Below are 288358 nucleotides of genomic sequence, written 5' to 3'. Positions count from 1 at the left end.
TTAAGGACTATTATAAATATTACAGTTTGCACCGGGATTTAGAAGTTTGCTAAAGCCTAGTTTGGCCCTGGACCCAGAAAGAAATTTGCACACAAAACAGTTTGCACACACAAAAATACAATTCGATCATCTTTTATTCACCCTCATGTCAACCTGTAAAAGCAGATATTTTGGTGGGTGGACAGAAGGATTGGTGGGTTTTCCAAATATCTTTTTGGGTGAAATAACACTTGAACTGGGAGGCCTCAACTCTGTTTAGCAAACGCTGCAGGGTGACACCTGCTGGATTCAAATAAAAACCTAGGCTGAACAAACAATACAATTAAATGAAAGAAACCACAGCTCATTTTTAGTCAAAATCTACAAGCCAACATGATCCGCAAGCTTTATTTAAAAATCTCTAGGCAGAACTGGATGTTCTGTGTAATGAATAAACAGGCGAGGTTAGCTGAATGGAAACATCTATACGGTCACGGAGGCAACAAATCTGTGAATTCTATTGCGCCCACCCTGCATCCCGCCTCTGCATTGGCACCCCAGTGGGTTGTAATAAATTTAAATGCATTAACCCTTCATCATTCCCCCTCCAAACACACACACACACACACATTTTGAGGGGCTTAATTGATTGCAAGTTAACACGCTGCTCCTTTTAAGTCAGCATGATGATGGTCTCCAGCCAGGAGTTAATTCTGCACAGAGTAAGCAACCTTGAACACCTTGTTAATGGAGGTTTTAGCCTTAATTGTATTATTTTGCTCAATTAGTGCCTCTCCAGCACATTCTGATCTGCCTGAAGGACACATGGGCCAGATTCGTGTTTTGATCTGCTTCATGGCCTGAAAAAAATGTATCTCTTTAAAGTTACTTCTATAAAATATGACTGTTCCGGAAGACACGCTCAAATAGCTATTTGACCTGTTTTATATTTCTTTCTTACATCTGTTTATATTTAATAAGCAGCAGAAGAGCTTGGCTCTAAGCTGTGTTTTGGGCTTTAGAGGGCTTTAGCATTCGAGGTCTAAGCTAAAGGCAAAAAACAAAAAAAACTGACTACGTTTACTTTGCTTTCTTCTCTTTTTCTTCAATAATATCCTGCAGGTGACCTGCAGCTTTATCTCCAATTAAAATCCCCACAACCTTTTTTAAAAAGCTTAAATTCAATATATAACTAATAACTATACAACTATACAATATACTCCGATGGTTCTCAACCAGGAGCACAGGGCCCACAGGATTTAATTAAAAATGTATTATTAACATATCAAAGTAATTTAACACTCAAATTAAAATGCTAAAAAAAACACATAAATCATATCCCCCACACAAAGTGAATCATGGTTAATTTATTATTTAATATTTAATTCATGCATTTTTTTAAATTAGGCTACTGATATAACTTCATCTTCATCGAATGTACAGTACATGAGTTTAAACATTTTCCACGAGTACAGTTGATTTTATGTTTACAACTTTTTTAATTAGGAACATTGAAAAATAAAATTGAGAGCAGCTCTCTGTTTTGGTTGATGTGCACATTGGGATATTGTTACCTGTGTGGATTTTGGATGGCGTCTGTTTTGTAACTACAGAGACCCTCAGGGAAGTGTGAATGTAACAGGAAGATTTACCTCAATAAATCATCAGGGCATAATTATTATCCTGACAAGCAAAAGATGCTGCAAAACAGCACAAGACAGCTGCGATGAAAACAGATGGACAGTGGTGTAGAAAGAAATATGCTCACACATGCAAAGAAACATTCAGACAAACTAGCGCAGACAGAGCTCATCAATCCCCAAGTTTAAACACAGTTTGGTTTTCATAAAGCAATTTTTCTGACAATGGTATGATGCCCCCAGCATAAAATTACACTACATAAACATTTCACTGTTTATAAAAGGAACAAATTAATTTTGACCACAAGGTGGTGGTCTTTCTCCATGGCAAAACTTCTCAGAGGCGAATTTTGTTGCCTATTCACAAACTTCCTCAGATGTCAAAAATAAGAGCTTATCTAGGTCAGCAGCTACGAAAACTATAATTATTTTCCTCTTTCATTTTAAAAGAGTACAATTTCATTTCCCATACCATAAAGCATCTGACAATCCTCTGTGGTTGTGTCTGAATCCAGAGACGTTATGTTTCTTCCGAGTGTCAGGTGTGCACTACTAGAGAAAATGGCTTCTGAGAATTAATGTATTTTAGCGAGAGCACCGTGAAGACTGGAGTACGCTAACTATTTTACTAATCTGTTATTTTACTGACATTTTAATCAAAAGCAATTTTGGAGAAACCTGTGGTCATGCCTTACTCTCTAGGCTAGGGCATAACACACGCACACACGCACGCACGCGGGCGCGCGCACACACACGCACGAGCTGGCCAAAATACACTAACAATAACTTGAAAATCTGATTTGACTAACTGACATTTTACTTCTCATGTCATCAGTTTTTGCACTCACATTTATTTGTTTGTGAGTTTAAAAAGTAAAAAGAAAGTCGGTAGCCTATGTGTGGGTGGATTGAATCTACAAAATTATACATTTTACATTCTTTCACACACTGTGGCATTCATCTAAGTTAGGCCCTTGAAGTGGATACTGACAGACCTTTTTAGTGAACGTTTCCTAGTGAGCCAGCTTCACACTGAGCCGCTGCCGCCTGCCTCTCAGGCCTCCTCCAGCGCTCCACAGTGGGAGATCCACTCCAGCTGAGAAACAGAGTGCCAGCGCTGCCTTTACCACAGTTACACTGCCATACCTCCGCACTGCTGTCTGCAAGTCACACTGGGATCAGTGCTGTCCTATATACAGAGACAAGGGCTTTTATGGACAGAAGAGGCAAAAAGGCACAGGCGTTGGTCAGATCATGATCAGTTCAGCAAATGGCAATAATTAGCATCTCAATGAGAGCTAACGGCCCTATACTTCAGAGGTTTATATGTCTATTCTGAGTATACACATCTCGCTCACTTACATACCATTAAAAGGTTATGTGCATTTTCACCCTGGTAGCTTGACAACATAATGACAACACAGTCAACTCATCAATAGCCAAAGCAGACTGAACCTTCATGCTGTTTACAAAGTGCCATTTAAGTTTGTTCTGTTGCCGTATTTTGTGTGTGTGTGTGTGTGTGTTCGATGGGCTGTAATCATGATCTAATCAAAGAGATTCACTGCTCCAAAGCGTACGGACGTTCTGGACCTCCACCTTCCATTAAAAGTACAACTGAAGTCCGAAGATTAAATTGTGTGCTTGATTAAACAATGGAATTAATTAAACTGAAATGCCAGACAAGAGGCTATTGCCATCCTTCAATCATCCTAATTGTACTTGATGTGGTTCTGGTTATTATAGCAACTGGAGAACAAGGTGCTTGCAAATTATGTGTGCGGCTCACCCTGTGGTCTGTGTGGGTCCTAACGCCCCAGTATAGTGATGGGGAAACTATACTGTCAAAGAGCACCGTCCTTCGGATGAGACGTTAAACCGAGGTTCTGACTCTCTGTGGTCACAAAAAATCCCAAAGAGTAGAGGTGTAACCCCGGCATCCTGGCCAAATTTGCCCAGTGGCCTCTGTCCATCATGGCCCACTAATCATCCCCATATATATACTGATTGGCTTCATCACTGTCTCCTCTCCACCAGTAAGCTGGTGTGTGTTGAGCGTTCGGGCGCAATATGGCTGCCGTCGCATCATCCAGGTGGATGCTGCACATTGGTGGTGGTTGAGGAGATTCCCACCTTCCATGTAAAGCACTTTGAGTGCAGAGAAAAGCACTACGATATATAAATGTAATAAATTAATATTATTATTAAGTGTGTGAGTAGGTGGGAAATAACGGTTGTGGTGGGTCAGTGACAGTCTGATCCAAGATTCAAGCCAGACCCAAGAACCCTTCCCATGAAGAGTCATGTCTGACATGTCAGGACACCCAACCATAGTTTGTTTTGTTGGAATCTGGATCAGGATATACTGAAGGAATTTTTTTTTACAATCAGTTGCAAAGTAAACTATCACTTCTCACATATACTGTACAGACATGCTTCATCTGTACAGTAAAACAAGCATACTCTTATAAGAGTCAAGCAGGCCAGGGTGGCTGTGAGGGACGACCCCCCAGAGAGGAACAAATGGGATTTATTTACAATTTACTACAGGATTTGTACGCTGGCAATTGTCTCCTTAAACCAGCACAACTACCTACAGAATTTTATGGCTGCACGACTATGATGAAAATTATGATTCCGTCATGGCAACTCTTAAAGTGTTTGGCATGGGAATAGAAATGACAATGTTGATATGTTTGGTCTCGGAGGAATAGATCTTCTACGCTACTGCTATTGGTTATTGCTGCTGCAGATTAAGTATTGAGACTTGCTACTGCCAATACATACACAACATGCTCCTGTGTGCAAGTAAGACATACTGCTGCTGTATAATATAGCATACATGAATTACCAGTATCAGATCTATACAGGTGGAGCTGGGGAAGGTGGAGGGTTTCTGAAAGTGCGATGCAACTGCTACAGGAAATGCTGACCAAGTATTTGAAGGTTGAGCAGCGAGCTCATTGGCTACTGATACAGCAGGAACCAATCAGCTCTGCCCTATAGAGAATGATGTCATTGCAAGCATATAGAGTTAAGGACCTATCAGCATGTGCCATCTAGAGTTTCATGACAGAACGTTGTATTCCCCAGATACTTATTTATAAAATATTAAAACAATTATTTTGTGTGGGCAACTGAATGCCATATTCTTTACGCATCCTACACATCCAAAAACAAGCTGAGAACTGTCTCTGAATGATTATATTGCTGTTTTATCAGTAAATCAATTGAATAAAGAAAATAGCTTCAAAAAAGTATAATCTTTGTATTATATGAATATAATCAACATGACCAATTAAAATCATTGAAGTGTAAATGGTTTGACTTTTCATAATTAGTTAACTGTGGAAACCACAAATTTTGTAGCTCTAGGATATGTGTCTTGTATAAAGTTCTCTTTGTTCCAAATGGGTTCAAATCCAAACCCCACCTCAATAGGAGAAGCCAAACAACCACATCTATTAGAGATGAGTCAATCACAGTCACTAGTGTCACATGACTATGACTCCTCCCCTGCTGCCTACGGCTCATGCTAAGAGACTGATGAAAATTTAATTTCTTACACATTTATAATTCAAACAGCCATAGCCAGTAAGTAGATCAGGCAGTTGACCCTCCTGTCCCAGTACCCCCTGAACCATAGGAGAGATATACGTGATTATAAAGCCAATTCTCAGCAGATTTTAGAAGACATGCTCTCTGGAGTACTGCTCTTTTATATATTTTATACTTTATATCTTATATATGACATTATATATCCACTCCTATTTAAAAGTTTGGGACTTGTAAGATTTAAAGTTTTTGAAAGAAGTCTCTTTATATTCCCCAAGGCTCAATTTATTTGATCAAAATGCAGTTAAAAACAGAAATATAGTGAAACCAATTTAAAATAAATGTTTTCTATTTTAGTTTATTTTAAAATGTAATTTATTCCTGTGATGGCGAAGCTGACTTTTCAGCATCACTCCTTTTCAGTCTTCAGTGTCACATGATCCTTCAGAAATCATTCTAATACTGATTTGGTGCTCAAGAAGCATTTATTATTGTTATTAATGTTGAAAACAGTTGTGCTGCTTAATATTTTTGTGAAAACCAGAAAACTTTTGTGTAACATTATAAATGTCTTTACTGTCACTTTAATTTATTTGATAGATCCTTGATACATACAATTGTTAGTTTAAAAAAAATAAATTACTGGCAAACCTTTCACATTTGGTAGTAATGAATGTCAAATGTGTCATCAGATTTTGAGGGGAGGGTCTCTGATTTCATGACTACATCAGTCACTACCTGTCTTTATATATTGTATGCTTATAGAGTGCAAAAAAGAGAAAAATATAAAAAAAGGTCTGCACATTATTGTATGTATACACACAATGTGTTCTTCCGAATATACTTTTATATTAACTATAGATTTTGGATGCATGTCTTCCATTTAAAAGCATTTCAACTATAAATACAATGTGTGCGTAAGCATTTCTGCTGACCTCCAAATGTAATTTGAGTAGTCCATTCTGAACCCTGTTTTCTACCATTTGTGTTTGGATTTCCCCAAACCGGATGTTAAAACCAGGTGTAAAAGACAATCTGAATAAATCCACCGTAAGATCAACAAACAATTGTTCTATGACTGATACATTTTCATTGTGTTTTGCATCTGTGCAAATTCATGGTATCCATTTAATGTGAGTGTAATAATAATTAGATAGAGATCGTTTGCGCTCCTTCTATGTGTGCTGTATGCACGTATGTCTCCAGGAAGACAACTGTGAATGCTTGGTGCATACATCTTGGGATAATTAGCATTGTTGACATTGTTCCCGCCTGCCGTGATAATCCGTCTATGAGGGGCTTATTAGAATGAGTGTTTACAGAGTGTGCCTGCTTGCCTCTATTCCTCTCCTCTCCCCTATTGTCCAGTCTGACGCCTGGCCACAAAGCCAGGCCTCATGTCCTTATTGTTCAAGAACAAACAGCCAAGACAGCCATCAGCAGGCACCGGGCAGATGGCCCTATTCAGGAGCTTTCACAATGCCAATATTGCAGGCCAACAGCACTGTGTCTGAGTCCTGACTGGACCCCTATAGGTCCACAACTGACCAATGATTCACTGAAAACAGGAGACAACATTAATTGCTGCCATGTATCAAGTGTGTGTGTGTGTGTATATAAAGACTGACCAATGAGTCTTCACTAGGGACTGGTTCAAATGGCAGACTTTAACAACAACCAATGGAATGTGAGAATGCCTTTATTTAGGCCTTTAAAAACAGATTTTAAGTGTGTGATTTCTGTGCTACTAAAAAAAACAATTATTTTTAAACTGGTTTCTCACTCCCTGTGTCTATTGGTTGGACAAATGGCCAATTTGGCTTGGTCGGACTCTCTGGATGTTTTTTTTATGTTCAGTTAATACTTATATACCTTTTTAATAATAATAATATTTATTATTATTATTATTATTATAGCAGTAGTAGTATTCAAATATGTACTATTTATTATTAATAGTTAAACCTAATAATTCTTGCTGTTGTTAGTATTAAATTATCAAGAAAACACAACATATTAAAAAATATTTACTGATTTATTATGATTGAAGTAATCATCATCATTATTATATTATTATTATATATTATTTAAATAAAATACATATTGTTGTTTTTATAATAATTACTACTAATTATTACTATTGCTGGATAATGCCATGTTTTGAACACTTGAATCATGAATAAAATGTATGAAAGTGCAAAAAAGACTTTTGGGACAGAAAGAATGAGGAACTGCAACATCTGTTTTTGTTTTTTTGTCCATGTAACATATTTTTTACTTTCTACTTTAAACTTTCTGGCAGACTTTTGATAGAGAAATGCCATTATTATTTCAGTGAGGCACCTGCTCTAATTAAACACACACAGTGGACCAAAAGACCCATCAAACTGAATTAGATATGCTAAATATGTTTTGTTTGGAGTCGACACAGTCAGTTGACCATCAAAGGACTTAATATGTATATCAGTCTAGACTCCAATCTAATTGTATTTGAACTCACTCATGCAAAATCAAATAAACAATGCCGTGAGTGGGAAGTGAAAGTTGCTCTGGCTTTTATGCATGTAGTCACACTGTGAAACTATATGAAAGCTGATCAATAACAGCTGACATGATTTAGTCATGGGTGGAGATTCATGGGAGTCAAGTGTGTATTTATGTGTGTTTAATGTGCTTTGCAATGGTTGTCTTGCAGATATTTGCCAAACTAACTGCATGAACAGCCATTTATTCACATTTGCAGATATATATATATTACTGTATTATAAATACCTCAGACCAAAAATATATCAAGATTTAAAATTGCAATGGCCTTCTCTATTTATTTTTTATTTATTTTTATGGTCTTATGGTCTTATAATACCATAAAATACACTTATTGTCTCTTGGCTGATTTCATTATTTACTTCTCAAAATCCAGGATAATTGTAAAGCATTGGAAGCTGGTGTGTGTGATGAGAGCTGGTGTGGAATGTGGTTCCTCTAATGAAACCCCACTTGGAAGGAGGAGAGGTAATGGGGATGGGGGATGTTCACAACCCTAAATTAGACCCATATGATTTAATTCTGAATGAAAGCAGGAAGGTCTTAACAAAAAAAAGCTTAAAAGGTGGCGGTGATAAAGAACGATCAACGGAGATTGTTACTTAGATCATGCAGCAGGATTGCGAGTGGGGCGCACGAAGGGAATGAGACAGCTGCTCTTTTAAGTGACGGAATCCTCAAAGAGGAGAACACTGCAGGAGAGGGCCGGGGGTGAGGAGAAGCACCTGCCATCTCTCCGTCTGCATGCCTCTCTTTCTCCTACATTCACAGGACCTGAGTGAAATAAACTCAAGCTCTGTGGAGGGAGCAGCAGGGAGCCTGACTGTAATGCTTCTGGGTTGTGTGTGATGTTTGTGCTGATTGAAATGTAAAGGATAAGAATCTTATGACTCACGCTGAATGTTGTTTTCACTTTTTTTTAAACTAAAGCCAGAAAGTTGCTCCATGTGTCAGCTGAAGAAAAAGTTATACCAGAAGAGTAGGCCTGTTATAGGCCTGTCAAATAAACGTTAATGTATTAAACAAAAATAAATGATATCTCCACAACAATATTGATCAGCACAACTGTTGTCAACATTGATAATCATGAGAAATGTTTCTTTAGCAGCAAATCAGCATATTAGAATGAATTCGGAGGGATCATGTGACACTGAAGACTGGAGTAATAGAGTGCATTAGTGCCCGCCCACTTTTAGTGGAATTTGTTCCGGAAGAATATTTTTTTCCATTCATTTCTCCCATAGGGATTTCAGAAAAGTCATTATAAGCCATGAACCAAGCCAATCAGCAACGAGGTGAATCATAACATTAAAAACTCTGATTTGAAGCAACAAAGATAATGGCCATCAGAGGAATTTTTAAATCTTAATAATATCAGAATATTCGTTTTTACTGTATTTTTTGATCAAATAAATGTATCCTTGTTGAGCTTAAGAGACTTCTTTCAAAAAATAATAATAATGACAGTGTATATTTAGTATATAAATTTGTGTATACACACACATTTATAAATAACTCTTTTTTATTTATATTTATGTGGACTGCAAGCCTGCTATAGACTTCAATAAAACAAACAATATATTGTCTAATGTCTATTTACTTGCATTTCAAAATAATGTAATCATTTATTTAAACTTTGGGGCTTTTTACTTACATTGATATTTGTGATTTGTTGAACAATTTGATTAATTACTCAGCATATCATGTATTTTTTATTATTATTTACAATTGATTATTTAAATAAATATTATTAAATAAATGATTGCCTCGAATAAAAGTCTTAGTTACATGAACTTGACAAAAAAAAGTTTCTCTCTGCTTTCTTTCTAACACTGACCAGAAAATGGTCTCCTTCAAAAGTGTTTGTGTGGTTGTGTAATTTGTGTCCACTAACCAGGCATAATTCCTCAGCAGCAGATGAGAGGGCTCTGAGCCCCAGCATTAGCTCTGTAATAAGACACCACTCACAGCAAATAACAGTCACAGAGACCTGCTCTGCCACTTCAAAGAAGCCACATTTACTCAGATCACCAAAGCGAGAGGACACACTCGGACCAGAACGAGTAAACATTTGTCATGGGCTGCTGTGCTCTGTAGTTAAATATGTCACAACGTCACAACCCAAGGTCTAATTTAAACCCGATGGATCGTCCTATGCTGCAGTCACGTTAATTATGTCATTTGAATCCGTTGTTAGTATTCAACACGGCCTAAAACAGTTCACAATGTAAGCTAAATTTTCCCACACCATCTCATTAGTTTGACTGTCTGTACCTCTTCTTTTTAACCAGACGTCACCTCTCTCTGAACCAGACTGAATAGTGGAGAATCCAGACTGTTGCAAGGAGAATCCTGTGAGAATAGAGATAATGTTTTATTCAGTGAGGTGGATACAAATGTGCAGGAGCAGCATGGGAAATAAAAATAAAATGCATGTAAGTGTCTATTTTATTTCATAGTCCACAAATCTCCATTTATTTCCAGCATGTCACTCACATACGCAGCAGGGGTTTATTCAGTATTTGCCAGCAGTGCAGGGAACCTTTTATGAACATTGGATAATTCTATTCTATTCTATTCTATTCTATTCTATTCTATTCTATTCTATTCTATTCTATTCTATTCGGTGCTATTCTCAGAGACTCTGAACACTATTGACATTGACTGCAGTAGAAATTCAAATGACCCCGTGATGAAGTGAGAGATAAATGAAGTGATGCCATAAAGCAGGAATAATTTGGAATTTAGCGGGTGGGAGTAGAGCTATTAAATGTGCCATGAAATTACAACAAGGAAATGTACTGTAAAAGCACTACTTAACTTGGCAGAAATGGCAGGAGTTTTTTGGCACTGTCTAGCGAAGAAAAGCTGAATTTTCCAGTCAAACTGTTGCCGGATGTCTATGGATCTTTGTTGTGGTAAACTGTAGGAGAACGGTGTAGTAACAATATTATTTACAAACAGTAAATAAGATTCATCTCTGTTTAGAAGCACTGTCCAATGAATTCAGAGTTGACCAATGAAAAGTGGCACGATTCTGTTTCATTCTAAATGAACTCATCCTTCAAAGGGGGCCCTGAGAAGCATGGAACATTGGATATATATATACATACTGTATATAAAGAAAAACTTCTTCTGTGATAACTCTTACATCTTAAAGGTACTATGTTACTTTTTTGTTCAAAATTAACAAGATTTAAATGAGTCAATACATCATCAATCAGTTTTAGACCTGTCAGAATGTTTTTGCGGTAAATTGCCACACACACACACACACACACACACACACACACACACACACACACACACACACACACAGAGAGAAAGGTTGCTCCGGCTACTTTGACGTGTGGGGGTGGAATAGGTTAGTTGTCACAACGAGTGAGAAAGGTTGACAAGGAGCACAATAAATCTCCAACCTTCTGGAAAAAAGAGAACGCAACAGAGCTCATAACAAAGCAAGAGTCAACATTGGCTTGGCTTTTTGGAGAATTGAGGGTTTTGAAATGTTGTAAAAGCGACGTAGAGATGCTTCTTCTTTTTTTTACTCAACAGGTGAAGGTATTTTATTGAACAGATAAACTGCCATGTGTAGCTCTCTAACAGAGTTCATTTGAAAGCATTATCTAGTGAAGGGTCATTAGGAAATTAAGAAATAAATAGTCTATGTACTATAAACTTTTGCAGTTGGGGTTGGTTAGATTCTTTACTGTACTGAAATGGGCCATGCAGTGAAATCTGTATTCCAGGCTGCATAGCAGTTCTTTTACACAGATAAAGATGCTGAGAGCAGTATCTCTGTGTCCAGTCATGCAGTTGTTGGTCTGTGTGTTTCTTGGGCAGCTCTCAGGCTACAACAGAGGTTAATGTAGGTGTCTTGGAGTTTATCTGTGACAAAAGAACAGGCTTATAAACTGGTTGCTGCATCTGCAGCCTGTGTTAAGCTCCTGCTTCAGTTCTCACGGCGGTAAATTACCTGCATTGTGTTTCCTGTCCAGTTTCTGTGCCAACACAGCCATAAGAGCTGACCATGGTTATAAACTCTTAAGCACTCGTGGCTTCAGGTTTTATCAAAATAGCTGTGTCAAATGTTCCCATCAAAATAAGACAAATATGTTTATTCTCAACAGTGTTTCGCAAATACATAAAGCATAATGATCTAATGTAATAAAGTGAATGTGAAGCCTGAACTTCTATGCATGTCCAGGCTGATTTGATCCTGTTGGAAAACCAATATTAATCTGGAAGGAACATGATAGGTGGGTTTATCTCGTTCAAGCTGGTCAATGCCGTTTTATAAAAACCAACTTGACCATATACCTAAAGCTAAAAATCAGATTGGACCATCGGATACAAATATTGGACAATCATCATGGTTTTTCTATTGAAAGTAATGTTTCTAAAGTAAATATGAAAAGAAAATTCACACTAAATATTTGCTAAATTCATTATTGATCTTATTTAGAACGTTTCATCCATGTATGCTTAAAACATTTTTTTTTTAATATCATAACTCAATCTTCAGACGTAACGACATGGCTTCTGTCTTATTGTCACAAATGTGTTGTATAAATCACAGGAAGATGAAGATCAGGGTCAAAAGGCTTTAATATTCCACACAGAAAGTAATCCGAACAAGGCAGACAAACAAACACAACCGTTATGCATTGATGTTACCGGACCAATGAGAACTGAAAAGACTACAACTTTAAATACAAGGCAAATAAGGTGTGATGAATCAATGAATCTCCATGACAACTCATAAGTGACAGGAAACTAAAGGGAAAACAGGAACGAATGAATACAACCTAAAAGTCCATGAAAATGATACTAAGACAAAGATAACTGAATGTCTGTGACACTGATGAAGTATGCCATGTCTTATACGTCCCAATTGGAAGAAAAGACCAGTCGCAATTTAAGCCTCTGAGAAACACAAGTAAACCAGCATCCAAACCCCAATCTATAGGTCTTTTCAACAGGAATAAATGAGCGAGTTTAGGAGAAAGAGACAGAGAGGAATAAGATATGGGGATGAAGGAAGGTTAAACGATGAATTTAATAACATCTCCAATTCTGACAATCTTCATTAAATCAAAGTTAGACAGGATGCCTTCTGAAAGTGTCATCCCCATACCAGACTCTGAAAGCAATGGAGGCAGAGAGGCTTTCTAGTCTTGGTTTATTGCATTAAGTAATTCAGAGCACACAAACGTCCCTCTCTCCTTTCTCTCTTCCATCTTCACCGTTGACAGACGAGAGCTTTCTCAAAGCACTGCGTGTTCCCGAACAGGCTCACTCCCCCTCAGCCTATTATCATGCAGCTTCAGTTGTTCACTACTTTCTCTCTTCCCTTGTTTTTGATATTCCTCTGCCATCACAACAGTCATCTAAATGCTCTGAATCCCTCATTCTTCAAAGAGAGACCCTCCTATCATGAGCTTCACTGAACGGGCCTTTCGCAGATCTCAACTCGCTCCAGTCAGAGGCTGCATGCATCCGAAATATATGCATACCTCCCTACTATATGTAAAAAACTGAATGTGACAAAAGAATATGTCCGAATTCACAGTACTGGCAAAAAGTACCTAGATGACCTCTGGGGAGATTCTGAAGTGTGCATCTAATGGACACTTTACTATCCCATGAGGCCACGGGAGAGGATTTGTGAATGACGTGTGAAGTGTCACAACTGACGCTGGTAGGTCACATGATAATGACAGCATGCCGAATGTAGTATGTCCAGACACATACACACATTCAAACTATATAAACCATACTTTTTTTAGCGGTTGTGAAGTAATTACAGTACTTTGGACGCGGTCACAGTGTGCCTCTGACAAAGACAGTGACTGATTTGCCACCATACACAGAAACAGAAACTGTACATAGAGAATGAACACTGCAAAAAAATACTTTTTGTAATTGTTCTTGCTTTTGTTCATTTTCATTGTATCACACTCGTGCAAAAAATGAATAATCCCGTGGTCCAATCAGCACCATAATTACAGACGACAATAATAAATATAATTCATTTCCATGCTAAAAATTCAGGTTTGAGATCACAGGAATAAATTAGATTTGAAAATATATTAATATACAAAATCATTATTTTAAATTGTAATATTCACAATATTGTTTGCGTTTTTGAGAGTGAGAATCAAAAATTAAATACATTGAGAATGAACACTGCAACAAAAAAAATGTCTTAATTGTTCTGGCTCATATTCAATTTCAGCATATCATACTCATGCAAAATGAAAATAACCACATGGTCCAATCAGTGCCATGATTACAGAGAACAATAAATACAATTCCTTTTCATACTGGAAATTAATTGTCTATTTTTAGTGATTGGTCTTTCAAAATGATTTCCTGAATATTGTGCTTCCTATAAACTGCATGTACTAGTGACTCACAGCGCTCAAAGACTCTATACGGGTTGCCCACGGATGCACAAACACAGCAATTACCCCTGATTGGGACGACTACGCACCCATCAATGTCAAAGCCTCCCGCTCTGCTATATTGACAGCACCGTACAGGAGAAACAACAGCAGCCAATCATCAGACCCAGGGGAGACCCTACAACACTCAACGGCCTACAGATCACGAGTGCGCTCCATTACGCAAGGACTCGGCACGAACACATGAAGAGGCTTTCACTGGACGCTTTCATTGTTATGTTTCTCAGAGCATCGGCTATGTTTACATGCAAACTTTGAATGCATTTAAGATGCTGTAACTAAGATTGAGCTCATGTAAATAGTGAAAACAACCATGTTTCTTAGCAAAAAAGCATAGTAATTGTCAGTAGCTTGTAAATGGGATTGAAGATGTCAAGTAAATTCATCTTATTTATTCCTCATTCTGATTATTGCAAGTATACTGTCAGGGAAACCAGACTAATGGAAAGAGAGATAGTCCTTTTATTACGGGTATCAGAGATATTGACTGTGACAGGATACTTTTCTCAACAATGATACTTTTTTTTTCAAGGACACCTTAAATGAATAAAAAGTTAGAGTAAAACATTTATACTTTTACAAAACATTTATATTTTAAATAGAGTATGTTCTTTTGAACTCTATTCATCAAAGATACCTTGGGGGGGGAAAACTATTTACGGTTTCCACAAAATATTACACACCCTCCACAAATGTTTTCAATATTGATAATACCAAGTAATGTTTCTTAAGGATCATGTGACACTGATTTTCAAAAAATTCAGCTTTGCCATCACAGGAATAAATTATAATTAAAAATATATTAAAATGAATAAAGTTGTTTTAAATTCTAATATAATTTATGAGTGATTCCTTCAGAGTGAACACGGTGAATCTGACTGCATTAGATGTGAAAGATATTCATAAAAATGATGTTAATTCAACAAGCGCACAGGCCTGTATTTAGTTCCTGTTTTCGGTCGAAGTCCAAAGTAGTCGATTGTCGAGTTCACGCGCATAGGTTTAGTTACCTATGATCACGCGCGTGAACTCGACAATCGACTACTTTGGACTTCGACCGAAAACAGGATGTAAATACAGGTATTTGCTCTGGCTGAAATAACATCATTTTTATTCATATCTTTCACATCTACTGCAGTCAGATTCACTCGTGTTTACTCTGAAGGAATCACTCAACATGGCTGGGCACTTGTAATGACACATCAAGGATGATAAGATAAATAAAAGCAGGTTTAAAATTTTCCCCATTCAAGTCAATAGGGTGCACATTTTTAAAATAGGATAACACGGTGTAGGCAACACCGATTTTTGTCGTTGTTCTCTGTATTGACAGCACTCCAAATTTACTAAAAATTGAGCTCAATGTTAAAATTGACCGGAGTTCTCCTTTAAGCCACACTCATATTGGCGGGCTCTGACATTCACGTGGCTCAGCCGCCTCGCCATAGGTTTGTGCAGTTGCCGCAGCACAGCCAATCAGCGCACTAGAATGCTGTGGTCTGCTGTGCAGCTGCACTGCGTTTTACATATATAAAATTATAAGGATAATTGTGGCTTCAATATTCTCAAGAAAAGGAGTTTTCCCATAGCGTAAGCTAGTCTTACGCAATACGAGAGTACTCTCGAAAGGGAACATTGTGGTGGTCACAGCAAGAAGGATGAACATGCAGGAAAAAATCTTTGTTGTAATTGTTTGTATAGGGTACATTGATACGACCCCCTCCAGAGTTAATGGCATTGTGTACCTACATGCACATGCAGGTGACTCACTCATTCCATATGACATCATTCGTGGTGGCCTCCCAGGGATGCTGGGAAAAGGCGGATAAAGGGAGTACTGTAGGTGGGCTCTGAAAAACAGGTCGCTTGCCGTCCAGCTGTTACTAAACAGGAAAATGGAAGGATTGATGCCGTCCTGCTGAAAACAGGTGCATGTGTTTTGATGTACCCTGCAGGCATGGAAATAATTGGAGTGCGTCATCCCCAGAACTTTTGAACTTGACCTGTTGGGGTCAAAAGCCACACAATCTTTCCTCATGGATCTATTATAACCGTGCAGCAATGTGATATTTATGTACATAAATCATTGAGCTTGTGGCTTTACGTTCATTTCAATGCAGCATATGTGAACATGTCCATTGATTGGCTGCTTTGCACTGACTTAAACAACTTGTTGGTAAGCAGCTCGGTGTGCGGAGGTTGATTTTTATGGGCCCATCTGTGTGCGGGTGGTCACGAGCACCCTAAAGTCTCTTAATGGAGCTTCTTTCATGAACTGAATCCACTTGTGTGTTAACTGTAGAAATATCACCCTTCCCCCCACTTCTTCTAGGCATTCACACAAGCAATCCTGCGAGAATATTAGAATATAATGCTTGATGCAGACTAAACATCACTTAAAAACAAAATTCAAATGAAAAGGATTTGCTTTTAATATTAGTTTTTTTTAAAGCAATCCCATACAGTGATAGATGGTATTATCATGGACTTTGACATAGTCAAAGTCGTACCTTCAAATTCTAGGCAATACCAGTAAACGGCCAATTCTATAAATGTATTCTAAATAAATAAACAAGGGAAGAATCTCAAGTAGCCCAGGCCTCAGTAACAACTCTCCTGCAGATGTGGCTAGACACAATAAAGACAACTGAGGCTTTGAATTTAAGGATAGTACAAGGCATCACACAGAAGATCAATGTATCGTTTCAATGGACATCACACACATTCACATCATCTGGCATGTAATTACACTCTTGTCTAGGGTCTCTGTCTTGTTGACTAGCCTCTCAGCATCAAACCAACCATACATATATACACATGGACAGTCAAATTCCTAGAGCCAGTCAGATTATGCACTTCTCATGGAGATGAACAGCAACACAGTTTCTCATTCCCAGTCCTGTCATCTCTGTGACTCAGGTATCGTGATTCGTGACTGTTGCTCCAGGAAGGCGGCAGTTTCTTGTGATGGATTGTATAGACGCTGGAGTAATGCTGTGCTAGTGACTCACCCGTTCCCAAAACCACTATAGCACTGCGACAGGCAACACACCTCCCACTAAACCACATTGGTAGGGTAAAAAGAGTCCCGGGAGAGCCATCTATAAAGGCCTACAGCCCACACCCACATCCAGTTATCCAAGAAGACACACACACATACTGGGAGGTTTAATCCATGGGGGATATTTAACACACGGAAGCGCAGGCCAAACAAAGAGAGCAGGAGAGGGAAAACAAACAGGAGGGGATAAGAGGGAAAATAAAACAGCCATGAATCAGTGGGAGATGAGGAAAAACACAATTAAATATTTGAGATTGGAAAAACAAAAAAATAAAAGAAATTCCTACCATCGTCAAAAAACGCTTGCTGAAAACACCAGGAAACATGAAACAGTTAATATCTTGAAACACTCCAATGAACTAAACTGATTACCGAGAAATGTAAATACAATTCAAACAAATGCTACATATTATATTTCTACATTTAAATGTTTATATTGTACACTTATACATAATATTTTATATATAATATTTGTGAATATAAAAATATTTTTAAATAAATTAAGAAGGATAAACAGAAAAAAAGTTACAGAAGTTTGAGTTTATGAAACATTTAATTATTCATATTTTGTATAAAATATATATTTTCAAAACCTGGTGGACTCTAAAAATGCAAAAAAAAAAAAAAAAAATTAGGTTGATATCTCAAAATATAAGCTTTCAGTAAGATTTTGTTTGGGCGCAGTACCAAACTTTTCCACTAGTTGACATTACTGCCCATATAAGGGTGCCTCCATTTCCATATGTTGTTTGAGTGATCTGAACCATTATTTTTACAATTTTCATACAATTTATAAAGTAGACATCCTATTCAGAAGTAGTATTGGAAGTTTGGCAGATTTTGAAATTAATTCAACCTCTAAGAAACACAAAAAGAACACGTATGTGCATTATAGCTCGCTGCCACATCACAAATGGTAAATCTATTATTTTTTTCTTTATATTTAAAACATTTTCAGACTTTTTTTCCTAAAATAATTGAATGGATGCTATCTTTTGAACTCTTGGCAATAAACTGAGGTTTCTACCATTCTTTCATGATTTTTCTTGTTCATCACTATTTCAAAATAAAGGTCTGAACACGCCTTAGGAGTATGAAAAAATTATTGTTGCAAATTGATAAATTACGGCTCCTCTGTAATTTATTTTCAAAATCAGTCACCACATATGTAAACTAGAGATTGTACGCTTTCAAATGATATATAGTTTGTCAAGATTAGTTTAGTTTTAGTATAGGATATTACTGTTTTAAATATGTGATGGCTGTGGGCCATTATACGATATATACGATGCCAATATACATTTAAAAATACATTTCAGTTTCCATAAAAAAATATTAAGCAGCACAACAGTTTTTAACATTAATAATAATGTTTCTTGAGCACCAAATCAGTGACACTGAAGACTGCATCAAACCAACCACATATACCAACCACATATGCATGTGCATATATATATATATAGGCTATATATACACACACATTATTATTGAAATTATTCCACTCCCATTGCAAATCAGATGGTGCACCTGGTGCAGCTAATGATGCCCTTGATTAGTTGCAAGGTGTGCTTGAGACAACACCCGTTTTTCCCATGAAAAATAATCAAATTCTGTGTGTTTGTAGTGGTACAACATGTGAGTGAGCGTAAACATCATTTTGGGTGTCATTCAAATAATGTCCATGAGAGAGAACAGATCAAAGAGTAAGACGGACATGAGAAAAACGTCTTTCCTTTTAAATGTGGCGTAGACCAGAGTCACCATAGAGGGACCAGCAGACAAGAGATCAGTAGAGGTGCTCCGACAGCTGTGCTTCAGGCCACTTCAACAAATCTCCCACCCAAATTACAGACCTACTATTATGAACCATATATGATCATCTGGTTCAAAGCGAGTCTTGGCAACTTGTGTGAGAATGTGCTACAGTTGTGACTGAGTGAGACACAGCAATACGCAAATTAGTTGTAAGTCACAACTTCACATACCGGCTGATGGGGCTTCATTAAAATGGGGGTCCATTAAAATGACTCCTTAATAGCCACTGCATAATTCATCATTTTATTTCAGACACAAGAAAGGTTCATCTCAAAGCCCTTAAGGAGAATCTCTCCCGCATTAGCATCTATATTAGCATCCTCATGACGTGGCACCTCCGCAAGCAAACTTAATATTCCCTGGGATCTGTGTGTGCCCGCAATGCCAGACACCAAAGAGCGCTTCTCCGCTTGCTCAATTCTTTGCCTCTGGGTGGCATATCAAAAAGGTGTCTGTAAGATGAGGTTAACTGGGAAATGGACGTCTTACTAGCTAGCGCTTAACCCCAGAAAAGAAGCCCCCTCCATACTGTAGGCACAGGTGCAGTCAGACCTGTGGCACCTCATTAGAGACACACTGTACCATCTTCCAGAGGGATCTGGACTCTGATTTCCCCAGAGGAGCCAGAGGGGACTCTTTGATGACAGTACCTGTTACCTCCTTTTTTATTCCCTCTGGCTCCTTCTCTCCTTTTGTCTTTCATTTATTCTAAAGGCCCAGTGTGACTCCAGGTGATAGAGTCTCCAGGTCATGCGTTTGATAATGAGAGCGTGACGTTATGGATTCTCTCTGGCTATCACGGTACAGGTGACGAGCCTGAAGCTTTTTCAGCCTTTCTCTAAGGCTGCATTTACACTGCAGGTATTTGATGTCCAATTCTGAATTGTTGAATGATTTGTATATTGGATTTTTCTTATTCTTTATTTATTATACATTTTAAACATAATTATTTACAACAAAGCCCAATATCTGCCTAAGATACAGAGATAAGAATGCAAAAAAATAATTATATGACAGAGATAAAACCATGACCAAAACAAAATACAGAAGGTTACAAAATACATCTCACCATTTCAAAAGATCTGATAAAATCTCAATATGGTCCGACCAAATCTACTGGTGGCGCTGAGCACTTTAGCTGTGGTAGACTCCAAAAGAGCAGCAAACAGGACATCCAAATAGACATAGCTGTGGTAGATGGAGCCAACCACAGTTTCAAGATAACCTTTTTAGCAGCAGTAAGGGCAGCAGACAGAATCTTTCTTTGATTAATAGACAGTGACAATGAAGAATCATCAAGCAAAAAAAAAAACAGTGGGTCCTTTTGAATCAGAGTCCTCAGAAGATCTGCCAACAAGTCTCGGACTGAGGACCAAAACGGCTCAATTCTAGAACAGTCCCAAAACATTAGGCATACAGTATATGTATCTGGACTAGCGCTGATACACAGGTGAAAAAGAGGGTCCGACCTTCTTTTCATCTTATATAATAAACAAATAGTGGCATATGAAAATTACTCATATCCGATATCTGCATTTACACTTACAGAAACAACCCAAGGTAGACGTACTGACCCGGAAAAGCTTAGGCCGAAAAGGAAGTAAAAACGATGCAATTTGCAATGGACACAGATGATACAAGCTTTTGCTTTCTGCGCCATCTTTAAAGGTCAGCAAAACATTGGTATCTCAAGGCAGAGAGACCGTGTGGCAGCCTGGGAATGAAAAGAGTCATGTGATCACGGTTGGTGTTGACGCCTTGATGAAGTTTCATGCATAGACTATCTTGTCTCTTTTAATTTAACTCTAGATTTATTTATATTGGCCTCTACAAGTCTCTCGCTCACCAAGGCTGCATTTATTTAATCAAAAATACAGTAAAAACTGTTATATGTTAAATATTATTAAAATGTATAAGAACTTCTTCAGCAGCTTCATAGCACATTCAACTTCCAGGGAAAAACTCCTTTTGTTTTCTTCCATGTACCCTGTAAAGATTATGTAACTGTAGCATGAAAAGGTTGGGAATATTTCTGGAGCAGCCCAGATGACATTGTGGATAAGTCTTGTGATCTCATTTAACCTTTGTTATATGATCTATAATAGTTACTCACAGAATATCTCAATGTTGAAGACTGAATAAAATAGTCACTGCCAAAGACAGTGGAACCAGATATCTGATGCCATCACAAACTCTTGATGTGGTTTTGTTTGACTATGTTGGATGGATCTTTGGTTGGGTTGTTTTACATTAACCTTTCAATGAATTATGGCATTTCACTTGTAATATTTCACTTGTTGGTCGTCAATGATTATTAAATTAGAAGGCAACAACTACAAAATCTATCTTTTATTTAATGCCTATTTCCCATGGCTGCATGAAAACATATACTGCAAAATCTGTCAGATACCTTCGACACTGTAAACCACTTGATCCTCCTGTCCACCCTTTCTGACTTGGGCATCACAGGTACAGTACTTCAGTGGCTTCAGTTTTACCCCACAGGCAGATCCTTTAAGCTGTTATAGGGAGGAGGGGTGTCTGAGTCACATTAGTTAATCACTGGGGTGCCTCAAGGTTCGGTGCTTGCTCCTTTTCTTTTCTCCATTTACACAACTTCAATGGGATTTATCATAAAGGCACATGGCTTATCCTAAAACTTCTATGCAGATGCTACACAGTTCTATCTATAAATGTAACCCGATGATCCCTTTGTTTCAGTTTATATCTCTGCCTGCTTTTCAGACCTAGTTCTTTTTAGGAAATCAAAAGATACAGCACAACCATTGTAAAATAGCCCAATTTAAGAACAAATTTATTTCATGAGAACAGTTAATTATGAACAGTTAAAAAAAGACAAGTCACAATTTTGAAGCAGTCTAAAACACTGTCCTGTACAGACCTTATAACTGAAATATACCCAAATGAATAGAATCTAGTCAAACTGAATCAAATTTGGAATCAAATCAAATGCCAAATCTATTAAATGCATTAATAGCATTAAAAAAAAACAGCATTAATAATTTAATATTTAATTAACTGCATGTGTTTGGCAAGGCATATTGTATGAACTTGTATGAAAAATCATGACCAAACAGTTGTAAGACCCACAGGCTCCTGTATCCGTATGGTTCACTTTATACAATAACACATTATAGGCTAACGCAGCATCCAGCTGCACTTCTTCATATACATTTACATAAATTATGTAAACTGACTCAGGAAAATATTTTTGGCATATAGATACCTAAAGCACCCTGATCACATATCAGTGGATACAGGCGGCAGGAAGACAGAGCCAGGTGAAGGAGGGAATGCTGAAGGAAACTCATAATCCCTCTCAGTGTGGTGACAAGGAAAGGTGGTTTGAAGGTTTCTACTCGGAAAACAAATTGAGTTTGCTGCCGTCTCCCTGAGCCCGTATTTATGAGTCTGTCAAAGATGGCTGCGTTGCACTGGGCCGCCTGTCTGTCTGCGAAGATGTGTGGGCAAAATAGAGATGAGACACCCACCCAAATGCAAACATTCACTACAGCACTACAGGGCATGCACATCACACACATGAAATACAACTTGGGCACACTCGGCTCGCTGGGTAAGCGTTCTACACACTCATAAATAGTCTGGATTGAAAAAACACCCAGACAAGAGTGAAATATTAAATGCATATATCACAGTCAGGTTGCAGCTATTTATCAGTACCTTGTGCTTTGCAATATACACAACCTATCACACAAAAATGCAGTCCGCTGCCACGGAGGTCTCTGCAGCACGTCGAACCAAGACGTTTATCTGGAACTGATTGATCCGCTCTGCCGAGCTTTCCGTTGGGTTACCCTGCAGAACACTCACTGGTGGACAAACTCTCATGACAGAATGCCCAGCCTGACATTTAATGTGCCGTACAGGATTATTTGCCCAAGACAAGCACTGTAATTAGGTAAGAGTCGCTCGGTAGCTCTGAAAACCCCCAGCAGTCGATCTGTCCTTCAAAAGCAACGGCTTATGAAGTCAACAAGCTTTTCTCCGAGGCTTAAAAAATGAGGTTTAAGTAACACGATGGCTAACTTCCAATACAGTTACCACACAAACGACCTTCACATGTGAGATTATAAGTGTTGCCAACTAAGAGTCTATAAAGGATTTAATTCACCCATTTATAAAATACATATAATTTTAATCTTGCAAGCACTACATTCAACAAAACCAACAATTCTGCACTTTACCAATCTGGATATGCTCTAGATTTGCATTTATATTCTATATTTTCACCCTGGTGCAATAGAGTTTATAGAGAAATTCAGTCCTAAAAGTCCTGCCATAACCACCTCTAAAGTCTAAAAAACCCTGATACAAGCAGTGCACGTCTGAAATATGCAAAGACCCCCTGACACACACACACACACACACACACACACACACACACAAACACATAAGTCAGCTCCAGAATTCTGCTGTCAAAGCAGCCAAGTGTATCACTGATGCGCCTCTCTTCTAGCATTTGCATTGAGAGGCAATGCGTGTATGAACGCATCGTGTGATTTACCTCTCTTCCGGGCATGTCTCAGCTCTGTTGTTACATAACCTTAGCCAAACAGATTTGGGAGCGCCTGACTGAATGCACATGTTTTTCCCCCCCCCAAAACCCATTTAAAATTCAGACGAGCCAGAGCACAGTCGACAGAAGCGGAGAAAGGCTAAGCCACGCTTGAGTACGTCACATCACGCTGGGGTAAGCGTATCCGCATAAGCCTGCAATTTCAACGTTTATTTGGAAAATTCCCTAGTGAGGGAAAACCGACTTGAGGTGTAGGAACACCTGAAGTGAGACTCCTACTCCTGAATTCATAATATTCTCATTTCAAACAACCAATGTACTGGAAAAAAATATTTCTTTTCTATTCACAATTTACTCACACAATGACACGAATATTATGAATTAAGGTAATTATTATTTAATGTATATTCTATCATATAGATCAGTTAGTTCAAACATTTACATGCATATACAATAGTAAAATAAAACATTATAAACACCAATTGCTTAAAATTCGTCAGGAACTTCGTTAAAAAAAAAGTAAACTTCGGCATCGCAATAACAATATATAGTATAGTGTACAGTATAAAAAATAATTATGTTAATTTTGAGGTCAGAGGTTACTCTTCCACCGGAACTAGACTTGCGTACAGCCGCTACCGTAATCCAGTGATCATAGTTTATAAAGTTATGGTTAAGGATATTTTTTCTTACAAAAACGCATCACTTCGCTTCAGAAGGCCTTTACTATTCCCTTAGAGCCGTATGGATTACTTTTATGATGGATGGATGTGCTTTTTGGAGCTTAAAAAAGCTCTATTCACTCCCAGTATAAAGCTTGGAAGAGCCAGGATATTTTTTAATATAACTCTGATTGTGTTTGGCTGAATGAAGAAAGTCATGATATACACCTAGGATGGCTTGAGGGTGAGTAAATTAGGGGATCATTTTCATTTTTGGGTGAACTATTTAAAGCATTGAAGTGTTAAAGGTATTATACTGTATTTCAAAATCTTCGATTCTGTGTAAAACCTCTAACTCATTTTACCCCTCACTGATACAATGATCATTATGCTGAAAATTGAGATTGATGTTATATGATGTAGATTAATTAGGAAATATATTCACGCATACCTAATTTAGGAGGAGATTCTTTTTCCAATGAAGATCTAAATTTACTTAAGCAGTTAGTTAACATGCACATTTATATTTGCTGGCTCCTGTCTACAATAATTAAATTCTGAACATGTAAGACTGACATTTCCATTTTCTTTCCCTTTCATCTTAATTCCAATATGAATTTGTTATGTCATACATTGGAAATACAGTCCACCAAAGACTGGTTCTAAATTGTATCATATTGTATAATATTTCTCATCATCCAAACCCAACGGCTTAATTTTCAGATAAAATTGCTTTCTGGTCTTTCTGAATGATAGATGACATTTAGGAAAAATGTCATTATGGAGATATTATACCTTTCTAAATGTGTGCATACACAGTGTGAAAATGTGACATTGCACAAATGTGACTTTGCAGTTATATGTGAGGGCAAATCTGTGGATGACGGTCACCGCACCAAATCAAACAGCGTGCACACCTAGGTCACAGAGAGGTTGCGAAAAAGCTGTTCTCAGCAAAATAATCTTATCCATCCCATCCGTCTATTACATGACAAATCTGCAATGCAGGGTGAGAGAACGAACCCCTCCTTCCTGCTTTTGCCTTTGCATCTGATTGGCTAGAAGCACTGCTGGAATGTGATTAACGTGTCATCAGACCAAGAAACCTATGGGTCATTTGTATAAAAATAATAATAATAATAATAAGAAACATTTTTACTAAAACATTTCTCTTTGATATTTCTGTTGAACTTAAAGTTGCTGTATGAAACTTTCGCCTATCTATCGCCATCTCAGTTTGAAACAAAATTGCAAGTTACTTGCAGAATTACTTTTTCACATCAGTGACTTAGTCACATCTGTCATTTTACAGCAACATGATAATAAGAAGTATATTCTTCTAGACATATATTTGATTTTTTTTTTCTGAACAAGCAAGTAACATATCTGTATACATTTTTTAATAAATAATTTTACAGAATTTTAGAACGATTGCTTAGTCAGTAGACAAGTCGTGTATATTTTTTAACCAGAAAAAGTTACATACTGCAGCTTTAATATTGAATTAATATAGAAAATGTTATTTAATTATACTAAAACTTCTTTAGAAAATGTCATTTACAATAAAAAAAATATAGGAAACAAGAAATAATTGGAGGTAGAGCACAGGCCAGAATCGAACCTGCATTTCCCACATGAGCATCAAGGCTCTGTTGTTTAACCACTAGGCCATGGCTCCAATGTAAACAACAAGAAAGAAATCGGTCGCCATAAAAACTGGCAATCATATCTGAGCTGCGAAGGGGGATAATATGGATATGGTCAGATATTGTGGATGGCTAGGATGAAGGGGTTGCATTGAACACCACTGATACAGAGTCAACAGCGCTGATTGATGAGGTGGTGTTGTAAGACAGAGAACCAGCTTTGTTAATCTCACACGAGTTGAGCCAAACATCATTGACAAAACTAATGATGCACAGCGTGGGCTTGCGCTGGACCTCAATCAATCAGCCATTACTGCTGAATAACAGCTCCAAGCCTGCTCGCATGCATCCCTCATTGATCTCAGTTATGGCCACTTTTCAGCTTCAATTTACAGTGTCATTAAGCTTTCCATTGCTCCACCTCAAAAGGGCTCAAAGTGAGACTCTAGCAGGGGATGCAAGACACACTGCATAAGAGCCAAACTGTGACCATTTACAGTAAATGTGTGAATGAGTTTATGTACACACATATTTGCAGGATGTAAAAGTGTTATGAAGAGATTTGCACCGTAATTATACAGTTAACATATACAGGGGGGGGGGTATATAAAAAAAAAATATAGACCTATATATATATATATATATATATATATATATATATATATATATATTTCTTTATTTATTTTTATAATAAACAATTATTAAAGGGATCCCTTGAGAAAAAGAAGTGTGCATAATTGTACTGCACATGTAGTGTACTTCAAAAATATGAATTATATTTTTAATTACATTATAGTTTACCATAAATGCTTCTCCGTACATTCAGCAGTACATTTTAACCATATTTCAAAGACAACAGAATTATAAAATTGCATATAAATATGTACTTACGTGGGTCAAAAAACACTGAAATATAACATTATAAAATTTAAACAACATAACATTATAAAATTTAAACAACAATAGGGTTATAATATGTATAATAATATGTATAATAATAGGTATTCTATGCTAAAGTGCATTTTTTCACATGGTATAGTTCACCTAATTATTAATATTATGTCATTTACCCTCCCTTGTTTCGTTCCAATCCTGTAAGATCTGTTCTGTTTGTATAATATAAAAGGTGTAGTTCCATAGTACGTCTCATGCACTATATTGCAAGTCCCAAGACTTCTGAATTCAACATTATTCAAATTTTCCCATTGCAGTGGACTGTTAACTGCTGTGAGCGGATCGAGTCAGTGGGTTCAGATTGAAATGAATCAAGTGATTCATTAAAAAAGAGCCAACACTTTTGCATTCTTTTTGAAGGACTCAGTCCCTGTTTATTGTAACTGCATGGAAAAGAACAATCAGCAGTACAGAAGAAAGAAAGTCAGAAAGAATATGAATGACATGAGTGTGAGTAAATAATGACAGAATTCTCGTTTAGGGAACTGTCACTTTAACAGATTTGGACATTAGAACACACATATATCGCTTTTCAAGTTGATAGAGCTGATATTCAAATAGCCTGCATGCAGAGGATTTAGTGAGTGATGGAAATGAATTTTGATTCATAATCCTTATGGCTCTCAAGGGACCCGCGTTGACACTGCACAGCTCCCTAAAAGCGAGCTCCCTAATTGAGGTGGCATGCACGACCAGCTTGATTGGTTCCTAAAGCCCTTAGAGGAGCGGTGGGGGGAGGGGGAGCACAGGATATTAGCAGTGTTACGGGAATCTCTGCTCGTCAAGCCACCGCTCCGGTTTGGAGGAAAAGTGAGGAAAACTCAGAGATGATTAGGGGGAAGTGAGCAGAAGTATTTAATTAAAGATGCACACAGCTTATGTCCGGAGAGACGCCATTTCCCACCAGAAGAGTCTGAGTGACAGGAGCACAAGCTAGGGAAAGAGAATAGAGTGGAAAGAGAGTTATTCTCAAATCTAGGGTTGGGAATCAGAAATTTTGTTTACTAAAACAAAAGGGTTTTGTTTTCCATCGTTTACTAAAATAGTGGTACCAAATGATTTTTACAGCATTATATTTCATTTAATGGTTCTTGAACGTCAGCATTCTTCCGCAGATGTGAAACTAAAACAGTGCTAAAATACTCAGGGAGTGTTTCCTTCACCACTTTAATGAATCTACAGAATAGAATAGAATAGAATAGAATAGAATAGAATAGAATAGAATAGGAGTCTCCTCAACACTGGGAAACACAAAATAAAAAAAGATGTCCCAGTATACAACTAATTATACTTGCTATACCATAATATTATATTGTATAATGTAGAGTTAGGGTTCCATAAAAAAAATTAAAAAAAATAAATAAAAAAAATCAGTTCTGTGAATACAGGTCTGTGCGCTTGTTGAATTAACATAATTTTTATGAATATCTTTCACATCTACTGCAGTCAGATTCACTCGTGTTCACTCTGAAGGAATCCCTCAACATGGCTGGGCACTTGTATGACACATCAAGGATGATAACAGAAATAAAAGCAGGTTTAAAATTTGCCCCATTCAAGTCAATAGGGGGCAAATTTTAAAAATAGAATAACACGGTGTGGCAACACTGATTTTTGTCGTTGTTCTCTGTATTGACAGCACTCCAAAATTGACCGGAGTTCTCCTTTAAGATTCACATCCCTACTTAAGATTCCTCCATACGAAAGAAAACAGCATAACCTTTAATACCTACATCTAAAGTAGACCCACTCAATAGCAACAACTTAATGAGTCTCTAATCAAAGTAACCATGAAATTGCCAATGCATGGGAGAACATATCGGCCAAATTTCACCGTTTTAGATTTCCATAACCTAAAACCATATAGAGAGAGAGAGAGAGAGAGAGAGAGAGAGAGAGAGAGAGAGAGAGAGAGAGAGAGAGAGAGCCTCTGCAAAAATCTAAATCACCATAGAACTCCGGAAAACACTCCAGGAAATCTTCTCTTTTGAAGGCAAATGAAAAGAGCAAGTGCACTCTCAAGTGTGCTTGAGTATCACCATTAAATGTGTCTAATTGTGTTTCTCGGTCCTAATGAAAGCCATTTGGAAAGGCGTATTCGGCTGATATCATCCATAACAAGGGCACTGTTTAATTGCACATCTAATGTATTGTTTATTGCTCATGACTTTGACAGCAGAAGCTGGCAGTGTGTGTTTTGGTGGCTCTGTTGTCCCTGCGAGAGAATTCTGTGCTCATTCAAAAGCTCCGCCAGGATAAGCCTCCTAAACCCCAGCAAAATGATCCCCCTCCTCCTCCCGAGGGGTAAAGCGAGACAGCTGTATCTCAGCACTGAACAAAGACAGCAGAGGAACACAGAAGCATCTCAAAATCTCATTAGAATATTTTTAAATTACTATCGACCGTCTATGATGAAATGGCCCTGTAGCATGTAACATATCCCATTTGAGGAAAGGAATTTTACTCTGTAAACCCTATGAAGTCAAAGTCAGGTTTACTGTTATTTGCAGGGCAAAATGTGACTGTATAACACAACAGTAAAGCGAGAGACAATCATTCAATTATTTAATAGGAAAGTATCTGAAAATTGTGTAATTACAATTTAACTTATATTATATACACTGAATTGAAGTAGGCTATATTACAGATTAAAATCCGTCCAATTCAACAAGAATGCACTTTTGTAGTAAATACTGATAATATTGTGTATGTTCTGTGACTTTATTGTTGTGATGTGTACGGTCCACACATATTCATTAGCTATTGTTCATGGAAACAATGAACTTTAACATTATGGGCCCTATTTTAACGATCTGAAACGCAAGTGTCAAAGTGCAAAGCGCAAGTAACTTTGTGGGCGGATCCCGGCGCTGTTGCTATTTTCCCGGCGGGAAAAATGACTCTTGCGCCCGACGCAAATGTAAAAGGGGTTGGTCTGAAGTAGCTTCATTATTCTTAGGTGTGGTTTGGGCGTAACGTGAAATAAACCAATCAGAGCGTCCTCTCACATTCCCTTTAAGAGCAGGCGCGCTTGTTCCATGGCGGATTGCTATTATAACGGCGGATTTGCCAGCGCACGCCAGGAGCGGTTCACAGCCGAGGAAACCGACGTTCTCGTCAGGACCGTAAAACACAGAGAAGTGACATTGGGGATGATGGGAGAAACCCACCCAAATTAGCTTCGGTTAAACAGGCGTTGGCTATAATTTGGGTAGTAAATGTGTAGCCTAATATAGATTATTATTATTTTTTTATCTAGATAGATCTTTTTCACATCTTCACGGACACAACAATGATTTCCTTCGTGTGTTAATATTTTTCCTTGTAATAATGTATGATTTGCAAAAATGAAAACTGCTCCATCTGTTTATATTAGAGAATCAATGTGTATGCGCGTTAACACACTACATTATGGCCAAGCACGCGCCCTTCAAATACCATATCACTAACGCGCAACGCGCCACTGTCTTTAGACTGTTTTTTCCCTGGTCAGTGGCGCAATTGCTTTCTAAAACTGGAAAATAGCACCATGGAAGTTTTGCGCCGGAACACGCCTTCTCTTTGCGCTTAACCGCCCCCGCGAGCGCAAGTTCATTTCCTAATTTACCGACGTGCGTCTGTGGAGGGAAAAGTCCGCTGTGCGCGGGTGCAAAATAGGAATGATACATGCGTCGGTGTACAAAGTCAATTGCGCTGGGTGCAAGATAGGGCCCTATATCTTAAAGGTACACTATACAGTATGTAACTTTTGCCACTCTAGTAATAAACTAAACTGCATGTGTCCTGAGGAAGAACATTGCAGCTGGAGCTACTTCGCTATGTTTATGGACATGATGAGTCCGCAGCGGTTGGCGTATATAAACACTTATTATAGGCGTACTGTAGAGATTCAGGAAATGACCAAACACGGTTCGAAAGATGGATTCATGATGTACCAGCATATCTATATATATATATATATATATATATAGTGTCATAGTGTACCTTTAATGAAGTATATGTTTGTGAACTGAATAAAATAAACAGGCAGCAAAAAATGCCATTCAGTAAAGCCTGAAATGATTTTACATTGAATTTCTGACAGCCACAACTGCCTTTTTTTTTTACCGTACATTTAATAGGATTTTGTTTTACCATGTGGGCTATTTCAGCTGAAGGCTAGTTGAAGGGGGATCAGAGGCAGACGGGATCGACATGTTCACAGATGGGATTACTGGTGCTATAGCAGAGCCACCGTTGCCAATGCCAAGTTTCAGTCAGCAAGACCTCTCACTAATATTCTCATTTACCAGCAGGCCATGATAAGAGCCAGTGACCACACCTGATTATCAAAGAGACACATCTGCGATGTGGATGTAAAATGTCTGCCCAGATGCGCGCAACATGATCTGGTTCAGAAACGCATTTAGATTTATACCAAACAGCATTTAAATTCTGGGGAAATTCTGTCAATTGGTGGGGACCTTAGGAACATAACCTGGCTTAGGGTGAATAAAAGCTTTAACCATGCCCTGGGCGGACACCAGGCATGACGGAGCTACCGATAGGGCTTGTAAGTCTCCAATTCTATTGAGAGACGAGATAGCAAGGAGGAAGAGTCTTTAAAGTGAGGAAATTTTCTGGAACCTCTTCAATAGGCTCGAAGGGAGCCACCATAAGGCCTTCCAACACACTAGCCAAGTCCCATGCCGGAAGCAGCACACTTTTCTTGACGTTTAGCCTTAACCCCAACCTCTTCATATGCGCGAGAACAATATCCCCAACCTCTTCATATCTCGACGTTGAACCGCCATGTGCTCTGACAGAATTAACCAATCGTCGATGTAATTCAACACGTGAATGCCCTGGATTCGCAGTGGGACCAGAGCTGCATCTACGCCTCTCGTGAAGGTGCGGGGTGATAAACCTAGGCCGAAAGGAAGTACTCCAAACCTCAGAAACTTTCTTTGTTGTGGAAGGATGGAGACATGGAAGTATGCGTCCTTCAGATCTATTGTGACAGTCCCCGGTTTGTATCCGTATCCGTCCCAGTGTCCATGTCGGTGTCCGTGCCGGTGTCCGTGCCAGTGTCCGTGCCGGTCTCCGTATCTGTGCCGGTGTCCGTGCGGGCGGTGTTCGAGCAGGCGGTGTCCATGTCAGTGTCCGTGCCGGTGTCTGTGCTGGCGGTGTCCGTGCCGGTGTGTCCTCGTCCATGGCGGTGTCCATATTCGTGCCGGTGTTAGTATCCGTGCCGGTGTCCGTATCTATGCCAGTGTCCACGTCGGTGTCCGTGCCGGTGCCTGTCAGTTCCGGTGTCCATGTGCGTGAACACAAAAGGAGATTTCGTTTGGGGTTTTATTTCATGTTTCATGTCTATTATTTTGAAAATCACGTTTTTTGTTGTGTCGTTTTTCTTGTGTGTCGGTGCCGGTGTGAGAATATCGGGTGCATGTCAAATTCGTGTATATTAGATGTGTTTGTCAGTCTTAAAGTGACAGTAGCCAAATAGTAAACATGCTGCCACTGTCCTTAAAGGGATAGTTCGCCCAAAAATGAATATTCTGTCCTTACTCACTCACTATTCACTAATGTTGTTCCAAACCTGTATTAATTTCTTTCTTGTGCTGAATACAAAAGAAGATATTTTGAAGAGTGCTGTAAACCAAACAGTTGCTTGTCCCCGTTGACTTCCATAGTAGGAAAAGATATACTATGGAAGCCACTGGGAACCAGCAACTGTTTGGTTAGCCACATTCTTCAAAATAACTTTTATTTTCAACTGAAGAAAGAAACTTATTTGGGTTTAAACCAACTTGAGAGAGTAAATGATGAAAATTTTCATTTTTGGGGGAACTAACCCTTTAATGTTAATAAAACAACAAAAAACAAAGAGAAAATCACTCACTGCTCTGAGAACATTAATAGTAGCTTTAATAAATATCAATGTATAATTTATACAGTAAAGTCTGTGTAGTGTTTTATTTTTCATTTAATTTCTTTCTTGAATGCTTCTGCTAAATACACCTGCTGTAGCTGAAAAAATATATTATATTATATTATATTATATTATATTATATTATATTATATGTGTATCTTTGTTTTATCTTTTAATAACAAAGAAAATAATTACAAAGATTTGTATCTTCGCCACTTTAGCCTAAATGTCTGCCATTCTTTTTTATTTTATATTTTGTTACCTTGTAGGGCTTTGTTTTTTAAGTAGAGACATTAGTCTGGCTGTAATGCTCAGTCACTTGCAAAAATAGTAAAACCAACATAAAAAGAATTGTGATAAAATCGTGATATTCCTGAAAAAAATCGTGATATGATCTTTTTGCCATATCACCCACCCCTAATTCATATTTTCATGCTGCATGTGTCACAGGTTTTGAGTCTGTTTTTGAACTCAACAGAGCCCCACAATGACACACTCAGATGACATCAGAGGCTCCGTCTCATTATTCAGTGTTGCCTCCATCCACTCTGAACTAACCGCCGCTGTCACCGGTCAGCAACACATGACGAGAGACTTGTGAAGCACGCACATCTCTCTCCCAAGGGGGGCATACGATGGCCCAGAGTGTTGACAAACGCATGAATATTTCATGCTTTCGCTTGGATAAGCAGAAAGAAGCAGAAAACCAAAAGAAGCACATACAGCACACCTGCTATCCATCAAAAGACATGTATAATACACAAATACACACATAAACTTGGTCATCACAGTTTCAGCCAATTAAAAAGAAACCCGATAGGGCTGGAACCAAAGTCAGGGGTTTGCTCACCTCACACACGCACATTAACAGCTGTGTGAAGCTGTGCCTCTGAGCCAGGTGTCAGCTTTCACATGGATAAATCAGGGTGTAATGGAGAGAACTTGTCCTATGCAGCACGTAAAGGGAAAAAAGGATGAGGGCTATGCCCAGGGCAGAAGCCATCCGCAACAATAGATCAAAAGCCTGACTCGAACATGTGCCCTCCATCTTTCACAGGGACCATGAACACAGCCACAAGAGTCCAGAACAAAGCACTGCAGACAGGTTTTTGAACATTTTACCTGACTCGAACCAAAATGACAAAATACACGATGCCCCTGCAGTATACTGGGCAAATCTTCAACGTCAATTATACATGTAAAAACTGCTACAAGTCACCATGAAATCAAAATTGACTATTCTTATTTTTTAAAGAAAATGTATAAATTATTTATCTGTGCGCATTATTATAATTGTTTAATTATTGTGTCCTCGTAATCTTGCAGCGACATATTACTTTATTATTCGAGAAGCCGTTTCACTAAAAAAAAGTTGTTTGCAGTTAATCATCATGCATTTCCCCTAAAATCTGATCAATCTGTTAATTAGGGTTGAGTATTGATAAAGATTTCCTGTTCAATTCTATTTTAATTCACAAGCTCCTAATTTGATTCTGATTTAATTCTAATTGATTTAGGTATAATGTTACTTATAAATGTTCATTGTACTCAAATAGATCTCTAAGGCTGTAAAACACACAGGGCAGTGATTCAGACTGATTCAAATTGACAAAAAATATTTTATTGCAGCTTCAAAATTTTAAACATTTATTTTGTGCTTTTTATGGTTTAACAACATTTACCTTCCTCTAAAAATCACAAGTGGTCACCGGAGATGCTATTGAGACATTATTTTGACCTGAGTAGGGTTACCGATTTCCTGATTCGATTTAATTCCATTCCACAAGCTCTTTATTCAAATCTGATTCTGTTTCATTTAGGAACATATAACGTCCATTTTACTCACATATGAAAAAAAAATCTTCTTTCTCTGTTAACACTGCAAATCGTATAGGGCTGTAGTTCTCACATAGATAACTCACAGAGATCACATAGGTTTTAATACCATATATAATACCAATAAAAAAAAACGAATTTACATAGGATGTAATGCGAGTCATAAGGAGAAATTTTAGCATGCCAGAGAGTTTCTTCACTTTCACTTTCTCACAGCCATGAAATGCCACTCTATCATTCACACGCCACGAACATTGTCCCTCCTAATCGGCAGTGTAACAAACCATTTGAAGGCTGAATTAATTCGCCTCCTTCACAAAAGAAACATAATAACCACTTCAGTGGGCTTTAAATGTGTTTGACACTCCACGCTTAAAAACTCAAGATGTTCCTGCTGGTTTTCATTGACCTCAAAATGAGTCTGTGCCGCAGTCAGTGCACTGGAACCATGGTGTTTCTGAATTATGTTCTGTACTGTAATAGAACTGTCAGTTTACCAGATATCACTTGGATCAGAAAAGCCTTTGGTATCCAATACAAATCCAACAAGGTTTGTTCTTGTACAGCCAAATTGAAGGTCAGTCTTGCTTAGCACATTGACCACTATTCTCCGGGTCATCCACAGATGTATTTAGTAAAGGAGTGTCCGCCTATTATTGAAGATTAATATCTCTTTTCAGATATTGCGATTCTGGCTCCATACGAAGCAGTTAGTCTAGGAAGGACTTTCTGACAATCCTTTCATACACAATTTTACCACAATCAATAGACAATCTGTCAGGCCTTGTATTAACCTGTTTGAATGATTTATTAAAGATGATGTCTGGAGATTAATATGTAGAGTATGTCACAGCATCCTTTGCTAAATCCATTATGGATAACAGCTAAACTTACATTACTCCCTCGTTCAATCGTTCAACATTCAATACTTTATTACCATAACAACAATTGCAGACATCTCACCGCTGTAACTCGGAAAATGTGAAGTATTTCCATACAAAAGGTGACCTTATTGCTTGTCTCTCGCCATATTAATTGCATAGCTAGTGTACAGTAAACTAAAACTAATTAGAATGTCAACAGCATGTTCAATATTGGTCCTGGTGATTAACCTTCTGGTAACCTCTATGAGCGGAGCCGGGCCGGCTGATGCTTGTGAACACGGAGGAACTGCCGTTTTCTCGCGTTTGCTGAGGTGGGCGAATGGTGACAGCTCTGACAAATGGGGCAATGTGGCAAGACCCACTGAGACTAGTGAACAATACTGCAAACACCAAATAGGCTAGCCACAAACACAACAACGCCTAAGTTTTCAACAACTGCAAACTTAGGAGAAGCACACAATGTCAGGTAAGCACAAACTACAACAAAAATTGGAGAAGTGTACGTCGTAGATCTGAAATCCTTTACTCTCAAGTGCAGTGTCCTGACTACTGATGTGACAAACTCATAACAATTAGTACAAGATAACCTAGACTACTTTTATGTTTTTTTGTCCTTTTCGCTGCATGACAGCCTCAGTTGCTATTTGTTTCGTTCTATGGAAAAGGGGTTGTGATTAGAAGACACAAATGTCATTTTGCGAACTAACCTAACAGAACATTTTGTTCCTGCTGCTGGTTGAATGCTGTGCAGCACATTTCAGATATGAGCTTGTTTATATTTTAGTTACCTGTTGTCTCTTCCCAGAATGCATTTAGGATCTTGACAGATCCAAATTAAAATCATGGTTAGGTTTAGAGTTATGAAAAAAGCCCCTCTGAAAGACGTGTCAACTGTCATTGATTTGAAATTGTATATTGTTCTATTTATTTAGTCTCAATTGGAGTACGTGTCATGTTTCCCATAAGTTCACTCATAAATATTGGATTTGCCAGCTTGAGATGCAGTAGCATCTGAAAGTTGTTCAATTCTGTCATCATTTACTCACCCTTGTGCCAAACCTGTATGACTTTCTTTTGTTTCTGCATTGCTCAAAAGAAGATATTATGAAGAATGTTGGGAACCAAACAACATTGGAATTCCATATGGACAAAAAAAAAAGTATGAAGACATTTCTCAAAATGTCTTATTTCATATTCTTTTATGAGAAAGAAAGACAAAGGTTTGGAACGTGATGGTCAGTAAATGACAGAATGTTCATTTTTGGGTGAACTATCCCTTTAACGTCCGTTTGGCCAAGCTGGGGGAACTGTTTGACCATTAGATCAGGTTGGTCCACCTGGTTTTCAACAGGTCTTTTCAGCAGTGTAGTACTGGCAGCCCTTCCGAGGTCCTTCTCTTGAATATTTTAACAGAGTGTGTCACCAAAGAGTCAACGAATCAATCATTAGATGACAAAGGAAACCGAATATGTCTTCAGTAGCCTTCATCATTTTGAAATAATTCACCAATCCTCAGGCTCCCTCCCTCCTTTTCGACCATCTGCAGGTGTTCTCATACTGCTGCTCACAGCTGTCAGCTCTCATGGCCGAAGATGAATGAGGTTTTCACCCGTCCCGCTCTCTCTCTCTCTATATGTCTCATTCCCTCTCCCTTACGAACACTCCGAGAGGGAGTATGTATGTGGGTGACTAGCATTGCGCTGCGGTGGGTATGATTCACAGAGCTCTCCCACGTCTCCTGATGCGGTAAAACGATCATAAAAGAGATTTAAAGAAGAGGGCAAAAGACAAACAGCTGCTCCGCTGAGGCACAACTCTACACAATATGTCTAAGAGAGGATACACAGCCTTCTGGGACATGGTTTATGTCAAATATGATTGTGTTCCTAATGGTGATGTAACTGCCATATTTCAGCCTAACAGTCATATCCTCTGATCTACATCTTGAGGTCTCTGTCAGGTCACAACATTTACTGTGATGTTTTAACCACTTCCAAGGAATCACACACACATACAGTTAAATAGTAAAATAGTTCAGGACTTTTTCAAGCACTGCTGTTTACTGATGGCTGGACATTTTCCGCTCTGAATTTAGCGTTAAATCTGCAGAATTTATTTAAACATGGTACAAAATGTGTTAAACGAAGCTGAAAGCACACACTTACTGGCAGCTGAAAGCATAAGCAAATAAGCCAGAAATATTGAATAAACTTCAATGAAGTCCAGCCAGTTCATGATCTTAATCTTTCCCCTTTTTTTACCATTGTCTATTATCCTATCCATAAAAATGGCAAAAACTTTGTCGATTTGCTATAATCTAAAACTTTTTTGAAGGAATAGTTCACCTGGAAATTCTTTACTTATTTACTCACCATCAAGTTGTTCCAAATCTTTCTAGAAATACAGGGTTGGAACAACATGGAAATCGCCCCTTTCACATATCCGGGTTTCTTAGAAGCGGAAGTCGTCATAGTTGGGTAAACTTCTAGTGGTGAATGAGTTGAAATATTCACAGCTTAAATATACAACCATGTTGAATTTCAGCCCATAAAAATGCAAGCCCTAAAAATACAATGCATTAAAATGCAAGCAGGGTTAATGCAATGCATACTTTTTCAAGTGCAATTCAACAAGCTTTTTTTGTTTCAAAAACATTTGTCATTATTTTACTTAAGTCTCTCATGTCCACCAAGGCTGTATTTACTTGATCAAAAACAGTAACATTGTGAAATATTATTACAATTGTAGAAACTGTTTTCTAGTTTATATTTCATGTAATTTATTCCTGTGATGCAAAGTTGATTTTCAGCATCATAACCACAGTTATGACCACATCATAACCACAGATCAAGTGTCACATGATCATTCAGAAAACATTCTAATATGTTGATTTGGTGCTTAATTATTATTGCTGCTAAATTATTAATAATGGTTCTTATTACTATTAATGTTGATGCTTCTCATTTTTGTGGAAACCGTGATACATTGTTTTCCAGGATTCTTTGAAATAAAAAAAACTTTTGTAACATTATAAATGACACTGAAGACTGTAGTGAGTAGTGATACTGAAAATGCAGTTTGCCATCACAGGAATAAATTACATTTTAAATATTTTCAGAAAACAGTTATTATAAATTGTAATATTTCCCAATTGTACTGTTTTTATTGCAATTTTGTTCAAATAAATGCAGACTTGGTGAGCAGCATAAGAGACTTCTTTTTAAAATCTTACCGACCCCAAACGGTAGAGCATGGTGCGGTAGAGCATGGTGGCTCTCAACTCTGCTCTGAACATGTTGTGTCTTCTTTAACACACCTGATTCAGATCTTCAGCTTGCTAAGAAAGAGCTCCATGAACTGAACCGTGCCAGACAAGGAAAACATACAAAATGTGCACAGCAGTGGGTCCCCAGGATCAGATTTGAGAACCACTGCAATAGAGTGCTGTACACAAACACATTCACAAACACCATGAATTGGGACTATTTATAACATACGGATGGGCCGTAAGCAGTTTATCAGTGACAGTGCCCATCACTCCCATTCATCTCCCAAACAGAATGCAGCCGACATGACAGCCAGCAGAGGCTCCATTTGCTGACAGCTCTGACCTTCTTCGATTAGACATTTCTATTTTCCTCCCATCTCTCTCTCTCTTTTTCTCTGGGAGGGGGGGTCAGTCCCTGGGTATAATACGCAGTGTTGACAGTGAAGTATGACAGTTAAGAGTTCGACCTTGGGCTTGCCGTTTGCAGCCGGAGTCACACACACACCCAAAGTGGGCGATGTACTGATGACCTTGCTATCATATTTCAAAACTCCAGCGCTCTGCAGATGAGCATGTGAGAAGATTTCATTTCCACGAGCCAGACTCTATTTTTTAGTGTCAGTGGACACGCATCCCATATGACATGGCGTTAACGTGAGAGAACATTTACCGGAACAGACAGTGTGGAACTTCTGGAACCTTTTATCCAGCATCAGAACTGTCACAACACGGCTAATGATTTGGGATTTCTTTAAGGCTACAGATACTTGAGCTTTGGTCCGTGTGTGCTATCTATATCTCCACTGAGAGAACATGTACACGCATACTGTACATAAGGGAAAATATAAAGCATTTTATCTTTTAGATTACTTTGCTAAAAAAAACAAGTCCATTACTACAACATAGAAAACAATCGGCAAAACATGACAAACACTGCAACAATATTACAATATTGATTTATATAATATTCATCTGAAATACAAGCATTTTTTTCTAAGGAAGTTAACTAGCATCTTTAGCTACAATGTAACATGTCTTCCTCGATTAAAAAAATTTCCTTGAACTTTAAATATAATTAAACTGGAAACATTAAAAATAAGTTTAAACATATAGGGAGCAAAACAATGTGCTGGATTTATAACTCTAGACAAAGTGGAAGCAATATTGTCATTGTTATAATAATTGAATCTTGATTAAAATCATTGGAAGCTAAAAGTTTAATTGAAAGTCAAATTTGATTAATCGTCCCACCATAATGATGGCCAATAAACTGATGAATGACTAATTCTCTGCAAATGTGATCTAAAGCATGGACAATGAGATATCCATATAGACTGACACTGATCATTTTTTAAATCTAACCAAGGGCTTCACTATTTGCACCAGGTGTGCTTGAGCTGGAACACATGAAATATCTGAACTGGTTAGGTTTGTTGAGTGGAACTAAATATTCCTAGAAACAGGAAGCAGAGCTCGCAAGTTCAAAGTTAAAGGAACAGTTACACTACCTGGACGGGGCAGAAAAAGGAAGCTATCATCCGCTGCAACCAGATTTCTGAGAAGGCAGGTTAAGAAAAACCCTCGAGTGACTGCATAAAGACCCGCAGCAAGACTTGGTGGCAACAGGCACTGAGGTTTCAGCTTGCACAGTAAGGCACGTACTAAAAGCATGCGGTTTCTATGCCAGAACTCCAAGACGTAAACCACTACTGACCCAAAAGAACAAGAAAAGTCAGTTCCAATTTGCTCAAAATCATTTAAATAAGCCACAGAGGTTTTGGGATTCTGTTCTGTAGAGCGATTAAACAAAACTGGAACTTTTTGGACTAAATGACTATACATCTCGTTTGCAGCAGATCATAACAGCAAAAGGGTGTTCTACGAAGTACTAAAGAGGCTTGCCATTGAATAATTTAAGTGGTTGAATCATTTTGAGGCCGTAGAAGTCATTAAATGTTGCATTTTCAGTTGAATTTGGGGAAACTTCTTGAAAATGTTTTTATGTTGAGCTATTTCAATTACTTTTGTTTGATTTGTTCATTGCAAACAGCGGAAAGTCTGTAAATTATGCCAATAAACCTGTACTCCAGAGAGCAGAGCAAAAAAAAAAAAATTCAGCAGGAGGCCAAACTCAATCTGTGCAAGTTATTTTTAGTTTTTCATGTTCATGTTATTTTTACTTCACTGCTTATTTCTTTCCCAGAGAGGTGATTCAGTGAAGGAGAGACGGCCTGTTATTAGACAGTCTGCTCAGTCTTCACTTGAACTGTGAGCGGCCTTCCCATCGGGGGCCATCGGCGCAAAAAGAGCGGAGGGGCCGCAGGAAGACCTTCTGAGTGACAGGCAGGTCAGCCAACCCCCGAAACACATTCTTCTTACAGACCTATTAATGAGGCTTTTCGATTCATCACAAAGAAGACAGATGCCTCTCCAGGGGCTGAGGAGGGACGAGACCCTTTATTCATGAGGCCAAGAGAACAGCATTGATTAAATGAAGCAACAGAGCTGCTCATATAATGGAGGTAGAATTATTAGATCATCCAGGGGTTACATAGGTCAGTCAGAGTATTTATATAGTCACAGGGAGAGTTATTCTAGTAAATCAAAACATAAATCATCTTATTGCAGCTTGGCCAAATATCAGCTCAATATTTCCAAGAAACCTTCTGGTTTTTTTTTTTACTTGAAATGTACACAAAGTAGTTCAAAAGACCACAGAAGTCAGGGATAGGGCTCAAATACAGTAGGTAGACGTCCCGCTGTGAGAAAGCATCACCACACATAATCAATTCCCGCATCCCTCCCTGCCTCTTTCCTCCTATCTCAGTCTCTCAGAGGCTGACTCACATACTCAATTAAGAAGATTAACATCAAGCAAGAGGGGAAGTGTGTGTTGAGTCTCTCTGACTGGCTGAGAAAAAAAACGGGGAGGAAGGAGCCAAGCCAAGCACTCCAGAGGAAATCAATGCAGCAACACACCCCGAGCCACAGACGGTGCAGGGCGAAACCTATCAGGCGATGTGACGGCCACACATTACAAGAACAATAACACTAATCTTTCCCAGCAAACTGTTGCAAGTGCAGGCTTTTGGAGAAAAAGACACCCGCAACTGGAAAGGAAATAAGCGTGTTTTCCAGAACATTCGGAGAAAATAAAATAAAGATGTCATCTAAGATGCATGGCCATTCAGTGCATTTCCAGGAGGAATTCTCATGTACTCAGAGCGTTGAGCTGCAAAGCTGCTTTTCTGTGACAGACGAATACTGCATGGTAAATTTTAGTCAAGTATATGACACTCCCAATATCTTTCAAATATTTGTGCAAAGATCAAACTCTACAACGGTATTCTAATATAGTTAAAGTTGACTTGGAAAATAACACTTCCTCTGTCTGCAATTGGTTGAACAAACAAATAGTCCTGTCCCAAACTCTCACCATTGGTTGCGTCAGAGTTGGTGAGTCGAGCTGGTCAAGACACTCAAAAGAGAAGGGATGCTCCAATATTAAATCTCTGGTAAGCACAGTAAGCCAATCATCATTTTCATGTTATGGCTGTTAACTGCAAAATGGCTGATATTAAAATTCTATACTATTTTGTCTAAATAAATACAAATCAAAATAAAATCATTGTTTTGGGAATTAAGGCATCACAACATTATCATAAAGTTAATCTTTAAAACCACTAATAATTTAATAACATGTTTAAATGTATATTTATAAAGCTCAATATGAACACCCATTTTCATAATCTGCATTATCATTTTGTGATGCCTAAATTTCACTTTATTAAACTTTATTAAAATGTTATTTTTTTGTCTTTTATTTTATAGTTTAATATTTTTTATTTATTTAAGCAAAGTAATATAAAAAGTATACATTTTTAAACTGGCCATAGAGAGAAAATAATTTGAAAGTTCATCAGTATTGGCCAAAATGTTAACATTAGAGCATTCCTATACCATAAAATCAACCTCTTGTACAAATGCGGTCCTCCATGGTGTAACTGACGTGTTTACACAACAACTAGAGAGATTACCGCTCCTGTCCACTCTGTCCTGTAAAAAAAACTGTAATTAAGTGTAAATGGATTGGTTCTGAGGCAGTGAGTGACATAGAAGCCTTTCAGGAAGAAAGCCTTTAAGGAAGAAGCCTTTCAGGAAGGCGGAACAACAGTCAAGTAAACTGTGATTTGTTCTTTGCTCTTATAGTGAATATACAGCTTACATCTCTTATCTCTTGTTATGTGACTGTCAATTTAATAAAGCATCCATAAACAACACGGAGAAGAAGACATCTACACGTCGATGTCCTCTGCTTAACACGAGATCCGCTGTGGAGGGTGCTAAATCTTCATGCAGCAGAGAGGGAAATTTTAACATACTCTCAGCACATATCGTGTAGAACGAGGGAAATCATGTGGTGTGATGGATTGTGGGTTGCAACACTCTTCATTTCCCAATCATCCCTTTAGCTATCCATTAGTATCACATCTTATGTTTTCCATTTAAATGTATAAGTGTTACTGAGAGTCTATAGAAGTGTGCATGTCTGTGTGCGTGCGTGCGTGCGTGTGTGTGTTTGTCTGCCGTGGCCTCATGGCCCAGTCTGTCTTTGGGTGATAAGAATCGCTCCATGATCCAAAGCTTAATTGCTCATGACAAGCAAGGGTGGAGATGATTATGGCTCTTTCGCATGCCAGCTGCCACGTGGCGAGGCTGCGAAGCTTGTTTTTTCACTCTCTAATCGTAGGAAACAACTGCAGCCTATTGATTTGCAATTAGCCTCTGCTCTCGGCTCACACACGCTTCTCTGATACTCAAGGATGAGAGGGGGGAAGAGCACAGATGAAATCAAAACAACTTTATTTAGCATGTTCACTCCTGCTGTTAGGATTAGCCACCGTTTGCTGGATGCATTGTGACTGATTGCAGCGCATACTCCACATAGACGGTGTCTATCTATCTACCCATTTTTTTACTCAGATATAGGCTTACGTCACAATAGGGAAGAAAATACTTAAGTTTCGTTCCACCTTTAAGAATTGCCCATTGAAAAGGTGTTAAATGCTAATCAGATGGTTCATGATAATCAAATGGTAAATGTTGGGTACAGACATCCATCCTCCTTATTATCAATGTCAGACACATCAGTGCAGCTGCATCTCGAATCACAGTAAGCTGACATCAGACACAAAGAAATAACAGCATTGACACAATGACACACCATCTCAGGGCTTTTACATATTTTATAGCTGGCCGGTCCTTCTCTGCCTCCTTTTCAAAGGTTCATCGCATGCTACACAATGAAAAGCTCACAAGTATTTGTATTTTGTATGCAATTTTATGAAAATGAAACAGTAAAACATCCCATTAATTTTGCCTGTGTGAGCTCACTGTGCTATAAAAACCAAATTAAATATTACCGGTACATAAAAATGTTTATTTAGCTTTAACAGATTGCACAGTTTGAATCCATTCTAAATTATAGCTTTTCTCTGGGAAAATGACTAACTTCCTCTGCAGAATCTATTTAATTATGAAATTGAACCAGTACGTTACCAAGGGAATATAGTTACTGGCCAAACAATCAAATAAAGCAATAACATCAGCAAAGCCCTGCCAATGGCCTTTCAGGATGTCAGATATCTCATAATCTGATTGCTGTGGGAGCAATCTAAGATATTTGATGTTGCTGCAAGATCGGACTAGATTCACAACACTGACGCATCTCGCGTTGTCGTGTGGATTGTGGGGTATATTGAAAAGCAATTATTTCAGCACGGCACTTTAATGTGAACTAAGCAGTAATTTGTAACACTTATAGATTTACAGCTAAAGAGACAAAAACAGCAACGATTGCAGGATGCATTTCACGTACTTTGAGAGGGGTGATGCACGGACCAACTATAGCAGTGTCTGATTAACAGCTTTCTCTGAACATTATACACCTCCTTGGTAAACACATACAAAATACTTACACCTTTAAATAAATCTGTGTATGAACCAGTTTAGTATGTATTACTATTATTTATTAATTTTTATTTATTTCTATTTCTATTTTTTAAATAGGCCTATTTTTAGTTTTCATTTTATTTTTAGTTTTAGTAATGGCCTTATCTGCTTTTTTATTCGTTTTTTTAAATATTTTTATTTAAGTATCGAATTTATTTAATTTTATTTAAATTTCCAAAAATTATTTTCAATAGTTTTAGTTAACAATAACAACACTGTTATGAATCTTGTAACATGTGAGAGCACTACGTAGTCTGTCAGAAAAGAGCACTTGGCCTTTTGTTGTTGTGTTTATCTTCCTCTGTGAAAGAGAGATGCGTTTCCTGCCTGATTGCTTTGTCACAAACAGGCCATCTCCGCCTCACATCCTCGTGATCAATCAATGAATATTTCATATGCCATGTGAAGTAACACATTAATTATTGACAGGGTATCTTGCATAATGTCTAACCCAAAATGCAGCATTTTTCACCCGCTTCTTATGCTGAAAATTGTTCTTTTAACACCAGCATAGAGTCAGTGTCAACATTAAAGAATCCTATAATTTACAACAGGCTGCACTATTCAATACTGATTTCATATTATTGCATTTATATCAAATTGGCCTATATGATATCATATGGCTTGAGACTTCCAATTTAACCTTACTTTTTGATACAGGCTGTGCCCACAGGTGTTTGATGGACATACAGTATGATCAGCCACTAAGATTAATTTTGCATTGCTAATGCATCACACAAGTTTATCTTAGTGAGAGACTGTTCCTGGGTTTAATAATAGACTGAGTGTTCTCATTATAAGTATTAGACGTAAAATGACACATGCTGATTCTCTGATACTGTCAGACCGGCCCCAGGGCCGTGTGATTTTTCAGCTCTGGTGCACAATGCCCATCTTGCCTCTGGGTATTTTGCTCCTCAATTATTGCAGCCATCAGTCAACCTATTCTGAACCATCTGAACTCACTCTTCACCCAGCACCACTGACACACATAGGGCCCTATTTTAGCAATCTGAAATGCAAGTATCAAACGCGAATCGCAAGTAACTTTGTGAGCGGATCTCAAATGTAAAATGGGTTGGTCTGAAGTAGCTACATTAATCATAGGTGTGGTTTGGGGTAACGTGAAATAAACCAATCAGAGCATCATCTCACATTCCAATTAAGAGCAGGCGTGCTTGTTCCATAGCGGATTGGATTGCTATAACGGCGGATTTGCCAGGCGCACGCAACTTACATGATGGTAAAGGTGATTTCGCAGTCTTCAGAATTTTGGTTCCTGGTTCTTGACGGACAACACACTTTGTCAGGTGTCCTTATATACCGATGTGTCTTGCTATAAACCGGTTCGATCCGTCATTACTACAATTAGCCTGAATAATTTGGGTAAATGTGTAAGCTAGATTTATGCCTATTTTTTCACATCTTTATGGACACCACAATGATCTCCCTCGTATGGTAATATTTAGGGGCCAAGCACTGAAGGTGCGGGCACCTATTGTATCTGTTCCCGTTCTTATTAGGGGCCAAGCACTGAAGGTGCGGGCACCTATTGTATCTGTTCTGGTTCTTATTCTGCTTCTTTTTCTTTTTCTTTTTCTTTTTCCGACTGGGCGTCTATGGCAGCCTATAGAACCGTTTGCGGGAAACTTATGAAAATTGGCACAGTGATAGAGGACAGCCTGAACTATCACCATAGCAAATTTGGAGTCTCCAACTCATCCCCTCTAGCGCCACCAGCTGTCCAAAGTTTCACTCATGTTTATGCTAATAACTTTTGAACCACAAGGGCTAGAAACAAAATTCTTTTTTCCTCTGATTCCTGAGCTCACGACGATTCGACTGCAACCTATGAAGTCATTTTCCGTCATAATAGTTTTCCCGCCATTTTGAATTTTCTGAAAAACCTACTTTTTCGAACTCCTCCTAGGCCGTTGCTCCGAATTTCACGAAAATTGAACCAGATCATCTCCAGACCTTGACGACCAAAAGTTATGGAATTCAAGTTGATTCGAATTACCGTTCTCGAATACCGCGCAAATAAATTTTACGTAGCGCTTGCGAAAACAGACGTAAGGCCGTATCTCCACAACGCTTTATCGGATTCAGGCCAAATTTGGTACATGTCATCACAAGCATGACCTGAGGCTACATGCTGCGTTTCGGCGCAGCGCCACCTACTGGTCCGGAGATATGAAGAATTTATGTTTTTGCTTATAACTTCTGAACGGTTTGTCCAAAAATCACAAAAGTGGTCTCGTTAGATTCAAGGCGTCGTGCTGAGTTGACTGATATCCAATTTTCCCATATCGGCCATTTTTGCTGTCGGCCATTTTGAATTATGTGCTAAAATGCTGTATTTTATGAACGCATGAACGTATCGTTACCAAACTCAGTATGGGTCATCAGTACAACGCCCTAAAGGTACTCAAAAATTTATGAGACAGCGCCACCTTTTGGTCAAAAGTTATAATGAAATTTCCAAAAATGCTAATAACTTTTGAATAAATTTGCCTATAGTAATGACACTGATCTCAATAGATTCCTTGGGTTATGCTGAAAACATAGATACCAATTTTGCCATAGTCAGTCAAACTTCCTGTCCGCCATCTTTATTTTCTTTTAAAACCTACTTTTTCGAACTCCTCCTAGACCGAAGGTCCGATTTTCACCAAAATCGGTTCGTGTCATCTCCAGACCGTGCCGAGTAAAAGTTATGGATTTCGTGTCGATAGACAAAACCGCTTTTGTATACCGAAGATGCAAAGTTGAGGCATGATGCCAAAATGACTATTCAGGCTTTATATCTGCAATGCCTTTACATATTGACACCAAACTTTGTATGTGTCATTGTCACTTCACTCTGACCACATCACATCAGTTTCGTAATTGCGCCACCTATTGGTCGAAAGTGATAATCATATTTTTAGTTATTGTATGTGATTATTCAACCATTTTGCCAAAATTCATCTTTAAATGTCTTCAATTGCTCCTTGCTGCAGTTGGTCTCACACTCCCAGCCACTTTGGCATGTCTTGTCGTCTTGCTTGCGCTTGGCCCCGTAATGGCTGCTTGCAGCTATATTTAGGGGCCAAGCACTGAAGGTGCGGGCACCTATTGTATCTGTTCCCGTTCTTATTCTTCTTTTTCTTTTTTTTCTTCCGACTGGGCGTCTATGGCAGCCTATAGAACCGTTTGCGGGAAACTTATGAAAATTGGCACAGTGATAGAGGACAGCCTGCACTATCACCATAGCAAATTTGGAGTCTCCAACTCATTCCCTCTAGCGCCACCAGCTGTTCAAAGTTTCACTCATGTTTATGCTAATAACTTTTGAACCACAAGGGCTAGAAACAAAATTCTTTTCCCCTCTGATTCCTGAGCTCATGACGATTCGACTGCACCCTATGACGTCATTTTCCGTCATAATAGTTTTCCCGCCATTTTGAATTTTCCGAAAAACCTACTTTTTCGAACTCCTCCTAGGCCGTTGCTCCGAATTTCACGAAAAATTAACCAGATCATCTCCAGACCTTGACGACAAAAAGTTATGGAATTCAAGTTGATTCGAATTACCGTTCTCGAATACCGCGCAAATAAATTTTACGTAGCGCTTGCGAAAACAGACGTAAGGCCGTATCTCCACAACGCTTTATCGGATTCAGACCAAATTTGGTACATGTCGTCACAAGCATGACCTGAGGCTACGTGCTGCGTTTCGGCGTAGCGCCACCTTCTGGTCCGGAGATATGAAGAATATATATTTTTGCTTATAACTTCTGAACGGTTTGTCCAAAAATCACAAAAGTGGTCTCGTTAGATTCAGGGCATCGTGCTGAGTCGACTGATATCCAATTTTCCCATATCGGCCATTTTGGCTGTCGGCCATTTTGAATTATGTGCTAAAATGCTGTATTTTATGAACGCATGAACGTATCGTTACGAAACTCAGTATGGGTCATCAGTACAACGCCCTAAAAGTACTCAAAAATTTATGAGACAGCGCCACCTTTTGGTCAAAAGTTATAATGAAATTTCCAAAAATGCTAATAACTTTTGAATAAATTTGCCTATAGTAATGACACTGATCTCAATAGATTCCTTGGGTTATGCTGAAAACATAGATACCAATTTTGCCATAGTCAATCAAAGTTCCTGTCCGCCATCTTTATTTTCTTTTAAAACCTACTTTTTCGAACTCCTCCTAGACCGAACGTCCGATTTTCACCAAAATCGGATCGTGTCATCTCCAGACTGTGCCGAGTAAAAGTTATGGATTTCGTGTCGATAGACAAAACCGTTTTCGTATACCGCAGTGGCAAAGTTGAGGCATGATGCCAAAATGACTATTCAGGCTTTATATCTGCAATGCCTTGACATATTGACACCAAACTTTGTATGTGTCATTGTCACTTCACTCTGACCACATCACATCAGTTTCGTAACTGCGCCAGCTATTGGTCGAAAGTGATAATCATATTTTTAGTTATTGTATGTGATTTTTCAACCATTTTGCCAAAATTCATCTTCAAATGTCTTTAATTGCTCCTTGCTGCAGTGGGTCTCACACTCCCAGCCACTTTGGCATGTCTTGTCGTCTTGCTTGCGCTTGGCCCCGGTGATTGCTGCTTGCAGCTATATTTAGGGGCCAAGCACTGAAAGTGCGGAGGCACCTATTGTTTTTGTTGGCGTTCTTATTATTATTATTCTTCCGTTTCTTCTTCTTCTTCTTCTTCCGCCATTGAAGTCTATGGCAGCCCTATGAACCGCTTGCGGGAAAGTTGATTTTATTTGACATTCTGATAGAGGACAGTCCCAACATTAAATACACCAATTTTGGTGTCTCCAACTCATTCCCTCTAGCGCCACCAACAGTCCAAAGTTTCACTCATGTCTATGCTGATAACTTTTGAACCGTAAGGGCTAGAATCAAAATTCTTTTTTCCTCTGATTCCTGAGCTCACGACGATTCGATTGCACCCTATGACGTCATTTTCCGTCATAATAGTTTTCCCGCCATTTTGAATTTTCCAAAAAACCTACTTTTTCGAACTCCTCCTAGGCCGTTGCTCCGAATTTCACGAAAATTGAACCAGATCAACTCCAGACCATGACGACAAAAAGTTATGGAATTCAAGTTGATTCGAATTACCGTTCTCGAATACCGCGCAAATAAATTTTACGTAGCGCTTGCAAAAACAGACGTAAGGCCGTATCTCCACAACGCTTTATCGGATTCAGACCAAATTTGGTACATGTCATCACAAGCATGACCTGAGGCTACATGCTGCGTTTCGGCGCAGCGCCACCTACTGGTCCGGAGATATGAAGAATTTATATTTTTGCTTATAACTTCTGAACGGTTTGTCCAAAAATCACAAAAGTGGTCTCGTTAGATTCAGGGCATCGTGATGAGTCGACTGATATCCAATTTTCCCATATCGGCCATTTTGGCTATCGGCCATTTTGAATTATGTGCTAAAATGCTGTATTTTATGAACGCATGAACGTATCGTTACGAAACTCAGTATGGGTCATCAGTACAACGCCCTAAAAGTACTCAAAAATTTATGAGACAGCGCCACCTTTTGGTCAAAAGTTATAATGAAATTTCCAAAAATGCTAATAACTTTTGAATAAATTTGCCTATAGTAATGACACTGATCTCAATAGATTCCTTGGGTTATGCTGAAAACATAGATACCAATTTTGCCATAGTCAATCAAAGTTCCTGTCCGCCATCTTTATTTTCTTTTAAAACCTACTTTTTCGAACTCCTCCTAGACCGAACGTCCGATTTTCACCAAAATCGGATCGTGTCATCTCCAGACTGTGCCGAGTAAAAGTTATGGATTTCGTGTCGATAGACAAAACCGTTTTCGTATACCGCAGTGGCAAAGTTGAGGCATGATGCCAAAATGACTATTCAGGCTTTATATCTGCAATGCCTTGACATATTGACACCAAACTTTGTATGTGTCATTGTCACTTCACTCTGACCACATCACATCAGTTTCGTAACTGCGCCACCTATTGGTCGAAAGTGATAATCATATTTTTATTTAATGTATCAACCATTGTGCCAAAATTCATCTTTAAATGTCTTAAATTGCTCCTTGCTGCAGTGGGTCTCACACTCCCAGCCACTTTGGCATGTCTTGTCGTCTTGCTTGCGCTTGGCCCCGGTGATTGCTGCTTGCAGCTATATTTAGGGGCCAAGCACTGAAAGTGCGGAGGCACCTATTGTTTTCGTTCCGGTTCTTATTATTATTATTATTATTATTATTATTCTGCTTCTTCCGACTGGGCGTCTATGGCAGCCCATAGAAGCGTATGCGGGAAAGTTGTTCCGGTTTGACATTCTGATAGAGGACATTCCCAACAGTAATTGCACCAATTTTGGTGTCTCTAACTCATTCCCTCTAGCGCCACCACCTGTCCAAAGTTTCACTTATATTATGCTAATAACTTTTAAACCGTAAGGCCTATCAACAAAATTCTTTTTTCCTCTGATTCCTGAGCTCACGACGATTCGACTGGACCCTATGACGTCATTTTCCGTCATAAAAATATGGCCGCCATTTTGAATTGTCCAAAAAACCTTCTTTTGCGAACTCGTCCTAGACGGTTTGTCCGATTTGCACCAAAATTGCACCAGATCATCTTCAGGCTGTGGGGACAAAAAGTTATGGAATTCAAGTTGATTCGTCAAACCGTTTTCGATAAACGCGCAAACAAATTTTACGTAGCGCTTGCGAAAACAGACATAAGGCTGTATCTCCGCATCGCTTAATCGTATTCAAACCAAACTTCCTACATGTCATCACAAGCATGACCTGAGGCTACATGCTGCGTTTCGGCGCAGCGCCACCTACTGGTCTGGAGATATGAAAAAAGGCTATTTTTGCTTATAACTTCTGAACGGTTTGTCCAAAAATCACAAAAGTGGTCTCGATAGATTCAGGGCGTCATGTTGAGTTGACTGATATCCAATTTTTCCATATCGGCCATTTTGGCTGTCGGCCATTTTTAATTATGTGCTAAAATGCTGTATTTTATGAACGCATGAACGTATCGTTACGAAACTCAGTATGGGTCATCAGTACAAAGCCCTAAAGGTACTCAAAAGATTATGAGACAGCGCCACCTTTTGGTCAAAAGTTATAATGAAATTTCCAAAAATGCTAATAACTTTTGAATAAATTTGCCTATAGTAATGACACTGATCTCAATAGATTCCTTGGGTCATGCTGAAAACATAGATACCAATTTTGCCATAGTCAGCCAAACTTCCTGTCCGCCATCTTTATTTTCTTTTAAAACCTACTTTTTCGAACTCCTCCTAGACCGAACGTCCGATTTTCACCAAAATCGGATCGTGTCATCTCCAGACTGTGCCGAGTAAAAGTTATGGATTTCGTGTCGATAGACAAAACCGTTTTCGTATACCGCAGTGGCAAAGTTGAGGCATGATGCCAAAATGACTATTCAGGCTTTATATCTGCAATGCCTTGACATATTGACACCAAACTTTGTATGTGTCATTGTCACTTCACTCTGACCACATCACATCAGTTTCGTAACTGCGCCACCTATTGGTCGAAAGTGATAATCATATTTTTAGTTATTGTATGTGATTTTTCAACCATTTTGCCAAAATTCATCTTCAAATGTCTTTAATTGCTCCTTGCTGCAGTGGGTCTCACACTCCCAGCCACTTTGGCATGTCTTGTCGTCTTGCTTGCGCTTGGCCCCGGTGATTGCTGCTTGTTCTTTTTCTTTTTCTTTTTCTTTTTCTTCTTCCGACTGGGCGTCTATGGCAGCCTATAGAACCGTTTGCGGGAAACTTATGAATATTGGCACAGTGATAGAGGACAGCCTGAACTATCACCATAGCAAATTTGGAGTCTCCAACTCATTCCCTCTAGCGCCACCAGCTGTCCAAAGTTTCACTCATGTTTATGCTAATAACTTTTGAACCACAAGGGCTAGAAACAAAATTCTTTTTTCCTCTGATTCATGAGCTCACGACGATTCGACTGCACCCTATGACGTCATTTTCCGTCATAATAGTTTTCCCGCCATTTTGAATTTTCCGAAAAACCTACTTTTTCGAACTCCTCCTAGGCCGTTGCTCCGAATTTCACGAAAAATGAACCAGATCATCTCCAGACCTTGATGACCAAAAGTTATGGAATTCAAGTTGATTCAAATTACCGTTCTCGAATACCGCGCAAATAAATTTTACGTAGCGCTTGCGAAAACAGACGTAAGGCCGTATCTCCACAACGCTTTATCGGATTCAGACCAAATTTGGTACATGTAATCACCAGCATGACCTGAGGCTACATGCTGCGTTTCGGCACAGCGCCACCTACTGGTCCGGAGATATGAAGAATTTATGTTTTTGCTTATAACTTCTGAACGGTTTGTCCAAAAATCACAAAAGTGGTCTCGTTAGATTCAGGGCGTCGTGTTGAGTTGACCTATATCCAATTTTCCCATATCGGCCATTTTGGCTGTCGGCCATTTTGAATTATGTGCTAAAATGCTGTATTTTATGAACGCATGAACGTATCGTTACGAAACTCAGTATGGGTCATCAGTACAACGCCCTAAAGGTACTCAAAAATTTATGAGACAGCGCCACCTTTTGGTCAAAAGTTATAATGAAATTTCCAAAAATGCTAATAACTTTTGAATAAATTTGCCTATAGTAATGACACTGATCTCAGTAGATTCCTTGGGTTATGCTGAAAACATAGATACCAATTTTGCCATAGTCAGCCAAACTTCCTGTCCGCCATCTTTATTTTCTTTTAAAACCTACTTTTTCGAACTCCTCTTTGACCGAACGTCCGATTTTCACCAAAATCTGATCGTGTCATCTCCAGACCGTGCCGAGTAAAAGTTATGGATTTCGTGTCGATAGACAAAACCGTTTTCGTATACCGCAGTGGCAAAGTTGAGGCATGATGCCAAAATGACTATTCAGGCTTTATATCTGCAATGCCTTGACATATTGACACCAAACTTTGTATGTGTCATTGTCACTTCACTCTGACCACATCACATCAGTTTCGTAACTGCGCCACCTATTGGTCGAAAGTGATAATCATATTTTTAGTTATTGTATGTGATTTTTCAACCATTTTGCCAAAATTCATCTTCAAATGTCTTTAATTGCTCCTTGCTGCAGTGGGTCTCACACTCCCAGCCACTTTGGCATGTCTTGTCGTCTTGCTTGCGCTTGGCCCCGGTGGTTGCTGCTTGCAGCTATATTTCTTCTTCTTTTTCTTTTTCTTTTTTTTCTTTTTTTTCTTCCGACTGGGCGTCTATGGCAGCCTATAGAACCGTTTGCGGGAAACTTATACAAATTGGCACAGTGATAGAGGACAGCCTGAACTATCACCATAGCAAATTTGGAGTCTCCAACTCATTCCCTCTAGCGCCACCAGCTGTCCAAAGTTTCACTCATGTTTATGCTAATAACTTTTGAACCACAAGGGCTAGAAACAAAATTCTTTTTTCCTCTGATTCCTGAGCTCATGACGATTCGACTGCACCCTATGACGTCATTTTCCGTCATAATAGTTTTCCCGCCATTTTGAATTTTCCGAAAAACCTACTTTTTCGAACTCCTCCTAGGCCGTTGCTCCGAATTTCACGAAAAATGAACCAGATCATCTCCAGACCTTGACGACCAAAAGTTATGGAATTCAAGTTGATTCGAATTACCGTTCTCGAATACCGCGCAAATAAATTTTACGTAGCGCTTGCGAAAACAGACGTAAGGCCGTATCTCCACAACGCTTTATCGGATTCAGACCAAATTTGGTACATGTCATCACAAGCATGACTTGAGGCTACATGCTGCGTTTCGGCACAGCGCCACCTACTGGTCCGGAGATATGAATAATTTATGTTTTTGCTTATAACTTCTGAACGGTTTGTCCAAAAATCACAAAAATGGTCTCGTTAGATTCAGGGCGTCGTGCTGAGTTGACTGATATCCAATTTTCCCATATCGGCCATTTTGGCTGTCGGCCATTTTGAATTATGGGCTAAAATGCTGTATTTTATGAACGCATGAACGTATCGTTACGAAACTCAGTATGGGTCATCAGTACAACGCCCTAAAGGTACTCAAAAATTTATGAGACACCGCCACCTTTTGGTCAAAAGTTATAATGAAATTTCCAAAAATGCTAATAACTTTTGAATAAATTTGCCTATAGTAATGACACTGATCTCAATAGATTCCTTGGGTTATGCTGAAAACATAGATACCAATTTTGCCATAGTCAGCCAAACTTCCTGTCCGCCATCTTTATTTTCTTTTAAAACCTACTTTTTCGAACTCCTCCTAGACCGAAGGTCCGATTTTCACCAAAATCGGATCGTGTCATCTCCAGACCGTGCCGAGTAAAAGTTATGGATTTCGTGTTGATAGACGAAACCGTTTTCGTATACCGCAGTGGCAAAGTTGAGGCATGATGCCAAAATGACTATTCAGGCTTTATATCTGCAATGCCTTGACATATTGACACCAAACTTTGTAAGTGTCATTGTCACTTCACTCTGACCACATCACATCAGTTTCGTAACTGCGCCACCTATTGGTCGAAAGTGATAATCATATTTTTAGTTAATGTATCAACCATTGTGCCAAAATTCATCTTTAAATGTCTTCAATTGCTCCTTGCTGCAGTGGGTCTCACACTCCCAGCCACTTTGGCATGTCTTGTCGTCTTGCTTGCGCTTGGCCCCGGTGATTGCTGCTTGCAGCTATTTAGGGGCCAAGCACTGAAGGTGCGGGCACCTATTGTATCTGTTCCCGTTCTTATTCTTCTTTTTCTTTTTCTTTTTTAGGGGCCAAGCACTGAAGGTGCGGGCACCTATTGTATCTGTTCCCGTTCTTATTCTTCTTTTTCTTTTTCTTTTTCTTTTTTTTCTTTTTCTTCCGACTGGGCGTCTATGGCAGCCTATAGAACCGTTTGCGGGAAACTTATACAAATTGGCACAGTGATAGAGGACAGCCTGAACTATCACCATAGCAAATTTGGAGTCTCCAACTCATTCCCTCTAGCGCCACCAGCTGTCCAAAGTTTCACTCATGTTTATGCTAATAACTTTTGAACCACAAGGGCTAGAAACAACATTCTTTTTTCCTCTGATTCCTGAGCTCACGACGATTCGACTGCACCCTATGACGTCATTTTCCGTCATAATAGTTTTCCCGCCATTTTGAATTTTCCGAAAAACCTACTTTTTCGAACTCCTCCTAGGCCGTTGCTCCGAATTTCACGAAAAATGAACCAGATCATCTCCAGACTATGACGACCAAAAGTTATGGAATTCAAGTTGATTCGAATTACCGTTCTCGAATACCGCGCAAATAAATTTTACGTAGCGCTTGCAAAAACAGACGTAAGGCCGTATCTCCACAACGCTTTATCGGATTCAGACCAAATTTGGTACATGTCGTCACAAGCATGACCTGAGGTTACTTGCTGCGTTTCGGCGCAGCGCCACCTACTGGTCCGGAGATATGAATAATTTATGTTTTTGCTTATAACTTCTGAACGGTTTGTCCAAAAATCACAAAAGTGGTCTCGTTAGATTCAGGGCGTCGTGCTGAGTTGACTGATATTCAATTTTCCCATATCGGCCATTTTGGCTGTCGGCCATTTTGAATTATGTGCTAAAATGCTGTATTTTATGAACGCATGAACGTATCGTTACGAAACTCAGTATGGGTCATCAGTACAACGCCCTAAAAGTACTCAAAAATTTATGAGACAGCGCCACCTTTTGGTCAAAAGTTATAATGAAATTTCCAAAAATGCTAATAACTTTTGAATAAATTTGCCTATAGTAATGACACTGATCTCAATAGATTCCTTGGGTTATGCTGAAAACATAGATACCAATTTTGCCATAGTCAATCAAAGTTCCTGTCCGCCATCTTTATTTTCTTTTAAAACCTACTTTTTCGAACTCCTCCTAGACCGAACGTCCGATTTTCACCAAAATCGGATCGTGTCATCTCCAGACTGTGCCGAGTAAAAGTTATGGATTTCGTGTCGATAGACAAAACCGTTTTCGTATACCGCAGTGTCAAAGTTGAGGCATGATGCCAAAATGACTATTCAGGCTTTATATCTGCAATGCCTTGACATATTGACACCAAACTTTGTATGTGTCATTGTCACTTCACTCTGACCACATCACATCAGTTTCGTAACTGCGCCACCTATTGGTCGAAAGTGATAATCATATTTTTAGTTATTGTATGTGATTTTTCAACCATTTTGCCAAAATTCATCTTCAAATGTCTTTAATTGCTCCTTGCTGCAGTGGGTCTCACACTCCCAGCCACTTTGGCATGTCTTGTCGTCTTGCTTGCGCTTGGCCCCGGTGATTGCTGCTTGCAGCTATATTTTTCCTTGTAATTATGGTTTACAAAAATATGAACTGCTGCGTCAGTGTAGATGAGTGTATCCGCGTTGTGCACACGCTACACTATGGCCAAAAATGGCCCTTAAAATAGCATCTGAATAACGCGCCACTGACTTTAGACTAGGTTCTTCCCATTCTGTTGTGATTGGTCTATTGCTCACAGAGCATGTCGGAAACAAACCGTCCATTACATAACTGGATTTCAGCTCCGGGGGCTTCCTAAATCCTCAGCGATTGTACACACTGTACAGAAAGACAGTACCAATGGTGTCGATTATTAATTTGAGTGTGTGGAAGAAATGTTATCTTTAAGATGTGTGACCATCATATGACAGTAAAAGAGCACACACAAACCTTATTCTAATATGGAATTGTATTGGAATGGTAAAGTGAAGTGATCTTATCCAGTGATTGAAAACACCATCATTGGCCTAGAAAGATAACCTTCTGGGAGTCAAGACTATAAGAGAGGAAGGATGCCCTCCCTTCACTGTCACACACTCTGCAGTCACTCTGTATGACTGCTGACCTTTTCTTGCAAACCTCAAAGACAATTGGAAATGTTTGTCTCTTATTCAGTGATATCATTTTGTTTGCCACCACAAGTGCAAGTCTGATGATGAAACATTGGAAGAACTAGTTATTCAACTCGAACCTTCATCGCAAGGACGACTTGCACAGGACAAGTTTTTACTCAGTTTGACGTACATTATGAGATGCCTCTATCAGCATTAACAAGTATGTCAATCAACAAGCCGATGTGTATATTCTAATTTATTGAGGTGCACATAACAGTGCATATGTTAGCTGAGCACTAACATCAATAACTAATGTAAAATTTAAGTTTGTGAAACAAATCTTGCTCCATCCTTTATCTTTACTCAAGAGTGACAGACGATCTGCATTATTAGACAGTTTTATGTAATAGTGGCCCACAACTGATTAGCAGAACTATTTCAGTAAGACAGTAATAACGTTAGCCAGAGACTTACAAAATATAAAACTACGTATTTTTGATCACTCGATACATCAATATTTAATCATACTTACAGGTTGTGATTCAGAGGAGCAAGTTTGTCCAAATAAAATGTGTACTGCCCCATCTTTTACAGTGTCTGAGGGCGGGTCAAAGTAGATGTTGTTCGCGTGCAGCCAATGAAGACCCTAGGCTGGCATTCTTATGCAAATGAAGTCAGTGGAGCCCACGTGATCCGTAATTACATCCTGAGTGGAGTGTTGGCAACAAGATGGAGAAGTTCATTTTGGCGTTCAGCAACTTTTCTATTATTTATGATGATATGTCTGTGTACATACAGTGGTACTCGCCGTGCTGACTCCGAACCTGGATGGTTTTGTGAACCCAGATAGATGCGCTTTTTCTGAAAATAAATATCCGTAATGGCAAAGAGCACTCGCTGTTTCTTGTTTATCTTTAATATTAGCATTTTATGTACTGATTCCATTTATATTTAGTATTTTACCTCCAAAAAGTTTTGTTTTTACTGGCAAGAAAACTGATTTGTTGTCTACAACATGAATATCATCCGTGAAAGCCATTTACAAACATTACAAGGCAACCAGAAGTGGGAACCCCTAGCAACCAAACCGCCAGCCACTGGCAACATGTAGCAACAAAGTCGCTGGTAATGTGAACGCAGCTTAACACATTTTTATGATAAACAAAATCAGTTACTATGACATTTTCTAAGACTGTAAAGACCGTTCACACCAAGGGCGATAACTACAACGATAAAGATTTAGTTTTAAAAATAATTTGAAATTTAAAAGATGCAGAGTTCACACCACAACTATAACGATAATGACAGAGGAACGATATCGCTGGAATCACTTTTGAGATCAGATGGTGAATGATAAAAGCATTGACAGCCATCCTGCTTTAATGAGCTTGAGAATTTAAAGCGGCAGATGACAAAACTGCAGCGTGTGCTTATAATAAACAGAGTTTGTACGCTGATGTGGATGCTAATATAGTGGTCATTATAGTTATGACAAATTATTGCTTTAGTTCAACTGAAATCGAACTTTTAAAATGCCGTAAACTCACTTACTGAAACAGTATACTGGTGTTAAAGGTCACAAGTCAGGAGCAAAATTACATCGACTATTATCAACAGTGTAGCAGTTTATGAAGCACAGCTCACACAGAAGTCACCTACAAAACCAACAAGCTGCTTTCTGTTGGTCACATGACCAAATCAAACTTGTTTAGAAATCTGCACTGGGAAATGTTTAACTTAACTGAAATTTATACACCAACCGTGCCAACTGCCGTGATACATGAAGGCTTTAAAACCAACAGAAAGTTTGTACAAACAACAACAACAAAAATCAATGGCAGTTCTCTCATCATGGTACAGTACATTTCAAACTATTGAGTGATCAATTGATGTACTGTAGGCATTTCAAATATCACTCACCACTTTTAGCCCAAAGGGCTTCTCACCTTCTAGAGCAACGCCATCAGATGTGGTCTGTGATGGCGAGCACATCATGGGTAACAGGAAGTGATGTTTGGCTTATGGGAGCAGCTTAGGAAAATGATCATGATAAAGAGATAGCTCTATCCTTGAAAAAACACACACACAAGGTTGTTTAGATATCTTCTGTGTCATTTGGAGATTTAATGAATGTTACATAACATTTTAGCTATGGAGATTTATGGAGAGCGTCTGCCTTCATGCATCTGAGTCATCTGTTTAAACAAGCCTTCATTTATTTTATGCAAAATGAAGAGTAGCTTGACCCATGAAAACAGAAAAAGCAATCAGGGTAGTTTAAAGCAGTCTAGTTTCTCCATGAATCATACTAGACAACCCAATTAATTAGGTACTGTACAAATTATAACATTTCTGATAGAAACCCTGAAGAATACTCTGCAGACAGATATATATCTAAATCAGTGGCGAGGCGGTTTTCTGAAATGAAAAGGCTCTCTGTCTATGTTTTTTTTAGACACAATTACGTTCAAGTTTCTATAATGTGTAATCATAATTCCATATGAATATGATGTAAGATTAATTCCATATGATGTTTAGATATATTCCTATGTTAAATGCATATGAAACAGCATTTAGCTTATTACACTTTCAACAAGAATATTACATGCTTTTTAAAAAGTTTACAATACTTTAAAAGTAATTACAATCATCTGCACACATTGTAAAGTTTAGTTTATATTTAAGTTATATTAAACAAAACAGGATTCACGTCTAAATATGTTCACCATAGTCCATTACTGTATATAATAAAGAGTAGGCTATAGACTATCACATATTAGTCAAATATAAGCCAACATTTGAACAGCTTTAAAGTTGTTGTTGTTGTTTTACATTTGTATCATTTGATATTTGAGTAAGTTGAACCCCAATATACTTAAGTTTAATAGTGTGATATGGCAATTTCTCCACAAAAAATTCTGTTGTCAATGGCGCGCAATGAATTCTGGACTAGCCAATGAATTCGATCCATCAGAATTCATCCATCAGTTATCTTCATTTTATGGGAAACGAAGGACCCATTCAGAGGCCGCATTTGAATGAGCCTTTGAATTGGGGCAGCCTTCATTATGCCGCGGTGATGCAATCGACCTCAATGTGGCCTTGGAAGGATGCGGACGCAGCAGACGTAATATTGAGACAACCTGTCACTCACATAAGATCACAGAAAAAGAAAACCACAACCATCCAATCAATTTCCCATAGACAAAGTCCTGCCCTATATTTTTCACTTTACTCACAATAGGGAATAAAAGACATTACATAACATTCATGCCAACTTTAATATGCTATTCTTTTTTTTTTCATCTAGATCTAGTTATTGGAAGACACACTGCAAACGGCCAAAATAATCCCTTGAACACAACAATACGAAAAATGCAGATTCCAGAGACTTAGAAAGGGAAAGATCCTAGTTTATCTGTTTTGACCCGTTTCTTTATCCTGAGCCGTCCTGTTTCCTGTCATCCGTATTGATGAATGTGTTTTTGTCCTTCTGTTTTGGACATCTTGTTTGATTCCCACCTCTAACTGCTTAATTGTTCCTGTGCCTTCTATTACAAAGAACAGTTTTTGTATTGCAATGCACAAGGATGAGCTCAATAATAATTGGTAGCCTGTTGCTGCTCAGGCTGATTTTGCCAGGGGTCTCATCCGGATACAGAAAGCAGGAGTTTATCACAGTAGGGTGCACATGAAGACTCATTGTGCATGAATATGAGGCAGATGTTTATCAGTATTCTCCAAAACTGCAGAAGAGAACATCAGTTGATAGTAACTGTGCTGTCATAACGCAGTGAGTAATGTGTGTTACTCAGTCGCACAATGATCTCACTGTATGACAAATGAAATGAATATGTGTATTAAAGATACAATATGTAATTTTTTGCCGCTAGGGATCTTACAATAACAAAGGCGTAGGTTGATGACGCAAAATTCCCTGTGGAATTATGTAACTTGTCGTCAAGCGAAGGATCTAAAAATAATGTTTACGGATGAGTGAATACATTGATGTTTTTAACATGACTGTGGTATGAAGCAGGGCGCGATTGCTAATAAGAGACAGATATCAGCTCTACATGCGAGTCCCGCGGATGTAAAGGAATAAGGACATTTCATTCTACCGAACTATCCGCAAGTGCTGAATTAATACTCACACAGGTCAGTTTATTAGACGAATGAAACTTGTGAGGTAACGCAGCGCTGTTTCACTTGGTCTAACATTACTCTATCACACTAAACTGCATTTGAGTGTGTTGAAAGTTATAATGTGTTAGTTTGTTGGCTATATGACACTAGCAGTAAGCTAGATCCACATTAGAATAACATACAGATCATATTCTAACATTTTATCATGTTGAACTATAAAACATTGATTAGTTTTATGTACATTTGCTCACCTGTCTAATAAAGTAACTTACATGTAAGAGCGGCGTCCGTCAAGTCGTGACTCGTGAAGCTCTGTCAAGTCAAAGTTTGTCAAGGACGCGGAGCTCTCGGCATCTCGAAAAAGCCACGCTGATATTGATCCTCGCTTTAGTTCTCCTTTTTTCCCAAAATCTGCTTGCCATGGTCCATAATGTTTGAACGAAACAACAACAGCATGCAGCTAGATGTTACGCACTACGCAGTCCACGTCTGTCACCATGGTTACTATGGCAGTACGAGCGGAAACCAGGGATAACGAGGATATTACGTCATTGACAGGCTGACAAGTGAACAGGGATTCCGGGACGGCCAATTATTTAAAATTGGAATTTCTCTGAAATTAAAAAATCTTTGGGAACTTTTGGGATATTGTATGTACAACTGCAGGAAATATATCACACTGTGCAAGTGATTTTTGGATATTTTATTACAAAATTCTTACATATTGTACCTTTAATAAACAGTGTTGTTGCAATAACCTGTGAGATGTAGATATATATACATATACATATTCATGCATGTATGTATGTATATATATATATATATATATATATATATATATATATACACAGTAGGCTACTACCCGTCTAATGTTTGGTAACATTTACATTTTTCAATTTTTTTGAAAGAAGTCCTAATGCTCACCAAGGCTGCATTAATTAAAAAATACAGTAAAACAGTAATATTGTGAAATATTATCACATTTTAAAATAATATTTTTTATTTTAATAAAATTTCTATTTAATGCTTTAATACAAGTATTAAATGTAAATTAATGCTGTTCATTGAACTTTCTGTTTTCAATATGAACAGACAGATTTTGAATGAGAAACATTAATGTAATTTTATTGCCATTAATTATTTTATTGCCATTCATAATTTTCCCTTTCAAGTAATTCGATATTGTTTATGGATTTTTAGATGGTTATAACCAGAAAACATAAAAAATATTAAGAAAGTGAATGTTGCAGTGTAGGCGGAGGCAAATATGTAAAACAAAACGTTTCAGAGAACTGCAGCGCAAAAATTCACATGCTTTATATCAAGATTGAAATTTCCATTTGTTCCACTTGGAATTAGATTTTTTATTTTACTTTATTTATTAACTTGTTTTCACATGTTGTGAAATGACACGCCACTTTCATACCGTCTACACACTGTCTGTCTCGCAGTGGGAAGAATCCGTCTCACACTCTGTCATCTGTCCTATGCGGTATCCTGGCATACTCTTCTCACTTCATCCTCAGAGCCGGAGGGGGGAACAGCGGACGTCTCAGCTCAGGCGTATCATGGTTAATGCCACATGTGGTGCTGCAGCAGCCCTTGCAGATTTTGACAAAGAAGAGGGAGAGCGAGAAAGAGACCAAGAGAGGATGAGTGCAGGTTTAGCGGAGTCTGGAGAGCTCTGGCATCCCCAGTATGGGCAAGTCTCCCTGTACTTGACAGCTTGCCCGCACCGCTTCAACATAACCTTAGCAGCTTTACTGAGATTTGCTCTCCACGGGTTTCAGTTCTTTCGTACGCTCAAGAATCCAACACACCTCTTATTCTGCTGCGATGTCAAGGGGTTAGGACAGAGAATAGTCTCTTGTTGAGAGTCTCAGACTTGTAATGGGGTTTGCCACACATTTTTTTATTTTTCTGTTGCGAGATTCCTCCATCATACAGACTTCAGAGTATTCCTTATCCAGTCTGCAAGTGCAACCCAGGCTCAATATGTGGACTTTCTATATCATCAAAACTGACGAATGAAAAGATGACTGATCATCCCTTATGACTGGTCAATCTTCTTTTAGTCTTACTAATCAGTTTCTTTTATTCAGGCTTTTGGTAAGCTATAAACACTGTAGATAAACATTACTTTGATATATTGGCACAGTAACAGCAGCCAAATGGTTACATTGTGTATGATGCAACATTTAAAAAACACTGCAAGTTAAAGGTGCTCTAAGCGATGTCACACGTTTTTTTAAACCAATTTTTTTTCGTCTCATACAGCAAACATCTCCTCACTATATGCTAGCTGCCACACTGAACACACTGTAAAAAAACGCGGTCTCTGTAGACAGCCCAGGCTCCACAAACGGCAACAAAAACAAACTGGCCCAGCCTGGCCCACAAAACATAACAAACAGTGTTCCAGCCAATAACCGACAAGAATGATTTGGGGGTGGGGGTTGCGGGGTTAGTGCGCGTGCACATGAAGGAAGCACGGAAGGGAGGGGGAGGGGACGGGATGAGGAGGAGGGAGGGTCTAGCTAGCCTCCGTTTTGTTTGACAATTCTTCGAATGTCAACAAGTGATGTCACCCAACATCGCTTAGTGCACCTTTAAAAGAATAACTTGCTAACTTAAAAAAAAAACGTGTCTCATGACCATGCGATTTTCCCCATTCCACTGCCCATTGCATTTTTTGCTGTGTGAATGGCTGCTAAGAGCACGTTATTGAATTCAATTGCGCTGCATGTCCATTGTTTTTCTATGTAAACATACGCTAGATGGTAATATGTTTGACCGCTGACACAGCGTTTTAAAATCGTGGCACTCAACTAAAAATATAACTTGATATAAACTTTTAAAGGGGTCATGACATGTTTTTTTTTATTTTATTATTATGTTCCCTTAGGTGCAATTATAGTATTACTATAGTTTTTTTTACAAAAAACTTTTAAAATGTAGTGATTTATGACCTTTTCCCACCCTGTTTCTCATCCTCTGATTCAAACAGTCTGTTTTGGGGGTGTTTCCCCTTTAAGAGTTCAGTGTTAACGCCCACGGTTGTGATTGGCTAACGTCAGTGCCCATGCATCAATTATTAACGCCCCCAGCCAGAACATTTGCGGATTCGGCGTAACTGTTTAATAGCGGGTGATGCATGCGAAGCGATGGCTCTTGCAATGATAAAACCTTATTATGTTTGAGCCAGAATCAGAGGAAAATGAACCATCACCACAACAACGAAGACTGGATCAGCCCGTGTCCACATGGAAAGTGAAACTATTTTGAATTAATAAAAAAAAATTAACCCGAGACACTTGAAAACGGATTATTGTTGCATAATTATCCTATAGCTTCATTTGCTAACAGTTTAACATTATAACTAATTCCAATGAAATGATAGGGTGTACCACGGACAAAAATGCATGCACAGACAGGCCATCTTTGAAGATGCAGCATTGATAAAGGCAACATTTTTAATTTTCTATCACATGTAGGCCTACTAGAAAGGCGACATATTTTCAAGATTCTCTTATACAAATGTGTTTATATTAGCCATGGTAAAAAGTAAGTTTGCGTCGTCGTTATTGAGCCCATAGTCGGCACGGACTTATCTTTGAGCAACCGTTTTCTGGCAAAGCCAATCATCATATTGGGATTTTTTCCTCAAAACAGTCATCCTTAAATGTATAGAACACTGCCGTGACTGGGACGTCCGCAAAAAATAAAGTGCATCCATTTTTCCCTGACGACTGGATCTTTCAGCGTATTTAAAAGGTAGTTTAAAGTTTTAAATACATTAGGCTACTTACAGTTTGCGTCGTCGTTGTTGAGCCCAGAATAGACGGCACGGACTTATCTTTGAGCAACAGTTTTCTGGCAAAGCGCAAAACAGTCATCCTTAAAATGTATAGAACAGACGCTTAAACTAACACTGCCGTGACTGAGACGTCCGCAAAAAATAAAGTGCATCCATTTTTCCCTGCCGACTGGATCTTTCGCAGCGTATTCAAAGATGTAGTTTGTCCACAGCCAGGAACAGCACATCTGTGGCGTCGTAATCTCCCTGTACACAGACCCACTCGCTCTCCGTCGACTGAACACTTGTGAGGCGCGCGGCGCGCGGGCGCGACAACGATACGAAGTGAGCGTAGTTGTCTTGCGCTGGAGGCGGTCATATGCAAACGCTGGTACGTCACTTCGTACCGTGACGTCACTTCTTACCATGGATCCAGAACGAGCTGTATTTAGAGCTTGATTAAATAAATGATTCGTTTATAATGGGGAGGACGTCTTAAGCTATGAAACTTGCAGGACGTTTTAATGGTATAAAGACCTCTTATATACCAAAAGATCAAGGCAAATTTGGTTTCTCATGTCATGACCCCTTTAAAGCACATGCCTCTAGACCTTGCATTCATTTTACATTCCAGTGCCGTCTTGAATTTTTAAATTAAAAAAACGTGTTATTTGTGACTGGCCCACTACACTTTGCAGGACCCATGGCGATCAGTAAAAACTAATTTTAAATTATTTGTGGAGGTTCTATATATATTTATTCTGCCCAATTGTGTCGGATGGCAGGCAAAACTGTAAATTGCGATCACATTTTGTCCATAGGAAGTTAAACGAGACAGATTCCCTTTCTCTAAACCCATGCACTTAATCTAAATCCCACGTCTAAGGAAAACAAACAAGCGGGACAAGCTGAGTAAACAATGCGCTGCCACAAGTGAGGAAATCTGCTGTTTAACACCTCTAAGGGAGAGTTAGCATGACGTGAAGTGCTGAGGTTCACCTTTCCTGCAGGATGTGCACAAGGAGGAAGCCAGGAGCCCGTGTGAGGAGGAGGCAATGCAGGGCACTGCTGGCATTAGAGAGGCGGGAGGATTCAAGTCTTCAGGGCTCAGTGCCCAAATGCTGCCCCATATTGCTGCCTGGCAGTGGAGCAGCAGCAGAAGGCGGCATGTGAAACGTGAGCGTGTTTGTCGCCACTCTGCTCCACACAAAGCAGACAGATGTCTTCATTATTGTAAGGAATAATGATGAAGGATCTGGATTATGATCTGGCAAATAAATAGGAAAATACAGATGGATACGAGCAGGAAACTGAAACACACATGCTCTCACACACTTATATTCAATAATGCCATGCTGTTATACCATTGTCCATCTGAAGGATCTTCACAATTTTGCACGTCCATGCCTCGCTGCCTGCAACGGTAATCAAACTAAAATGACACCCTTGAACAACAACAGAGTAAAAATTGAGATTTTGCGGTTTATACCTGCAGCACTCAGGCAGTGAAACCGGAAAGCAGAGAATATTTGATATTTAACAGATTCTCAACTTTGTTTACTTTATGTCCTTATAATAGCCTTGGGAGTAAGCAACAGACAGCACACAAACCAGAAAGAGAGAATCGGCAAGTACTGACTGTGCTGATTCACCAAAACATGCTAAATCATTCTTGTTTACTTTAGCCTCAACGCAGAAAAAATCCTCTGAAAGACTGTCTAGTTCCAGGCTAAAATGCATGTTTGAGCTGTTTTAACTCAAAGCAACTTGCACATATATATCTTAGAATATGTTATTTTAGAAAACAATAAAAACTTGAATTATAAAAAAAGTAATTTTAAATGCCATTGTTTTGTCTCAAAGATGCACACCATGAAGATGCCACAAGATGAACTACAGTCACATGACCAAACAAATCACTCTTCCGACAAATCCTTCAGACTTTATTTGAAAATATTTTGTCTGAAAATTTGAGTCAGAAGTTTGCAAGAGTGAGATTATAAACAGTCTGGCTGTAAAGGCGAACTAGGTGAGTTTTATTTTTCGGCGTGATGACTTTTAATATCCCTGAAACCTTTCTAGTCCCATTTTAGCTACTTATTAGCAACCACCATTTTCAAGACAAGTAAAAGCCTTAAAAGTCACGAGGGGGTATTGTTACGGATGTATGTTATATTGTAGAATAAAGGATGAAAATCTCTAGAGCTTGTGTTCACCAAAGAACTTATTTCGGGCATTTAACTGAAAAGCTATTCAAACAATCCATTGATTTCGGGTCAATGGAACCGTCAGTGGTAATATCCTATACTCACTTCCAGGTTTTGGCCTACAAAAACATGTCATCCCTGCTGTTAAAAGTCATTTTATTTAATACAAGTATTAATAAATGTCGATATATTTGTAACTTTTACAAAGAATATCTATTTGGGTTTGAGACTTTGAGCTTTGTAACTCTGCAGATCTTATAAGGAAAATTGCGTCATATGACCCCTTTAAACTCTCACTAATACTGTAATACAGGCACATTTACAGATAGCCAGTGAAATCTGAAACAACACTGATCTTAGTCGGGATGCCATTCAGCGCAATTAGCAATGTCAATTAGTCCGAATCCATGTGTTCCCCATGAGTCAACTCAGCTAATAATGAGCCATATCATTTGGCAGGAAAGTGACTGCTGAATACAAAAAAAGACCTTTGTGACCCCGGATATTTATATTCAACACCAATTATGCCACAAGCAAAAGTGTACTGGAGCACTCGTGCCTCTCACAGACTTAAAGGGATAGATCAACCAAATATTTAATTTAATTTCCATAATTTATTCACTGTCATGTTGTTCCAAACCCGTATTTCTATCTTTTTTTCTTCTTCTTCTGTGGAACACAAAAGAAGTTATTTTTTACAATTCTTTTGTACATACCATGAATGTCAGTGGAGTCCAGAGCAGTTTTGGACCCCATTGACTTTCATTGTATAAACAAAAACAGTTGAAACATTATTAAAAGCATCTTCTTTTGTGTTATCCAGACGATAGAAAGTCACACAGGTTTGGAAACAACATGAGGAGGATGACTGAATTGAATTTTTTTGGTTAACTATCCATTTTAGCGGTGTTTACACATAAAGTGATGTGCAGTATCCACAAAGCATTAACTTTCAGTGAGAATTGGATACATTATTTTTTAAAGTTATACATACCAAATGTAATATTATATGAACAAAGCTAAAACTAAACCAAAATTTTACTTTATGTTTTCAGTTAGCCTCCAGCAGCATAGCCTGCTAGCTTAGCATAGCTAAGTGGTTAAAAAAAGCCCTTTCGATTAGCTACAACAAGACATCCTGATCATGCACCAAGTTTCTGATTAGGCATTGAGTAAGGGGAGATATTATTTGCCGTCTAGCGACAAACAGCACAGCGATCTGACAACCTCCAGCAATAAAATCAATGTCAGTGTGAATGGCGTTAAGTGAGTGAGCTCTTCACTCCCAAAATTTCAATCCTTTTTTATCTGCATATGTTGTAAACTAAGATCACAGCAGATGGTGGCAGAGAACAAGGCTGACAGCTGGTACATCGCGTCATACTCTTAAATAACAAAATACAATCATGCCTGCAGTGAGGAAAATGGAAACCGTGAATTAAGAAAAGAAAACCCTCATCCATGAGTGAAAAATGCTTAATCCTAACACTAATGCAAAGACTGTGCACCCTGGAGAACAACACAACATGTCATTTCTGTCTGTGCTTTAGCTTGAAATTGTCATTAAACCGGCAATCTTAATTTCTTAAACAACAGGTTTTGTGGTCCTTAATTACCCGAGACTGGGGGATATGACTGGGGATCAAAATTCAAGCAGCCACATGCCAGGTGGAAAACACAAAAGGACCATTCACATAATGAGCTGCCGTATATAAGGGACATAATCAGGGGTCAATTTGGGATGTGGGATGTTGGGAGATCTGGAGGATATCACATGAACTGGCAAGATTTGACATCGCCCCTCCCCCACCACCAAAAAAGCAAACCCTTTTGTGATAATTCTATATACATTGTTAGGAAAAATAAAATGAATGGTCAGTCAAAAAGTAAATGCACACATGGTTCTTGCTTTGGCAGTACTGGGTTTAAAACCCGTTTAAAGTAATAAACAAGCAAAATTCCTACAACACATCATTAGATAGAAACGAAGTGCGTTTGAACTTGAAAGGTTGTTTTGAGTGAACATAACACAGGACAAAGACAGAATGTGTACATACATATGTTATAAGTAAATATTATATACATATTCATGTTTATTTTATATTATATTAATTGGCACACAAAGCTTTTCACAAATGCTTTGTGCATACTTTGTAACATCTCTTCGCTCATTGTAAATGAAAGTTCTCAAAGGTGATCCATGCATTTTCCTGCTAAGATAATTGGTTGGTGTCTCAATAATTAAAGAGGCATTATGGGTGCAACAAACCTCGCTCTCCTCACTAAATGACACCGTGAAGTAATGATGTAGGTTTTGAAAACAAATCTGTATATTGTGCCTTGTGCGTCAAGAACTGTATACATACTATTAGTTATGTTTTGGCAACACTGAAACGTCTCCTATCATTTCTGAAGTAGAATGTCAACCACTGAGGCACTTTTTCTGCTTCGCTGCATGTACATTCATATTGTGTGATACATGCATTTATTCCTAAAAGGGAACTGCTGTGTGCTGAATGATATGGTTAATAATAGCACATATGCATGAGTCAGGTGGTTGTGTAAAAAATATGAATGGTTATATGTAGGGTGGAAATTGTGGTGAGGATTGCATATTAACAGCCTGTCAACTAACATACAAAATGAGCACCGGATTATATGGCTAGTTATGATTATCATTAACTGTCACTGTAATTATGTGTGCCGTGCTTGGATAAGTAGGCCTGCCACCAGCAACATGGCCATGTTTTCATTTTTTTTCTGGGCCTAAATTAAAAAGACATTAATGTTTTTGTACGGGCAATTTGCTAATTTGTGGTAGCCTAATGCATATGTGCATAATATATAAAACATTTTGAATGCACAAAGCTTCACTGTAAAAAAATACTTTTCGCAATTGTAAATAAAATAATATTTGGAGTTCATTTTACTTAAAAATTTCACGTTTAATGTGTAACTTGCTTTTCCTTTGTAATTATTTGTAAAAAATTACGAGCACTTTCCGAGTGAAAACTGTTTTGAAGTAAATCCTACACCAAAATTGTTTGTGCAATAATGAGTGACCATACATGACTCAATACCATTGTCCATTGAATTTAGCTCGTTAGCATAGCCAATTTAGCCCGTTGGTACTGTAAATGTTGTAACTATACCATTATGCGGCAAAAAAAAGAAAAGAAAAACACTTTCTCTATCTCCACTAAAGGCCATGTATTCTGACTGTATACATTTTTTGTAAGCATCCCATCTTTTAAGTATATTTCATTATAGAGGATGTTTTGGAGGGCAGCTGAGCAACTGCCACTGATATAATGGAAATGCTAAAGAATAGCTTTCTCAATATTACAGACCTCCTTATGCGCCTGCCGTTGCTCAAGCGTTGTAACGCGACACTCGAAGTTCAAACAATTTCAACTTTGACCCCATTTGCCACTGACCTTTCAAAGCGCAGCCAATAATTATAGACAATACACATGACGTATGAGACATCCTTGCAGTGACTGCTCCCACTTTGCCTCATGTATTTAAGAACATAAACCAGGCCAAATTATTTTTAAAAAGTCAAACTTCATGAAAAAAAATATTAAGAGGATTCAACTTGTTTTTTCTTATACATTTCTCATTTCATGAACTCATTTAAATTCAAGAGAATACTGCAGTAGTTTCATGAACACGCGTTCAACGGATCCCTTTCTTCTTTCTACGATGTATCAAACGCCATCAGCAGGACTTTTTCCGTTTCTGTTTTAAGCTCAAATTTTCACTGATTACTGTGTACGGAAGCTACACTTCTTGCTATAATAACAAGCTGACTGCTGTATTTTCATGTGGAAGTCAATGAAATAAGCCTTGAAGCCCTGATGCAAGTCATGAGAACCTTAAAAGTGCACAAATGTAGTGTATGCTGAAAATAAATGGCAAACTGTACACAGTAACACTTTGAGAAACCTCAGTGTTTAGGGCATTTTAATTTCCCCTCACTCCCATGTAATTCACACCAGTGAGATTGGTTATGCAGTAAGAGCTGCCCTCTGTGACTCTGAAACCAAATGGATTTGAAAAGTCATATTAGTTTTTCTTTTCTTTTTTCTCATATTAGATAAATATGTGAGGTAGCTTATGTGTCCAAGGCAACATCAGAGAGCATTTATGAACACAGTCCACATAATTCTCCCAAAATCAAAACAGAAAATGTTACACACACACACACACACACACACACACACACACACACAACTATATATACACACTACAATACAAACATTACGGGTCATTTACATTAACTAATGGGGCCATAATGTAAAGTATTACAGATTTTTTATTTAATTTTTTTCAGTTTCTTCTGCTGACCAAAGCTGCATTTATTCGATCAAAAAACTATAATATTGTGAAATGTTATTACAATTTAAATAACTATTTTCTATTTGTATTTATTGATGGCAACCATTCCTCCAGTGTCTTCAGTGTCACATGATCCTTCAAACAAATCATTCTAATATGCTGATTTGCTGCTCAAGAAACATCCTATTATTATCAATGTGGTGTTCAAAAGAACAGCATTTATGTTAAATTGAAATCTTTTATAACAATGTTAATGTATTTACTGTCACTTTTGATCAATTTAATGCATCCTTGCTAATATTAATTAATACATTTATTAAGAATTAATTAAAAAAGAAGAATAAAACGCACTGACTCCAAACTTAGTTTCGGTATACTAAATATTTACAGTATGTATTATAATTATCAAATTATATATTGAAATAATAAAATATATTTCTAAAATGATATAGAAATAATAAGCATAGCAAAATGAAAAGCATGAAACCTGTTTCTTTGAGGAGTATTCAGGCCGCAGAGCCTCGTATCTGTTGTCCAGCAGAACCCCTGTGGTGTGTGTCCATCTGTTGCATCCCACCCTCTCTGGCCTCTCTGGTCCATGCAACGCTTGCCTCTCCACCTGCACTTCATAAAAACACTCAATATGACCTCTATTGTTAAATGCATGTCAACACAGGGCTGAAGGTCAAAGTTCACCCTAGGTCAGTAACCCCTCGTCTCAGGAGACATCTGAGAGGCCCCACATGGAGTTGCCATGGAGCCAGACTGATCAGGAGTGATCAAAACAGACAGGGTGTGTTTATGAGGGTGTGTGATTAGAGTTTGGGGTCTGGATCTGAGGGTTTACAACAACCAGGATGTGGTGTCCAAAAAGGGGCACCGTTGAAGTCAACCGCCTCAGGGGGCGTTTCTGCTCCGGGCCTCGTAATCTATTAATGAATTCAATTACAACAGCCACAGCGTGTGGCACAAGGGGGCCGAGGGATGTCTAACTGGCCCAGTTCACCAGAGAGACTGAAGCATAATCAGGATTCTCTTTCCCTAACAACCAGCAGGAAGCAGAGAGTCAGAGAATCATGTTATTATTGATAACTAAAACCATTAAAAATTGGTTTTGGTCAATGAAATAAAGCTGAAATAAAATAAAACAAAATATAAATATTAGATTAATTATTTTTTTACTTGATAAATAACTGCTGCCATCAAATGATACAATAATTCAATGTAACTTTAATCACCAAATAAACAACCAACCAAACGTTTGCCGTGAATTAATTTAACTTTTGTTGTGAAAGGGCCTTTACATTTGCCAAAACCTTTTTTTTCTTTCTTTTTTTTTAAACAAACAAGCAAACCCAACCCAAGTAAGTAACGCAAAGGTAACGTACAGTAACAGATTACTTTCCATAAAAAGTAGCAACGCAATTAGTTACTTTTTTAGGGAGTAACGCAATATTGTAATGCATTACTTTTAAAAGTCACTTTCCCCAACACAGTGACCACTTTACATCGAAAAGAGATGATAAAAAAATAAAATGTGAATCAAATATTTAAAAACCTAAACTTGTTTTATTTTAGCTAGTACCAAGAAACATTTCTCATTCTCATTTAGTTTTACTTGATGTACTAAAAATGAAATAAAAACGAATAAATACTATACATGCATGTTTAAAAAACAAAAACTTAAAAAAAAAAGAAGACAAAATTACTAAAACATTATGTGAAATGAAAATCTTATAATAAAAACTACTTTAAAACATGTATTAAAAACTATAATAGTATCTCAATGAATGATACTAAAACAGCTCTGCTATCAGGGAATATGAGGTGGAGTGCTAACATGAGTGTTTTTACCACTTGCTTAAACTAGATTGCATGTGGCTAATGACTATAATGCAAGTTTTTGCGAATAAAGTACTCCACAATAAGTAGCGCAACTCTTATTGAATTATCACCTGAATAGTAACAAGCAAAGATAACCAATTTCATCTTTTTTTCACCTTTAGAAAACATCTTGTTATCTTAAAAAACAGCTGACAGAAAACACATGAACCCCACAGGAAGGGCAATTTTTGCACAAAATCTGCCAACACAGATTTCATTCTCTTGGAAATTATTCTCAGACCTTAGGGTGGCGTTGAGAGAAAGGGTAATTTAAAGAGTGACAGTGCAAATGGATGAGAGCTGATCCAGGGAAAGATGGAGGCGCCCCCGCGGCCCAGGAGAGGCGCTGATTTATGAGACCTGAGGGGGGAACAATGCTAACCTCAGCCAAACCTCCCTATTGACACCATAACCACCCGAGCCTTCTTGAGCCCTTACCCTGAGGCCGAAAAGTGAAAAAAACATCAACCCTGAGGGTTGGAGGAGCCAGCGCCGATACGGGAGAGATGTCTCTCTCTCACCTGGTTCTCCTCCCACATATTACTGCATCTCTGTTTCCAAACACCCACACCACACACACACACACACGCGCACGCGCACACACACACACACACACACACACACACACACACACACACACACACACACACACACACACACACACACACACACACACACACACACGATGGAAACAGTTCCAATATCCACATATTCTATTACAAACACGTTTAATATGCAGTGAATATGAAACACAGTCTGATTAATGTCTCCTTTGCCCTATAGCATTAGTCCTCTAAGGAAAAACATATGAATCCTGGCTGTTGTTTCATTGGTCCTGCGTAGGATGGAAAACAGCAAGTTCATTTTTGAAATGCACAACAACATTGCTATTTTCTGCCCGTTGATTGAGAGGTGATGAGAAAGTGCATGTTTTTGAATATATTTTTGTGTTATGTAATCTTAAGTGCATCAATACATGACTAAAATCCAACATTCAAACCACATTTACACCTTACATTTCAATTCTCTTACTGGCAACAAGAATATTTTGCAACAAAAAGCACTTGAATTGTCCATAAGTCAATAGAGGGTTTTCACCGACGTCACGTTCTGGGCGGTAACCCGGACGCGCGGCCATTATGGAGGCACTCGGTACATTAACAGTGCAATCCATGCTGTTGTTTACATCCACTGAACACATTGTTACACTAATAAACCACGGAAAAATCACGTGGAAGCTGTGAAATCATATAGAGAAGAACTTAGTAAGCAGGAAAGAGCGCAAAATTTTGACAAACTAAAGTTAATAAGTGGTAAAGATCCAAACGAGCTAACGTTAGCTTCTCTCGCCCTTACTGCAATTCTTCCTTCTATTTCTTATCCCGACATAAGCTACGGTCAGATTGTCTGTCCAAAAAAGCACATGAAATCCGTTTCAAGCTACATCCATATGTGGTTTGAAATCCTATTTAAATCACATATCAGGACATCAGCTTCAGTCTGATCGCTCTGATCGGATTTCGCATGGTATGTGACTCTCCCGCCACGTAAAATGTAAACGTCAGACGTTGTTATAGAAAACATGCTGAAAGTCGCTGCCGAAACAATGCTGTGTTGTTGCAAAGTTCCGGACGAGCAGAAAATTATTATTTTTGAAACCGGCGAAAAAAAATGGTACATAACAGCCTCCTACAGTTCTGCCGCAGGCTCAAGACGCAGTAGTCCAGCGCGGCGGCTACACATTTCCATGTTCCAACATCTCTATTACAAATGCAAATCCCTCCATCAACGCAACGTCATTGCCATATTGCCAAAGAGCTGCATGGACACACAAATCGGATCTGAACAGTTGCGATACACAGTGTGGACATCATTTTAGATCAGATTCCAATCGGATACAAAGATAATCGGATTTGGACGGACAGTGTGAATGTAGCCATAGTTAACGTCAACATCTTAGCCATAGTCAACGCTTCATTTACACATGGGACTGATGCTGTACCTCTCTCAACCACAAACGCCTTCTTTCATTAGTTTTTTGCACTCTTCTCTTTAACTTTTGACAGTCTATAGAACTCTAAATGTTTTTTCCCGGTGCGACCGATTAGTACAGACCAAAACTAGTCAATTTTTCAGCAGCAATAATCAACCAAATTTGCGAGTCCGTTCAGTTCAGTGGCATTGTTTACGTTCAGTGCCTCAAAAATGGACGACTTCCGGATTGATGACGTGTAGTGAAAACCCTCAATACATTTCTCAGCAAAATCTAGTGTTCTTGTTATTTAGTGGCATGATTAATGCAGGCCGCCTGTTACGCTTTAACTGTGTCCTTCTATTGTTATTCATTCATTTTATTAACACAAGTCGTGTGATATCACGAGCTGCTTTGATATAAAAAATAATTTCCGTGGAATAAGGAGAGGCTTTTATTCACACTCAATGATGCAGACTAATTTGGACAAGAAGAAGATGATAATTATGCTTTTTGAGTGTCTGGGTTGCCCTACGGGTCAAACAAGACAAGAACAACCCAAAAAACAGCTATTTCATACCTCCGGCACGCATGTCCATTATTTGCACACATCTTCAACAAACCGTGAAAAAGGCTCCAGCAATTTTCTGGGATGGAATGAACCATAACAAGCGGGTTATTTGTGATCATCACAACGTTTTAGGAACAACGAAACAGAAGGCAAAGTTGTAAAAATGAAGCACCTTTACTGAACGTTATGACCCTGTAAACACGCTAAATGAAAAGGCCATGGGTGATTTGTTCCGGATTAGACTCTTTGGGGACAGAGGAGAGGGTAATAAATAACTATGAAAAATAGCATGTTTAACCACATCTACAGATGAAAGGTGCACACATGGCTATCATTCACATTCATTTATCAGCACTTGAGCCTTTTTTGCTAGTGTGTGGCAGTGTGGGAGTATTTAATTGAGCTAGTTTTACTGCTTTTATGTGTACATGGACACAGCAAGTCTAATTACATTATAACATTAAAATAGGCATGGGTGTAATTATAGTGTGCCTTCACATATATAGTCTCTCACAAAGATTTGGTTTTCAAATCTTCTGTTTTAGACTGTCTGCACTGTCATCTTTTAAGTAATATAATCTGTTCAGTTTGTTCAGAGAGTATAGTCAATACCCAGTGTACTACAGTAATGATGTAAACATCAACACAATGTCAGCAGACTTTCTCATATAACAACTGCGAGCTGTCAGCAAGGAAATTTTGCCTCTGCTCATGTTTGTAATGGCTGAACTTGCTGAACTCACGAGGTGTGTGAGAGGGAGTTTTAAAGAGGGATTTTATGTTTACTGTGTCCTTGTTCACTCATTCACTCCATAGTGAAAATCACATAGACATCATGTGAAAATGTGTGTATATTTGGTCACAGCTATAGACAACTTTGTATAACGTTACAAATGCATTGTGTCTCGAATGAAAATTTAAAACAAGATTTTTATTTTATTTTTATTGAATTGCAAGATTTCAAGATTTACTGAATTTTAATGCAATGGGTTTCTTTTGGGGTCACTTTAAAAAAAAAGTTAAGTCAACTGATCACCTTTTACAGTGTCCAGAGATTTATAATAAATGGTGGGACATGAAGTGGTGAGTATGAACACAATAACGAATGTCTAATTCATGGATGTGTGTCATATGAGACTGAGTAAAACATACAAAAATGAAAAAAAAAAACAATAGATCAACAAACAGGCACGGCATCCCTTCTTCATATCAAATAGTTTTACCTTTACTACACTTCGTTTTTCTTCTAGTTATTAACCTAGAGTGGCTAATGAATCTGAGGTCTCGCACATTTACAGAAAATGTCTTACTTCCATGTTGAAAGATATTGAGAGAGTCTCTAATTTAACCGAGGAATACGCTTCACTGCTGTTCGTCTTGCAGAAGCTAAGCACCAGTCTGTTAATACAGCATGTCTGTTGTCAGATGTATTTACTTTCATGTTCATTTATTTTAATGTAATGTTGTGAGTCAACAGTGCACTTGAGTATCTCACCGAGCACCAAGCGTGACTGTATGCGAGTGGGTGAGACAATTAAGTCTGATTGGAAGTTCGTTGAGCATCTATGCCGTTTCAAAAGTCAGGTTAAATGAAGTGTGCTACAACTCTATAGAATGAAACGCATGACTTCCTATGCACTCTGAGCTAGAGAAATGTGTCTGGAACTGAGCAGTGCTGTCTGTGTGAGTTTACTTTGGATATCAGACTATTCATTTTGTCTGACTTCTCTGTGGTCCAAGACTAGTATGGTTAGGACACTCAAGCTCTCTGGTTGAAATACAGTCGTTTCAAAAGGATTCCATGTGATAAGGGTTTTTTCGCAAAGGTTTCCAATTGTTCACGTGAATTTCTAGGCTAGGCTGACCAACAACAACAACAAAAAAAACCTGCTTGGTTTGAAATGTATAGTTAGATTTGTTATAAAGCATTACTCACACATAAGTCACTTTCAAACATACAGCTTTCTGTTGGTCAGCGCTGAACTCAAGTGACCAACTTGCAAATGAGCAAAATCTACATTGGGAACTTTTTCGTCCTAACGCAATATTTTTCAACATGGAAGTAAGATATTTTCTGTAAATGTGCGAGACCTCAGATTCACCTCCCGATCGCACTGATTCCTATTGGAATTAATCAATTTTGGTAGCGAAATTTCGCAGAGTAGCGCTACAGGCTTTCTTTTATAAAAACAAATAACTTGATGCTTCAATCAGGATTCAGGCCACATCATAGCACATAAACTGCGTTCGTTAAAATTACAAATGATTTACTTTTAGCTTCTGACCAAGGCTGTATCTCAATACTAGTTTTACTCGATCTTAGTGCTGCGTTCGACACTATAGATCATAAAATACTCTTAGATCGACTTCAAAGCTACACTGGTGTACAGGGACAGGCATTAAGCTGGTTTAGATCGTACCTATCAGACCGTTACCACTTTGTCCATTTAAATGGGGAAAAATCAAAGATAACGTCAGTAAACTATGGATTGCCGCAAGGATCTGTGTTAGGCCCTCTGCTATTCTCAATTTATATGCTGCCACTTGGTAATATTATAAGAAAACATGGAATAAGTTTCCACTGTTATGCTGATGACACTCAATTATATATTTCATCATGACCAGATGATAACACTAAATTATCTAAAATGACAGAGTGTGTTAAAGATATAAAATATTGGATGACGTGTCATTTTCTTCTATTAAATTCAGAGAAAACGGAGGTATTACTGATTGGTCCAAAAAACTGCCCACAAAACCTCTTACAATACAACCTTAATCTAGAAGGACGTCCTGTTACTTTATCCCCTATACAGTAAAAGACCTGGGTGTCATACTAGACCGCAACTTGTCTTTTGAAAATCATATTTCAAATGTCACAAGAACAGCCTTTTTCCACCTTAGAAACATTGCTAAGCTACGTAACATGCTATCAGTTTCTGATGCAGAAAAGTTAGTTCATGCATTCATGACCTCGAGACTAGATTACTGTAATGCTTTATTAGCTGGTTGTCCTGCATCCTCCGTACACAAGCTACAGTTAGTCCAAAATGCAGCTGCTAGAGTTCTTACTAGGTCAAGAAAATATGATCATATAACGCCAATTTTATCATCTCTACATTGGTTACCTATTAAGTTCCGTATCAATTACAAAGTATTGTTACTGACTTATAAAGCCCTAAATGGTTTAGCTCCTGTGTATTTAAGGGATCTTCTATCGCCCTACAATCCATCGCGCTCTTTAAGATCGCTAAATTCGAGGCTTCTGGTCGTACCTAGGATATCTAAGTCCACTAAAGGAGGGAGGGCGTTTTCACATCTAGCTCCTAAACTCTGGAATAGCCTTCCTGATATTGTCCGAGGCTCAGACTCGCTCTCCCAGTTTAAAACTAGACTAAAGACGCATCTCTTTAGCCAAGCATTCACATAATGCATCTCATACCTTTTATACTACAGTTAAATCAGATCAAATGCATTCATATTATGAACAGCAGCTATGCTAATTATTTCCCATCTGCCTTTTTTGTTGTTATCTCGGAAAGCCTGTCCCGAGATTACTCAAATAGAGTTCGTCAGCTCCAGTTATGTATCCAGCCTCTCATGGAGACTTCAGATGCCCCAACGCCTGTGATGAGACGACTCGACGCCTGTGAAGAGACGACCCAACGCCGGCGATATGTTATGCCCTAAATTTATGATTAACTAACTGTATTTTTGTTTGTACATTTTTGAAATGCATTTTCTGTAAAGCTGCTTTGAAACAATATGTATTGTGAAAAGCGCTATACAAATAAACTTGAATTGAATTGAATTGAATTGTAAAACGTGTTCTCAGTAGCGTGTCAGGCATGTACTGTCACGTCTCTTCATGGATACCTTGTCTCGTTTATTACGTTTGAGGTTGTGATGAATACACCACTGTATCATTTACAGACTACAAGTGAAGTGTCTGATGGTGAAGAGATTGCTGTAGGCTTTCATGATCAAAAGCAAAATTGTGTCATGATATAATGACAGAGGAATGGGACTTTCCGAAAATGTTTCCCACACAGATGCTGCTGCTAGATGGTACACTATAGTAAAAGGTTCATTCTGTTTGGGACTCCAAAGTCATTCTGCTAGATCTAAAAAATATACTTAAAGTTTTAGGTTGATGCTTCATGGTTTGTCATATTTCTTATGAAAACATACACATAATTTCAATGCAACAGCAAGCTATATTTTTTTATTTACATTAGCCTACTTCCGTTTGGGGTCTCAGATATCCAAAGATATAAAATATAATTCAGTTACACTTTATTTCGATGGTCCACTTTAGACATTCTAATAACTATAAGTAACTTTGCAACTACCGTACATGAATATTAGTACTAGACTGTTAAGTTGGGCTTAGGTGTTAGGATTCGGGTAAGTAGAATAAGTTGACACGTAGTTGTAGAGTTACTTATAGTCAGTAGAATGTCTGTTGGGGACAATCAAAATAAAGAGATATTAAGCAGACAGTCTACAAATACTTTAATGAGAGTTAGATGACATGTAGTTGCAAAGTTACTTATAGCTAGTATGTCTAAAGTGGACCATCAAAATAAAGTATTACCCATAATTCTAATTCTAATTCCAATATAATTTATTTTATTACATTTTATATTTGTGGCATGTCAATGAATGAAATGGACACCAACTGCAATTTAGAAAAGTGAACCATGTCTACATTGTGGTAAAACAAAATATTAATAATATTAATATACTCATACAAATACTGCATAGGCCTATTAATTTTGATTTTAAATAAAATATTAATATTTTAATTACAAATAAAAGCAGTTGAAGACAAAACCATTCAACCATCTAACCATCATTCGAATAAAAGACGAGTCAACAATACACATTATGAGAGAAACCAACCAAAATATAATTTGATGCAATAGGTGCAAAAATAGATGTGGAAAGCTTGGCTGACAAGTCATTCACAGTCATTTTTTCTAATGAATACCTTTAAAATGATGCAACCATGCCTCAGTGTGCAATGACATTGTCACATGTCACTCTGTCAATAAACTGCCCTTCACCTTTTGCTTCAAATATGAGAAAGTAATTAGGCACTCTGGTTAAATAAAGGTTATATTAAAAACAACTAGAAGAGAATAAATGTCTGGGCTTAAGAAGTGTGCACAAGTGGCGGAGCAGCAGATGGCTCAGAGGGGGCTGGGCTCGGGCTCGTTGTGTTTAAATAGATCGTTGAATGGGGCCCTGGCGAGTTTGTCTCTTCATGGCTACGGTGTGTTATACCTCTTAATGTGGATGTTCCATTCTATTGTTCGCACCGTTGGGTTTTTGTGCATAATTAAGAGGCATGTGGGACATCGGGCTTTGAGTTTGAAGGTACAGAGGATGGGGGTCTTCTTCAGCTAAACTGTCTCCCAGAACAGCTGAGCAGTGAGGGGACTCACTTCAGCAGAATATGGCGAGCTGCCCCATCACGGCAAGCACGGTAAATTTAGCAGGCAACCGCACAAGACAACTCTGCAGGGAATGAAAGCGCCGAGGATGTTCTCTACATAGTGTACTGTTACTAGACAGTGATCATTTGGAGACGTGACAGCATCTCTGTGTGCCTGCGTGGGACAACCTCTGAACGGTTACATAATTGGTGCACTGCAGGAAAAGATAGAGATAGGTCGCATATATCTCTGGTTCAGTCTGCAATAACTCAGAGAGATGCAGAGAGACATGAAGAGTAGGACAGAGGACAAATGGACAACAAATAGGAGAATTAAAAATGCATAATTTTTTGCAGTTTTGCTATTACAAATGGAAAACATGACAAAAATGCACACAGAATGTGTTCTTTCATTTGAAAATGCAAGATGCAGTGAAAACAGTAAAAACAAAACAAAAAAAAAACACTTATGAGACAGGAGCAAAAAATTTTATAAAATGGAAATGGATGAACAGCAGCTACTGTTTACACATGCTTGTTGCCACACCCCTTCTTCTGATTGGTCGACTGTTTTGAAACTGACATGGATTAGCTACAGTGTGTCAAAAGTTGTACGTTTGACTTTAAATGACAATATCAAACAAAACAAACAGCATTTTTTTTTCTACAAATTCAAGTTATGTAAACAATAACTTACAGATCTACAAAACATTTTCCCTGAAAGTTTGAGTAATTATAGCGTGATTATAATAATTGATTATGAGCCAAATTATTTAAAAGTAGCTCACTCTTATTTTTTTATATTTCAACAGCCTGTCATCAATGATTCCTTAAATATTGTAATACATATTGCAAGTTTAGAAGTTTTTACATTTATATATAATGCTGCAATATTTACGCATCTATAAAGGCATTTATGAAGTGAAAAAAATGTTACGATCATTTTAATTTATGTGGAATTTACTATCAATAACTGTGTAAGATATATTTTTTCCTTTTTCTATCCCATGATCATGGCAACATTTCAATATATCAATTCCTTACATCTATACAACTAAATTCAGCTTCCTCTTAAAGCTGCAGTCCGTCGTTTTTCCTCTTTGTCGCCATCTCTGTTAGAAATCTGCAATTGCAGTTATTCGCGGAATTATTAACTGTGCGTGGGTAGTAAATCGGCATGAAACAGCGCGGATGAACACAATGTATTGAGGCTGCCGCGTCGCTGTGGATACTGTAACGTTACTGTCATCAGCAATCTCAGAGTATACTTTTTGAAAGTGTCAACATTAGAATTTTCATCGGTAAATGTCATCTGAACAAGTAAGTAACATTCACGTTTGTTCTGACCAAATTTGGGGGGTGGGGGTAAGCATTGCAGTAGGCTATATCATGCTGATTAAATCTAACGATTGCTTATATCACGTCAAAACGTGAAAAATATATTTTTTCTGTAGCCACTCTGAAGTCCGAAGTCTTTGTGTTTTACAACTGGTGAATCTCCAGTTGTCACTGATGTCGCTTTAAACTTTCGGGATCCGCCATACCAAGTGCTAAGCTAAATCTCCACCATCATCCACACACGCTATATAGCCGACTAGCCGGGGACTCCTTCTCTCTGTGTACAGAAGTGACGTAATGACGCAAAGACATGCTCGAAATTCCCGCGGAAATCCACCAGTACCACTGGAATTAAAATCATTATTACAAGCTTACCGTTTTGAATCGAGGTAAGGCAAGCAGATCGTTTTGAACACTGGCTGGTTACGTTTTTTTTCAAAAACGTCTTTTTTGATATTTTTAAACCCAAAAAAGTGCCGGACTGCAGCTTTAAAATAAAAGTAAATTAAAAAACATATATTGGCACAAATAGCATTTTTTTTAAACAGCGCAAGATGCTCATCAACAGCCATGTTTAGTGCATGTTTACATATAACAATTTAAAAGCAGCGCGTTGTTGTTTTTCCCCCCTTTTGAGGTGTATACGCTTGGTTTGGCCGGGTCAACAAGATCAATGAGGTGATGTTTGCTCTCACCTGAGTCCAGTGGAGTGACCACAGTCAGAAGAGACAGATGAGCTATCTGCCAGCGCACAGCATACAGGAGAACAGTCACATTGTATAAATCACACAGCTATCTACCCTGAACCTCCAGGACACAGCTGGCCTGTGGTACACAAGAAAACGATTATGCACAATCCACAGGCTTTGCCATAGCTCAAGGCCAAGAGCAACTCAAAACAGCCTGAGACTAGGAAGGGTGCAAACAGCATGAATTGTTGCATTTGCTTTGAAACCTAAAGGGACCGTATTAATCACTTATTCATCACAACCATCTTTGTATCTTAATGAGTGTCATAAGACATTATCATCCATTATTTTCCACTTAATGTCTGCGAACAGCATCTGCGGCATGATGTTGATTACGACAGAGTCATTTCAATTCATCCCTTAACAAAGCACATATTTTTGTTAAAACATGTATATTAAAATGAAGTCAAACATTTTAATTATATCATATTTACTCACCCCATGTTGTTCCAAACATGCACAACTCTCTTTCTTCTGTGAAAAAGAAAATATTTTGAAGATATTTTTATGTCAAAATATCTTCTTTTTCATAATTTGGGTGGACTATCCCTTTAAAGTGGCATTCAGTAATTTCTTCCTTATAGTAAAAAAAATTGCTGCGATTATTTATCACAACTTAAAATCCAACATTGTTCCAACTTTAAAAAGTATGTGTTCATGCTTGACTTAAAATATTAAGTTCAGTTAATTTTAGTTTAGTTAAGTTGGATATTTAAGTTATCTCAACAAATTTCAACTAATCGCAGCCACATTTTTTACTGTGTATTAAAAAGTTTGAATAGTACTTTTTAATAAGACCCCAGTCACATAAGTAGCCTAAAATCTGTTTTATTTTGCTCTATGGTAGTCAATGGTGCCCGAGATCTGTTTGGTTACCAACATTCTTCAAAATATCTTCCTGTGTGTTCATACAGGTTTTGCACAACTACATGAGTAAATGATAACAGAATTTGAATTTTTGAGTGAAAACTCTCCAGTACTCTCTGAAAAGCTTTTGCGTGATGCTACATCCACACCACTAAGTGTCAGTATGACTGTCGTATCGTCCAGCAAAACATGAACTAAGTGCACCCTTAATTAAAAACTTGTTGGTAACTTGAACTGTAAAAAGTTACCTAAATTGCCTTTTGAGGTACTTTTAGGTAGAAAAACTGCATTCTATGTTAGTTTTTACGAACTGAGAGACAAATCAAACTTAAGAAATGTAACCATGTAGTTAGATTAAACAAGAAATTTTACCTTTAGTAGTAGTTGTAGTTGGTTGACATGAAAAATAAACAAGAAAATATATATGAAGAAATTAACCCTAAATTCACAATTTAAAGCATTAGTTTACCCAAAAGTCAAAATTCTGTCATCATTTACTCACCCTCATTTCGTTCCAATCCCGTATGACTTTCCTTCTTTCTTCAGTGGAACACAAAAGTAGCGGTGGTCGTTCTTTGTCAGTCAATAACAATGAATGAGGACGGTTTATTACAGCTCAGGTTTCTCCTTTTATGCAAAAATATGGGATTTTTTTTCGTTGCCTTATCATCCATCAAGCGCATGTTGTCTAGAAAAGTAAGCATAAAAAGTTGATGAGCACAACTCTCTTTAATAAGGTGCACGGTAACATAACTAACTTCAATTTGGGCCGGTAATTATGAAATCCAGTCCAGCGGTTGCTTGCGGTTATCTATAGGATGTTAAAATCACAGTGTTGACCTTGCTCTGAGAAGACTGTGTGATTAATATACCAGATCAACTGAAACCAGAGTAGGTCTACAGCCAGACAGAGTGGGAAGCAATTTGAACACAATGCTTTGAAAGAACTGAACCTGATACAGTTGAAGTATCAGGGCACCCTGAGCCTGCGTCTGTGGACAAATCAAATCAGATGTGAGTGACAGGCAGCAGAACTGCAGAAGTAGACTATTATAGTGTCTTGTTACCCTTCAGTCTGACCACCAGAGCGGGTTAAATGGGCTGCAGTTTCTTCATACTCTCAAACGCAAACACAGACTGTTAGACTATGCTGGAATCTTAAACCTCCAGGTAGGGCTCTGCCGTGTATGAATTCGCCAGGCTGATGGTTATTTAGGGGTAAATGGTTCTCTTTGGAGGCTTTTCTAATAATGAGCTATCTGATGATGAGCTCTGTCAGGGTATATGAGCCACAGGCAAAGCCCAACGCATTCGCCTGACCTCAGACTCGTAAAATCTATATCATTAGCCATTACAGGGCTCGCAAATGAAAATGGGATTTGTATGTTCCAGCTTTTGTGGTTCTTGAATGCTCAGATCATAGTTGCACAAAGACTGCTCTATTCTTATAATGAAATTCAGGAAACTGATGAATCGCAGTTCTAAACCACCTCGACCATGACTCCTGAACAAATCTGATTTGAGACGTTTGTGATTGTATCACAGACGTGTAGCTTTTGGGAAGGAGAGTTTAGGCTGTTATTCTGGAAGATTGGTTTGGTTGCCCAAACTAGAGTGAGTGTGTTGATAAAAAGCTAATAATCAATCAGCCAATCAATAAAAATAATAAAAAAAACTGTTAAATCTAAATAAAACACTTAATAAAAGAGGTGAAATATTTTGTTTACATGCATGTCATGCGACTAATATTCAACATTAGATAACTGTAAACATGCAAATATGTAAATTATTGAAATATTAACTTAAACTCTTGGGGGGTACTTCAAGTAAATATTTTATGTCAAAGGGGTTTGGCTGAGAAAAGCGCTTGGGAATCTCTGCTGTAAGAGGCACAGTAGTTGCTTGACATGAAAAACAAACCAGAAAGGGAAAATATATATGAAGAAATTAACCCTTATTAGCATTAGTTTACACAAAAGTCATAATTTACTCACCCTCGTGTTGTTCCAATCCCGTATAAACTTTTGAGGGATGCGGTGGTCGTTCTTTTTCAGTCAATTACAATAAATGAGGACGGGGGCTTTAAAACTTCAAAAATAATGCAAAAAGCATCATATAATCATCATAAAACATTCTGAACAAATGTGAATTTATTCACATACATTACATTGTTCTAGTCACTAGTTTCCAATCACAGATCTGTACTCTAAAATCTACATTTTACAATAGTATTCAATGAAAACAGATACAAACGAGGGTCATAACCTTTCTGTACAATACACTGCAGTATATTACACATTAATATTTTATGTATCACAACCCAACACAGAAAACATTTACTTTTCATGGAATTAGGAAATATAACAGTGCATTTGACAAAATACTGTCACATATACATATATACAGACATATGTAGCATTAAATAGCTTAAAAATAAAAAGTTAAACACAGTGACATATATTTACAGCTTCTTACTATACATGTACAATAAATGTGGTACAACAAGTGTAAAAAAATCGCAAGTACATTGTTCCACAATGCATCCAACATTATTAACAAGCTGAGCCGACATCAGTATTTTCACATGTTCAGCTCCTACTGCACCTGTGAAACATCTTCTCTGAGATCCTCAGCAAACTGCTTCAGTCCTTCCTGTTTCTTAGTGAAACATTGGCTAAAATGGTGCTAATAAGTGCTAAAATGATTTTATGCACTGATTGTTCTTCAGTCTAAAGCTGCCAGCCACCTTCTTCCGTAGTAGCTCACTCGTCACACAGATGCTGCAGTTTAACCAGTCATATGTAATGCACTGTGGGAGAGTGACCTTTCGTAAATGCGCAGCACATTATAGGCGTCTCAAATGTGCCTTAAATTCTCTTCTCCTCACTGTACAGGGTAATGGAAGGACAGGTCAGGTGGGCAGACAAAATCAGTCTAAAAAACCTCCTCTTCTTCAGCTTCACATCCGTAATCTGTAAAGACAAAAGTTTGAATGAATTCTGTGGTCTCGGGATAAATGGTGAAAAAGTCACCGGTAAAGATTAGATTAGATGGTAGACTGCTACCAGGACACTTCTGTGATAAGCAAGTATTTGTAGATGTATGACTTGCAGAGGAGACGGGATCGGAGCAGTTTATCAAGATGATAAACACTTCAAATGCAGTCTGCCACGAATGCTAGAGAGTTACAGCCCACTTAGCATTACACAATTTGTCAAGATGAAGAGCCAGGCCTTGGAACTAATCTGGGAAACCCTTGATCACTGAACCCTCGAGCCGTGACTTCATTATCATTGTCAGTGACAAGGCTACAATCCGCTGTGACATACTGACCATTTCCACCTATCAGCTCCATGGCGCTAACGCAAGACTCTTCCGCCTCTTCCTCAATTTCCTCTTCTTCCTCTGCGGGTTCCTCATATGCTACAGGCCCAATTTCCAACATGGGGGGAGGGGTGGGGGCCGGAGGGGGCTCTGGGGCTGCAGGAGGCAGCATCGTGGTGATGTTGGCAGTGACCTAAAAAATAACCAAGCAATGTTTTAGAACAACAAACATCAATTGCCACATTTACTATATTTGTTTCTAAATTCACAATCCTATCCCAAACTCTGAAAATCTGAATTCTACATAATATCAATACTTTTTTGGTTGGTACCATGGTACAGTGGCTACTAAATATGCATCTAAAACGTTAAAATGCGGTGCTTATGTGGGTAATGCCAGTTTGAATTTGATCTGCAAAATTTCCTGATCCAATTCCTTCTCTCTTTTCTAATAATCTCCATTATTTTCGGTTCTGAAGTGCAGATGCTAAGATATGCACATATCACTTGTACATCTAACATTCTAAATTGCGGTGCTAAATACATGCATCTGATATGTTCGATCTTGGTGCTCATGTGGGAAATGCAGGTTTATTTCTGGCTTGCAACAGGTCCTGATCCCATTTCTCCTCTTTTTCATGAATAATTTCCATAATAATGTTTAATACAGTCAGCACCATAGTGTGATGGTTACCACATGTGTGCATGTGACACTTTCAATCACGGTGCTCATGAAGGAAATACAGATTTGTATCTGGCCTGCAATGTTTGCTGATTCCATTCTCCCTTCACTCCCCATAATAATTTACTATCATTCTCCACAATCTTTCCAATGAAGTAAAAAAATAAAAAAATAACTAAAAATAGTGATTCTTCACATCACAGTCGAGGCACAAACAGAGATTAAATCCCTCCCCCCCCCCAAAAAAAAAGATTCAGGGCTACATCTCCCAGCAGGCATCTGTATAAGGAAGTACAGCTCAGGGGAAGCAGAGGCCTAAATCAATTATCATGTTGTGAAAAACGGAGGAAGAGCATGAAAGTCTCAGTGGTAATTATAGCACAGACTTGCCGCTGTACCGCGAGGCCGCTCTTCAGGCGGCGCCAGTAAAGGGGAAACAGCAGCAGCGGGGATCTTGTAATAGGGACTGCCAAGCTTGGCAAACGCCTAAAAGACGCCCTGCAGCTCACCTGTGGGTTACACCCTGAGTGAGTAACCCAGGCTGGGATCACAGAGACATGCAGAGGCCTGATGGCTGGAGAATCTGGGCTGGGGCATTAATGATCTCATTAGGAACAAGACAATTTAGAAAACTTGAGATAATATTCCAGCACTTTTCTGTGTAGTACTTATATTTCATTTTACGGTTCCTTGCCACATCTGAACTAAAACCCCTTGTGTATGAAACAGTGCTCTGCTTGTTCTTGTTTTGTGGGGGAAAAGGGGAGAACTGCTAATGTTTCTGAATAATGTTCCATAATTCTGAATCTCGCAGATAAAAGCACACTGCATTATACAACACTGATCTTTTTTCAGAAGATCTCTGTAACAACCTGGATGGGACATCGGGAAGCTTCCCTATTGACCCCTGCAGTCATTTTGTACTTGCTTTTTTGCCACAGCAAATTTGTCTATTTGTGCATGCACTTTCGTATGGTTGACTTCAGACCACATTTCTGCTTATTCAAGCTTGACCATTTTGAAGAGAGACAATAAGACCTAGAAAAGCCAATCCATCAAATGTTGTGGCTTGAACATTACCACAGATATTGACTTTCAATTAAATGTATATGCCATATTTACCCCATATTGTGAAATATGCTGGTTCGCTATTTACTGCCGTGACATTTAGCTATGATGAATTTGATTATCGTGATTGATTTACCACTGAAGTCAAGTAGGGTTAGTCAAGCAAATTTGATTTGACCTCTATCAAGCTGAAATATTGCTCATTGGGTCAACAAGAAAACAGACCGCAAACAGTTCTGCACCGAGATGCCATTCAGTAATCACACAAGAGCCTTGGGTTAGAAATGAGGCGCATAGTTCAAAAAGAGAAAAGGAAATTCTTGGCATATTTAGTTTTTAATGTCCAATTAAATGGGTTGCAAAATAATAACTATGGTAGGTGCTGACGTGTTTCATGTTAAAACTATACTAACACTTACATTAACTAAATGTTGCATATTGCTAGGTCTATGAATATTTGAAGAACGTTTTTTTTTTTTTTTACCATAATGCAAGACTACTACACTGTAAAAAATGATTTCCATTATTTTTTTCTTTTGTCAAAACAGCTTAGATAATTAATGTGGTTCAGGTGACATATTTCGAGTTTCTATTTATTAAACCAATCCGCCTGATTGTATTAATATATACATTTTTCATATCAATGAACTCAAAATTAAGGCAACCAGGTAACTTACTTTTTTTAAGTTAAACCAACAATTATTTTTTTACAGTGTACTCTGTCTAATGGAAAATAATCTTTGAATGGAAAATCAAACGTATTATTAACAAACATTAACAGCAAAGGCCCTCATTTAACCTACCGGTGTGGCTGCTGTCCTCTTCTTCTTGGGAGCGGATGATATTAAAGGGCGGAGCCTAAAGAAACAAGAAAGAAAGGTAAAATAATGATTTATAGATTTTTCAGTGGCCTCACCCTTCTTCACACCAGCTCATGCATTGATAGAAGAGCTCAAGAGCCCGCAACAAGCCTAATTTTCCTTCTAAAAATATGAAAATATGAAGCATACTTCCTGCCCCCTCCTTCACTCCCACCCCACAGCAGATTACAGAGGCATATCTAAAGCAATAGATTCACACTGAGACCTGCACTACTGGGGCTAAAGAAGCCCTGTGGCGCTGATGAAATGCTTAGCTTACACTTCCTGGCGACTGGATTTAAACATCAAACACCAGCACTATTTAGGGCTAATATTAAAGAGACCAGTATAAAACATTAATTAGTTTAATGGGGGAAGGGAGAGAGGAAGAGGGAACGTTCTGAAATGAGAATGACCTTGATCTGGCTTCAAGTTAGTCCAGTGTGCACCGTGAAGACAGACTGCTATTTATGTCATAATTATGATAAGCTGGTTCAGAGCTAAAGTGGAACAACGGCAGTTACATGTTTTGCCTGTGCATTTCCATATACAAGACAGAAGAAGAATTTATAGGCAAGCTATTTATGTACAAAAATAAGAGTACTGTATTATGCTAAACTCAAAAACTTAAGACATGTCTTCACCTGCGTTTTAAAAAAATGTGAATGCTTGGAGTTTATCTCATTTCAAAGCTCCATCTGATCTCATTTGTTTTACGTTAGAGTGCATAAAAAAAATCAAGGCTTGGTGTGTAAGGTGCATTTGAATGCCCAAAGATTCCCCTGAAAGTGTTAGAATGACTGAGCATAAAAACAGCACGATAAGTAGGCAATAATATGCACAATGCTATTCAAACCAGCACTGATTGTGAATAGAAAGTTGCCTTCAAAAGATTTGACAGCAAATTCCACAGAAAATGCAAGCGAAATAATCCCAAAATTTTGGAAAGCTTTACCAAAACAGACATGAATGGTGTACATTGTTCACTCCGTTACACTGATGTATTAATTTATGATATACTTGCAATAGTACTGAAAGTACTGCTTATGCAAATGCAGCTTCATAGAGTCTCAATATTGTCTAAATATACAGAACAACCCACACAAACACACTCACACAGGCATATAAACACAGTGAAGAGCAGAAAAGCTGGGCAGCGACTGTGCCTCCCTGGTGAGATCTCCCCGAGGACTTAGTGAGAGCACTTTCTTGGCCGATAAGGGAAAGTGCTGCTAATTAATCTGCTTAAGGAAGAGAGGAGGAGGAGAAAAAGAGCGAGCGAGAGAGAAAGTACACGCTGAGACCGGGGCTTTCTTTGTCGTAACTCATTAGGAGTGGCGGCCTACATCAACCATCTGCAGCGTGCTGGCCGAGTCGAGTCTGTTCTGGACAGATCTGCACTATGCACCAGTGTCCTGGCCCTGGCACACATCCTCAACATAACTCCAGTATTAGGATTATCCAACACATTACTGGAAAACACAATCACCCCCGAGCGGCCTCGCAGAGTGAATAGTCTTGGGAAGAGGCGCAGATCTACAACCCAAGTGTGACTAATACACTTACAAATCTTCAGCCATGGAAGTGAAATGGCCTCCAGCTGAATCTAGAGCACATATTGTGTATCGGATGCCTCCGCTTGCGGGGACTGAGAAACGTAGATAATCTTACAATACCGAATGCACGAGCTCAACTGAAGGGAGTGAGGATGCTGCTAAAAATGAAACGGAAAGAAGATCTGAGCAGAAAGTTCAAGCGATTGCTTTGTCGTCTTCAAGGGCACGTCAAGGGGGAACAATGGCAGACCTTTTTAAAACAAGAAGAAAGAAGAACTATTACTGGCAAATAGTTGTTTTCTTTCTTGTTTTAAACAAAAACTTTATAAAACTGGAAAAAACTGTTTACCAGAGGGTTAAGGAAATAAACTTAATTCAAAATATATTCTCTGAAAACAAGTCTTTATTTCTTATATATTTGCTGCATGGAGATGACTGAGCTGCAACTGGGTCTTTGAAACACGACAGTAAAAAAGCAACTGCTATAAAGTAAACCAATTACTGTTATTTCTCTTGTTTTAAAGGTGCTAAAAGGACACGGTAGTCGCTTCACTAACTTGCGACCGCCACTGAATTAGACCATTGTACAAAATCCCGTCCTCCAAATCGAATGACAGCTAACCTGGCTGCTCAAAACGACTGACAGGTATATGCCTCAAAGTGCTCAGACAAAAATAGTGGTCAGGGTCATTTTTTGAATTCAGTTTACAGTGTTTTATCACAGAGATTGGTGTCCTCGGGACTCATATTTAAGTAATATCCAGTTACCCCATAAAGCAAGATTACAGCAAGATTCACTTTTCTAAATTTATCCTACACTGCTCATAATAAACTTGATAACCCAGTACAATAAGGTTGTTCCAAACAGTTCCAATATTTACTCTATTTCAGTGATTTTCAACCCTTTGAATAAAAATGTCTTGTTGGCCAACACAATATAAAGTCATCCTGTGACACCCTTGGAAGTTTGTTGAGGCCCCTGGTTGAGACCGACTGCTCAACTTCCATAAGACATCCTAAATTCAAGACAGCACTACAAATGTATTATTCCATACTGACAAAAAATAGAATTTTGCATTTTAGTGTTTGGTGTTAGTATTGCATTTGTTTTTTAGCAACTGTGAGCGTTATAACTAAGGATGCCACCAAAAATCATGTCCTAAATAGAAATAATATGACAAACTTCCAGTGATAAACAAATCATCTTTCCACACAGCCATTTGAGCAATATTTGTAATGTACAGTTATGCATGTGGCCAATGAGATTTCACAGTGTGTAACACAAATGTGTGTATCATATTTACCTTTGTACACGGAATTCAAAGCAAAACGCAGTCATCTAAATAAAAATCTGTACATCTGTATTTTTCAACACTATTCTCATTGCAATTAGTAACTATTTCAAATTTTGGCGATTTGGTGGCCAATTCACATGAATTTAAACAATGTCATTTGTATGTTTTCGTGCGATCTGCTTATTGCCCAGTGACTGGTATGTTGAGGGAGGGGGGACCTTCATGCATACTTTTTTCTGATAATCATACGTTTTTGTACAAATTCATACGCCACCTCATAACAGATATGTTTTCCTGTGAGATCAGGTAGATAATTTCACATTAGGGACACGGGCAAAAAGTTCCACCCCGTGGACTTCGCATTGGATTCAATTTTGTTGAACTGAACCAATATAAACCTGCTTGGTTTGAAAACAAAAAGTTTAGAAGCGTATACTTGGTTTAGAACTTGGTTTATACTTCTTGGTTTCTTGGCGTATATTATACTTGGTTTAGAAGCGGTACTTCCTGCATAACTACAACCCTGTCTGCGAAATTTCACAGAAGTTTAGCTAATGTCACGTTAAATAGATTAGAACAGAGTGTTTGAGGGTAGCAGCCTATGAAGACAGCAGACAGCAAGGCAGCTCATCAGGGGTTGGATCAGAGCCATCAGCTCACAATCTGATGCACATGTCAGAGGTTTCCGCTCTAACACAGACGCACTTACACCGGCTCCAGAGTACAGTGAATACTGACCCTCCCACGGCCTTTTCTATAAATCACTGATGCAATTTATGGCAGACCGTCTGCTCATCTCTAAACACATTACAATCAGACGACTCGGCACACGGGCGGCACTAAGGCCCTTTAACCAGGCAGAATTAACCACCAAAACTCCAGTGTCAGATTGACAAAACCCTGTAAACACATCCAATTATACTTCAAGAGCTCTTTTATGCATTTAATAGCGGGCATCTGCTGCCCAGAGATGTCAGATCAGTGAGCGTCAGAGAGAGAGAGAGAGAGAGAGAGAGAGAGAGAGAGAAAAAGAGAGACGTAGAACAGGAGAACAGTATCATTCAGATATGTGTATCTCGAGGACAATCTCAAAATGTGACTGTTGAACCCTGATCTTCTCCATCTCTGTTTCCACAGCACTGCCCCTTAATGCCTGGCAGGGGGTGACCACATCACAACACAATCCTCCACAACCCCCCTGGGTAGCACATTCACATATTACACACACGACTGCGAGTGACACTGAGCTGAACGGCCCCTGGCATGTGACCTGGACCACTGGGAACCGTGAGGGTCCTGTATGTTTTTAGAGGTTAGATGTCAAGATGAGTCCTGTATAAACACACATTCGGTATTGTGTGTGCATGCTCTGAAATGTGAAGGGTAAGTGAACGATGATGTCAGTAGGTGTGTGTTTGGTCAGTGAGGTAAGTGTGGATTTCAGTGGAGTGTGATGCACTGGAGTGGGGTCACATTAAGGCCACAAATCAAATATGTATGGTGTGAGACTATGAACAAGTTTGTTTGAATTTACAGTCTTCATTTGCCCTAAATTCCTGTTTTTGTATGCTGTGTCTCACTAGTTCCCTATGAGTTAGTATATCATGGATACACATTTGGGTACAGGCAAGGGACTTGATTCTCTGTGCTTTGAGACACTGATGACTTAAAGGGGTGGTTGAATATGATTTCACTTTACTAACTTTAGTTAGTGTGTAATGTTTCAGTTTGAGCATAAACAACATCTGCAAAGTTGCAACGCTCAAAGTTCAAAGCAAAGAGAGATATTTTCTTTTAAAGAAATATCTTTTTAAGGACTACAACAAACGGCTGGTAGGGACTACACGACATTCCTCCTGGGTTAGTGACATCATGAATCCTAAAATGTACATAAACCCCGCCCCCGGAACACGATTTATAGATTATCAAGACAGAATATGCTAATCAATGACTAGAAGATAACTACACATCCACATTTATGTAGCATAAATTCACCAACTAACCATTCAGAAATGTTGTAACTTCTTCTTGAGTCTCTCCATCTTTCTGACTTCGGTTTGAACATAAAAGGCAAAAAAGTGCTTGAAATTTCCAGTGCATGTGTGTGTGTAAGGTAAAAGGACACAAGCTCTTGAAGCTCCGCCTCCTGTGCTGGGAGCAGCACCTCATTTGCATTTAAAGGAACAGACACAAAAACAGTGCGTTTTTGCTCACCCTCAAAAAGTGACAACTTTAACATGCTATATAAAAATATCTGTGGGGTATTTTGAGTTAAAATTCACATACACACTGGGGACATCAAAGACTTATTTTACATCTTGTGAAAAGGGCATTATACCACCCCTTTAAGCACTAAAACATCACTGTACAAACGTTCAAAAGTTTGAGATGCATCTGGGATCATTTGTTATCATTTGTCATGCAGTTTCACTCTCCATTTATGTTGGGTTAAGACTGGAGAAAACATAATGACAGTTTCAGCAAGTGAACATATGCATTTTAAGAATTTTTAATGAGCGAACATACCGACTGCTCAACATCCACTATCTTTTGCGTCAGACTGTGAGATATACACCTTAGCTAAGACTTTGGTCACAAATGACAGCACTGACTTTAAGTCCCCAGAATCTGTGTTCATTCTGACATCCTCCTTTACATACAAAATGTTAAATACTGCAATGCTGTTAAAACTTCATCTGAGACTAAGATATTGTAAAGGCAACTGATCCAAAACTTTTTTTTATGATCCTTGAAATGTCTCTTAGTTTAAAACAATCTCACTGATCTTTCAGTGAAACCTAAAGGGTTGAATCAGAGTTAAATATGACAGAATACAAGGTTCGATTTAATACATTGAGTAATGAACTTCATTAAATTGTCAGCCTAGCAAAACCATAGAGGCAAAACACAGTATCTTCACATATCCTGTATACAGGAGGTCCGAGGCACATTCACACACTGCAACATCAGGTAGCATCTGTGCATTTCTTCCCCCTCACAGGATTTTCACAGGTGCCTGGCACCAGGCGAAAGTGTGAAGTCAAAATGGGTACATCTGCAGAACAGAACTGTGACATCTTTACTGAGAATAAATCACCAGAACCAGATGGCTGACCTGCATTATTGAACAGAGTGCTACATTTTGGGTGTCCCTCTTGTGACCTCTCAGGAGGTGGTAAAAACGGGCCAATCCACAGGTCAGACGGGGTGCCCTCAGGGCTGAGTGGGTGAAGCTGGTGAGGACACCCAGCCCGTATGCCAGGCTTCACACACCCCCCGGCAGTCTGCACCCGCCCTGGGCCAGATGGTGAATGAGCTGGCTAATGGAGCGAATTCATGCAAGACAAATTTGCCCACTTAACAATCAATCCCAACACTGCTCTGTCATCAATAATTTCCTAGGATCTCCCAGGACTCTTTCAAAGGCAGACTGAATCACTGCTGTAAACACCATCAGGTCTATGAGAGAGATAAAGCTTTGAATAAACTGCCAATCAAACAAAAGCAAATACAATTGTTCAATATGCAGTCTAAAGCATGTTTTCAGAAATACATAACATAACTGAACCAGGTTGGATTCATTAGATATATTTATTAAATTATTACTGAAACATTACTTTTTAAAATAGTAAAAATATAATAATATAAAAACTATTAATATATGTAATAATCTACAGTATAAATAGTTTAGATTATAACTATACTAATCAATATTATACAATATAAAAATGATAATCAATACAAATTCATATCAATACATTAATAGCTACAATCCATAATAAAACAGAATCTAAATTTTGATTGGGTTAGCCACAATCAAAGCTATAACTGCGCACACATTTTATATGAATATGCTTATTGGAAACCATAAATAAATAGCCTACAGTAAAGTTAATGATCTATTTAATTTGTGGAAGATTGTTTATTATGATTCTTAATAAAATCAATATGATTATTATTAATCAAACAAATGTAACTATTTATTGAACAATAGTGTCTATAATCATGCCACAGAACATGCCTTACTCAAGCTAAAATTACTGCAATGCACAGCCTCTCATGGCTTATTTCTTTAGTAAAATAGGATAAAAGCTTTGTTACTTGACTAAATTTAAACAGTTGTTTCCTCATCCTCCAGCTGCAGATTAAACATATGTAATTCTAGCAACAAAGTATGCATGAGTATTTGAGGACCAAAGCTAACAATCTATTCACATTTGGGTTATATACAGTATAACACGTTGAAGGCTGTAGGGCGGAAATCAAACACTTCCACTATTACTGATGTGTTCTTATGGGCTTTGTAGCTAGGCAACACATTTCAAACGGCTCTTAGTGTGATCTCATTTAAAAAAAAAAAAAAATGGCCCAGTCTCAGCCATTTCAGAGGGAGCACTTTTGCTCCTCTGGGCCCATATGCCAGTCTGTCAATAATGCATGTCGATGAAATCTGACAGGGGAGGGAAGTAATATTTCTGTTGAGCCAATATCATACAGCAGCTGGCTTTGTGTAAATAAATCTAAAGGGGGGAGAGGGGTGTAATGGGTGGAGGCTCTCCACCAGCTTTGGGTGCCACTATGCAGCTGTAATCCCCGCTCTCCAGCTGGGGGTATCAGCGGTTAAGTTGTAAGGGTAGCCGGAGAGCAGATTTTGGGGCAGGTCTAAAAACACATAATGCTAATATTCATAAATAATTCATAATTAATTAGCTAAAATATAAATGTATCAATGCTCCTGAAAATGGAATGGGACTAAAATACAAATGCAGCAAAAAATCTGATTCACAAACCAATTATTTTTAATGAGTTGATCTAAAGCTGCAGTCACAATAGTGAAATTTCAGCGTGATTAAAAGGTCCATTGTCTATTGCCAATAGCGCAGTGATGTATGAAGCAAAGCTCACACAAAAGTCACTTTCAAACCAAGCAGCTTTCTGTTGGTCAGTGCGACAAATTTACATAACTAACTTAAAAAAAATGAATACGCATGGGGAACTTGTTCGCCCTCACGCAAAAACTCCCAAATCTGTGGCAAATGTGACAGGCTCAGGCCTGAAGCAGACTCAATCAGGTAGAATGAAAGAAGCTATACACTAACTAAAGCAAATCTCTAAAAGGTGATTCTGTAATTTGTCAACTAAGAGTCAATTGAGTCAAATCTCCTAAATGTTTCATGAGAGCCAATTACCCCCTCGTCATTAAAAAAAACACAAGTTTATGCATTTATTCAAAACTAAGTCTTAAGCTTAAAAAAATACTGCAAAAAAACAACAACACATCAGGCAATGGGATTCAAACCAGTGCCTAAACTACTGTACAGCTCCAATGACCTACATGTATAAATGCAAACCCACTATTACTTCAGTGACCCTCATTCCTTATCAAAGTGGTTGCACAGCTAGAAAAATATTCAATAATATACATCAAATATCACTGGACTCATAAAACAGTGGGGAGCTCACGCAGAGTCTGAGGGATGAACAGAGAAAGGGGGGTAAAAGCAACACATTGCAAAAAAGCTTCCCTACTCACAGAGCATCCTTTTCCTGAAGGACAATGCTATTACACATTCAGCTCCTTCTTTCAGATCTAGCATGATGGAGGAGATACAGAGGGAAGACATGCAATCTGACCCTGGAGGAGGCAACAATTAGGGCCCAGTGGTTTCCACACCTCGTGGTGACGAGGCATCTTATCACACTTCCTGCAGGCCACTGAGGAAGGCCCCCAGCGGTCTGACCCGGGGAAAAGGCTTCGAGAGAAAGAGAGATCCATAGAGAAGAAAGGTGTTTTTATCCTCTTTGTATCTCACCCTCCAGCGGTCCAGTACAACAGAGGGAAGGTGGGATTTGTCCCTGATTTCACTATTGTTACTTTGATCAGTATTATGTATGATTTCACCAATACAGCCACGTCATTATTTAATAATATTACAAATGTTGTTGTATTTTGAATCAAATAAAAGTAGCCTTTGTGAGCATTTCTTTTAAAAACGTTTGAATGGCAGGGTGTGCATTTATGTGTGTGTGCAATATATATATATATATATCAGTGCTATCAATTGATAAAAAAAATTGCTAATTGCACATTTTTCTGGGATTAATCGGGATTAATCACACCTAACAATAATTTTTTTAAATACATTTTTATATTATATATATTTTTTCACATTGAATCTCCTAAATAATGTAAAAAAAACAGAGACAGTATTTTTTTTTTTACATTTAACTTTTAATTTAAGTGAATTTAAAAAAAAATTCACAGAAACCCATTGTAATAAAGTCACATTTAGATGTACCGGTCACATTTTGAGTTTGTTTGTTTACTTTTTGTTTACTGTATGTATTTAAGCCTTCTGAGTCTGTTCCTTGCGTTGTTGTTTGAAGTCAGTGTGTTTGTGTTATTCTCCTAGTTATTATTTTGATTAGAGATTTATTTTGAGGATCTCCTTCGTAGTACGCTTCATTACAGCCACCGACTGTAACAGTGCCTTTAAAGGTATAGCGGAGGATTTTCTTTTTCCGGGTGGGTAGCCTATACTATTGGTCCACCGAAGTGTCAATTATTCTGGTGATATGTTTACGTACGGCCGTTCACACGCTGGCGTGCGCTAAAAGCACAGGTTGGGCTTCCCACTGATGCCGCAGTCGCGAAAATTCTACTAGACAGGTAAAGTTTGTCATGCTATTTGGAGAAATCCATTTAAAATCACTGCTAGTAGGCGTTCCCTCTCGGGAGCAAATAGAGTGTTGCGCATGTGCATTTTTAAAAAAATTGGAGAGGGCGGGTCTTTTCTAAAATTATGAAAGATCCTCCGCTATACCTTTAATATCAGGGCTCAACGATACGTTTTTTTTTCCATTGGCCCAGTCAGACTGTTTGATTTCTACCCGCCTTGCTAAAATGCACAAAGTGAGTGATTTTCTCTCTTTTGTTCTTTGATTAACATTAATGACACAGACAGCAGCAGGTTTATTAGGCTGCTGTCACTTTAATATCTGACGCACACGACAGTACTCTCCAATAACAGGGATTTTGGCATAACTTTGTGTGTTTTTGTCCGTTCAAGCGTGAAAGAGTAATCAATGCAGCTCTGGCTTGTCTGAAGCGCCATTCTGTGCGTGTGTTTCAGGGACCTGCTTCAGAGACAGATTAGAGTACAGATTTTAGTTTTTTTGCATCTTATTGCGCTTTAATGGTTTAATAGCTCTTGAATGAATGGAAGCGTCATCAAATAATGTAACGCTACCCAAAGGATGCCAGGGAAAAACAGATGCTGCGTTAATTGAGTTAAATATTTTTAACCCGTTAAACTGAAAAAATTGATTGCGTTAATTAAATAAACGTGTTAATTTTGACAATCCTAATATATACCTACATACATGCACACACATATATATATATATATATATATACATACATACATACATACATACAGGTGAAACGTGAAAAATTAGAATATCGAGCAAAAGTTTTTATTTCAGTAATTCAACTTAAAAGGTGAAACTAATATTTTACAAAAAAAATTTTATTTGTTATCATTTTGATGATTATGGCTTACAGCTTATGAAAACCCCAAATAAAAAATTAGAATATTGTCAAAAAATTATAAAAAATCAAGGCTTGAAATATCTCACTTTGCATGTAATGAGTCTATATACCGTAATATATTAGTTTCACCTTTTAAGTTAAATTACTGAAATAAATTAACTCTTGCACGATATTCAAATTTTTCGAGTTTATATACAATATATATATATTGAACATACACTCCAAAATTACACTATAAAATACACTAAAACTATCCTCTTTACTCTCTCAAACACTTATTCACAGTCACCAACAATGGCGTTCTTGATCCTTCCCTACCACCAAACAAAACAGTGTGTGGGAGTGAGAACGCCTTGAACTGATCACACATGAAGAATTTGACATGCCGCAAAGCCTCCATGAGGCAAGTAGCAATTTTCTTTCATCATAGGGACTGCTGCTTAGGAACAGCTTTCGTCCAAAACCAGTAGCGCTTTGTGTACAACAAAGCGATCAAAACCTTGCAGTGGCAAGGAAAGTGCACAGGAGGATCTATCACCTGCAATCATAATAACATCTGTACAGTACATGCATACCTGCTCCATGCCACCAGAAGAGAGAAAAAGTTTCCATTAACAGCTTCAAGTCAGTCAGGGAAGATGAGTGGGAGAAGACTCCTGCTGATACAGCTTGAGAAGTGTGCTGTGACTGAGTCAACCTCCCTCTGTGACTCTAGTGCAGATGGAAAAGAAGGGTAAGAGAGCTCGCAGAGCTTTCAAGATGGCCTCTCTGCATCACCTACAGAACCCTGGCCTTGTAACATCTGCTGAGGTGAGACTCGGTGGGGAGGCCTATGAGCACAACGGCCAAGTTTTGGAAGTAAAAATCTCATTAATTTTCTCCATATTTTAACAGTAACCCTTCAAAACATGAGATCCGAGATTAGTAAGTGATGATACGCTATAATTCAACATTAGGGGTACGATTTTTTTCTAAATAAATTCATACTTTTATTTAACAAGGATGAATTAAATTGATCAAAAGTGACTGTTTGTTGTAACTTTCTATTCATCAAAGAACCCTGAAATAAATGTGTCCACAGCTGTTTCTTGAGCACTAAATCTGCATATTAGAATAATTTCTGACTGAAAACTGGGGTAATGATGCTGAAAATTCAACTTTGCCATCACAGGAATAAATTACATTTTTAAAATATATTAAAATAGAGAACAGTTATTTTTAATTGTAATAACATTTCACAATACTGTTTTAACTATATTTTGGTCAAATAAATGCAGCTTTGGTGAGTATAATAGACTCTTTTCAAAAACATTTAAAAAATCGTATCAACCCCAAACGTTTAAACAATAGTATACTCCTGTAGACGTCAAGAGTTTGTGAGAATTCAAAATATATATTTTTAAATACTTTGAATAATATTTTAAATTCTCTGTGAAGAAATACACTATCCACAATCCTGAAATGGCAGCGCCTTGAATCCACCAATCAGAGAAGTCGGTTTTGCCAAAGAAATGATAGCCACACCCATAGATGCAAATAACAACCAAATCAGTCCAACAAACAACTTGAATATTTCTATATATACCTGACTTTTATACTATTTATGTCTACTTCAAATATATTTAATTTTATATATTTTCATAAAAAACACCAAATCAATAGTATTGCATCATTCACAATGCTTCATGGGCAGTAGTTCTTTGACACATGAAATATATTAACTAAACAGTCTTATTTGAGCTTTCTCTGATTTTCAAATATATTTTTCTTCAGAGCTGGGCAGTTTTGTTGATAGCTTTTTTTGTTGTTGGAATCCCTATGAAGACAATGAATATGAAAATACTTATAGACCCAAGAATGCTAAAAAACTTGTGGTGTCATTGGTGTGTGTGGATTTCCTTCCATCATTATTGTGATTTCATTAGCCATGACCTCACAAGATTAAATGAAACAATCCAGCTGCTTTGTCTCGACCAAACATGATTCCCATCAGCAGGATGTGGCTCCCTTACTCCCACCACCAGACATCCTCTGGACTAACAGATCTCAATAGAGCCCATCATGCGGAGAGACCCAGCCTAAAACCTTTTCACTGAGCTTAGAGGTCGAGAACCAGGCACAAGATGATCCTAAGAGGTCCTTCCTACCGTCTTATCTCACTTAGGCTTAAAGTACAACCACAAGAGATTTTCTGTGACAAAAGTCTTTAGAGAACAACTTTGCTATACCGCTAGACGGTTCCATGCTGTCCTGGGTCAACGTGACCACGCTAGAAAAAACAAAGTGCTGATCTAGTTGCCAGGGTGGTGAAAGGTTTTTTTTGGCGACAAGAAAGCCATTGAGACGCACTGAATGACACACTCCACAGTCGGTTGCCTTGGTTTCCTGCCCTGTAGAACGCAAGATGACGGGTTCAAACAGTATGGACATTGAGATCCCACTGTAATAATGAGCGAAAAGCCATACTGCTGGAAGTGGACTAATGTTAAGGTGGAAACAATGACATTTTAGTGTGGGAATCTGAGCCGGGTCAAACAGAAAGGGAGGATCTGCGAAACCCATCAGGGCACACAGGCTCACTGGCTATTTCCGGATGCGCCGGGATAATGAGAGGTGCTGTGAACTTTACTCAGTGTAGGCCTGGTGGAAAGCACATCTCAGGAACAACTCTAACTCATTCTGTCTGACCTTAACCTAACATTTACAAATCAATCTCCACTCACGTTGTCATGGAGCTTAAAAAAACCAGACTGGATCTGGTACAGAGCAGAAATACATATACTTCTTCACTCCCAAGTCCCCAGGGTCGATGCTGCTCCTTAAATCGTCAGTCTGATTTCAAAGCGGTAGCTGTTACTGTAAAACGAGGATCAGAAACAGGATCAGGCAGCACGCTGGAGCTGGGAGGTGAAGCGTTCTGTCGTGCTGTCACTTTTTCTGAGGTACGCCGAGAAAAGAGGCATAGACAGGTCATCCCCGCGCATCGAGATCAGATTTACACTTCAAAAAGCAAATCCCGGCAGTTTATAGAACGGTAAGCCTTTACTAAGAGACAAGGGTAGAAAAGGAAGGGGGTTTGAAGAGGTGAAAAAAGGAGGAAAGACATTAAAGAAGAGGAACTGGATGCCAATTATCTTCTTATCTTGCAGGAGGAGAGCTTCTCCGTTGCTGTTAGTTGGAGGTCGTGCGGAGGTTTAATCTGGCAGCTGGTGTTTGAGGCTGGTAAAGGGGGATGGAAGTCTGATTCTACCTGGTTAGCGGAGCGTCTAGAAGGAGTCTGGGAGCTACTAAAGGCAGTGAAGAAGAGTAACAACAGCATCTTTATGCAGGCAAATAGATCTGTGTTAGTCTATTCAGCCCCCAAAAATAACTTGTAGACCAGTTCATATACCAAAATATCTTCAAAGAAAAGTGCTTTGATCAGCTGGAGGGAGAGTTCCGTGACCGAGAGTAATGCATGCATTGTAAATGCTGAGCAATTTTAGACATTTATTTCTGCACACTTCAGTCAATCCAGAAAAGAAAAGGGGCTACTCGCTCTTTTGAACCATTTGTTTCTAAAAGAACTGCGTGAAATATCTTAGACAGTTGCTACTTTAAGATTAGGCAACAGAACTAAAAAGTATTTGCCCTCCCATAGCAGCTCGTTACAAATGTTCCTATGATTCAACAGGAGGGGGAACAAACTCTCTCAACTGGAGCTGGAACTGAATTCAAGTTTATCGTCCAATTTGTTCCACAGTGTCATCAGACTATGATGATTTAATATTTTTACATTGGCCTCTGCTGGTTCGGCCGTCTGATGGGGTGAACAAGAGTTCAAGCGAGGTAAGTTAACTTATGCCTTGCAACAATTGGGGATTTTCATGAATAAATAAAGTAAATAAAAAAAGCTTTATATGACTTACAAATGTTAGTACCCTATGGTCTTAAATACAATACTCAATAAAAAGTGATAAAAATAGATAAGTTTGTGGTCAGTATTTTTTTATTTTTTTTACATTGTTAAAAAATTCTGTTTAAAAAAATGCTGCCTTGTTGAACGTTCTAATCATCAAAGAACCCTGAAAAACCATCAACAGTCATTTAAAAAATAGTAAGCACGACTGTTTTCAACATTGATAATGATAAGAAATGTTTCATTCAACACATTTGACATGTGACACTGAAGACTGGCGTAATGATGCTGAAAATTCAGCTTTGTCATCACAGGATTAAATTACATTTTATAAAATATAAAATGTAATTCTATTAATTAGAAAACAGTTTAACATTTCACAATATTGGTGTTTTTACTGTATTTATCAAATTTATTAAATAAATGTAGCCTTGGTAAGGATAAGTGACTTCTTTGAAAAAAATATTACCGACCCCAAACCTTTGAAAGGTAGTTTAACAAAAATAATAATAATTAAAAAAATATATATATTGCATTCCCACCAAACAAAGCAAATGATAACACTAGCAAAAACACTAATGTTTTTATATCTTCAGGATATCCTGAAGATAATTATATTTAAAAAATCTCAAATGTAATAAAACTAATGTGAGAGTTGTATAGTTTTGTTTCAAACTCATTTGTGAATATAAGATTCAAAAGACAGGGGACAGTAAATTGCCTTTTCGAAGCTTCAGAATATGAGGTCTCCGACAGTGTTCGTATGTCTGATTCATCATCATCTCACCATTCAGTATGAAATTAGTAATTATCATTAATGAAATGGACTGGAGGAAAGGCATCACACAATGAGAAATTATCTTTCAACGCCAAAGTGTAGAAGTCATGATCTTGCGCTCCGTCTGTCGTATATTCATTACTTCTCTCACAGGGACGTTTGGAGCCCTGGAGGACTATTAATTGGAGAAGGGGCAGGCTCCCAGCATGCACTACAGGGTGCCAGGTGATGGCAGACAGACAGTCCTGGCACTGAATTGATGACAAGCTTTCTCCTGGTGGAAATGACTGTGAAGGTCAGCCAAAAGAGCAAAGCAAAGACAAAATGTTGGAGGCCGACAAGAAGAAAAATGTAGTCCTCCAAGGGCAAGGGAACAGCCTTTTTGATCATGTCCTTTGTCTGAGGAACAAAAGAGGCTCTTTACTACTTGGAGTGGGTCCCTGTTACTACATAAAGACAGACTTAGTGGTTTCTGGGAGCGAAAAAGAAGAAAAAGTTGCAAAGCACAGTGTGAGCCAACAGTAACCAAGTAAAAAACAACAACAACAGATTCCCTATTCATTAAATTCTCACCTCTTGCCCATGAGGCTTGCGGGTTTAGCGAGCCCGAGATTGCTCTTGTTTGGCTGCTTCTTGCGGCGGGTCAACTTCTTGCGTCCAGAGCCACCGGCAGGCACGTCCTCGGCTTGCTGGGGGGTGTTGCTCCCGCTGCCCTTGCTGTTGAGGTCCCACAAAACATCATAATTGATCTTACTGGAGATCTTTTTCTGCTCCAGCATCTTCTCTATGGCCTCTCCCGCAGTGCTGGCCAGGATCGGTTCTCGCTTCTTGGACGGCTTCTTTGGCTACACAAATCGAGATAAAAGTTGTTAACAGTGAAAAACAAACATTGGGGTCAGTGCTTAGATGGCTCTGCGATAGCGAAGAGTCCTTTGACTCTCTAAAACAGATTCTGAAGGCTAAAGCATGCTGTTAATTTATTAAGTGAGCATTTTTTGGGGGGGGGGGGGGGGGGGGGCATTAAACAGTGCATTTTCTCTATTGGGGCTTGATATAATGATGTCAGACTAACAGCTGTCAACAAGAAGGTGACAGAATCCTATTAATAGCCTGGAAAAGCAATCAAGCTCAACTGATCTCCGCTGACCATGTTCCTCGTCTACCAAAGTGTAACAAGTCTCTTCACAGTCAAAAAGTGGACGACTGTATCTGAAATTGCTATCAGGCTCAAGGCACATCATTAGAGGTGCAGAGCAGGGCTGACTAATCCAAGCTCAACTGGGAGTCGCGGTGCAGATGTCAGAGCAGACAGGTTAAGGAGAGGCGGCACTGAAAGCCTGGGGTGAAACCAGAGGAGCAATCGAAGTTCAAATGGAAAGTATGCGGTCTCCTAGGATCCCTAGCTGCTGAGTGTATAAAGACCTCGGAATGGGAGAGAAGCCCATGTCGACATAAGTAAGAGCCAGACACACACACACACACACTCATGACTTACTCACCTTCTCCTTATAGGTCCCTTGTTCCTTTTCTTTAGCTATTCTTTCTTCTTTTTCTGAAAAAATAAAACCAAATGGGAGCACAATGGCTTTATCAAATGGAGCGTTTTAGAGTAGACACAAAAAGCAATACAAAATAAAGGGCTTTAAAAAACTCAACAATCTTTTGAGCCGATTAACTTCAGAAGGTCGATCTTTTAGTTATCACAGGTGTTTTTCATTTACGTATTTTTAAAATATCGAGCCTAATCTCACAAGGTTCAGTCGTGGGATGAAATTGAAGTAGTTCACCGTGCCAATTGAGTATTTAAAAAACAAAATCCTTCCTTTCACTGATTCCTTTTTATCTCTGTGGCTGAGCAGTTCTCTAGTTAGACACATGCCTCTGACGTCAAATCGGGTTGTGTTAATAAATGCACAGGTACTAAGCTCTTCTTCTCCTTTTTGCTTACCTTTCTGTTCCCTCAAATACTCCTCATTTTGCCTCATCCACAGCTCTGTCTTCGCCTCCACCTCTATCTCGTTCAGAATGTACTGGAGAAGAGATAACAGAAGTAACGCTAAGAGGTGATCATTTGTGAATCTGGGATGCAAGACATCAGACAGTTTCAACTTCACATGACCCTGCTAAAGTTCAGAAGCAGTTTAAAGCTCCAATCCTCAGAGAACAACACAGTAATGTGTTATACTGGAAATACTGTTTTCTCTTAATTTGTATTTTTGTCTTGTTTTTCAGTAAGAAAATGATTTAAATGAAAATTTACATATAAATCTAAAAAAAAATTGTGAGATGTATGTCTTATTATGGTACACAATTTTGCTCCTCAGATAAATGTATCTTCTTGTAAAGATGTTTTTAATATTTTTTACCAGAAAACAAGACAAATATACGGATTGGGAAAATTAATATTAATAACTTACCTTTTCAATTTCATCTTCATCAATCCCATCTAGATCTAGTTCCCCGTTACCTGATTTATCTTCCACTATAGAAAGACAAAGACACATGCATTAATAAAATGAGAAAAACGTAATGAAAAGGAGTCACGTGACAGTGTTTACCACCAGACAGCATGCACGATATTAATAATATAAACTGAAGAAAATCATCCTGCTTGACTGCAGTCCACAGCTGTCAGAGATATGCTATACAGGAAGTAGTTTGGTGGCATCCTCTGAATAATGCACGCACTGCCAGCTCTTTGTTGTGTAATTGCCATTAATAGGCTTAGCAGTGATGTGAAAGGATTTTGTGTGTTCCTTAAATACTTTCCAAATTGTCTTGAAATTCACAGTGTCAAATTTATTAATCCCTAAATTGAAATCTCATACTGAGGGAAATATGAACAGAAATGTTACTGTATGCTAAAACAATGCCCTCAGGTACACATAAATGTGTGTTATAAACACCGCCTGAATACAACTAGCATGTGTCTGTAGGAAAAAAATAAATATTAATGAGATCAGGGCAAGAAGAGTGAGCTGTAAATATACATGATGAAAGAAAACAATCACAATATAAAGCAACATCTTTGCCTGTAAGTGTAAATGGGACTCTAATGGGTAGTAAAAACACGTGAACTTGGGAATGCAATAATCAAGTGTTTACTCATGGTGAATCAAGTATAAACTATCTCTGAATAACACAAAAGAAACACTCTGATTCTGATTACCATTTGTATTCAGTTTTGTGTGATCTATCCTTGATAACCTTTACTGAGATTTAAAAACCCTAAGCAAGGATCAAACTAAAGCAAACGGTGAAACGTGCAAAACTTTCTCTGTGACTTATTTTCATATAACAAGTGTGAAGAGCTGCAAAAGTTGGCCGGGGAAAAGTGTGATAGGATTGGTGGAGCCTCAGTGGATCAGGACCAGATGTTCATCAATTGAACATAGAGAGATCTGAACGTCGTCTTTACTGTGGCCATCCAACTCACATTCACACGCTCTGACGTTCTCACAGCAAGACTGGCCAGGGAGAACAGATTTAAATATCTGAACTGAGACAAACGAAAATGGGTCACAATCTGCCCTCGTCTCAGATTCGTACACTTGCATGTGTGAGGTATGAGATACATCACACAACTTCAAAGGCTGTAGTCTCCAGTATTAGAGATACAAAAAAAGAGATTCTAACTCCAGTTTGACTCTAACAGTAAAAAAAAAACAATTCTCTATATTCAATATATTATTATACATTTTAACAGTAAAATGTTAAAATAAAATATTATTATAAAATGAAACCAAATACTAAATGTACATATAATAAATATATTTAAATATACCAAATTTTCCAGATAATATTTTAATAATATTCTTTAGTATAATGACAATATAAATGCATGTTGTCTTTGTAATATTTATAATTATATTCTCAAATTGGTCTTCATACATAAAAACTATGCAGCTGCCTTTATATTTTAATTTAAAGACCCCTGGTTTCATTTAATTAAATGGTTGACATGCTTCATGAATAACAAGACATCCAGTTTAATAGCACATTTAAATGTAAATCCATCCTCCCCTTGAACATTGACGTTTGTTACCAACAGTAATGCAAAGATGCATGTCAAAGTGCTTCAAATGTATTGATCAAGAAAATGTGTATGTATATAGTTGCGTAAGGTATGATTTTTTTTCCTAACTCACAATATAAGTCATGGTGTCAGTCAAAAGCCGGTGTCTCATATGGATTTTTTGTAGTTGTTCTTACTGCCTTCTCCACACTGTATATTACATCTTCTAACTATCTCCTGCTGCCTGCTCCACTAATACCTGCTTTTCAAGGGGGAGGTGAATTCTAAATCTTTAGCAGGACTGTAATTGAATCCAGGTACCTCGTCCATAAGACGGAGATAGGATACTTGCTCAGGCATGGGCCAACATGGGCACACTGGTCTATGAGGGAATTGAGCTTGTTTGCAGGCAGCTTGCTAGGGCTGTCACATATCAAACCCAGTGGAGCAAATCACAGCGTTTCACCAGAGCGATTGCACAGCCGGCTTGGATAGAAGGGAGTAAGAAAAACAACATGGCACGATCAGGTTTTTGCTCTTTAGAAGGCTGGCGTGTGGCTGATTGGGGTTGGTTAGATGATGGTAGCCTCTCACAAGGTGCTCTGGTTTCGTTGGGGGATGAAAAACGTGAAAGAAGTCACCCAAAGGTTACATAGGCTAAGCTATGCAACCAGCAGTAAACGATACACAACCAAGTCACTAACTTCTCTAGGCTTAATGTGCGGCCAGTCGGCCACATTAACAAAATTTCAGTGGGAAAAGGTCCATTGTCAATAGCCTAGAGATGTATGAAGTACTGTTCAGCGAATTCACATAACCATTTTGAACATGAATAAAATTTCCTGCTTGAAACTAGAAAGAAAAGCTGAAAACTGAAGCTGAAGGAATATATCAAAACGGCAAAAACAAAATCTGTTATTATTTATTTACCCTTATGTCTTTCCAAATTAGTTTTATTTTTTCTAATTAACTCAAAATGAGAAAATTGTAATAATTTAAACTCCCTGTTTTCTATTAAATAGATATGAACTGGCACAACAGTATGACTTGTGGATTAAATACATAAAAAAAAACATTATTCACTCTCAAAACAAATATTACACGATGGTGTTTGTTCATAAGACACATGAGATACAATGATTTGAAATGATTGACATCCAACCTGTGGCACCATATTTGATTTGAAAGCTTCAGAAGACTTGGAACTTCTCGATTTTTGAGATTTGTCATTTTTGGATTATGAACTAGCACACAAAAAAGCTCTGTGAAGATTCTTTAAAAGACTCCCCTGATTTCCACAGAGAAAATAACAGGGTTAGCAACAACATGAAGATAAGAAAATGATTGCAGACTATTATTTTTTGTGCAAACTGTCCTTAATTATTGGCTTCTTCAAAAACTCAAAAACGACCATGTTGGTCGTGTGATGATATGAAACAAGATTAAATGGGCATAATGCAATATGCTCGAACATATTTCAATGTGAAATGAGCCTAATCCGAACATGCACTTGACTTGACTGAACCTAATCCAGATTACATAATGAATCATGTGAATCATTATGCAAATAAACAGATCTGCTTGATGCTCTGCTTTGAAATGCCACAGAGAAATGCCCATTTTGAGACTGAAAAAATGAATGTTTGTAGATATTTATTTTACAAGCCATTATATATTAATCTACAACTTAATTTTTAATTTCTCCATCAACTGGTGTTGTACTTTAAAATTAGATTTCTCATAATGTCAACAAGAGAAGTCCTTGTTCTGAAGATCCACTGAGATTTACTGTAGCTTCTTTTGCTGAATGCTTGAAAAAGAGTCGAAAGTGCTTGCGGTTTGAGAGTGTTTCACGCTCATACAAACAAAAAGGAGGACAAGGTAGAAAAAAAACCCATCTTGCAATATGGCACGATAACCTCTAAGGGCCTTTTCCAACCTCACCACCTGCTCCCACTGTATGTGCTGTGGGCAAACAGGCCAAGGAGTGAAGAATTTATATATGTGTGTGTGTGTGTGTGTGTGTGTGTGTGTGTATTCTTGTCTTCGGGTCAGCTACAGTAGGCAGCTACACTATCTTTCAGATCAGACTAGCTATCTGCCTTAACACATTGACATTCGGCACATGCAGTTAACTATAAATGTGGATAGACTACAAAAGAGCCTTTTGCTCTCCGCTATCCCTCAACATGTTTTGATCACGTCAAACACATCCGCTTGAAAGGTTAAACGCTGCATTTGCCTGCAGAAGCTGTGCTTTCCCATGCGTCATTCAGTGAATGTCCTCCTAGACACGGCGTCTCCCGTTTCTCTCTCGTTCCCCGAGCCACTGGGCAATCGCTCTGAATCAAGCACAGCTGTCTGACTGCACGCAGGCCATTAGATCGATACTTTACACATGCGAGCAGCAATGGCATTAACAGCAGAGAGCGCTCAGAGCGCACAGGACCATGAGGCAGCATCACCATAGCCGAAGCTCAGTGCATAACAGTAAATGCAATGCAGCAATGCAGTATGGGAGGAGTTGCAAGCAGGTGTAATCAATCAGTGTCCCTGCTGCAGGAAACTCGTGACATGCCCCCCTCAATACAAACAGGAGGACAATTTCACTTTTTTACCCCTGGAATAGGAGCTTAAACCTGAAAGATTTAGGGTCCGTTCACACAGGATGTGTTCTTGCATCCGTTTGTAGCGTTTTTAATTGTTTTTTTGCAATGTAACATACACTATATGGACATTTTTTTAGTGTATTTTAGATTTTAGGGCAATGCGTGTCAGTTTTTTTCAGGGACTCAGCATGAGTGCTGCATTTTTAAGATGCTGTGTTGAGTTAAATGAAGATCAAATTCATCACAACGTTAAAGTATAATGCACAGTATGAAAAAAGTATATTAATTTAGAGATTTGCTAAATATTACATTTAACAGTTATTCAATTATTAGGGCCATATTTTAACGATCTAAAGGCATGGTCTAAAGCACAGGCAGCAAGTGCACCGAATCCACTTTTGCAGGTTTAACGACGGAAAAATGGTTGGCGCGCTCAGCGCATGGTCTTAAAGGGTTGTCCCCTATTCTCTTAATGATTAATGGGTGTGCTTTGGGCATAACGTGCAAAAAAACAATCATACTCCCATCTTCCATTCCCTTTAAAAGCCAGTTGTGCTCGCACCATGGTGAATTGCTATTTACATGATGGAATTTGCAAGAGGAAAGACTGAATGCCTCTCCAAATGGATCAGTTTGTGTGCGAGGTTAAAGCGCGCAAGCAGACCATCTACTGGACAAGCCGGATTCCACCATATCTTTATACAAAATATTAATCTTTTACATTGTAATCCTTTTATTTTTAACATTTGGCATGTTTGTGTGCTGCTATGTGTGTGTTTAATAAGCAGAGTGTAAGCACGTTGTGGACCCGGCTATAGGCGCACGCACATTACTAACGCGCTCTTTAAATAACATTATTTAACATAACATTATAAATATTACGTCATTGACTTTAGACCAGGTTTCAGTTGGTCAATAGTGTAGTCTATTTCAGTTGCCTCAAAATAGCAACGCGTCAACGATGCGCCTGAACACACCTCGGTTTCAAGCCAGCACGCCCATGGACACACAAATGGGTGCAAATGCATTTGCTATTTAAACAACGTGGCACAGGACGTGAAAATTATAACTGCGTCAGACTGAAACTAGCAAAAAACACTTGCGTAGCGCTTGGCGCTGCACTGTGCCGGGTGTATGATGGGGCCCTTAGTGTTTCTAATGATTAACTTTTGGAAAGTGTTAGAATAGATGGCAAAGCAGTGTTACTTCAGTATTATTTATCTATATTAATATTTTGAATTAGCTGGGAATGATTTTATTTAAATTTTGTAATATGCTTGGCTTGGGTGTTTTTTTAAAAACATTTGTATTTAACTTTCATTTATTTTTAATTCGGTTATAGTCATTTTAGCACTTCAACTTGAAGTTATTTCAGTTAGTTGTCAAGGCAACATTTCCATTTTTTCTGATTTCTACATTTTTCAACATTCTTTTCAACAAGTTTTTGATCTAATATTTTATATATGATCTTAGCTGTATTTAAATAAAAACATTTTTTTTATAGATTTAGTTAACAATAACAACACTGTGGCAAAGGTAAGCTGAATGGTAAATAGTGGAAATGTGCATGAAAAAATAAACCAATATCGCCAGGACGAAAAAAAAAAAATGCTGCCTGATAACCGCTATGGTACCGATTGTGCATCCCTAAGAGCAAATCTGTGTGAACAGCTCAATATAAGTCCACAAGGGGCTGAGATTTTTTGTTTTTTTTTACCTACATAGAGAAGAAGAGAAATGGGGGGTGGTATTAGAAAATGTCAAAAACTGGATACAAACTGTTTCGCCCACATGCGAAAAACAGGTCAATGTATGAGAGCATGTGTCCTACTGTAACTGCTCGGCTCCACGGCTCCAAAATAATAACAGTACTTACAGATGATTCAGAGTCATTTAGAAAAATTTATAAAAAACACATGCTGTCTATGCAGAGGAAATTTAGATTTTTTTGAAGCCTGAGAGTTCAACTTTCTCAGTAAAGCGGTGATGCAGGTACTGAGATTCTCAATGCTGTAAGCTGCTCATCACACTAGAGAATCAAAATATCCTGGTTTCAAAGAGATCCAAGAAAGGGAGCGTCCCAGGAAGCTTTGTAAGAACAGGCAGGTCGCTTCTTTGAGGAAAGTTCCTCTCTCCTCTCAGTCGTGGACATGTTGGCTAACACATGGCATTTAAAATGGCAAAGTTCAAACAAGGTTCATAAAAACCACAGCAAGCCCAAGGGGAAAACCTTCCCATATTTTCATCTTCTCTCTCTCTCTCTCTCTCTCTCTCTCACACACACACACACACACGCACACACACACACACGCACACACACACACACACGCACACACACACACGCGCACACACACACACACGCACGCACGCACACACACACACACACACACACACAAACACACACACACAATCTGAAATGCATTACCCAAGACCCAAGATGGAGTTGGAATATATTGAATAGTGAAAAACAAAAATTGATAATGGACTCCCAAACCCTTTTATCATCATCAGATAAAATTTATATTTCACTGCACTTTCTGCTCTGGAAAATATATATTGATTAAATAAGCAGGACTCCTTGGATGCTTTTTGAGGGAGATTTCTGGGCTAAAACTGGTGCGCCGGTGGGAAGTGAACCTGCGTGAAACAGATGCTATTGATGAAAAGAAGGCTGTGGAATTGGCCAGTCACTTTCTTCACTGCAGTGAAAATGAGAAAGTGAAAGAGAGAGAGAGTGAATCTCATGTGTCCCTAGAGAACTGAAGAGACAGTCAGTCTGAAAGAGTGAGACACTCCAGTACCGACAGCCTGTCAGAGTGAGAGAGGCATCTGCCAGACCACACACACACACACACACACACACACACACACACACACACACACACACACACACACACACACACACACACACACACACGCACACGCACACGCACACGCACACACACACACACACATCTCTCTTTTGGTCACTTGCTTTCTACCTCTCTCTGTCTGCCTCATGCATTCCCTATTTAAAGAACAGAATTTATGCAGACCTGCACACTGCAGCAGTTTTAAAAAAATTCAGCTTTTTGCACTTTTTTTGCCTGAATTTTGGTCCCTGCTACACTGGAATATGAAATAAAATATACAATTTAAAAAAAAAAAAATTTAAGGACAAATTCTAATGTACGTAGCTGTGTAAAATATAAATTTGTATATGCATATTTTATTTGATGTTTCTGTTCTGATGAAGCCTAAAATCTGTTCGTAGTCATTTATTGTGCTTTGTTAAGGGTCAGTTTTAGTTCAACATTCTGGTTTTTCATTGTAATGGAAAAACCCAAATAAATGCAATGCTTTAAAAAACTCTCTCAACTTCTTGCACATTGTACCGTTTTCTTCATCTTTCAGCACAATCACACAAACATATATACACAAGCCAACATTCAGAGTGACCAACAGTGCATGCATCTTTGGCATTCATAGTCTGCTGTGTGTATTGTTGTGAGCAGTGATTCATCCATGCTGAGTGGAACCCCATAAAGCCATCTTTATGAGCGACTCTAAGAGGCTTTCACTCTTGCAGAATCATCACCTTCTCCTGCAAAAGGACAATGACGACGAGGGAAATGTATCAGCAAGCGGCCACAGCAGAAATAGTCCACGGAAAGCTGCCCAGACAGCAGATCACAGTCTGGACTGCTTTAAAATAAAGCGGCTCTGCTCCGATCTCCTACACTGGCCTGAGGAGACAGACATATGCTGTGTTCAGATAAACCACTGCTGCTAGTCACTTAGAGCTACAGGGAACACCTAGGTCGAGGAGTCGGCAGGGGTCAGGGTCAAAGGTTAAAAGGGAATGGCCCGAGTTCAGCAAGCGAGCAGGTGCTGAGGTCAGAGATGTGTCTTGTGATATTCTGTTGAATCCTGCGACATTTTATTTTCAGAGTCGCCTTTCAGTAATCTAAAGTTCTTGGTAAATAAAGTAATCTGTTGAAGACATACACATCAATCAATGAGTCCTGACAGATGATTTCACAATGGGTCTAACTCAATGTTATCAAATGGATCAGTACGGCTTAACCGCATATGTGCTGGTTATTAGTAATACGATAATTATAACTACAAAGTATATAACTAACTACACTAATGTTCAAAACAAATTTAACATGAATACTTTTATTCAGCAAGGAGTCAAGGACACATTAAACTGAAGACTTTTAAAATATTTCTATTTCAAATAAATGCTGCTTTTTTCTAACTCATCAAAGAATCCTGAAAAAAAATGTTAAACAGCAAAACTGTTTTAACATTAATAATAACAAATGTTTCTTGAGCACCAACTCAGCAAATTAAAACGATCTCTGAAGGATCATGTGACTGAAGACTGGAGTAATGACCGCTGAATATTTGCAAGCACAGGAATTCATTTAATTTAAAAAACATTTAAATAGAAAACAGATGTTTAAATTGTAATAATATTTCACAAATTTATGCCTTGATGAGCATAAGAGACTTACCGACCCCAAACTTTTAAAAAGTAGTGTTTGTATAGTTCATGTTTAACTGTATCCTCTCATTTTTATACTGCTGAACGACATTCGGACAACAAATACAGTGATCTGTGTAAATAAAACAAGACAGCATCTAATAACCTCGGCGTAAAGCCCCATACGTTTCCCATCTCTGAAATCATATGCTCTCTATAAACTGAAATAAGATCAGCATAAAAACACTATAATGAGAAAGTACATCTGTGGCTTTTCCTCTGCAGTACATCATGAAGCAGACAGATTGGAGCAGCTCTTATTAAATGTCTTAAAAGGATTTCAGAAAGCTCAAAGTGATTATGTCTGGCAGACCCTCCATCGGAGAGCTGACTTTCACAATAGCAAAGGGTTAAAGCTTTCCTAAAGATTAAACATTCACCACACTTCCTACGGTCATCCATCATATAACAAAGAAAACCAGTGGCTTTGAAGAACAAAATTCAGCTTGATATACTCAGAAAAATATTTTGTTTTAATAAATAATTAAATGGACCATGAGAGTTTGGGCCCATATAAAATGGGACAAATATAAAATGGGACAAAATATTGTTAATAATATAAAATTATTATAAAATTGTATCTCAAACTATTCAAATGGAAGACTAGGCTTGCTTTTTAGTGACAATTGTTTTCTTCCCTTTTGTGACGTATATACACTGTAAAAAAAAGTACACAATTATTTTACAATAAACTTCTCTGGTCAGAAATTTACAGTAAAATGAATGCATGCTGGGTTATGTTTTTACGAATTACTGTTAATCAACAGCAAAATGATGCTGACATCACAGTAATTTATTGCTCTTGTTTTACTGTGAATTCACATGATAAAGTTGTCTTTACCATGACACTGTAAGAAATTATACTGTTTTAGTACTGTAGTGTTCCATTTGCTTGAGATCTTGGACATTGTATATTCATATTCAAAATTCTGATCTAGCCAAGTCAGAAGTATGACAAAAGAAAACGTGTTAAAACAATGACAAGCTAGAATATAAAATAAGCTAATTGGCCTATTTTAAGTTAGTCAAACTATACTATTATTAGCATTATTTCAGCATAAAGATTTACCAATATTTAATTTAAAATGTATAATTGTTTGTAGATGGATATCAGAGATTTAACTTTGAAAGATCTGACATCATCTTGCAACACAAGATTGTTTTCTTCCATCACCTAATGATGCACAGACGTCAATACTCGAATTACAAAACACAACAATGGTGACACTCAACAAATAATAATAATAATAAAAAAAGATAAATTCTGAACATTACAAAATAAACACAAACCGCTAAAAGTGAACCAAAAATAAGTTCAGCAGAACAGATAAAACCAACAAGAATCAAGAAACTCCACATAGCATAATCTATTCATGCCACACTGCATGTTGGGTATCTTCATAGTACATATGCACTGTAGAAATACAGTATGATATTGTATATTTCACAAGAAATTTCCAAGAGTGCAGTTAGATACAAGAGAAGTCCTGCTGTGGAATTTCTGTGAAAGTAATGCAATTATCAACCTGAAATTTGAACAGTGTATGAGTGATACAGCTTCTTAAATGAGACAAAAAAGTAACAAAAAACAAAACAAAATTCCATTGGGTATTACCGTAACTGGAACATAGATGGAATCTATGCAATCATTTCCAGAGCCGGACAGTAACGGAGTACATTTACTTGAGTACAGTACTTAAGTACAATTTTGAGGGATCTGTACTTTACTCGAGTATCATTTTTTTTGGGGAGTACTCATGACTTTACTCAAGTACATTTGAGAGGCAAATATTGTACTCTTTACTCCACTACATTTCTATCCATAACCCTGAGTACTGAGTACCCGTTACTTCTTTAAAAAAAAAAAAAAATCTCGGAAACCCTCAATTTGTTTTTTCCCTCTCAAACGTGACTGGATTGTGCAGGCGCCACTGATTGGGACAGCCTATCGGCAATCAGCTTTCAGAGGTGTGGTTCAGAGGTGTGTCAGAACATTGCTATATTGCCTTCTTTGCTGGTTTAGGTTTATTGATTTGATTGATGAAAAAACAGAGAAACTCACATGTACACACAATTGTTAGTTCAAATGTGGGTGCAAAAAATCCATTAAAACTCTAGCAGAGGTTTGTCAGAGCATTGCCATTGTGCTATTGCCTTGTGGGCAAGTGCGAAATGTTAAATAAAGCAACGTGGTAAAAAGATGAAAATTACTTGATTTTACTTTCAATTCCTTTTACATTCTCCAAGGTATTAACATTTTTCAAAATTCCATGTAGGACGTTTCTGTACATAAATGTAAGCACTGTGGCAGTAGTAATGCAATATTTAGAAAATGTACTCTTGATACTCAAGTACTTTTAAAAACAAGTACTTCAGTACTTTTACTTGAGTAGACATCTGACTGTAGTACTTTTACTTGTACTTGAGTAAAAGTACAGATACCCCTTGCTAAATTTTACTCAAGTAATGAAGCTGTGTACTCTCTCCGCCTCTGATCATTTCATGTGAGTGATAGGTTGCTGGAAGGGAGGGATCGAATCTTGTCTGGCTATTGGACTACCTTATTGACCAGTTTAATTTTCCAGTTGTTTGTGACAGGTATTCATTTCTTTTTTTTTTCTTTTTTTTTGAAGGATTGAGTGTCTGCAGTACAAGGCCTCATTTTATCATATAAAACACCAAGTACAAACACAGTATGCTGTAATGAGCACCCTGTTTGGCCAAATAACTTGTGCTGAGGAAGTGGGACACTCACCGTTTCTAATCTCCCCTGCGATGCATTCCCGAATGGAGTCTGTTAGACCAAGGCTGGCTGCACTGGGCAAAGGGCCGAAGAGGGCTGTCAGGGGCATACGTGTGGACTGACTAGAGACCGGTACCGTATCCTTACTCGCCTCCTGATCCTCCATCTCTTCCTGGTCCCCCCGCTCTAGCACCTGACTGATAAAATCCTGGTTAAGATGTTGGGCTGCTGCCTCCATTTCCTCATCCTCTGGATCTTCGTCCCCAGTCACCCCAGAGGCCAAAGACACACAGTCATCCTCTGAAAGGGTGTTAGAGAATAATATAAAATGAACACTGGTGTATCTGCACGTGCATCAGCATAAAACCACACAATAATCTCTATTAAGAACAAATCATCAGCAAATTGTACTCAGATGAGCCTAGGTGTACTAAATAAACACGCAGAGCACTTGAATTGATCTACCTTCTCTTGTGTAGGAAGCATAAATCCCTCTCAGTTTGGTTCTGCTGTTCCCTGCCAGCTGTGTCTCAATCTCATCGCGGTATGAGTTGATCTCACCTGCAGACAACGTACACACATGTACACATGAGCCTGACGTCTCTGATTGACAGTTACATTTTTCTGTCTCACAGATATTAAGTATGCAACATAGATTCCTAGAGTGTGTTCAATGTTCAGAATACATATGCTAATGGCACGTATTACGTATAGTCCAAACATATTTAGACCGTTCATTAAAACAGCTGCTGTCGGTAAGGTGGGCGCTCCAAACCACAGAAGCATTTTCTATTCATATTCATTGAAAAAATCTTGAAATGCTTAGTGTAGCTGAGATAATGCACCACAGATAGCATTCAGATGCCTTATTGAGTCAATAGAGAGAATCAATATCTTATTTCAGGAGGGCAGACTAACCTTGATATTCCTCAAGTTTCTTGGACAACTCGTGCTCCAGCTGAAACAATGACATTTCAATTAAGAGAACCATTTATCCAGAGTCTCATATGGCTGAATGATATATGCATAGCTTCATATCAGGTCACACACACACATATATGCATAGACTATTATTTAAAATGTAAAGATTTATAAAAGTCTCTCTTATGCTCACCAAGGCTGCATTCATTTGTAAAAAATACAGTAAAATAGTCATATTATTAAACAGTATTTTGAATTAAAATAGCTGGTTTCGATTTGAATAAATGCTTTTTTTTTTTGTGATGGCAAAGTAAAATTTTCAGCACCGTTGCTTCAGTCTTCAGTGTCACGTGATCCTTTAGAAATCATTCTAATAGGCTGATTTGGTGCTCAAGAAACATTTCTTATTATTATCAATGTTGAAAACACTTGTGCTGATTAATATTTGTAAGGAAACCGTGATAAATGTTTTTCTTTTAGGATTCTATTAGAAAGTGCAAAAGAACAGCATTTATTTGAAATAGAAATCTTTGTAACATTATAAAAGTCTTTACTGTCACTTCAATTTAATGTGTCTTTGCTGAATATTATTGAATGTTAGTGCAACTTTATAGTTATCATATTATTGATCATTGATCACCTTAATGCATTTTTTCTAAATAAAAAGTATTAATTTACTTTTCTACCTTTTACCAGTAGTGTATGTCTCATATGAGTACCTGCTGCATCTTGAGTTTTTTCTTTCCAGCAACAAAAGATGGAGGATCACATTCTTGCTCAAGGTCCACTCGCATGAACTCATCGATGGTCAGGGCACTGGTGGGGGTCTCCTCAAACTCTGTCAGCCTGGGCATCAGTGCAGAAGAAACGTTTGGGGAAATGTTAAAGTACAGGCATCAGGGATACACAACCTATCAAATGAGTTTTAACTTGGGATGCACCAGTATTAAAATTCTAGGCGATACCAATAAGTCGTGAAATATATTATATTATACCACAGGGCTGCTGCCTGCTTGTATTCGGATTGATTTTTCTGATTACTTTTCTGGTGACAAAGAATATGTGGGGTATTAAAATGTAATTATAAATTAAATGATGTATCGAACAGTCGGGTCACTACTTGTGTTTGTGTGACAACCACATACAATTTCCCTATGAATCTGCTCAGATCAGCCATGACACTCACCTTTTTCTCAGCGTGGCCTCGCACACCTTGACGACAGATATCACCTCCTTCACTGTACGACGGAATTCATGCATACGAGCTGCCACGAGCAGAGCTGGGGGAACAAGGGAGAGAATATTAGAATAAATGTTTTGTCCCCCAAACAGTATTGTTCCCAATTTGTATGACATTTCACCACCATGCAAATATACAATGTATGTGCCACACAAAAGTGTTGAGAGTTGCATTTTCTATAGTAATGGAGCATGTGTAAAAAGAATCCGCAGATGCTGAGGTGTGTTGTGCAATACAGTAACCTGTTTAGTAGACATTATGTAAATAGAGCTGGGGAGATGTGTTTAAGAGAACAACAATAAAACAAGCCTCTTCAATCCCTCTTCCATCCACTGTCAACATAAAAGCTTACTTCTCAAAGATGCATGCAATTTACGAAGACAATATTTATATGATTGTACAATATGTTTATTTACTAACAATTGTGTATGCATTTATTATGTTGTCTTAAAAAGCACACACAATAATTAATATTAAATTAAATATATAGAATATAATATTGTATTAAATAATAATTATAATATTTTACTTAAATTTTATATTTATCTTTATTGTTCTGGCATACCTTTATTGTAGACTCAGTTATTCAGTTTCAAATTTTTTATTTTTTTACAAAAATATACCGTATGTTAAAACCAACAATATTGTGAAATATTATAACAATTTTACATATTATTAAAATGTAATATATTCAAAGATGGCAAAGCTGAATTGTCAGCATCATTACTCCAGTCTTCAGTGTCACATGATCCTTCAGAAATTATTCTAATAAGCTGATTTACTGCTCAAGAAACATTTTTCTTATTATTAAACCACAATACTTTTTTTTCATTGATGGGTAAAAAGTTCAAAATAACAGCATTTTTATTTTAAATAGATTTCTTTGTAGAAAATAAAAATAATTTACTGTCAATTTATCAATGTACTGAATCCTTACTTAAAAAACAAGTATAATTTAAAAAACTATATATGTAAACTCTAAATATATCCTAAATACTGCACACTTATTGATGAATTATTATTTCTGTGTGAAAACGTTCGCACAAACACACGCACATGCACAGTAGGTGACACCCTTTATTTATCTTTTTTGATTTTCTCTTGATCCTTGTTTTTGCAGTCTGAGCCAGAAGGTGAAGTGTAGTTGTGTGTTTACTCCCCTCGCTCTAAAACAATCAACCTCAATACAGAAAACTGACATTTACACTTACCATATTCCCCTGAACACTGTGAATGATTAATGATGAATTATTAATTATTCAGATATTGCAGCAGCGGATGTTAGATGGGAAAAGTGAGACAGTGAGAGAGGGCTGAACTAGAGATGCAGGCAGGAAGTCTGCCTTCTATTCCTGTGCAGTCAGGGCAACTAGCTGACGACAAGGCACAGGGATCAACAGTTCTGCTTCAGATCGAGGGCACAAAGATCTGTGCGGTGGGAAAGCACTTGCTGATCTTGTTTTTATCCTTGTTATGAAACTTGCTGCTCCAGTTCCCATGTCAAACTTTTAGCACATTAAGGGATTTGCTTTATGATCTGACAGATGAGCAGAAATGAAGATGAAAAAAAAAAAACAAGTTTCAAGCTGACAAAGGAGGCATCTAGTGAATCTTTCAACACCTCGGAAGGTAACCCAAAACAAACAAAGGACTGAGGTTTAAAAAGGGATAGTTTGCAGAAAAAAATTTAAATAAAATTCTATCATCATTTACTCATATCATTTACGTATATGATTTAGAAGAAAGAATATATTTAGAAGAATGCTTCAGCTTTTTTTGTCTATTCAATAATAACCAAAGGGATTCAAAGGTTTCACACAAAAAGTAAGCATAAAAGTAATTCACTTAACTTCATTGGTTTAAAGGGTCTTTCACGCTGCACTTATCCCCGGGTTATCGTCATTCTAAACACTGCTTTTAACCCCGGGTAAAGCGTTTCACACTTATAATTTAGATGCGGGGTTGGCACCGCTTTTGCCAAACTTGTACAGTGTGAAACGATGCGTTACTAGAATGTTACAACTAGATGCTTAGCAACTGACAACCAATCGCGGCGTGCCTTATATTTACGCGCTTTGGGAAGTCACGGAAACACCACGTGATGTATATAAACAGTCGTTTTTGCGTATGATAGGACAAATTTCAAACGGCGATTGAAAACATGACAATGGAGTAAAGAAGAGACCGTTTCGTTCTTACCTTTATAGTTCAAAAAGAAAAATCAAGAAAAAACTTGATATTACAGTCTGCAGTATATTCAGTATATTCATCCAGTATTCCGGTTACCCGGGGTTTAGAATTACTTTTTTAACCAGGGTTAACTATTTCAGTGAAAAGCCCTTTTAAGTGTTCTGAATTTGATTTGGACTTTTAATACATGAGTTGAACAATGATTTTATTTGGACCTTATTGACTTTTATTCTATGGACAAAAACAGTTCATTAAATATCTTCTTCCATAGTTCCACAGATTTAAAAGAAAATCCTACAGGTTTGCAACATGAGAGTGAGTAAATGATGACAGATTTCTCCTTTTTGGGTTTAATACCCCTTTAAGAGACCTCCAAATACAACCAAGGATTTATCATTTGGACATTAGACAATCTACCTGCGCCACACAAGCCTGATGGTCGCCGTCCAGTGTGCATCCAGTCTCTTTTCATCCTCTGCAACAGTCTCAGAGCAGTCATCGAAACCTCATGAGTCTTTTCACCGAACTCCAACATGTGGGCGAATCGTGGAATGTACAGACACGGATCTATAGATAGAAATCAACAGATCTGTAATCAGCGTCTGGACACAAACCTGAGAATATAACCTACATTTAAGTTTATTTCAAATCAAGGCTCCACATCTGAACCTCATTTAACTGATGCCTAAAAAAAAATCTCATAATTTTGTGTGGTTCTCCTTGACTCCATGTTGAATCTAGAACACAGTCCCCCTATGGGAACCTTTAAAAGTGGTTTGGCTAAGAGTCGCTCTGTGGGAGCAAATATCCCTCACTTCCACCTACTTCTAAGTCCTTGGGTAAACTCATTCTGCTGGCCCAATAAAGCCCAAACATCACTGCTGTCCTATTAAGAAGGAAATGAGCTCAGCTAAGAAAGGCGGCCATCTACAATCCTATCTAAGGCTACACTATAGGGACTGCACCTGCACTTACGAAGTATGTTCATTGAAATCTCCCTAGACTGTCTGTCACTGGCCTTTTTATACATCTAGATAATTTTATATTAAATTATCATATTAATGCAGTAGAGCAGAGCAGTTGACATAGCAAATATTCAGTGCCATTTGTGAAACAGGAAATATAAGTCATTTAAGAACAAATTAATTTTCTCATATAACATCCTTTGGTATGATCCATACTGCACTGAAAAATAAATTGATTTTCAGACTTCTATTTCAGTCATGGCTGTAAAATTATCTGATTTGTGAGACTGTGGCTGTCAGAGTTTGATTAAGGGGGAAAATGATAAATGAATAGAGAGAAATAATCAAATAGATCTGTAAGAATTGTTGGAGGGGATGTGAAACTTGGCATTGCCGTTTGAGGCAAGGCCTTTGAAATAATTATTGGTGAGGGTTGTGGACAGCAGTACAGGATAGGATTTGAAATGTTCTTTATAATAAAGTCAGATGCTGCATTTCTTAAAACAGACCCCCCTATAGAAGCAAAATAATGGATGATGCTCTTCATTTTGGTGCTAAAATGTATTCTTATCTAGGGTGAATAAAGACATCCCATAAAAGATGCACCCAGGGACCATCAGACATCTCAAACTCAGTGTCTGACCTTGTCTGATGTGTCTGTAATTGTTAAAATCATAATTTGCTTAGGGGAAAGCTTGATGTTGATGCATTGAGAGTGCTAAATTAAAAAGTGCTAATCAAGGCCTTTGGCAAATACAGTAGCACATGGCAGAACTGTATTTTCAATACACACTTCATTCTGCAACCTGACAAAGCAATGTGCGAGAAAAAAAAATCCACATAGAACTATAGAAATTCAGAACTGAGAGAACAAAACAGCTGAATGAACTTTTTTTTTAAAATTGTTGTACACCTATTGTAACAGCTTTAAGAATTTAGGGGGTGTACAAGTATTTAATACTATATTTTAGTTTCTGCTTATAGTTAAAAGTGCATAATTTTATGCTCTTCCCTCGCTAACTTCCCTCCGTCTTGTGGACTCAGATGTATGTCATTGCTAACATTGCATGAGTTCCCACTATAGTTGAAGTAATGAGTTTAAATTTAATTGTGTTGCATTGTGGTATACAAAGCTGCCTGAGGTGTACATACTGTATGAGTAAAGTCACTCTCTCAGTCAAATTGAGGGGTTAAGGCCCGGGTCTGTTTATATAAACTTCCCTAGTCCACTTGACGAACGTGGAACGTACTTCGAAATGGCGGTAAAGATAGCCTGAAGAGAAGTTGTAAGGAAAGTTCGCAAGTGTTGGTCTGAAAGCAAAGTAGAATGCAGCCCTTGTATGGTTTTGTGTTAGCATTTAGTTTTTAGTTTTTTTATTCCAATATTAGCAGTGCTTTTGAACTTCACACTGACCCCTATTGGTCGGGATGCATGGATTTTGTTTACTAACTGCTGCCATTTCACACCAAAGCTGTTTGTCTGTATTCGCTTGTGTTGTGATGTAAGGAAAACAGTTTCCGGGTTCAAACAAACTAGAATCGTTTGAATTGAGAATCTCAAATTGAGAAAATAAACAGCTATTTATTCATAATCATATTACCAATTATTAAAAAGTCATGGTGTACACAACCGTCTCTGGGTTCACGATGTCCATGACATCAATATTTTAATGTTTCATAAACATTGTCTGGCCATGTTAGATTTTAATATGGAAATAGAGGTTAGGATGATTTTTCGGTTTTATTACAGTAGTGTATATTAGCAACATTTGTTGTGTGCTTTTGGCATTGGAAAGAGCGTTTGGACCCGGAAATAGTGATGTGTTATATTGTGAAAGCACCTTGAACACTTAAAAGCACTATATAAAGTATTAGTAGTAGCAGAGTAGTCAGAACTCAACTCAACTGCATCATTGGTCATAAAAAGCCAACATATTCATGAGTGGGCGACTGCTTCATGTAGAATAAACACAGCTTTTTCTAAAAGCCTGATATGACTGGAGTCTGCACATCATGCGTTTATACATCATTTTAATTTCTCAAAAGGTGTTACTAAATTCATGTAGCTATAAAACTTTTTTAATTAACAAATTAACATCAGTGCACCTTTGTTGTTAACCAGATTATCTTACCCAAAGTGACTGACTCACTAAAAGTGTTGTACATTCAGAACATTTCACTCACTGTGTGCATGTTTCACAGACTCTGGCTGGCAAAAAACATCATTGTCTAAATTGTGTGAGATAAGCCGCTTATCGTAGGCGAATGATCCAGTTTCCAGCGCCGGAGCCCTCTGTTGGAGATCCGGGAAAGCTGTGCAAGCCCAACCCCCTCTCTCTCATAGCACACTGTAGATTTAACATGGCTCCTGGCTGCCAGCGAGCCTTCAAACATCAAACCTGAATGTATTTTCCGGGCAGCTATGCTTCGGTCGGCACAATAAGGTAAATAACGACTAATGATCTACTATTTAAGTTCCTCTACGGTTATTGCTTTATTGAATCGCGAATACTGATTCATATTACTTCGACTACAGAGTCCGTTTTAGTGGACAAGTCTATGCGGACGGTAGCTCTGTTCTGCTGCTGCTTGATCTCTTTAAACCCGGTTCGTAAAGAACGCTCGCGCTCGAATCATTGATCGTGCATGTTAATGGTGAGCACGAGCGATATTTCTACCGAAGACATCAAAGATTTGCTTAGTAGGTTGAGCGCTTCGTTGCAGATGTGTATCCCCTTATGAGACATTTAAGGCTGCATCAGCAAATTGACGGATCCTATGAAGTTGAAACGCTACTACTGAAGCTCGGTGATGATTGTGGGAAAGCGTTACAATGTAGTTCTGTTTTGCGTGTTGGTGGAAAAAGTTACTTAATGAACTAAAAAATGCCGTAAAAGCTTCGCACGGGATTTCATAACGCAGATTAAATCTGTTTGACCACTGGTAATGATGACATGGATCAAACTAGTGTAGGCTACATCTTGAATTTTGTATGCGTGTTGGTGGAAGTGGTGACGTGAACATATTGTCAACAGTAGAGATGGGAACCGCGAATTAAACGATTCGGGTTGCTTAACTTCTTTTAGCCTACTTTTAATTAATCAATTGCATTTATCGTTATCAGTCAGATTCAACAGAACATGAATAAATGCAATGCATTTATTCCAAAAGGTGTGCATGCATGCACAGAAATTTCAGTGATTTTTCAAAGGCTGTTTATATGCAGCACAAATTAAATCCGACATAAATGCATGTCGAATAATAAAATTAAATGTTGTAACATATTTAGTTCAGAATGTGTCAGCATAATTTGTCCTAACTACAAGTTGTCATGCAACTAGTCAGTAAATAGGCTACACATAAGACTCGTTCGTTCGGGGATCGACATAAAATTGGATTGACAGTTCTGCTCGCTGTTGACCTGAACAGTAGGACTAGGAAACACTGACAGAGTATTTTAGTAATGTGTTCCACGAAATCTGTCGGTTTGCTTTTTTCCCCCTTTTTTTAATGGAACGGTTCTCGGTTTCCAACCGTAGTAAACAATGCGCAAGGGGTTAATTCGTGCTCGTGTGAGCGGAGAGAGAGAGAGAGGCTCGCGGTTCGGCTGTGTGTGTGGGAGGCGCCTCTGGGATACTGACGTCCGATTCACTCGTAGTTTGATTTGTCAACAGAAAGCTGGGCGTCCTCTCCCGCTACACAAAACGGGCTTTACAATACAGAGTAGAGACGCTGAGAGAGAGGGGATACACACAGATATGTAGGCAGACAAGGGTCCCGTAGCACTTTTAGTGGTCGACTCAGACCTCTGACTTATTTAACTAAACAACTTTGATTTACTTGCAACGTATTACTTTCCCTGAATTGGCGCGAGATCAATAAATCGTAAGGATGCGATGAGAAAGAGGAAGTCTTCGAGCTGGAATATTTCTGCTGGACGGGCTTGTGCCAGAGAGGGAAATATGCTATGGAAGCGCGTGAATTGAGTGACCGAGGCTTTTAGTTTCTAATTAAATCAAAGGGAGCTGTTTTCTCCCCTCGATACACCTGTCTTATAGATAGCTACTCTGCAGACTGGTGGATAGACTTGCTGATGCCAACAACGCCAGATTGCCTATATGGCAGGATCATGAAGTTTTTGACGTTTTTCCTTTTGCTTCCAGAAACCTTAAAAAGGACAAGAAAGAGTGGGAAACAGCTCAGCAAGCTGCCAGTATGCTATGAAATCGTGACTTTGTCCTTGAGGAAGAAGATGGCTGCAGAACTCTATCCTGCCAGCATAAACACCAACCTTCCCAACAGTAACAGTACAGCAGTGACAGCTGCCGGCAAAAAGACCATAGTCCAAGTCACTCAAACGGTGACCACGCCGACTACAACTGCCACTCAGCAGAACATTAACAATAATAACGTCGAGACTGCCAGCTGGCAGTCCACCCATCCGACATTGCGAGAGAGGTAAGGGCGCGTTCGGCTTGCTTTTCAAATAATCTAGGCTGTTATCGGTCCAAAACATGATATTCTATTGCATTTTGTTCCCTTCAGGAATGCTTTGATGTTCAATAACGAACTCATGGCAGATGTTCATTTTGTTGTTGGTCCTCCTGGTGCATCCCAAAAAGTTCCAGCACACAAGGTGAGCGCATCCTCCCGTGCCAATATGCACCTCGAGTGGCTCTTTCATCAACCGTATGCTTAACCGCTTTTGTGTGGCATTTGTTTTTTCAGTATGTGCTGGCAGTGGGGAGTTCTGTTTTTGGTGCCATGTTTTACGGAGATCTAGCGGAAGGAGAATCTGAGATTCATATACCTGACGTGGAGCCTGCTGCTTTTTTAATCCTTTTGAAGTATGTCTTGCACTTAATTCTAATGCATATGGGTGAATGATTAAAAAAAAACAAATTCTTAGAAAAAATCTTTACACAACTGGTTCACTATTTAGTAATATTTGATAACCTTTTTTTTCCACCCAAGTAATTTGGTGCAACCAACATGGAGAAGAAAAACAAAATAGGACCTCATGACTGTGTTTATGTCAATAATCTCTTAAAATATTAGACAATTTGACTTTTTCTGAAAAAGTTAGTTCAGGATATGAAATGTCATTTGGTGCAACTCATACCCAAATGTCATATTTATGAATTCATTATGTTTTTATGTACATTGAAAAATATATTTAAAAACATTTTGGCAATAACAACAAATATATGTGTTGAAGGTAAACGTTATTACTTTTTACTTGGTTACTTTGGGTCATCACTGGGAATTTTCTTAAATGTGTTTTTCAAAACAATATGAATACAAAGAGTACACTTTCAAGATGCATTGTAACCTACATTTTTACTTCTTTTTTTCTAAATCATCTATTATTTGTCATTGACCCATGCATATAACTCTAAACTCAATCACTACAAAGCCTAATGCTTGCAAAGTTATGATTTCTTAGCCCTTTTTTTTTTGTTCACTTTCAGGTACATGTACAGCGATGAGATTGAACTTGAAGCGGACACAGTGCTGGCCACTCTGTACGCTGCCAAAAAGTATATAGTGCCTGCACTGGCTAAGGCCTGTGTCACCTTTCTGGAGACGAGCCTAGAGGCCAAAAATGCCTGTGTGTTGTTGTCCCAGAGTCGACTGTTTGAGGAGCCTGAGCTGACCCAGCGGTGTTGGGAGGTCATTGATGCTCAGGCTGAGCTGGCGCTTCGCTCTGAGGGATTCTGTGAGATTGATCTTCAAACGCTGGAGATCATACTAAAGCGAGAGACCCTCAACACCCGGGAGGCGGTGGTCTTCCAGGCGGCTCTCGAATGGTCTGTGGCCGAATGCAAAAGGCAGGGACTGGGACCGACCGCTCGTAATAAAAGGGCAGTGCTGGGCAAGGCTCTCTACTTGGTTCGCATCCCAACCATGACCCTGGAGGAGTTTGCCAACGGAGCTGCGCAGTCAGACATTTTAACACTGGAAGAGACTCATGATGTCTTTCTGTGGTACACAGCAGCTAATCAGCCCAAGCTGGAATTCCCACTGCAAAAAAGAAAGGGTCTGACACCACAGCGCTGCCATCGTTTCCAGTCCTCGGCTTACCGTAGTAACCAGTGGCGCTACCGCGGACGCTGCGATAGCATCCAGTTCGCGGTGGACAAGAGGATCTTCATCGCAGGCCTTGGCTTGTATGGTTCCAGTGGTGGAAAGGCAGAGTACAGCGTCAAGATTGAACTCAAGCGCCAAGGAGTGACCCTGGCCCAGAACCTAACGAAATTTGTTTCAGACGGGTCCAGCGGCACCTTCTCTGTATGGTTTGAACACCCGGTCCAAGTGGAGCAGGACACCTTCTACACAGTCAGTGCCGTATTAGATGGGAATGAACTTAGCTACTTTGGACAGGAGGGTATGACGGAAGTGCAATTTGGAAAGGTGACCTTCCAGTTCCAGTGTTCCTCGGACAGTACCAACGGAACTGGCGTGCAGGGGGGTCAGATCCCAGAACTGGTTTTCTATGCCTGAAATGTTGTCAGGACGTCCCATTGCAGTGCATTCCGCTCACTGGAATTAGGATGGATGGAATACAGGGTCTCGTGAGGCTCTTGCCTTCATTATGTAGCAGTGGTGAACTCAATGGTAACGGCTCTTCAGTACCACAATGGGCTCAGATGGAAGGAATGTTCTTCAGCTTTATTTATTGCAAAAAATATATATTTGATTTAATTATTGAAGCTTCAGCAAGCAGATCTATACATATATATATAATATAGTTGTACTGCTCTGATAGTGGACAGAAGCCACTAGTGTGTCATGTTTTGTACATAACTTATTTGTTTTCAGCTTGATGCTGATTGACAAATAAAATGTCTTGTATTAGTGATCAGCTTCCTGAACTGCAGATTATAAATGTTTTTGTGACTCAAGTTCAAAGTTGTTTTTTACTTCTTATACATGCACTCATGAAATGCATCAATGAAGGATCTAATGATTCTATTCTGCACAGTCCTGGCTTCAGAAGCGAGCGAGGTTGAACTCAATCTATATTTGAACTGTGCAAGTATATACACTTTAAAATAAAACGTATTTTCTATCTAATGGTGTGCATTATATAATAACTGAAATCCGAAAAATGAAGCCACACTCCACAAATGCATTGGGCTTGTGTTAATGAGACAGTGATTGTTAAGTGTGGATGAAATATTCATCTTGAAAGGCCACATAAAGAACCCATTATCCCCAGCGGGCTGCACGAGGAACTGAATAGGGAGTCTGTTTGAATTGAGCCCATAGAATCTGCTGCTCCACCGTTTGCATTCTAATTAAGGCTTTAGTAAACATGGAGCAGATGCAGCTTGGTAAAACAGCAGATTTTTGAACAAAAAAAAAAAAACCCTACAAAAACAGATGAATATGGAATTATGACACATGGAGAGCTGTTAATCAGACTGCATTCTGGGATTATGCCCAGTACTTTAACATTGGGATGCTCTCCGGTGTATACTTGAATCATTTTGTCTCTGCTTCCTATTATCTGATGAGTCTGTTTTAAAAACTGCAGACATGTTCTGTTCTCATAGTGTGCACAGAAGGTGGAAAAAGGTTTGCAATGAGTATGATGGACCATAATGGATTTTTTTGATGACGCAGTGCCCCCTAGTTGCATCTGGCTAGACTGAAATTCACTATGAATATAATTTCCAGACGGGTACAACATTTTCAACCTGTGTCTGAATTACAGAAAATGAAGCTCAAGATGTCTGGATGAGAGTACAACAACAGCAAATCTTCTCCCATTTGATGCAACTAGGAATCCATAGGCCAGATCAGATGAACAGATTGAGAGTACTTGTATTGATCCAGCCATGGTGTATTATTGATAACCAATTTAGCAAATTAATTGTTTTGAGAGATGCTGCCAGCTTTATTAATGAGTTTCATTTAAAAGCACTGTTCCGGTCAGCTGAATTACATTAGATACGTCACAGAGAGGTCATTACAGGGAGACTTACCGACGGCTGGAGCGTTGATACAAAGTTCTCTAGCCAACAGGAGGAAGGTCTTCCCCAGAATGTAAACATTAACCTACAACAATAAGAAATATAAGAATTCAATGTCGAGTTCAACTTTACACATTACCAATCACTGATTCTTGACACAGGGAATTAAATACGTTCCCTAATTACTTCTCATTAGTCTTTATAAATAGCAACATTTCCAGTTTTAAAATGTATCAGAGAAAAACATTCTTTATTTTTTTTTCAAATCCATTATATGATCATCAAACCAGATTACAACCCAGCACTTTATAGATATTTTAGTGGATATGATGGAAAAAGAATTTTCAGGATTCTTCGATGCATTTACAACAGCATTTATTTGAAATAGTAATCATTAGTAATATAAAAATCTATTTACTGTCACTTTAGATCAATTTCAGCATCCTTGCTGAATAAAAGTAAAATTGAATTGTGTGAGAGGTATGCTTCAATTTACGGCACTTCTCATTCATTTCTATGGTATCCGCAAACAGTGATTGACTGTCGCACAACTATGAACAAAAGTCAATAATACAATAACCTTTAAATGCATCATTATGCAAACACACGAGGAGAGTCTCCGCATGAAAGACCCACGACCTGCAGTGCAAATCGACGTGCTGCTACATTTCTCTCCGAAACGGTAGGAAATTTAATTAAATTGAATGTGGAGGATATAAACTGTGACAAGATGATTGGCAGGGAAGTTTAAACGGCGATGCACGCAACTAAGCGACATAGAGGTCCGTTAAAGACGCAATTATGACGAAGTAGTATGTCCCAAAGCTGTATAGTCAAAAGTATGTACTTTTTCTTTACAAAAACTGTATACTTTTAGGGCATAGTATAAGTAGGCAAATTGGGACGCAGCACATCTCTGTTTCAAGTGAACCTTTAAGACCTTAATTAACTGGTTCAGGTGTGTTTGATTAGGGTTAGAGCTAAATTCTCCAGGACAGGAGCAGGGTTGAAGACCTCTGCGGAATATATAACACTGTAACATGTTAATATGTGCACTTTTAACAGCACTTCAGAGACCCCCTTGTAGTGATGAGGGGGTTATGACCTCGGCACCAGGTCCCTGGTTTGCCTGGCATCCAGGCAGGATATATTGGGGGTCTTGTTAGATTTAGGTGTGGCTGCACTTGCTAAAGATTCATGACATATTTGAGCCTCCGCCCCAACCATCTAGTGTCTGTTCAATAGCAGATACCGGTACAGTGGACAGCTGAGGGTGTAAAAATAACATTACACCAGTGCTTAAGCACCAAAATGTCTGGCCCTAAAATAACTGCTAATAAAACCTAAGCGGTAGGCTATATATTGTCATAAAGACAGTACTGTCTATTGTTTCAAAAACAGCATGTTGTTGTTTAATAAAGCAATAAGGCATTAAAAAACGCTGTAGAATCACTTGGCAATGGCCTTGATTGTCTTTATCAAGTGTCAACATCTATAAGATAAAAAATGCAATTCTTGTACCAAAAACAATAATATAGAATTATTTGTATATGCAGTCACAGGTGTGAGTATAACAGCTGCTCTCCTGAAATATCCAATCAGATTTCAGAAATACACAATTTTGTTTTGGTTGAACATCATGTAACTTAGCAAAGCCGCTTATATTGCATTATGTTATTCCCGAGTATTGTGGAAAATATATGAAAGAAATTTAAATGAAAGGAGCAAACCTGTAAAAGATCACTCAGGTCCAGGAGCATGTCTGCACATCAGTTAAGGAAGGGAAGGAGAATACAAAACAAATGGATTATATCTTAAAAGTGTGATAAAGATCTAAACATCTTTGTCCACCTACATAGCTAAAAATAAGAAGTCAATTATGCTCTTAAATGAATCCTGGTCATGGTGATTAATTAGGCATCAGACGGCTCTGTAATTGTCACTGGAGGAGTTTCGACTTTCACTGATCATCTCTTTACATCAATGGGCTTCAGACAGGATCTCCTTATCTCTGCAAGAGATTCACCCTGACCATCTGTTACTGCTCACCTGATTGGCACACACACCTGAGGCACGTGTCTCCATGGTGACTAATGCCCCCTTTAGCACAGAGATTAGCATCACTACAAGACAAGCTCATTTTAATATCACTGATTTCAGTCTTAACAGCATAAATACTCTTTCACGCCAGGCCGTGATTAAGGCCGTCAGACTCCTTATAAAGTGTTATCAGGACAGGAGTCTGACGGCCTTAATCACGGCCTGGCGTGAAGAGTATTTATGCTATTAAGACTGAAATCAGTGATATTGATAACTGGCTTTATCTCTTAAATACTACAAGACTCATGTCGCTATGGTTTTGGCAATCTTGTAATTATTAACAAACCACTTTATTAATGCTTATGTTTAGGACAGTGGTTTCTTAATTTCTTAATCATATTTACACTGTCTGAACTATTCCCTATCCCCTATATAGTGCACTATGTGTTATTCACCATATAGAAAATAGTAAATGTGTGAACAAGTGACCAATTTCAGCCGCAGCTTCATCGTCTATTTATAGGACGGGGGGCTTTGGAGTCAAGAGAGCATTTGATTGGACAGAAAATCTGACGAGAAGCTGAAGTGCAGAGTGATGTCATCAAAATCATTGATCCATATTGGTGGAAGTGAGAGACTAAGTTTTGAATGCTTATATCTTCTAAATGCACAATTTGTCATTGTTTTGGAGCACACTAGCTTGTTATAGATAACCGTAAAGCTAACATATTCACACTAGTAAAAGATCACACTATTTCATGTGATTTTATTCTGATTCTATTTGATTGTGATTTGACTTCATTGTTCTTGTTTAATGTTGTGACTCCTCCCAGAATGATCAAAAACTGTAAATAATTTTTTAGAGAAATATGATGCATTTATTGAAAACTAGTTTTTAAGGCTTTACCATACAATACATGACTTGTAGTGTCCACTATATTTGTAAGATGCATGCATTTGAAGGTGCTCTTTGTCTTTAGAACTGGTACTTATGTAAAAAATGTACCAGAAAAGCAACAAACCAAGAATCTCAGCATGATATGCCTCTGAAATCATGACCCGTCAGCCCAACAATCGACAGATCAGGTCAGTGAACCTCACTGAATCAATGTTCCCAGAACAAAATTCAATCTCCACCTTAGAGAACCTGGTCTAAACAGTACTGTTCCTAAAATACACTCCAAAAATGTTAAAACACTGCTTATTGGCTAAAATTAACAAGGAAATGAGATATTTGAAAGAAGCTGAAGTTTAATAATCTCACACTTAAAAGTGAAAGTCAAGATAACTCTCACATAAAGTAATTACTATACACTTGTCCAAATAATTCTGTGTATATTATCACAAAGATGCATGATATAATTGTAAAGATGTTTGATGAGGCAAAGCAGAAAATGTTTAAAAATAGTCCACTATTTGGAATGGGTTTGGCGGTCTGTAAAGAACTGAACGACTTCTTTGTGTTTCTGCTGTTTAGCGTGAAGTACTGAATCTTTGCATGCAACTGAAAGAGCCCCACCCAGGGACAGGTAACAATTCTCCTTTGGCAACTCTAAACGGTACACCAGGTACCCAGACAGGCCTGACGCTACACAAAAGCAGAGCGGAAATCTGGGTGTGACCCAAGAAGAGATAGGAGGGTGCCTGTAAGAGTCTGTCTGTATGTGAGACAGAGAGAGAAAGCAGTGGTGTAACACTATCCAGGCATGCTGCGTTGTGACACCGGTGTGGCGAGTCTAAAACCCACATCATTTGAGAACATCATTTTGACAGGTTGTTTATTAATATAAACAACCTTTATATTAATATTTTCCTTAAAAATCACTAGTAGTCAATATGACTGAGTTCCATATTTTCACTACAGTAAAGTGGACATACATTTTTAGGTTAAAAGAGTGTCACTTCAATAGCTTTTGTACACAAACATTTTTTTTTAAATGAGGGAGTAGTGGCTCAAAGAGCGACTTGCTGGGCTTCTTTTCATGATTTACTCCAGGGAACATCCTCTGAGATTCCAAAAGGTGCAGTAAACTCTCTTCCCCTTCCTCTCTTTTGCCTCTGACAGTATATTTTAGCACTATTGTTTTCACATCCTGACACATCCCTTCAGACCCTGAACCGGGTTTTCCCTAGGGAAAGCATGGACTGCTAAAAGAGACTCTTTTAGACCAGAATGAATCTCTATGCTGGTCCAGGTTAGTTTATGCTGGTTTGGTTCTGTTCCAACTTCTGATGAAGCTGGCTAAGCATAGAAAGGAAACACTTTATTTCGATTGTCCACTTTAGACATTCTACAAACTAGAAGTAACTTTGTAACTACACGTCATCTAACTCTTGTTAACTCTTTTCAGTTTATAAATATATTTAAATATAATTTACATTTATTTTACACACTGCATTTTTTTTTCCATATTGAGCAGCCCTAGTTTGAGCTACAAGAATTTTGCCTATTAAACATTTACTCCTCTATCCTGTATAAATCCTGTACATAATTTGGGTTGAATGTGCACACTTTTCTCTATAGACTACCATTCACAAAGAGTTTCACTTGGGTTTCACACCCTAGGGATCATTGTGGGAAGGATACGTGGCGTTCCCTCTGTCCTGCAGACCAGGTAGAGGCAGGCGGCTATGACGTGTGTCATCTTTCGCCCTCGTGTCAAGTGCTTGCTCACAACCATCTTGAAGAAATTAAAGGCCGTATCCAGGCAGTGCTGGTTCAGCTGCAGCTGGCTGCCGAGGTTGTGTATCTGCCGTTTCCCTAGAGACAAGGACACACATATGCATCAGATTGAGCAAACATACACACATGCATACGCTTGCGCACCGAGGCATGACTTCACACGCAGGTGTTTGGTTTTCCAGTAGCACTGATGTCATGAGAACGGTGCACAGCCAGACAGGCTTTTAGTGGAGCCTGGAAGTGAGAACGGGCAGAAAGACAGCTGTTTTACGTCCCGTGTGAGGCCAGACCACGTCCCTCTTTCCCCTCTTTTCACAGTCGTACATTTACTCCTTCACAGATGATCTCGAAACAGGCCATGCTGTAATTCATTGGACACATAAATCAGTCTGCCCTGAAATCCCACGGCGGGCCTCGATGTGTTTAGCATATTAAAATCCACATTAAAAAACAGTCCAATAGTCTATCTGGCAGAGTTCTGTTTACTTAATACATCATTTAGCAAAAGACCTTGTTCACCCAGACAGTGAAAGTTTCCCACATGGTAAACAATGAGAATGATTTAGGTTGCTTCAGACGGAGTTGATGAGTTTCACAAGTCCAGGTCATTAATTGTGCTTGAAATTGCACACATAGACATGTTTATAAGAAACAAATGCTTCCATCGATCTGTCCTCTAAATGTGCAGTATGTGTTAATGAATTCAGCAGATGCTTTCTCTTTAGCCCAGGGATTCTCAAACCAGGGGGCTACAAGTGGGTCCAAGGAAACTTTCGGGGGAAAAAACTGGTTGTAAATCATATGTTTAATCATGATTTATTCTATTGACATTAATCCCACTATCTATCTATCTATCTATCTATCTATCTATCTATCTATCTATCTATCTATCTATCTATCTATCTATCTATCTATCGATCTATCATATTTGGGGGTTCTTGGTGTCAAAAAGTATGAATACCCTTGCTTTAGCCTACGATATAGAGTTAACATAATCACAGAGCCACAAATTTTAAAGTCGATGTTGGACTTTTTGTGTGGAGCCCAAAAGCTGCAGTGTCAAGTGTCGTGTTGGCATGCCAAGGCCAAAAATAACTCTGAAAGCTTTTAAGAGTGTAATCCCTCTATTCTAGAAACCACAGTGTGCCAACCCTTCGTCACACACTCCAGACCTGTCTAATCCCAGAGTATTTTTCACACTGCACATGCCATTGGATTAGCAGCCAGGTTTGCAGTGACCTCCTTAAATGACAGCAGAATTGCATAACTGCTGCAACACTGCAGGTGTTTGTGACCACAGGGACACTTTTGTAAGTCGGAAATGAGTTTACCAGAATCTTTTATATTAACTACAAGCTGCCAGACATGTTCCATATGCATGTTTATGTGCCTATCATTTAAAAAGTTGTTGAACTATTATCAGATGTTTCTGTGATTAATAGTTGAAGAGTCATGAAGAATCGTTCTCACAGTTCCTCTGATTCACACACAAGTACATATTTACACAATGCCATGCCTTATATTTGTTAAACCAGCACACACCTGGAATCCAAAGACATTGATCAGGGAGCTCTATGAAATGGATCAAAAGTTAATCATTTGTTACATTTATATAACGCTTTTTCTGGAACCTCAAAGCGCTTCACATAATGGGGGGATCTCCTTAATTATGTCTTGTGTGATTTTCAGAAAAAGCTCAGATGCAAATGATGTAAATTTAATTAGCGCTCGGGATGAAACTGGGTCAGAAATTAATGCAGATGAGATAATGAAACATAATATTGAAGGAATATTTATCTACAAACGAGAATGCTGTGTGATGCATCTAATGCCATATTTGATTTGAATTTTAATTACAGTCTATCATTTGGCTTGGTTCCAAAAGATGTGGAATATAATGTGAGATACCTATGGGCTATTATTTATTTCACTCCTTTCCCATTCACTTTCATTACAGTATGTGGAAAAGAGTGTCCAGGACATTCTTCCACAATTCACCTTTTGTGCTGTACAGAAGAAAGAAAGTCATACGGGTTTAGAACGGCATATGTGCTTGTAAATAATGACTGATCTTTTAATTTAGGGTGAACTATCCCTTTAAGCATGCACATGTTTTAAAAACATGATTATTTACTGACTGCACCTACACACTGCTGCTGACTAATATAAAGGTGTGCATACCGTTCTGGAGCGTCTGAGCTCGCGATTCTTTTCCCAGACTTGTGTGGAACCCACTGCCCAGGACCGGAGCTTTGGAAGTACCTAAAAACAAAAACAAAAAAACAATGTATTACGTTTAAAGAATCAGACAAATACAGTAAATAAAAATAGTTTTGACTTACCGTATATAAACAGGTGTATATATACAAGCCTATTATTACAGGTGATAATTTAAGCTTTTAAATAAAGCTCTATAGCACACTCCAGTGGCTGCTTGTGTGAATAACAGCTTTATCGTTGTAATGTCACTACAGTGACACCTACCGGTTGCCAATGTCTATTGCACTTCACTCTACACAAGTGTTCCTATTAGCAACCAAAAGAGATTGATTGACACCCCTGAGACTGATAACCAAGTATACTGATAAACAAGGAAACTCAGGAGAGTGAGGGGACGATACAAATGAACCAGAACAGTATTTCGCTTTGCCTCTATGTAAAATATTGCGCAATTATACATTTCTCTAGCTAATGCTTTGGTCAAATCATGGCACTGAATGTTCGCTTCGTAATTGTGAATATACAAAACTATTACATATCAAATCACAAAACTGACATGCTGAATTTATGATATTCCACACATTTCTCTTCCTTTGAATGGGATTAAGATTAAGCCAGGATTAGGCCTTAGTTTAGTAAGGATAAATAGTTTTTATAAACATGCCTTGGGAAAAAAACATTACTGGTATGCATCTTGAGACCATAAATGGCTTAAGATATATTTTAAGATATGCCAGTGCAAGTTGCTTTCAGTTAAAACAGCTCAAACGTGCATTTTAGTGTGGGACTATAGGCTTAAGACTTGTCTGTGAAACCAGGGGAATATGTTTTAATCCTGATATCAGTGCATATTTTTAAGTTGAAAATGTAGTGCATATCATTAGTGAGGATCATACATCCATGTGTGGCTACAACGTAAACGGACGTGCGTCTCTGAGGGCTTCCTGTATCTCCTGCCACACCCAAAACCAGGCAAGACTTATTATTTATTGGTTAGTTCTAGAACTATCATATCTAGAAGTCTTGCATATGCTATATTTCTTATAATACTGTTTTCTGTTGTACGATGTCTTGTAGAATGACAACAACTTTTTAAGCTGAATGTTGCTTTGACTGACCATAAAGGGAAAGAGAATACATTCTCTCTCTCTGAGACCTGTACGCTGCTGGTTGACTGGTCTGTGAAAGAGATCCTCTGTGAAAACAAAACTACATATACCGGTATTCAAGATTTTGTGAGGCCAGCAATATAAATCCTCTCTGGTGTGCAGCAGTGTTATTGTTAACTAAAACTATTAAAAATTGTTCACTTTAATTTAAATCAAATATAAACGTTGGATGAAAAAAACGTGTCAACTACACTGTAAAACAAAGTTGCTGCCTTAAATTAAGTACAATCAACTTGGATATTTAAGTAATTTCAAAAAATTGAAAGTCTTGTATAGGCCTACCTTATCAAAAAAGTAGAAAATTGCTTAACTTTAGTTAAAGTTAAAGCAATGTAAAAACATATGTTTTCATAACTTATTGATCATATTTTTTTACAGTGGAAATTAAATAAAATGTCATAAAACTGAAATATAAATTAAAGCTAAATATAAAAACAAAATAAAAATGACAAAAAAAATTTTTTTTTAAATATAAACGCTAAATCAAAATATGAATAAGTGCCATGAATACCGGTAATACTAAAATGGTATGCAGCTGTATTCAACATTATCTGGTGTTCTCTGAACTAAGTGACGGTAGTGAGAGATACACCCTGCACATCTGATAACCGCACTGCTGAAGAAGCCTGTCTGGCTCCTCTTCTACGGTTTGAATTTCTCATTGTTAGCTCTGTATCTCCACTTGTCAGATCCCAGCGATCTGCCATCTCTGAGTGGCAGATAATGTTCCTGAATCAGGCACGCTTGGATGCGATGTCTATCTCTGATGCCTGGCGAATGGGATACACGGTTGATTCCACTCCACAAAGGGTGGTCTTTCGCTCTGCCTACAATCAGCCATATTCAACAGTCATAGCAGGTGAAATTAAAATTAAAGGGATTGTTCACCCCAATATGAAAATTCTGTCATTATTTACACATCCTGTTGTTTTTCCAAACCTGCATGATTCACTTTATTTAGTGGAACACAAAAGAAGATATTTTAAAAAATGTATTACCCCACTCGTGATTTCTTTAATCTGTTACATGTCTTGAAAAAGGCGGTGATGGCTGACAAGTAGCTAAATGGGACTACAAAGGCTGTCGAGGAGATTAAACTTCATCACGCTGGACAGGTAAACTCAGTTCGCTTTTACAGACTCGTTATGCTTATATTTGTGGTCTTATAAACTTATCAAAAATGTTTTGGGTTGGCAGTGGTTCAGTGGTTCACGTAGGTTGTCTACAAACCAGAAGGTTGGTGGTTCTATCCCCGGTTCTACCTGACCAAGTGTCGAGGTGTCCATGAGCAAGACACCTAACCCCAGCTCCTCCTGATGAGCTGCATGGCTGACACCGCCGTTGGTGTATGAACGGGTGAATGTGAGGCTACATGTAAAGCGCTTTGGTGGCCATGGGTCTGTTAAAGCGCTATATAAATGCAGTCAAGCGACCGTGGTGTAATTTGTTTGTAATATTCAACAATATTATTGATCTGCCTTACTTAAGGTGGACGATGACGCAATTTTCTTCTAGAAACAAACTTTGTTGTATTATTTTCATGTTATCACTTTGAAGCTCCTTTGATAAAATCTGTATTATAAAAAGCGCTATATAAATAAAGGTGACTTGACTTGTAGCCTTAGGCTTTTTACTTCTGGCGACTGAATTCAGGCTTCAAAATTCAGAAAAGTTGTGTTAATCTGTAATAATTATCAAAAACATGCAAGTATCATAAACTTTTGTTGATCACAGAGCTTGTTTTTAGGGATAATACAAAAGCCTATGGAAAAATCCTATTGTGTTTTTGTCGAGGGAACCAGTGTGATGCTAACTGCCGGTTGGCCTACAAAGTGACGTCATACCTGCACCACTCTATCTCTCAGGATTTTTAAAGGGATGCAATGCAATGGGTAGTGATGCTTGACACATCTGCGGCATGTATGATAGGTAACTCATTGGGCATGTTTAATTTCTGATGCATTATAGAACTGATTGTTGATGAACTATAAAATGTACAGTCTCTTTAATGTAAATAACAGCCGTATAGACGTTCAAGCTTCATAGGCCGTACTTTTCTCTCAGTCTTGTATCTATCAGCCCCTAGCTCAAGCCGTTACGGTTCCAGCATTCATTAAAGCTACACTGTGTAACTTTTTTAGTTTATTCTTAGCTAAAAACACTTAGTTCTTTCAAAAATATATGTGCTCATTAATGTATATTTACTTCGTTCAAGTAATAAAGTATTCTCGTGAGTGTATAATATGCCATTGAAAATACATACGGGTGAGGGGTTCGAATGTTGGTCGCCATGTTGCCCCTCCATCTTGAAAGTACATTAGCCAAAGAGGGACATACCCGTTAATTCAAGCTTCGCCTCTCCGCAATTCACGGGCACCGGCCCTGTTTTTATTTTTGCCTCTCCCTCTCCCTCGCACCTCCGTCACATCAGCTGATCTCTGCTCACGGAGAAAATGATATAGCCTAAAATGTAAACGTTGCCTTACGCTAGTGATGTCGTACAATATACAGAATAACGATAGCACTGATAAAAGTTACTTTACTAAGATTAGCTTGCATTCGTCTGGGAACCTGATAGCTGATGTTAGCAATGAAATGGTAAAAAACGAAAACATAAAACTATTATTCATTTTACATAGATGCCATAACCTATATGTTAACTGACAAATTAAATTACTGCAAATTATAATCGTTTTCTAAAGTAACCTCATCACTTGAAGGAATACTCATGGACGAGGTCGAACTGGAAGCCATGTTAATCTTGGACTACATTGGCCACCGTAGGAGTTAAAACGAAATCGGAATTGAGAGGAACAGAAACTAATATTCACCGGATGGTCATATACCTTTTCACCGCTAGATGGGAGTAAAAATCACACAGTGTAGCTTTAAGGAATAATAAGAGGTAGGCTAACTTTCCACTCCTGAATTATGCATAGTAGATTTAAGCAACATGCAGTATCATACAACAGTAAATTTAAGCAATTTATGTTAACAATTTGTTGTTAATCCAATGCTGAAACCACACATTCTTTCCTAGGATGCCCTAAAAATATGATTTCCCTGTTAAATAAATAGTTTATCCAAATTGTGAACTTTGCTTCATGTTATGTTGAGCCACTGGGCAGCAAGTGCAATGGGATATATTTTTTAATGGGTTAATAAGGCAAATGACAGTCGCAGGTGGAAAAGTCAAGCCCATTTAAATGAAGAGGTAACGTAGGTGTCCAGTCCTGTCATACTTTCTGCAGATCATTTGCTATAAGAATGTCAAAACTGCTTTTGCAAATGAAATGCACTGAGATCGCAAGCGGTCATTTAGGAATGAAATGTATAAAGCATTTGTATTGTATTGGAACGATGTTGTTTTAAGCTTTGTTGATTATGATCAATTTAAAAAAGGATAATTTTATGTAAAATTAATTAATTAATTGCATCCTGTTGATTACCAATTTCCACATTAACAGATCCAAATACTGAAATTCTAGACATCTATTTCTTTATTTGTATGAAAGAAATCAAGCAATACCTCATAATTTAAATTGTCTAAAAACTAAATATTGCCTTTAAGAATATTACCTGTTTACAATTCTTTTCCTATTTTAAGTGACGCATAATTCCCAAAAAATTGTCAGTATAAAAACAGGCTTGGCACTGGTGCCCCTCAAAACACAGGTGGATGATGGCCCTCATCCCAAACCTGTGTCCAGGCTCAATTAAAGTTGAACAACTCTTACCATCTGCAGATACAAACTGGCCAACTGCTGAAGACACCCCTCCGCTGTTTTCCACAAATTGGATCTCAGAAACGATGATATTATCCTCCAGAACCGAACCACAGGCTGTGCAGACCGCACTCCCCCGGGCTGGGTCTGTGTCGATGTCTGCTCCGCCACAGTTCTTACACTGACGACTCATACTGGCAGGAAGATTCAGACCTGAAGAAGACAACATGTACACCATTACTGAACAACAAACGTTTGGCAAACACACAAATCATCTACATCGTCGGTTTATTATCATTCGGACAGCATAATAATTAGATACTTCATAAAATTGTTCCATAACATGTAATTTGTTGTGAACGATATAATAGCCAAACTGCGTCCTAACCGGGATTAGAACTCGGGTCGCCGGCTTGCTAACGAAGCTGATATCCCGCTCTGCTACTCAACAGACTGCGCGCAAATGACACACAATGCTCACTTTAGACATTTTCATTATCGTTTATCACATCGTATTTTTTATATATTAGGATTCATTTCAAATTAGTATAATCTCTAATGTATATTTCTAGTATATATAAACCTTGCTAAGCTAATGTTTTGATATGATTTATATGTGAACATATGCTACAAAATGAAAAGCTAGCTTGCACAAGACCTGTATGATACGACCGTAAACATAATAACGTTACACAGATACACACAGCTCAATGTATCGCTTTATTTTTGTTTATTGCATAATATACATACGCGCATAAATATATAAGTAATTTTATGTTATGAACGTTAACGTTAGCCTTCAATAGCAAACCACTCACCAGTCAAAGGAAGTAAAGACTTGACTTAAGATCAAACAGTTTAAACCGGTATCCTCTAGTCCTGTTTATTGTTAGCTTTTCACATCAACTATTTAATTGGCAAGCAATGCATTTCATTGAGCAACATGTCTAGAAGTTATGTATAAATATCTCATTCGATCTAATAACACCATTAACAGTTACAGTTGAGACTTTCAACCAAGGCTTTTTTTCTACCCAACTGGATACGACATAATGGGCTGTTTTAAAAACTGAATATAGAGGGGTGACCACTATACAACAGTTCTTTGTTTAGATATTTTTATAGTTAATTTTACTAATATGAGCCCTTTATGACATACTAATTATTTTATGGAAATATTAATCATAAATCTATGTTCATTACAATCCCAGTTAATCAACTCAGTTAAACGTTTACACTCAAAACACCCCCATTTTTATGTGCACTGGGCCAGTGGCGGACCCCGGTCTTCAAGCGCGATAATATGAAGGGTGTGAGTTGTTATACTTTATTGCACTCTTTCTCTTATTGACTAGCTAAAATTAAGTATTGTTCGTTATATTTGTAGTCGTTCGTCTGTCCTTGAACTATAAATAAATTAAATTGTAATATAATAAAAATCGTCCATCGATTGGATAGATTTAAGACTTTGATTTTGACAGAATGTATGACATGTTGACCAGGAAGTAAATGGTGTGCTGTTCAAAATGTGAGCTGAGAGGTTTAGTGGGTTAAAATCATTTTTAAAACGTTATTTTGTTAACGTTGCACAGTTTAAATGGAGATTCGCGTGATGTGATGGAGTGGGAACAATTTGAGCTAAATCCAAGGATTATTGCTGCTGTTAAAAAAGGTTGGCAAGAAATCCCGCTCGAGCACATTCAGTCTAAAGTTGAATTCGCTTCTTGTTTAATGTTGTTTTATTCTTTAGCCAACTTCAGATCATCGAAGGAGATCCTCTGTGTGTCTGGTCCAGATCTGCAGAGACTGACGCGCTTGTCAAAGACTGATGTTCTGCGCCTTCACTGTGCAGTAGCAGCCGCTGTGCGCAAGACCAGCCCGGTCACAGGTGGCCTTCATCTATTACTGCAACTGGGAATCAGCTATTTTTGAAGCAAAACTCTTATTGTAATGTATTCCCAGCTCTGCAGCTGATCCGGGGAGAATGTCCTGTTTTGGAGCCCGGACACAGGCTGTCTTTAGCCTGCCCCGTTCTGGACGGTCTGATGCGCGGTGGTCTCCCGTTACGAGGAATAACAGAGCTGGCAGGAGAGAGTGCTGCTGGGAAAACTCAGTTTTGTTTGCAGCTTTGCTTGTCTGTCCAGTATCCAGAGGAAAACGGAGGCCTGAACTCCGGTAAAGACACGAAGCCTCTTTATTAACTAAATTTCTACCCAATAAAATAAGTATAAATTCTAATGTCCAATACTATAGTTAAAATGCCCTCATATAGGCTATCCAGGTTTTCCAAGACTGGAAATGTTGGTTCTTCCATTAATCTTCCATGATTAATCCATGGTTCAATAACATAAAAAAAAAATCTTGATTTTTCTCCTAGTGAGGCCCAGTCCTCTAATTGAGAACCACTGCTTAAGACCATTTTCATTACAACTATCATAAATGCGTCAAATAGACATTTATTTCATTATGTTGTCAAATCTGAACACAAGATATATCGTCTGAAACTCTAGTGGCAACCTGTGAGATTACTGGGGTAGAAGAAGAAAGTAATCGTTTTGATAAATCTCTGGTGAAATGCTGTTTTAAATCACATTTGATATGGTCATTTAACAGGCGCCGTTTATATTTGCACTGAGGACTCTTTCCCCATCAAACGACTGCGGCAACTCATTACCCAGCAGTCCCGGCTCAGACCGGATCTGCCTCCAGCTCTGATCCACAGCCGGCGTTTAACTGACAGTGTCTACATCGAGCATGCATCTGACCTGGTGAGTGAGACTGGCAAAAACTCCTCTTAACAAGTTAATAACCATTAGAAAGGTATGAATGCTGGTGCATGTGTGAGCAGGAGGCTCTGCAGGCGTGCGTGTCTCAGCGCGTGCCTGTGCTGCTGAAGCGAGGTCTGGTCAGACTGGTGGTGGTGGACTCCGTGGCTGCTCTGTTTCGCAGTGAGTTCCAGGCCGATGAAGCTGTACAGAGGTCACGTCACCTGCTGGCTTTTTCCAGTACGCTCCACCGCCTGAGTCATGCATATGGTGCACCTGTAGTCTGCGTCAACCAGGTCAGACCGCCATCTGATTTCTAACACGTAATCCGATATTATACCATATGTGCTGTATAGACCTTATCATTTGAATTGAAATAACACAGAAATAGTTCTCACTGTATGATATTTATCCGTTCCAGGTTACAGATGTTATGGACGGCCCAAATCCCGGGAGGTGTGACTATGGGTGAGTGTGTTTGTGTCAGTATAATTTCATTAACGTTTAAATGGAAATTTTGTTTAACAAACTTAGAGAGGACAATCAAAAATTTGTATATGAGATTTATTTCAATTAGCCTACTTACTCTATGAATCAAAAAGTCAAATCCCATAATGCCGCTAAAAAATATATATATGTGATGTGCTTGCCTTGTATTATGATCATTGTTCATTAAACTCAAGCCTTCACTTAATCAATATTAACCAATATAGACATATTTATTCAAATCACCTGAATCATTAGGCAGTGTAGCCTATTTAAAATCAGAATCCCTCAAATAAAATTGACCCAACACAATTCAGCATACATCAAGCAAGGTATTGTTGTTAATTCATTACCACTGCTTTTGTATCTGGGTTTGAATGTGCTTCTCTTGTATGAAAAGTACATGTACAGACATGCCAGGTGGCAAAATCACACCTAAAGTGTACCAACAACTGCATTATTTAAGGGTATTCTATGCATTAGGATATTGACATAGGATCTGTTGCTGTAAAGTTATTTTCATTCATAATGGTTCCCCTTTAAACCGGCATAAAATTACATATTAGGGGAAAATAGCCAATTGATAACTGGTACTGTAGTATAACAAGCCTAATTGTTATATGGCAATTTGACATGGCCTATACAAAACTTTTCAAAATCCAAAATCCATGTGTGGACATTTATCTAAGCCTGTTGTGATCGTGTGATCAAGAAAGGTCAAATTAAATTATTTTGTTTTCCGCTCCAGATATACAATAAAATAATGTACAATTTAAAATGTAACATTAACATGACAATATTTGAACATAGCCTTTGTAAAAATATAAAGCAAAACATAGGCTAAATATGCAAAAAATATTATTATATTACTTTTATTTGACTTGTCCCTCACAACCCTAGTAATTACAAAACTGGACATAAGCTTTTTTTTGAAAGCTCTCTAATAAGTCTTCTATATATTTATGTACACAGGCTGGTGGGCAGTAAGGTTCTTCCTGCATTGGGCATTGCTTGGGCCAACCAAGTGATGGTGAGACTCATGCTTACAAGAGTGGCAGGACAAGTCAAATCAGACAGCCGAAGTTGTGCTCCACGTAAATTAGAAGTGGTCTTCGCCCCACACCTCCCTCGAGCGAGCTGCCTGTGTGGGGTTTGGGAGGAAGGAGTGAGAGGGATCCCCGATGACGCTCTTCATGATGAATGATCTGCAGATGGAGGAGACTACATTCACCTCAGTATGGCAGTTAGCAGCTGCTAATGGACACACATGTTTTTAAAGCACATTTAAATGTTTTTGTTAGTAATGGCAACATTTTTACCATTTGAAATTAATACACATTATTATTAATATAAAATTCTCACAGGTATTATGTGCAAATAATTTTGTGAAATAACCCTATTTTATAATAGTTTTACATTTTTATTATTATTATGACACTGAATATGTTTTCCTTATGTATACCTGTATGTTGTTACAGTTTTCATACAAAAAGAGTTCCAATGCAGCAATAAGCAAGTTGAATAAAGGCTAATCACTGCCTGACAGCCGCCCTTGAAGAGAACAAGCTGGGGGTTTTTTTTCTCCTACTACAAAGTTTCGGGCCATGGTGTGTCCCAGTCGTAAAACCTAACCGTGAAAGGGACATTGTAAAAAATTTATTTTGAAATTTCTAGTTTATTTATCCCAATCTATTTGGGGGAAGGGGAACATACAATAAAATGTAAATGGAGATGGTAAAAGTACAGATTTGACAAAATAAATAAATAAAATAAAGTTAAAAACAGTGGCAACCATTTTCCGATCCTCTGTTTTGTTTTGTCATTCTATCAGCATTTCTTCTATGTTTGGGACCTTTTAAAATTCACCTGTGACTCTGAGTTCTGACCAGCAGAGGGGGCTAAGATCCAACAAAACTACATGTCACATCTAGCATATGGGATTGCCATAATAGATTATCTAATTAATAGAGATCATCTAATCCTGAAGTTGAGAGCAGTAATCTGTGGCACATGAAATAAACATGTATTATTTAAAAAATCAGATTGCTGTACTTGTTTTATGTCTGATATGTTTAACTGGTTAGCAGAGCCAGCATATACTGTTTGAAAAGTAGAATTTTAAATAATTTTCTTTATGTTAATATATTTAAAATATATAATGTATTCCTGTGATGGCAAAGTTGCATTTTCAGCATCTTTACTCCAGTCTTCAGTGTCACATGATCCTTCAGAAATCATTCTAATATGCTGCGTTGATGCTTAAGAAACATTTATGATCATTATCAATGTTGAAAACAATTGTGCTGCTTAATATTTTTGTGTATTAGAAAGCTCAAAATAACAGCAGTTAGCCTACTAAGTAGAAATCTTGTGTAACATTATAAATGTCTTTACTGTCCGTTTTAATCAATTTAATGCATCTTCGCTGAATAAACATTTATTTAACATCTTTCCGACACCAATCTTTTGAACGGATTTTTTTTTACCAGTGCCCAATTAGTTTAAAGTGCTCTTATTTTCCGCTCTGCTGCCTTTCACATCACATTATAAATAAATTGATGTTTGATGCAAACACTGAGGGCCAAACCATACTGCAGATGTGTGAAAACCCCTGAGTCATGCAACTCCATTTCATACGGTAGCCTACTATTTTATTACTATCATTTATTTTTATTTTGGAGCATACGTCGTCTTAAGTTGCACATTTCAAGATGTCTCTGTCTGCAAACAAAAGTGCAAAAATGCCTGGCAGTGATTAAAGTCCAGCTACACAGAAGAGTTTTTGGATAGGCCTATAATCCTTTCAAGCTACTTAACACATACTCTCACACTCACACACACACATACGCAATGAGCGAGTCCCTTTATCAACATCGGAAACCCGAATGTTAGCGCACTGCACACACAAACAAACGCACTCATTTGCAACCAAATGCTGTGAACAACCACACATGCCTTTGAGCCCGTCCTGTCACCATGGCGACAATCACATGGGCTTGTCTGTCCCAGATTGTTTGACCACCCCCACCCTCAGGAAGACAAGTACCTCTCCATCCATCGCACTGCAACGTCAACTCAACCCCCATCCCCTGCTACAAACACACACATTTTCCTCTTTCCACTCAGCTGTTTACTGCTGCGCTGATGAAAACCTCGTTATGTAACTCTGCCAGTCCTAACGAGCTACACACACACACACAACCGCCCACATCTGCCACCGTCTGCAAAATGACCCAGAGCTGCTCACACTTCAGCTTGCCCACTTCAAGCAGCCGGATTCTGGTGTGTCATCGGGCAGGTTAGTATGCACCACACGTCTATTCGTCTCAGCCAGGGCAAAAAGAGAGACGGATGCAATGACTGCAGGTTACAAGGCAGTCTCTCTCTCTCTCTCTCTCTCTCTCTCTCTCTCTCTCTCTCTCTCTCTCTCTCTCTCTCTCTCTCTCTCTCTCTCTCTCTCTCTCTCTCTCTCTCTTTCTAAACATACGGCCATCTTGGGAACGAGAAGTGGAGGAAGAGAAAAAATGGATTCTTGTGTTGAGACCTGAGGAGGAAGAAATGTGGACATATTTGCTGAATATTATATTAGGCTAAGATAGAAACACAGCTGCAAAAACACAATGGTTACACACTATGACATATTAACACACACACACACACACACACGTTTCACTATATTAGTGAGGACATTGCATAGACTTCATTGAATTTTATACCAGGTTAATGCTATTTTCTATTGCCTAACCCAACCCCTACCATAGACATAGGGCTACCCAACACAGAAAAATGTGTTTTGGTCAAATTCTAAGCCTTTTTAAATGCCCTCACAGTCATCATAATATTTCACTATATAAGTGAGTAGCCACATTGTGTTCTTACAAGTATAGACAAATTATACTGTAGGCTACTGCACTATCTATATATCAAATAATTGCCCCCCTGGAATTAATATGTGTGTGTGTGTGTGTGTGTGTGTGTGTGTGTGTGTGTATTGTTTTGCACATCCAAACCCCAAATTGTGCTCATGCAAGAAGACAAAAAAAATAAAAAATAGTTGAATGAGATTTGGTCACATTTCAGTGTTTTCAAAGCTGTTTTTTTTTTCTCATAATAAAACTCTTTAAATTAGATTCACATTCAACAACACCCGCTTCCGAGACAGTAGATATATACGACAGCTCATTGCAGTGTCTGCAGCTCATGCCTATAGATTAGAATAACAAATATTAGACAACAGGTAAAACAACTTGAGTAATTCATAACATTCATTACGATTCATTTTTGCCCTCATTTGTTAAATCAGATGCATGCTCACTTTACTCAGACAGAAACAGCTTCTCTGGCAGGTTTGGGATCATTTGACTAAGGCAATTTCCTATTGCAGAATCTAATCACGTCCCAACTCCCATGCAAATGAGTCAGCTGCACTCCAAAACCACATATGTGCAAGAATGAGGGCACAAAGTATATATATGGTGAATATGAAAAGACATCGATTAGTACAAAAGTCAAAAATAAAAATGAGTCTGATGGCTTTTGTGGCAGGAAACAGGGAGCAGCTGGTCGGTTGCTAAGACGACCAGGATTAGTCCAGCGCCATTGGCCCTCAGCTGCACCGCAGACTCTTTCTCCAAGAGTCTTAACCCCAGACACATCCCACCATCCTTTATATCACATCATTGTTATCAAAATATACAAATGTTTCATGTAGCCTAATTCATGTAGCCTAATGCAGTCTGCGTACTACCTAAATTCAACTTGTCAACAAAATCGATGTATTAACAGAAACTGATAATAATTGGCATAAGAGGGAAATAAGATATATCAGTATTTCTATACATTGTAATAGGAAGCAAATGTAAACAAACAAAGAGAGGGAAGAACGGGAGAGTATGACGTCATATGTAGTGATGCAGGAGGGTGCAGTAGCGCAACCCCGCCACAGGGGGAGCAGTGAGTTTAAAATGAGACGAAATATCAATACAAACAGTTTTACAAGCTTTTTTATTTTGCTACTCGTTAAATTAGAGGCTTTAAAGAGCTGTAAAGAGCAAACACAAGTAAACTGAGCCATTTACTACTGTCTATATATAGTAGCCTATCTGTGACTGAAACACAGCTAGCATGACTTGACAAACAAGGCATTCTACCCTGTGTCAATCCAGACAAGATTCGACTTTACTAAAATAAGTCTGCATTAATATCGAACTGTTCTGTTGCTTTCTTTATTCATATTGCATTGGAAGAAAAAAAAATGAACCCTGCAGATCAGCAGACATGGCAATGCCATAGGGAGCAGGGATGTGAAGTCCTGACTGAGGGTATTGTGCAGTGGCAGATGAAACAGTTTGAGATACACAGTAGTTTTATTCAGAAAAGCAGGCTGGGTTGACCCGTTATGCAGATTTTTGTAGACAGAAGGTTTGCACTCTGAAACCCCCTTCACTGAACTAGGTCACACTTTGTCATGGAAGCAAAGAATTTCATTAAAAAGAAAAGAGCAACGAACAAACAATCATGTTTAATATACTGTCAACAACTTGTGCACGTTGGAGAAATAACTGACTTTGCTAATACTGAGTTCAGCATTTCTCAATAGTGCAATAGCTGAATGCTCTCTCCTTATAGCTTCCCCCTGCTCTCTGTCTTGTTCTCTATCATTGTCAGGCAAGACCAGACATCACTTCCAGAACGTTTTGGGAAGAATCCGTAATGAGACAGAGGCATTGTGGCAAGGAGGCATCTCCATGGTGACAGGAAACCAAGCTGGAAAACACACACAATAGTCAGCAGCAGTGGGAGGTAAATGTGAGAAACGTAGCAAACAAGTAAAACTGACGGTGAGCTTCAGAATTTCTTACACTGTGAAAATATAATTACTGTAAACAACTTCCAGATTATCAAGAGACATTGCTTCTGGGTCAATTACCGGTACTTTTTTTTTGGTCCGGAATTATTAATTTATTCACAAATACATCAAAAACACTTCATTTCAGTTTACCACTTCAATGATGAGCATGTTTTTAATGTATGAATTCAACAGAATGAATGATATACGCATTTACGTTCTGTCACGGTTGGATGAAGAAAAGCGCACAACTAAATGAGTAAAAAAAAAAAAAATCTTTATTAAATCCACAACGGAAAACTCAGGAGATTGTAGGAGAAAATGTAAACACAATCACTTTTAACATAGACAATACCGGACAAGATAACTGCGGGCTTAAAAATACTGAAAAGGAGTCATCAAAGTGAACAGAAACAGGTGTGTGGAACTATTTAACAACCAAGGAAACTGACTATGCAGTTACTGACTAAACTGGCAGGCAAAACAGAATATGCATATTAGAGTTCTGTATTAAAGTATTCTTTAATTATACTTGACCATTGCTACCTCTCTCTAACTCTTGTGAGAGCGACACGCACTACTCATTTGTGGAGCCAGGACTATTGTATAATATAATTAAAGCATAAAGCATAAGGTGAAAGAACATTTCAGATCAGTTTCTGTTTTTAGCCACGCCAGCATTGTCCTAGACTAACTGACTCCCTCCTGCCTGTTCCCAATAGTGTTATGTAAGCCTCTGAAATGTACCGATTTTTCATTTTTATTAGTCACATATCAAAATGACATTAGAAGTGAAGGGTGTCAGAAGCCCTGACATTACAATTGGGTTGCCATCTAGAAATACACCTCTGAACACATCTCACGACATACTTGCCTAATTTGACATTCATAAAAGAGGATAAATGTCGAAAATAAACAGCATGGTTGCGGTATTTAATTATCATATATAACGACAGTGTCTCTGGTGCACAGAGGTCATTTCAGGGTCACAAAGGTCATATCATTATTGAAAGACAATCACTGGGGTGCCATAAACTACAACATGACGACTGATGTACTGCATGAGCTAAAAAGACTCCAGGGCTCCAAATTAAATGGCCAGCATCCTTTATGTTTTAACTGTATTGGACTGTCCCTGTTCGTGTAGACTGATTGATTGTTCCCTGTGGAGCCTGACATCATGCTTTATATTCATTTGACCCATGGTAACCTTGGAGTATCCACTACAGTGTTCTGTCGTTTCTCCTCTGTTTTCTATTCTTACGCATTTTGTCCTTCTTCTGTTCTTTCTACTTTGAATAATACCTTCTGTTCTAAATGACCCGGGGACAGAGCACAAAAATCTGCAAACACATCAGAGACCATCTGTGATGTCTGAGTCTTATGTATATTATTATGTTTGGTGAAGGTTACACCTGGAGGATAAGCTCCTGTTATAGTAAAAAAAAATTATTAAACATTTACTCGCTCACATGTCATTTGAAAACCTTTCTTTCTTATGTGGAACACAAAAGGGGCTGTTTAGCAGAATGTCCAAGCTGCTCTTTTCCATTCAATGAAGACATTCTGCTTAACCCTCTTTTTGCTTCTAACAAAAAACAAACTGTTTGATTACATAATTTTATGGTGAATCAAAGTGCTACTGCTACCTCACAAGCGAGGAAGAATTATACAGCAATAAAACGGATCGTCCTAACCTATACTCCACCATCAGACATTGATAGAAAGCTCATCCCATCTGCGTAAGAGCTCGTCTTAACTCCCCGAATAGAATGACATGCAGCCAAACTAACTGCAATGAGTCTAAGTAGATCTGACCATCAACCGGATGTTTACAAGCATTGGCCATGGCTGTAAGAAATCCTCCCCATAATTACACTCCCATTGAGAGTGAGTGTTTCTCTCATAGTAAGTCTCTCATAATCCTAATTACACACAATTACAAACAGGCACATCACTGCAGTCTGTTGCAGTCTGTGAGAGAGAATGACACAATGATGACCGTTAGTCAGGAATAAACCACCGGGCAACAATTCCCTCCTAGCAGCATCTTCTATTAATGTCAGGCTCAGGCTCCAAAAAAAAAAAAAAAATGGTAACACTATACAATATGGTTTCATTAGTTAACAATAGGTAACTACTTTAGTAAACACAAAATAAGAATGAATACTTCTACAGCATTTATGTATGTTATTGTTAACAAAGTTAGTGCACTGTGAACTAACATGAGCAAACAATGAACGACTGTATTTTTTATTAACTAACATTAAAGATGAATAAATACTGTAACAAATGTATTTCTCATTGTCAGTTCATGTTAGTTAATACATTAACTAATACTAACAAATGAGACCTTATTGTAACTTTCCAAGCACCAAATGGGAGTAAACATAGTTTTTGGTGAATAAGTTACTTGTCATAGGATTTGCAGCATAATTTATGGTTTTAGCAGAATTATTAGAATAACAAAGGGAAAAAAATAAAAAAATACTGTAATAATTAAACAAATAAATAAAACGAAATACAGTTTCATAGATAGACAGTAAAGACTTTAGCATTGTTACAAAAAAATATATTTAAAATAAATGCTGTTCTTTTGAACTTTCTATTCATTAAAAAATCCTGAAAAAAAAATATGTATCACGGTTTCCACAATAATAGTAAGCAGCACAACTGTTTTTACCATTGATAATAATGATAAACATTCCATGAGTAGCAAATCATCATATTAGACTGATTTCTGAAGGATCGTGTTACACTGAAGACTGGAGTAATGATGCTGAAAATTCAGCTTTGCATCAAAAATAACATTTAAATATATATTCAAATAGAAAACAGTTATTAACAGAGACTTCTTTCAAAAACATAAACTTCTTATTTTTTTTATCTTACCGACCCCAAACTTTTGAACGGTATAGATTCGGTACTAAAGCCCAAAATATATATATATATATATATATATTTTTCATTTTTTCATTTTAATGTGTTAATTAGGCCAGACAGATGAACCAGACAAAGTAACCAGTCACTAGTCAGTCATCCTGGGTCTAATCAATACCTATCCGGGTAGTGATGATAGTGTACCAGTCATTGTCACGGCCCATTTGTGACCCTGGACCAGTCCATTTTTTTTAAATTGAGGTTTATACTGAATAAATAAGCTTTCCATTGATGTATAGTTTGTTGGGATAGGATACTATTTGAAAATCTGGAATCTGGGGGAGCAAAAAAATCTAAACATTGAGAACAGCACCTTTAAAGTTCTCAATTTATGTTATTGATTGTGCAGCATTCCCTCACAAAAATAAATGTTTTATATATTTACGGTTGGAAATTTACTAAATATGTTCATGGAACATGATCATTACTTAATATCCGAATGATTTTTGGCATAAAAGAAAAATCGATAGTTTTGATCAGCTTTTGCCACAAATATACCCTTGCTACTTGTGACTGGTTTTGTGATCCAGGGTCTCATTTAGCAGGGGCCAAATGAGGGTATTTGAAGAGTGTGTAGGTTTTAGCAGTAGTTGCAATGAAGAGAAATTTGATTTCTGAATTTAAAAAAAACATCTATTTATTGATCAATATTTACTAGGAGTATTTTAAGCAACTAAAATAAAGGCTTGGGCTAAAAAGATAAAGTCATTTACAGTTTTCACACAGTTGCAGACTCAGAATCTGTTCTTCAGCTCACATCTATCAGTTTATGCATGCGTGTGCAGGGGTATCAAAAAGCTGTTAGAAAAAGTGAGAGAAATCCTTTGTGTCTGGAGTGAGAGCCACAAGAGGGAGTGAAGCAGACAGTCTGGACATCAAATCAGGAACATATTCTCATGGATAGAATGGTCTGCACCTTTCTGTACAGTTTTATGCCGCATGTACTGGTTTTGCAGCAATGCTGATTACAATATAGCTTAAAAAAGAGAAAGGTATTTATTCCACTTCACTGATCTAAAATCATTAGACTGACCCACAACAACACACAATTTATTGAGAAAGTTAATCGTTTTTTAAAGGCAAAGATAGAGTCATACACTAGTTTCCCTCAATTGCATTAAAGCGTTAATACAATAAGTAGTTTATTTTTTACCACACTGCACTGGGATTAAGAAATGTCAGAGATATTTAGGCAAGATAGACGAGGAGAGTATAAAGGGAAGGGAACCGAAGGAACCAAGCGGATGTTGAGGTATGAGTATTTTTATCATGAGTGAGTTTGTGTGAACATGTTTGAGTGAAGCATTGATAGGTGGATGTGAGTTTGACTGAACCTCTGACCTCTGGTATTATGCAACTGGGTCTGACTCACGGTCTTGCCTCAAGGGTTTGCGTGTTTGACACTTCAGGAAAGCACTGCAATAAGATACTTAGCATAATACAAACGTATATTCTCAGATACAGTATACTGTAGTGTATAACCATTGAAAAACATCTTTGAGCGGTATAAATAATTATTAAATTGGTAAAGTAATAAATTGAATGATAAAATTGGGTTTTGCACTTATTTTTGATTTGTTTCTATACAGTATTATTATTATTATTATTATTATTACACTGCTATACTTTGCTGATTATAAATTTAACATTAATAATTCATAGTGACAACACCAGGTGGACGACTGACGGAGACGAGGCCAATGGAAGTGGAGCACAGGGTGCAGACGACGAGCAGATGAGACCAAACGACACAGACGGCTTAGGAGACCAATGCAAAGCCGCAGTGACGAGCATCCGAGGTGGAGCCAGGGTGCCAGAGGACTGGGACTTGGAGCCGGAGGACCAAGTGGAGCCAGAGAGATGGTGGAGCCGGAGGGAGCCGAAGGGGTGAAGCGTAGCTGAAGGCCCATAAGTCTGTAGTGCAGGAAGGGTGACATCTGGCCAAGGCGAAGCTGGAGGGACAGAGACTAGGGAGCCCGGTGGAGCCGTGAGGATGATGGTCGCAGGTGGAGCGGAGGGAGGGAGGAGCCAAGGCGGAGCCAGGGCGGCGCCGAACCGGTCAACGGGTCCAGCGGCACTCTACTACGTGGAGCTGAAGACCGGAAAACCAGAGGCAATTCTCTCGAAATCCTCTCTGGGACCATTCACTGGAAGGCGTGCCTTGGACCAGCAGAAGGTCCGTTCACTGGAGGACCATACAAGGGAGTTTTCATATCTGGCATGCCTAACTCACTATCTGGACCGCTCACTCGTTATTAATACATAGAGTATAGGAAACACACAGTATATTTCTGATATATAAATGGACCATGGGCTCTGCCTCAGATGGGGGTTGAGTCTCACCTCAGTCTGGGAGTGTGGATAGGTGTTTGGAGGAGAACGTGACTCTGTGTTCTGACCCCTAAGACTGATAAACACAGTCCAGATGGGGACAGAGGGGCCGACAGAGGGAGCCCAGCAGGACTGGCCCGCACACCCTCAGTCAGATACCTCTCCAGTGTCCTCAATAACCCCTCTCGTCCTGCGAAGCGAGAAAACCCCCCCCATAAAATGGAAATATATTAATTTCTCAAAAGAACCTCACTACTGAAGATCTTAGAGGAGCATGGAGAATGAAAGCAGCAACTAACAGTATTGTCATGACTCATGATAAAGACTATACACAGCGATAGACGAGAAGTGATAAGAGCTCTTTAGAAGGGTGATAAAATGCTCTCTTTGTGTGATAAGTATATGTGATGAGTGCTAAATGTGTACACAGCCATCGGAGCATACAGAGCTAGTGCGCAGTTAAACATTTAATTTACATTTATTTTCTTATCAATGCTACTTCTGAGAAATGCTATTTTATACACAAAAAAAATATTACTAAAAAAATATATTAAAAAAATATATATTACAACAAAACAAAAAAATATGGTAAATAAAATTCTGTTCATATACTGTAAATTTTTTAAATGTTACTGACTATATAATAATAATAATTTTTTAATAATAATGGCTCTTTAAGGAACACGGTAATGCCTGCATTCGTGCATCCTGGTGTGATGATTTATGAAAAATGTCATGCCAAATAGATAACACCCCCCACTGCCAGTCCATCTGCACACGCAAGCATAGACACACATCCACATAGTGTTAAAGCTGTATTAATGCGATCTTTAGACATACACCGACCATCTGTCCATCATAAAGGCTACAGCCCATTTTCAATCTGTTTCCCCAACTCTAAGACATGTGATGAACTAAACATATCATGTGGAAGAGAGCTATAGCGTTACATAAGCCCTTGAATACTTGTGTAGAAGCTTGTGTAGTATCCATCTGTACCATTAAAGAGGAGTCTCTCCCTGTGGATGAATGTGCTGTTTCAGCTGGCTGGAAACTAAGGCGAGATTCGCAGTGCTGCATCCAGGGAGTTATTTCTGGCGTGCCTTGCTAACGCGCATTGCTGATGACTCTTTAATATGTCCTGTCACTAAGCCCTTTCCAGGAAGCTTTCTGAATCTTAGTCTTTAAAGAGAGAAAGGACATGTGTCACTTCGATTCCATTCTATTCTATCAAATAACCTATAAACTAAGACCTTTATAGCTTGATATTAATATAGCTTGAACATTTACACAATATAAAACATTTGCAGTATTTTATTTACTTATAAATTGCATTTGCATATCAGTGTTGTTGTCATGAAATGGTATGCAATAATAATATAGAGTGTCAATTATTTTATTTATTAAATGGATGCCGCCTTATTGGGACAATAAAGCCCTCCCTACCCTACAGTAACTTCTAACCCTAACCGATAAACAGTTTATTATTAAACACATTAAACACTATTGAAAAAAAAGCCTTTCCGATCAGATATGTGATGGGAAAAAGAAGTAGAGCGAGTTCGGCAAACACTATTGCTACTGTTGACAATCCATCGTCTTACGTAATTTTGTCTGCATGGCCCAACTAGACGTCGGTGGGCGGATTTAGTGTAAATAGCCTCTGCCGACAAGGTGGGCTATTTGCACTTAGTGTAATATAAACACTCGAATAAGGCATGTCGCACCAAACATGTCATCACAAGAGAAAACTGCTCTCATCAAGTGATTTCACAGGGTATGTAAGCAGAAAGAACAAAAGCGAGAGAGAGAGAGAGAGAGAGAGGAGAGAGAGAGAGAGGGAGGGAGGGAGAGAGAGAGGGGGGGGGGGGGGGGGGCAAAATGAATAAAACCTATACATAATTAAAGATGATATTTCCAGTCCTTACATAATTCAGATCATACATTAACCCGAGCAGAGTGCAGAGTCACCTTTCATCGCGTGCCCGATGGCAAGCCACATTTGTGCCAACAATCTAGTCCTGTACCTCCCCCTCCCCCCTCAAAAGCAGCTTATGGATTACAGCGAAAGCACTTGCAAACCATGTGTGACAAAACACTGTCTTAAACTAAAACACATTGTAGGTCAAGAATAAAAAAACGGCGGCCATTAAATAAATCAGCATGCATCTCAAATGCTATTTTCATATACAGTACGTTGTGCTGTTTTATTGTGTGTGTGTCCACCGATGGAACGAGGCTTTATGTAAGAAGATAAGGCAAGGTGAGCGGCTGACAGACCGGTGTTTTGTCTCCTGGCTGCACTGCAGACATCCCAATCTACTTTACTCTCACCTGAACACTAACGTGTCACATGTCAAAGTGACTAAGATCAGCTGTGCCGAACTTGCCACACGCCATCCGTGGATAAGCCACGCTGTGGGACTGAGAGGTTGCTTATGTCGTCATGTCTCCAGTCGTTTAGTCCACGTAAATCTCATCCCTGCAAGCTCGCGTTCATTTGCCTCGGCCCACATGCCCACATCTCAAAATCCAGTCAATAACCAATGCAGAGAACCAGCGCTAACATTGTTTCTTTTTCGATAAGCCATTACACTGATATGTGTCACACCACAGGAGATCTGTTGCTGCTAAATCATCACAATTTTAAACAGAATACAAATCAGTACAATCAGCACAAGTTTTTTTCCTAAATGGTTAAAAATAATGTACACTCATGAGATGAATCCAGTCATTAGCTTAATAAGAAGGGTTTAATTTTTAATGGATCACGTCTCCTTGTGGGGGGCAGTGTTAGCGTTAACTAAAATAAAAATTAAAAAACTACATAACAAAATTACTAATAAAAAAAAAAAAAAAAAAAAAAAGACAACTAAAACTTAAGTTGCGCATTTCCGCAATGGCATTAGAACGTATGTAATATGACTTTTACTTTTGCATGATACTGAATCCACACCTCTGAAAAACTATAGCTTTAAGATGCTGATCTATTATTGTCATGGTCATTTAGACAGGAAGTGCCTCTCAAGCAGACAGGGAAGTGAAAATGGTATATGGTGAGTGAGACTACAAGTCAGTACTGAAGAACTCAACAGATGTAACACATTCATTCCCAAACCCTTAATCCCATTACTGCAACATCAGATCAGCAGATCAGATCAGTCTTCTGTTCCACTGGTAGGGAGGAAGACTCTGCTCATGAACACTCATGGAAACCCTAATAAATATTGTTAATACATATGAGAGATATGAGCAACATTATATTATGATTATAATTTCATTCAACTATATATAATAATGTCAGCTGTCTATCCTTTTTTGTGAGAAATTATGTTGCGTGATGACTGTTAGAACTTGGACAAAGACACAATGCTACTGATTATCTTTGACTTCTAATGGACTGAATGTACTTTAAGTTGAAAACACACAAAGGTCAATTAATCACTAGACTACAAAGACTAGAAAGACTAGAAAGGAAATGAGCAGGTTGGAAATAAAACTGCAGGAGCCTTAATGAGAGGATGTGATCACACCGGTGTTTACAGTAATGACGTAATAATTACTTATTCCTTTTCTGTTAGGCTATATTTTTACAGCAGATTATATGCCTGACCTGTTACAAGCAGATTTCCTTTCATTAGATCATTATTATGGAATATTCCAGAATAGTGTCTTGTGCCTTTTAATTATGTGTTGTGTCTGCGGGATGAAATTGTTCATGGTGAGATTGGTTTATAAGGAGGACAGGTGGAGGGCAGCCAGAGGACTGTGACACTGTCGCGCTGTACAGCACAGAGCACAGACAGGGAGTGTTCACTTAATCTGTCCCTTGGCTTTCTGTCATATTGTGTTTTCTGAATTTCCCTGCACTTATTCGTTAAAATACCATTTCCTATCCAGATTAAAATGCAGAGTTAATTGTAATTCACATGCGCTCTCTCTCTCTCTCTCTCTCTCTCTCTCTCTCTCTCTCTCTCCTCTCTCTCGTTCTCTCTCTCTCTCTCTCTCTCCTCTCTCTCTCTCTCTCCTCTCTTCTCTCTCTCTCTCTCTCTCTCTCTCTCTCTCTCTCTCTCTCTCTCTCCCTCTCTCTCCCTCTCTCTCTCCCTCTCTCTCTCTCTCTCTCATCCGTTACTAGCTCCAAAATGACGTTTGGAATTAGCAACCGTGGGATGAGATGCATTAGAAATCAGTCCTACACACAAGTACGTTTTAAGGACAAAACTCTGACAAATGGCTTAAAATACAACATTTGAACAAAATCTTGAGGTGTGGTAACCGTAGTATAAACTGAATAATTGACATGGAATAATAATTGACTTGCTCCATTGAATTATTCGAAAATTATAATTCAAATAATAATAATAAATAAATTTCGCGTCGTGGCCGCATTACCACCTTGGGGTTGCTATAATTTGTAAACACTCTGTTTAAGAATTCCAACTCCAACATAGCAACAGTGGGTCAACCAATTGCATGAGTTTGAGGCGTTTATCTATCTGTTTATCTGACCAATGGCAGGCTGGGGGAGTGTTTGGGAAACTTGTTTGAAACCAATAAAAAAGTCCTATTGGTGAGGGTAGTGGCGCAAATTCTGACACACTTTGGTGTTACAGATGTCCACTCAGCTTCTTTTAGGCCAAAAATGGAAACAAGGTATCTCAATCCAGTGTCATACTTATGTGATGATAACAGGATTTATGAATTATGTAAATGTACAAATTATTATTAGACTTTAGCTTGAGAAATATTGCATATTTCATACCTAAGTCACTGCAAAGTATATGCAGATATATTTGCATTAAAAACAGGAAGCCTAAATGCAGAATCGACTAAATGGACAAAACAGACTTCCAGCAGAGGAAACGAAACCGCTTTAACTGCAGTGGCCTGCGAGTCCTCTCAACACAACACAACACAACACAACACAACACAGCACAACCTGTCTGGTGCTAAAGGCTGGAAGATGAGAGATGATGCTGGTGTGGGACCTGCTTCCGCAGTTTTCAGAGACTGTGAAATCCTGAATTGCAATTGACTGAGACACTGAGCCTATTGCCGAGGTAACAGGGCAGCTTTTGAAAAGGGCACTGACAGCTTACTCAATGCAGGCATGGCCACGGGCTGCACATTGCTTTGCAACGGGCCCTGAAGTAGCGAGAGACCTGGCAAGACCCTGCATTCTCTTCACACACTGGCATTTCAGCCAGGAGAGAACAAAGCAAAAGCATTTAACATACAAGTATATATGCATTCTAATGCTGTACTATCAGAACATCAACATATCCTCATTGTTTTTTGCAAGGCCAGGTACAATCCCTTCCTGTGGTTCAGTTTTTTATATAATAATTCCGGAGCTGCGGGTGACCCCAGAGGCATAAGCTCTCTCCACCCCTCCCCATCCATCCACATGCCTCCATTTTGCTGCTGAGCCTGTTCCTCATGAATTAATGAGCCTTGCAGTGCAGCAGTGAGGCCACAATGTGCTGCAATGACTCTCAAGTGTCCTGCCGCAGCCTGACAGCAATTCCGTTATCCTATAAATTCGGTCATACATTTCAATTAACTAACTTGACTCCCCTCCAACATCTCCCTAAGAACTGGCTGAATTGTTATAGAATCGCATCTAACCTTTATCGTTGGACAGAGCAGTTCATTAAAATGCCTCATCTGCTGTTGTGGGTTATTTTACGACTGCGCTTAAAGTGATAGTTCACCTAAAAAATAAATAAAGATTCTGTCATCATTTACTCACCCTCACGTTGTTCCAAACCTGAATGCCTTTCTTTCTTCTGTGGAACATAAAAGAAAATATTTTGAAGAATATTGGTATAGGTTCCCATTGACTTCCATTGTATGGACACATTTTTTTTTATCAATATTAATAATGTTATGATCCACAGAAGAAATAAAGTCATTCAGATTTAGACTGACATGAGGGTGAGTAAATGAAGAGAGAAACTTTCATTTTTGAGAGCACTATATGTCTTTAAAGGGATAGCTAGATCACCCAAAAATGCAAATAGGCCGAGAATGTAAAAGACGTAGCAGATGTGTGGTGATGGAGAGCATTGAATCACGTGAGCGGAAGGGCATACAGGGGGAGGGGCGATATGTCGAGTGTAACGGGATAGTGGCTGCAGTACTTCTCTTGCTTGTCACATTGCTGTTAAACTTTAATGTAATCAGAGTGGCATGGCTGGCAGTGAAAGGCCAGAGACACGCATCAGAGATGGGATAGATAAAATGGTGTAATACAGGAAAAGGAAGAGCAGATGAAAACTGACCCCATGTCTCCTCTTTCACTCTCTCTGTTCCTCTTTAATGCTGACTTGCGTCCAGTGCCTCATTTGAATATTACACGGTTGTTTTGACCTTGAGCTATTCACACTACTCAGGGCTTTCCACTGCCTATCTTTCCTATATTAAGAATTGTGGTTTGCAGTGAAGTGTGTAATTTTATGCAAAACTAATGTCACCAAATGGAAGAGGGAAGAACATTTTATGAAAGATGGAAGAGAATTTGACAATGTTAACATTTCAACAACATATCTTTTCTTATATTTTTCCAAAGCATGTCAAATTAACCATCTCAGTGGCAAGGTTGTATAAGGACACCTTACAGCAACCAACATCTTCATCTGCAGAGGAACAGTGTGTGACAGGACAGCTGTTAAAAAAAGGAGGATAGAGGACAGGTGAATAAAAGTCATAATAGGAGTGTGAGATGCCCAGGTGCATCATGGGAGACTGCAGCACTGCAGTGGTAACTGCAGTAGCTCCTCCTCCTAGTGTCTTACGCACACACACACACACACACACACACAGATTCGCACAAATGCATTCATCATCAGCCTCTCACATTCACAAGGACAGGGAAACATCACAGGAGGAGGAGTTTTAAAGGCACGTGGAACAGGCATGAGTGGACAGCGACACACTCTTAATGTACAAATCCCCCATGCAGACTAGTAGATGAGATGTTAAATCATTCATAACTCAAGGCAGGCTGCGCTTAATTGCTGTTACTATCTTTGCTCTGAAGAAAAAAAGCCTGTCCTGCAGTGTATCGAGCCATTCAGCAAATAGAGCTATCAGACATAAAACAGAATGGAAAAATAGAGCCTTTAGCTCCGTTCCAAAACCTAGAGAGCATTTTAAGACAGCACTGTGACAACCTCAGTGAACGGTGGACAGAGACATAAGAAATGTACTTCATTCAGTACTGAAAAGTATTAATAAAAACAGTTCAATGTAATTAAAATGCCGTATACTTGTTACTGCATGTCAATACCAAACTCTAGTTGTGTCGCATATGACGCACTATACACTATAGACTTATACACTATGTACTTATGCACTACATACTCAACTGTGTAGTGTATGAATTTGATCAACATCAGAGTCTGATAACTCACAATAAGTGTGTGCGTGTGTGTGTATGTGTGTGTTTTCTCTACTCACTGCTCCTAATGCGTGTGCAATGGATTAAATGCAGGGGACAAATTCCGAGTTCCCATGTGTAATAGGCATTAAGGCCGCTCACCAAGCTTTGCCGTACACATAGAGCAGTATGTAGCTCACAGTTTAAGATGTGAGAGTGCTTGTAGGTGGGAAAGAGTGAAACATTCAATCTTTCAGACATTCAAGTCACCTCTCCTCCTCTGCCCCAGTTCCTACCCTGCCTCCTCACGGCCTTTAATCTAGAGCTGAGAGCATGCAGGAACAAACTCTTATAAAAGAGCATAATTACAGTCAGCAGACAATTGATCCCCATGTCCCTGAGTGCACATAAACACTTTAGCAAGCCTTTTTCAATGCATCTTGTCAACGGCGCTTTGAAATCCTCTGCATTTCCCATGGCTGTGTGGCAGACACAGGTGTCAGATGAGAGAGCTTTGATGAGCATCTTGCTTCGAGAGGAACACAGGACGGCATTGTTACACGGCCTGTTGATATGGGCATGAAAGCCATGGTACTGTGTTTCCGTGTGTTAAAGTGATGTCAACAGGGGCAGCGGGGGATACAGAGGTCTCAGAAAACCAAATGCAAGCCAAACCAATACACTTGATCAACATTGTTTGAACAGATAGAAATGACTATTCATTTTGCCGTAAATCATGATCATAACCCCATCAAGTTGCTGCATTACAATGAATTAAGCCATGGCTGGGATGACAATTTAAGTGTGGATGTTAAACAATAATTGAAGGGTCTGGAAAAAGGCCCACTTTTGCCAGTCAAAAACAGATTAATATTAATGAACTAAGAAACCATTTTAAAGGGTGTGTCAGCAGGTACAGTGCCAATATGAGATGAGGTCAATATAAATGACAATAGTTTGGGTTTTTATTCAAAAAGTTGCATTCAGCACAGATGCATTAAATTGGATCAAAAGTGACAGTAAAGACTCATTATATTGCTACAAAATATTTATATTTCAAATAAATGCTGTTCTTTTGAACTTTCAAATAAAGCAGCCTTTGTTGAGCATACACGACTCCTCTAAAAAACATCTTACCAACCCCAAACTTTTGAACAGTAGTGTAAGTCAAGTGAAGGTTTTAATTAGATTGTTTTAATCGAGACAGGATGTAATTCACACAGGCTGTGAAAATAAATGAAGGTGCACAGGACAGCCAATCAAGTCTTGTATTTTAATAGGATGATTTTTAAGAAGAAGGTGCTTATGACAGTGATGGATTCTGGGTAATAAATGCCCTAGAATCTGTTAAACAAGGAGACATAGATTGAAGACATGAAGGGAATGAAATTAAAGGGAGGTGTATGTGATGATGAGTTCTGCCTTCCAAAAGATACAGGGGAACAGCTTATGGCATAATACATGATTATATAAATGACAATTTCAACAGTATCATAATATTTTGGGACTGTTTGCATGTTATGCTGAAAGTAGGTTTTATTTGCTGTTAGCATTTTAGCATTCCCTGGGTTGATTGTTTGGCAAAGAGCTCTGAGCTCTTTCAGTAGAGAGATGAAGGACACTGGCATTAAACATGATTACATAAAACGCTTATGGATGTGAAATTCACTGCATGATGGGATGAGAGAGGGAAATGGGGACAAAGACAGAGTAAGAGATAAAGGCAAGCTTTACACTGCACGTCCACTGATGTGGAAGAAACCCGCTCGATAACGCCCAACAAAACCCCAGAGATGTGCCACCAGTGAGGTTGTCTTCAGGATGGTCTGATGTCTTGCATTATTCTGCTTTTGGAAATGCACCAATATCAAAATTCTAGCTATAATTATATTCATTTTATGGTCAGTAACGGATAATTGGCCGATATTACAATTCCATATACTATTGTCTAAATAAATGAAAAATAAAGCTACTTTTTAATTAACCAAATTTTTACTTCTAAAACATTTTACTTATTACAAAAGTGCATATTATATTTCTTTACTCCCTATATATCTATAAAAATCAATCAATCATCAATCATCATGGCAAAAATGGCAATAATACTCGCAGTAGCTCCAGTAACATTATAGCAGCGGCTGTCTCCAGTTCTGAACGCCGTGATTGGGGCTTTTGTTCGAAATCCATAAATGCACACAGAAACAAAACTGTGAATCAGATTGCAAAGTCCCTATAAACAAAAATATCAGAATCTGATCAAATTAGTGCATGTAAACATACCTACTGAATACTAAAAATTTCCTTTGCATTTCCATTCCTTTTCTTTGTAAATGCGCAAGGCTAGACGGACGTGTTTGACTGTTGTGTTCATGTCTCGCATCTTATACAGCGTCTCACGCAGAAAACGGCGTTCTAAAAACACAGCGCTCAAGTTAAAAGAAGTTTAACTTAAAAAAAAAACGTGCCTTGACACCTTGTGCTTTCCACTGTACGCGTATCGTGTTTTTTAGACGCAAAGATGCACAAAGACGCGTGTTGAATAGCCCTGAATGGGAGGAAAAAACTCAATGTCCGTCTAGCGTGTTTCATAGAAAATACTGGAAAATACTGAGGAAAAAAAAGAGCGTTCTGTTGAATCCTGTTTCTCCTGTTTAGTTGCTTCTGGAGTGTCCGAGTCATGCGCTGTAAAGGCACAGCCCTCTTCTGGAAAGGGGGGGAGGGAGCAGCAGCTAATTTGCATTTAAAGAGACACACACAAAAACAGGTATTCATTTAGATTTTTCCTAAAGATTATATTTAACAGTGTTAAAATAAGGGAGATGACCATGAACAAATAAATATCTGATCCAATAACCAATATATAATAATAAATCTCTAATATCAGCCAATCACCGATATGGTACTAATCTTGTGCATCCCTCCTTGCCTCTCATTTGCATTAAGTTGCAACGACCAACAACATTTCAGTCTTTTACAACTGTCAGGAAACTCCTCCAAAACAGAAGTGAATCCATCTGAGTAGGGCAAATCAACACAACCAAGCCAAAAAGATTCTATATGACATGCATGAATGAATCGGTTAAATGTGGCATTTTCCACCATTAAGCTGTACGGTTGGCTGGGAGACTGCGTGGGCATCCAGTCAGTGCAGAGGCTGGGAACGATGCCTTCACTCATAATTACCCACTCCACACAGCCTGCTGCGTCCTCTCAGCTAATCTGAGAGGTGAAAAGACCGCCATGACATCATCACCACTTTTGTTCTCATGGCAACAATGGAGGCAATGTTTCATTAATACAGTAGCCATGGCGTTCATATGCAAATGAGTGTCTGTGAATGAACGTCCAGCAGGTGGAAACGGGAGGGAGAGCTATTCTGCACTCGTCTAATGATAGCTCGTCTGCAGGAGACAGTGAGAACCACGAGGACATGTAGGACACAGGCACAAGGTCCAATTTGGTCTCTTAGCACAGAAATCGATTTCAGCGCAGAGCACGCCACGGAGGGGAAAATAACTCTGCAGTCTTGACGAGGACACACAGCCGCAGGGCAAGCCGAACGAGGCGCAGACAGATGAAGGTGACTGGGTTTTTCCCTCTCCATCGTTCTCTCTAATAGGTGGTTTTGAGGAACAGGAGTTGAATGCATAAACTCTACTGTTGAGAGAGTGTTTAAAGATGCATTAAAGGAGAAATGAGCCTTTCCCTTTCACCCACTCCAGATCAGACAAAGCCTCAGGAGATGGAGGAGGGGGAAAGAGGGAGACGAGAGAGAGAGAGAGAAGGATAGAGAAATATAGAGGAAAAATGCCAGAACGCAAACATTACAGCCATTAAAGAATATAACGAAACAGAACAGAATAGAATTAGCCAGCAATACAGATAAATCCATAATTATTTTCATGTTATAGCTAATAAGTAAATGGCAGATTCCATAGTATTTTGCACAAATTAATTAAAAAAATAAACCTAACATTTTTAATTAAAACTAAAATCAATCATTTAAAAAAAATTATTTAGGCATCACAACATTAAAATGTACAGTATGAATATTCATTTTGAGATTTGCGTTGTTAAATAAAATAATGTCTTTATTTTAGGATTTATTAGTAACACTTTACAAAAGGTTCCATTTGTTAACATGAACTCACAATGAAAAATACTTCTAAAGCATTTATCAATCTTAATAATAATTATAATGTAAGTGCGCGCCTTCCAAATCGCTGGTTCGAATCCCGCTCAGAGCGGGTCAAGTAGAACCGGTTACATTAATAATTGATTGAAATACAATATTGAATATAATATTGAATACATAATACAATATTGAAATCACTTGTGCTGAGTCTCCTGGACATTTTTTTTGTGATGAACACAGTAACTACCCATGTATATCGATTCAAAACGTTCACTTATTACGGCTTGAGATGAGTCCTGCTGTATGTAATGCCAGAACAAAATGCTACACCATCGAGCAGCAAGTCATCTGAGCGGTCATGCAGCATCACATGAATGCCTCCACACGTGACCAGCAGAAGAGAGAGGGAGGGAGAGTGAGACAGCAGACCACACCCACCCCACTCCAGCCAAAATTGAAGATAATATTTCACATCTCGCAGCAAAACACGATCAGTGTGATTGATTTGGATTTGGGGGAGAGCGGTTGCTCCCTTTCATCAGTGCATAAATCTGCTACAGACATGATATACTCGGATACACGCTCCCGCTGCATAGCACCAGCACATCACTGTGACGTTGCATACTGTGTGACTCAGTGAGAAAGAGTGTGTGTTATGTCAGTTATTTAGACAATATGGGAGTGTTATGCAATGCAGAGCGTTTGTTGCTTGCTCCATCCCATCTGCAGCTGAGAGCTGTTTTCCAGCGAGTCAGCTAAGTGCGGTTCACTACATCAAGCAAAACACAACTTTCTTTAGCACTAAACAGCGTACATGGTATGGACTCGGGAATGGGATCCATTACTGCAGAGCTCTTCACAAGCACTAAGCTTAATCCCTCTCAAGCATGATGCAAAATGTCTGAAAGTCCTAGATTTGCTTGAGATCCATTATAAGAGGCTCTTTCGAGTGCTTAATGGTTTCATATGCGAGAGACCAACACCCAGTAAAGCAGGCTGTGGCACGGTACTTTAATCAGTCCCATCTGCTTTTATCATTAACAAGTTTTATCTCTAATACTAATAAATTAATAGTATTTTCAAAAATATGCACCATGGATGCACCAACATTAAAGTGCTGGCGATACGATAAGACACATAGTACTTTCATGCTACGGTCGATTACTAACAAATGACCAAGACTAAAATTCTAAAAATCAATCGTTTAAAAGGATAAAGGGATCACAACATTATAATGTACAGTACGAAAATGTTATATTCTTTTTGAGGTTTGCTAACTATTATCTTTAACAGTATTATTACATTATTAGAGTTTTTAAAGATTAACTTTAAGTGATTGTTAGATGGCGGCAAAGGCAATTTACGTGTAAAAATATAGGGAATGACAGTGCACAATAATCCAATATCGATTATATCAATAAATGAAAGGATTCCAACGTGATGACGTAATGCGTTGAGCATCTCAGAGATGGTACAAGACGGGCATTTGTGGTCAAAAAGTATATTATTTTATTTTTAGAAAATGACCGATTGTTTCGCTATATTTCTAGGCTGGGATTGTGTAGCGCCCGTTGAAGCTGCATTGAGCTTCAAACCATTGGTTGCCATTCAAAAACCTTAATTTATTTTCGACTGAAGAAAGAAAGACATGGACATCTTGGATGACATGGGGGTGAGTAAATGATCAGGACATTTTTATTTGAAAGTGAACTAATCCTTTAAAATATCGCTAATATTGGGTGATAAACGGTATGGAACCGATATATATTGTGCATCCCTAACATGAGATGAAGACTCCAATCATATCCGTAGGCTAATTAAAGCTGTTTTATTTGACAAGGAATATGTTTTTACATGGGGGCTGCCAGTTTGAGACATAAACATTTTATACATTTACTTTTTTTGTGACACATGTCGTGGAAATATTTAATACGAATATAACTTACATCTGACTTCTTCACCACGGACAATTTAAGCAACTTCCAGTTGTTAAAAATAATAACTAACTTCTCTCAAGGTAATTCCCTGAATACTTACTATACAATACAATACTTTCCTGAAGTAAGGTGACAGCGTCCCATCAAGGAGCTACTATACCTCAGTCACACTTGAGTAAAAAATCTATGTCACTCAAGTCTTCTTCACTGTGATTTGTTCTGGTGATTGGTTTGTAATGATCTAAGCTAATCATATGACTGTTAGTTCTACTGTGTTAAGCACTTTTTGGTTAAGTATATATGGCCTTTGACCTGAGCATCCTTAATCTGCATTTCTCTGTATTTAATGTTGAAAATACCCATGACATCAAATATTTCTATCACACACATCTACTGTCGATTACCAAATAAGTTTGTTCCTCAATTTGTAAAAACGATGGAAGCCCACTGGAAGCCCATGCGTTGGTAAATCATAAAAAGTCTGAATTATGAAATAATTGAGATAGAAATTCAAAATTATGAGATAATTATTACGTCAACATTATGACAACAAACCAAACTATGAGATAAAAGAACAAAATTGTATAAAAAAGTCAGAATTGTGAGACAAGACATTTCAACGTTGTCAAAATTATGATTTACCAAAGCATTATTTTTCTCTCTTATGTGGTGGAAATTAGCTTCCATAAAAAAACAGACAAAAACTTCAATTGTTTAGACTCCTATTCATAACTTTTAAATACTGTGAATATAGCTTATTTTGCATTTAATATAATCATGCATTTAGTTTAAATATTCCTTCAAGATCTCACCAAATAAGTGTTAACCATCGTGCAAAGCCTTTAAATAGCCATACCCTATACCTCCAGTTTTGAAACAAACCCCAAGATGCAGTTCACAGTAACCCCATTAACAGTTAAGTGCTGAACTCTACAGCTTCAGTCTCTCAGCTGAATACACTGTTGTTTGGCATAGAGACTGAAGGGCAGGCTCTCCACTCATGGATGGGCTCTGTCACTGCAGGAGGGACAGCGGTCTAGATTTATTATTCAAGATAATTGAGCTTGTATGAAAGCCGATGCCGACCTAAATTCATTTGACTGGTTAAAATTTAAATGGCCTCTACCATTGCCAGCCCCTGTGACCACAATAGGCCGAGAGCAAAGGCAAAGCAGCCAATCTTTACTGGCCATTGAATGGACGAGCTGGAAAATTGGTTGCGTCAAGCTGTTTGCATACAATAGCACCTGCCATTTTGTTCGAAAGATTTGGGCATTCTGCCAGTTGTACAGTTGTTTTCCAGTATTATATTACATCATGCACTAGTTCTGTGAATCTTCATTATTTTTTTCTTTATCCATTTAAAGTGTCTTTTTATTGTTCAAAGTATTTCAGCTTGACAGAAGTCTCTAAAAGTGCTTTACTCTAATTAATGCGACTAAAAATGTGATATGAATGAGCATTTCTAGTGCAACTCTTCCAAATGTGGCTCTAAGTCAACCACTTTACAAGACACAACGCTCATTGGTTCAAAAACTGTCTGAGTAGTGCTGTTGGATTGGACAGTATAGAACAGATGTCTGCTGATTGGTCAATGTAAGTGTCAGTCAGGGGTGTTTAAAGGCAGATGAGCTGCAATAGATATATTTAATCTACCTGGCTGGGATGTGTCAGGCGCAAGCAAGGAAAACAGCCAAGCTGAGGAATCCGGTTGACCTTCAGCTCAATGTCACTGCACTCGTGAGCTTTCTGGAGAAACAGGCAAAACAAAACTTAAACCTGAACAATGAAGGTGATTTGCAATGAATGATGTGCTATGTTGACTTATCATGGGGAGTTCTGCGAATTTACTGGTAGCCTGCATGCAAAACATTATGCAAAACAGTCTTTGATAAAAGCCTCACCTTCAACATTCCAGAAATGCTTATTAAGTTACTCTTAAAATTAAATTAAGATTATCAAATATTTTATACAACATAAAAATGTGTCTTTAATTTGTCCTTGTTGATTAAAATGATAAAATTTATTTTTGAAAAATCTTACCAACCCCACACTTTTGAATGATAGTACATATAAGCTAAGCAGAAATGTGCGGTTTTATTAAAAATCTCCTTCCAGAAGAATTTTGAATGTAAAATAGATTTGAATACATTTGAATAATTTTTAGCTTCATGTCTGCGATCACTAAATAGTGCTGATCTGGCCTCTCCACCGTGCTTGAGAGAGGTGACTGAGGAGAAGGGGAGAAAGAAAGGATTAAATGCTTTCAAGAGCTATGCAAATGAGACATTTGATTAGAGGGAAGGGGTGATTTTGACAGCTCCCTGTCAGGAGGGCTTGACAGTCAGGCAACATGGCTGTGAAGGGGGAGACTGTAGGCTGTTAGCCTTCTGTGTAGGATAAAATAATCTGAGAAAGGACTTCATTATTCGACGTGTGCTTTGTGAGCTTCTTTCAGTGACAATATGTATGATGTGCTGCTACAGCTGCTCCTTTGTCCTGCTTTAGTATACACAAAGTGTTGTTTTCATCCAACAGTATTCTGCCCGAGGCATTGTACCTTATAAACAAGGAAGCTAAAGGCTAAATATTCTGACGTAGACTCTCTATGACATCAACACTCTCAGCGTTTGTCTCACCCTGTCAAAGTGTGATTGCTGCGCACTACTTTGCAGTCCCTGAACCGGGGAGGAAAAACAACAGGGTTGAGGGGGAAAACACTGCCACCATGAATACTCATCAGACGCAGCCTTGGGCTTCATTCTGAGACACGTTCTCTTTCTCAAATCAAACATTTGTATTTTTCTAGAAGAGTTTAAATGTATATAACAAATATTTCAAAGTGAAAACTGCCTTCTCTTGCAAGCATACCAGTTGTTATGCTAATGCTAATGCTAGTTCAAATCATTAAATGTTTAGGCCTACCTTCAGTGAGGCAGTCAATAACAAAAAAGGGGTGTGGTCAGGATGGGCATTCTGGGATCCTAGAGAGAAACAGAAAGATATTAAGCGTGACAGAAATGGCAGTATGTGATTTCTGACAAAGCAAGAGGTAGAGGCGGCACAAACCGCACTGAACTACAGTAGAAGTCATGAACTGAGGAGATGGCATTATCTTCTCAGCATGAATGTCTCTGCATGAGCCCACAGTTAAGCTCCTAGGTGAGCTTACTGTACACAGGAGACTATAGTTAACTCTAGCAAAACATAACTCACAAAGGGAACAAGCTCACAGTTACAGGACCAATATATAATTTCCTTTATACCAGGTGGCCCCTTAAAATCCAGGAAACCCTGAAGGCTCTCATTAGTAATATACATGTATAGAGAAGACTGAAGTAAGGTCTGTCTAAAACAAGCAGTAAATGTCCAAATATTGGTAGTATATTTATGTCAAATCCTTCCACAATATGACAGCTATAGGGTAGATAATACCGTTCAAAAGTTTGGGGTGGGTACGAGTTTTTAATGTTTTTGAAAAAGGTCTCATCAAGGCTAAATTATTCTATCAAAAATACAGTAAAACCATTAATATTGTAAAATATTATTATAATTTAAAATAACAATTGTAATATATTTTAAAATGTTATTTATTCCTGTGATGGCAAAGCTGAAATTTCCGCATCATTACTTCAGTCGTCAGTGTCACATGATCCTTCAGAAATCATGCTCATTTTGGTGCATAAGAAACATTTCTGATTATTATCATGTCAATGCTAAAAAAACGCACTAAATACATATGTTACCAAAAGTAAACAGGCTTGCTTGCACCATAAATGGCCTTTCGTAATACTAATGAATGCATTCATTTGACAAGTGACGCCAAATATACGACTGCCATATTTTTGGACACCAGAATTTACATAAATTAAGTCTCAACATTTAAGGTCTCATTACTATTAAATGCCTGGGAACAAAAGGCCATAGTGAATAAAAATAATAATAATAAAGCACAGGGGAATTAACATTGTATTGTGTTACTGAAATATTTGATTGAGGGTTTAGTTTACACTGAAATCTGAAGCACAGCAGATTGATGACTTTGTTCAGAGACTAAAGCATTTTATTATTTCATATTTCATATTTATTTTTATACAGATAATGCCATAAATGTATCATGTAACACCTAAATTACACCTCAACATTTAAGGTCTCATTACTATTAAATGCCTGGGAACAAAAGGCCATAGTGAATAAAAATAATAATAATAAAGCACAGGGGAATTAACATTGTATTGTGTTACTGAAAGATTTGATTGAGGGTTTAGTTTACACTGAAATCTGAAGCACAGCAGATTGATGACTTTGTTCAGAGACTAAAGCATTTTATTATTTCATATTTCATATTTATTTTTATACAGATAATGCCATAAATGTATCATGTAACACCTAAATTAAAAGCAAGGGTTTAATGGAGACAGAAAAATAAGCACTTGCACAAACAATGCTTCACAGTGCAATATACATGATGAGAACATTAAAACCAGTAGTTAATGCTTAACAAAATGTATTTCCTGTGAAAACAAAACCACATCCACACTACATCAGGGTGGTGCATTTGCGTGATATTTAAAGAGCTAAGCAAACATGAACAGATATATTTATTGTGCAATACATTATCCATCCAGCACAAAACAAAACATTTGAGAGTCTTGATGAATAATGCATGTGAACGAATTCCACATTGTTTAAATTTGTTGTCAATCATGACAAGGAGAACCGTCAAGGAAAAACATCATGTGATCAATGCAAGCAAATAGTGGATGTTGTGGAGGTGATGCGACGCCCTGTCCAATAGAATGAATGGACTCAAATAGCGTCCAATCAGAGGAGAGCTTGAGCTCGATATAAAAACCTCACAAAGCCGATTATTTCTGGACACCATTAGCAGTCTTTGTGTGGGTTCTGGTGGACTTTAGGAAGGATTAACTCCGCTTTCCCAAAGAAAATCAGTATAAGGTATGGTTTTTGTTTAAAATCATTAAAACAAGCCTTTATTGTTCTAATAATTAAAAGTTGTGATGTGATAACGCTGCAAAGTCAATTTACAAAAACATATATTTGTGAGCTATGTTAATAATTGAAGTATGATCACGAATGCATCAATATCAAGACTTAAAACGTGCATTCAAGCTCTGTTGGCAATTTGCAATTCGCTGTTGATATTTACCTAAAGGATTTAAATGTGTAGGAAGCCCAGTAATGTCAATACAAAGGCATTTAAACGCTTTAAATCTGTTGGTGAAGAGAACACGGATATGTGCAAGATATGGTGCTTTTGTCCCAAACATCAGCAACGACCTTGCAGTCAGCCTCCTTTTCTGCAAGGTCTTTGGAGACGTTGCGCATTACGCATTCGTATGCTTCAAAGAATAATAAATGTTTCCCATACAAGAGTTTCGTAATGCACAGTAGGCATTACATAACATTCAAAAACTGCATGCATTTGAACGCATTTTTATAATGAGGCGTCAATTATTGGACGCGCACTCGACATTCCATCATATTTACTGCCCGCGTGACATGACACATCACCGAACACCATATCGTCATACCACGACCGTTTGTTGCTGTAACGGTTTAAACGAATATAAACAAATTCTCCTGTTTTAGAAAATGCGCTTTAATGCTGTAACGTCATTATTAATGCAGCTGAGGGGCTGGCTTTGTTCTCGTTTTTTAATCCGATTTAAATTCGCCTTTAACATCCTTGTTTCCAAATATTTGCACCAGGTAGACGCAACCATGCCTTTCGGTAACACTCACAATCAGCTGAAGATGAATTACTCCGCCGAGCAGGAGTTTCCCGACCTCAGCAAGCACAACAACCACATGGCGAAGGTTCTGACGCCCGACATGTACGCTAGCCTTCGGGACAAACAAACCCCCAGCGGATTTACCGTGGATGACGTCATTCAAACCGGAGTTGACAACCCAGGTAACGTTAAATGGCCTGTCTTCAAGATGGAAAAGTGCCCGTATTTCTACCGGCGCTCCGGTGTATGGTGGTGCTCATGTTAAAGTATTTATGACTCGATGTAAATTCCCCCTGCTTTTAGTCCGTGTGTTTGCCTTAAGCTTGTCTATATGCTGAGCTGAATGTCAAGAAACCTGTAAGTTACTTTTAGCAAAATGCACTTACATTTTTTTTTTCTGTCCCTACTGGAAGAAGTGACCAAAGATTTTGATGACTCATCCTGCACTACACTATTTTTAACCAATCAAATGTAACGTTACTCTAGTTGGGCCATGTCCTTCCCCAATACTGCCTGAACCCAATTACTAGCACGTTTTTGTTTTAATTGCCATATCACAAAAAAATATTTAAAAATCTAACGTTATATGAATGGACTCAGTAGTAACGTTACACATATAACTAGGAGTGAAAAGTACCAATTATTAAAATGTATATCTTGACAAACTTCTCATACTTCAACAAAATATATTTAAATGGCTGCAGCACAGGCTTACCATCTTAAGCTCTTGAGTTTTTTATTTTTGTTTTTTGTTTTTTTGGAAGATAAAATGGTTTGGGTATTGAGCAAGATAAAGCAGACTGGGTTATAATAATAATTTGGTGGATCCCTAAACACTATTTGCTATATATATATTATATTACATAATATAATATATAGCAAATAGTGTTTTGGGATCCACCAAATTATTATTAATATAAAATATTAATCATATTTATATGAATTATGTATTAATATAAATAACAGCAGTCATCCTCATGTGATAATTATCTAGCTTATTCATAAGACCTCACCAATAATCTTAGACTATTAAGATAATTTAAAATGTTGCACAAATGACAATAGTAACTTTTATTATTGTTTATTAATAGTACTTTTTTATTGTTGTAGTCTGATCATTTGTGTCATATTGGTACAAAAACGACCTTGAATATTATTTCTGAATATCTGTACTTGAGTAACCAGGACTCTGGGGAAGCCTCCTTGGGCTTGACCCTGATAGACCCATTCAAAGCATTCTTGGGCCTGATATGTCCAAAACGAACAGGGAATGTACAAACATATGCACCCTTTGCATAGTGCTGCTTGCTGTTGTAAACCTGGTGGCTAGCTAGTGCACTTCAGTATAAGCATTTTCATGCATTTGACTCATAATTGCCAACATAAGGTTATATGTGAAGTCCAACAAAGGAAGGGTTGTTTAATCTCATGATTGCTGCAAGGCCCTCCGTGCGATAACAAACATGAGGTGTGGCTATATTTAGCTGTCGCCCAATCTGTTTGCCGTCAATGTTAAACAAATGTCCAAAACATTCTTTTTGTCACTACAACAAATGATTAAAGTCCAGGATTTGTCTGACTGCTGATCTGTTGTGTTCCAGGGCATCCTTTCATCATGACGGTGGGCTGCGTTGCCGGAGACGAGGAGACGTACGAGGTGTTCAAAGATCTTCTGGATCCCATCATTGAGGACCGTCATGGTGGATATAAACCCACAGACAAACATAAGACTGACCTGAACCCAGACAACCTCCAGGTACTCTCCGTCTAGTGCATCTAATTGGGTTTAACGTTTCAAAATAGTCTGCTGCTAATTTTAGTCGTGATTTTAATAGGGTGGAGACGACCTTGACCCCAACTACGTTCTGAGCTCCAGAGTGCGGACCGGCAGGAGCATCCGTGGTTTCTGCCTCCCTCCTCACTGCAGCCGCGGGGAGAGACGCGGCATCGAGAGCATGTCCGTCGAGGGTGAGCTCGCCTAGCCGTCTGTTTGCATAGGATGTACTTGATTCACGATTGGTCGCTCGTCTAGAGGAGTGGGCGGAGACAGAAGTGATTCAAGCATCCACTCTGTTATGCCGTAGGTCTGTTGTGATGTATTTTTTTTATTTTTTTTTCACAGCTTTGGGAGTCCTTGATGGCGATCTTAACGGAAAGTATTATGCCCTCAAGGACATGACGGATGATGAGCAGCAGCAGCTGATTGATGACCACTTCCTGTTTGATAAGCCTGTGTCCCCACTGCTGCTGGCCTCTGGGATGGCCCGTGACTGGCCCGATGGCAGAGGGATCTGGTGAGTGAACCAGCTTTTGGGTTCATTGCTCCTCTCAATTTTGGGTTCAAGGACTTTGTCCCAACTTACTAAATAGATCCATGTAGGTGCGATCATAACAAATAATAATCTAAAAAAAAGTATTTATTTATAATAGTAATAAAGTTTGTAATTCCAACTGGCTATGAACAATAGCCATGTTGGTGCTGATATATTTTATAGTTCTTTTATATTTATATATATATATATATATATATATATATATATAATATATAAACTATACACTCGTTACAAAATGGATTAATTTAGATGTCAGCTTAACTAATTATATATCAATTGTTTTTTTGTACCCTGTATAAATATTATTTGGTTTGGGTATCATTTTTATATATATATATATATATATATATATATAATTAAATGAATAATGAATGAATAATTACATTTTTTTTTTTCTCCAAAATTAACCATCTTGGAGCTGATATATTGTATTTTATTTTAAATGTGATGTATTTTTTTTATTATATATACATTTATAATTTATTTTCTTAATGCTTTTAGGCACAACGACAATAAGACATTCCTTGTCTGGGTGAATGAGGAAGACCATCTTCGTGTCATCTCCATGCAGAAAGGAGGCAACATGAAGGAAGTCTTCAATCGCTTCTGCACTGGCCTCACAAAGGTGTGTTTTTGTTTTTACTGGTCACTTTAGTAACCCTTCCTGTGACTCCAATGTTGGCAGACTTTTCAATCTTAATCCGCTTGTTTTGCAGATTGAGGAATTGTTCAAAGAGAAGGGCCATGAGTTCATGTGGAACGAGCACTTGGGCTACGTCCTAACCTGCCCCTCCAACCTGGGCACAGGGTTGCGTGGTGGCGTTCATGTCAAACTTCCCAACGTCAGTAAGCATGAGAAATTCGGTGAGATCCTCAAGCGACTGAGGCTCCAAAAGCGTGGAACAGGTATGCATTCACCTGAGCCATACAATCCTGTATTACCTGTACAGAATGTCATCTCCAACACTAACCTTGCTCTCTTCAACAGGTGGCGTGGACACAGCTGCAGTAGGTGGTGTCTTTGACATCTCCAACGCTGACCGTTTGGGCTTCTCTGAGGTAGAGCTGGTTCAGATGGTGGTGGATGGAGTTAAGCTGCTTGTAGAGATGGAGAAACGCCTGGAGTCAGGCCAGTCGATCGATGACCTCATGCCTGCGCAGAAGTGAACACTTCGTGACTCCTAACTTAACTCCTTCCCTGCCTCCACCAGTCCTCCCTTCCTCCAGTACCAATAATCTTAACCACATCAAGGAACATACACTCCACCCAAACGGTAGTGGCACTAAAGTTAGACGAGTCTTCCATCAGTGTGAAGGATTTTGTATCTCAAACGTCCTGCAATGTTGAAGATGGAGTTTAACACCAGAAATAAAGTCTCTTTGGCCCATGGAGTTTCTTGTGTGCATGTTATTGCTTGCTTTAAACTATTTGTTTGCTGTAATTTCATGGAACTAAGTTAATTTTCCTCTGTTCTGCATTTGTCCAGTTGCCAGAATCAAATGCCTTGTTGAACATGGTTTTCTAGCTGTTAAATTACACTTTTGTATTTACAGTTTTTAAGATGTAATGGTGTGCTGTCAATATATAGGACATAATGGTTAATCCCTGTGCTTGAAGACCATTTTATAAGGGGACCAAAAATGTCAAGATCATTACTGATTTGCCCTAGTACAGGAATCACAATCTCAAGAGCATTTGTGGTTTGAAGAGTAGACTAGTTCTTATTGCATTATATAATTCCAAAGTATTGTAGGTATTTAATCCCAATTTTAAGAGAATGCTTCTGTCAAACCGGTCGTATACTGACACCTAGTGGCCATAATATAATATACAGAGACGCCTTGTTTTGATCTATTTTTAATACCGACTTTATTCCAAGTTCTAAAACTTTTTTTGGTAACCATGAATGTAACTTACCTTACAAAAATGTCGTTAACCATACTTCCCCCGTAGCCTATAGGCTAAGGTGTTTAGCAACAATGCTATCTAAGAAATCATTAATTGTACGGAGTTATTTTAAGAATCATACACTTTTGCTAGTTAACACTTACTGCATATGCAAAGCCCACCCAACATTCACTGTAAAATATAAAAATCTGTCAACCTCAAAATCGCAAAGTAACACGCATGATGTGACAAAGCCCGTTTAACCCCACGAGTCCACGACAACTAACTGAACAACACTTTCGCTATTCGATTTAAAATACACTGAAGAATTTCAATCTGAATTATTTTGCCCTATTGTACCCGACTAAAGACAACATCCGGTCCCGCTGAATTATAAATGTGTAAAAAAAAAAAAAAAAAAACATATGCACAGAGTTGCTCAAATTCGGTGGATGAATGCCAAGTGGTTTCAAATCTAGAATATCCCCCCTTTTCTAAAGATTAGAAATTAATATTTGCTCTAGAATATCTGATCTGACTCATGAACCTTTGAAAAAAAAAAGTGCCTACCGTGTGTTAATACTCCCATTCTGTGAGATATGGAGTGTGACCCGAGTGCTGGGCTTTATTTGATGTATTCCAAAGTGCTTTGCTTTTAGCTAAAGAACTTCTCTCTTCTCACTGCAATATATTCAATCTATCAGGTGTCACATTGCTTCAAACAACCAGGAATGACTAAAAATTGGCCTTTTTAGACCACTAAAAGGGCATTAAACTAGATATTAAAATCAATATATCAAGCAAAAACAGAGACTGAGCATAATAACACAAGGTGACATGATTTCTTGTTACGACTCATTTCTTTTTATTTGTGCACATGTATAGAACACAAGGTGCGAGTCACTGTATTTCACAGAAGCCCACACGGGCAGTTTAGTCTAACAGCATTGAGTCAAGCATGTCTCCTCTCCCATCCTCACAGTATTTACAAGGTTAAACTCCACAATAAAGCTCTTCACTGCCTCAACGGCAGAATATAAAAATCACATGACTAAAAACAGGAGTGGAGTGGAATAGAATGGGCTGGTATAATATAAAGCAACATTTAAAAAAAATAAATGTGTAAAATAAATGTGTAAAATAAATGTAAATGCGCAGAACATTTTCAGCTGAATTCAAGCAAGCTGTCGCACTCCAGCAAATCCTGACAAGAACGTATAGTGTCAGTACCTGTAGGCTAAATACTGATTGATAATGATGGTTCATCTCAATCTCTCTGCACACTTCACACACTCTTCAAAACACTCCAATGCTGTGAAAAACACTTCTCTGAACTTCACACTTCTGTATGATGCTCACTGCAGTGAAAAAAGAAAAATCTCACTCGCAACATACATAAATCCCATACACCCTCACTCATATGCAGCTTTATGAATCATACATGCCTATCAGTATAGGTTTTCAGTCATAGATCAGAATAATCATTCTATGCAAACTGTGTATTTTGTTCTCTGCTCTCTTCCAGTCTATTCGCTCGTTTTGTAGATGAGCTATAAAATTCATAGCAAGTCCTAAGTTTTAAACGTATATAACACATCAGCTCTCATTCATCCAGTTCAATTAAAAGTACTCAAAAATCTCCCTTTGACAAAGAGCACTGCCTTGCCCTGGTCCTTTCAGCAAAGCATCATGGGTAAGCAACTACACATAAAGGAAAGCTCTTGTCAAAGAGATTAGTGCTTGATCCCCACGGTGTGATGTACAGCTATTTTACATGGATACAAGAGACCGTGAGAGGAGTGGAGGGGGAGATGCGGAGGCCTGGAAGCAGAGCTGACGGGGGCAGACCGAGAAACCTGAGGCTGCTTGTTTGGCCTGGTGTTGGCTGGAGAGTGTGTTTGTGGGTAGTGGGGTTGATTGTGCCTCCCAGTTCAGGGCTTAGCAGCTTCACCCCTTCTGTTGTCCAAGTGGCACATAGAGGTGAAAGATGGAGGCTCGACACCTCGAGACATCAGTCTAGTCAGTCCCCCAGAAGAGGGTTACGCCAGAGACCTCTGACGTGGCTTTATTCTGGGGTACAGCTACATAGAAACAAAGAAACACATAACCAGTCATTTCATTATATACACTACTGTTAAAATGGGGGGTTTGGAAAGAAATGAATACATTTATTCAGCAAGGATGCATTAAATCGATCAAATTAATCTCTCAATTACTTTAAAATGTGGTGTGCCACACTCAATACACACTAAAGTAAAGCACAATTATAGCCTATGTGTACACCTACCCCCAATAGGTTACGTGGCACATAACCCTCTTTGTCGTTGAGTTTACTCCACCACCAGTCTGTCTCGGTATCGTCCTTCCTGCGTAGGACAGTAATGGCGTCCCCCTCCTGGAAGGAAAGCTCATCTGCGCTCTGAGCCTCATATTCCCACAGAGCGTACACAACTCCTTTATTCATCACGCCCAATTTCTCCTGCACGCCTGTAAACATAGAGAGAGAAAGCTCTTAATACGGTATGTAAGTGTCTCATGCGGTAAAATATTATAGCATTAACATGAGCACCACATGAAAAAATAGGCTACACCTAATTATATTGGTGAGCAATGTTCCCTCTAAGCTGAGCGTGTGCGTGGCCGTGCACAAAGAATAACATGCCACGCAGAGGACAGACACGAAATGTGTGGAGAAATCCAGTTTAATGAGAGATAATTGCAGTGCTCTGTTCAACCGATATAGAGTTGATATATCGCTATAGAGTAAAAAACGGTGAATGCAGTTTACAGGTTTCATAGAAAGAGAATGATATGAGCGCGTGTGAGTTGCAGCCAGTGAGCCAAATCAGTCGTGGTAAGAATACTGGCATGTTTGCGGACCAAATAGCTCAATACGAGAGGCAACGAGAAACGCAAAGACGTGAAATAAAATCACATCGTCATGTTTTATAGAACAGTGGTGGTGGAAATAACGGATGATGGCCATAGAACCACCTCATATTCACATTCACTTTTCTTGAAAATATTTAGCTATTAGATCTATTTAAATGCTTTAGTTTGTTTTCATTTCATATTAGAGATAAGGGCCTTATTCCTCAGCTGGGATCATGTAGAGCCCTTTGAAACGGCATTGAAACTTTCATTTGGTTCCCATTGAAGTCCACTACATGGAGAAGAATCCTGGAATGTTTTCCTCAAAAACCTTAATTTCTTTTCGATTGAAGAAAGAAACACATCAATATCTTGGATGACATGGGGCCTGGGGGGTGATTAAATTATCAGTAAATTTTAATTCTGAAGTGAACTGCTCCTTTAAGTAAGTTCACATGAACAATCTCACATCAATCATGTGTAAAAACTTCAACACAACGAATCATTTTGTACAGCGATTGGTTCACATCAAACTCTGTACGCTGAGGACATCTGCTGGTTAAAGGCTTGTAAATGCAATGAGAATACAGCAAAAATATGTTCAATGACACGTTCTAAAAAACAAATATCAGTAAATATTAAAGAGAAATGATCTGCTTTTATTTATTTGTAGCACTTAAATTGTCTGTTTGCTCTATTTCTTTGAATTAAAACTCACTTGGTTTAATATTTTGTCATCTAATGCAGTGACTTCCATACATTAAGTGAGACTTGAGTGTCCAAACGTTTTGTTGATGAATTTCTACAATCCGAGAAGCACAAATGGATTGTTTGGTTACCATATTTAAAATATATATAATTTTTTTAACTGTGAGACAATAAGATTAATTAGAGTTCTCAAATCGGATGGTGTGAGAGAAGCCCAAATACAGCAATTCTCTGGAGAGGAAAGGAAAGATGCTCTTACCATAGAGAAACTGTGAGCACTGTATGAAACCCTCCTCCATCTCCTCACATTTGTCTGCTGCAGTCTCCACATCACTGATGGTGGTGGCAAAGATGGCAGCACCAGACTCCACCAGCAGTTTACACAGGTGCACGCTGTTACAGGAGGCGGCGCAATGCAAGGGCGTCCTACACACACACACCTGTTAGCTTTTATTGACTGATCAATCTCTTTCCCACTGACAGACCCAACAATGTGTCCTCACCAGCCATCACTGTCTGCTGCGTTCACATTAACACCAAAGTCCAGCAGGAACTTGACGATGTGGTGGTGTCCAGCGCACACAGAGTTATGAAGGGGTGTGATGCCCTCATCATTAGGGGTGCTGGGATTGACAACCTAAGAAATAAGAATTAAATAGGAATTGGTTAATAAAAATCAATCTGTGTTTGCAAGTTCCGTTCACTACGCCACATGGCATACATCAATATACATACCTCATAGATTATCCTTTGTACGAGGTCAAACTCGCCCTCCAGTGAGGCATCCAGCAGCAGGGCGAGCGGGTTGAACTTCACTCTGAGGCCGTGACCCGTCCGCTCTGACTCGGGCTTTTTTAGGTTCGTGCGTTTGCCCTGTTGAGGACATGGACCGTTAGGCTTTGTTCTTACAGCACTCAACCTCATTTGTTTTTCAAATCTGATCTTTAGGACTGACTGTACTGTTGCAAGCGATTTAATCTGATGGGTTTGTACAAATCAGCAAGTCAATATCTGGTGCTATATCTATATCAGCTGCTATAGTAGTGATGTAAACATCAACAAGGTCAACACGACGAGACTTTCCAATATACAGCGATTGAGAGTAGCTGTCAGTGTGAGAAGAAGGGATGGAAACAGGAAATTTGCATCTGCTCATGTCTGTCGTGACATCTTACCTCAGGCACATGAGAACATAAGTAAGATTTCATACATTCATACGGCTGTCGGTATAATGTTGCACATAGATGTTACACAGATGTTTCTATAATTCTAATATGCTGAGTTGGTGCTTATTTCTATCAATGTTGAAAACCGTTGTGCTACTTACTATTTTGTTGGAAACTGTAATACTTTTTTCAGGATTCTTTGATGAATAGAAAGTTTAAAAGAACAGCATTTATTTAAAATATAAATATTTTGTTATATTATAAACTTTTGATTCATTTAAGGCATCCTTGCTGAATAAAGGAATTCTTTTCTTTAAAAAATTGTTTACTGAAGCCCAAAAGACAAAAACAAAAATTTATATCAGTATGACTGAAAAATACATATTAATATATGCTAATTTGATCAATTTGAAATGGAATAGTAAATGCCAGATTTCATGTAGTCTTCAGACTTGAGATATAAAACGTGACCATTTTTTAAAATGGTACATTTTATGTTGTAATAAATAATAATAAATAATAGTAATAATTTAATTATAGCAAATGTATTATTTAGATGGCATATTACAATACAATATAAAAAATATATTATTGTATAATAGGTCATATTAAGTTTTTAGACGGTATTGTAATATACAATATGTATATGCAATAATTGAATATGACTATTGTTATTATTAGTAATGTATAATATATGTATCAGTAAACCAACCGTGGGTTGGGATGAGGGTGAGGTGTCTGCTTCTTCAGGGGTGCTGGCCTCAGCTACAGGACTCGGCAAAACCGCTGCAGGTTCCGCAGGATTGTTGTTACTGTCTTCTGATGGTTCTGGTGCCGGAGGGGTCAGCGGCTCAACCGCTTGCTCAAGGGGCTCATTATCATTGGCGTCACCTTGCAGGACAGCGTCCTCAACAACAGCACCGTCAGAGGGCGTGGAAGGCGTTTCTGAGGGTGGATTCCCATTGTCTGCATCAAAGAGCATTTCACCCGTGGTGACGGAGGGCTGGTAGAATGGAGTCACTCCTCCACCTCCACTCACACCTCCCATTCCTCCCTCCATCCCTCCAGCTAGGGTGTTGAACCGCTGATAGAGAAGTTTCTGGATGTTGGGCCCATTGGGGCCCTCTGGCTCTGTAATCGAGCCGCGCTTCTTAAGCGGCCGTGGAGCATTGGCCAGTTTCTTGCGCAACACCTCCAGTTCAGCATCGCTCTGGTAGCGCATCGGGGAGTGCACCATGGGTGTGAGTTTAGTGGGGCTGAGAGGTCGTGGGATGTGGTCCACGCTGGGTGGGGGCGGCTCAGGAACACCTATGATTTGACCATCGAAGTCCAGCTCAAGATCCAACATGTCTCCTCCGGGACCCTGCAGGGCAGGAAAGGCCCCAGAGCCCCCGAAAAGTAAGGGGGAAGGGGGTGTAGAGCTGGGAGGCAGGACTGGCTTACCATATACTGCAGGCAAAAAGAACAAAATACTTATAATTACCGTATATTATACTGTACTTAGTAATGTACAAACACATAATAAAGAAATAAACCACATAATTCACAGAGGACACTTCATTCTTGAATCTGCACAGGGTTATTGTTATCATTTTTTTCCTATGTGAAGTGCTAAAATTACATCTTTGACACCTGTGATGTTTTTAGCTGTTTGTTTTTCAGTGGGGAATTTGAGTTAAAAAGACACCTGCATTCTATTGCACCGCATCTATCCGTTTTTAAAAACACTAAAACGCATTATGTGTCAGCATGGACCGTGTAAAAATACAGATTTTTTTAAATTTCTTATTAATTACCGGTATACTGATTCATAGAATCCCAAGAGCAATCTTTTATTCTAAGCATATTGATTTATAGATACATATTTTGTTATAGCGGTATTCAGACATTTCTACTATACTTTTTCATGGGTGTTTATTATTATGAAGAGCTCATGAAATTTCATAATTTTAGATATTGAAATAATAGAATTACACACAAAATGCAATTTAAAGTTGACTTCAGTTAATATCTGGAGAGCGGTTTTTGTTTATACTATTTTATCAGTTGAACTGCACAGTTATTAACAATACAGATTTATATTTTTTTTATTAATTTATATAATCAGTTTATATTTTTATATATATTATACAAATTATTTAAATATTTCATTTTTAAATATGTTCTATTAATTCAATTCATATAACATTTTTAATGAATCAAGTTAGAAGTCTCCTTGCATAATTGTACAGTATTAGCTAAACTTGATGTGAACACCCCGTAATTTTAAAAGACTGTCTTAAAGGGGTCATGACATGAGAAACCAAATTTGCCCTGATCTTTTGGTATATAAGAGGTCTTTGTACCATTAAAACGGCCTGCAAGTTTCATAGCTTAAGACTTCCTCCCCATTATAAACAAATCATTTATTTAATCAAGCTCTAAATACAGCTCGTTCTGGATCCATGGTAAGAAGTGACGTCATGGTACGAAGTGACGTACCAGCGTTTGTGTACAGGTCTGTGTACAGGGAAATTACGATGCCGCAGATGTGCTGTTCCTGGCTGTGGACAAACAACATCTTTGAATACGCTGCGAAAGATCCAGACGTCAGGGAAAAATGGATGCACTTTATTTTTTGCGGACGTCTCAGTCACGGCAGTGTTAGTTTAAGCGTTTGTTCTATTCATTTGAAGGATGACTGTTTTGAGAACAAATCCCAAAATGATGCTGGCTTTGCCAGAAAACTGTTGCTCAAAGATAAGTCCGTGCCGACTATTCTGGGCTCAACAACGACGACGCAAACTGTAAGTAATGTATTTAAAACTTTAAACTACTTTTTAAATACGCTGAATCCGCAAATGTTCTGGCTGGGGGCGTTAATAATTGATGCATAGGCACTGACGTTAGCCAATCATAACAGTGGGCGTTAACACTGAACTCTTAAAGGGGAAACACCCCCAAAACAGACTGTTTGAATCAGAGGATGAGAAACAGGGTGGGAAAAGGTCATAAATCACTACATTTTAAAAGTTTTTTGTAAAAAAAACTATAGTAATACTATAATTGCACCTAAGGGAACATAATAATAAAATAAAAAAAAACATGTCATGACCCCTTTAAAGGTGAGACCAAATTGCCAGTATAAGTATTAAACTGTTGAACTTGAATATCAAATCAGCTGCTGATGTATACCTGCTTTGACTGCAGGCTTGATGTTCAGAGGGTAGTTCTTTGGGGCTGTTTGTTGTAGGTACATGTGGTAGATGGAGCTTGAGTTCATGGTGGCTGGGCCCTTTCTGGGTGACTGCGGTCTGGAGCCCTTATCTGGGATGAACGGCCTTACCGCAACAGCTAGAGGAGGGTCTGGTCTCTCCCCGGGGGGGAAAAAGGGTGGACTGGGCTGGAAGGTGGGACTGGGGGGAACAGAAATGCGCTGCTGGATCTGCTGAGATGACGAGCCGGAAGGAGTAGGGGGAACACGGGGCCAAGCCGGCAGCGGCGGGGGGTTGTTGGGTAGGCTGGGCACTGGCCGGAGTGGAACGTCCTTGCGGCGATCCAAGGAGCTGGTGGAACCAGAGTTGGCAGATGAGAGGGGGTGGTTGCTGGTATGGGCTCCATATGGGGGAGGCTGGGGCTTGTTGAGAGGATGACCTGAGCCCATTTTACTGGAATCCTGAATCTAAAGGGGGGAAAAAACACTTTATAATGATAAAATAATAAGAGGGCAATTGTGTATGCTGGTGTTAGTCAGACGTACCTTATCAGCAGGAGTGACTGCAGGTGATGCCGTTTTACTGGTTGTGTCTGTTCCAGACTCCTTCCAGTCAGGTGGCTTGACTGATGTGTTGCTCTTGTTGAGAGTGGGCCAACCGGCATCATTAGCTAGAAAGGGAAAGAAAGGGAGCATTAGAACAAGACCAGAAATGACAAAACCCCTCACAAGCACATTTATGATTACAGCAGTATGACGAACTGCACTGCTAATATATTAGACACGACTTCTAAAGTTGTCTAGGTATGTTCTTGAGTTAGGAGATATGAAGTGTAACAATCTTGCATGTGGAAATTAAGTTTACTTCCTTACATCTACAAGAACAGTTCAGATGACCCGAAATCGTAAGATAATGCTATTCTGCAAAGCCTGTATGAATATTGTTGACAGCAAGATATCTTGACGATTTCAGAACTTGAAAGAGCTTGATGTGTGGCGTGTACATTTTGTGTGAAGTCAACAAGTTAGATGAATGTTAGAGAATGATGAAATGGAACCAGTAATTTAGTGAGTTTAAATGTACTGAGGAAGAAGTAGAAAGCCCAGTGAACCTAATCAGGGTAGAGCTTCTCATGCCAACGCATACATTCACCCTCACTCTCACTCATGAGACCTCACACAATCTAATTACATTCTTGCAAACAATCATATACACACATACTCCCAAAAGACAGGATCAGCAGCTTTTGACTCATATTGAACTGCAGTAAAGAGTAAAGTGAATTTAATTGACCAGGCAGCACGATCTAGTCTATCATTAAGGTACAATTGCTCATGAAAAACTATAATTTTGACTTTTGTCTTAAGCCGCATTCTGTTTGAAAAATTGTCTCTCTGTGATTTTTTTAAGTGGATATGAACTTTAACAGAACCTACTTCTACTTAGAAAGTTAAATCATCTCTGTAAGAGACTCAGCAATTTGCTTAGATAGTGGAGTCCAAGAGTCTGAGATCACTAGAACAATTATATTATTTTGACATTTTCTTTTATTATTTTTATTTTTACATTACAAATTACACTACCGTTTAAAACTTTTGGATCAGTAAGATTTGTTTGTTGTTGTTGAAAGAAATAGATTAATTTAACAATAGCATATTTGATCAAAAGTGAGATTTTTAATGTTACACAATAGCCTGGGAAAACCCAGACCACTCTCAGTTGTAACTGAGTAAGGGTCTGGCAAAGCTCCATAGACAATTCATTTCCACAGGGCCGTCACCAACGGACGTCGGATAGATCTAAAACCAATCAGAGCGATGAATGACATGACGTATGCAGAGCGACGGAGAAACATCTCGAGACTCTCAGCAATTCTCTGTATTAACCATACTGTCTATGGTATTAACGAAAATGACCATTTTAAATCGCTTGAAACAGACGCGAAAGCTGATTTGAACGAGTGATGTTGTGATGTTCCACGGCGGCATCCATCTTTGTAATGTACAATATCTGCGTCAGTCACCGTCTCTGCTCTGTCGTCATCGTGTAAAGCCCGCCCCAACGTTTCTGATTGGTGCCGCGATTTCGACGGATTGGAAATGGGTTTCAATGGGCTCTTTGCCAGACCCACTTGCAGAACAAATCTAAATTTGCCGGAAGTGGTCTGGGTTTTCCCAGGCTAGTTACACAAGATTTCGATTTAAAAAAATGCTGTTCTATTGAACTTTTTATTCATTAAAGAATCCGGAAGGAATTTCCATAAATATATAAAAATACAATCTTTTTCAACATCGAAAAGGATAAATTTATCTTGAGCAGCAAATTAGAATGATTTCTGAAGGATCATGTGACACTGAAGACTAGAGTAATGATGCTGAAAAAAAAGAAAAGTCATTTTACATTGTAATAATATTTCCCAATATATAGTGTAACTGTTTTTACAGTATTTTTGATCAAATATATCAGCCATGGTGAGCATAAAAAACATAAAAAAAAAGATCTTACCAGTCCAAACTAGCGTATATTATCATCAATAGAGTACATCTTTTAAATTGAAAATTAACAAGACTATCAGAATGACTTAGCTGTCGAACTTGATGATCATGTTCTCCAGAATGATTTGAGATGATCCAAGGACCATCTTAAGCTTCAATGGAAGCAAGAAAATCATACTGTATGTACAAAGGAGTCACATGATCAATGACACTAATTTACTTATAGAATCTGTATTTGATTCTGCATTGAGACTCATGAGCCATATAGGGTAATGTAACGAGTAACGGAGACTTAGTCAACTGCTTTGATCCTGCTCACTACACTGAATAAGGTTCATAGGCCGTTCCTCCTGCCTTCCATCAGACACCTTCCCACTCACGAGAAGCGCTGTTCGACCCTGCCGCAGAGCAGGTGACTGGGGGTGGAGCCCCCGGGCCTGGGCGGGGCTCTGGAGGGGGCGGAGCAATCGGGTCCACTATGATGTCTAAATCAGAGACCTTCCAGGGGCCGGGAGGCTTTCTCACTCCATCTAACCCCCCCGCACAAATCCCACAACATCAAAGTACAGGGACAGCAAAGAGAGAAAAAAAAGAGACACACATACACGTATGCACAGAGCAGAAAGGACACAAGAGGTTAGAAGTGAAGAAAATGAAAAATCAACTTCATAATAAAACAGTAATTGAAGAAAGTGGCTTCCACAGCAGGAAGCAATGGGATACATGCCGTGATCTTTAAGAGAAGAACCAAACCATTTTATTAACATTTACGTATTTGCAGATTGCAAAATACACTGCATTCAAGGTATACATTTAATTAGCTCATGCAGTCTCTGGGAATCAAACCCACGAGTTTGGGATTGTGAACACCTCGCTCAACTGTGTGAGCTACAGGAATACTGTAGCACTTGGCCGAACACAAATCTTATTAATTTTGGTGTTTACGCTAGGGTGTGCGGCTGTGCGCATTACATAAATTTCATCATCAGCATAGTATGTGCATATTGATTTTTCTAACCACACATTTTGCAGTAATTAGATGGTCCACAAGGTGGCAACACAGGCCCAGGCCAGCGTTTCACAGTAGAAAAGGGAAAGAGACAGGACAACAGCGTGTGTCAAGCGTCTGTCTTCGTTTAAGCGGTGAAATGGAGTATACTTTGAAAGGGAACGCATTTGGCTGTACGTATGTGGCAGGCATTCACACCAAAACTGAAGTATGCTTTAGGCTTTAGACACAAACGACTCTTTCAAACTGACTGGCTGGCTGTTACGTAGTCTGTCACAAAACAAGTCATATTTAAAAGGTATCAAGTGGATACAATTTAGGAAGAACTAGTTGATGGATTTGCCAAAGTTAGAAAAAGGGTCATCAAATCTTTCAAAAAGGGTTTGCTTGATCGAGGCACTTAGTAGGAAGTGAAGTAGACCTTAAAGGATTAGTTCACCTTCAAAAAACGTTTTGCTGATAATTTACTCACCCCGATGTCATCCAAGATATCCATGTCTTTCTTTCTTCAGTCGAAAAGAAATTAAGGTTTTTGAGGAAAACATTCCAGGCTTTTTCTACACAGAATGGACTTTAATGACAACCATCTATCCCAATGTTCAAAACACGGTTCAAATGTCCGTCTCAATGCAGCTTCAAAGTCTCTATACGTGGGTAAATTATCAGCAAAACATTTTTTGAAAGTGAACTAATCCTTTAATGAGGAGAACTAGTTTTCTGAACTGTCTGTTAAAATAATTGTGTCTGACAAATATGCGAAAAGAGTTTTTTCTGGTGCTTTCTGTATAACATTCAGAGATTGCTGCATCATTATTTGAACAAACTTCATTGCTTGCTGGTCTATTACCAAAACTTAAAACGTGATGTGAGCACTTCTCTTAGCGGGAATAAGCTGACCAGAATTTATGCTGCTAATCAGAAGACTTGATCTGCAAGACTAAATGTAGACCTAAATGCAGACAACCATCGATCAAAAGTGATCAAAGCAGTTTCATATTCAACCCAATGAGACTAAAGAGTTTATGCATTACAAAATTATAAAGCTGATTCACAATGTAGGATAAAATATAAACAGACATAAAGGGTACCATTTATTTGGCACCATTTAATTCCAAATAAATGTTTGCCGTTATCATGCAAGTCGGTGTTTAAGGACTGACCTGATTTGGAGCGGGCATGGTTGGCTGGGGTGTTGACGCCCAGTGACTGAGGTTTTAGGGGTTCCGGAGGCACTACATAACCCTCCTGCCTGCCTGGCACTGGGACCTGGATGTAGGGTCCCACGGCAGCCACGCGGCCGGTGTTTCCATGAGCAGGCTGTGGAGAGGGAGGACCATTTACTCTATTCAGCTGCAGGAAGGGGAAAAAGGAAATTCAAAAACATTTCTCTAGTACCATATATACTCTCTAGATGTCTGAATGGTGTCTGAACAAGCCTGCTAAACAAATGAAACTAAGAAGCATGAGTGAGTGATGCACTCTCCAGTGATGGCCTTACAGGAAGATTTTCTTTTTGACGTGCCTCTGCTTTTCTCTTGTACAGTCGATCTCTGAGCTCATTGATACGCTTGTCCATCAGAGTCACCTCCATGTTTCTCTTATTCAACAGCTCTTTCTGCTGCTGAAGTTTACTGTTCTGTTCCTGATTCAGCTTATTGCGGATCTAATGGGGTGGGGGTGGGTGGGGGGATAAAAAAAAATATCAATATCATCACTGACAGAAATTATAATAGCACACATACTAGTAACACAGACATACACAGACTAATCATCAAGCTAAGGCTATGGCTGATTCCATGTTTCTATAACAGAAAATGTCAAATGCAACAATTTTGAATTGATAATTCAAAACATTGTACTATTGTTTGTGTTTGATTTTATACATTTTGTGAAAGTAATTTGAATGATTATTTTACATTATTTCCAAACTCTTTTAACAGGGTTGCAAAGCTCATACACAATCAATAGAAAATTGACAAACAACCAATGAACCTGATCGACTTAAGCACTTTCACTGACCATGCAGGAAATGCAGATTTCTCTGGATTTAAACATTGATGGAAATATTTGGGATAATGCAAGCACACAAGTCAACAAAATAATAACACTGTTCTAGAGGTTTTTGGATATTTTAATGCAAAAATCTTACGTATTGTACCTTCAAAATGGAAAAATCACCACAGCAAAATCTCTTAATTACAATAATGGCTAAACTGTGCCCATACCTGCAGCTCCTGGTAGAGTTTGCGCAGCTCCAGGGCAGCGTTGCCGGTGAGCTGACCGCCGAGGGTCTGCAGGCCGTTCAGTTTGCCTCTCCTCAGGTCCTCCAGCTGCTGGCTGAGCTGATCCACCCTCGAGACGGCCGACTGCAGCTCTGCCTGCTTCTCCTGGAACAGCCCGCTGATGTGCTCGATCTCTGCGGCTAACAGAACACACCAGAGTTATGCAAACACACAGACACGCATGAGCCGACATACTTTCTCCATTACTATAGGATTATTATTTAATGTTCAATGAAAATATCATGTATGGCTGCACATGTTGTACAGGAGCTCATGCAAAATGCAAAACTAGCAGGCTGAACAGATATATTATATAAAGCAAAATGGACTTTTATTGTTTTACAACTTGTTAACCTTATAACAGCCTATAAAACACTTAAATGAGGGTTAAAACTACAGAAAAAAAGTTTCATAAATAGAAAATCTTCACCATTAAGCTGCCATGATATACTGATAACAATACACAAAAATCTAATTTTATCTCCAGCAGAGTGGACAATCCCATCTGGAGTTGCGTGTGTGGGAGAGTTGGCATTACGTGAGACCATTACAATTTACAGGCTATCGCAGTCCTAATCCTGACCTCACAGCATGTGTATTACTATTTATGTGCTCGCAGTTGTAGTTGGAAACTAAGTGCTCTCTCACACAACTTCTTACATGAAGCAAGCTGGCTTAACACAGACACGCAAAAGGTCAAAACCACATCCTAATCAGCAGTGACCAGTAACCTATCCACTCGGATGAATGCTTGAGTCAGTGATCGAGCAAGTACATACACAGGTTGCCATTGATGACTTTACTGTAGTCCACTTGGCCCCTCATGGCACGGATCTTCTTGAGTTTGGCTTCCTGACTCTCCACCCTCTCCTTCAGCCTCTGTAGTTTTTCGGTCTCAGACACAGCCTGCTGCTGCCGTCGCTCCTGCTGCTTCAGGTAGCGCAACCGCTGCTCCTGCAGACACAACACATACATGAGCATGCAAAAAAAAAAAAAAAGGGTAGGGAAAACATACACGAAACAGTAACAGTAAATTGTCAAGAGCAATCAAAGTATGAACTGAACCACTCTACAACCATTATAGATGAGCTTTAATTGACCTTATGACAGTAAAGCTTATTAGCGCAATCTGATTGTCTTTTTGCACTAATAAGCTTTACTGTTATTTGCCATTTGATCGTCAAACTTTCAGAACTGTTCTGACATACAAACCAACTACATGAACAACTACACTTGAAATTTTGAATGATCGTCCTAAAGGAAAATATCTCTATGTTTTCAAAAAGAAAAGGAAAAGTAATGTTTAAGCCCGGGGCATCTGCAGTGCCCTGACAAAGTAAAGTGCATTCAGGACAACACCATACGATATTGTCATTACATCACAATACAGCACTTAAACAAGACAGACAGACAACAGTGATTTACTGTCGGCATCAAGCATGGAGATGTTTGCTATTCAGAGCAATAGTAGTACCTGTGGGAAAAGATGCTGATTACAAACCTGACTTATTGAGTAACTAACAGAAAATAAAAGCAACTAGGCTCTTTTTTGTTGTTTTCTTTGTCTATCTGCCGGGAACACAAACAGATGCAGTAAAATGGAAACAGTGTCTCTGAGTGAGTGAGAAAACTAAAAATAGCACATGGTGGACTCTCAATGACTGGAGGCTCATAGTCATCACAGCACATCGACTCACAGCAGTAATAATCCAAACAGCTCTGAGATCATTGTTCTCGTCGGGTCTGATCCTGGAACAGTCTAAGTGTGGCCAGTCCTAGATTCTACACATCACTCTTCGTTGAATGTAGAAACTAAGCTATATAGCGCTCGTGTGGATGAGAAATGCCTGCCACCGCATACAGAGCATGTCAGAGTTGTTTGCTACATAATTGGCATTTTCGGTCTCGTCCAGTTTCCCGCCTCAGCCTGTGGTTCCCATGACTAACACCCCTATAATGGTCAGAAACGGCTGTTGTAATGACCTATAAATAGCACTGAGGAAAACAAAGATGAGCTCAGTAACTTAAATTATCTAATAACAACACTGTTTATGAAGCAGCTTAAGCTCTTTATTATCATTGTGAAAGGTTAGAGGTTTACCCAACAAGCACCTGTGTTTTGAATAATTACAGGGATACTTGCCACATTAATTGCATTTTTTCCCCAGAAATTTCTTAATTACAGTTATTTGCATAGCATAACATGAACATACATGGCAGTTTGCTTGAAACTTTAAAGACATTTTTTTTTTTTTTTTGACAAAGATTGTTTATGGAAAGTAGGAAAAAATATTTCACATACATATTAGAACTCTATGTAAAAATTGGCCAGTGCAAATATGAGTAAACACCCAGAAACGGCATTACACACATTCAACAGCTCTTCCTATTTCCTATTATCTTTTAAGACCATCTATAGTCACTTTTTTCTTCAGAATGAATAGTGGAAACTTTAATTAAACTTCAGTGGCTTAAATTAATTAAAAAAATAAAAAAGGCTTAAATGGTTGTTGACGTAAAGGGAAAATCAAAACGTAAAGACGTAAAGGGCTCACCCAAAAATGAAAGTTCTGTCATCCTTTACTAACCCTCAAGTTGTTCCAAAACCTGTATTAATTTCTTTCTTCTGCTGAACACAAAATAAGATATTTTAAAGAATGTCTGTAAAAAGTTGACGGACCCCACTGACAACAGTATTTTTCTCCTACTATTCCTACTAATTCATACAGGTTTGATCAACTTGAGGGTGAGTAAATGACGACAGCTTTCATTTTTGAGTGTAAAGATTTTTGGCAAAAAAGAACTCTTGGTAATTCTACAATTTATCTGACAAATCAAGACAAAGCATTGGATTACACACGGTACTCAAGCACCTTTCCCAAAGATATGTTGCTACTATTCAGCTTGCTGTTAAGACATCGCACAAATGTAGATTGATAAAGAAAATATTAAAAATAATATTTATTGAAAATAATACAATTATTATAAATAAAGAAAATATTAAAAATAATATTTCTTGAAAATAATAATACAATTATTTGCCAATTTCTGGTAAATTCCACTAAACAGTCAAAATATATGGTAAATCTGATTAAGGCCTAGATAAATTGATGCTTAACATCCACAATATCAATAAAATCAAAATAGAAACCGTGACTTAATTAATTCCAATGTTTGTTTCAATAGCAAATGCTAAATGGATAAAATATTTGCATCTACAATTGGAGTCAAATAAGCTACCGGTAATCAATTTGCCAATATGTTAGTTACATCGTGCCAAAAATACAATTCACAATACAGTGGGGTCCAAAAGTCGAAACCACTAGAGAAAATCCTTCTATTTTGCAACCCTTTTTAATAATAAGATTAATAATAGTTACAAATTTGCTGACATTTGATGAACAACCTAGACATTTAAAAACTAGGAAATTCTAAATTCTACCTGAAAAATAAAGCCAAGCATATGATAATACACCATACAGTGCCATCATACAGTCAACATAAATGGTCAGGTCTAAAGAAAATGATGCTCACAATATCAATAAAATCAAAATAGAAACCCAGTTTAATGTCATATAATGGCATTTTAATGTCAGTGAATTAATGTATGCCAATGTTTGATTTACTTGCCAAAGCTAACTGGAGAAAATATTTGTGTGTAGTCCCCACACAGATGAAAACAAAGATCTACAAAAAGATGCACATCAAAAGACACATCTGAGTGTATTACCTTAGCGACAAGCATCTGTTGCTGGGCCTCAATTTGCTGCTGCTGACGAGTGGCCATCTCCTGCAGCTCTGAGAGAGTGAGCTCCACGCGAGGGTTTCCCACCTACAGAGAGAGAGAGAGAGAGAGAGAGAGAGAGAGAGAGAGACAGAGAGAGGGAGGAAAAAAGGAGGGACAGTCAGGCCAAAACATGCACAGAAACAAGGATACAAAGATGACTGGTTTAATTCTACAGGCATAAATGACAGATACGACTGTGAGAAGCGGACACAACCAGGGCTCACTGTAGTGGAAGTTGGGTGTGAAATGACCTGTGGCCAAGTAAACACTATGAGCTTAATTATAGCAGGAGCGCTATGTTAGCATAGGCCTGCTAAGCTCATCGTGAAGAGGGATGTCGACGCTTTTACCCAAAAGGGTCTAAAACAGGCCTGTGCCAGAGATGCATCCCAGAATCCCACTCTCTGTCACTGCATTCTGGAAGATAAGAGCAATTGTCCATCACCGTGGCTGTCGCCAGGGTGTCGCCATGGCAGCGGAGCAGAACCGCTGTGTAGCAAAGATTAAAGGCACCAAAATACACAGATGGCAATTGCCATGATAGACTGCCGTTTAGAGCAATCAAGCAAAACTGAGTTCAATTCAAGGCGGCACGGTACATGATGCAAACATGATGTAGTGTAGGACGACTTACATAAAACTGAAGCAGAACACCATTAATGGTCTGGTTCAGGCTGTGCAAAAGATTCCCCTCAAGATGCAAATCTTCTATTGTCTGTGTCAATATAGCAATGCTTCCATTTCCTAAAAAGTCAACAGTCTGTTTTGTCTCTGGGCTGTTCTAAGCAAAAGCTATACAAGTGCACTCAGTGTTTTAGGTTGAAGCTGGGCCAGTCATTAAGTTTATGTAAGGACTCGGTGCAATCAGGCAGATCAGTTGGAGTCAAATTAGTTAATCAACTTTGCCAATATGTTGATTACATCATGCCAAAAATACAATCCACAATATGGAGGGGTCCAAAAGTCTGAGACCACTAGAGAAAATGTTTCTCTTTGGCAACCTTTTATAATTTAATAATAATAATAATAATAGTTACAAATTCGCTGACATTTTATTTGCAACCTAGAAACTTAAATATTTTAAGTTGAAGTATTTTACACTACAACTTGTTTTATTTTATTTTAAATAAATAAAATAATTTGGACCCCACTATACACTACCATTTAAAAGCTTGTTTTTTTGTTTGTTTTTAGATTTTTTATATCTTAATTTTTAAGTCTTTTATGTTCACCCAGTCTGCATTTATCTAATTACAAATACAGTAAAATATTATTAGAATTTAAAATAACTTTTATATTTAAATTAAATACATTATTCCGGTGTTGTCAAAGCTGAATTTTCAGCATCATTTCTCCAGTCTTCAGTCACATGATCCTTCACAAATAATTCTATATGCTGATTTAGTGCTCAAGAAACATTTATTATTAATATCAATGTTTACAGTTGTGCTGCTTAAACGTGATAATGTTTTCCTCGGACTCTTCGATAAATAGAAAGTTAATTTATTTGAAACAGAAATCTTCTTTAAAATGTATAAAATCTTCACTTTTGATTAAATTAAATCTTTGCTGTAAAAAAAATATATTGGGGCCCTAAACTTTTAAATGGTAGTGTTGATGCATGTATGTTTTGTCTTTAAAAACATTTATTACATGAGAAATGCCTTCTAACACTTTAAGGTTGGAAATCCATGTGTCCCTCAGCAACACACCGAAACAAAATGTCTGTTTGCTACAGGAGACTATGTTTTCAATATTAACCTCCTCTTACTAACAAAAATTCTACCCAACAAAAGTTTAAAAACTATGGAATTTAATGCTGTTCGATGATGCATCAATGTGGCAATCTATCAGCATTAATACTAACATAAACCTGCCTGAGCGCACAAATATGCACAGCATGAGAAAGATACTATGGTGATGTTTGTGGCTTGGTTTTGCCAGGTCACCTATAGCCCATGGCTACTTCTATTCTTAGCCAAGTTAATACCATGATCTATATCTATAATTCATGGGTAGTATTTTTTTCCACTATGATGTGATGGTTGAATACTTCAATAATCTTGTTTTTGTTTATTCCCTCACTTTAAATCACTACGTGTGAAAACCGCCGGCTAAATCACCAGTATTGTTACAGCAACATATAATTATAAAATGGATTGAGATAACAGTGGTTTTAGCTATAAGAGGTTAGAAAAAGATCCAGGAAAACTATTGTTTAAACACCGTAACAATTGACAACATACAAAAGTGTTTTTGTAAAGTGAGAACCAAGTTACGACAAAATAGACTATACCACATACAAACAAATATTTCACAACATGGATAATAACAACAACAATTATACATATAAATAAACAAACATTAAATGTACATGTAAGGTTCAGCAATAATAATGTAAATATTATCTAATGATTTATTTAATTTATTATTTAATGATTTGAAGTACACTACTGATCAAAAGTTTTGGGTCAGTAAACTTTTTTTTTTTTTTAAAGATAATTGTTTTTTTCAAACTGGCTATTTAAAGAACCATTTTCAAAATTAATAATAAGAAGAAATGTTTCTTGAGCAGCAAATCCTGGATTACTGGAGAGTAATGATGCTGAAAATATAAATTACATTTAAAAATATTTTACTATTAAAATAGAAGACAGTTATATAACTGTAAAACTATTTCACAATTATACATTTCATTTACAAAGTAAAACGCATGTCGAACAAATGTCAAATAGCTTGAACGGGTTACTGTGCGTCCTTTGATTACAAATTTAGAAAGATTGTGCTCATGCTCTGTGTCAATACAAAGCTGTCCTTTCCATTTAACTAATGATTTGTGATTTCTAAGAACAAAAAAAGTGGCTTTTGCCTGGAGCCGAGGGCCCAATCGGGGTCTGGATCAAATCAACTGTCATTTTAAATCAAAGTGAGAGATTGAACTTTTCCCCCCACTGCTACCGCTTTGCTTGAGAATTAAACCGGCAATATGTCAGATACACCAAGCAGCATTACGACCACCGTTTATTATGCCTATTGTTCAAATGTGACTGAAGACACCAGCACACAAACAACATTTCAATACTTCAAATGATCAACTTTCGAAGCAACTTTGCTTCATAACAAGAAAAGTGTAACATCTTAGCTCAACACTTACCTATTTTTTTTAAGTTCAGCTTCCCTCAGCACAAAATACTCACGACTTGACCAATAAATGACGCAGCTTTTCAAGCAGTTCCCACAAACACGAGCTGCATGGCATATCTCCCAATTTCATTAAAGCTGAAATTATTTAATTCAGTTTGCAAGAGAGTGATGCATGGCTTAAAGGCCAATTGTGTCATGCTCTGTTTACCCACACTGGCGACTCTGTATGACCACATCGCATTGGTTGTAAAGAGCCTATTTCAATGACAGACTTGATTATCCGTTTCTGAAGTGGTTCTGGAGAGAAAAAAAACTCCCCAGTCTCTTCTGCGGAGGGAGCTCTCGACCGCCCTCCAGTCAGACTGCATGGCATGATCCTTTTTACCAGATGCAGTTGTACAAATATGTCCGTGAATCTCTAGGGAAGTCTAAGAGATCATTCACCTGTGGGGTGAAACTCAATGCTTGTTAAAACAATAATAATCCCTAAGGTAAATTAAGAAACGATAGCCATTTAAAGAGCAGACTACATCATTCCTGTGGCCAAGCTGTGAAGCTGCTAAGATCTTGCTCACTGCTTTCTTGCCTCGTAGGTTTGAAGTAACAACACTTTCTGTTTATTCAATACAAGACAAAGGAAGGAGGTCAGTGGGTAATAACTTGGACTCCAGGGCCTCGTGCAATAGATCATGTGCTACAGAACAACTACAGAAAGCTTCTCCAGAGACTTCACATTCTGGAACAATGGATACATGGGACAGTCCTATTTCGTAAAAAGCCATTTCAGACATTTTGCTAACTTCAACCACAATGCGGTGGTTTGAGCCGCTATCAATATACAGGTTATTGAAATCGCCTTTCACTTTTGCATTCGCAATAATGAGGTGCGTTCCATTCGACCGTAAGTGGACTGTGAAGTGGACTCCAGAGGGTATTTCGCCATCTTAAGTGAGATTCCAATCTGAAGAAATCGAACATGTTCAGTTCGAAGGGCATTGCAAACGGAATAGGGAATAAGGGAACATCGATACATCAGTTCACATGAAGCCATTGTGCATCGCGTCACCAGTCTGAACTAACCATAGAGCAGAGCCGTTGGATGAGATTTTAAATGAAGAATTCTGAGTTTACACATGCATTTGAGAATTCATAAATATTGTTATTATTATATTAGAGTATTTATGAATGGTTAGGGTGATGACTGTTACATTTCCATAGTCTATTGTATGAATATCTAAATAAATTAAAAGTTGAGAAGCAGCTGAGGCGCTGTCATTTTTTTATTTTACTTTATTTACCTCAGGAATGTTTGCTATGCAGCTGCGCGTGGGAAAGAAAGCGCACGAGATGAGACCTCTACAATTACTAAGACCATATTAAGAGCACATTTATAAATAGATAACCAAATCAAAATGTATTTTCATATTCAATGACAGTTACAGTACAGCTGCAAATATGTTTATAGTCAATTAAAGTAGTCTACACTGTAAAAAAAAATTTTGTTTAACTTAAAAAAGCAAGTTACCTTGTTGCCTTAAAATTTTGAGTTCGTTGTAATTAACAACTTGAGTTAACGAAGAAGAATGGTTTAATAAACAGAAACTCAAAATAGTATGTTATCTTCACTCATTAGTTATCAAAGTTGATTTGACAAAAGATAAAAAGTTGAGAACAAATCATGAAAATATTTTTTTTACAGTGCAAGTAATAAACTAATACAAATGTTTTGATTATTATTTATTAGATAAATGCTGTTTTGTGTGTATATATATATATATATATATATATATATATATATATATATATATATATATATATATATATATATATAGGCCTATTATATGATTTTACATTTGAAAGTTAGATCATAATCTGCACGACCCCTTCGTTCCCTTTCTTTGATTCTTTGATGGCGTTGCAGGGCATTCCAAATGTGCGATTATTGTCAGCGAAGTCCACTTCAACTGATATACCGTGTTCAGGGAGTAGGGAGCAGTGAACACTGCGTAGGGACCCTGTCGAATGGAACGCACTTATGCATACTCTGTGCATAGGGAGCAGGAACGAGATAAGAAGTTTGTCAATGACGCACAGGCTCTGTTGCGCACCGAATCCTCAGCCATCATTTTATCAGTCATCTCTCCTTACTCTCGTCACGTGTAATCTGACTCCTGCTGCCCTGTGCTACGACTCTGCAGCTCGTGCTGTATGGAGGAGTTATAACTGCAGTATCTGTTGTCCAACTGAACTAAATGGTTTTTGTTTCTATAAAAATACAAAATGACAGAGAGGCCGGTGCCATGGTGGGCAATTAATGTAAATGGTGTACAGACAAACAGTGTGTAAAACCGGTAACACAGCAAGCCTACGCATCTGTCCAAAATCCACCTTCTTAAAAACATGTCAGCAAACCAGAAAGTGCAAATTAATTGGCAAGCGTTGCTGCCGAGATATATATATAAAAAGAATATATATATTCTCCCTATGCCCCAAACTTAAATTGCAGGACAAACTCTGGCATTAAATACTCCATCTCTGCAGGGCAGCATTTTCCAATCAAAGCAGCTTTGGATGCAACTTTACATGTTGCCAAAGCTGGCTGGTGAAATAAAAGCTAAGCTCGCCTTCCAACAGAAATATTATTTTGATGATGATGTTCTGCACAACCAAGGAGTTTTATAACAAGTTGAGCAATATAAGCATCCATCCTTCATCACTTCACAGAATGCACCCACACGGACAGCATGTTCAGCTGTGACTCTTGGCATGGAGGAGGCACACATATAATCCGCTTTCCACACTAAGATTTAGACCGGCGCTCATTTATTGGCACTGGCCTGAAAGCTGTGCCGATCTTAGAGAGGATGTAAAAGATGTTCAAGCAATGTTATGATAAGCTGTACATTAGAACACCAGGTCTTTGATCTTATTAATACGTTCGATTTTATTCTAATTTATTAGGGTATATTTCAGTTATAATGTCATTTTGGGAACCCTCTAAACATTGTACATTATGAAAATATTAGTAAAAAAGCTACAGTATCCAAACTTTGTAGTTAAACTGCCATTTAATATAAAATAATCAACATAACCACTTTGGATACAACATCTGCTACGTAAATAAATGCTAACTTAATTCTGACACAAACTAACAAACATTGGAGAACTTATGAAAGTCAGCAGACAACTAACAAGCTATTCATAATAAATCATGAAGTTGCATGCAAGTTCACATAACTGTTTCAGTGGAAGAAGAATAAGGTAGAAACTAAGAATAAAAGATCAAGAGACATTTTCAAAATAATTGTATTCATGACGAAAAGCGAAGTGTTGAGGGAAATGAGTGAAGAAACAGTAAAACCTGGAACACGTGAAGCCCTGGAGAGAGTATCTGCCCACACACGCAAGAACAGCTTCAACTTTATAAAACACGATCTGCCCACACAGTTCAGCATTCTGGAGCTCATAACTCTGCATGTGTGATGGACAGGCATGGTGTTCCTGTAAGCAGTGGCACTAGTGCTATTATATAGCATAGAGCCGTCTATTACCCGTTTAATCTATCACAAAGAACACAAGAAAAAGACCAACAGCTCGTATTACTTTCCAAGTACAATGGACCACACACAGACTGACAACAGCTGATTTAACCATTGAAAGGCATTAAGTCTATGCCTTTCAAGTCTATGAATGTTCAGAAATGTATTATTGAAGAGACTGTGCGTAGGATGGTCTTTTCTGCATGGAGAGCAGAGGCAGCCTTACCTTTTAGACTCTCCCTTGGGACACAAAGTCAGTCACGAGCTGTGTAGATGAACGAAGTGTGCAGGAATGGGGTGATGGAAATGATGGAAGTAAAAAGGAATGAAAAAAAGGACTGAAAGGGCCACGGTGACCCCTTGAAACGCCACACGGTTAGAAAGGAAACTCTCAGGAAGAGCAAAAGACAACAGATGGAGTGACAGCGATAGGAAATGAGAGAGAGTGGGCCACCCACTATTTCATAAGGGGAAAAATGTGGCCACACATTCAGGGATTTACCATACTGTGAACACTGGGCGTGGTTTTGTGCATGTGTGTGAGAGGGAGAGAGAGTGAGAGAGAGAGAGAGAAACATCTTCAGAGAAACAGAAGTCGAAGCAGAGAAAACAGCCCTGCTGTAAAACCAGGGGGATGATCCTCTTAAAAGCGGTTATGTCATGAAACGGGTGTAATCCACAAAATAATAAAGACGTAACAGGAGAATAACAATACAGCTGAACGTGTCATGAGGTTTCACAGAATTTCACTCTCACATACACATGTGATGTGAGTATATGTATATATATATATATATATATATATATATATATACACACACACACACACACACAAATACATATACACATACATACATACACACACACACACGTGCTGATTCAGCATCATGACATTTGTGTATGTGTATATGTGTATACACACACAAATGTCATGTTGCTGGGTCAGCACAGTGTCTGTGTACCAGAGATGACTTGCCTTGAATCCTGGACAGGGAGAGATATTACTTTAAGTACAGGGATGGGCTGCTTTAGGATTGTTCACGTTTAGAAGTAAGATGAGGCCGGGGGGAGAAATCCGATTAAACGACCCCCCCCCCAAAAAAAGCAGCTGTTGTGAAATACGTTAGGAGTTTTGTCTTAGCTGTACTCTGAGGCTCAGACTCAGTCCAAATGCCTGTTCTGACCTAGGGTGGACAACATATATCAATGATAATTATTTGAGGTTAGCTGGGCATCATGAGTACCATGTACTATGAAAAATGGCCAAGGTTTGAATTTCTGCTCACAAAGAAGTCACTATCAAATCAATAGGCTTCACCAAACTTGAACTTCACACAAAATTTGCATAGTGATATTTACAGGAAGTAAATACTGGAAGTCCATCAGGTGAAATTCTTCACTGTGCCGATTGCCTTTGTAATAGTGTTAATTTCGTTAAAAACTATGATGAACAATGTTCGTCAATGAGCTTTTTTTTTTCCATGACTAAGATGAGAATGACAAGACGACACCAAGTTCACTAAACGATAACTGTGACTGTATCAACATGCATTGACGAATAAAGACGAGACTAAAATGTAGTTCAAAAATAAGTCTTTACCAAAATCTTTATTGGGGCGATTAGACAGAACATTAGATTGCTTAACAGGTTGCCAGATGTCAAAAGTTAAAATCCCCCAATCAGAGCTTTTCTGTTAAAGGTGGGGTTAGTGTCGTTTTTTTAAATAATCAGTTGGCCAATGTTGATATTTGAAATCAATCCGAACAAACACAGCCCTTCTTCATCTCGAACCTCTCAGTAATAAATACAAACATGGATCGCAACTATCTTGTTTGGACTGTGGTTGTGTGACTGTACAAAATCTTTTTTTGCTGTTGATTTAATAGAAAAACAATGTCATTTGGAATTACTTTTAGGAATTTCATTTTTTTTTTTTTAGCAGTTTTCATAATGTAGACAGAGTGTCAAATAACAATAAATAGACTATAGTAAATAAGTACACTAGATGAGGTAAAATAAACCATGCGTATGAGTGCTCTTATAGTTGAAAGTGCAATAATTCTGATAAAATGTAAAAATTATTTCTCAAATAACAACAATCGTTGTGATAATAATTTTGAGCAAAATAATAGTTATTATCAGTTTAACCATTATGCAGCATGATGTAATTCAATTGTGACTAAATATCTGTGATTTTTAGTCACTGAAAACCTAGTCAACTTTCGCCAAAAAATTTGTAATTTAATCATTTACTCACACTCATGCCATCATAGATGTATATGATTTTTTTTCTTCAGATTAACAAATTAAAATGTTTAGAAAAATAATCCTGTTCTGTGAGTCCTTGTAATGTAAATGCAGGGTGCCAATAAAGTTCATGCTTCAAAAACCACACAAAGCAAACACGACAGTAATTCATACGACCAAAGTTGACGAATCAATGTCTTCAGAAGTGAAATTATTAAGAAAAACACTCATTTAAATACTAATGAACTTTTACTATAAACTGCCTCTGACCAACTGTTTCATGAGATCCCGCTTTATGCGAGATGTGTCTCTTCCAGGTCAACTACTATAATGGCAGAGCAACTCTCATTGTGTCCTCACCCTCTGTTTCTTCTGAACAGATGGCAAATTAATCACAGTTGTCAAACTAAACCATTTAATCAAATTATACAGAGAACTTGCAGGATCATGGGCCAAGATAGCCAAATTCCATATAAATTAACCCTCTTGAATCCACTCAAACACAAACAGAGAGTGAAAATGAAAGTCATATGGGTACCTGACAAGACAGGCAGACAGGGGTGTTGTGTAACAGTCCCTACAGGAAGGCAGCACCTGTCAGAAAAAAGTGTGTGCTAAGCACCGTAGTGGTGAGACTTCATGCCTGGTTGGCAACAGCATCACTAATCAGCTCCCTCAACGACCAACTACCTGTGCCATCGTTCCATCTCTGAAGATCGAGACGACTGTATAGAAAAAAGCATGCCCCCCATAAATGCTTGCGTTTTTCTCATTCCATACACTGGTGGTCTACAGTTATCTTTCTCCCTAAAGGTGGAATTAGTTCCACTTCCTAGAGCCTGGCTTTTCCCCGGTTGGAATCTGGGCCAGATGGTTGGAGGAGACGAGCGCAGTGGACCACTCTTTGCAGGAAGCACACAAAAAGAATGAGTGATGTGACAAATGCTAATATGAAAGAAAATGTTGAGTGAATCTGGGACGTGACAGGTCTGGCTGCGTTTGGCTCGGGTTAAGAGAGAAAGACTGAATAACGTGACGTGATTGAAACGCTTCAGTACTGAAGAGTGTCAACTTCAGCCAGAACTTTGCAGCTGCTACTTTGCATTACAGTAAGCAGAAAAGCATACAATTTTTGAAGTGTATGGAATTCAACCCCCCAGGATGCATTTGGTATAACCACAATGCTAAGATTAGAAAAAAAAGGCGCACATTTAGATGAGGATGTGATATGAACTAACCCCATTCTCGTTGTGCATGTCTGAGCTGCTTCCTCCTCTCCTGCTGGGCTGCTCCTGAGACTGCTGGCTCCCTAAGAGTGGAGAAATATAATACAGCAAGTCCATCAAAAAAAAAAAAAGAAGCACATTCAATTGTAAAACACAATCATGAATGAACACACACAAAAAATCTAAATATACATTGTGGAATTTTAACAAGCAAAACATAGTTGGCTGAACAAGACTGACTGTGGAGGAAAAGTTTAAAGGCCTGTTTGTTATTGCCATGTGACACTGGGAACAGAGCTTGTGCTTTCAGTGGATTACTGCCTCTCTTTCCCTCCCACACACAGGGGTTTCAGGTTTATGCCGTAATCCATGTGGACGCTCACTACAAGCTAATCCTTCCTATGGCGATAAGAAAAACCTCACTGGGATGTGAACAAAAAGGGTAAAAACAAACAAATGATAGGATAAAGAAAGAGACAAAGAAAGACTTTAGCACTGTTAACACTGATCACGTACATGTGGCAGCATTACACTATGTTCAGGGATAATGCGAGCAACCAGTCTGTCCATGGTGAGATCTCATTGGTCATCCTGATGTACAAAACTATACAACAAAGTGATGACAAGTCAGTTTTATCTTGTGCTCCGTAACAAATTTTTGTGTTGATTTTGATGTTTGTTTTGGATTGTTGTCCTGATGGAAGATCCAACCACGGCCCATTATAAGATTTCTAGCAGAAGCCTGTTTTTATCAGTTGATATTTGATAGAATCCACTGTACCATGTATCTGAACAAGAAGTCCAGGACCTCCAGCAGAAAAATATGCTCACAACATTAAAGATCCAACAGTATATTAAATTGTACACATGGGCTACTTTTTATCCTTGTGTGCACCAAACCCATCTAGCGTGTTTGCTGCCAAAAAGCAATTTTTTTAGTTTCATCTGACCACAGAACCCTTTGCCGTTTGAAGCTGCAGTCGTGTCTGACAACTGAATTTGCTGGAGTTTGTTTTTGGATGAGCGAGGAGGATTTTTCTTGAAAACCTCCCAAACAACATGTGGTGATGTAGGGGTTGTTTTTTAATAGGCTTTCTGACCCCAAGACTCAACTAATCTCTGCAATTCTCCATCTGTAATCCTTGAAGACTCTTTGGCCACTCAAACTTTCATCCTCACCGTCCATTAAGGCAATATAGACACACATTCTCTTCCTGGCAGATTCGTAACATCTTTAGTTGATTGGAACTTCGTAATTATTGCCCTGATGGTCAAAATGGGGATTTTCAATTCGTTAGCTATTTTTATAATTTAGTGATTTAATTAAAATTGTGGACATTTTCTTTTAATAAAATATTACTATATTTTGAAAGTATAAATGTATTTATAATTTAATGTACAACAGCATGGCATCCACTTTGGTCATTTATCTAAATCAAAGAACTAAATTTACAGATGAATAAAAGTATTAAAATTGATCCTCAAAAAGCAATAAGCATTCTCTAAATGCCCATTTTGCAAAATGTTCACTATTTCACAACTAAGTCACCCATAATAAGCTGTGCTTGAACACAGTGAATGTGTGTTTGCACCTGTCTAGTAAAAGGCAAGGTGCTTTATTATATAACCAGTAATATATTACTCAACCACGCAGTTATACTGCCTAGGTTGAGCATTTTTGTGGCCTACTCAGTTTGGGATATGCTTGGAGTTCATTTCATCAACATTTCTTCATCTTAAATATGGTATTTGATATTATTTTATTGTGGTAGACTTCCCAAGTCATTTGGCCTTACTCAGTGTTGTTTGAAGGCACTGACACTTGCAAAGCTACTTTGATTCATTTTGTGAATAGCACAAACAGAATTGAATCATGAACAGAACCCTACATTGTTCAGCCAGGATGTGCTTGTCTCTTTCTTTCACATGTTAGAGGCCACTGGAAAGGGAATGTAAAACATTCTGCCACTGTCAGCCAATGAGAAGAAAGCGGTGGTGGGCAGGACGTAGCCCATAACCAGTCAAGAGGGAGTGTTCTCACCCTGATCGCTGCTTTCTGTGGGCGAGTCTTCGTGGCGCAGGTAGAACTTCACCTCCTGCTTTCTGGGACCCCATTTCTGCAAGTGCTCATACATCATGTGGTCAAAGGGGATGGGTCGCTCTGGAGAGGGGAAAACATAAGACACGGCGCATTAAAACAACAAACCATGAACTCTGATATTAGAAAGGTCATAAATATCATGTTTTGATCCTCGGGGGTGAAAAGCTGGTAAAAAGACGAAGGGGTAGCGTGTTCACATGAGAGCAGGAGTGAAACACTCTCATGCTGAGGAGAGTGTTATTCCAATGTTACTCACTTCAAGCCACACCTTAGAGGAGAACAGAGAAACAGACATAGCGGGATCAAGAGAACTAGGAAATTGAATCAAACGTGGCATCCAGCCAGAGGAATGTGGCGGGGCTGGGTGGGCAACAGAGACATAAATGTGGAAAAACAAAATTTTGGACATTGCTAACAGGTGGAGGGACATCTGGAAGCCTGGCAGCCACCCAGAGGGGGATGGGATAAAACTACACACAATAATAGAAGAAAGTATGAAAGTGGAGAATATAAGAAAAGCACACAGGGACGTTTACAAAAAAAGTGAGAGCAGGCCAATTTAACCTTCTAAGAAACCTAGAGTCTATGCTACAGCTAAATACCCAAAACATCACAAGAACATTAAACTCCTCATATTAGCAAACTATTAGACCAATTCAGTTTGACTACCAGCTTTTTAGGACAGGAAATGTTTATGATAGCTCAAAAGAGACCTCACTCATATAAGTCTCCATAATATATTTGGCCCCTGGATTTGTGTTGGGTTATTTATGCATAACAATACTTAGAATTCAAGAATATTTAATTTATTGTTAGACTACACATTTTTTGCGATTTTTTTTAACGGTTAGATCAGAAAAAAAAAGAAAAGAAAAGAAAGAAAACTGTCATTGTTAGCTCATTCTGAAGTCGTTCCAAACCTGTATGAATTTTGTTCAACTTCTAAACACACATCAACATATTTTTTAATGAAACCTGAGAGATTTCTGTCCTTCCATCCAGAGTCCACTTAAACCAAAACTGATGCAAAATATTTCATAAAGACATTGTAAACAATCCATTTGAATCAAGTGGTTTCATTTAAGTCTTCTGAAGAAACACTATGTATGTGAATAAATATGGAAGCTCAACCATACAAACGCGTGATAAACAATGTGGTTGAGCTTTTGTTTGTTATATTTGATGAGATCCATTCATGTGCATAAATCAATGGTTATCTTATATGTGAATAAAATCCTAAAGACAAATTAAATCACTCAATTCACATGGATTACTTTTACGATGTCTCTTTATTAACTTTTGGAAGCATCAAAGTTTTGGTTGCGTGGACTATCAGATAAACAAAAGTCTTATGGATTTGGAATGACATGTGGACGAGTAATTCATAACAGAATTTGGTCACACTTTGGATAAGGATACAATTCTCACTATTAACTATTACTAAGACTTGCCTCAATAAACTCCTAATTAATGTTTATTAATAATTAGTAAGGTGGTTTAGGTATTGCGTAGGATTACGGGATGTAGAATATGGTCATGCAGAATAAAGCATTATTATGTGCTTTATAAAAAGTACTAATGAACAGCCAATATCCTAGTAATATGCATGCTAATAAGTAACTAGTTAATAGTGAGAATTGGACCCTAAACTAAAGTGTTACCCAGAACTTTTATTTTCACGTGAAAAACATATTTAATAATTGTATTCATTATCAATTCATTATGCCAAATAAATACAACTTATCAATAACTACTTATTTTGAGATATGAAAATCTTATAGAAAATCCTGGACAGCTGATAACCACAAGAAAAGATTTGGTGAGGCAAAATATCCACTTATTATCCAGACAGTAATGATGCATCATATGCGATCCTGCTGTAAAATAACTGGGCTTATCACAATTTCAATGACAGATGCACTTCAAGATGAAAGGACACAGTGCTGATGGAAGGGCTTTTGAAAGGAGGCTCCCTGAGCAAAGATAACATTTCTGCCAAACAGCTGTTTATACAAATCACTATCATCAAGAGAAAATGGAAAAATGAAGGGGAAAAAAACATGCACACAGCTGTCAGAACAGAAGTAGCAGTTATGTCTGAAAGGACTAAGTAAGTGTTTTTCCTTTGCTGCCAGATTCTTTAAAATACTGAGCATGTGTGTCTTTGTGAGAGTAAAAGCACTAAATCTTTTTTAGCTGAAAGAAATGGACAAATGGTTAGGGTGGGAAGGTGAGAAAACGAGAGGCTATTGGAGTCTTTAGAAATTATTTCAAGTAAAGCTGAGTACTTCCCATTGTCAATAATTTTCACCATGTCAATGAAAGAAGCTTATATCCTGCAACAGTCATTTCTTACAAATACCCTGCATTTACTTGCTACAAATAACTAAGGACAAGACGGGGGACTCAAAGAATCTCACCATTTCCACGCCAAACTTCAGCCAGGTGGCAGCCGCTTTCTCCCGGTTCCTTGCAGAACTCCACCACATCACGACAAGTTGTCTCCGGAGTGATGGGCACCTCCGTCAGGGCCTGCTCCCCATCACTCAAATACACCGTTAAAATCATCTAGAAGAGACAAAGAGAACATTTAGAATATTTCATACCCAGGAGAGAAAGGCAGGGATTCCCACTGAGCCATAAGACCACTAGGGGGCAGTGCCAGTGCTCAAACAACTTAAATAACATTAGTCATTAAGAACTTTACCTCTTGAGAAGTTGCATATGGGAAGAGACACAGACAAAAATACAGCACATTGAGTCCAGAGTCTGTTAATGGAGATTCCTAGCACCTTCCCTCAGCTATATAACTCACTCTGATAGAGGGAAACGCCTGGGCCAGTTAGCTTGACAGTGACTGACAGGTGTGGTGCGCTGATTAGTGCTGCTGTAAGTGAAGTGTGACAGGTGGATGGTTTGGTGCAAAATAAGAGAGACTCTAGTCTAGAGAGACCCGTTAGATTTGATTTATTTATTCACTATGCTACATATGACATGATCTGTATGTTGTTGTTTTTTTAATAACTTATATATATTATGTTAATGATTTGCGAGAGAGAGAGAGAGAGAGAGAGAGAGAGAGAGAGAGAGAGAGAGAGAGAGAGAGAGAGAGAGAGAGAGAGAGAGAGAGAGAGAGAAAAAGGCAGAAAGGAAGATCAAGAAAGTGGATGATATAGACATCATTAGCTCCCAATTGTGGAGATGAGGTCATGATCATCTACCACTCTACTGTCTGCAATATAGTACTGCACTGTTATTTTATACTACAAACGTGTCACTGTGCAGATTGGCAGAGAGCAGATGACAAGAGTCATTACGTCATCCATCAAGCAAACATCCCGATATGGCCCGTATCTCACACACATGACATTTCTCAAAGATAGACAAATGGGCATAAGGGTTTACGCGGCTGGGGAAACATTTTTTATAGCTGTTATATAAGACTAAAGTATCGAAATAACTGACATAACTCCAAATGAGAAGTAAGTCTGACCTTTGTGTGGTGCAGTCATAAGAGAGGATTGATTATGTCCAAGACAACTTGATAAATGGGTATTTCTTCAACTATGGGCACTTTTGGCCCTGAGGACTTAAAGCAGTGAGAGTGTAAATAGTGTTTTAGGAGTTTACTTTATTGCGTTTGCCACCATCCAAGGTCCAAACGTGCATGTACAAGCACATATGTCAGAGCATAATTCTGTCAAGTCAGTTACCATTTCTATAATTTCTCAAATTATGTATTGTGCTTAACACTGAAAAAAAAATGAGATTATACTTATTTCGGGGACTGAACTGTTGTCAGTTTTATGGTTAATTTCATAGCTATTTGATGTATCATACACAATTAACTATTATTTTTATATTTAGCATAATTTGACAATTACAGTTTGATTGGAAATGACAAATATTCTGTTCACAAACAATAAATTGTATTACTTTTTTCACAAGTCACATCTGTGTGAAAGAAAAATTGTCGAAGGGATTATGTTTTCAGATAATTTGAAATCAGATTTTTGTTGAGATGGCTTTAAATGTTTTAATTCATAATTTTAGAATAGATTTTTTAAGGATATTTTAAAGATACTATTAGTCAAAGGTTTAAGAAATTGAAACTTTTTCAGCAAGAATGCATAAAAATTGGTCAAATTACAGTAAAATCTTTTTACTTCAAATAAATGAGGTTCTTTTGAACTTTCTATTCATTAAAGGATACTGGAAAAAAACACATACACACTTTACAAAGAAAAAATGGTTTTAATAAAAAGCAACCCTGGGGACATAAAAGGCCCAAGCAGGCAGAGCTTCTCTAAAGGGAAAACGGGGACTTTTTTTTTTTGTCTTCCTTTTGGCAAATGGGTAGGGCAACTTCAACACCCATAATGCACTGGGCTAAGCGTAGGCATGTTGTCGTTGTCACCTTTTGAAAAGTAACTTGGCGCTTAAAATCGGTGACTTAAAAATATGTATTTGACATTGAATCACTAGTTGAAGACATTCTTTCAAAAAAACACTAATTCATCCAGTAATGAAATTAGTAAAACATTTATGACTGAGTCATTGAAAGAATACTTTTTTTTTTTTTAATCAGTTTGAATTAATGAGCATTACCAGCAAATATACAACAGATGAAACCTAGGAGTAAGTGTGGGGTGTGCAACTGCACATGGCCAACATTGATTTAGTCTCAATGATTGCTAGTTGGGTTGGTTAAGAATACTCCTCTACCAGTATTAGTGCACAAATGAATACTCTGAATCACACCATAAGTGTGTCTGAGACGTGCAAACCCATGTAAATCCACTCTTCCTAAAGCGTCCAGGCAGGCAAGCCTTACATTACTTTCTCTTGAAGGGAGGGCAGTTCAAAACACAGGTATGTGGGAGAGGAACGAGCTCTTGCACTGAAGAAAACCTGTCAGATGCAGAAACACCACTCACATTCTTTTGTGCATGAAGTTGAAAGGAACAATTGGATTTGGTCAGTTTCAATGGACTCTGTCTGGCACATCGCTAGGAAAGAAATATTTGGGCCACACACAAGTTTTTTTTAAACATCAAAATGACTCTTTTGTGTATTTACTCAACAATGGATTCTGTGTGGCGCAACACTATGGAAATATGTAGGCCGTGCACAAAGAATGTGTGTGTGAAGGACAAAAAAGGTGCAAACTAAAACTGCAGGGAGAATAAATGGGTGTAAATGGGTCCAAGTAACTTGCTGAAAAGCTGGATAATCTGAGGAAAGACGGACTGTGTATTGCCAAGAATCTGCCGATATGATTTGTATCACGATAAAGGGGTTACGATAATATATTGCGATATTGTGAGAAAGACGATATATTGCGATATTTCTTGTTTTTTAGGGAAGAGGATCTAATTTGATAACAACTGTCATGAACACACCACCATATGCATAAATATATGCATATGCATAACTGCATTTGCCTTTATATCACTAATCACTATTTTGTGTAATCTAAGTACAGGGAATATACTGTGTATTTACATGAATATTCTTGGATCCTGCTTTAAAGGTTAACATTATAGCAGTTTTTTTCTCATATACTTAACAACTGAAAGTGCATAGTCCACTCCATGAGTACATGACAATTTTTTTATATGTAATACTATAAAGCTGCTTGCTTTAAAACATCTACATCTTTTGTGCTATAGATGTGCCTTCAATGGAGTGCTGAATTGTAGAGCTTGTGCAAACATATCCACATCGCTATGATTAGATGCTTTCTTGCTGCAGTTCTCACCACTGTCATTTTTGTTGTGCGTTTATTTTGTTATTGAGAGGAAAGTGTGCACTACATATTTACATATTCTATCTAAACGGCACTCTCAGCAGCGTGGATAGCGTCTGCATGTTAAGCAAGGTTGCTGATTCAATGCGTTTCCCCGAGTATTAGACTTTAGCATGGCTAATTTTGCAAGCAACAAAATTGTCTATTCCTTAGAGGTTTCTTTATAGAAGAAGCCAAAATGAGTCCACACTTTAGCTCTGTACCATGGCAGGAGCTGGTATAATTCTATCATTTTGTGAGCTGGATTCACTAAAGTTAACGCAAGCGATGCAACCTTGCACTTCTCCGCGTCACAGTTTACATTCTGAAATAACACACACATATATATATATATATATATATATCGATACAGTTTTTGAGAATTTATACAGTATTGCCGAACATATTGCGATATCACAATATTTTCCTACACCCCTAGAGGAAAGTCCCTCAAAGAATATGTAAAAAATAAAAAATAAATAAAATAAAAACAGTGACCAATGATATTGGGTTTACAAGAAACAAAGTCAAACACGACTGCCACTGAGTTTAAACAAATCAAGATCAAGCAAAAAAAAATCAAGCAAAAACTATACAAAAGAAAATGTCTAACTTAATATAAACAATGATTGCTTGCACCCTTACTCAGTATATGCTGTGTCGCTGCAGAATCTAAAGCATAAAATAACATTTAATTTAAAAGTGGAGTATGCAACTCTAGACTCAATGTGAAATAACTGTCACAAAATGGTACAAAATAAATACATGACTATTGCACTGTCCTCCCTGCATGTAAAAACCAACATACCAGTCTAGTTTGATTCAAAACAAATGGCAATTAATTCATATTTGACTCACTCACTGCCTGGATATTTAACAAAGTGTAATTAAACTGTTGTATGGCATTTTAATAAAAATAACAAAAAATGAACGAAAGAACGAAGGTATGAACAAACTATTTCGTTAAAACCAAAAGAAGAGAGGTGCTGCAAAAAACAATTCTGTAAAAAACAGCAATGAGATGGCATTACAAAAGATTTTTTAAACAGTGTGTGTGAGAGAGAAACACACTTTTGTTCAGCTCATTTAAAAATTCACCCTGCCTGACAGATAACGTAAGGTTAGGTTTGTCATTATGTCAAGGCCTCAAGCAGTGCAGAGAAGCACTAGAGACAAACAACGCATGACCGCACTTTTGCATTCACAGTACGCACTGTCACTGCATCAAACAGAATGACATGTTTATCTGAGCACTGGCACCGACCGCAGCCAACTTCTGCTGAAGTTACGCACACAGGGCGCTAGATAGTCTCAATGAGGAATGAAAGGGATTTTAGTAAACAATATGAGCATGCAGAATTTAAAATGATTTCCAATGTTCTACATTTCTAATGTTCTGCTTTTCTTTTCTTTTTTTGACATATATATTTGGTAAAATACAGATAATAATGCAGTACTCATGCACAGCTCAGTGAAACACATTTAACCATATTTAAATCCATTCCACAATATTTCCCTCTAGGGATGTTGATTTAATTTTTTTCCCTAAGGACAAACGGAACTCAATAACCGATCATTGATCATTAACCTAAACCTATAATATGATGTTACATTAGAATAAAATGAAATCAAAATGATTAAGTGTCTGTGACCATTTAAAAATACCAAAATTAGATTTCCGAGGGTTTAGTTTTACATGCGCAAATAGCAGCAGCAACAGGGCATGATGATTCACACATCGTCATGGCATGCACCTGCAACACTTCTGTGAACAAAAACAGAATAAAAGCTTAATTTTTTTTTTCAAGTATGGGGATTGTAGTTGATTGGTTCCGGTTCGGAACACATTGATTGATTGCAAAGTTTAAACCAACACAGAATGAAAGTTTATCATTTGTATGCGTTTTAAGTACTGTCAGTTTAAACATTAAGCAAAACAAGACTGGACCTCATGCGCTGGTTTCTGTGCACGCACCAGAGCCGAATTCAGTTATATTTCACTTCTTTTGAGCTTAAATGGACAAAATTATGTCAAAATGCCAGTGTCGGCGAGTATCCTTGTAAACAGTAAAAACTACTTGTTAAAAAAAAAATGGATGCGTATTGTTATATTGGATCCGTGCATTTGTCTTAAAATGACAGCAGCCTAATACCCGCAGCCGTTTGTCAAGAATGTTAAACAAAACATTGATTAGAAAAATGGAGTCATATGGTTTTGTACAGTGAAAACAACAATCATGCGAGTTGAGTCAGAGTTCAAAATCTTTCAAGCTAAGTGATAGGATCTGTTATCCAAGTAAGATCAATAGACGTGCAGAAATCCCCGTCTCAGTCAGTGTGAAGAGTCTGAAGACAATCAGTTCTTGGCTGCTGACAGTATGACACAAAAGAGAGTTCTAGTATTTTGTCCTCAGATCAGCTCAGGTTGCTGCTTTTCATCTTAGGTGAAAAAAGAAGTCTACTTCTCGACCTCGTAATTGTTTTACAGGATTACATTCACTCCTAAAACCTCTGCTTTGTCTGTCTGCCATGAGAAAAGCCTCCTCACCTGCAGAAGCCAAATGACAACATCTAAAGAACACTCCACTTTTGTTGTGTAAAACAAATAGTGAACTATTTGTGTGGTAATGTCAATCTGGACAATAAGAACCACTAAATATCAACATATTATTTTAAAGTTATGCAGAGTACATCAACTTTTAAGCTCTAAGCCTGCAACATAATCACCAGCATCCTTCTTTTAGCAGCATGTGTGTAAATGAGAGATCTGCTCAAGTAAGCATCCACCCTACTGGTTTCAAATCCCATTTAAAATGTCTGAAAATATTGAATACCAAAGCTGATTTCACTTGAAATACTCAAGCAGGTCAAAAATATCTCAACATTGCAGCAATCCAGCAAACCTGCATGTCACAGTTCATAATCACGTTCTCTTGAAAAGTTAATAAATGTTTCCTTGAAAAACTGAATTCTTCCTTTCAGCAGAGTGGAAGAAGGCCTATATAATTCAATGTCCAGACAGTCAACTCTTACTTGATTAATCTGAACAATGAAAATGAATGATGTCTGCTTCTGCCAGCAAACTTGATCCCAAAATCTTTTCAGGCCCCACAACACCCCCTCCCCTGCTACTATCTTAATATAGCCAATGAGATCCATTTAGCAATATAACAAAGCCTAGCAGACAGAGATGGAGAACCGAAACCAATGACTGTCTTGGCACAGTGTATGAAACCATGCAAGAGATTATTACTTTTTGGCAGTAAAACTGGACTACATTTGTATAATTAGAGTTATAGTACTATATGTTCTATACAACGCTGTCAGCAACAATTTTGGTTTAATATAGAAAGTAGCCCATATGTTACTGCTTCTTAGCAGAATTACCATAAAATTGTCCCTACATTAACATATAGATGCAACGTCAAATGTTGCTTGCACTGACAATACTTACTACTACCTGAACTACTTGCGACAAAGATTTCATGAAAACACCAAAATGACTTTGCGGTCCAACTGTACTTGAGAGGCACAGGTTGGTATTAACAAGCTCCCACTTTCATCTCAGAGCAGGACATCTATTTGCATCACCTTTCCCAACTTAGTTGCAGTCCGTCTTCTCCTGGCCTCTCTCTTGAGCTGCCGGGCATGCTCCTTGCTCCAGGTTTTATCTCCGGGTTTGACAGACAAGCTGACCAGGCCTCGTAGAACAATAGTCACAAACTTCTTCATGACGCATGAATCGCTTGTAGCTCTACAGCAAGCACATCCTTTGAATGCGTCTTGTTCAAATCCCCTCAGCAAAAGTAGCAGGCAAGGGGTCCCTGCAGCGGAAAGCCTTCAGTAGTCACGCTAGCTCTGTGACTGCTGAGAGCAAGCGAGCGTGTGAGTGAGAGAAAAGGAAAATCAGGAGGAAGACGACGGAGGGAGGGTGCTTCTCTCATCAGAATTGTGAAGGGTGCGTCGTCACCAGGTCCCCTCCAGAATAAGTCTCCCTCGAGAAAGCAGAAGTGCACCCCAGATCGGAGGTGGCTGATGGGTGCATGCCGCAAAAGCTGGGACAAAGATCAGATGAGGATGCTAATTGCATTACAGAGAGGTGGGGGGCATTAATGTGACCTGTAAGAACTGTGACACGTTACAAACCAACAAAATGGCTCAGAACACAGATTATCCCAAGACTAAACTAGACAGGTCTACTAGCATAAAGTTTTGGCAGGACTAAATTACACAGTACAAGAAATACAAATTTACAAGTATACACAAATACTAACAACAACTCACTTCGTTTAAACTTCAACACACTTCAAGTCTTTGTAAAATTGGACCATAAGTCTGTGCTACACTGACACCAATACATATTTTTTTCAGATTTGAGAGTAGAAGGTTTTGTATTATTGATGCTTCCATGTTAAAAGGCCATGAAAAGATGAAGAGTTGAAACATTAAGTTAAAAATAATGGAAATCAAATGAGAGTCGAGTTTTAATAATACATGCTAAAGTAGATTTTAGAACCTGGAATGATCCTCCTTTGAGCCATATGAAGCCTTCGAGAAACAGACACTGGTACAAGCCTTAAAGCTTGGCTAAATTATTGGCTTTATTATTTTTATTTAGTACTGGGAGTTAACTTGGTGAAAAGCATACATCAAAATAAATGAAACTTTATTCTGTTTTAAAGGGATCGTTTTTTCACAGTTACTTGCATCACTCGTCCGTGCCTGGATTGGTTGCTACTTTGATGTGTATATGGTGTGGGAGTGGCATAGGTTAGTTGTTACAACGAGCAAGAAAGAAATAAAAGAGAAATAAAGCAGTCCAGAGGAGCTTCTGTAATAAAACTGGAATACAGATTGGCTTGGCTTTTCGGAGATGGCGAGAACTGAGGGGTTTGAAAAATGTTGTAAAACCGATGCAGAGATGCAGTTTTTATTACTCAACAGATGAGTAGGGTATTTTATTGAACAGATAAATTGCCATAGCTCTCTAACAGAGTTCATTGTAAATCATGATCTATTGCGAGGGGTCATTTCATTATGGTTGTTGTAGAGCTGTGCTGCTGGAATTTATTTTCAAAGAAAGTACATTGAATATTAATGGGTTTAGAAACAATAACATCTTCAGCTAGTCATCTTAAGATCCTTTTCATCTAAACTGGTTATTCTCTTAAGCCTAGTAGTGAAATGGTTTATGAGCAGTAAGGATACATATTCATTTATGACCAGTAGGATAACCATATTCATCCGCACAGTCACACAGAGCCGAAACACAACCAAAACAATTCTTCTGCAAAATGCATGCAGTTTTGTTTTAACCAAAAAAGGGCCGAAAATTACATAATGTACCTTTAAGGGTTATTAAAAAATGAATTTGTCTGCATATGCATGTATAATATGACCTTTACAATGTTCAGTAATCTGAATGCCCCCTCAAATAAAAAAAGTGGACTTGCATAATGTATGATGACATATCATGCATTCATTATCACTGGCGGCATGAACAGGGTATATAGTTGTACAATTATGTCATAAAATCATAAATGTTGATTATTTTCCTATATTAGCCTACTTCTCTATATTGCAGTTATCATCATAAATTTAAATGAGTAGAACTTGCATCAAAATACTTATTTTGTGTGGAGATGGCCCGCTATGACAATCAAAGTTACAATGTTTGCTGCAAAAGTAAGACAAAAAAAATTTGTTCAACGCGAGACCTAAATGAGTGCTACAGTATAATACACTTTATGGAGAGGGTTGTGCTGTGAAGTGCATGCTTTGAATAAAATCTAGGTGACTAATAGTTTATGACATTGATATAACATTATTGGACTTTAATTACCATCCAAAACTGATTAAAAAAAACATTTTGATTCCAGTGGCAGTAAATATATTCACTGCAACTATGAGGTTCCTGCAAGACATAGCACGGTGCTTCAAACCACTGTCACAATGGTGAAATACCAAGTGCTTCCACAACTCCATAACTTACCATAACTTCTAGATCATGCCTGTGGGTCTAAAATATGTCATAAATGCAAGTGTATTGTCTGGTGCATATATTTTAACATAAAAAAAAGAGGAATGGCTTTCATGGGTGCTTTAAAAAATAAAAAAAGTCTGCCTCTCTGGAGAAAATGTTTGATAAATCATAGGCAGTCCCCCCAAAAAATACTTTTTAAAAGCACAGAACTGGCAGACTCCTCAGTCCTCCCAGATTCAAACCTCTTGTGACAGTCACCATTCATATTTGAGGAGCTTCATCAAATTCCAAGTATGACAGTTAAGTAGGAAACATTAAGGAAAGGGAATGAATTTGTAATGAGCTCAAATGAGGGAGTAGAGAGTGAGAGAGAGAAAAAAATACAGGGAAGACATGAAACCGCAACAATAGAGGGTATGCATGTAACGTCACCGTCGGCCGGAGTGACTGGGGTTTACGTCCACTGAGTGGCAAAAAGACTGAGCGGCAGCATTGGTAGCATTGGACACAAAACACATCTAAAACAGAAGAGAATTGCTTTGCAATTGACTGTATAAATAGATTTGACAAGAAAAGGTATATTTTTATAGCCTGGTCCTACCAGACTCTCGTACATTTAATTTGTACAGAGAGTCTGGCCTCTCCATGCGGCCTCTCCAAGCGGACGGCCGTTGGCTATCAGGGACAACCGGTGAAGGTGAGTCAGACAGCGAGGCACGCAGGGAGTTAGCCGGCCTCTGGAGCTCTCTGAGAGCGACGCTTTTCACGGCGCGGCCCTTGAGAGAGCGGCAGTGTGGTGTCTTCGCCGAAGGAGGCTAATCGAGCCCGCAGGGTCGATAAGGCCATCTTGTCGCACTCCGGGCAGCCGCCTTTAGAGAGCGCGAAGTCGGCGTGGTCCTTCCCCAGGCAGGAAACGCAGATTACGTGGCGGTCCCCAGCCGTGAGGGGAGCCCGACACGAGGCGCAGGAATCGCGGGGCATTTGAAACAACGCCCGCAATTTGCTCTTTTAGAAGGAAAAAACGTCTGTGATGTAGCGGCGTCAGTCGCGACTCTCCATAGGTTGCAGCAATTGCTGCAGAGCAGCCAATAAGCGCACGAGCCGTCTCGCTTGGGTCTGCTGCTGCAGCAAGTGCGTTTTAAATTAAAGAAATTATAAGGATAATTTTAGGCTTCAATCTTCGAGAAAGGGGCTTGCATAATTGGATGTTTTTAAATAAACACTGACAAAAAAAAAACTATTCAAGTATTAGGCCTGGACTATGATAGTACAGTGCTATGCATAAGTTTAGACACCCATGCTAAAGTTGACTAAAAAGAGGAATAAAAAATCATCTTTTGGAAATTGAACTTAATGCCTTAATTTAAAAAAATAGGAAAAATCCAACCTTTAAGGACACCAATTTTCGTTGTGAATGAATAATGTATCGTAAATAAATAAATGTTCTTCCTTAAAATACAGGGTGCATAAGTTTGGACACCCCTATGTTAAACTCCCATAGAGGCAGGCAGATTTTTATTTTTAAAGGCCAGTTACTTCATGGATCCAGGATACTCTGCATCCTGATAAAGTTCCCCTGGCCTTTGGAATTAAAATAGCCCCACATCATCACATACCCTTCACCATACCTAGAGATTGGCATGGTTTTATTTCAGTTAGCCTAACAGCTGGTTTGATTTGCATTGAGAGATGATCTTATGGAAAGTACTCCATGCCAATCTCCAGGTATAGTGAAGAGTGTGTGATGATGTGGGGCTATTTTAATTCCAGAGGCCAAGGGAACTTTATCAGGATGCTGAGTATCCTGGATCCATATAGTAACTGGCCTTTAAAAATAAAAATCTGCCTGCCTCTATGGGAGTTTAACATAGGGGTGTCCAAACTTATGCACCCTGTATTTTAAGGAAGAACATTTATTTATTTACGATACATTATTCATTCACAAAGAAAATTGGTGTCCTTAAAGGTTGGATTTTTCCTATTTTTTTAAATTAAGGCATTAAGTTCAATTTCCAAAAGATGATTTTTTATTCCTCTTTTTAGTCAACTTTAGCATGGGTGTCTAAACTTATGCATAGCACTGTATATAACATTGATATAGGTGATCACCTGGATTTAGACCAACCTATATCGTAACAAAGCGTTCACAGGCAAATTTGCTTTATGTATTTCCCAGGCATTGAAATATCCATGGATCTTTGGTAAGTTGGAAAGAACACTATATCGAGTCCAACCTTTAGTTTAAACTGATAATCACTCGTTTTACTTGCGTTTAATTGCGATTAAAACCAATCATGCAACTGAAACAAAATTTTCAGTTCACCGGAAAAGCAAAGTCCACTCAAATAATGTGCCGACCTGAAACTTCTCTGTTGTTTGTTTGCAATAGCCTTACTGTGCTGCTGTAACATGGTGTGTATAGCTGTGCTGGGCAACACTGGTAAAATGATGCTATACCCTCGTTCACTTATCTGCTCACATGCTCTGATAATAATAGCTTAGTCCTGATACATTATTTGGATAATCGGTCAAATAAATAAAATAAATCAGATCCTGTTGCATATAACTGAAAAAATAAAAATATATTGATACTAATATATTTTCTGTCCAATTTACCAGTAGTGTTACTTTTCAATAAATAGGTGTTTATTTTATTGGCTTGTATTTTATTTAAATTCAGGTTCTATAAAATTATTGAATGTAATTAAATCCAATATTAATAAAAAATAAAATAATATATATATATATATATATATATATATATATATATATATATATATATATATATATATATATATATATATATATATATATATATATATATATTTTTTTTTTTTTTTTTTTTTTTTTTTTTAAGCCTAATTTAATATATATTTTTTAATAATTATAAAAAATACAATAAAAAGTAGTCATTTTCAATGCATTTAAAATGACTTAAAATGTAAACTAAAATTAACACTAGATCTAAAAAATAAAAGCTAATTTAAAATAATAAATACTATAATAGTAAACAATACCTAAAGAACACAGAAAAATTATTTATAATTAAGAACATATACATGCAATAATAGCAGGTGAAGGATCAGTCCACCAATGAGAGGAAACAACAGATATTTCTGGAGCTGGAACCCAGAGACAGACAACCAGAAGTAGCTGATCATAAACATTAGGCTGAGTTGGATTAAATAAGAAAGAAAAAGATATTAGGAAAATAATTACTAAATTACTAAAAATAATTAGTAAGAGGACTTTGGGTGTAGGCCAAGACCAATGTATTGAAATTAATTCAAGAAATTAATAAAAAATGAAATGGATATTATTCTTACAAAGAACGAAATTGAATAGAATTTTTTATAGAAATGATGTTACTCCATAAGGGCATAACTTAAAAACTGCATAGGCTGAATCAGCATCACGGTAAATGCTTTTCACAGTTAACTTAGAAGAAAAGCTAATTTGATAGTGACATTTCAGAACTCATAATAACATTAGTGTAGTGCACAGTTTCTAGCATTTATATCTGCGTTTCCACAACACAGCACATGGTTCTGTGGGTCACTGATGTTCTTGCCCAAACCTGGCTTTGAAAAACTATAGCCACGAGAGGAAGAGGAAGATGAGGATGTGTCTGCTTCAAAGTGCCCCAACAACAGTGCACTAGCAGCTCACTGCACTGGCCTTCATTGGCTGCCTGAGTCACACGCAGAGAGAGGATGAGACTTGATGAGAATGGCACACTCTCTCGCTGACTGAGGCTGTGACACTGATGCCATTACAGAGCTGCGGGGCAACCCGCCATGCAGGGTAACCTCACAATTCTGACAGCACGTTCATGTGCCATAACATGAAAGCTTATTGGTTGAGGATAGTTCCTCAGTGTTATCAGCACTGGTTAGCCCAGCTCAAGGAAGAGTCCAGAAATATACAGATGAATGTGTCTTCATGTCACATCACGAGTCGAAAACAAAAATACCTTAATAACATCTACAAGGGCTGTGGACAAGGCCAGATTTTAAAAGACAATATCATTAGAATGAATTACTGTTCAAGGAAACTGCCAGATACCAGGGGCCGGTTGAACCATATGTGCGTAAGTTAGTCTAGCTTTCAAAACAGTTTCGGGTGGCAGCGTTCAACCTTGATGAACCACCAAATAACTTTTTTTTTTCTCTGACAGGTGAATGACCAATTTACTTGCCCGAATGACAAGCAAATAAAGGCTTAATATCAAGCCCTGAACCTGAGCAAACTGCACAATGTTCGAAATCCTTATAATGACCCAGAATTCACTTTACAGCTTCTCAGTGCAAAGTTAAAAGAAAATGAACAGCTGCATCTGAGAGCAGTGGATGAGAATGCAGAGGGGCAGGACAGCCATCATGATCAATACACCCTAATTAAAGCAGACAACACTGTGCGAAACACTCCAGATTAGATGTCAAACTCCCAGGAAACCAGATCCAGGACGTGCATACACACATGTGCAGAGACACAAGGCAGAATGGCAGATTCAGGCACTGTGGATCGGTCCAATGCTGTGAACTCACAACGCGCAGAGTGCTGAGATGACATTATAAATCTCTCTCCAAACAGACATGCTATCTAGCAGAACAGACACAGCGGGTTCAGCTGAGGTTTGACTGTGGACAACAAGGCTGTCAATTCAAATTAAAAAAGAAATTAACTCTAGCACTAGCAGTATGAAAGCTTGTTTCATGAGCTTACCGTTTTTTTCAGACAGCAATAGTTTTAACTTGAAAACATGTCTTAAGATGCCTGTGTTCTGTTGCATAACATTAACAGATATCTTTACATAACACATTATTATATAATAACACATCATTAGCTAAAACACATATGTGAGTTAGTTTAGGCATAAAAGTATTTTAACGTTAATGAATTGTTGATAATGTTTGGCAATATAAATGAAGAAGTGTTACCAAGAACTAGTTTTTGTCATGTTAACTCAAAATACTGAAAAGGTGAGTACTTATGTTGTAATATTTTGATCTTTTAAAAACTTGTAAAACTTCACAATCCATATAGAACAAAAAATGATTTACCTAACCAGGTCAAAGAAACCATTATGCTTTCATTGTGAGGCAAGAAAGTAGGCAAGAAAACAAATCCCAGAGCAAAACTGACGAAAACAACACGGCAGAAAAAGGAAGGAGAGAAAAACCTCATTAAAAAAAAAAGCTGAGCAATAAGGAGCCGACATCCACACTGCTCAGTCTGCTGTATGTTAGTTAATTCCTCATGCTGGTGGGAAGCTCAGCACTACAAATGACCAAAATAAAGCAAGCCTTGACAAACACCATTCTGCTGCAACAACAGACTGATTCATCATTTCCAATCAGACACACCCATTACATAATTAACTCTCCTTTAGTTCAACCAAACATGCTACTGGATAATAGGGGTTATGATATTGACAAACAAATGTATGATATTTTGCTGAGTGTGGCTGATTTAGGCCTGTCGTGGACAGATGACACACCTGAATCCTTTTTATATTCTTCATATTCAGTGCAGATTATAATACTTTGGATTCTAACTGGAAAAAGTAGATCATACCACTGATTGGAATACTCATTTCAACATACTACGATTTGGGGGGAAATAATACTTCCGTACTACTGCTAATACCATTTAGGACGGATAGCAGGCGAATTGGGACGCAGCACAAGTGCCTGTCTTTATGAATGGGTCATTGAATAATTCACTCAAACGGTTTAAAAACAGATTTATTTAGTAATGAAACACTGTTGTGTGTTGCTCTGAAATTGCTCTGTTTTGTTTGAAACTATTTTCATAGGCAATGAGTGACATTCAATGTAAGCTTGTACATTCTAGAGTTTATATACACCGATCAGGCATAACATTATGACCACTGACAGGTGAAGTGGATCACACTTATTATCTCTTCATCACGGCACCTTTTAGTGGGTGGGATATATATTAGGCGGCAAGTTAATATTTTGTCCCTATAGTTGAGATGTGTTGAGAAGCAGGAAAAATGGGCAAGCATAAGACTTTGAGCTAGTTTGACAAGGGCCAAATTGTGATGGCTAGACAACTGGGTAGGGCTGTGAAACGATGAATCGCGATTAATCATGTATATATTTAAGAAAAATGTGTTATTTTTATATGAAATATTTATATATCATATAAATTATATATAAATCTATATACATGCAAATATTTCTTATACAAGCATGTGTGTATTTAAATATACAAAATAATTATACACAGTACACACACATTTATTATGTAAACAAAAACTTTTATTTTGGATGCGATCGCGATTCATCGTTTCACAGCCCTACGACTGGGTAAGAGCATCTTCAAAAAACAGCTCTTGTGGGGTGTTCCCGGTCTGCAGTGGTCAGTATCTATCAAAAGTGGTCCAAGAAAGCAACAGTGGTGAACCGGTGACAGGGTCATGGACGGCCAAGGCTCAATGATGCACGTGGGGAGCGAAGGCTGACCCGAGTGGTCCGATCCGAGCTACTGTAGCTCAAATTGCTCAAGAAGTTAATGCTTCTTTTACATCACGTGGCTGGCCGGTTGCGTGTGCGTTGCTTACCTGGGGAACAAATGGCACCAAGATGCACTATGGTAAGAAGGCAAGCCAGCGGTGGCAGTATAATGCTTTGGGCAATGTTCTGCTGGGAAACCTTGGGTCCTGCCATCCATGTGGATGTTTACTTTGACACGTACCACCTACTAAGCATTGTTGCAGACCATGTACACCCTTTCATGGAAACGGTATTCCATGGTGGATTTGGCCTCTTTCAGCAGGATAATCCGCCCTGCCACAAAGCAAAAATGGTTTCGGAATGGTTTGAGGAGCACAACAACAAGTTTGAGGTGTTGACTTGGCCTCCAAATTCCCCAGATCTCAATCCAATCGAGCATCTGGGGGATGTGCTGAACAAACAAGTCCGATCCATTGAGGTCCCACCTCGCAACTTACAGGATCTAAAGGATCTGCTGCTAACATCTTGGTGACAGATACCACAGCAGCACACCTTCAGGGGTCTAGTGGAGTCCATGCCACGACGGGTCAGGGCTGTTTTGGCAGCAAAAGGGGGACCAACACAATATTAGGAAGGTGATCACACATGTATATATATATATAGGCTATATATATTAGCACACCCCTAATTGAAAAGATCAAAAAAGTTTGCAAAATGGTGCCACCGATTTGTACTCTCTCTCTCTCTCTTTAAAACTGGCTATCAAAATAAAATATCAGAGCTGCGGTGTGTGTTTGCTATTTTGCTTTACTAATATCTAGCATTGCACCAATGAATCAGAGCTGCTAAATTGACCCACAGGAGTTAGGCTATTAAATGGTGTTGCAGGCAAAGGGAGTAAACAAACTCATCACTTTTCCACAACCAGCACTCTGCCTGCTCACCAAGACAATCCATAGAGACCCTGGCGCAGGTTCTGAAATGCATCAGTGACCCTGTTTCCAGCACACTGCTAGCATAGGGCGCTCTTCAGTAAACAGTAGACAATTAAAGTGCTTTACTGTATACACCACAGGAGCGTTTGGGAACGTGTCTCTTGAGTCTGTGCGTCTTTGACCTCTACTGAGGTTTGATGAAATATGCTCTTAGATCTCATCTACTCTGATTCTTGGCTTAGACATTGCTCTAGTTCTCTTGATACAAATAGCCACTAGGCGGTACATATGTAGGCATTTCCCATCATGCATCTGCACTCCCAGCTTGATAGAGCAATCTAGGTCATGGAGGATGTCTCTTGCGATCCAAATGGCATGTAGGCTCTTCATCACAGTCTTAAATTGAGAGTCCTGTAAGGTTTCTAAGAGGCTGACAATGGGAAAACAGCTTTCTCACAGTTCAAGTAGACTGGAGATTCTTTAGATTCTAGAGAAGACAAAGAATAAGTGCTCTTCTTCCACTCCCTCCAGGCACACTGGGCGTGGCAAATAATCCTCTCATATTAGATAGCTGGTATGTAAATATATCCATGAGCCACTGCACTGCTTCCCTTCAAGTTATTGACACTTTAGAACAATAAAGAAAAATGCATGAATGAGAAAACGGGACATGATTGATGTTAAAGAGTTAAGAGCAAGAAGCCGCCAAAAAACAACAACCTCAAAGCGATGCTAGCGCGGTCTAACACACCTGATGCGTGCGAAGTGCACTAGAAGCAGCAGAAAGACACAATAATAGCATGCTGTCCAGCAGAATTCAGTCCTCTATCGCACTTATTGCGCTTAACTGGTCAAATACACACAGAAATTCAGAATAATGTCAAAATTCTGATATTGGCAAGTACTCCTTAAGTGTGTTAAGTGAACGTAAACAAAATCAATGACAGAATGAATGTGATTGATAACAATTATCCTTCATGATGCTCATGCCCTCAAATAGATGTCGACTGTGATTTGTGTCAAGCTAACTTTCACCATCAGAGTTTGAGGCAGTTGAGGGGACTAATAACTTTAAGTTGGCTTGACCCTTGTATCAATGTGTGGTAGAGGTGTCAGTGAGGCCAGCAGGGGGCGCTCACCCTGTGGTCTGTGTGGGTCCTAACACCCCAGTGACGGGGACACTATACTGTCAAAGAGCGCCGTCCTTCGGATGAGACGTTAAACCGAGGTCCTGACTCTCCGTGGTCATTAAAAATCCCAGGATGTCCTTTGAAAAAGAGTAGGGGTGTAACCCCGGCATCCTGGCCAAAATATGCCCAGTGGCATCTGTCCATCAGGGCCTCCTAATCATCCCCATATACTGATTGGCTTCATCACTGTCTCCTCTCCACCAGTAAGCTGGTGTGTGGTGGGAGTTCTGGCGCAATATGGCTGCCGTCGCATCATCCAGGCGGATGCTGAGGAGATTCCCCCCTTCTATGTAAAGCGCTTTGAGGTCTCAGAAAAAGCGCTATATAAATGTAACAAATTATTATTATTATTATTATTATTATTAATGTTGCGAACACCTCTATCGTCTTGTTTACCGTAAATTAATAAATAAAACAAAGAATTTTAAGTTCCATGTTCTGTCATCTATTTTTCAATTACTTTTCCTGTTGTTTTATCATTTATCATCACTGTGGTATCATTTCATTATTATCATCAAGATATTTTAGTCAGGTACCGTATCAAAGTCATAATTTTGGTATCTTGACAACACGATTCTTCATCACTCACTCTGTGTAGCAGGTATTTGCACACCTGTTTAGCCCCTGGTTTTACATACAGAGTCAAGAAGGCATAAAAATATAGGACCATAATCTAATGTACAGCTCTAAACTTATGCTGAACTCAACCACACCCTGCTGTGAGTTTGCCGTTTACTCCTCATTTGGCTGTTTCCATGGCTGTCAGCCAATCGCAGCACAGGCAGCTTAGCGGCTGTAGCTAACATTAACAATGCCAACATCAGCATAGGGAGAAGGTGTAGGGGCTTCAGCATGCAGGAAACCGAACCTAACATCCTTTGTTTGAAAGCAGCTGCGGATATAATCATGCTTTCAACAGTAAACAATTGAGGCTAGAGTTTAAATCAATAAGTAGAAAATGAATGGTGTGGTACCTAAAAGCCGATTTTGCAATTAAGCTAAAAGCAAACCAATCAAATATTCTAACAAATAGCCTGTAAAAAGTCAAATTAGATAAAGTAGACAATCCACATTACTTTAAAGGGCACCTATTATGGAATTTTGAAATTTACCTTTCATGTAGTGTGTAACATAGATCTAAGTGAACAAAAACATCCTGCAAAGTTTGAAATATGAAAGTGCACCGTATATAAAGTTATTGTCTTTCAAAAGAGAGAGTCGACTCTGAGTCATTTTTATGAATCGTTAGAAGACCGAAGCTTTTTCTCTGACTAGATGACGTCAACTTGTCAAGTTATTAGAATACGATACGCCCACTTATTGCGCTCCAAGGCCAGGGAAAACTTCATGGCGACGAGACGCTGTGTTCTGAAGTGCGGCTCAAAAGCAAACTTTTTTCATCTGCCCAAGGAGGAGCATTTGAAGACTAAGTGGCTACAATTCACTATACCACAGAAGTATAGTCCGAGCCTTGTGCTTTGTTCGCGTCATTTTGAAGACGATTGCTTTTTAAATGCAATCAAACTTGGATTCGCGAGCCGGATGATATTGAAGGAAGGTTCAGTTCCAAGTGTATTTGCATCAGCTTCCTCCTCCGTATCACAACCTGTAAGTGTTATTAATCATTTTTGCTTTTATATTTTATGTAGCATGCTTAATTAATATTTTGTTTGTTATGTAAGCACCGTTTAGCTTCTAGGTCTTCAATGACAATTGTATTGAGATTTGTGAAGTGTTTGTCGTTGTTTTCGGAGTTGTCTAAAGAATAGAGTAATACCTCGTAGTAACGTAACTGCATTTTTTTTTGGGAAAAACGTTATGTTTATGCATCGGGCTAATGCAAACAAAGACTGATTGTGCTTTTACAATATGAACTCTGGGCTATGCTCGCTAACATAACATTAAATTCTTTATCTTATTTTTCGTTTTTTACTACAAACTATAAAGCAGTGGACTATAATCATTATTATAATACAATTTAATTGATAAAAGCATCATTGCACTCCGTGTTAAAAATAAGTATTATCTCTGTAAACACTGCTGGGTCATCTGACCAATCGCAGATTAGCGTCGCGCAAAGGAGGGGTTTGGAAAAAAGAGTCGTCGAACGAATCATTTGGGAGTCGGTGAGCAAATCAGGTAAAAATAAATGCATATTATACGAAAACAAAAGTGTTTTTTGTCATTGCATGCATGTAAAACTGTTGTTGGGGACTCCCACAACAACATTAGGAACATTTTAAATGTCATAATAGGTGCCCTTTAACAAAACATAACAAGAATTCAAAATTCAGCTATTTCAATAGGAGTCCTTGCGGAATTGTGAACATTTTCCCAACATATATATATTCTACATAGGGTTCAAGTTAGTCATGTGAATTTGCTGCATTGACCAACAGAAAGCTATTTGATTTACTTATGTGTGTGATATGTACACTAATATATATATATATATATATACACACACACACACACAAACGATATGATCTATCGGTAACACTTTACAATAAGGTTCATTAGTTAACAGTTCATGTATTAACTAACAATAAGCAATACATTTGTTACAGTATTTATTAATCTTTGTTAATGTTGTAAAGTACAAATACAGCTGTTCAATGTTTGTTCATGTTAGTTCACAGTGCATTAACTAATGTTAACAAATACAACCTTTGAAATGAATAATGTCAGTAAATGTTGAAATTAATATCAACTAAGATTAATAAATGCTGAAGAAGTATTGTTCATTATTAGTTCATGTTAACTAAGGTAACAAATGTTAACAAATGAACATTATTGTAAACCGATACATCTTACCTTTTAAGCAATATGGAATTGATGACAAAGTGACTAAACATAAAAAATACAACTTTTACAGACATGTTATCTTTGCAAGCACAGAATGTTATTTAGTTTAATTAGTCTTTCTTTTCATTATATAATTCAAACAAACACACATCACATCAAACAAACAATGTAGGCCTAGTTCTTATTCACAGTGATTAAAGAATATTAAACGAAAAGATTGAAAAATGATTGCACAAATAGTGGGTTACATGGAGTAGGTACATGTAATTATTGCATTTTGATTTGTCAGTGGAATAAGAAACAAACGAACAGGTGGGACCTGTGGTAGCAGGTAGTGATTACTTGTGCTGTGATAAACTAAAAATTACTCAGATGATCAACATCTGTAGATGAGGCAGCAAAAGGCAAAATCAAGGTAAAAAAATACTTTTTTTTTTTGTTGATAAACGTAAAACATTGTGGGTCAAATGTTCTCAACAAAGTTAATGTTTAATGATACAATGCTTCCTTTAGAGTTAATGTGTGATCTCAGAGTAATTCACCTGCCAGGTCGAAGAGGTTGTGACACAACCCAAGGATTTTCTGTGAAGCAGTTTTGAAACAAATGAGATGATGTAAAGCGAGAAAAAAATAAAAATGACCTGATATACTAAAGGTCTTTGTAAACAATCATTCAGAAATGTTGCCTAAAAACAAATTCTCACATTTTAAAGTGGATAATAAAAGATAATGGTGTTCAAAGTGGAAATAAAAAGGAGCAATAAAACCATTAATAAATAAACATCAATTTCAGTATATGTATAGTATATCTATCTACTCTGATTTTGAGACCCTTTGAGAATTGAGGAAGGGAAACAAAAATGTCAATAATGACTTGGCATTACTAGAAACTACTGATGCATTAGGCTGAAGGGGTGGGGGGGGGTATCTTAATGAGCAACTGCGCATCAACATCATAAAACTAATAGCCGCAATTAGTACATGGAAAGAATAGAGAAAAGGGAGTTCCTCAACAAAGGATGAACAAAAGCCTTGTCAAAAAAATTTTTTCAAACCGATCTGTTTTGACTCATTGTTTTCTATCTCAAACAGAGGTTTTGAATTTAAAAAGCTAAATGATCAGTGGAGTTAAAACAGCACAGCATGATGCACATGTTCTTGCACTATATTCCCATCTTAAACCCTATTAGCATAGACAGCATTTTCAAAAGTAGCCAATTATGAATCCCCTGGCATGGCTCTAGGAAGCCCACACCTTTATCAACAAATCAAACTTCACACTCCTGCCAGTGTTATGAACCAAGATACTGTACATTCTTTCTACTATACTATACTATGCTATAAATAAAGATGTAGTGATGTGGAATAACATTTTTAACTACACTGCTATAAGAATCTCACACACATCCCTCGCCACGTGAACCATATTTTAATATGTAAACAAACTGCGTTGTTTTAACTCATCGCTGACAAAATAATAGAAGGGATACTCACAGGCATCATCTTTGCTAGTGTCAGAGGAACATCTGGTCTTCAGCTTCACTTTGCCTTAACAAAAAAAATTTTAAAATTTCACCAACAAATACAGGCCAAAACAGGCCACAGCTGTGTACATCGTGTTATCTTACTTTAATTAAACGTTGACGTGATACGAAACTGGTAACGTTAATCACATTAATCTCCGTTAGCTGAGCAAGAACAATTAAAGAGAAGCTTTAAAGGTAACTCGCTAAACTAGAATATCAGCTGGTTGTGTGTGTGTGTATAAATGGCAGATGTTGGGTGTTTCTAATACACCCACTGAGAGCCCGTAACTCATTCTCTCCTCACTCTGAATAACTTAAAACAAAACAAAACTTAAAACAAATGGTTTAAACCAACTCTATCAATGTTTATCACATTTAAAGACCTTTATTTTAAGGAGTTTTCCTCTATCCGCCCTGTTCATTCTGCCAGTTCTCACATCGGTTAGCCAGTTAGCACTGACACAAAACATCTCGCTGTACAGTAAATGTTAACAAACATTGAGAAAACACATCGGCGGTGGTTAAAACTACATTATACTCACGTGTCACGAGTACACATATGCCATAATCTTTTAGAAACGACACATGAGGTGTGCCTCGTATTCTTGAGCAGCTGGGTATCGATTAACTCGCGAGATAGCTAAAATAGTTAGCCTGCTAGCCGAAGCCAGGTAAAACACTCCATCCAATACGTGAAGCGAATGGAAACGATACCAGAACACGTTTAATTATCTAAATGAAGACAGATATTGCGATAGTACCTTTTAAAGAACGAAAACAAAAGGAATACAATACTGCCTGGACTGGCTGAGGCGAATAAGCTGCTCGCGCTGTTGTGTTAAATCAATGATGGCACGCGCAGAGCTGGAATGACAGGAATGTGGAGCATAGTGACTTATGGATGTGTAGTCATTAAAATCTCTAAGTGATAGAATTTAAAAGGGTATAACACGCCCGTAGTTTCTCATTGAGTCACATTAATTGGTAAGAAGTTAGTTATTTTAAAAGTGGTATTATACTTACAGGCGTTCAATACTACCGTCGCAATTCAACGCGACAACACTCATGTGAAACGTTCAATACTTTCACCCATTCACGCAGTAGTTTCCAGTTACAAGTATTGCAATGTATAATTTTAAATGGTATGTTTAGAGTTGTATATATAATTGAGAAAGGGTTAAGAAATTCACATTTGTAATTTATATATATATATTAGAAGTCCTCTAACACCCACTACTGATCAATAACATGAACTACATATTAACTACAAAATATGACATCAAGTATGATTCTAAACTGCTAACAAAAACTTCACATGCAAAAAAAAATTCAGGTGGAATTTAACATTAGCTCAAAGAAGAGACTTGATTTGTCTCTGCCCAACAAAACAAATGTTTTTCAAGGACTGAAGCCATTAAAAAAAACTTTTGGCAGGACTTTTTTAATAGTTTAATTTCATAAGTTAACAATCAAACAGTTTCATGTTTAGCGATATTAATTTCCTGCAAGAGAGTGAAAGACAACAAGGCAGGGAGTTATCCATATTGTGATCCAAATCAATCATTTTATTGTTTCCAAAAAACAAAATACAGATATCCAGGTGAAGTTCTTCGGGGGACGATTTACAGAGAAGACATGGGGAATGACACTCCGGTGGTCCAATCAGTGGCCGGGCTCTGTGAGAAAAGGAAAGTCATGCTAGATCCCCAAAGTTTCAACATATGCCCCATAAATAATGCCCTTTCTATGTTTTTTGTTTTGTTTTTTTAAGTTAAAACCATTACAACATTTGAGGAAAGTTTAAACTTTTTCATGTTTTACCAAAGTTTTAATAAAAATCATGATACTGAAAACACAAACTAAAAAGTTAATAATTACTTGATTGCACTGCTTTCTTCTTTCCTGCAAAAAAACAAACAATGCTATTAATACTTTAACAAGATCTTTTGCAAGCTCTTAAAAAAAAAGGTTTTGCCTTGTACACATCACAAATGTTGTTTCTGAATATATTGTGTAACAAATTGTCTATCAACCAGTTCATCATATAACCATAACCGATTATGCATATGATGGTTACATACCGTAATATAATTATACATTGTGGCATAAATAATGTTTACATAGTACATCATTATATTGTGTACATAATTATATTGTGTACCAAAATAAATACAGGTTCACACCATGTTGACAGTACTGTCTTAAAAAAAGGTGTTTTCAGAGTGATGCCATAGAAAGACCATTTTTGTTACCCTTATGGTTTGTCCCTTAAAAGAACTGAAAACGTAGAGTGAATATTTTATTTTTTATTTTTTTAAATCTAAATAACATTTTTCCACCTAGTAAGATTTTTTGTTGAATCGAAAGGTTCGTAAAAGTGGACGTAAAAGTTCATCATGGAACCATAGATGTGTGACCTCTCACCTCCATATGAAAGTTTGTAGTACATAGCAGTCATGATTCCTACACCAACAAATATCTCTGGGTATGCCTTGGTGTAGTAGGGGGCCATCTTAGACCACCAGCCAGCGAATGCACCAGCTGCCATCTAGTGATCAAAACAATAAAGATGCATGAATATTTGTCTAGAAGGCATAAATATGCACTATTACCAAACATATGTTAGAATGTGCCAATGTTATATGTGCCATTAAAATTACGTGTTGTACAAAAATAACCAATACAGTAGCATGACACAAACAGTACTTTTCAAGGACAAAAATTCAAGGACCAATTGAAATGGAAAAAAAATACGGAGAATTTTAGATAGAAAAAGACCATGACAAAAAGAGCAAAACCATTCTCAGTTTATCACTATCAGAATAAGGCGAGTTCATGGCGAGCTCAATTCAGTATGAGGTTAACCTGAATCGCAAAAAGAACAACATGACTTTTCACCGTTCAATACTGGGACAAATTTGAAACTATAAAACATTTGCCTCGATTCATGTGTGCCAATCAGATGTCAAGCTTGCGGAGAGCCTTGATTGCCGATGTTGATTAAACTAAAGGCGCTTAGAAAGGCCTGGTCGTATACGGTCCAATAAACGAAAAAATTAATGGTTTAAACGATAGTGAATCTTCTTGAAATGGTCAGTGATTATTTAAACTATGCACACTGAAACCATATAGCATTTATTATCAGCGAATGTACTCACCTCTAATATATAAGTGCACTGGACCACACGGAGAAGGTCACTGTTCAGCAGCGATAGCTCAATAGAGATGTAGTAGCGGAAGATCACTGTGGGTTTCCGCTTTGTAATTAAAAGCCCCGGAATCAAAATAAAAGTCCGTATGTGACGACTGTATTTTTGTAACACTTCAATTTATTTCTCGTTCTCCTTATAATCTCTCATAGATAGACTTTTTTAGATAAAACATTGGATTTTTAATTAGATGTCATTTTAGATGTTAGAAAATATTATTAGACCACATGATTTCTTAGGCTACTTTGTTTTGAAAGTCCACAAATAAATCAGAAAATGAAATGCCTATCTAAATTATTGAAGTATTTCACTGATAAAAAAGAAAAGAACAACATAAAAGCCTTTGTATATTTGTAGTATAGATCAGAAATAATTTCTAGATAGATAGATAGATAGATAGATAGATAGACAGACGTACAGACAGACTGACTGATTGATTGATTGATTGATTGATTGATTGATTGATTGATTGATTGATTGATTGATTGTAATCATAAAAAACACAAATTATGTAATTTATTAATTTGGTAAAATTTAATTGTGTAGACATTTTAACAGCAATGGACAGATTGAAGACAACAATAAAGCTGGCAGGGTTCAGAAGCAAATAAATAAAACAAACATATTGCATTTTGGAGACAATTCACACAAAATCACAACAACAACTAAATCATTAGCAGAGAAATTTATGATTAAAGACAATATATGGTATTGTATCTGCAGGCTTTTGTGTTGATGATCATAGACTCCTTTATGAGGCTTTCACTTTGTCTGACCCAACAGTTATTCAGCAGTCAAGAGTAAATAACACTGCTAAGATGGAAGCTTTATGATCAGCCCTCTCACTAGACAATTACCAAACCTATACTTTGCCACATTCAGTCCATGCTACACGAAAAACACAGTTCTGTCACTACATAATAAATCAACAAGCAGGGAATATTATTGTATCTGTGGTGTAAAATGCATGGGAGATGTGACAGAGGTAGTTCATGGGTATATGCAGGAAGCAGGACCACTGAGGCGCAAAGGCAGTGGTGCAATCCTCTCCCCTCAGGCTAATCTCTGCTCTCTAATCCAGAAATATAACTCTGAAAAAATGACAGATTAGGCTGGATATCTGGGTTGACTGCTCTGGGTGTATAGTGTGTGCTACTTTCACTTTGATCAGTCATTATAGCTGGAACCTGGAAAGCTGAAGCACAAAGAAAAAATATATTTTTTAATTGGAAAAACAAATGGACACAAATGCAAAAGCAATTCTAAAGTGAGACATTAGCATTAAAGGAAAAGTTGTAATAATATTAAAGGATCGGGATGAAAATTCTGTCATTATTTACTCACCCTCATGTCATACCTGTATGCTGTTATTTTTGTGCTTTTATTTTGTCCAATAAACATGAAAGTAAAGTTTTTTTTAATAATTATTATATAGTTCTTGTAAAAATAACAAATAAAAAGTTCATAGTGACCAGGGGCTGTTAAAAAGTTCCCCAAAAAACACCATAAAAGTATATAAAAAGTAGTCTATATAAACACATTATATAATTGAAAACAACAAAAACAATAATAATACATTGTTTATAATTATATATTTTGAATTATTATTATGATTTTTGTTGTATTGAATTTTGTAAAGTTTTTAAAAAGGTTTTAATTGTAAAGTAGCTACTTGATGTCATAAAAATCTGGATGTTTTTTCCATCTTATTGATCAATTACAAAAAGTTTATGGTTCATCTTCCAAGTTTAAACATCACACCATCTTCATGTTTAATTTTTTTAATCAGTCTAATTTACTTAAAGGATAATTCCGGTATTTAACACCTTGAGTCTATATTGTTTTGGATGAACAAGAGTGGTGGACAACATTTTTTTGACAATGGTTCCTCTCTCGAGTTTTTGACTATAATAGAATTGGCCATGGACCCATTTAACATTGGAGTCAATGGGCATGTCCGAAAATGTCATTAAAACAGCCAATAATGTTCGTTTACAAAACTGTTAAACTTGATTTGATTGATTGAAACTTGAACGTTGATGATTATAAACAATATATCGTCGCAATATATGATTCCAATCCGTTTATTTTGCTATAGTGGAACTATTTTTTCAGACACTTCACAACCGTGTAACTTCCGCTCAATATTTGAATATGAAGCGTTAGCACACTCCCGACCACTTGATGGCGATAACCGATGTTTATGTCTCGCGGGACACTCACGGTCACAGTCGAGTTCAACTTCATATTGCACTGGTCAGTGGTCACGTCTTTCAATATGGTTAGAATTCGCTTACTCTCCCGGAGCACAGTTGCTCTGCTCGCTAGCCTTATGAGAAACGGAAGCGAGCAAAAAGACTACATCGACCAAATGTAAACACCCCCCTTTCCGTTTCCGGTAGCGCATTTATATTAACGAGCACTCAGTCCTTCAACAGAATTCAATGGGATTTTACAAAATGACGAATAAAATACGACAGAAACTGTATTTCGCAACACTTTTTGTTTCTGGAACATCAACTAACATCACTAATCACTCGGTGAGTTGCACAGTTTTGAAAACTAATGTTAAAGGTTGTTTTAATGACATTTTCGGACATGTCCATTGACTCCAATGTTAAATGGGTCCATGGCCAATTCTATTATAGTCAAAAACTCGAGAGAGAGGAACCATTGTCAAAAAAATGTTGTCCACCATCTTGTTCATCCAAAACAAACTACAATATAGACTCAAGGTGTTAAATACCGGAATTATCCTTTAAACTGCTGCGCAGGATTAGATTTTTCTACGTTGAAAGTGTAGGTGAGAACTAGGGAACTTGCAAAGAGGAAAGGCATGGAAAATGATCGTATAGACTTTTAAACCCGATCTCATGAGAACACTTGAAAAAAAATTATTTTATGAGTTTGTACAATGTGATCTGTATGATATTTAGGGGAAAAAAGTCAGCTTGAAGGTCCACCCCTAATCCTAACAGTCAATGGGGTGTAAACAGATCGTACAAAAATGGATGAATGAGAATGTACAAATTCTTACGAATTAGCCACCAATTTTTACAAAACTTAAAATAGTTATGAATAGAGTGGTGCAGGGATGATGTAAAAGCCAGAGATTTTCCTATGGGATTTTATAATGGGGTTTTTCAATTTAAGAGTAAAATAAAGACTGTATTAACATAACTTGGTGATACTTTGACGTTTTGTTCTACAACATAAACTGCACGCACTCACTCGCCAATCTGTCTTTACTAATTAGAAACATACATTTTCAAAAATAAACATAACTGCTCCAAAATTCGCTTTTTCAGTATGAGTGTGTGTAATTTACGTTGTAGAACAAAACATCAAAGTATTGTTATGTTATGTTTACGTTTATGTTTACAAGTTATGTTTACCACAGGCTTTATTTTACTCATAAATTGAAAAACCCCCATTATAAAACCCCATAGGAAAATCTTGTGGGAACCAGTGGCGAATTAGTCTTTTGGGTTTTGACGTCATCCCTGCACCACTCTATTGCCATGAGATCGTGTTGGGTGGATCTACCATTAGGTCTCTCACAATGTGGTACTGTAGGCCTCATAAGAGAACGGGTGGCAAAAGGGCAAACTCCAATCTCTGCGGATAGAGTAGGGGCAAGCAGCACGCAAATGTTTATCCACATAACTAGAAATGGTAGGAATTTCCTCCCTGTGATTCCCTGACTCCTCTGACAAAGAATTAGATGCATTTCCAGCCATGAGATTTCTATCATTACTCTCTATAGGTGGACTGGGAGCATTTGGTGGAGCTGAAGGGACTGGACGTCTCTGCATGCCGTCTTCCTGTCTCCTCAGGAAGTCCTTGAGAACTTGCTTGAAGACACCCACCAGTTCCCAGGGAGGGATGTTATTGTTGGCCAAAAGATCATGGAGCCTTGATGGACCACAATAAAACGTTTAGTAAAATTTTAAAGCAATATCACACAAGCACTGTAATCACATCGGTGTTGATATTTGTGACCCTGGACCACAAAACCAGTCATAAGTCGCATGGGTATATTTGTGGCAATAGTATGGGTCAAAATTATCGATTTTTCTTTTATGGCAAAAATCATTAGGATATTAAGTAAAGATCATGATCCATGAAGATATTTAGTGAATTTCCTACCTTAAATATATCAAAGAGGTATTTTTGTGAGTGAATGCAATTGCCAACAGAAATGGACAACTCTAAAGGCGATTTACTCAATGTTTCCCTCAGATTCCAGATTTTCAAATAGTTGTATCTCGGCCAAATATTGGCCTAACAAACTATATAAATCTCAATTTTAAAAAATGTACCCATAAGTTTTGTGGTCCAGGGTCACATTTAGACAAACAGCATGAATCCCCACATCAGTCTGGAATGCACTAACACAAACTTTCAAACTAACAAATGTAACTAGCTGCTGTATACTTTTTTTAAGAGCATTTTAAGAAGCATTTTAGAAAAATGGCTGAAAAAATGTAAAGAAATGGAAGCTAACATGCAAGGAGTGAGAGGATTTGTTTTACCTGGAAAGTACAATGGCAGTGTGTGAGGGTGGGATGCGACCACAGAGGCGCTCTAGCTGGCGGTGTTCAGAAGCGGGTATAAGGGCAAGCAGGCTTGGGTATGCTGGGGCGTGACGGTATCCCATGATGCCACGGGAGATGCAGTACTGGAACTCCTGTTCTTGAACCTGTAGAGCTCTTTGTTCCAGCTGCCAAAGCATCTCACGCAGCAACATCCGACCTGGGCCTCCATGTGTCACACAGCCATTTGTGTGGGGCCAACCTAAAGGCATGGCTGGGCTGTATAGCATAGGAGCAATAAGAAAGAATGTTGCTGATAAAATCATGTATACCAAAGTGACTTTCTCCTATGATCATCCTCTGCAAATGAGATGTGACTGTTCATAAAGAGCTTCGTCTTCAGTGGACAGTCTTTCACACCGTATCACATCAAGCTGTGAAGTCCACATCCTCAACTGGCAGTTTAGTTAATTCAGCAACATACAGTTCTCTCCATCAAGCTAGCGCTAACAACATCTGCAGAACAGTCATTGTTTATCTTATTATTTTTTGTCGACCAACATATATTGCTTATTCACATTATTACACATCATAACAAGTGATAAACAACTGAGTCATGTTGAGAAAGGAATGGCAGTTTATAAAGCCATGCTAAAACCAAGCTAGCCTATTTGACAGTCAGGCATAAAATGCACTTCCCAAATGCACATCGATTTAGCGTACTACAATGCTCTTGATGTTTCCAGGTACATTTCAAACTAAGGTTAGCAGACTGATCAGTCACCTGGTTCCAAAAACAAGGAAAACCAACTGTAGCTGGTTTGTTGGTGGTCAAAAGTCACCAGTTTGTAATCAGCTTGGAATGCTAACAACCAGCTTAAACCAACTAAAATGTTCCAAAACAGCAGGGTGCATGACCCAAAATAAAAAAAGATGTGAAAAGACAAACTTGGAATAAACATATTGAGAAGATAGATATGAATAGAATGGACAGGCACAAAGGGACAAAATCAGGGCAAAATTGTAAAGTTAACAATTGAAACAGGAGGAGACCGACGACAGAGAGGCGATGGATGGGACATAATTGTACAGGAAAGGATCATAATCACCAAAGGATTTACCACAGAGGATATTCGAATGGAAATTCAGAGGGTTACGAATGGAAATTACAATAAATGACATTTAAACTGATATTTTACCTTGTGGGTCTTAGAGGTCGAGGTCCATGATGCCTTGACTCCATCTGATACCATCAAATTGCACCAGGTTATGTAAATAAAATATGAACAGTAAATGAAGCCAGACTGTCAGATATAAAATTAGGATACTGACCAAAGTGGGGAAAGATGGACAGATAATAAGGAAAAGAGCAACCTGAAGAAATAACTATTCTAGTAGAAGAGTGTAAGAGAAACTAAAGTAAGGAATCAGGAGAAAAAGCAAAGACAGAAAGAAGAGAGAGAGTGTGTGTGCCAGTGACATGCAGCAGTGTGTGGTCGACTGCGCCGGGCAAAGTTGAGATGAAGAGAGTGACTCTCTCTCCTGCCCACCGCAAACTGCCTTCTGTCTCTCTGCTCTGATAACCCAGCCCACTCTGACACACACACACACACACACACACACACACACACACACACACACACACACACACACACACACACACACACACACACACACACAAACACACACACACACACACACACACACACACACACACACACACACACACCATTCCAGCTCATATAACAGCAAATTGTTTGAAGTATGCATCCTGCTTCCCATCATTCAATATACTCTTACACATGGTATTAAATTCAGCCTGAATTTCATGCCTCAAAACTTGCCTAGGGTGAATCAGTCCAGGCTTCTTGTTTTCAACAGTAAAACTAGTTAATTCAATGTGGCAGTCTGAGTAAAATTATCTGGAAAAAAATGTGCCCCGTGTCAGCATGTAATGTGACCCAGTGCCAAGGGGAATTATGTCAGTATACAAGGGAACAAAACGAGAGTTCCTGGTCTGCTCAACAATGTGACATACAGATGAATAAACCTGTATTTTTGGGCGGAAGATAACCATTATGTCATGTTTAATTATGAGTTTATTAAATATATATAAACATGGATTTCTTTGGAGATGGTAACTGTAAAAGGACCAACACGTTTCTTAGAGATCCTTTATATCACAACAAATAACATGATTTTACATTTGACTGGAATACAATATATGTGTTTTTTCTAATCCAGCACCACGTGAATCTTAATAAGACAAATAAATCAAGCATAGTAACTTACACTGCACTCACTACATTTGGTATGACCATGGTATGTCCATATTTATGTGGATGAAAAGCATTTGTGCACATAAGCGTTCGTCACAGATTGCAGTGTGTGTCCATATGGAGGCCTTTGGGAAGGCTGCAGGCTGGATGGTCTTCTGAGACTCATAATCACAGCCCAGCACCTGGTTCTGGTTCTGGGTCAGGCCAGGGTAAAGCACCAGACTGCTGGCTACACCACCTGCCCTGTGCATATGCCATAATCGCATTTAGATTACATGTGTAATGCCAAAGTATTGACAACGATAATTGCAGAAACATAAGCACCATGACCGACAGAGTGACCGTGATTTCTCCAAGTACAACATGTTCCTGGATCAACATCTCGGTTGCACCTGGAACAACATTCCAATCAACCAATCAGATTTGAAGGACATGTTTATAGTTTATGTGAAGTTTAGGCTTGCAACCAAGCAAGCAGGGTTAGGTGCTTCTATCAGTGTTATTCACCTATCATTTTACTCTGATAACATTCTTTATGGATAACTATGGGTAGGATTAGGTTTAGGGTTAGGACAACATTTTCTGACAGGAATGTTCTTCCAGGATCAACCAAATATGTTCACGGTGCATGGGTTAGGGTTAGTATAGGGTTAGTAACTAATCACGGTGACCTTGCCGGCACCAAGAGTCATTCAAACTCATTTTGTATATATAAATGGGATATTAAAAGTGCTTTGAAAATCAATATAAGCAGTTATCAGTTTTGTACAAAATAACTAACATTATCATAAATAATAATAATAATATGGTCACTAAAATTAAGTCATCATATACTTTTTTTTGCAGGGGAATATAGAAGAGAAATTATCATAATCATCATCAGTAATAATAATAATAATATGTATGTCAGCTATAATTATAAAAATAAATAAATTACATTTATATATTATTTATTGATTTTATTTGGCATGGGAATATGGAAGAGAAAACTGGCCCTAAAACAAATTCTTGAGGTCATCCTACATCGCCGCATATTGTGTTGTCAGTGTTATTTTTCCATTCACACTCCCGAAATGTAAAAGATGTGTACATGTGTGAGTTGCAGTGCACTTTGTAGCTCTCCCTCACAGCTTAAGTATGAAAAGGTAAAACATGGCGGCATAACACTTCATATCAGATCATTGTCGAGTTATTCCTCTATTGCAGACTTACATGACATCATCTGATGTCCAATTATTTCTGTCAACCGTGTCATGCTGTATTATTTTCAGGGGCGTAAGGACTCACAGTCTTGCTATAGTTAACTTTTTTCATCTGTCTGACTCTATACACTTTAAGCTATTATTTGAGTTTTGGAATAGCTTTTTGATACGTGCTGCAGATGAGCTTTAAAATACAAAACTAATTCCAGACATATTCAGCACCGTTTGACCAATTCCCATATTTAATTGAGAGCTGTGTACCTTTTGTACGAAGGGAGAACGAAATGGAAATGGCAAAGGACCTTTCACAGCCCTCACTAAAAAGGAGATTCAGGCCGTCATTGCAGTCAGCCTCAAGTCTTCAGACGGGGTGAATGTAGCAGTCCTGTCACACACACACACACACACACACACACACACACACACACACACACACACATAAAGAGGCTAATCGTGAGTGTCAGTCTGTGTTCTGAGGTGGGTGATGTCATTGCCAGTGGCAGGGAGCCTGTGATAGTGATGATTTAGGACATGGCTGGTGTGCACACATACATACACCAGAGGGCAGTGTGCATGCTTACATATGGGCTTTATTGCTTTATGTATCTAAAAAATATTAATTCTAACAAATTAACCTGAATAATAATTGCTAATACCTTTCAAAGTACTTCAAAGGTAAGGGGTCAGAATTTCTTTTGTTGTTGTTGTTGAAAGAAATACTTTTATTGATAACAATACTAACATTGATAATAATAAGAAATGTTTCTTGAGCAGCAAATCAGCATATTAGAATGATTTCTGAAGGATCATGTGACACTGAAGACTGGAGAAAGCTGAACATTCAGCTTTGCCATCACAGGAATAAATAACATTTTAAAATATATTCAAATAAAAAACAGCTATTTTAAATGTGAATAACACTATTCATTTTACTGATTTAAACAAATAAATGCAGCCTTGGTGAGCATAAGAGGCAAAAAAAAAAAAAAAAAACACCTTGCTAAAAGTCTCTTCTTTCATCTCAAACTAATCTGTGTTGAGACATTGATTGACTTCTGTTCAAACCGCCATTCACTGTTCACAAGTCCATCACTCGAAGAGTCAAGATACTGTATTTGAATGATTGAATAATTATAACTGTATCATCAAAACTTCCCTTTTCCACCTCTATAACCTGCCTCTATCTCTGTAGCATCAGTGATATTAAATAATTAAATATTTGAGAGTGAGACAAACCAATTAATACCACAAAACATCACAGACTTAATCAAATGCATTGCTTGCTTAATGTTTGTGCTGTGCCAAAATGATGTCACTTCCAGGAGGATGATGTCATGAAGTGCTGGCTGTTGAAAGGATATTAGCACATGAAATCACGTCTGTTTGAAACATTTGGATCAAAGTAAGGACACAATGAAAAAACACCAGGTACATTTGGTAGTAAATTGTAATTTCTTCATTAACCTCAACTCATTTCTACTGGTGTTTCTAAAGTGCTTCAGTTCAGTTTTTGATATTCAATATCTATTTTATTCGCATGCCCCTTGATTTCTCATGGATTTTGAAAGGCACACACACAAATAAAATCTATTCTTATTGCAGTTGGAATGGGCAGTGGTCTGTTCAGACAAAGAGAGCCAGGGGGAGTGTATGTGTGCATGAATGAGACAGAGCGAACCCATTAGGCCTGTCTGTCTGTCTGTCTGTCTGTCTGTCTTACTGACTGACAGCAGCATGTCCTCAGGTGAACAGAGAGGTAAGAGTGTGCATTAAGAGTTTTATCTCTGACATCTCTTCCTCTAGCTCTTTTATGATTACTAACCATTATTCCCAACATTCTTCAAAAAACCTGCCTGCATTTGCCATGTCACCTCAAGCACCTTTCTCTCGCCAATCATGCTCAGAAGAAGTTCTGAATCAAAACCAATCAACCTACAGAAATGTTTGCTCTCACTCATGTGGTGCTGCATTTGTGTTTGACATTTACGGACGAATGTTAAATACATCAGTTTGTCTGACTTTGCTAGATTTTTAAATGGTTTTGGGCACCGTTTGCTTTTTCACCCTGTCATGAGGTGTATTTGACAGTGACATTGGTCAGTCATGTCTGGCCTTTAGCAGTTTGTGTTTATGAGGGCACAGTTGACCTTTGCTCATGTACAGCGAGTTCCCAACATACCTCAAGGCCATCCGATCCCACTGTCACTGAGTGTGAGCAAGGTGAAGGAAATGTCTAGAGATTGTTGAGACATGGAAATAAAGTAAATATGCTTTATTTATTTACTTACTGTCAGGTCAGTGAACTAATTCACAGCATGCACCTCAGCATTCAAATATGACTCCACATCCCAGAAAACACACACACACACAGACAGTGCTCTATCCAACTTATTTTTCAACACGGAAGTAAGGTGTGAATATGCATAATAATTTCTTCATTAAAATAATATGGTAAGAAATACCAGTTTGCAATATCAAGCAGCAGAACGAGCTGATTTGTACAGCTAAAAATAACAGGAAGCAAATGACGGCTAAAAATAACAGTAAGCAAAAGCCGGCTGTGTCCGAAAATCGCCACCTATACACTTAAATAGGGCACTATTTGAGGGGACAGCCATTTGCAGTGGTGTCCGAAACCATAGTGGACCTTATCAAGTACAAGTGTACAACCGATGTACGCTCAACGGCTAGAGAATACCCATAATGCACAGTGAGAGTCGCACGTCTGGCCAGAAGTTGGCGCCGGAGCTGAATCATCCATCCATTCATTTTCTAAACCTCTGGTCCAATGTGGCTACAGCGTGATATCATTCAGGTATAATTTATGTTTTAATTGATTGTTAAATTGTTTAATTAAGGTTTATACATGCTAGATTCCATGACAGAGTTCAATATTATTTTGTTCATTACTACTGGAGCTGCCAATTTGCTAAGTTTAATGATTATGATATGATTACTGCAAGCTCAAACTGCAAAAGCGGCAGTCCTTCCAGCGCACTCAAAAGTCTGAATTCACTCACTCGTTTTCATTCAACCCTTAAAGTGAACTATATTAGTTGAGTAATGTAAGGAATAGTGAATGAGGGTATAGAGTGTTTTCACTGCACGTCATAAATCCGGAAGTCGGCCATTTTGGAGGCACTGAACGTAAACAATGCCACTGAACTGAACAGACTTGCAAATTTGGCTCATTATTGCCGCTGAAATTTTAGTTTTGGTCTGTACTAATCGGTCGCACCGGGAAAAAACATTTTGAGTTCTATAGAGTGTCAAAAGTTAAAGAGAAGAGTGCAAAAAACTGATGAAAGAAGGCGTTTGTGGTTGAGAGAGGTACAGCATCAGTCACATGTGTAAATGAAGCGTTGACTATGGCTAAGATGTTGACGTTAACTATGGCTACATTCACACTGTCCGTCCAAATCCGATTATCTTTGCATCCGATTGGAATCTGATCTAAAATGATGTCCACACTGTGTATCGCAACTGTTCAGATCCGATTTGTGTGTCCATGCAGCTCTTTTGCCAATATGGCAATGACGTTGCGTTGATGGAGGGGTTTGCATTTGCAATTGAGATGTTGTCTCATTTCAATTTTTGAAACGTTACTGCGTCTTGAGCCTGCGGCAGAACTTTTCTGCGCTCTTGTCTGCGCCGGTTTCAAAAATAATAATTTTCTGCTCGTCCGGAACTTTGCAACAACACAGCATTGTTTCGGCAGAGACTTTCAGCATGTTTTCTATAACAACGTCTGACGTTTACATTTTACGTGGCGGGAGAGTCACATACCATGCGAAATCCGATCAGAGCGATCAGACTGAAGCTGATGTCCTGATATGTGATTTGAATAGGATTTCAAACCACATATGGATGTAGCTTGAAACGGATTTCATGTGCTTTTTTGGACTGACAATCTGAACGTAGCCTATGTCGGGATAAGAAATAGAAGGAAGAATTGCAGTAAAGGCGAGAGAAGCTAACGTTAGCTTGTTCGGATCTTTACCACTTATTAACTTTAGTTTGTCAAAATTTTGCGCTTTTTCCTGCTTACTAAGTCCTTCTCTATATGATTTTGCAGCTTCCATGTGTTTTTTCCGTGATTTATTAGTGTAACAATGTGTTCAGTAGTACATAAACAGTGCAATCCATACTGTTGTTTACATCCGAGTGCCTCCATAATGGCCGCGCATCCGGGTTACGGCCCAGAACGTGACGTCAGTGAAAACCCTCTATAGGCGGCCATAATGCTGAGGTGCATGCTGTGAATTGTAGATTACTGACCTGACACTTATTACTTATTTACTTATTACATACATTAGCTTCAAAGGCCAAATGGAATTTCCAGAATTTTAATTTGCCAACTTGACATTGGTAAATTATCTAAAAGCATGCTGTTGAACGTAATGTGGCTTTTTCTCCAAATTATGGAAAAGAAAGGAAAACAGTTTTATTTTTCTTATTCCACTGCCAGATTTTCTTTCTTGGTTTAAGCATTAAGTTAAATTTATCAGCAAACAAAACTTCATATCTTATATTATCTTGTTTCTCGCGTAGTAAATGTCTTCATTTAAGAATGTTTAGATATTTGTACTGGAAAACAGGACAACAATAATATAGCTATTACAATGAATATGAATGATGATGGAATATTGTCAGTAAATAAATTTCAGTCTGGCTTTGAATACAGTAAATTGACAATTAAAACGTATAAGTAGCCAACCATCTTTACTAATCAGAAGAACGTTATCTGATGGTTCTTGTGTCATTCTCGAATGTTTTATCAAATTTGAAATTTGAGGCTGTTTACAGACAAAGAGCACGCAATAATATCCTGTTTTCGTGATCACACTCAGTTTTTTTCCAGCTCTTCGGATGCTGACCACTGTCAGCTAATTCCCAACTGTCCCTCCACAATGCTTCCTCCAGCACACCCTCCCGTTTCTCTGAAACTACACTGCAGTTCCCAGTGTCACCAGCAGAGGGCGAGGCGAGCTCGCGCATAGATGATACATATATCTGATACTCCAGTGCACAGAATGAACCTTTCAAGACAGATGATAAAAATTATTATAAACATCATAATGAGTCAATTTTAAGAATTAATTTGAATTTGAAGAGAAAGTCTCTTGTCTAAAAAATCCATTACATTAGTGACTGTGTCTGTGTGTGTACCGGTACCTGTGTACCTACCATATTTTGAGCGGATACAGATCCCGCTGTTTTCCAAGTTTGTCCCACCTGTTCCTGGAGCGAAATTGTAGCATTTGGACAATAGAAAGGTACACTGGGCACACCTAGCAGTGCCAGCTGACAGATGGGTAGCGTCCTAACTCAAGAGTCATCTCCAGTCTGCATTCATTATTCATATATGTACTGTAACACAACAAACATCACTGACATGTACATTTTTTTCACTTCCTGAGGCTACCCAAATGTTTTCTCCACTTCCTGTTAGTGTTGTCTAAATGTACATGGCCTAAATGTTGCACCTTCCCCGGGCTGACCCGAATTAGGACGTCCATACAGTCCATACAGCTAAACTGAGTGAATATAAGTGATATAAGTGAATGCATATAGGCAATATATATGAATAGCCTATTATAAAAATAGTATATAATTTTACTAGTATAGAAAAGAGACAAAATAAGCAGTTCTCACCATTTTTAGTTTAGTATTATTTATATAGGCATACTATGATAGTATTTATTTATATTTCGAATTAGCTTTTTCTTTGTTATTTGAGTTTTAGTAATTGTATGTGACCCCCCCCCCCCCCATTTATTTCAGTTTTAGTAATTTTAGTACTTCAACGTCAACTTATTTATTATTTGTCAAGTCAACAAGTTTCATTTAAGTATACGATTTCCGTCTAATTTGTTTTCTTTTTATTTCATTTAAAGGAGTTATCTATATTTATTTTCGAAGCTAAGCTAAATTGGACATTTATGGGTTTATGTGACGATTGTTATAAGTTTATTTAAAATAAAAGTTTGATCATGTTCTCTAGGCTAATTGTTGTTAATACATGATTCTATTTAGGTTTGATAATTTGCAGTTTAGCTCTAAATGTTGGCTTTCAAATATAACTGAATGGCTAAAACCCCTCCTTTATTCTCAGGGGGAAAAAAAACAATTTAATGTCATTGGCATCATTGGTTAAGACAATATTTGAAGGTGAAAGATGCTCCATGAAACATGAAAAGTACATTTAAGAACATTTATTTTCGCATTCAGTATTGAGTACAGCTTAAGTGCAAATAGTTAAGAGTCAATGGCTAAAAGATGAACAACACTTAACAGTACAAAGATTGACAGATTCTAGCTGCAATCACTCACAGAAGCTTCCTTCTCCTCCCTCTCTTTTGTTTTGTATCATTTTCAGAAAAAAAAAGATAAATGACAGCACAAAAAAAAAACATGAATCTCTGTAGTGGAGTCCTACGAAAAAGAAACATACTGTAATGCTAAAGTGAGCTGACCATATATAATCAGAACATTGCTAAATAGTTGCGTTTGTGCCCAGATATCATGAACCTCAGCAGATCCATGTCTAGCTGACAATGACGATTACTGTATGTTAATCATGTTTACAGATATAGTGATGGACCCAACGCCCTAGACACAAATAAGCTTGTTTTTTTTGTTTTGTTTTTCAAGAAGAGAGTGTCACTGGAGAGCAATAAAGCTGGAGATCCTTCACATACTACAGAGATTTTCAGCACAGCTGAGAAAGCACATAAACTTCAAAGATAAAAAGAGAATTCATCAGCACTTAAGACTCTTGACTTCATGCACTTTATGAGCAACACATAAAAAAAAAAAAATTCACATCTAGTCTTTTTGCCGGATTTGAATAATATGTTTCACGGTTACTCCTACAATTCATCAAGTAGTTGTACTTCTGACTAGATCCCGAATTGAGAAACAGCACGCTTTACTTTTTTTTTCTTCGTTTTTTTCTATGGTTACAAGATGAGGATGGGACTTCGCCTGCACAGCTTTGCCATTGCTCTAGACTTCACAATGTGTACAAAGTAGAACTATGTTCCTATGTGTGTGTGTGTGTGTGTGTGTGTGTGTGTGTGTACAAAGAGAAACCCTTGATCATCATTCAGCTCTCCCTGTAATGGGTCGGTCTGGGGCCTATTCAGCCTTTCGTTTGGCCCCAGGAATCTTCTCCTGGATCCTGTACAAACAAAAACACAATTATATTACTGTATATTACATTCAGCATGATTTTTAAAGACAATTATAATTTAAATGATGCATTAAATTGATCAAAAGTGACAGTAAATACATGTTTAATGTTACAAAACATTTCTATTTCAAATAAATGCTGTTCTTTTGAACTTTCTATTCATCAAAGAATATTGAAAAAAAAGTATCTCTGTTTCCACAAAAAATATTAAGCCGCACAACTGTTATAAAAATAATAATACGCAGAAATGTTTCTTGAGCACCAAATCAGCATATTAGAATGATTTCTGAAGGATAATGTGACACTGAAGACTGGAGTAATGGTGAAAATGTAGCTTCGCCATCACTGGAATAAATGACTTAAAAAACTATTTAAATAGAAAAAAAAAAAAACGATTTATTTACAAAATTATTATATTATATTATAATGCTACTTACTTTCCTACCACAGAGTTGACTTGGGTCCTTATTAGGTCCAGATACTGATCAATCTGTGCCTAGAGAGAGAAAGATTAAAAAAGTGAGTCATTGTAGTCATGGTGCTTATGAATTATACATGATGCTGTAGTCATGGCGACAAAGGTGCCTCTCTGACCTGGTATTTCTCGTAGACCACAGGCATCGAGAACATGGACACCACCACTGAAGCGAGATGCAAGTTAAATGTTAAAAGACAGAAGAGTGCATGATGAGTAAAAGTAGTAGTCTGTTATTTAAAAAGCATCTATATTTTAAATCATAGGTGTAATTTGTGATTCACACAGACGAGCGATTTAATCTATCGCTTAATGCCATTGCGAGATATAACTCGAGATATACAATCCCTGATGACCATCTTTGATTTTAATGAGGAGAGAGCGGATTAACAAAGGTTCTACCACCAGACCATTAGGGAGCAAGAATGCTTGCGGACAACTGCGGATCTATGTATTTATTCACTAACATGAAGAATATCGGGAACAATATATTGTATTATAGTAGATGTAAGAATGAAACTATCATATTAAACATGAGTTCTATGTCTAAACATGAAACTATCGAAATACATTTCTAGACATCGCAATGTTCTTTTTTTTCTACAATTTTTACATATCTGATATAGCACTGCATTAGCAACCCCCACCCACACACTCTCCTGTCTCACCCACTTTTTAAAACAAAGTTACACCACTGTTTCAAATTACAAATACATGTGGAACTGAATAAACTGCTCACCCATAATAAGAAGAGTGAGACCATTGAAGAGGCCTCCCACGTAGGTCAGCAACCACATCAGCACTGCAAACTTGAGGCAAACAAAAAATACTAGCAGTTAACACACACACACACACATACTGTATATATGCAGGAATCACATGGATGCATTTCTGTGGCAGTAACTAAAGCATTATAGAAGTGCACTGACATATAGCAAGAATAAACCAATAAACTGCTCTAATATTCTGTATACTAACTCTTGATTTCCTTTTAACAAATTGCTGCTAACTTGAAATTGTAAAATGAATATTCCTGAAATGCACATTTATGTTTCATATTCATTACCGTTTTACAGTTTGGGGTCAGTATGAATCTTTTTTTTTTTGTTAAGACAGTAAAAAACTTTTCCAGCAAGGATGTATTAAATTGATCAAAAGTGACAGTAAAGTCATTTATACATTACATTAAAAAGGTTGTTCTTTTGAACTTTCTATTCATCAAAGAATCCTAAACAAACATTAGGGTTTCCACAAAAATATTAAGCAGAACAACTGTTTTCTATAGAGCCCCTAAAGGGACCTTGAGAAACTTAGCGTTAGCTCGTAAAACCTTTACTTTCCCACGAGAAACTGCGTTCGCTCGCAAAAAAGTTTTGTGAGAAACATACCCCCCCAATATATTTTTTTCATCACCATGTCCTTTTAGGGGCTCCGTAGTTTTTAACATTGATAATGAAACTAAATGTTTTATAGATCAGCAAATCAGCATATTAGAAGATTTTCTGAGGGATCATATGACACTGAAGACTGGAGTAATAATGCTGAAAATTCAGCTTCGCCATCAGAGGAATGGATTACATTTTAAATTGTACAAATATTTCACAGTATTTCTGTTTTTAATGTATTTATTATTATGAAACAAATGCAGCCTGAGTGAGCATAAGAGACTTGAGAACTTGAATCTTGAACGGTAGCATACGGACTGGCAAGTGTTATGACATGCACGCTGGCACTTATGTGTGAGGAACCTTTCCCATAACTTCTGTGCTTTCCTATCAAGTATCAATTTAAGAAAAAAGTCAAAAGTCTATCAAAATCTGTCATTTGAAAGTTAACTTTACAATCCTGGTGTATATTAAATTGACCGGATGTTCACCTTTAGTGAGTCCACCAGATCCTGCACCAGGAACAGTCTGCGCAGTTCTTTCAGTGTGCTGTTGATATAATACTGGATGTTTTCTGCATACTTCTGCATCTGATCATGGGACAGTGACATCTCCACATCCAGATAAGCTCTGCATCCAGGTGATATCAACATTGTTAGTAACTCAATGTGTGGCACGCACACGCGCACACGCACACGCACACACACAGCCGTCTTACTTGAAGGGATGTCCCTCGTCTGTTTTCTGCACAGCCTGCAGCACGGACTTGTAGATCCTGAAGCTGATGGTGGCGGAGAGGGCAGCCAGGGCCAGATAGGCCACCACGCTGACCACACTGAACTGAGTCAGGGAGAAGAGCAGCAGCAGTAAACTGCCAAACACCAGCCCACTCTGCTTCAGGTTCCTCCAGTACAGCAGCTCCATCGCTGGAGAGAGAGAAAGAGAGAGAGAGAGAGAGAGAGAGAGGGTCAAAATCATGCACATTTGGGATTGGTGGTGTTGGTTTACAGTGTGCCACAAATCTGATAGTTATTGATTGTTTAAGGATCCTCAATTCAGCATTTAAGACCTACTTGTAACCACAAGTGAATCACTCTGCGCCAGCGCTGAGTCAGTGATAACACCATTAGAAATGATTACACAAACAGAGAGGAGGACATTTAAAAAATGCCTGGATTCAGTCCGCAGAATGAGACAGAATACGTGTATGTCCCTGCTTTACAATATGATAAAAGATACATGTCAAATGAGAAGGATGCCTGAAAAGCCATTAATTGGCAAACAATGCTGCATCTGCTTCAGATTCTGAAGGGCGAAACAAGTGAACAATTCACTATCCCATAAGGCCACGGGAGCCGAGGAGATTAAAGAACACCCAAAAATGACATTTCTGAAACCTAACAGGCTAGATTTGAATTTCGCTCTACATGTAAACACATTTACCTGCATTCTATCAACTTCTTCAGTTTTTGATGCCTTGAGACCTCAAACAAAAAACTGCATTGCATTGTCATTTTTAAACGAGCATAATCAGTCTTTTGGGTAACACTTTATAATAAGTATACAGTAATAAAGTTCTTACAAATCCTTAACAAACAATTAGTTTTCAGTTAATTCATTGTCATCTCTACATTGTTAATATATTAATACTAGGCCATATACAAATAGTAAGTTCTTCATTAAATGTCACTGTAATGAACAACTATTATTGTTTAATTAGCTCGTAGTAAAGGAATTGTTAATTGGTTATTAGGAGTAAATAGTTCTCACTTTAGATTAGGCTAAAGAAAATGGGAAAATGTCATTAATTAAGTGCTTTAAACCAAACTTTATTGGCCATTAATTGCATTCATATTCAGTGTTCCTTAAAATGTTTACAAATACATTAAACACACACGCACGCACGCGCGCGCGCGCACACACACACACACACACACACACACACACACACACACACTTAAGATGATGCGAGACTGAACTCAAGAGATTAAAATTAGGCAGATTACAATTACAACCCAGTAGCAGAAGTTCGCTCTAATCACAGGTATGTGTCTGAGCTAAATGGAGCTTCATGGTCTAGACAGAGTCCTGCGGTCATTTCCTTGGATGTGTGCCTGTCATACTCAGTGCCATTAAGAGCATTATTTTGGGCTGTGCTAAGAGCTTCTCCTAAACTAGCGCTACGGATCTCCACAACAGCTTCATGCTCATGCTCAATCCCACATTCTTTGTTTGTGTCATGAAGGTGTGGCGGACACCCCTTTTTGCAATATACAAGGATTCCTGCATCATGTATAATTCATAAGCATATAGCTCATTATATTCAGTCCTATTCTATTTATCAGAAGTGAATAAGAAACAAAGGTCTTCATTAAGAAGACCACTGGTGGTGGTTGAGGAGAGACCCCCTGATATGATTGTAACACGCTTTGGGTGTACAGTAGTACATATGAAAGCGCTATATAAATGCCTCTATTCTATTAAAACAAGGCAGTGTATTTCCTCTATTTATTTTCAGGTAGAAATCAACAAACAATCGGAGACTTGCTCATTTACGCCCACTCTTTCCCATCATGCACCGACACATGCTTGTTTAAGGGGTCATTACGGTGAGCTTCGTATAAAATGTGTGGGCCGCGAAGTTGGCAGTTGAGCTCTGAGATGAAGGGAGCGCGGTCGCCACGGAAACTGGAGAGATGGGTGCAGTGGATTGAGCAGGGATGCAGTTGCCATAGCGATGGAGCTGCCCCCCCTCCTCCCCCCCACCACACCCCACCCCACAGAGCGCTGCCTGCCAGACAGAGTAATAAGGTACTGATGAAACGATGGGGGAGGGGAACAGGAGGTAACACTGGTATGACAGACACACAAGCAAAGACCCTCTTGCTAAAACAGCCCATTGCTGACGACAACATGCCCCTCGTTCATGAAAGACCTTTGCTTTTTATCAAAATAAAGGACAACAGCAAACAACAGTCAACGGTCCTTGAGGGCAAGAATGGCTAAATATAGCTATCGCTGTGTGACTGCACAGAAAGTCTTTAGTTTTTTTTAGGATTTTCATTTTTTCATTCTTGCTGTCCAGTATATACCTGAGAAGTAGATAAAGTGTGTACTACTGTAAGACTTGTTTTCAGAGAGTATATCCAGTATACAGCATACAGTATTGGCAAATTAGCTTTTTTTTGTCTTGTTTTAAGCATGTTTGAGAAACAAATCTTAATATCTTATTCAGTTTTGCTTTTCAAGTAAATTTATCTTGTTTTAATGTTTAGGTAATTTTACTGGGGGAAAAAAATACTGGTTAAAAGGTATTTTTATTATTATTTTACAATGTGGTAAATAAATTAAATTACATTAAAAGAACACGCCGACTTTTAACCGTATAAATACTGGGAACTGTATTCTCAGAAGGCGAAGCACTGCTACTTGGGCGGAGTGGTTAGCGCAACACTGAGCGAACTCTCTGCTTCTCTGCCTCTGATTACTGCCTTCTGAGAATATAGTTCCCAGTATGTATACGGTTAGAAGATGGCTGTGTCTCATGTGACCTTGTTATTTGTACACGCTGTGGCTATACAAATCACAACATGTAAATAGGAAAATGTTGGCGTTATTTTGTCACTTATTGGGAGCAGTATGCTAGCTGGAGCCGTTTACCTCCAGTCTTTGTGCTAAGCTAGGCTATAGCGGTGGGTGCGTCAGACAGAGTTACACACGGAGATGAAAAGGGTATGTATGGACTTACATTCATACATTGGGGATACGGTGAATAAGCTAAAGTCCCAAAAAGTCGGCGTGTTTCTTTAGGGTGATATCTTACCCGATTTTGCTACTCAAGTGTTCTTAAGTCTCAAGTCAAGAGTTCTCAAGTCTTATGATGTTTAGGTATTTTACTGAGAAAAGACAAATAAAATCTAAATAAATATGTAAAAAACATTAGAAGAAATCTATTAAATGTTTTGAGTAAATTATATTTAGCTTCTTAATCTGGTTTTAGCACTTGCTGTGAACACGCACACATGCACCCACGAAAAGGTTAAATGGTCCTGGAAAAAATAGTCACACTTAATTTTTTTTATTATAACTTAATATCAACTTCAAATTTGGAACACAGCTTGCTTAGATTTATGGATTTGTTTTTCTCACAGTTTTAGAGAAAACCATGTTTTGTAAAAAAAAAACACTTACAGGAACTTTTTAAAGAAAAATGTGACCTTCATCCCTTAAAATTAAGTTTGAGATGTAGCAGGGCAGTGATCTAAACCCAACCAAGGTGGAATCCAAACAAAAGCACATGGTCTAACAAACCATCCTTATATAACACACAAGAGAATGCTGTTTAACACAAACAATTTATGTGGTGGCTTTGGCTTCTGTGGTTATATACTGCAAGCCTAAATGCAGATTGGATAGTTATTTTAGGGTCATGCTCCATTGTAGACACATAGCCTGCTTCTGACATCAGTGGATCATACTCTTAGAACAAAGAGATCACTTCAGACAGCCCATGACTAACATTATTACACACTAGAACCTAATCTGGATGACAACAATCTTGGCATGGGACAGAGAGATGCAGTAAGGCACCAGGCAAACAACATTTCTCTGCTATCAATAATGAAAGCTCTTTTTAAAGAAGCGTCACATGGTGTGATCCCAAACAGCCTCCAGATAAACATAAAAACGACTCGGCCTGGTAATACAGTGACGAAAACATCACGGATGCAACAATGAGACAGAAAGAAACTCAAAAGTCAGCAGTAATTAATGGCTCTGTTTAATCACTCCTCTAGACTGGTTCACCTTACTGTCCTATATGGGACAGCATAAGTCTATAGGGTATAGATGTGTACTCTTGCAATTGTAATACAGGTTAGACTTGAGATATTAGGCAAACTTAGATATGAAATATATATTCTTGCTTAAGCATCTGCTGGCTAGCATGATAAAACACTGCTGTAAGATCCTGTCCCAAATAGAGCTCGAAGTCATTGCGGTCCTCCTCCAAATCCACTTCACTGTTTTAATGCTGTATAGGTTATTTGGTAGCAGAGCCTGCCTCAGAAAGTGCACATTAGAGGCTCTTGAGCTCCTTCTGAAACCTAAAATGTCAAAGTTGCTTTGAAATGATGTGTATTGTGCAACGTGCTATACAAATGAAATTAATATTCATTATAAATTATTTATCCATGCACATCATAATTTTTAAAACATTCATGTGCACCCATAATCTTTAATCAAAAATGACTTTCCCTCCCTCTTGATGTCATTGTTGTCATCAATGTCATCATTTACACGCATTTTTCCAAACCAGGATTTTCTTTCTTCTGCAGAACATAAAAGAAGATATTTTGAAAAAAATCTTATATATAAGAATAAAGTCATACAGGGGTTTGGAAATGGCATGCGGGTGAGTTCATTTTAAGCAGTGTTGCTAAGAGACAAAGCACCACACATATATCTTGAACAATGAGCTTCTATATTATTATGGGATATTCTGACCCACAGCAATGACTACTACAAACAACTGAAGAGTCAACAATAACCATCTTTCACAAATGTAAGTACCACCCATTCATTCGTCTTGTAATTTTACCAAGAAAAAAAGGGTATAGAAAAATAGACCTTTGACCTACATAACACTAACAAAAATGGCTGCTATGTCCTCCAAAATCATGTTCTGATCACAATATTAAAGTTGATATGGATCCACGATCAGTGACATCATATGACACTGTTTTAAGCCTGGCTGACAAATGCCTCTTATATCCTCTATTGAATAACCACTAGTGTTTACCACACCTTGAATTCTAGGTTGGATATTTCCAGAGTAGGACTTCTTCTTAATGTTTCGTGTGTGTGTGTGTGTGTGTGTGTGTGTGTGTGTGTGTGTGTGTTCACAGCAAGTGCTAAAACCAGATTAAGAAGCTAAATATAACTTACTCAAAACATTTAATAGATTTCTTCTTAATGTTTTTTATATATTTATTTTGATTTTATTTATTTTTTGTAAAATACCTAAACATCATAATAAGACTTGAGAACTCTTGACTTGAGACTTGAGAACACTTGAGAAGCAAAATCGGGGTAAGATATCACCCTAAAGAAACACGCCGACTTTTTGGGTCTTTAGCTTATTCACCGTATCCCCCAGAGTTAGATAAGTCCATACATACCCTTTTCATCTCTGTGCGTGCCGTAACTCTGTCTGACGCACCCAACGCTAGCCTAGCTTAGCACAAAGACTGGAGGTAAACGGCTCCAGCTAGCATACTGCTCCCAATAAGTGACAAAATAACACCAACATTTTCCTATTTACATGTTGTGATTTGTATAGTCACAGCGTGTACAAATAACAAGGTCACATGAGACACAGCCATCTTCTAACCGTATACTGGGAACTATATTCTCAGTCTTAACCAGAGATTAATCATTGGGAGAATCTGAACTGGAAAAAAAAATAAAAAAAAAAAATAGAGGGTTTGAGTTTGGGAATGTATGTTGGATTATTCCTGTTTTATCTGGGCCAATCTGTAGGATTTCATGTTTTTATCAATTAAAATGCTAGAACTAACACCTTTGCCAGTGTGAAGTGATCAAATCTGTTTTATGATGTGCAGTTAATGGGAAGAACTGGAAGATATAATTTTGGACTAGTACCAAATGGCCATCAGGACAGTAACAGCCAACGTGGCCCCTCACGCCACAGATTTGACTAAACCGCATACTTGAGAGAAGACTGTGAGAAGAAACAGAAACTGCTGACTTAAGAGAAGCCAGCACCTTTGCTGCGGTTTGACTTTATAGCATTGAATCAATACCTATAGGACACAGATATTAGCAATCCTGAGCCAACAGGCACGACTATAGAAGGAGATGGCAAAAGAACGCAAGTCTCTGTGCTGACACAGGCACATCTTCATTAAACAGTACAACTTAAACCATTAAAAAAAATGAGAAATGTTTGTTTAACATCTTCATATCTGTTTTAATTTGGGTAATGGCTTTGTGTTGCAGTGCCAACAAGCAGTTTTCTCAACTCTAAAGAGGCACTAAATCCCACAAAAGCTCAAATTTAATTCAGGCAATACTGATAAATTAGATAGGATAGATAGATAAGATAGAAATGATAGAACAATGGAAATAGGACAGACAAACAGATAGATAGATAGAAAAATCTTAAATATAAATGGAACACAGACTGAATGTCATTAATATTTAGAAACTCTCATATAAAAAGCCAAATATTCATCAAAATAGACCTATTTATGTTTATAAGCCCTTGAACTGCCAGCAATGCGAAATGCTCAATATATAAATAGCCACAACCAGAAGCCCTCCCTCTTAAATTGTTCTAGTTTTCTTCCTGACGATAGAGTCTCTCTAACGTGATAGTCTAGGCATTGGATTGATTAAAGTGATGGATGCATAGTTGTCTTCGAGTGGGTAGTAAATAAACGACAGCAATAACTCACTTTTATTATACACATAAAACACATGCATATATCTACGGTACTATCCATTCTTTCCCAGAACAAGCAAAAAGAGGGGTTTACATTTAGGCAAACACCACGAGCGATATCCAGGTAGCCACACCCTATACCTCTCTCTTTCTTCTTTTCTTTATTTCGCTTTCTGCTCCCTATGCAGCCTGAAGGCCTTTATGATCAACACAGGAACAATCGGACAAATGTAAAGAAATACACAGAGCGTTTAACAGCTCTTTGTGGAACTACCCGCATCTGAATGCCCATCTGACCTGAAAATGAGGCAGTCATGCACATCATTAACAATTCATTCTAATCAAACACACCCAGAGTATACGAATTCAGTAAAGATCCACTAAGTACAATAAGAAGGGGGTAGAAGAAGGGCGTGCCCAGCTGTCTCAAGCCCCCCCAGTCTGCCGCTCGTATGGCCATGATGGCGGTGGCCTCGATGCGGAAAAAATGTGTGCATGAGCATCTTCCAGAATCTCACATGCACCTGCCCCCAAGAAAATCCAGCAGCCCTAATAAATCAAGCCCTTCCTGTCCAGACATGCACATGCATCTTCTTCACCCCGGACCCCCTTTCCTCCACACGCACTCACAGTACCCTTGCTCTTCCAGTTGCTCCAGAAACCTTCAGTCTTGGTCGAGTCTGCGGCTGCCATGGTGCTGGCCTGCATGCTAGGCTGGGTGAGGGGAAGGACTGCGAATCGCTTTCTGCTATCACTACTGCTACAGCCTCTCCGCTCCTCGCTCCGTATCTGTGGTTATCCCTCTCTCTGTATCTCTCTCGCTCACCGGTTCACATCAGTGCATGAATGACCCATAGGAGGAGGGGACAGAGAGGGGAGGGGGTGCAGGGATGGAGGAGAGGAGGAATAGGAGTTTATGGGGATGGTGCTGCCCACTGGTGGAGGAACTGATGTTGTTGAAGGAAGACATTTGAGGGAGGGGCAAAGCGTAATGATTGACAATCATTACTGACAATCTTTCCTTCCTTATTTTGACGTATATCCGAGTGAAACGGCTTCACAAAAAAGAAAACATGTAGGACGGGACTTGATTTGTCCATCAGAAATTGACTGGATCCTTGTGAGTGACAGGTTCTCCCGCACTCATGCAGTAAACGCATCATCAGAGAAGAGAACAGATTTTCTAACAAAAGGGAGGAAAAGTTTTGATTTAAGTTTATAAGTGCACATGGATTAAAAAAATTATTATAATAATTTGCACGGATAAATCATTTTTTACAAATATTTCTATAATCCATGAAAAAAGAATTGTACATTTTGATTTCATAGTAGGAAATCAAGAAATTCGTAAAAAAATATAACCTTTTTTTTGGAGCTTGACAGTCCATGGCCACCATTCGCTTTCATTGTATGTAAAAAAGCAGCATAAACATATTGCTAAACATCTCTTTTTGTGTTTTGCGTCAAAGAACATCATGGTCTGGAATGACATGAGGGTAAATAATTGACAAAACATTTTTTGGGGGTCACTGTCTATTTAAGACTGCAGACAGACACTACAGTGGATGGATGAAATATTTGTTTTCCTCTCTCTTTCTCATCTTCAGTCTTTTAGATGGGAGACTAATCCCAACTAATCCTCTTGAAAAGAGTGAAATCTGGTGGTAAACATTGCTGCACACTTATTTTTCTCGTTCAGAGCAAAGGCTCATTCCGTACTCATCGCATCATATCTGATGAATTTCACTCTAGACTGCTATAACAGTGTGCGTGTGTGTGTGTGTGTGTGTGTGTGTGTGTGTGTGTGTGTGTGTGTGTGTGAGGCAAGCCTCATGAGATATGGAGAATGACTCAGCATTCTCGGTTAAAGGAAACAGGATGAGCTCACAGTCCTGTCCAGTGGTCAGGGATGAACTTGCCATTTGACATTTTCAGATGGGCAAGACTGACTTATTGCAATTTTTTTGTGTTTGTTTTTGAAAGAAGTCTCTTTTCCATCAACGCTGGATTAATTTAATCAAGAATACAGTAAAAACAGTAATTTCTGTCAGGAAATTAATTAGCTCCTGAGAAACACGCTAGCAGCTGATAATACTGAAGGAGGTTATATATGTATACAGTCATAGGCGTCGTATTCCTATAGGTAGATGTGGATCAGCCGAGAGTCAGCTGATGCGAGCTTGACTAACGTGACCTGCCAGAACTAACGCTAAGCTTGATATTGTGAAATAACTGTTTTATATTTGAATATAATGTATTCCCATGGTGGTAAAGCTGAATTCTCAGCATCATTACGCCAGTCTTCAGTGTCACATGATCCTGAAAATGGTTGTACAATATTTGTTCTATATATTCATCCAGTTAGATCCTGCCTAAACTACTCTCTTGCTGCAACAACCATTGTGACAAATGGCTGGCAAAGTCATAAATAATAAAAACCTCTCCTTATTTTTCACATTTTGAATTCAATAAACCTTTTCATATTAGCCATGACGAGCCATGTTTCTTTAAAATCTCAGACTATAAAGTCTTAGCTATAAATCACTTAATAATGGTCTCTGATTCTAATCATAGTGGCAGACTGTAATGAGACACTTCAATGCACAGAGAACATCCACCGTGATCCCATATGTCATGCATAGTAAGAGATAACAATAACTGCACATAATTAATTTATCATACAAAAGAACAGCACATCATTGTGAATTATGCATTATCTTTGACATCTTTAACTCAAAGGTTTAGCATTTAATGCAAGACCAAACAAAGGAAATTGGCATATGTACTGTATAATGTCTGCGCCTCAGCTTCCAGTAAACACATCACACATGACATGCCAGGGGCCTTTAAAAGTTAAATAATTGATATAGACAGAATGAAGCATAAGATAAACTAGAAAGACACATAAATAACTGTTTATTTTATTTCAAAATATATTAAAATATAAAAAAGCTATTTTAAATTGTAATCATCTTTGACGATAGAACTATTTCACTGTACTTTGATCAAATAAACGCAGCCTTGGTGAACACTTCTTTCAACAACCTAAAAAAAGAATCTTACCGACCCCAAACTTTTGAATGTTAATGTACCCGCAATGAACTGGCACACAGGAACACATACAGGCCAGAAAACACATCGGTTTTTTATGTGTTATAGAGATCAAAATCTATATTTTATACAAGCACACACTGCGATAATGCATTACAACCCCTCTCCAGTCTATGGGCTGACAGCGAGTCAATGACTGCACATGGTAAACTGAGCCCTCTGCTGGAAGAAATTAGCAGTGAGACCCATCCTCAGTTCGTGTACATGCGGTTACAAGAGCCATCTCATTTCTAGAGGCTTCTGTGAGACACTGAGCTCAAGAGAGGAGGGGGGAAGGGGGTGCGGTCAGACACAGACTGTGGCACCATACCTAATTTGCAGACTGCCATAGACACACACACACACACACACACACACACACACACACACACACACACACACACACACACACACACACACACACACACACACACACACTGTCTGCAGGCAACAACAGTAAAGTCAGTCTGCTTTTACAAACAGTTCTCCTTGATTAAGGGTGTTGTAAAGAGGAATATACTGAAAAGCATCATATGAAACATTGATAAGAATCGATTATAAGACAAACATAAAATTCACTTCATGCTGAATTTCCAATTACATTAGTACTGCATGGCAGGAGGATTTAGAGCTGTCTGCCATCCACCATGATACATAAGATAGTCGGAACCCCAAATGAAACGCATATCATGGTCTTTTTATCTCACTGTAGGATCTGTGCAATGCCTTCTCATCCCACTGCAGTGTGGCTATGTAATCACAAGACGGCAGCACTCATTGGTCACAAACGTAGCAGACAGAAACTGACCGGAACCACATGGGGAGGCTTTGTTCTCAACTCTTCAAACAACAGTCCAGCCCCAAGCATTGATGACGTAATGGCAGATAAAAACAAATGACGCCCTCATTCACTAATACACTGAGGTCAATAATTATTTATTTTAAGACAAAACTAACATTAATCATTTAACATTTATTAAAAATGTATTATTCATTATTTTAATTGTTTAATAATTTATTATTCATTAATTTAATTGTTTAATAATTATTTAAACAAAAATAATTTTTAAAGAAATATTTGTACATGTTTTTTTTTTTCTAGTGAAAACACAACAAATAGTGATTATGTCTATATTCATATCCCTCACTACTGGGATGTGGTCCAATCACTAAAAGAATGAAAATGTTTTCAATAAATCTGTGGGTTTTACAATCCACAGACTGTTGTAGGTCAGCCAGATCTTCTATAATATTTTTTCAGTTTCACACAAGATATTTCCACTGAGTTCTGCCGAACCCTAAAGACACAACAGCAGATGCAGGGAGCAGTCAGGTGTGAAAAACAATCTAAAACATTAGTCGCCTAACTAAAGACACGGGGTACTGTGTGAGAAATGTGTTGTAAAATTGATATAATATTTCATGTGCGTGACCTTCTGGAGGTCTGGAGATGATTAGAAATGTTATATCACACAGTGTTGTATTTATCTGGACCGATGCTGTTGGATGACGAGGGATCTTAGTGAAAAAGTAAACAGTTGAGCAAATGCCTCTATGTAACCTAAGTCCAGTGTATTTTTTGTGAGTGTTCTCACACATCAGAACTGTTGGGTCATCATCCTAAATTTAGTAATAAATCTCTCCCTTCTTCAATCTTTCCCCGCTAATGTGAATACAGAAATGCTTCCCTTACTAGATCAACACTAATTGCATTTACATGCATTTTAATGGAGCTACAGAGAGTTGTGTAATTGAGCTCCAGGCTTCATCTGTCTGGCCAAGTATACATTGAATATTTTAAGCATTAAATTCAAATCATCACCTCTGACTTTCAGAGCATGCGCACAATGCTGAGGATAGTGGTAGTAACGCTGAGCTAATGCATTTATATGACATTTTAAATACACAAACTATTGTTTTAGTCTGATTGAAATTAAATATTTAAAGTTCATGTGAATGTACTGATATCTGAGAGAGTAAATACTACAAATAATTTATATAATGTTAGGAAAAAATTTGCTGTAAACTGTCAGCTGATCCCAAGGGAATAAGGCATTAATGTGTTTTCACATTAATCCGACTACAATTGGATTCACATTGTGCACTAGCTCCGAAAGACAGAGGTGATGATGTGCATTTAATCCTTTAAATATTTGATTACGCATTGTGTATAGGTGGACAGATGGAAGAAGATAGAAGTTCAACTACACAAAAAACCTCTGTAGCTCAGTAACTGTGCACTCAAATGCAATATAGTGACTGTCAGAACTTGTGTGTTGAGGTGAGCATTAGTGATTGGGGAACGTGTTTACCTTTCTCCCTGGATAGCCCCTGGAAGACGACAGGTGGTACAGTCGTTCTTACAGAGCCCCTACGGCCTTGACTGGAGCGCCTTCTTTCTTTCTGGTGTACCTCCCCAGCAGGATGCTCCACCTTCAGCTCTGGCAGGCTGGGACTTGGGGTTGTGCTGCTAGTTTTAGGCTTCTCTTCCATGGTGGATGTCTTCTCTTTAGGAGCGCTGGTTGGGGCTGGAATGGTCGGAGGTTTAGTGGGAGTCATAATGGGTTCTTTAGTTGCAGAAGTCAGGGTTGTGGGTTTTTTGACCAGCTGTGGGCCCTTTGTGGAGTTGTGGGTCAATCTTTGGGGGCTTTCCTCTCCGCAGGACTCCAGAGCCAGTTCACTGTCCAGCTCTGCTTCACGCTCCTCCCTCAAGATGCTGTACTGCATAGTAGGGTTTGGGGCAAACGCAGGAGAAGACATGACAGGCGCTGTAGCTGTGGTCGATGGAGAGGTGCTGGGACTCTTACTGAAGCTCATGTAGCCAGAGCTGGGAGCTTGTGGACTAGGCTCTTCAGACACCATCTCAATCTCAGAGTCGCCAGATTCTGCGCTGCTACCCTCGACATCCTGGGAGGAAAGAGGCAATGTGGGTTTTGGAGGAGAAGTCTTCATTTCCATTGGGGAACTGTCTTGCTTGGAAGCAGGTTGAGAGGGTGAGGTGGGTGACGTTTGAGTCTTGTCTTGGAAGGAGCTCATTATTTTAGTTTTACCAGCCAGGACATTTGGTTGTGATGGAGAGTCAGAGTCATCTATAAAGGAAGAGAGGAAGAGAGAAAGGAGAGGGAGTGTTCTTAAAAAGGTAAGGTGTCTTGTGGCCATCTGCTCTGCCAAGGCACCCAACAGTGTTAGCAAACGTGTGATATATTGATAAAAATGTGTAATGTATGTACTATACTTGGATAGTATAACTGAAGCCTTGGTGAGCAATGAGCATAAGAACCTTCTTTCAAAAACATTAAAAAATCTCCAATCTTTTGAACAATAGTGTACTCTGAAAACATTATCAATGGGTCTCACCACAGTTTCCTTTGGATTTTATATTGTAAAGATGCTCATTTGTCAATCACTTTAGATAAAAGCGAAGCTAAATGAATAAATTGAATAAAATGTATGAAAGTTCCCAGATTGACAAGTACACCTACACAGGACCAGAAGGTCAGCTAGCAGAGGAATTAACAATAGTGTAGTGGATACATTGCAGTGAAGTGCTTGTGTGGGATGATGATGCTTGATACCTGTAGGGGGTGTAGATGACTCAGGGCTTTCATCCTCTGGCTCTGAGAGGGTGACGGTGGGCATTCCCTCCAGCCCAAGACTCAGGATACTCTCCTTCTCTGACACTGTAAATGTGGGGCTGTGCTGGACTGTGGTGGGTGATGTAGGTGGCATTTCTGTCAGAGTGATCTTTACTGGACTGGCATTGCTGCCGGTACCTGGAGACCTATAGGGCTGATAATCAGATAGTTCTTCATCAGATGGTTCCTCCACATATGGGAAGGTCTGAGAGTCCAGACCTTCTGCAGAGCCAATGTCCTCCACATCCACTTCTACCGGTGATGGGCTCTTCTCCAGTTTAGTGTACTGGGAGGGCTCTGAGAGGCCGCTCATCCTCCAGTCCTCGAGGGGGCGCTGTGAGCTACAGGAGTCCTCTTTACGGCTGATGTCCATGTAGTTGTAAGAAGAGTCAAAAGCTTTCTCAGAGTCATGTATCTTGTGAGAGCTGTCAGTCGGGTCTGCACTGGATTTTATCTCGATGCTGGAGTCGGAGATCAACGTGATGGAATGGGATCCAGAAATGAAGTCATCAGTGCGGGATGTATGTTTGTCACCAGATCTGCCCATGCTGCCAGAAAAGTAGGAGGTGTCTTCATGTGAGCCATAGCTTTGATTGGACAAGAGGAAGGTGTACAGGTCATCCCCGTCATCAGTGGATTTCTTCTGGAAGTTTGAATCTGATTTCTCTGCATGAGAAAAGAGAAACATGAGCAAGACTTTTAAATGACGGGAGTAAAATTAAATAATTTTAAATTTAACGGAGTAAACCACGTTTAAACAATGATTATTCTATAAAATTTGTGTCATTATTCAGTCAAATCTAGTAAAAATAATTCTGGCGGACGTAAAAAAAAGATTTCAACATATTTTTTTCCTCCCGTCTCATATTTTTTCATCACCATGTACAGGGTAGGTTTTTGTTATCTAGCCTAATTTATTTCATTTTTGTTTTTATTTATATTTTCCTCATATGTATTGCATATTAATTGTCTCTAAAACAATAGATTATTTTCATATTTTATGAATTAATTCCAAAATTCTATATTCAATTAATATTATCAAAATTATTCATTTATTTATAACTTGTTGTACTGTTTTTTACATAATTTGATTATTACATTGTTAAATAAATGCAGAATCCTAGATGAGAACAGCAAAACAGAGTGGTGGTTTGACCTCTATTGCATATTGTGCCTCACAAAGCTCTTACATCAAGTGACCTTGGGGTGAATTAGACTGTGTGCATGTGTTGTATTTGAAATTCAGATGTTAGAAAGAGGATGTGTGTCTGTGTTTCAGGTAGTCATGTTGTTGTCCTCCAGCAGGATTTAGTGGGGTGTAGCAGTGCCAGCTCTCATCAGCAGTCAGTGTCAGTGACGGCACCATCACACCCCCCTGCACACCAATTGTCCTTCTCACCACATCCCCTGTCTTCCCGTCCTTCTCTCTATTATTGTGACTATTTGTGGCAGATGACAGTTTTTCAGTTCAATGTTTATCTGAAGGTCGACTGCAGTGCTATCACATAAGGGCAGAAGGGCGCAAGCGCACACTCTAAAAAATGCTGGGTTGTTTCAACCCAATTTTGGGTAAAATATGGACAAACCCAGCAGTTGGGTTGAATTTTTAAATTACATTTTTAACCCAACGTTTGGGTTTGTCCATATTTTACCCAAAATTGGGTTGAAACAACCCAGCATTTTTTAGAGTGCACGCACGAACGCACGTTGGGATTTCATGTTTTATGGGTACATTCTATAGTCATAATGATTTTTATACTGTAAACTATATCGAATATTCTGAATCTGTCCCCTAACCCTAATCCTACCCATCACAAAAAAGTTTCAGCATTCTTACATTTTCATCGCTTAATATGATTTTTAAGCGGTTTTCCTCGTGAGGACCAAAAATGTCCCCACAAGGACAAGAATTTCAGATATTGCCATCTTTGTGGGAACACACACTGAGATTTCAACTAGGGATCAGTCTAAAACAAGAAGGAATATACAGTGATTAAAAAAGAGGACCTCCAATAAGTTACTTCCCTTTAAAGGTGATGTGTGTTGTTTTTTCAATGTTAAAATAGAGCATATTACCCTTCCTGTCCTGAAAGTGATGAACATGTTCCAGATATTTAAGATGTGTGAGCAGAAATGTCTCTGTAATGTTTTATCTGTTATATAACATTTGTATAATATATATAATATTATCATTCACAATATTATATTTTAGCCTATGTAGCTGCCTATGGGTTTAGTGACTCAGTAGATCAACTTTCAAGATCAGATCAGATCAACTTGACTAACGTGACCTGCCAGAACTGATTTTCACTTGTTTTTTTAGTTTTTTTAGTTTTATATTTTCAATTTCAGTCTCATTTCAGATCAATTCAGGTGTTAACAAATGTCCCTTATAACAGAACCACAAATTGTACCATATGCTTGTGATGAAAATACACATTATAATAGCATCATACCTAAATAACAATAACTAAATTACCTTTGAAATTTAGTTTTAGTTCAGTTTTTTTGTTCAAAAACCCATTTTTATTTTAGATAAAATATTTCAGGATCAGGTGTGTTTCCCTCCACACAACAGATGTGTAACTGAGGATAGTTCCATGAATTGTGTAAATCCCCATGCTAACGTGACCCCACTCCATCAGAGATCCTGTTCCCCTGTCTCTGTACTGCCCTACATTCACTGGGCAAAATGACTCCATTGGGACTCTATTTTTAACCATCAGTAGCTAAGAAGTGTGAAGATCTATAAAAAAAAAAAGTGAAGAGAGAGAAGAGAACCTGATTCTTCAAAAACAAAAACCATATCAACTTACACCCTTCTATATCACATTGCTAAGCAACACACCAACTGAACTGATAGTGTAACCTTAAAACCTGCAAACTATACAGTTGTGATCAGAATGAATGGCACCCCAGGTAAATGTGATCAAAAATGGCTGTAAAAAATAAATCTGCATCGTTTATTCTTTTGATCTTTCATTCATAAAATTGCCAAAAATCTAACCTTTCATTGAAGTAAAATAATTAAAAGTGGGGGGAAATCACATTATGAAATAAATGCTTTTCTCCAAAACACGTTGGCCACAATTATTGGCACCCCTAGAATTTTTTACGAGTAAAATATCTCTGAAGTATATTCCCATTACAGTTTTTTTCAATCGCTAACAAGCGCTTACCCATACTTCAGATATTTTTTCTAAACTCTTAACACAGACTCACACCTACAAAACACAATTGGCCAAATGGTTAATTTTCTTCTCAAAAACACATTTTGTTAAATATATACTAACTCTTCATTTCAAAATAGAACACATCTTTCTCTGCACACACTAACTTTACCAAAACACTGGAAATCTGACTCAAAATGAAATTATTCTGTCAAAGAATAACACTTGATTTCTTTTCACAAGGTACATGCAGTCAATCAAAGTACACCAGGTTTCAGAATACTGGCTATTCTTGACATTACAAAAACTGCATAGACTTTTATGTTTCAGTTTTACAGGTATTTGCATGCAAACCATGCAATCCACCGTTTTTACACTAAATGTCTTGGTTGGGAACTGTATGTCCACATGTACAGTAATGTTCTCATTCAAAAGCATTCCAGTAAAAAGCAAATCAGTTTTTTTCCTTTTACTCTTTACTACAGGAGGTACAGTAGAAACACGGTATGATAGAACAGAAAAAGTTTTACAGTATTGCTTACAGTGAACAAAATATCCATGAAACACATAAGAGCATTCTGAACAAAAAGCACAAAATTACTGTATCTAATCTCTGCGATCTTCAGGGTTAGGCCACATGTTTTCATCAACATCACATCTGATATTATCCAAGGCAATGCACCTGGGATAAAACCACTTGGTATGTTGGATCCACCCTTGGCAATCATGAACTGTGATGTCCCTGCACCAGCATCCATGGCTTCAAGGAGGGACATCTGGTCATGTGGTTGATGGTCATAAACCGTCCACCTCCATGCAGAAAATAACTCCTCTATGGGGTTGAGGAAAGGTGAATAGGGTGGAAGGAAGAGACTTACCAGTCTTGGGTGGACTTCAAACCATGTTGTTATTGCTTGCGAATGATGGAAAGCCACATTGTCCCAGGTAATTACAAAGGTCCTCATGTTTTCACCCTCCTGATCCTGCTCTGGACCCAGGCGCTGGTGGAGATCATTGAGAAAGGCAAGGATGCGCTCGGTATTATAGGGTCCACTGGCTCACTGCACCTCTCACTACATCTCTCACTGCATCTCTCACTGGGCCTGCTCTTCTCACTGGGCCCCTTGCTCTTACTCTTTCCTCTTCCAGACATTACAGTGTTTGTCTTTTTCTGTTTCTGTTTCCAAAAACATCACTCCTCACAGTCCTTCTTTTACTGTATAAGTGTTAATGTAATAGAAAAAAATAACCCCTGCCACTCTAAGCCAGTCTAAGCCAGACTGGAATCAGCTGTGGTTGGCCCAATTTACCCAACATAAATAAGCTCTGTGTCAATTATTCAATTGTTTGTTTGTTATCAGCTGAGATATATTGTTTTTGAACTGATCATTGCAGAAGCAGAGGTTTTTATACTGTATCTAAGGTTTGGAATATTGTTTTTGCTATTGTGGGATGTTGTGTGTTAACATTCGTAAATACTACAAAAACAATCCATAGTTTTGTTGGGAGGTATAGCTTGTCTGTTAAGAAAATGTAAGCATTATGGAAATGTGTTCACTGACTGCATATTGTTTGAAAACGACATGAAATGTATGAATGGTATGGCCACAAAAGACCGATGCTGTGCTAATTGTGTTTAGAGTTTTGAAAATGTGACAACTGGCTGGACAAACGCTTGTTAGCGACTGAAAAAAACTGTAATATTTACCTTTTTTTAGCACACCAGTGTTACTAAGAACATGAAACTGTCCAGCCATGACTTCTTGTTTCACAGAAGTTCAAATATGTGGAAACACATAGGCCAAATTCCCTAAATCATCCATCACAATGAGTAAAACCAAAGAATATAGTTCCCCATTTTGACCATCAGGGCAATAATTACGAAGTTCCAATCAGCTAAAGATGTTATGAATCTGCCAGGAAGAGAACGTGTGTCTATATTGCCTTAATGTACAGTGAGGAGGAAAGTTTGAGTTGCCAAAGACGGTCAGATGAAACAAAAAAAGGGCTTTTTGGTAGCAAACCCACCAGATGTGTTTGGCGCAAACAGTGATAAAAAGTACCCCATGCCTACGTTTAAATATATAGCTGGATCTTTAATGTTGTGGGCCTATTTTTTTGCTGGAGGTCCTGGACATCTTGTTCAGATACATGGATTCTAGCAAATACCAACAGATAAAAAATCAAAACCTGGCACCTTCTGCTAGAAATCTTATAATGAGCCGTGGTTGGATCATCCATCAGGACAACAATCCAAAACAAACATCAAAATCAACACAGAAATGGTAAATGAGCACAAAATGAAGCTTCTGCCATGACCGTCCCAGTTAATAACAGGGAGCCAACAATTATGGCCGGCGTATTTCGGAGAAAAGCATTTATTTCATAATGTGATTTACCCCCCACTTTCAATTCTTTTACTTCAATGAAAGGTTTCATCTTTGCGATTTTTTTGAATGAAAGATCAAAGGGATAAACAATGCAGATTTATTGTTTACAGCCATTTTTTATGATATTTACCTGGGGTGCCATTAATTCATTTCTGACCACAGCTGTATAACAATAGGATCATCTCAGCAACTGTCACAGGAATGCCACAGAAATGTTTCTGTATGTGAGGGCCGATCGGTGTTCACACAACACCTCTCACCTCCAACATTTAACAGTGTGCAAGCCATGACTCATCCTCTCAAAAGCACACCGATAGCGAGGACACACAGTGGCCTTAAGTGCTGATCTTTCATTTAGAGTCTCTGTTACTAAAATGTGTTTCATCTGCACAACGACAATGCTTGGATTTTGAAAAACAGCATAAAAGTATTTTCTCCTACCAAACCCCATTACACTAGTAGTTTCTCTCCTGGTCATTACAAAATTCCTAAATGGTCGCATCCTGGCTCAATTAAGTGTGTGTGTGTGTGTGTGTGTGTGTGTGTGTGTGTGTGTGTGTGTGTGTGTGTGTGTGTGTGTGTGTGTGTGTGTGTGTGTGTGTGTGTGTGTGTGTGTGTGTGTGTGTGTGTGTGTGTGTGTGTGTGTGTGTGTGTGTGTGTTTATTAGGAACAGGTGCTGGAGCTGGGAGTAAAGCTCATGTTATGACGAGGTGTTAGGTAAGAGTCGGGCATTAGCCATGGCGCTAACAATAATGCATGGAAGCTAATCACTCCTGTCCTGTCCTCTGTTTAAACCTAAATAACTTATTGGGCAATTAGCACTATACAACTTCAGAGACTTAACAGTCACCATTGCTCAAATAACATTTCAGTGTTGCATACTGTATATATGGATACATAGAGCAAAAATGAAAAAGTAGGCTAGATAGGTCAATAAATGCTAGCAGGGCTACTGACATATGGTGGCATATGTATTATCCAAGATCGCAAAATAATCTTGTTGTAGTAAAGGACTCTTGGGGAAAAAAAAAAAAAAATATGGGCATGTATCAAGTTGTTTAAAATAGCTAATGCTAATTTACTTAACTACTGTATGCCCCTTTGTGCTTAATTGTACTGAATGTGTTTTTCAAATCACTTACGTGCAGATAACATACTACTGAGATAAAATATAGAAATAGTCTATAAATATATTTAAATACATACAAGTTTCAAAAGAAATGACATTATATATTATAGTTTACCATAAATTATTGTCAGTACATTTGTAACACTTGTAGTCCTATTGACTAGGCTATATTTAAAGTTCAGCTAATTGTATTTAATATAGATTTAAACATTACATTCGGTTTGCACTAAAGTATATTCCTATTGTGAGGAATATTATTTCAGTAATAAGTAAGTAATAACTCTATTATCACTGTTACTCTAGTAACAATCTGCTAAGGGGTAATAATGGAACAACCAAAAAGTTATTTTTCACTATTATTTACAACAGGATCTGCATTTTCATGGGTTTAATATATTTTATTTAATCAGTTCCCAGTTGATCTCAAACATTAATTTAAGACAGTACTAATTATAGCCATTTAACATTATAGTGTATTGAAAGCTATAAAAAATATTATTAGGCTTCAAAAAATATAACAATTTTCATTGAAGTGAACTTAAAACAATCCTCACATAAACCCATAATAAATGTCATAACCTGTGCCATTCCTACCTGTCTAACAGTTAGGACATACAGTGGGGCAAAAAAGTATTTAGTCAGCCACAAATTGTGCAAGTTCTCCCACTTAAAAAGATGAGACAGGCCTGTAATTTTCATCATAGGTACACTTCAACTATGAGAGACAAAATGAGAAAAAAAAATTCAGAAAATCACATTGTAGAATTTTTAATGAATTTATTTGCAAATTATGGTGGAAAATAAGTATTTGGTCACCTACAAACAAGCAAGACTTCTGACTCTCACAGACCTGTAACAACTTCTTTAAGAGGCTCCTCTGTCCTCCACTCGTTACCTGTATTAATGGCACCTATTTTAACTTGTTATCAGTATAAAAGACACCTTTCCACAACCTCAAACAGTCACACTCCAAACTCCACTATGGCCAAGACCAAAGAGCTGTCAAAGGACACCAGAAACAAAATTGTAGACTTGCACCAGGCTGGGGAGACTGAATCTGCAATAGGTAAGCAGCTTGGTGTGAAGAAATCAACTGTGGGAGCAATTATTAGGAAATGGAAGACATACAAGACCACTGATAATCTCCCTCGATCTGGGGCTCCACGCAAGAACTCACCCCGTGGGGTCAAAATTATCACAAGAACAGTGAGCAAAAATCCCAGAACCACACGGGGGGACCTAGTGAATGACCTGCAGAGAGCTGGGACCAAGTAACAAAGGCTACCATCAGTAACACACTACGCTGCCAGGGACTCAAATCCTGCAGTGCCAGTGTCCCCCTGCTTAAGCCAGTACATGTCCAGGCCCGTCTGAAGTTTGCTAGAGAGCATTTGGATGATCCAGAAGAGGATTGGGAGAATGTCATATGGTCAGATGAAACCAAAATAGAACTTTTTGGTACCAACTCAACTCGCCGTGTTTGGAGGAGAAAGAATACTGAGTTGCATCCAAAGAACACCATACCTACTGTGAAGCATGGGGGTGGAAACATCATGCTTTGGGGCTGTTTTTCTGCAAAGGGACCAGGACGACCGATCCGTGTAAAGGAAAGAATGAATGGGGCCATGTATCGTGAGATTTTGAGTGAAAACCTCCTTCCATCAGCAAGGGCATTGAAGATGAAACATGGCTGGGTCTTTCAACATGACAATGATCCCAAACACACCGCCCGGGCAACGAAGGAGTGGCTTCGTAAGAAGCATTTCAAGGTCCTGGAGTGGCCTAGCCAGTCTCCAGATCTCAACCCCATAGAAAATCTTTGGAGGGAGTTGAAAGTCTGAATTGCCCATCGACAGCCCCGAAACATCACTGCTCTAGAGGAGATCTGCATGGAGGAATGGGCCAAAATACCAGCAACAGTGTGTGAAAACCTTGTGAAGACTTACAGAAAACGTTTGACCTCTGTCATTGCCAACAAAGGGTATATAACAAAGTAATGAGATAAACTTATGTTATTGACCAAATACTTATTTTCCACCAAAATTTGCAAATAAATTCATTAAAAATTCTACAATGTGATTTTCTGGATTTTTTTTTCTCATTTTGTCTCTCATAGTTGAAGTGTACCTATGATGAAAATTACAGGCCTCTTTCATCTTTTTAAATGGGAGAACTTGCACAATTGGTGGCTGACTAAATACTTTTTTGCCCCACTGTATACAAAAATTGAATAAAGTTATCAAACAGTCTTCACTGCATAAATTGTAAATTAAATTTAGATTATTAAAGCTACAAAAGTTATTAAGTCAAGAGCAGTGAGTAATTTCTCTGTTCCCTTAATTGTTTGATTAACTTTAATGACAGACAGCATTAGTGGCTGCTGTCACTTTAAGACGCTGATCTCACACGCGTCTCATTTTCTCACAACTCTTGAACTGTTAAATTAGTTATTTTGAGAGGAGTCCCTGACTGTAGTCATCCAATTTGGCTCTCATATGCTGATGTAATATGTAGCCTATTATAAACTTGACAGGTGCTTTTTTTATAAAATGTTTGATCACTATCTCAGGTGTTTAAAAGATTAAGGCAATAATAAAATGTTGTGCAATTTTCCAATAAAATAAGTTTTTGACTATATAATTTAAAAATTATATATAATATTAAATACCAGGTTAAACATAATTATTTTGTGGTGGGCGGAACTCCTGACTGGCATTTGGCAAGAAGTGAATTTCTCTTTCCCTGAGCTGTGCAGCTCAGACAGTTTTAACTGAGCTTAGAAAGTAAGCTCAGTACATTGTGAGGACTTCCTTCCTGCAGTCTATTTCTGTTAAGTGCCAGGTCTATCTTCACAGGGAGACACTGATGAAGCGACACCAAAATATTTAGTTAATAAACAATAGTGACAAAAAGGGACTGGGAGGTAAAGTGTGACAGGGGTTATGTTTCAAAGCAACATAATTATTATGCCCCACAATTACATCAGGATGCCACTGACAGGTTTGTGACACGTGATACGGATTTGGAGCCAACTTCAAGTCACTCCAGGGGCGCTTTCACATAATTACTCTACGTGTAAGTGTATCAACGCACTGGATTTACTTCTACATCAGAACAGATACAGATGAGGATAGTTGTGGTGATTGCAGCTGTTGAAAATACCTCTCTTGTATCTGAAAATAACTGCTGATGTCTGCAGGAATAATGGGATTATTGGAGTTGAGTAAAGTTGTGTACATGTACATGTCCTACATTTTGTTGGACAAAGCATAGTAATCTTTGTGGACTATCTTAATATTTAAGGAACAATGTAGTAAATGACATAATGTAATGCAAAATAAAGTGACCCAGACCATCAACAGTGGTTTGAAACATCAGCAGCTTCTCAAGTCCACTGAGAAGTAATCTAAACAATTGTAAGCATAACCATTACTTTTCTCTGCATCACTGTGGTCAGTTACCAATATGGCTGGGCTAATCCTTTTTTTTTTTTATTAATGTTTTTTTTTTTTTTTTGATATATGGTTTTCTGAGCATACATCCAAAGCACGTGCAGGGTCATACACAAACAAGCAATCCAAACAATAACAGATAAGGGCTGAGGCAAAGAGAGAAATCCGAGGGAACAGGCAGAGAATCAAGATAACCAGGACACGGGAGAAGCAGGTTAAAGGGATAGTTCACTTTGAAATTAAATGTTGGTATGCTTGAACTTACCTGAAGTGCATCCAAGATGTAGGTGTCTTTGTCTCCGCAGTAGTTTCAATTTTGATATTTTTAGGTCAAACCGTTCTTGTCTGTCAGTCATATAATGCAGGTATATGTACTGTCTCCAAAAGCATGCAGAGATGTCTCTAGCATGCAGAGAAAAGTCCAAATTAAAAAATTTCCCATCGTAAGTGCACATTGATGGCCTAAGACACGAAACAAGCGGTTTGTGTGATAAAATGAACAGTATTTATATCGTTTTTATCTCTTTTACACAACCACGTCCAACTGATCTGTTTACTTAGTCTGCGTAAGCACCGGAAGGCTCCGGAAGTGATCTCTCGTGCGTGTACGTCACTCATTGTTTACACCAGAACCTATGCACAGAACAGAGATTGTAGGTAGGACGGCTAATAAATGGTATGGTTTGCGCTTATCCGGGATGTTTAAACCGATGTAAAAAAATACATTTAGGTAAGCTCGCGCAAACTCATCCGGGAGATCACTTCCAGAGCATTCCGGCGCTTTACAGCGCTTACGCAGACTAAGTAAACAGATCACTTGGATGTTGTTGTGTAAAAGAGATAAAAACTATATAAATACTGTTCGTTTTATCACACAAACCACTTGTTTCGTGTCTTAGGCCATCAATGTGCACTTACGATGGGGAATTTTTTTATTTGGACTTTTCTCTGCATGCTAGAGACATCTCTGCATGCTTTTGGAGACAGTACCTATATATACCTGCATTATATGACTGACAGACAAGAACGGTTTGACCTAAAAATATCAAAATTGAAACTACTGCAGAGACAAAGACCCCTACATCTTGGATGCACTTCAGGTAAGCTAAAACATACCAACATTTAATTTCAAAGTGAACTATCCCTTTAACCTGCTTCTCCCGTGTCCTGGTTATCTTGATTCTCTGCCTGTTCCCTCGGATTTCTCTCTTTGCCTCAGCCCTTATCTGTTATTGTTTGGATTGCTTGTTTGTGTATGACCCTTGCCTGGATTTGGATTAAATTTTTGGATTATCCTGTGTTCAATAAATACTGCATTTGGACCCTCAACCTTTGTGTTTCAGAGCAGTTCTTAGAGTAGTAGAATCAGTAGTATTATTATCTTTTAATAATAATGACTATTATCTATTTATTTTTACAGAAACACTGAATGACTAACATTATCTTAAATGCAACCACCAGTCCTAAATTCAGTTAAAATGACAAATATGCATTCATACATGGTTACCAAGTTTTAGTTCTAATTACTAAAGTTCTATCATTAAATAGTGCTTGATTATCATAATATCATGGTTGATTGACTGATGTTAAGAGTGTATGTTCAGATATATATATTTTTTTTTTGCCATTTTACAAATTTAAGCTGATTTGGTGGAATCATATATATATATATAATCTCAATCTGGCGAGTAAACAAAAAAAAAACTAACCAATGGCAATTCTATTGCCAAGGTGTGCGTAGAGGATTGATAAAATATCATAGATAGTAATCCTTTTAAAATCATGACATCAAGTGCTAAGTCGAAGGGCTAATGCTGTTACCACAAAAGAAAAATAGATTATTTTAATCTTGTTATAGGTCTTAGCACTTTCTGATGTTTATGCAATATCCCACAACCAACAACACTTTTTTGTATGTGTGTGAAGTAGAAAGTAGAAAAGTGAACTTGCATTCCAGTTTCTCTAATGAATCACGACTCACTGAAGTGAGAATAATTGTGGTACTGACAGCACAGTGGGGTCTCTCCAGTACATAACCTATACATAATTGTGTGTCCTAAATCAAACAGTGTCTCAGGGAACATCCATGGCAAGGCACTCTCTTCTTAATGTAGCCATGGTTCAGTCCTGGTGAACTGTTTGTAGAGAAAACTGAGCACAGAATCAAACTATCAGGTTTTTATATGTTCTTGGTGAAAGACATAAGAATTGCATCGCAAGGAAGCAAACTTTAACAAGTTAGTTTAATCTTACTCTACACGAAGGTGCAAAAAATACTCAAAACACAGCCGAATGCTAGAGGAAAAACCTGAAAAGTGTTTAGGTATGAACCAAATTATTATTATTTTTTAATTATATTAACTCTCATGAACTAATGCTGTTCTCAAAAATAGGATATATTCACATTAAATGCATTCTGTTAAAGGTTATGTTTCACGCCTGTCCACTAAATTATGCATGTAAAAAATAAATTAAAAAAATGCACGGCTAAACGCAAACCTAAAATGGTCTTATCAAAAGTCAAAGGAGTGATCTCACCCAAACAATCAGGTTCAGTTCATGTTAAAATTTTAAATTTAACAATTTAACAGGTTAACAATGCGCTCGAAATGTGATCTAATGACTGGTTATCAAAAGGGCAAGTATCACATCCTCTAAGAGTCAGTATTGTGGTTCAATAAGCACTGGGTTAGGCTGTCATTCAGCTAATGAGAGATTCAGTCTGATGAGAAGGATTTTACCACAGGACTCTGATTTCCATCCACTTGCCAATGTCAATCTGGTGATTCAGACACATGTTGTGTGACTCACTCATGATGCATCTATAAACTCACAACGTTTAAGATACTAATTTAAGTTAATTTATCAGTGATTTAGTCAAGTGTTTACATGCACAGGTTAGGAGAATTTCCTACGGTGGCCACAAGAAACCTCACTGAACACTGAATTCATTGCAAAGTGACAAATGTTTAAAATGTCCTTTTGTTTGGTTAAAAAATTTAGGAGCTATTAGACTGCAGTTAAAGCACTTCTATTGTTCCTGCATTATTTGACGATTTGATTTATTTTTTCCCTTTCCACCTACCGGTAATACCATTTCCCAATTAGCTGACTGTATTATAGCTCATAATTAGGTTATTTGTGTGTTGCCCAATGATAACCTCTCCATCTATCTGTGATACCCACAAAGACTACCCACAAAAGACTATTACATAATCTCACTCTCACTCACCAGTCTACAAACAGAGAAAGAAAGCTAAAAATTGAAAAAGAAAACATATTTAGTTTCATAACAAAGATCTGGTTTAAGAAAATGGGAGCAAATGTGTAACGGTCACCAGTGCCCTTGAGAGCCACCAGAGCGCACACCACAACAGACTATTGTCATTCCCTCACAAACTACATCTCCCATAATTCTCTACCTGGACTCATCAGCACTCATTGTTTTCACCTGTGTCTCATCTTCTTGTTTGCTCACCCTATATAAGCCTGGTTCTTTCTGTCATTCCCTGCGATGTCTTGTTTAGTGTCACACTGGACTTCCAAGCATTATCCTGGTTTTCGATCTTCTGTCCGGTTTTCTTGGTTTCCTCTGTTTTTTCCTGTGCCCCTTATTGTTTGGAATGATTAGGTGTTTATGACCTTTGCCTGTTTTTATCCTTTCAATAAAACTGGATTTGGATCCTCAACCTTCGTGTCTCGGAGCAGTACGTGACAAAAGGAAACATCATTCCTACTTCATATAGTATTACTCTTATGTCTTATATTTTCATCTGGTTATAAAGACTATTTATGGACTGTGGCTTTATTGAAATGGAGCTACAATCTATTTTATCTCGGTAAAATAAAAACAATTTGAATTGCTCTGTCTTCTCTTTATTTATCTACTAACTAGTAACTATCATAATGTCATAACACAGAGTTTCGAGTTTCACAGATCCAAGCCTGTGATATGTTCAAATTATTTCAAATATTGATCTCTATGAAGTAAAGGACCTAAAGGTTACTGTAAAGTGTCTGATCTGAAAAGCAGCTGGGACACAAATGGAATAATAACAACAGACAAAAATAGTTGAAGGGGGAAAAGAGTGAGTTATACAGCACCTCACAAACACAAAGGTAAATAGCCTAGGTATCATTCATGACTTAATTTTAAAAACAATTGTATAGATTTATGGAGACAATCAGAGGCATCGGTTTTGTGATATTGGATGAGTATAGGCTTAGTATATTTTGTTCTTGTGGATAAATGTTTGATGTCATGGGGACAAAATGTCATTCCCCTTGAGGAAAACAGCTTAGGAGTCATAATAAATGATGATTTTGCAGAATGTTTTTTTTTTTTTTTTTTTGCAAGGGTTAGGTTTAGGGGTAAGGTTAGGGGATAGAATTTAAAATCATGTCTATGATGAGTCCTCATAAAACATGTTTCTGATGATGTGTGCTACCTGCTCAGGAAGTGCCATCTGTGCAAAAAATATTTTATTCAAGTTAAAACATGGATGGTATGCTTTGTGAGGCACAAAATAAGCTGACAGATATACGACAACACGAAATGTGTAAAAAATTATAGGCAGCACATCTTCACAGAGAAATAATACCAGCATTAAGTGCTATATGGTGTTAGGTTAGGCTTTAATAAGCTTCAAACCACTATGAAAATATAGTGTTGTTATAGGATATATTGTCAGAACACTGTTCTTTTAGAATCAAAAACACTTGTGAATTAGTCAACTAAAGCAGTCACTAAATTAACTGACTGATTTACTGATCTGCAAATGATTATGATGTTTGTCCCACTCTAAATAAACGAGATTTAAAGCTTGTGAGATTTAAACCAATTACTGACTGACTTGGACAAGTTAATGCCTACACATTATTTTATTGTAGTCCTTGATATTTTGTTTACTAGGTAGGCTATTTTATATAACAGCCTATAAATTGTTAGAAAATAACCAGTAGTTAGATTGTCTGTGTTTAACACATTCAAAACAAAACAAAAAAGCTACAATTTACTAGCCTATGTTTTTGTTATAGCCTATCTTATCTACTTAAATTTGAAATTATGATCTCATCATTAGGCTACTGTTGAAGGCTGTAAATGCCAAGTAAATGGGATAACATTTTCTCAGATAGGCTATGTCTTCCTCAGAAGTGCTAAAACAATCGAGAACACTTAAATTCCTTAATGTCCAACCTCATTTTAGCAAAACATACTTCCACCCCATACAAAGCGAGCCATAGCCTAAGCCAAGGTATCTGCTACCTGATAACAAGGCCCCGGTCGACAGAGAAGTTAAGCACTAAGGTTGTTCAAAGCATTGCATAAAAGACGGTGTAGATCAAAATCCCATTAACGTTACCTGTGGAAGCAGTCTCCATGACAACAGGGAGCGGTTGCCGGTCGCTTTCGGGATGGCTGGAAAACTGTTTCTCTTCACTTGACTCGTCCTCCCAGTCTCTCATCTGCCTCCCCTCTCCCAAGTCATCACGCCGGGTGGTAGTGGTACTCCCAAAGCGATCAATCTCCTCAAAATCATCCCCGTACCAGCTGTCCTCCGAACCTGCCTCCGGCTTCACAGACATTTTTAAGCGCTCGTCTCGTGCGATGCTTTTCAGAGAGACGCGGTCACAGACGAAGGAGAGGGGAAAAAAACAGTGTTCAACTCCTCGGATCAGACGCTGGTTAACTATCAGAAGTGTTTTGGACAAGCCGATCTAGGACTCCGACAGGGGCTCAGGCTGCTGAAAATTGCTTGTTTAGTTCAGTGTTTCGGCGTTGACGTCACCGTGCCTCGAGCTCATAGTGTGGCACGCGCAGTATTAAACACACAGAGCTGAAAATGGTCATAAAATAAGGCTTTCGACAACTGGCAATACATTAAGATGAGGAATTGTTTACGCGAATAAACTCGCTCTATAGATTACATTTCAAATTAATTTCATTGAAATAGGGAACAACGCAACAACGATCATAGATTGTGAAGTGGATCTGAGCGTTGTCGTTGTTCTAAAAGTTAGGCTACATTCGACTGTTATTGCGTAGTCATAGGCCTTCGTTTTTTAAGGAAATAGTGTCATCTAGTGGTTTCAGAGATATTCTGCAGTAGTCCTTTTTTGGGTAGTTTTAAAGAACACCCTGAGACTGACACATTCCCTATAGGCCTAACTTACTAATGCATTTAGGGTTAGGGTTAGGGTTAGGGTTAAATAATGGCGGCCTTCGTAGTTCAAATCATATTTATGGTTCAAATTCTGTAAACACTGTGGAGATTTTTTAAATAATGAAAATATTTTATCTATTTCTAACTATATATTTTTGTAGGAGAGAGCAGTTGTAGC

General features: G+C 38.1%; 8 protein-coding genes across 15 annotated transcripts; 3 read left to right on the top strand and 5 right to left on the bottom strand.

The window, feature by feature from the left end:
• Positions 1-87199: 87199 nt before the first annotated feature.
• Positions 87200-146172, bottom strand: brf1b (BRF1 general transcription factor IIIB subunit b). Of its 2 annotated transcripts, XM_079639139.1 has the most exons (19): positions 145945-146172; positions 145139-145339; positions 140194-140274; positions 137917-138090; positions 135020-135051; positions 133302-133374; positions 124763-124912; positions 122102-122195; positions 121635-121761; positions 120913-120952; positions 120460-120555; positions 120007-120294; positions 108514-108578; positions 108045-108126; positions 107596-107648; positions 106670-106941; positions 90961-91015; positions 88417-88600; positions 87200-88055 (listed from the first exon to the last, which is right to left on the bottom strand). In XM_079639139.1, the coding sequence occupies exons 2-19, from the start codon at positions 145317-145319 to the stop codon at positions 88018-88020; spliced, it is 2085 nt and encodes a 694-aa protein (XP_079495265.1). In that variant the 5' UTR covers positions 145320-145339; positions 145945-146172; the 3' UTR covers positions 87200-88017. The 2 variants fall into 2 exon arrangements, with proteins under 2 accessions (XP_079495265.1, XP_079495266.1); XM_079639140.1 differs by lacking the exons at positions 87200-88055; positions 88417-88600; positions 90961-91015 and adding an exon at positions 106441-106568.
• On the top strand, positions 127489-132487 carry btbd6b (BTB (POZ) domain containing 6b). 2 transcript variants are annotated; one of them, XM_079639148.1, is made up of 5 exons: positions 127489-127754; positions 129474-129768; positions 129856-129946; positions 130039-130157; positions 130782-132385. In XM_079639148.1, the coding sequence occupies exons 2-5, from the start codon at positions 129563-129565 to the stop codon at positions 131812-131814; spliced, it is 1449 nt and encodes a 482-aa protein (XP_079495274.1). In that variant the 5' UTR covers positions 127489-127754; positions 129474-129562; the 3' UTR covers positions 131815-132385. The 2 variants fall into 2 exon arrangements, with proteins under 2 accessions (XP_079495274.1, XP_079495273.1); XM_079639147.1 differs by lacking the exon at positions 127489-127754 and having other exon boundaries at positions 129024-129768; positions 130782-132487.
• A 220-nt stretch (positions 146173-146392) lies between the features above and the next one.
• xrcc3 (X-ray repair complementing defective repair in Chinese hamster cells 3) lies at positions 146393-150837 on the top strand. Of its 2 annotated transcripts, XM_079639150.1 has the most exons (8): positions 146393-146438; positions 146719-146798; positions 146877-147014; positions 147089-147301; positions 147740-147894; positions 147975-148187; positions 148313-148359; positions 149350-150832. In XM_079639150.1, the coding sequence occupies exons 2-8, from the start codon at positions 146744-146746 to the stop codon at positions 149579-149581; spliced, it is 1053 nt and encodes a 350-aa protein (XP_079495276.1). In that variant the 5' UTR covers positions 146393-146438; positions 146719-146743; the 3' UTR covers positions 149582-150832. The 2 variants fall into 2 exon arrangements, with proteins under 2 accessions (XP_079495276.1, XP_079495275.1); XM_079639149.1 differs by lacking the exon at positions 146393-146438 and having other exon boundaries at positions 146612-146798; positions 149350-150837.
• Positions 150838-153924: 3087 nt separating this feature from the next.
• LOC307012617 (uncharacterized protein) lies at positions 153925-178298 on the bottom strand (the record flags this gene model as incomplete). The annotated part of the gene is made up of 5 exons (XM_079639499.1): positions 153925-154143; positions 165249-165285; positions 174606-174698; positions 175875-176027; positions 178251-178298. The coding sequence occupies 5 exons, from the start codon at positions 178296-178298 to the stop codon at positions 154058-154060; spliced, it is 417 nt and encodes a 138-aa protein (XP_079495625.1). The 3' UTR covers positions 153925-154057.
• ckbb (creatine kinase, brain b) lies at positions 177726-182428 on the top strand. The gene is made up of 8 exons (XM_079584350.1): positions 177726-177908; positions 178683-178887; positions 180307-180461; positions 180541-180673; positions 180828-180999; positions 181540-181663; positions 181755-181944; positions 182027-182428. The coding sequence occupies exons 2-8, from the start codon at positions 178695-178697 to the stop codon at positions 182203-182205; spliced, it is 1146 nt and encodes a 381-aa protein (XP_079440476.1). The 5' UTR covers positions 177726-177908; positions 178683-178694; the 3' UTR covers positions 182206-182428.
• Positions 182429-183767: 1339 nt separating this feature from the next.
• Positions 183768-238276, bottom strand: ppp1r13bb (protein phosphatase 1, regulatory subunit 13Bb). 3 transcript variants are annotated; one of them, XM_079584347.1, is made up of 19 exons: positions 237948-238276; positions 237374-237427; positions 215117-215264; positions 212637-212756; positions 210608-210678; positions 200382-200483; positions 197431-197605; positions 196595-196791; positions 195868-196032; positions 195530-195719; positions 193741-193890; positions 191411-191535; positions 190846-191332; positions 188384-189120; positions 187241-187378; positions 187009-187142; positions 186765-186931; positions 185214-185413; positions 183768-185007 (listed from the first exon to the last, which is right to left on the bottom strand). In XM_079584347.1, exons 2-19 carry the CDS (start codon positions 237380-237382, stop codon positions 184966-184968), a joined length of 3357 nt encoding a protein of 1118 aa, XP_079440473.1. In that variant the 5' UTR covers positions 237383-237427; positions 237948-238276; the 3' UTR covers positions 183768-184965. The 3 variants fall into 3 exon arrangements, with proteins under 3 accessions (XP_079440473.1, XP_079440474.1, XP_079440475.1); XM_079584348.1 differs by lacking the exon at positions 193741-193890; XM_079584349.1 differs by lacking the exons at positions 210608-210678; positions 212637-212756; positions 215117-215264; positions 237374-237427; positions 237948-238276 and adding an exon at positions 207348-207591.
• A 2888-nt stretch (positions 238277-241164) lies between these two features.
• On the bottom strand, positions 241165-246658 carry rd3l (RD3 like). Of its 2 annotated transcripts, XM_079583899.1 has the most exons (4): positions 246349-246658; positions 245150-245428; positions 244372-244529; positions 241165-241809 (listed from the first exon to the last, which is right to left on the bottom strand). In XM_079583899.1, exons 1-4 carry the CDS (start codon positions 246390-246392, stop codon positions 241673-241675), a joined length of 618 nt encoding a protein of 205 aa, XP_079440025.1. In that variant the 5' UTR covers positions 246393-246658; the 3' UTR covers positions 241165-241672. The 2 variants fall into 2 exon arrangements, with proteins under 2 accessions (XP_079440025.1, XP_079440024.1); XM_079583898.1 differs by lacking the exon at positions 241165-241809 and having other exon boundaries at positions 244082-244529.
• An 8172-nt stretch (positions 246659-254830) lies between these two features.
• Positions 254831-288046, bottom strand: rtn1b (reticulon 1b). 2 transcript variants are annotated; one of them, XM_079639299.1, is made up of 9 exons: positions 287380-288046; positions 271816-272541; positions 270553-271329; positions 258404-258611; positions 258177-258315; positions 257040-257109; positions 256420-256466; positions 256263-256321; positions 254831-255813 (listed from the first exon to the last, which is right to left on the bottom strand). In XM_079639299.1, the coding sequence occupies exons 1-9, from the start codon at positions 287600-287602 to the stop codon at positions 255771-255773; spliced, it is 2292 nt and encodes a 763-aa protein (XP_079495425.1). In that variant the 5' UTR covers positions 287603-288046; the 3' UTR covers positions 254831-255770. The 2 variants fall into 2 exon arrangements, with proteins under 2 accessions (XP_079495425.1, XP_079495426.1); XM_079639300.1 differs by lacking the exons at positions 270553-271329; positions 271816-272541; positions 287380-288046 and adding an exon at positions 265786-265998 and having other exon boundaries at positions 254832-255813.
• Positions 288047-288358: the final 312 nt, after the last annotated feature.

This window comes from Phoxinus phoxinus (genome assembly GCF_949152265.1).
Source record: "Phoxinus phoxinus genome assembly, chromosome: 16".
Classification (NCBI taxonomy): Eukaryota; Metazoa; Chordata; class Actinopteri; order Cypriniformes; family Leuciscidae; genus Phoxinus; species Phoxinus phoxinus.
The sequence above is the reverse complement of the archived record's forward strand: the minus strand, read 5'-3'. Positions and strand labels throughout refer to the sequence as shown.

Coding starts and splice junctions, on each gene's coding strand:
- xrcc3 (XM_079639149.1), top strand. CDS start 146,744: ATGGAGTGGGAACAATTTGAGCTAAATCCAAGGATTATTGCTGCTGTT. Junction 147,302..147,739: donor AAACGGAGGCCTGAACTCCG/GTAAAGACACGA, acceptor GTCATTTAACAG/GCGCCGTTTATATTTGCACT. Junction 147,895..147,974: donor TCGAGCATGCATCTGACCTG/GTGAGTGAGACT, acceptor ATGTGTGAGCAG/GAGGCTCTGCAGGCGTGCGT.
- btbd6b (XM_079639147.1), top strand. CDS start 129,404: ATGCCAACAACGCCAGATTGCCTATATGGCAGGATCATGAAGTTTTTG. Junction 129,769..129,855: donor CATCCGACATTGCGAGAGAG/GTAAGGGCGCGT, acceptor TGTTCCCTTCAG/GAATGCTTTGATGTTCAATA. Junction 130,158..130,781: donor GCTTTTTTAATCCTTTTGAA/GTATGTCTTGCA, acceptor GTTCACTTTCAG/GTACATGTACAGCGATGAGA.
- ckbb (XM_079584350.1), top strand. CDS start 178,695: ATGCCTTTCGGTAACACTCACAATCAGCTGAAGATGAATTACTCCGCC. Junction 180,674..180,827: donor CGAGAGCATGTCCGTCGAGG/GTGAGCTCGCCT, acceptor TTTTTTTCACAG/CTTTGGGAGTCCTTGATGGC. Junction 181,664..181,754: donor TCTGCACTGGCCTCACAAAG/GTGTGTTTTTGT, acceptor CTTGTTTTGCAG/ATTGAGGAATTGTTCAAAGA.
- rd3l (XM_079583898.1), bottom strand. CDS start 246,392: ATGGAGTCAAGGCATCATGGACCTCGACCTCTAAGACCCACAAG. Junction 245,429..246,348: donor CGACCTCTAAGACCCACAAG/GTAAAATATCAG, acceptor TATGCTATACAG/CCCAGCCATGCCTTTAGGTT. Junction 244,530..245,149: donor ACTGCCATTGTACTTTCCAG/GTAAAACAAATC, acceptor TGGTCCATCAAG/GCTCCATGATCTTTTGGCCA.
- rtn1b (XM_079639299.1), bottom strand. CDS start 287,602: ATGTCTGTGAAGCCGGAGGCAGGTTCGGAGGACAGCTGGTACGGGGAT. Junction 258,612..270,552: donor GGGGCTATCCAGGGAGAAAG/GTAAACACGTTC, acceptor CTCTCTCTCCAG/CGATGGAGCTGCTGTACTGG. Junction 255,814..256,262: donor GTCAACTCTGTGGTAGGAAA/GTAAGTAGCATT, acceptor TTGTTTGTACAG/GATCCAGGAGAAGATTCCTG.
- brf1b (XM_079639139.1), bottom strand. CDS start 145,319: ATGAGTCGTCAGTGTAAGAACTGTGGCGGAGCAGACATCGACACAGAC. Junction 135,052..137,916: donor CAGGACAGAGGGAACGCCAC/GTATCCTTCCCA, acceptor ACTGATGTGCAG/ACATGCTCCTGGACCTGAGT. Junction 120,953..121,634: donor AAAAACTCAAGATGCAGCAG/GTACTCATATGA, acceptor TCATTGTTTCAG/CTGGAGCACGAGTTGTCCAA.
- ppp1r13bb (XM_079584347.1), bottom strand. Junction 212,757..215,116: donor TGAAGTTTGGCGTGGAAATG/GTGAGATTCTTT, acceptor TCCCCTCTCCAG/AGCGACCCATCCCCTTTGAC. Junction 196,033..196,594: donor AACTCTACCAGGAGCTGCAG/GTATGGGCACAG, acceptor CCACCCCATTAG/ATCCGCAATAAGCTGAATCA.